Here is a 288,358-nt window from a genome sequence, read left to right as displayed (position 1 = left end):
CTGCCCGATACAGCATCATCTGAGCATTAATCACTGTAGAGGCTCTCAGTGCTGCTGGGTGTACAGATGGCAAGATTTCATTCCTTTTATGGCTGAACAATTTTCCATTGCAAATCTATACCACCTTTTCTTTGTCCTATCATCCGTTGATGGACATATAGGTTGTTTCCATATCTGGGCTATTATAATGTTGCAGTGAAGATGGTACTTTTGAATTAGGGTTTGTTTTTCTTTGTATAAATACCTAGAAATGGAATTGCTGGATGATATGGTAGTTCTATTTTTAATTTTTTAGGACCCTCCATACTGGTGTCCATAGCTGCTGCACCAGTTTCTAACCCCACCAACAGTGCACAAGGGTTCCCTTTTCTTCACATCCTCTCCAACACTTATTACTGCTTCTCTTTATAAAAAAAAATGTTTTATTGATTTTTTTACAGAGAGGAAGGGAGAGGGGTAGAGAGAGAGTCAGAAACATCGATGAGAGAGAAACATCGATCAGCTGCCTCCTGCACACTCCCCACTGGGTATGTGCCCGCAACCAAGGTACATGCCCTTGCCCGGAATCGAACCTGGGACCCTTGAGTCCACAGGCTGAAGCTCCATCCACTGAGCCAAACCGGTTAGGGCACTGCTTGTCTTTCTTATGACAGCCATTTCTATAGGTGTGAGGTGATATCTCATTGTGGTTTTGATTTGCATTTCCCTGATGATTACTGATATCGAGCATTTTTTCAAGTACCTGTTGGCCATCAGTATGTCTTATTTAGAAAAATGTCTTCAGATCCTCTGCCCATTTTTAAATCAGATTGTTTGTTTTCTTGCTATTAAATTGTATGCATTCTTTATTATTTTGGATATTAACCCCCTATCAGATATATAATTTGCAAATATTTTCTCCCATTCAGTAGGTCGCCTTTTTATTTTATTGATAGTTCACTGTGTTTCTTAGTTTGATGTAGTCCCACTTGTGTATTTTAGCTTTTGTTGCCTTTGCTTTTGGTATCAAATTAAAAAAATCATTTCCAACATCTATGTCAAGGAGGTTTTTCCCATGTTTTCTTCTAGGGGTTTTATTGTTTCAGGTTTACATTCAAATCTTTACTTTATCTTGAATTAATTTTTGTATCTAATGTAAGATAGTGGTCCAGTTTTATTCTTTGCATGTGGCTGTCTAGTTTCCCCAACACCATTTATTAAAGACATTGTCTTTTCCTTGTGTATATTCTTGGCTCCTTTGTTGTATATTAATTGGCCATATATATATGGGTTTATTTCTGGGCTCTCTATTTTGTTCCATTAATCTATGTATCTGTTTTTATGCTGATACCATGCTATTTTTTATTATTGTAGCTCTATACAGAGTTTGAAATTAATTTTGTAAGATTTATGAGATGGTGGATATGTGAGAAATAATGTGAAAATGTAGGTATACATTTTTTTCAGAACTCCAGAACAAAAAATAAAATAGCTCTTAGATATATAAAAATACATTCAAGTTCACTCATATAAAAATACATTCAAGTTCACTCATAAAGTGAACTTCCCCATTTTTTTATTGTTCTTTGAACCTTTTCCTTATTGCTTTGTAGATAAATTAATTCTTTGTTCTGATAGAAGTTTCATATATTTTGTTTCTTTTCATTTTGGTGGGTTTTGCCAAACAGAATTTTACTTATTTATTATTGAGGTAAAATATAAATAAAAATTATCATTTTAACCATTTGTAAGTGTACAATTCAGTGATTAAGAACAGTCACTATATAGCCACCATCCCAGAGTTGATATCTACAGCTTTGTTTTTCAAGATTGCTTTGGGTACTTGAGGTCTTTTGTAGTGCCATACAAATTAATTTAATTTAAAAATGTGAAATAATTTTCTTGGTAATATTAGCAAGAAAGGTATTTAGACCAGCTGTTTAACATAGTAAATGTAATTATCACTACTCACATTTTACTGACGTATGAGATGTATATATCAATCCGGGTTCTCTGTAGTAAGCTACAGAAGCCAACTCTGGCTGATTTAAACACAAAGGGGATTTCTTTTTTAAATACCGTGAAGGTCATAGAGTTCTCCAGGGTATGAAAACTGGGCTTAGAGGCCACATTGCAGAACTGACATCCCTGATGAAATTTAGTTGTGATAGCCTTCCATGTGGAACCACCCAGTGGAAACAAAATGTCCTGGGTGATCTAAGCGCAATTTGGTGCCCTTGACATGATCTTGAGGGATAAAGGCATACTCTGCTATAAAAATGGAAAATTATGGCCTTAACGTCTAAATTAAGTGTACATGATAGATGATGGCCACTGTTTTTAATTTAATTCAAGTGCAAACATATTCACCATCTCATAAATCTTACAAAATTGAATTCACAGGACAATGTAAAAAATGCATATATCCTATCTATTGTATTACAGATACAGATCAGCATGCCCAATATTGAATAGCCATCTAATTTATTTGTGCATATTTAAGGCTCAAAAAGTTGCCCCGAAACTTTCACAGTCATTGAAGCTGCTATTAAGAATTTAAGAGAGGTCAGAATGGATTACTGGCCACAGTTCAGGTGCAAGGCAAAGAGCCATCTTGGCATCCTGACTGAGAAGTTAGCAATACAAAACAGCTCATTAATTCTTCCCCTGATCAGAGAAGAAAGCACCTTTGTCCCCTCTGCAGATGGTTGTTATGAATCACTAAGATGCCTTTACTTTGGCTGGTTTCAGAATTCGAGAGAGAAGGTGAGAAATAGATGGTCTTTAGATATCCATGTCTAGGTTCTGGCCATGCACTTCGGGGCTAACTTGCCAGTTTCGCAGGATATCCAGGAGAAATGTGGACATCATGTGTGGTTTGACTGTCATTTGCTGCTTGTGAAAGAGGAAATGCCCACTCATGTTTCCCATTCCACAATCCCACTACTTTTTTTTTTTTTACTTAAAACAGTAAACATTTATTATCTTACAAACTTTTTGTTGTTGTTAATCCTCACCAGAGCATATTTTTTCCTTTGCTTTTCAGAGAGAATGGAAAGAAGGAAGGGAGGGAAGGAGAGAGAGAGGGAGAAAGAGAAAAGGACATGGGGAGTGAACCTAAAATCCAGGTATGTACCCTTGATCAGGAATTGAACCCTTCACCCTTTGTTGTGCGGGTCTACACTCTAACCACTGAGAAACACAGGCCAGGACCATCTTACAAACTTTTTTTTTTTTTTATCTCAGCTAACCTAATAGGTTTGTAAGGTGGAATCTCAATGTGATTTGAATTGTATATCTCTTTATGAATGAACTTGAATGTATTTTTTATTTATCTAAGAACCATTTTATTTTTTGTGTGACTTCTTTGTTCATTTCCCCATTTTTCTATTGTGCTTTGGGCCTTTTCCTTATTGCTTTGTAGATAAATTCTTTGTTCTGATAGACATTTCAAATATTTTGTTTCTTTTCACTTTGGTGGGTTGTCCAAACAGAATTTTACTTATTTATTATGTTAAAATGGTTATCATTTTAACCATTTATAAGTGTACAATTCAGTGATTAAGAACAGTCACTATATTGTGCAACCATTGCCACTATCCATTTCTAGGACAGGAATCCCAAACAGAAACTCTGTACCCAGCTATACTAATAAAAGAGTAATATGCTAATTAGACCGGGAGACCTTCCGAAGACCTTCTGGACAAAGCCACGGTGACGGGGCCGAGGTAGAGGCAGTTAGGGGCAATCAGGCCGGCAGGGGAGAGCAGTTAGGGGGATCAGGCCAACAAGGGAGGGCAGTTGGGGGCGATCAGGCTGGCAGAGGGGTTAGGGGCAATCAGGCAGGCAGGCAGATGAGTGGTTAGGAGCCAGTGTTCTCAGATTGCAACTGGAGAGAATGCAGGCTGGGCTGAGGGAACCTTCCTCCCCACCCCCCCATGCACAAATTTTGTGCACCGGGCCACTAGTCTATCTATATATATAAAAGGCTAATACACTAAGTGTCCCACTGTCTGACTAGTCGCTGTAACGAGCACTGACCACCAGGGGAAGATGCTCAATGCAGGATCTGCCGAGCTGCAGTGACTTGGCAGCGGTGGTTCTCGGGTGATGCACCCTGAAACCAGAGAGGAGGGAGCCCCGATTCCTCGCACAGGGCTGCACGATTCCACCTTTAGCCGTGGGTTATGTTGTTGCTGGGGCACTGTGGTCCCTGAATCTGGTTTACTGTACACTTGTGTTTGTGTTCCACACCCTGTACGACAGCAACTTTGCAGAGTGTCTTCTTTCATTCTGGGAATCCTTGGGGGATGTTGGAGAGCCTGTTTTAGCCCCATCCCCACGGGCCAGGCCGAGGGACCCCACCTGCTGGAGGGACCCCACTCACTCTGCAGACACCTTTCGAGCCATGGTGACACCCCATGTGTGGCTGGCCAGGGAGGGACCGCAGGAGGTTGGCTGCAGGGCATGTCCGGCCCCTCTCGCCCAGTCCCACCCTGCCAGCCACCTTCTAATTAATTTCCTTTCAAAGTGCACGAATTTGTGTACTGGGTCACTACTTAAATAATAATTTTCCATTTCTCCCTCTCCCTATGTCCTGGTACCTTCCATTTCACTCTCTGTCTCCATGAATTTGACTCTCTAGGTATCTCATTCAAATGTAATCAGACAGCAGTTGCCCTTTGTCCCTGGCTTATTTCATTTAACACCGTGTCTTCAGGGTTCATCCATGTTGTAGCATGTGTCAGAATTTCCTTCCTTTTTAAAGCTGAATAATATTCCATTGTGCATATATATATATATATATGTATATATATATATTTACTGTACAAACACAAGTGTACAGTAAACCATATATATGTATATATATGCAACATTTTGTTTATCCATTCATCAGAATTTTATTTTAATGTGAAAAAGTCCATCTTTTTCTAAAAAAAATGGGTTTTGATAGGTCAAACTCAAAAAGAGTCTGGAGGCTTTGCTAGAAGTAAATGGTAGAGAGAGACTTATTCAAGATCTTAGTGTTTATAAACTGGAAACAGCTATGCAAAAACCAGGAAGTGTTCCTAAGAAAAGTTAAAAGTTCTTATAGCAAAAAGTACATTCTTGAGAATTATCAGTCCTGCATTCTTAGGATGGATTGGTCCAGAATGGTTATCAGTCAGATGTCAGGCAGTCAGGATGATGGATGTCAGGTGGATGTATACGTGAGTCCTTCAGGCAAAAATCAGGTGACTGGATATGTGTGTATTTGGGGGCAATTAGAGGGTTATCTGGATGTATATCCAGGCATTGACTCAGGATTGGAAAATTTTAAAAAGTTTAAGTTTCTAGGTGAGTTAGAACAGGAATGGAGTCTCTTCTCATGACTCAACCTTCATAATGTTCATACTTTTAGCAGCTTGGTTAAAGTGACTCCATTTTATATATTCGTATCTTTCCTCTTTCCTCAGATACTTAAACCAATTAAGGGTATAAAAAATTCTCTAGTTTCTTCCACTACATGTATAGTTTAACTTTTAAAAATTTTACATTCAAAGCTTTGATTCAGCTAAAATTTATTCTAGTTGAATGTGTGAGGTTTGCCTCCAACAAAAGAAGAAATACCCTTTGACGATTGGGTTCCCCAAGAGACAGATTCTGAGACAGAAATTTGAGAGCAAGAAGTTTGCTGAGGAATACTCTTAGGAGTCACACCTATACTGGAGTGAAGGAAACAAAATTGAATAGAGGGAGAAGTCGAAGTAAAATGCAGTCGCAACAAAGCTTCAGCCAATTCCATGAGTTCTTAACTGAACTGGTTTTTAGAGTTGTCTTAAATTGAGAGAAGAGGGCCAAGCATTTGTAGTCCTGCATAAATCTGTCCTTGGATACCATTGACCCTTGGAGTATCACTTCCCATTGTCTGAGAACAATTTCTTAGGAGGAATTTAGCCAGGAGTCTTAAGTAAACAGCACTCCCAGCAGCTGGGGGAATGAATCAGTGTCTTGTCCTGATATGATGGCAGATAAGCTAGCATATGATGTTAATTCTAAAAAATGTCTTTAGTTTTCAGTCAGATAGTCCCCTTTTCCGTTCTGTAATCATAGCGAACAGTTGTTTCAGATGCAATGTTGCTTTAGGCTCAGTTCAAAGGTTATTTTGCCTAGTTTTAACATTCCAAAGGTAAGATGCGCATGGGGTTTCCTCTGGGATGGCAGCTCCAACTCCACTGTGAAGTGGGTCTGTTTGTATTGTGTTTTACAACCCCAGCCCTCTGCTCACCCTCTATGAGCAACTTTGCTGTTCATGCCTTGGATGCTTTAGGACTTGTGAATAATAAACTTTCCTTTCCTTCAAAGTTTCCCGATTGTGAGTACTGAAAGGCAACTTGGAATCATAATAAGAATTGCAAGCGTTGTTCCAACATTGGTTTGGAAACAGGGGATACACCCGTGAGAAGCTTACCGGGCCCGGGGATTTCTAGCATTATTATTCACAGGCTGAGCCCTGCACAGAACACTCCTGAACAAGTCATTCCGTTGCTCTATCTGTTAAGTCTGGGAAAAGGCCAGTGGGTCCCATTGTTTTGCACTCACTATCTCATTTGCTATAAAGTGTATTTCTTTTTCCAGTGTGATCTTTTGTAGGATCCCCTGTGAGTGATTAAACTCTCTGTAAGCCCTTGGAAAATGGTGCTCTCCGGGGCCCTGTAAACAGGAAAGGCAAACTCAGAGCTGGACTATTTATTGATTTCAGTCAACATGACAAGGCGAATTATTGCCCCTTCTAGGGTGGAAGGAGTTCAATGAAGTCAACTTGCCACTAATTGGCTGTTGGGCCTCCCTCAAGGGATGGTGCCGTATTAGGGACATAGAGTTAGTCCCTATTGCCTGGCATTTTGGAAATTTGGTAGCAGCAGTAGCTGGAGCAGTCTTGGTGAATGGGAGCCCATTCTTTTGAGCCCTTGCATAGCCTCCATCCCAGCCACCATGGCTTTTCGTTGTGTGGCAACACTGAGGCACAACACAGAGGATGGCTGACGTCAACTGGCTGAGTCATTCTGTCTGCCCAGTGCTTGGTGTCTTCTGTGGCTCAGTCAAGGGTTCTGGCTGTGAAAACTGACGCAGATCTGGAAACTGAGCAAAGGATCGAGTTTTTATTGGGGCAGCTGCCCTTGATCATTTTGATCGAGTAGACTGAACAATGCTCTTATCGGTTGTCCACCTATATTGCCCACAAGGATGCTCTGTTCTTAACCATCTCCATAGCTTCCTGTGGGTCAGGCCCCTCCCCAACCTTGCCTCTCACTACAAATAATTGAACCCACTTTGCTTCTTTAATAGTTAAGCACTGCCACCTGACCTCTAATATTTCAGACTATTATCATCCTCATTATTATATCAAAGAGCCCAGTTCTGTAATGACATCTCTTACCATGAGCTCTGGACTATACAGGACAGCCACCAGTGCATTTATCAGTGAATCTGAGTCCCTCTCACTAGGTCCTTTCTAACTGCTTTGGTAAAGGGAGTGTTTTTTGAGCCCTCTCAGGGAAAATAGTCTTCTGGTGGGGTTTGCAGCCTCATATAATAAACCCATTTATGCACGCCCTCTTCTATGAAACATTTGCTTCTTTTTCCACCATCTGCAAAAGATGTCTGGCACTTACTCTTAACTGAGTGTGGACATCACGTTCTGTGAGTGTCTAATTTCCATCCTAGCGGTGTGTGCTGGGGTCCCAGCCAGAGCTTACGAATGCTGTAGTCCAGGAGAATGCTCCCATATCAATCAACAATTCCTTGGCCAAATTTATGTTTTACTTCCCCCTTGATTCCACACCCTCAGAATCTAAGCCTATACATGCTCTCTTAGCTCTGCTGGTAGAGTATTAGCCAGAAGCTGCGGCTCCTTCAGGGCCCAGTTCCTTTTCCTCCTTTAGCAGACCCAGTGCTTCCCTGACTGGGTTTGTTGCGACTTAATGGGTTGTGTTATTACTTACAGTGGATTATAATGGGTCTACTGCCAGGAAGGGAAATGATAGTAGCAGATCTGAGGGCAGCACATGTCTTGCAAGGCAGGGGCGTAGGCACTGTCCTCAAGTGACTGATGAGCACTGGCCGTTGACAGGGAGGAGTGGGCCCTTTCTGCAGGCCCTAGAGGCTTCTGGGGGATATGCAGATACAAAGTTTTCGTTGCATTAACCCAAACACCCATATCCCATTTATCAATGTCCCACTCTTTCCCCATTAGAGCTTAGATCTAGGTATAGCAGACCTGCCACTGGGGATTTAATCTTTTCTGGAGCTCTGCTACTTGATGCTTAAATCCAAATCTTCAGCTTTATCTACCCTCCAGCTATAAGAGATGAAATCCCATTGTAATCTGCCAAGACGGCCCTCTGGTTTTTATGTTTAGCCTTTAACTGCTGATTAATCACCCTCACCCAGCCTTTCCTTTTCTTTCTCCAGAACACTGCGTTCCCCCAGCAACAGCCATCTGATACCATTGTCCTCCTAATCACTAAGGCCCCCATACTGCTCACATACTGCCTCCATTTCCCAGGCCAGTGCATTCCCTCCCAAAGGTATGGCAGCAGTCTCATTGCTGCTGTGTGCCCGGCTTTGTCCATGCTCTACCAACCTCCCCCAGTGGGGTCCTTACTTCCAGTCAGCTAGTGGTGGCCCAGCTCTAGCATCTGGAGGCAGGTTTGGCAGTGGAGTTTACCAACAGAAGCCTTATTGGAGGATGCTCTTGGATCAACACGTATAGGAGTGTGAAGAAGCAGGATTGAGCAAGAGAAGTTTGGCTGTGATGCCGTCACAGTATCAGCCGCGGCAGGTTCCATGAGGGCCTCTGGAACAGAGAGGGCCCAGATAAATTGTCCTCAAACTGAGGGCGTTGACCAGTCATTGAGTGTAGGTAGTCCCTGGGAAGGGGACATAACTTTGGATAAAGTGGCTCACATCCACAGAGGGTAATCACAGGGGAAGGATTTCGCTGGCATCTAATGGTTAAGCACTGCCACCTGACCTCTAATATTTCAGGCTTATTATCATTCTCCTTATTATCAAATAACTTAATTCTATAGTGACAGCTCTCACCATGAGCTCTGGACTGGGTACTGTCAGCCATCTACCCTCCCAGCAGCTGAAGGAATCCAGACCTGGATCTGGGCAGCACACTACAGCATCCCCTGCAAACATTTTTAAAGCTGTTACAGTTATATTTTAATAGTAAAAGAAATCGAGTGACTGTTCTCAAAATGGCTCAGGAGGAAATGGTGACATCCTTTGTGTTCTTTTGTCCAGAGACTCAGTGGTTCTCCTGAGGCAGTTTCCCCATCTGAAGAAGGGCCGAGACCTCCCACAAAACAAACAGAAACTTGGAGCAGGTTGGTCAGTGGAACTGCTGATAGGGGTCAGTGAGTTCCTCATGACTCACCTCCCCTCAGCCTACCCAACCCAGACCAAAAATAGGTGTGTCAGGTGACGACTCCAGGCTGCGATTTAGCAGAACAAACAGGCAAACCTGTATAACCTGCACAAATAACTCGAGGCCTGTGTGCTTCTGCTTGGAGGCTTATGGACACACGGCACCCACGCTGAAAAGGAACATAAATCTGACACCCACGACCTTAAGAATCACTTATGTCTTCACCAACGCCTGGTGGAAATGTGGCCGGGGACATTTCCTCACACTTCCTAAAAAGTATTACACTTCCTAAATAGCCTGTTTGGACAGCTCTCTACTAGGTTTCTTCCTCCCAAGCTGCTGCTTTCCAAATCTTTCTTTTCCGCTGCTGGCAAAACTCCACCTCTGGATTTAGTCCTTCCTTCCCCAAGTATCTATGCAAATCGGTTTTATGTATGTAAATCAATTTAGTCTTTCTTTGCACCTGTCAGTTTTCCTGTCCTCATTGCTTATTACCCTCAACAGCATGAAAAGGGCAAACACAGACTCCTTGCTGGGAGTGCAGGGGGAATGTAAATTTTGACGCTGTCGTACTTGAATTGGTAAATACATTATACTATTTTAATGCTGTTTTTGATGGTGATATACCTCACCAGATGATAAGAACCCAATAATAAATTAAAATGTATAAATTATCCCTTCTTCGGAGCTGCCATCTTCATATTCTTATGACCACCTCTCCCGTTCTCAGTCTTCATTTTCCATGAGCTTGTTTTCCATGGTGTTTTGTCTGAAATAGACCTGGCCGTGTTCCACGTGTCCTTTCCAAGGATCCCTGTGGACCTGCCTGGGAAGGAAGCACACATGGGCATGAGGTGAACACTTGTGCACATACGTACAAACACATGTCTGCATATGGTTTTAGTTAGTTCATGGACCCCTGAAAAAGTCCCAGTTCATAACCACTCTCAGATCCTGAAATTCTGACCCTAAAATGTTAGCTAAAGTAATAATACACTTACATGTCCACAACAGGATGCAGAGTCCCTTTTTTTTTTATTGGCAAAGGAATAGTCCTTATAAATTACGGAAGGCATACATAGATTGTGAACTAGAGAAGCCAAATTTATTTGTTAGTCACTCATTCATTTAACAAACATTTGTTTGCCAAGTACTTACTGTAATACATTAACATAAAATCAATCTCTGAGTCAAAGCAGTTCATGGGGAGAATTGAGAGGAAATGACAGTAGTGTGCTGCAACAGAGGGAAGGAAGGGGTGAAGAGAGGATAGCAGTGGGGAGGGTGCCCGCTTCAGCCTGGGAGTAGGGTATGGCTGAGAATGGTTTCAGGAGCTTTTTGGAGAAGAAAACACATGAATTGTCTGTGAAGAAATTCTTAGAGTTTTCAGAAGGCAAGAGTGAAGGAAGGTGTTCCCTCCAGCAGGGATGGCATTTGCAAAGACTCAGAGGCAGGAGGAGCCTGGTGCAATGGAGAGCTGGTCCCTTGCTTGCCAGGGCTGGAGGAGTGGAGTGTGAATGCGGAGACTGTCACAGGAGAGAAGCAAGGGCTGGTTCACAGTGGGCCTGGAATGCTGGTCTGAGGAATTTACTCCTTATGCTCAATGGGACTTAGAGCCTCTGAAAGGTATTAAGCAGGGCATGGTATAATCAGATCTGTAGGTAGCCCAGTGAGGTGTACTGACACCCATGCATGGAGCTTGTTTCTGTCTCTCTCAGTTGCATTTAAAATTTGAAAATAATAAAGAATTGAGATTATAAATGACATGCTTTTAATAAACTAAAACAGGTACATTTTTATACCTTCATATAATAGAGCTCTGAGCCACTTGCTTTTAAATGTTATTTTGGAATTATCACCAGAGCTGCAGAAATCGCATGTACAACTTGCATCCCAGCTTATCTTTGTTCCTGCTTTTAGAGATGCTCCCGATATAACCTCTCATACCAGTGGAGATTGAAATACTGTGTTCACTTATAGTTTTGTATTTATTTCCACTTTCTTTATTTTTTTCCAATGATTATATTTTTATTTTTAAAAAGAGAGAAAATATAAATGAATAAAACATGCATAGAGCATCAATATCATTAAATGGATACTTTATTTATACATATATTTATAATATGCTTTTATGAATATAATAGCCCTTCCCCAAACAGTCTATGGTCTATCTGCTCTACTTTCCAGCTCAATTTGCATTAGAAATTAGATAAACTCGAGGGAGTAGGCAATGTATGTGAAAGTCATTGCTTATGATATACTGCAACATGAAAAAAAATTTCAATCCAGGCAATGCTGGGGTAGTGAAAAGAACACACATTTTGCTGACAGATCTGGGTTCAAATCCCAATTCTGTTAGTTACCAGACATATAACATAGGGCAAGATATATCACCTCTCTAAATCAGTTCCCTTTATGTAAAATGGAGCTAATAATTATTCCCTTGCAGGATTGCTGTGATAAGGGAAAGAACGTGTATTTAGTGCTGGTATAGGTGTTTAAAAATGGGTGGTCAATAGTAGAACAGTCACTGTGAAGGTGATGTGGACATGGACTCAGAAGCTGGGTTGCTGACCAAGATGAGATGTAGAAGATGGATAGTTCAGGATACCTAAACTAAGGCATTTGCAAAGAGGAGAAAGAATAACTTTTAGAAATACTTAAAACTTGATTATCACATTAAGATAGGCTCACTACTGGAACTAAAACAAATATCTGTGGTGTAATATATTAAACATATATTTCTGAAGTTGAGTCTTCTGAAAAGCAGATACCAGGATGAGATTAGACATGCAAGAGCTTTATTGGGGGAAATACCTGTGAAAGACAAGTAGGAAGATGCTAAGGGAGGTGAGGAGAGCTTTCAGACCACAGGACAGGTTTGACTCTTATGAAGGAGAGGAACAGGGAAGGAGGATTGGGTAGAAAGAGTCCTGGACTTCACTGTAATTCCCAGAAAAGTTCATCCACACCATTGGAGAACTTCTGAGTCAAAGTCATCTGCTGGAGGAGTGTCCAGTGTCTTACAGGAATGGGTTCTAATTTGTATGCGCTGCATGCTCCGTCATTGGGGGCAGCCCCTGGGAAGTGTAGCCAAGTGATATATCCAACTGGGGCACCCGTACATCGTGTTGCCTCCAGGAGGAGATCTGAAAGGCAACTTTGTGACCCCACATCCTCACTTCACAGTACAATGCAGATCAGTTCTGAGAGCTGCAGAGCTCCATTGAGTCATTCAGGGACCCAGGCTCCTTCCATCTATGGCTCTGCTCTGCTTTAGGTCCCTGAAGTGCTCCATCCAGTTGGCAGATGGGGAAAGAGTGCAGGTAATGTGTGAAAGGTTACTACTTCCATGGGTTTCACCTGAACTTGCTCATGTTACCTATGTTCAGATTACATTGACCAGGAGGTAGTCAGATGCCCCTAGCTAGTTGAAAAAGGACTGAAAATTATAGACCAACTGCACACCACAACGATATATATGAGGCATACGAGAGACAGAGCACTGTCCCCGGTTTCTGACTTGAGTTACTAGCTAGATGGTGGTGCCATTCACTGATACAAAAAATACAGGAGGATGCTGACTTCAGAGGAAGTAGAGCTACCTAGCAGCCAGCTAGACATTCAGGTCTGGAGTTCAAGGTTAGAGGTAATCCACATAGTGACTGAAGCCACGAGGTTGATGAAAGATAGTCTTAGCACCAGGAAAAAAAAGAGCTGAGAACATAACTCTGAAGAGCACCAAAATTTCAAGGGACTTGTGACTCAATATCTATTTTTTTAAAAAATATATTTTATTGATTTTTTACAGAGAGGGAGAGAGATAGAGAGTTAGAAACATCGATGAGAGAGAAACATCCATCAGCTGCCTTCTGCACACCTCCTACTGGGGATGTGCCCGCAACGAAGGTACATGCCCTTGACCGGAATCGAACCTGGGACCTTTCAGTCCGCAGGCCGACACTCTATCCACTGAGCCAAACCGGTTAGGGCTCAATATCTATTTCAGTCACCTTTCAGTAAGACTTCCTGTACTGCAAAGCTAAAAGGACATCTCCCAGACTCCTTATAGCTAGGGTTTCTGAGGATGTGATTTAGGTTCTGCATATTAGACCCACTCACATGAGACTCCAAACCTCAGAGCAGAGAAGGGGGGTGTTGAAGGGGGGGCAGGCTGGGCAGGCGGCAGCCACTGAGCTGGTGTGGAGGGCAGCAATGCTAGATGTCAGGATGGCAGCTGTAGGGCGGTTTCCCAGTGCAGCAAGCACTTCGCAATCATGGCAGAAGCAGCAACTCCCCTGGCAATTCACTCCTGAGAGTGGCTTAGTTGCTGGTAACTCCGCCCAGGGTCTGCTTCTTCAGGAATCCCCTGGATGCTATAACCCAGTCAATACCTGTACTTATGCCTTTCTGCTTACCCTCGCCAGGGTGGATTCTGCCTTTTGCATGACTGATATAGTCAGAGAAGCCTGAGCCTTTGAAAGAGGCTGAGAAGGAAAGGCCAAAGAAATAGCACTAGGACTAGGACAGGCTGCTGCCTTAACGTCAAGGGAGGGAGGGTTTCAATAAGTGGTCAGCAATTACAGTAAATGCTGCTGCAGAGGGGCCAAGATAGGTGCCAATGCAAAGTAAAGTAGCTCAGCCAGGAGGTCACGGTGACCTCAACAGGAGCAATTTCAGTGCAATGGTAGGGGAGGAAGCCAGGCTGCAGGGGGATCAGGACATTCTTCCGTTTCATCTGGACTCAGCTAATGAAGTAAGAGTCAGCTATTAGAGTCGGGTATAGGAATCCCCCGCTTTTCGAAAGCTTGTGTTTCGCCACGTGGCTTTTACAAAAGACTTACTTTAAAAAAAAAAAAAAAAAGACCTGTTTTTGCCAATCAAAAGAAATCTGAAGAGGCTTTTCACTGTTACGAAAAAAAAAAGTGCAAAGCCAAAATATAGCTGTTAGAGAGGCAGCGCGCACCCGAGCAGCGGGAGTGGCCGCTCCAGGCTCCTTCCGGGGAACCACACGCGGCATCCCAGCATCAAGCCACAGCGCTTTGCTCTGTGTCTGTGAGCATCTGTGTGTGTCTCAGTTCACATTGTGCATCTGTTAGCAAGATGTGCCCTGAGGCATCAGAGGAGCCTAAGAGAGCTTGTAAGGGTGTTATGCTTAGCGTAAAACTGGACAAAATTAGCCTGTTTGGTGTGATTTGGTAGGTTATTCTTTGGGTCTGGGAATGCTCAACATTTTTTCCATATAAATTAATAGTAGTTGCTTCTTCACTTTAGGCCATTTCAGCTTACTAAAGGTTTCATAGGACCATCTGCTTTAGGATAGCAAAACCTGTGTTATTAAGCGGTTTGAGAGGTACAAGGGAGATAGTCACATGCTTATTTCTGTGTCTGAAACTGCGGCCTGGTGGTTCAGTCCCTCCAGATGCAGGAATTTGTCTTCTGGCATCATTTATCCCATGGGCCTTTAGCCCTAACTCTGTTAGTTCCATAAAATAGTTCTCTGAACTTCCCATTTTAAAACAGGAAAAGCCCATTAGAGAATAGCCCACAGGTGTAGCCTGCCTTCAGCACAGGCAGAAGGGTGTCGGAGGTGAAGCCCAGGATTTGAACTTGGCCAGACCCAGGGCTTAATCCTGGTTTGCCACTTGGCTGTATGGCCTTTGGGAAGTTATTGAGACCTAGCTTCTCCTCTGTAAGATGGGGATGATACTCCCAAATCTCAGGAGCGGTTATCATGATTAATTGAGGTATGTAAGGCATTGCAATACACAGCGGCTGGCATGGAAAATACTCAGTAAATTATAGTTCATTTTATAAGTGCTCAAAAAATATCTTTTGGGAAATATGACTATCACTGCTTTCCTCACAGGGTTGCTGGCCAAATGAGATGATGTACAGGAAATCAAAATATAAGGCCTTTTATTAGAATAAAAATACACCAGGAGAAGGTCACCCCTACATCCAGAAATTGATGGATTTCCTTGACAACCAGATTGTGCTATGGAGTTGGTGGGGGGGGGGAGGGGGGACAAGAGAAAGAGGAGCTGGAGATTCATTTCAGTTGGTGCATAGTTTTGCCCAGGGCTGGCCCTTGTTCCTGTGATAGACATTCCACTGTAGAGAGGCAGTTGGAAAGCATATACCTGTTGGTAAAGATGGAAACTCTGTGTCTGTAGAGCTAGGTGAGTGGAAGGAGTAAAGAGAGCAGATCTATTTGCTTGAAATTAGGTAAAAGATTCATATATCCAGAGCTTCATTTTGGCTGGCTCCAATGCCCAACTTCCCTCCCCTCCCTTTTGGGTCTCAGCAGAAAGCACACACCAACTCTGTGCAAAGTAAGAATCCAAAATAGCTTACAGGGAGATAAACCACCTGTGTGTACAAACAGGAAGACCAGAAATCCCTGGAGGTAAGCAGTGAGTTCCGCTTCCCTACCTAACCCGGCCTGCCCTTGGCCCTGCCCCACAAAGAGGGGATTCAACTCCTTTCTCTCCAGTGCCCTTCCTTTGTTTCTCCTCAGTGGAACACATCCAAAGCGGGGCCTGCTGATGCCACCACCTCACCCCACCATTTACTTTATCCTTATTCCTATTAGAGATTAAACACAGCCAAGGGCGGGAGTTTTTCATTGTGGATTATTTTATTTCTTCACTTCACCATTGTTCTAATTAGTAGCCATCCATCTTCCCTGTTACCTCATGCTAGGATGTGAATAATTTAAAGCCAGGTTAGAGTTCAAGGTCAGGCTACCTTCTGCAGCTGGTGGCACTCCAAGCAGCCCTAGGATGTACTCTTCTGGCTGTTGTCAGGGACCTGTAGGGAGTGGGCAGAATGGGTATGTGGTCAGGGGTGGTGCAATCAGTTTTGTCACCTACTCAGCTGGGTCAGTGCTGGCTGAGTCAGTCCCACTGAGGGAAGGCCCAGGCCCTGACCCACAAGAACCTTAGTAAATCACTATTGATTGCTCATCTCTGAACATCACAGTCTAACATTTCCCAAGACAGACCTGTGATTACCATCGCTCAACCTAATAATCACCGCCCAAGCCCAGGTGTTCTGAATAAGTGGGGTATCAGCCTGTATTAGAAAAGAAAACGATAAGGAGCTATTTGCTCAGCAAAGATTCTGTAGAGGAGATCACAAGTACCCATTGCTCCACCCTCCTCCATCTTCTCACAGCACCCTACAAGCCCAAATTAGAATTATACTGTAGCTGTCCTTCCTGCAGGCTGTGCTCTGATTTTTATAAAAGACTAGAGGCCTGATGCACGAAATTCGTGCAAGGGTAGGCCTTCGAAGCCCCTGCAGCCTCGGCTGCCTCTTGGCTCTTAGAGCCCCAGCTGTATCTTGGCCCCATCCCCCGCCCACTGGTTGTTCCAGAAGGTCGTTCCACCATCCGGTCTAATTAGCTCATTATTATATAGGATAATTTAATTTTATTCTACTCAACCCATTGAGTTTATACAATTATCTTAGCATCTATTCTATGTCTTGGGACTATGGGGGTGAGGAGGCATGGATGAAATGTTGGGCCTGCCTGAAAAGTACATGCAGCTGAGTTAGAGAAAGAAACACCTTTACTGTTTCACAGTGACAACTGAGGGCTATAGATAAAAGTGCTTTTGATTTTTTTCCCCCCTTCACCGCAGATGCTCCAAAGATCACAACCCATCTTTTCCTCCCTCCCTCTTGCTTTGAGGGAGGAAAAAATTGAAATCTTATCTAAGGCTTATTCCTCCATGGGATTTGAGCCTCACAAGGGACTTCGCTTCATTCATCAACTTTTTCTTTCATTGTCAACCTCTTTGTACGTGCCCTAGAAATATGTTTAAATTAACCTATCTTTATATTTCTCTCTCTGTCTTCCTTTCCTCTTGGGATATAGTTTTTCTTCTTTCATTCATCCAATCCATGATTTACTTACTTGTTGAACAAATGCTTAGTAATAGGCACTATGCACAAGGCCTCTCCTAGGCTGGAGGCATAAAAACAGATAAGGTCCTTGCCTTTGAGGAGACCACTTTGTGCCTGAGGAGACACACTGAAGCAGGTATCTATTGCCACCACCTTTCCCTTTTCATTGTCAAGCTTCCTGGGAGAGTAACCACCTGCTCATTGCTCAGTCCCCGAGGCCCTCACAGCATTTCTGAAACAGCCATCATGACAGTCAGCTGGGACCTCCTGTTTCCAAATGGCCAGTCCTCATTTTAGCACTGACTCATCTCAGCGCTCTTGCCAGGTTAGACATCTTGCTGAACTCTTGTCACAACACAGTTCTTTGAAGCCAGAAAACTCCTGTTCCAGCTGCACTGCTTACTAGCTGTGTGGCCTGGGGGAGTCACGTATCCTCTCTGAGACTCAATTTACCCTGAGATTCTGTCAACTAGGGATTTAAAAAGTCTGTGTTTTGGGGCTATTGTGAGGATTAAATGAGATAATGTATGAAAAGTTCCTGTCACATGGTAGATGCTAAACAAATATTAGTCTTCTTTCCTGGATGACACTATGCATTTTTTTTCTTTTTTTAGTTCTTTGCTTTATGTCACTTAGAATTTTCGCTTGATCTTTGTCCTCCTTATCTCCCTGTTTAGTCACTGCTTAAGGGAAATTTGCTTTTGGGGAGTGCCCTCATCAAAATTCCAGGAAAAGTCCAAGATTTCTGACTGGAGAGTCTAGCCCTTCCCAACCTCCATCTCCATCCTCTGCCCACATTCTGAGTGGCTTTGATGGAACAGATCTGGGCATGGCATGTGACCCAAGCCTAGCCAATCAGAGTCCTGCATGCTCCTGGACATACAGTGACTGGTTCAGGAATGGGCAGGGACTCCTCTTAGAATCACTGAGACTCCAGGAAACTTCTACACAGGTTTCTGGGAGTGAGAATGAATGTATAAGTATGTAAGACCAGGTGCAAATGCAGCCATCCTACTATGATAAGGGAGACCCAGCCCATGAATGAAAGTAAGCTAGAGTAGGCAAAGCCAAAGGAACCTGATGGCATCATTTGGAATCTGCATTAAATCACATTCGAGAGTAGCATAACTTCTGGACTTCTTTGCTCACATGAGCCATTAGATCTCCTTTCTGCTTAAGCATTAATTCCTTTTTCGATTGAGTTTGCTGATAGTTGTAAACAAATAAATTTAAACAAGAGAGAAATAGGTTAACATTCACTCATTCATTCAACAGGTGCTTATTAAGCATCTTCTGTGTGCTGAGGACTATGCTAGGACCTGGACGTCCAACTGTGGGCTAGACCCCATGCCTACCATCAAGAAACTTGTCATCTAGAAGAGACAGGTAACTAGGTAATGACAATACAGTAACTTAGAACTACAGAAAGGGGTTATACAGCATGCTCTGGAAGCACAAAGGGAATACCTAAGTTATCTCATGGAGTCATGGGAGTCTTTCCAAGGGGCATAATCTGCATGGAGATTCAAAGGATACATAGTCATGCAATGATGGAGAGAGAGATGAAGTGTTTCATGCAGTGGAAAATGGTAAGCAAAGGCTCAGAGAAAACAGAGCGCAGGGAGTATAATAGAGTTCTAGGGAGAGGGTCTATAAGAGTGTAGAGAGCTCCTGGTCAGTGTGGCTCATTGGTTAAGCATCATCCCATGAACAGAAAGATTGCCAGTTCGATTCCCGATCAGGGCACATATCCAGATTGCCAGTTCAATCCCTGGTCAGGGTGTGTACCAGAGGCAATCAATCATGTTTCTTTCTCATATCCATGTTTCTCTCCCTCTCTCTCCCTGTTCCTTCCTCTCTTTCTAAAATCAAGAAAAACACATTTAAAAAAACAAAGAATGTAGAGAAGTAAGCAAGTGCTAAACCATGAAGGACCTTGCAAGCTTAAGGAGTATGAGTGGAAATATGAAAGACTTAGCAGGAGAATGTGTAACATGGTTTCCTGCTGCTACATACAAATGTACCCTCCATTCCCACACCAGTAAATGTCATCTACTTCTAGGTTGATGCTATCCAAATCTGTGCCCCAGGCCTCTATCCTTATCTTCAGATCCACAACTCCAGGTGGACATCCTATGGCAGTGATGGCGAACCTATGACACGCGAACTCATTTTTTTGGTTGATTTTTCTTTGTTAAATGGCATTTAAATATATAAAATAAATATCAAAAATATAAGTCTTTGTTTTACTGTGGTTGCAAATATCAAAAAATTTCTATATGTGACACGGCACCAGAGTTAAGTTAGGGTTTTTTAAAATGCTGACATGCCAAGCTCAAAAGGCTCACCATCACTGTCCTATGGGAACTTTAAATGAATCTCTTCAGATTCCTCCTTTCTCACTCATTCTGCTCGAGTTCCCAGATTTAGTGATAGTGTTGTCCTCTTTCCAGTCACTGGCTCTAAGCCCCGAGTCACCTTTCTCTTCCATTTCCTATACCAACTCAATGTTTGCCAAATTTCAGCAATTCTATTTTCATAATGTCTCTTTCACTTTCATGTGAACTGAAGGAGCTTATATTTTTAATTTCCCAGAAAACTTTCCCATCACCCTTCTTCTGGTAAATGAGTTGGGTATATGCAGGCCTGGCTATGTATGGTGTCTGTGGCAGACCGATACTAGGGTGGCCTCTCATGATCCCCATTTCCTGGTTCATGCATCTCTCTTTGAGGATGAGTGGGATCTTTGACCTATGAATTGCTTTTACCCAGTAGACTATGGCAAAGGTAAAGGGTTGTCATTCTGTGTTTATGTAAGACCTGTTTTGCTAGACTGCTCTAGAGATTCTTCTTGCTGGTTTGATGAAGTTAAATGTCCATGTTGGGGAAGCTCACATGGCAGGGAACTGTGGTAGACTCTAGAAATTGAGGGCAGCCAGCAATAAGTCAGGGACCTCAGTTCTAAAACAGCAAGAAAACAAATGCTACCAGGAAGAATGAGCTTAGAGACAGACTATGTCCCAGTTTAGCCTATGGATGAAAACCTAGAGCTGTCTGACCCCTCACTTGCAGCCTTAAAGAAAACCCTATTATGTTGTAACCAAACTCTTGACCTATAGAAACTGTGATATATTTTAAAAAATGCTTTATTTTTAAGCCACTAATTTGGCAGTAAATTTGTGTGCAGTCATAGTAAAAAAAACTCCTAGCCATTCAACAAGAATAGATTCAAAGTGGCCACAGACTCTCCCTACAATACAGTTATATTCTCCTTATGAGTGACAATGTTCATGGTAAGTAGTGCAAGCACTAATATTTCGCCTGCCATTAAATAATGCATCCGTATTTGCATGATGAGAGGGTTGTGGACTGAGGCGAGAATGTTGAAGGGGAAAGACTAGAAGTGAATGCAGTCTCCATATGACACATCTGTGTGATATCAGATCGGTTTCTTTCGCTTTCAGTATCTCCGTTTTCACATCTATCAGATGATGGAGTGATTTCTAAAGTTTCTTCCAACTCCAGTAAAAAAAATTAAGGTCTCTACTAAAATCATTCTGAGTTATAACTCTTGGTTATCAGTAGCATAAATTCGCTTGAGCTAGCCAAAGATAAAAGTAATATGTAAATAATAAATAAAGGTAACATAACAAATAAAATGTATTTATTAACATTCTAGAGTGTAAGGAAAGGCACATTAGTAAATTTCCTTTCACTCAAACAAAACTTGATTCTGATCCTACATCCTCTTGTGGTGGCAGGAGTGTTCAGGGAAGGGTATGTGCAGGTGCGGGCATGGGGCTTTGAGAAGCAGGGATGATATTCACAATATTTAATGACTGCTACAGCATGCCAGCTGAGCACAAGCCTGGGGGAAAGGAGTTGGTAGTTGGTAGAATGTGGGTGAAGAGAAAAGAATAAAGTACAGTAGCTCTTCTCCTTCCAATCCTTATCCCCCAATAAACAAGACTATTGGTGCCTCAGTGAATTAACTCATCTGGTGCTGGTGAGAGGAACTGGTTGGGCAAGAGGAACTTCAGAATATCTCTTCCCCTGAGGATTTTGTGAGTCAGAACATGGCACTGGAGCCCAGAGTAAAGGGACTGCTTTTACTTGGTTTTATGTTCCTTGTGTGTTAATAGTGACTAACAGTAAAACCCTGTGGTTATGAACTGCACCATCTCTCCCTTTCATGTGGAGGGCTGTAAGGAGGGGTTGCACCCGTATGTACCCTTCACACTAGCCATTGTCATTCCCTGCAGTCGTGCTGTTGTCTACCTCTGAGCTTCTGAGCCTGCTGTTTCCTCAACCTGGAACGCTTCACTCCCCTCTTGTCTGCTTTTTAGGCCTCATCCTTCATGACTCAGAATGGAACTTTTGCCAGCCTTCCCAACACTAAAATGCCAAGTGACTAGAGAACTAGCCTTCTGTTTTTCCATAACACCCAGGGTACCTCTTACAGCCTCTGTAGCATCTATTGTATGTGCCATTCCTTGTAATATTATACATGTAACGGTGCATATATAATAAATATTTTCTGGATAGATGAACGAATAAATAATAGAATACTGCATATCTATATATATAAAAAGCTAATATGCTAAGTGTCCATCCGACCAGTAGCTATGACATCCACTGACCACCAGGGGGCAGACGCTTAACGCAGGAGCTTCTGAGCTGCAGTGACTTGGCAGCAGCGGTTCTCGGGTGACGCACCCCAAAACCAGAGAGGAGAGAGCCCGATTCCTCCTGGGGCCATGTGATTCCACCTTCAGCCATGGATTATGTTGTTGCTGGGGCACTGTGGGCCCTGAATCTGGATTAACGCACACTTGCATTTACGTTCCACACTCTGTAGACAGCAACTTTGCAGAGTATCCCTCTCACACTCACAGACCCCTCAGGGAATGTCAGAGAGCCAGTTTCGGCCTGATCCCTGCAGGCCAGGCTGAGGGACCCCACCTGCTGGAGGGACCCCATTCACTCAGCAGACACCCTTTGAGCCATGGCGCAGCTCCAGGTGCAGCCAGCCTGGGAGAGATCGGGGAGGTTAGCTCCAGGACATGCCCAGCCTGTCTTGCCTAGTCTCACCCCGCCAGCCACCTTCTAATTAATTTCCTTTCAATGTGCATGAATCCGTGCACCAGGTCACTAGTTGAATAATAACCACATGTCCATTTGTCCCCAGACTAAATCTTATTTAGTGTCCTCACAGCCTCCGCAGAAGGTGTTTTGCTTCTGACCTAAACAATTTGCTGATCCCTTGTCAGAAATGTAGAGGGATCAGGACTAATTGGGTTTGTCTAAAGAGAAAGACAGAGGAAGAGAGAGATGTAAAGCAGCCAGGCCTCATCTTGTTGCAAAGTTTACTGAAATCAATCTCAATAAAATTGGGTCAGTGTCAGTTCTCTTCCAGCCTGATTTAATAGAAGGGACAAAGGATGGTGAGTGCACCATTAAAGAGGAGCATGGGAGGAAGGGAGGCTGCTCAGCTCCGAAGCAGCCAGTCATGTCCATTAGTGGCTGTTCGGAGAAGGGCACATTGCCTATGACACTCAGTGCCCTCCCCAAGAAGCCCAGGTTCCTGGACTCTGAGCACGCTGAGTCTGAACTCTTTGCCACGTCCTCCCATGATACCACCGATAATGGAGTGACCCTAACCCCGTTATGGTTGCTCTGAACAGGTTACCGCTTTTAACATATATTTAAAAAAGAGAATAAAGATTCTTGTTTGTTGCTATGAGCTCAGAAGCACAGGGTGTTCCCAAAGCACCACACACATCACAATTGCAACAGTTTACTGCATGATATTTTCACCTGTAATAATGTACAGTTAATTATAGTTCATGGGAATTACATACAGAGCAGTGAATAGCAGCCATTCATATTGTGTATTTTATTAAGGATCTTTTTAAAACATTGAAAATTATTTTAAAAAAGAAAATTAAGCTCTTCCGGAATATTAACATCTAGGGCATATATTTGATTTGGATCACACTGCATGTTTCTCTATGCCATGTGGTCTCTGTAATTTTTAAAGGCTGTACAGTATTCCATCTTGTGCATGGACCCTCGCTAATTTGGTCAGGCCTCAGTCATCATATCCTACCCCGGGGACTACTTGCCTCGGAAGCTTAACTTCTGGAATTTCCAGTTGGCACTGCCAGGAGTCTAAGGCTCAGGGCAAAACTCTCAGGCTGTTAGGGAATTCTTGGAGGCCCTTAGGAACACTTGGGGAGAAAGACCCAATGACGTTGGGTCTCCACACCCATGATAGTTTCCAGAATCTTCCCTGGGTGTCCTCAACACTGAAGGATCTCTCTGGTGGGAAGGGTAATCAGAGATTTTCAATTTCATTGGGAGGGGGAGTAAAGGGGAAGAAGAATTTTAGTGGAGTTTGAACCCTTCAGTAGACTGAATTCCTGCAACTCAGTTTGCTTTAGTTCAATTCATTTTGACAATTAAAAAAAATGGAGTGGTCTATTTTTGTAGCACATCCTGCTGGGAACCCAGAATTACCCCTGTCCTTTCTCCTTCTCTCTCCCCTCTCCCAGATGGAAAAAGGTGCTTCTCAGTTGCTTTGTCTTATCCTCATTATTTTCACCCCTAGCATATTCTCTCCTAGTGCATTTCTAGATTATGCTAGCATCGTCTAAGGATACTGAAGTAAATTATCATGCACTCCTGGAGTAACTGAATTCCAAATATGCTAAGCATTCACAGTACTAGGTCCATGCAGTCAACAATATTTTAAAGTGCATACTGTGTACTAGGTCACATGGGGATGGCAGTGAAGAGCAGGTACACCGGCTTCGCTCTCCAGATGCGTACAGTCTACCAAAGAAGTAAATAGGGAATTACAAACGATGAAATGATGTAAGAAGGGTCAGCTCAAGATGCCATGTCTCACAGGAGCAGAGGTCGCCCTTGACAAACTCAAAACTTAAAACCTGGCCCAACATCTGTGTCCCTGCAATCACTCAGAGAGGTAGACATAGGAACTGGTGAAGACTCCAGTTTATCTCCCCCAGTCCTGAGGTCGGGGATGGGGTGTAGCCCAGGTCTCATCTATTCTGAGAGGCCTTCCAGATGGCCACATGGAAAGCCAGTTCTGGCCCCCTAGCTCACCCTAGGCAGCGAAAACAGAGTCAGCAAACATGGACTGAATTAAACTGGTCAATTGTTACATTAAAACCCTGAAACCAAGCCAGAATCAAGCATGAATAATGCAGTTGTTATCATGTTGTCCAAGATTGCCATTTTCATATTTGCATCCTAGTTAAAGGACCTGAGAACCAAGATAAGTCTCCTCCGGACAGACATCAACTAAAAAGCTACAGACAGAACACTTGGCCACTACTGGGGATTCTGACCCAAGCTGTTCAACAAAGGAGGACTGTGCATGTACTCCTTAGCCTAATGTAGATGATAGATGGTAGATTGGAATGAGGAGCTGTAAGGGATTGTGTACTTCCCTTAGCAACACACCAGCAGGGTTGTGGCAAAGTCCCGACATTCAAGCCTTAGTTTTCCACTGAGGGAGAATAGAGTTTGCCACCCTAAAATATGTCCTTTTGGGATAATATTTTAAGCAGGTTATTGGAAAGAAACAAAAGACTCAGCCCTGACCGGTTTGCTCAGTGGTTAGAGCATCGGCCCATGCACCAAAGGGCCTCAGGTTCAATTCCCAGTCAAAGGCACATACCTGGGTTGCAGGTTCAATCCTTGGCCTTGGTCAAGGCATGCGTGGATGACAACCAATTGATGTGTCTCCTTCACATTGATGTCTGTCTCTCTCTCTCTCTCTCTCTCTCTCTCTCTCTCTCTCTCTCTCTCTCTCTCTCTCTCTCTCCCTAAAATCAATAAACATATCCTCAGAGAGCGGGAGAGCAGGTGCAAGGCGGGCCAGCCTCACAGGTGCCAGGTTTGCTGAAGGCCCAGGAACAATTTCTGCATTTCATCTCTCTTGTCTACATGTGTTAAGTGGTTTGTTCCCTGAATTGTCAATTATTATTTTTAAGAAATAAAATGGAAAAAATTAAAAGGGAATGAATCACTCCAGATGGAATTAGCTTTTAATGAATGAACCCTTACCATTTCACCGTTAAATGAGATCACATGGACGTACAGCACAGGAAGACCATTCTTCTGATTTTTATTTTTAACCCGATTCAACCACAGCTCATTAGCTTCCTGTGGATGAAATTAGTGTCATGGTTGCTTTTCAAATTGGCCAGCTGGCAGAGGGTCTAAATAGAAAGCTAAGTATTGATGGCTATCTTGTTATGAAACATTAAGGAATGGAGAGATTTGGCTTAAGAGTTAGAAAAACAAATCTTCAAGATTCTCCGAATTGCCCCCAGGAAGTCTGCAGGGATAATACATCTTTTCTTCCAGTAGAAAACATTGGAGCAAGGCTCCTATAAACTACCACTTACTCGAAGCCAGTACCTTTTCACCCATGTTTATCAAGCCCTCATTATGTGATAGGCGTAGTGCTGAGTGCTTAATGTGTATTATTTTATTTAATCCTAGAAATAACTATATGCAGCAGGTATGATTATTATTTCCATTTTACAGATAAGGAGCCTGAAGCACAGATAGGTAAGTAAGTTACTGAAGCTCTCAGTGGTGGAACTGGGATTCTGACTCAGGATGATCTGAATTCCAAGTTCACAGTGCTAAGTCCTCTCCAAGATGGTGAAGGATGGCCCTCAGTCTTTCCATAAGATGTAGAAAGAAAACAAATAGGCAGGGCTTTTAAACAATAGTTTCTTGCATGAGTTTTCACGAGTAGGTCTTCTTTTAGGATAGACCAGAATAAACCTGTATACCAAGATGTTTCAGAAAAATGTTTTTACTACCTCACACTGCTATTTCTCCATGTTACAGTCTATTACTACAGAATAGTTCCTGTCCTATTCCTTCTTCACATAAAATGTATGAAGTTTAGTGATATGCTATCATCACATGTACTTTGAGCTTCTTGAAAAAAGGATGCTATGTAGACACTCAGCAGAGCCCTGACAGGGTGACTCAGTTAGTTGGAGCATTGTCCCATACACCAAAAAGTTGAGGGTTCAATCCCCAGTCAGGGCCCATACAGGAGGCAACTGAGTGATGTCTCTCTCTCTCTCTCTCTCTCTCTCTCTCTCTCTCTCGTTCTCTTTCCTTAAAATCAATAACCATATCCTCAAATGAGGATAAAAAACCCATGCAGCAGAAGTGATAGAAAACAGTGGCAGTGTGATATGTATACAACATAAAATGGATCAGATTATTTTGTTAGAGTTTGAGACAAAAATAGCTCCTTAATCTTACGTGTCTATTTTTTAATCATGTTGTATATTGCCCCGTGTCTGTGGATTTCAAGGGCATTCTGAAAGAAAAACACATCTACTAAAATGTTGATTGGATTACAGTGGTTCTCAACCTTCCTAATGCCGGCACCCTTTAATACAGTTCCTCATGTTGTGGTGACCCCCAACCATAAAATTATTTTTGTTGCTACTTCATAACTGTAATTTTGCTACTGTTATGAATCGTAATGTAAATATCTGATATGTAGGATATATTTTCATTGTTACAAATTGAACATAATTAAAGCATAGTGATTAATCACAAAAACAATATGTAATTATATACAGTGGGGCCTTGACTTACGAGTGTCCTGACTAACGAGTTTTTTGAGAAACCAGCTGTCTCTCGGCTGATTTTTTGCATTGAGTTGATAGAGTAATTTGAGTTAATGAGCTCCTTAACGTGTTCCTTAATGAGCTCCCTCTGTGAACGAATTAAACTCGTAAGTCAAGGCCCCACTGTATGTGCTTTCTGATGGTCTTAGGCGACCCCTGTGAAAGGGTCGTTCGACCCCCAAAGGGGTCGCAACCCTCAGGTTGGTGACCCACGGTTGAGAACTGCTGGATTAGCAGTTTAGCATTCTCCTCTTAGAGGGAATATTGCAATATCCAAGATCTTGCCTGTTTCCAGCTTTTGAAAGAACCACAGGTCAAAATTGTGTTGCCAGATGAGTGTTTCATGGTGGGAAGTTGACTGTGAATTTCCATATACTAAAGCGGGGGTGGGCAAACTTTTTGACTCGAGGACCACAATGGGTTCTTAAACTGGACCAGAGGGCCGGAACAAAAGCATGGATGAAGTGTTTGTGTGAACTAATATAAATTCAAAGTAAACATTATTACATAAAAGGGTATGGTCTTTTTTTTTTTTTTTTTTAGTTTTATTCATTTCAAACGGGCCGGATCCAGCTGCGGGCCGTAGTTTGCCCACGGCTGTACTAAAGGCACTCCTGACTGTCCTCTATGAAAGATCCAAGAGCTTTTTATTATGATTCAAAAATAGTATGGTCACTTTAGGATTCTTGTTTCCAGAGTCACCAAAATATCATTTGTACTGCCCAAACTGGGCCATCACTTCAGAGTAGAATATGGAAGAAGCTAGTGTGAGATCCAAGTAGTGCTTTTTTTAATCTTCATTGTTGAAAGTATTAACATATGTCCCCTTGTCCCCTCATTGGCCCCCTCCAGCTAACCCCCGCCCCAGCCGCAGGCCTTCACCACCCTATTGTCTGTGTCCATGAGTTATGCATACAAGGTCTTCAGTTGATTATCTCCCTCCCCTTCCCTCCGAAATTCCACACTCTGTTCCATGCTGCCATGTTCCTGGATCCGTTTGTTAGTTTATTTTGTTAATTAGATTCCACATATGAGTGAGATGTGATATTTGTTTTTCTCTGACTGACTTATTTCACTTAGCATGGTACTCTCCAGGTCCCTCCATGCTGTGAGATCCCAGTAGTTTTAAAAGGCATGAGGGATATGAATGTACTTAACACTACTGAACTGTACATTAAAAAATGGTTAAAGAGGTAAGTTTTATATTCTGCCTATTTACCACAATTAAAAATGTTTTTTAAAGTTAAGGTGGTAAAATGTATATTATATGTATTTTACCACACTTTTAAAAAGCAACAACAACAAAAAAGCATGAAGGATGAGAAACTGCCGCTGTTGTCTAGGTGGCTCTGGACAATACCCCTCCCCCACAGGTAAAAATGCCTAACACCCATTACACTTTCATACCTGCCCCCTAGAGCAGTGATGGCGAACCTAAGACATGACACTCGAACTCATTTTTTTGGTTGATTTTTCTTTGTTAAATGTTATTTAAATATATAAAATAAATATCAAAAATATAAGTCTTTGTTTTACTATGGTTGCAAATATCAAAAAATTTCTATATGTGACAGGGCACCAGAGTTAAGTTAGGGTTTTTCAAAATGCTGACACGCCGAGCTCAAAAGGTTCGCCATCACTGCCCTAGAGGAAGATTTGGTGGAAAGGAGCATTTACCATTTTCTTCCTGTGACATTGAAAAAGCATTACAAGACTTGTTAATATTCTTTTAAAACCAGAGATCCCCCTCCACACTTCAGCCAGAGGAACTCTCTGCGAAACACACACACACACACACACACACACACACACACACACACAACCTAAGAGTAATCAACATGTATTTCACAGATGTATCAGCTCACACCCAACAGCTCACTTCAGTTGGACTGAGCCTGTGGTTGGAACCTCATATTTCATGACTTGTAATTTTGTTTCAAGGGTGGCAGAGAAAGGAAGAAAAGGGACTTTTCATTTCCTCTCAATCAGCTCTGTTGTGCAGTTACGATCTCTGGCTGGAAAATAAATACTTGATAATAGTGGAGGCTCGAGAGTTTGTGGATACGGGAGAATTCATTGACATCTTGGGATGGAGAGGGCAAGTCTTCCAAGGCCTACTGGGACATTTCCACCAGCACCTGTGTGCTGGGCTCGTGGTTTTATGAGAAGAACAGTGGCCCTGACGACCAGGCGCTTGGCTCTTTCCTAGTAAAATAACCCCAACTGGGTAGCCTACTACCTTTGCTCCACGATGTTTTGCTGAGGATAAAGGAAATAATGACTTTTCAAATGTTTTGGAACGTGAAGACACTATACACACGTGAGGTGTTGTCAGACCTGTGACTGAAGCAGGGTGGTGTAATGGGAAAGTGCCAGGCATCAACAGACCAGGAAGTAGGCCGGATTGTCTCGGAAGTGTAATGAAATGAATTAAATGATCCTCTTAGGGCAGCACTGCTGTTGGCCATCTTTCCAGGATCTGATCAGTTTCTCTTTTTCCAGATAGTGAAGACCGCTTCCTTAACAAATTTGATTTGTTAATCGATGCTCCTACAGCTTAAGTGTGTTCTTCTCATGGTAAAATGTAGACTGTGGGTCAGGAGCAAGTCTGGGACCCGATGTGGAATTTCCTCTGCCTCCCTGCTGCTCCTGTTGGCCATTGCTATTTAAGGACCGGCCGGAGAGCTGAGGAAGGAGAATGAAGTGGTATGGAAATGGATTCCCAGCGCGGCAGTGTAAGGGCTGTGTTTGTGTGTAAGTCATGGGCGAGTCCTTCACCCACGTATCTCAGGGCACGAAAGCGTGTGTGTTTGCAAGGGCCCTCCCGGGAGTGTTATAACATGACTTCATAGGCAGAATGACCCTGCATGTGCAGACAGACACCAGTGGCGAGAAGATGAGGGCGTCAATCAGTCTTGAGATCAAAGGTGAAGTTTGCTGTTGTTTGTCCCCCCTCCTGAAATACTGGGGAGAGCCCCCCAGGGTGGGGTCTTGGAAAGAACTGGACAGCGATGCACCTATCTTTCTCTCTCAACCCCTCGGGCCTTCAGCAGCTGGAAGGGGGCTGTGTGGACCTGAGCCCCAGGGAGAAGGAAGAGGCGTCAGCGGACTTCCTCCGCCGCCGCAGTACGGGAGGCAGCGCGGGCGGGGGGCGGGGGGCGGGAGGGCTGCCCCGGTCTGCGAATCCCGCCCCCGGCGGGTAGAGGCGGAGCCCCGCGGTGCCCGCCCCGGCCGTCCCCTTTTCCTGGCCGCTCCCCTGTGCAGCGCCGGCCGGGGTCACAGCCGCCTGCGGGAAGCTGGGAGCCGGGAGCCGGGAACCCAGTCGACCCAAAGCTGCCCTGACGGTGAGCCCTGACGCGCACCGACCCAGCGCCGCCCCTGACGGTGCCCCATCACCGGAGGCGCAGAGCGGGTCTGGCCGGGGGTGAGGACTGCGTTCTTGGGGAGCCCGGGGCGCGCGTACGCGGGGCGGAGGTGTCAGGATCGCGACTTAGGGGAGCCCCAGAACCCGAGCCCGGAGGGGCGTTCGGGATCGCGATGTTGAGGAACCCGAGCCCGGGGCGGAGTGTCAGTGCCCCTATGTTGGGGACTCTCTGAACCCCAACCCCGAGGGCGAGAGGGCGGATCGGGATCGCGACGGTGGGGAGTCTCAGAGCCCAAACCTGGAGAGCTGAGGGGTCAGGACCGCGACCTAGAGGACCTCCCGTGCGGGAACTGGGGGTGGAGGGGGGCGGAACCGGGGGTGCTCTGTCGGCATTCTTGGGGCGCCCCCCGCTGTGCGGAGACCCGAACCCGGGAGGGGAATGCAGAGGAGAGGAAACCCGAGGCGGGAGGGTGACCCCGAGGAAGGGGAACCCCAGAAAGAATAGGGTGGGACGAGACTGTGACTTCTCCGGGGAAAGATGGAAGGGGCCTCTCTGAGAGGGGGCGGGGGAGACGGCGTTGTGCGGGGAGCCTGGGTCCGGTGCGGAGAACAGGGGCCTGGAAGGATGGAACCGGGCGGGGGATCCGAGGTGGCCAGTGGGTGGTGGGGCAGAGATTCGGACCCTCTCGGCCAAGGGCACAGCCCACTGACACCTCAAGAGGGCAGTCACTCGAGAAAGCGAGACGGGGCCACCTCAGACGGCGCTAGTGGGGACTCGGCACCCAGCTAGCTACCGGACTTGGCAACTTGGGTGGGGGAGGTGGGGTGGGGAGGTGCACCTCGCAGACCTGGCGCGGCGACTTGAGGGCGGCTGTGGTCCCTCAACCACCCACCGACAAGGGGGAGACCCAGACGGGCTCTTGGTTGCACCCTGTATTGCTGAACTGGGTTAGAAGTGATTTTGGTCAGGGAGTTAAGAGAATACTTATGGAGTAAGATTTCAAATATACAGGTAAGATCTACAAAGGGGTGTGTAATTTTTTGGATCCACATGAGCTATTTGCTCCCTACTCTGCTGTTCTCTGTGAGAGACTATTTCTGAGTAAAAAAATCAGCAATGTGCACACACACACACACACACACACACCGCCCACAAACGCGCTGCATTCTTCAACCAAGTAAACACTGGGAGTATTGTACAGTTTTTGGATCGTTTGTGCTCATTAGGGCTCCCTTACTGAAGTGAATAGGATTCTATCTACTCGGAAGGTGGACTGCCTTTGCCCTCTTAAGATGTCCACAGGCTGTGCCCACCCCTAAGGTGTCCAGGTCACCTGGCAGGAAGCCAGGCTGCTTAGGACCTCAGCGGATGGCTATCCAAGTGTGTCTGAAGATAAACAAACGACCAGTGCAGTGTCTGTTCTCCGTTGTTTGTCTTCGGTGCCAGCTCCCTTTCTGTATGATAATTACTTTATTTGCTGTAACAGCTAATTCAGGCCCTGGGGTTCTATTATGTGGATTTTTCTATTGGAAGGTTTCTAGGCTTTGGGGATCCGGGGGGAAGAGAGATGCCCCCCACTCCTTCTGTCCTGGATATAGATCCATCTTCTGGCACACACTGAGATTTGAGCTTCCTGGGAGGATCCAGCACTATGTTGGCAACTAGCATTTGTTGGGCCCAGTTTTTAGTGGGTTTTTTTTTTTTTTTTTTCATGAAAAGGAAATCTCTTCAATAATTATGCAAGTTGACAGGAAAGTGATTTCTGCTTTTTACAAGTAGCATTTCAGGACAAGTTTTTTTCTTTCATTAACCCCTAGAGTGCCGGGGAGCGTGATCGCGCTCCTTCTGTCTTTCACCAAAAGTGCCAGGAGCGCTATCATAATTTTTTTCCTAAACTGCTGTAAAGTCAGCAAAAATGCCTTGGCAATTTTAGCATAGTTCCTAGGATATTGGTTGGCGCTCAAAGGGTTAAGGGGGTGGTCAGAACCTTACCCAAAATCTGCGTTATCATTATTGCAGCAGAATATTTATTCACTTGGACTTAAAGCTAGCCGATTCTTCCATTTCTTTACCCAAATGTTAAAAGAAATATGCCAGCACTTATACATTCAAGTGAGTATCCCTCCCCTTCAAAAGCCCTGTCTTGGCAAGCTGCGCACTAATCCCGGGGATGCTGTCATGGCTGAGAATAATTTGGGAGCTCGTGCTTTGGCACCGCCTGCAGAGTTGGCAACACATTTAACTGAATTGCCTCCTGATGCCAAACCTTCCTCACTTGGAAAAGAGCCAGACACCATGTGGGGCCAACTGTGGCCTCTGAGGTGGGGAGTCGAGGTTGTCATAGAAAGTGTGGCCATTAAAGTAACGAGAGTCCCCTTGAGGGACTGGTGGTCCCCAAGATGGGCATCCAGTAAAGGCGTGTGTCTGTGTTTAGGATTGAGAGTAATGGAAGTGCAACCCTCCTTTGGGTGTATATGTTCTGGAATGTGTGTGCAAACATTGGTCCTATGACCTTGTTGGTGTGCTTTACGGCCTAGGAAGCTGGAGAAGGTAAGTCTTTCTTTTCCCGTGTGGGGACTCTTCGCCAGGCCCTTTTCATCACTGTGCATTTTTACAGAAAGCAACACAAAAGATATGTTTTTCTCACCAAAAAAAGTACCCAGAAAGTTACTTAACCCCATGTGTGCAATTAATGCCCAGTACTTGAGATTTTCTGTGCAAGGATCTATATAGAAGCAAGGGAAAGAGAATGCTTTCTGAAATGCCAAAATTTCAGTCGTGGGATTCTATGGCACACACTGTGAAAAACTACCATAACATCTCCCTTTTCTTCCATTGTTTTTCTAATTTCCCAGTGGTTGTTTTTTCAGATTCTATAACCTAAAGCTTTATACAGCCATCACTTGACTCTTGATCCGGCTGTGACTGTGGGCAAGTTATTACATGTCTTTTGGCCTCAGTTTTCTTACCTTAAAAAGAAGATGCTAATGAGTATGTACCACATGGGGCTGGAATGAAGATTCAGTAAGATTTATGCATGTAGAACACGAGTTCAGTGCTTGGCACAAAAGTACTCCATAGAGTCCAGCTATTTTTGTTATTAATATTGACTATTGATAGTTATATTACAATTTTTTTGAAGCCATGTATGGATTTATCATTTTCCACGTAATGCTGTCCTCTTCAGCTGGGCTTTGCAAATGGATATGTGAATGAGAACATTTTGTTTTTACTCTCCTGGCCTCTTAGGAGTTCTTAAAGAGTGACCTTAAAAGCAACCGTAGTTAGCTACTTTATTTTTGATTCAGATGGCTTTTTTTTAAAACAAGCATTCCTGTTTTGATTGTTAGGTATAATAGTTTAGTGAAGATCTGAAGAAAAATAAATATGGAAAAGCTTCTCCTGGAATTTCTTTTCCTTGATCCAATAAAATATTACTCGAATGAAACAGCTACAGTTCCCTTGGCCTGTATTGACAGGGATGATTCTGGTGAACATTTGTTCCAGTTAAACTTGAGTTTTGCTCTGTTTTTTCAATGACAACCTGGCACTGAACTCTGAGCTCTTCTGTCAATGTTGCCATTAATTTTTTTCAGAATATGAATTTTATTAAAACATAACATGGAAGATACAAACTGTGGGAATATAATTTTAATTTAATGAAGTGGTTAAGGGTTGCTATGAGGTAGATGTTCCATGAAATGTTCGACATTAAGTGAGAATTCTCTGTGTTCTCTGTGCAGAAGAGAGAGAGATGTACAAGCAACAGAAAGTAACATAATGTGCTCTCAAAGGATTACATGCATTAGCAAAAGTGTTTTTCTTCCAATGGCTTGTGGGCCAAAGATTAAATGGACTTCATTCATGTTCTTTTCTCTCAATTTCTTGGAGAAGGCTAAATATATAGATCTCTTTTTAGTGGTCATAATTTTTAGGGGTATTAATTCTTTCAGGATTAAGCCCTAGCCACATAAGGAGATATTGGCTATAAAAGTACCTGGTGATCTGTAAAATTATATATAACTGTAGGATAGGGTGATATTGTTGTTGTACTTATAAAGTACCAGGAAACAATACAGCATGGTGGGTTAGACTATAACAGTTGTTCTTAAAGTAGAAGAGGAGTGATTTTGACCCCCTCCCCACATCGCCAGAGGACATTTGGCAATGTCTGAGACATTTTTGGTTGTCATAACTGACATCTAATGGGTAGAGGCCAGAAGAGCTGCTAAGCATCTTCTAATGTACAGGACAAACCTTCACAACAAAGAATTATCCAATCCCAATGTAGATAAATGCTGAGCAACCCTAGTCTAGAGCAGTGATGGCGAACCTTTTGAGCTCGGCGTGTCAGTATTTTGAAAAACCCTAACTTAACTCTGGTGCCGTGTCACATATAGAAATGTTTTGATATTTGCAACCATAGTAAAACAAAGATTTATATTTTTGATATTTATTTTATATATTTAAATGCCATTTAACAAAGAAAAATCAACCAAAAAAATGAGTTTGCGTGTCACCTCTGACATGCGTGTCATAGGTTCGCCATCACTGGTCTAGAGCATAGATCTAGAAGTAGGGGTCAACCTGCATTAGCATCCTAGCACCGCCAGTTATTAAATGCACAACCCTAGGTGAGTACCTTAAACCTGTGTATCTATAAAATGCATGTCTGAAGAGATATCATGGAATTAAGTGAGATAGTACATGGAAGGCACCCAGTAAATGGTCACTCTTAGTATTATTATGTTGGGTTAGTAAATCCAGGGACTATATGACTCAAACAGACATGGCTTTGGGGTGTATTTTTTTATTATTATATTTTTATTGATTTCAGAGAAGAAGGGAGAGGGAGAGAGAGACAGAAACATCAATGATGAGAGAGAATCATTGATCACCTGTGTCCTGCACGCCCCACACTGGGGATCAAGCCTGCAAGCCGGGTTTATGCCCTGACCAGGAATTGAACCGTGACCTCCTGGTTCATAGGTAGACACTCAACCATTGAGCCATGCTGGCTGGGCCATGTGTAAACCACACGTCCCACGTGGTTCAGGGTTCAGGATCTGGAAGAGGGGCCGCACACAAATGAAATAGATGAGACAAGTAATAATTTGGAAATATTGGGGGGCCAGGGGGGCAAGTCCAACTCAAGGGGAAGTACTTCCCCTGGTGCTCAGGCCTCACCAACCTTTTATTGGTTTGGGATACACCCATAGCCCTTAGGCAGGCAATTTCCAGTAACAGGCAGACTAGCCCAGCAGCAAGGATTTACATAATAATAAATGGGGAAGTTGCTTCAGCTACCATTGTCTGGACTAACAGTGGGTGCACAGCCCTGACCTTTGCCAGGGCTTCAAGGGTCACCAGCCTTCCAGGTTCCTTGTCCACACGTCACTGCTAGTGAAGACAATAGGTGGCTTCCCACAGGGCCATTTGTGTGTGTGTGTGTGTGTGTGTGTGTGTGTGTGTGTGTGTGTTTAACCAATTGTGTACAGAACCAATACAGGTTTCTTAATCCCATCCGTGTGTCCAAGAAAAGGGCAGGGACACAGACTCATGGCCTCCACCATTCTGGTACCTTCTGCATTCTGGCCCAGGTTCTGCTAGGCAGCTCAGGGTAGGCTGCAGATCACTCCAACCAGGTGAACAGGACAGTCCCCAGACCTCTCTTCTGTATAGAGACGATGAACTGAGGATGGAGAGCTTTCTGTTTCATCTGGGCTACACCTAGAAGGAGACAGCCAGGCCATGAAGACCCTTCGACTGAGCTTATCTCCACGCTCTACTGAAACCCCTGTGTCTGCGAGGTCAGAGCAGGCAAGGAGGCCAGCAGTTTCCCTTTACTTTTCCTTAGCTCCTCCTACTCAAGCAAAAAGTTCTTGTAAGGCAGCGGTTCTCAACCTTCTGGCCCTTTAAATACAGTTCCTCATGTTGTGACCCAACCATAAAATTATTTTCGTTGCTACTTCATCACTGTCATGTTGCTACTGTTATGAATTGTAAGGTAAATATCTGATATGCAGGACGGTCTTAGGCAACCCCTGTGAAAGGGTCATTCCACCCCCAAAGGGGTCGCGACCCACAGGTTGAGAACCGCTGTTGTAAGGGGTCCTTTCACTCTTAGCAATATCCTCCTAATCCGTTCCAGATTTTGCTCTGCATGGAGTCACCCAGCCATCTGGGAGGAGACAGGAGGCCTCCCGAAAAGCCCAGGCTCCGCTTTGATCTTTATTCCTTTCTGGGTTTCCTGGAGCACACTGAAGCCACAGGAGTGAGCGATCCACTCACAGCACCAGCAGGCCTTCAGCTGGGTGGGGGTGGGGTGACATCCGGTGCTGAGTGTGAGCAGACAGGGATGTCAGTAATTCATCCAGTGGTGCTTTAGCTGGGAGCTAGATTGAAGCCATTAGTTCTGTGGGGCTTAGTTCTGGCTGCACAATAATAGAGCCACCTGGGGCTGTCTAAGAATTGCTCAGTCCCCACTCCAAACCATTGATGCTGAATCTTGGTGGGTAGGGCCCGGGGAGTCAGATTTTTAAAATGCTCCTCAGATGACTCTGATGCCCAGTAAGAGTTGAGGGTCGGGACTATGCCTTGTGAAATGAATGACCTACATTAAAAAGAGAAAAAAAAGGAACAGAACCAAATTAAAAATATCAAAGTAACAGTTTTATTTTGTCAAGCTTTCATTTTAGTGATCAATGTATGCCTGTTTGCAATGTAAAATATTTCTTGTAATGGGTTCCAGTAAAAAAAAAAAAAAGCTGGAAAACCATTGTTTTAGAGCAGCGGTTCTCAACCTGTGGGTCGCGACCCCTTTGGGGGTCGAACAACCCTTTCACAGGGGTCACCTTACGACCATCCTGCATATCAGATATTTACATTACGATTCATAACAGTAGCAAAATTACAGTTATAAAGTAGCAACGAAAATAATTTTATGGTTGGGGGTCACCACAACATGAGGAACTGTATTAAGGGGTCGTGGCATAAGGAAGGTTGAGAACCACTGTTTTAGAGCCTTAGAGGTATTTAATGCAGATTGACAAATTTACCTCTTGCAATACTTCCATGCAAGGATCTGCAGTATGACTTTTGCAACTATCCTAGGAGGCATAGAGAGGAGGTATCATTGTACCGGGGGGTTTTTTGTTTTGTTTTGTTTTGTTTTTTACAGATGAAGGGACCTTGGAGTTGGAGAGGGTATATAATTTGTCAAAGTCATAATGAGAAAATGGCAAAAACAAAGACTCAAACCCAGGGCTTCAGATTACTGCCACCAGGCTCTGTCAATGACGTCTTTCTCTCTCTTCTTATTTAGCAGAGCCTGTGTAAAGGCACTGTGATAGAGCATGAGTTGGGCCTCAGCATTGTACAAATAATTACCGATGGACCATTTACTAGTGTCAGGAAATCCTATATAATAAAAGGGTAATATGCAAATTGACCCTAACAGCAGAAAGACCAGTCGCTATGATGCACACCGACCACCAGGGGGCAGATGCTAAATGCAGGAGCTTCCCCCTGGTAGTCAGTGCACTTCCACAGGGGGAGCTCCACTCAGCCACAAGCCAGGCTGATGGCTGCAAGCACAGTGGCAGTGGCAGGAGCCTCTCCTGCCTCCTCAGCAATGCTAAGGATGTCCAACAGGGAGTGGGCCTAAGCCATCAGTTGGACATCCCCTGAGGGCTCCTGGGCTGCCAGAGGGATGTGTGACTGCCAGCTTAGTCCTGATCCCCTGGGGAGTGGGCCTAAGCCAGCAGGTAGACATCCCCCGAAGGGTCCAGGACTGCGAGAGGGCTTAGGCCGGGCTGAGGGTCCCCTCCCCAAGTGAATGAATTTTCATGCACGGGGCCTCTAGTCCTATCTAATAAAGAGGAAATATGCTAATTGGCCCTCACCATCGCAAAGATGGCGGCACCCACAGCCAATAAGGAGGGAATGTGCTAATTACTGCCATGCCCTCAAAGATGGTGACGCCCACAGCCACAAGATGGCGGCGCCCAGTCCCCTAAGCCCCACCGGGGCAGCAGGCACGCAACAAGGCCGGGCCCGTCTCATGTGCCTGCCTCTGGAGTCCCCCAGTCTCCTTGGTCCCCCAGCCGCCCAGGGCTACCAGGGCCAGCTGAGGCTTGCGCTGCCGACAGTGGCAGCAACAATGGGGCGTGATGGGGCGTCGCCTTCCCCTGATCGCCGGGTCACCTCCCGCCCCTGAGGGCTCCCAGACTGTGAGAGGGGGCAGGCCGGGCTGAGGGACCCCACCACTCCAGTGCATGAATTTCATGCACTGGGCCTCTAGTCTATATATAAAAGGCTAATATGCTAAGTGTCCGACTGGTTGCTATGACGTGCACTGACCACCAGGGGCAGACGCTCAACGCAGGAGCTGCTGTGATGTGCACAAAGAAACGTCACCACAGACCTGGTGCCCACAAAGCAACACTCGGCTCACCCCAAGTGGGACACAGGCCCTGCCACCACCCCGGAGTGACACCCCATCAAATCGCAGCTGACGCTGCTGAGAACCCATGGCACAAAACGCAGCCCACAGCCCAACCCAGCTCGGAAATGGTCGCTGTGGGCACTGGGTAATGACATCACGAAGCAACACCCAGCTTCCTCTCCCTAGCGATGACTAGCCTTCTTGCAGTTTCTTCAGCCCAGGAACACGACTTGCTTTATAGCCAAGTGCAAGCATTTCACACTTTAACAAAATGTCTGAAGTGTTTTCCCATGCCTGATCTCATTTAATCCTCACAGAAGTCCTGGAGTAGTTAGATAGGAGACTTGGTGGAATCCTATTTTCTTTTCATTAGCCGAAAAATGGAGATTTAGAAACTTGACCTGACTGAAAAGATGTAAGAAATGGTGAACCTTGGAAATGACTTCAGGTTTTCTCACTGCACAGAATATAGTCAAACACTGCTGCAGTTAAATATTTTTACCCTTTGTTCTCCCTGCGTGATCTGCAATAATAATCTGCTTCGTGTTGACATTTACTGCTGTGTTTCTGACAATTACCTGAGAGAGAAGTTGGGGTGCTTCACTGGGCTGGAAAAAGTTTAGCTAAATCAGAAAGCAGGTCTAATTAAGCAAGTTTATTCTATATAAAACGCTAAGTTGACTCATGCATGGGTGATACATATAAAGCTCTCACTGGTGCCAATCACATGTGTGTGTTTTGATCTGTCATTGTTGATTGTGAATTTGGTTGACACTTCTATTATATAGAAAGGGTGAGTAGCGATATTAAAATATTTCTTCTAATTAATTTCTTTGCAATGCGCTTGAATACGTGCACCGGGCCACTAGTATATTAATATTACCTCATTTAATTCTCAGAACAACTCAACAATAGTAGATTACTCCTATTAGCCCCCTTTGGCAGATGAGGAAACTGAGGGACAGAGGAGTTGTGACTCGCCCAAGGAGCAGAGTTCTTACAGCAAGGTCACATTCTTGATTTGTGTCCTTTGTTCCCTCAGTACTAGTTTGTTGACATTTCTCCAGATTCTAGACTCTTGTCTCTAGGGACAGTTTAAATATCAGGGAAATGTTCCTATGTCTTAGCTCAGGCTGCCATAACAAAATACCACAGACTAGGTGCCTTGAACGACAGAAATTTGTTTCTCACAGTTTTGGAGGTTGGGAAATGCAAGATAAAAGTGCCAGTAAGTTTAAGTACTGTGAGGGCCCTCTTCCTAGTTTGCAGATGGCCACCTTTTTTTTTTTCTTTAAAAGAATTACTGATTTAGAGAGAGAGAGAGAGAGAGAGAAGGGAGGGAAAGAGAGAGAAACCAATTTCTTGTTCTACTTATTTATGCATTTATTGGTTTTTCTTATATGTGCCCTAATCAGGGATCAAACCTTCAACCTTGGTGTATCAGGTTGACTCTAACTACTGAGCTATCTGGGCAGGGTCAATGGCCATCTTCTTGCTGTGTCCTCACGTGGCAGTGAGCGAGACAGAGAGACATACAGCAAGCACTGGGTGAATGCCCTAGAGAGCAAGAGTTAGCTCTCAGTCCCTTTTTCCTACTTACTCCCATCCTGGGACCCCACTCTAATGACCTCATCGAAACCTAATTACTTCCCAAAGGCCCCCGATTCAAATATCATCACATTGGGGATTATGGCTTCAACATAAGCATTAGAGATGGTAGAGGTGCAAACATTCAGTTCATAACACCCTAGAACCTGTAGCTTCCACTCACCTTTCCTTGTGTGTGAGGCTGGAAATCCCCGCCCAAACCACCCAGTGATTAAGGCAGGAAAAGGGCGCCCTCTCTGTTGTATAGAACTACTTTATGGAAACTTGCTCAGGCTATTTGTGATACTTAATGGCATGAATTACTGAAATTCATGGTGTGGCTTGGGTAGTCCTGGCTGAGGCGTAACCTGAACACTAAATCATGTGGAGTGAGATTTTGATCAGTGGTCTGGGAACCAAAGGATATCTTGTTCATTCCATCATTTACTTATTCATTTATTCATTCATCCATCCATTCATCAAATATTAAGGGCCAGGGTCAATGCTGTACACTGGGGATAGAATGATGGGCTAAAATGCTGTCCCTAACCTTATGGAGGTTATAGCTTACAGGTAAGTTTTAGATGTGACCCTCCAATTCAAAGATAGGTAGAGAAAGTATTTATCATGGCTTTTAAATTCTTGTGCACATGGCCAAAGTAAAGCTCTGGCCACATGTCGATAGGGAGGACACTGGTTGGTTCCCTACGCAGAAAGTTAGAGAAAAAGAGTTAGACTTCACATTATCACACATGGTGTTTAGAAACCACAATTCCCCAAAGGTGGGGAACTGCTCTCTGCTGCAATAAGTCACCTGGATTGGATGATTAGGTTGAGTTAAGCCTTAGATAACTAATAACTGTCCCTATTTTCTTATGTGAGGAGGATTCAATAGTATATCAGAGTGTAACTTGTCAAATGTGTGGATTAATAATAATTATGATTATAATAATTATGAATGTTGGTATATAATAGCGGTAATGGGGAACGCCAAGATTTCGAGATGAGCACACCCAGAGAAGAACCAAGGCGAGCTCTCCCCCTTTTCCAGGCTGAGCGGGTTCCTGACTGTAACTAGTCTCCAGTTCCTAGGACTGTAAGCATATGAAGGTCAGAGGTAGGGTTATTGGTTTAAGAGATTTTGTTGGTCTTGAGACACAGATAGCATTAAGGGCAATGACATTTATCCTTCTAGGGCAGCCGTGGGCAAACTACGGCCCGCGGGCCGGATCCGGCCAGTTTGAAATGAATAAAACTATTGAAAAAAAAGACCGTACTCTTTTATGTAATGATGTTTACTTTGAATTTATATTAGTTCACACAAACGCTCCATCCATGCTTTTGTTCCGGCCCTCCGGTCCAGTTTAAGAACCCATTGTGGCCCTCAAGTCAAAAAGTTTGCCCACCCCTGTTCTAGGGCCATGGTGGGCAAACTGCGGCTCGAGAGCCACATGCAGCTCTTTGGCCCCTTGAGTGTGGCTCTGCCTAAGCCTTAGGAATACCCTAATTAAGTTAATAACAATGGACCTACCTATATAGTTTAAGTTTAAAAAATTTGGCTCTCAAAAGAAATTTCAATCATTGTACTGTTGATATTTGGCTCTGTTGACTAATGAGTTTGCCAACCACTGTTCTAGGGTGAGATAGGCCAAGATTAAGAAGAGCCAAAGAACTTATATGCATAGCCCATGGATACAGAAATAGTGTGTCGAAGGCTGGGGTGGGGTGGGAGCCAGGAAGAGGGCAAAGGGGGGGGGAGAATAGGGGACATCTGTAATACTCTCAACAATAAAAATAAATTTAAAAAGGTAAAAAAATAAGAAAGAAGAAAAAATAAAGAATTTGTTGCTTTTCATTAGTAGCTTGAAACTGTACTTGCCCTATGGTAGCACCTGCTCTTTGGAGTCTAAGAGAATTCCCAAGGTCCACAGTCAGGAAACTGGAAGAAGTCTACACTTACCCACACCAGTTCAAGATGGAATAAAAATACACTTGCTCTGTGGAATCTTGCCTGTAGAACATACTTACGTGAGAAATAAAACTTTTTGCTGGTGAAAACTATTATCTCATTTTCATTTTAGGCTTATTCTAAAGAGAATTGGTAAAGTTGTATAAAATATGGAAGGAAAGGGAAGATGATGTAAAATCAGAATTGGAGTGTAATAGCTCTTGAATTAGAAAATTTCTATTCTCCGTGGTATATTTAACTCTGGTCCACAGAATTCATTCCAGGAGTCCCATCTTAGCTTTTCTATTTCTGCACTTAAGCAAGATAAAAGGCGTTGATATTATTCTCTTGGGTTGCCAGGAATCCTGAGCACTTTAGAAAGTGGAATTAGTCAGTTTCATGCCTGGCTAATGCTGAGGTTGGACTTGGCTGCAGTATTCGAATGTCATCCAGACAAGCAGATTCAGGTAAAGCTCCAAAAATGACATTGGTGAAATAAGATTATTTTTTTAAAATCTGTTGAATAATAAAATGTTTTCTATTGATTTGAAAAATATGTGTCTATTTATACAATGCCAACAAAAGTGATTTTGTTATGTAAAAAAATATAATAAAATAAAACACCCCCAAATGACAACCTAAAAAAAAAAAAGACATTGAAACTGGACAGCATTTCAGGCAGTTGGAAACTGATTTATCAAATCTCGGTTTTGTGCAGTGGTTCAGGTTAGTTCATAAAGTGCTATAAATATTTCTTGGATCACATAAATCTCTCTCTCTCTCTCTCTCTCTCTCTCTCTCTCTCTCTCTCTCTCTTCAAAACATCCTGCATGATGACTAAAGTCTTTCTAATGGAGTTCTGGCTTTATTATTTACACCTGTCTTATCCATTGATCCTCTCAACAATATACAGACATGAAGCAAGTGTTTCACAATAGAAATAAGAATGGCTTTCCGGGTGGTGTGGCTCAGTCATTGAGTGATGACCCAAGAACCGAGAGGTCACTGATTCACTTGCTTGTCACGGCACATGCCTGGGTTTCTGGCTCCGTCCCCAGCATACAGGAGGCAGCCCATCGATGATGTTTCTCTCTCATCGATGTTTCTATCTTCCTATCCCTCCCCCTTCCACTTTCTCTAAAAAATCAATAAAAACACATTAAAATAAAAAAAGAAGAAGAATGGCCTGGCTACAATTGAATTCGGCCATATTTTTCTCATGACTTTTTTTAAAATAATTTTTTAAATTATAAAAGATACTATAACACAACATTTATGGAAGAAGAGGGAACCACATAGAAGAGAACATGTAGGTATTGATCACAGCAACATAGTTATCTATTTATCAGCTCTGTGAAGAAGATTGAATACATCTGCATTAAAATTTTTTCGCATAAAAAAAAGAAGAAAATCTTAAACTGTATAATTATGTATCTGTGATATGTCTCATAACCTGGAGAACCAGTGGTGTCTAGATACATAACCAAATTACAAAGGAGGTAATGATAAGACATCCATTTGTACGTGAAGGCATACAGAGATGTAACATTGCTACCATGTATTGAGTAATTACTATGTGCCAGGCATTGTGCAATGCACTCTATTTACGTTCTCTCTAATTCCTAAAACAACCATAGGAGGGAGATATTCCAGTTTACCCAGGAGAAAACAAAGATGAAGTGGCTAGCCCAGTGGTTTTCAGCCTTCCTAATGCCGCAACCCTTTAATACAGTTCCTCATGTTGTGGTGACCCCCAACCATAAAATTATTTTTGTTGATACTTCATAACTGTAATTTTGCTACTGTTATGAATTGTAATGTAAATATCTGATATGCAGGATGTATTTTCATTGTTACAAATTGAACATAATTAAAGCATAGCGATTAATCACAAAAACAATATGTAATTATATATGTGTTTTCCGATGGTCTTAGGTGACCCCTGTGAAAGAGTCGTTCGACCCACAGGTTGAGAACCGCTGGGCTAGCCCAAGGCCATTACAGTTAGTGTCACAGCTGGGATTGGAGATTCCTTGTCTGTGAGAGGGCAGGGGGCAGATGAGTTTGGATGTAATCCTCTTAGAGTGCATATCTAGCCTGAAGTTGGTCTAGCCTGGCATTTCCTGTCCCTCAGCTTGTGTAAGCAATTCCAGAAGCTGGGAGTTTCTGGTACTGACTTTGGATTTATATATGTGGCATATATAAACCTATTGGACCTGAACCTATTGGAGGCATAGACTCTGGTGGCAGGGGGCAGGGTTGGGGGAAGTGTTAAGCTATTTTTCGTTATTTCATATGCCTACAAATATATGTGGGTCAAATAGTTGCACAGGCCATTAAAACTAGGTAGTGCTTTCTTTTGGCTGGGACAATACAAGATCAATTTAGACCTCATCTAAACTCTGACTCAAAATTCTGACTTGTGCTTATGTGTAGCTGACTAAAAGTTACGGGATAATGACTACTTAATGGCTGTGGTTGATTTAAAATTCTTTCAAAGCATAGAGAACTAATAATAATCTAAAACAGGCTTGATGGTGAAAAGATTGGGCAATAATGAATGGCCTAGAGTGACGGTGAAATTCTCAATGCAGCTCCCATCTCCCATTGCTGGCCCCAGAACCACCCAGGTCTCTAGAGAGGCAGGCAGCTATCTTGGTGCTTTTTGACCTAGCAACAATGCCTTCAAGTCCCTCTCTGATTTATAACAGATGACATGTATTGAGCACATGCTGTGTGTGAGCAGTTTTACCTGTATTTTCGCTCTTAAATTTTCTGTTATAGAAAATTTCAAAACAGAGGTAGATGGAATGCCCATCCCTCAACTTGAGCAATTATCAACTTAGGGCCAATGTCTTTGCCCCAATACCTTACCCCCAGGTGATTCTGAAGTAAACTGCAGACATCGTATCATTATTTGTGAGCATTTCAGAATGTATTTTGAAAGATAAGCACTCTTTTTAAAATATATTTTTATTGATTTCAGAGAACAAGGGAGAGGGATAGAGAGATAGAAACATCAATGATGAAAGGGAACCATTGATCAGCTGCCTCCTGTACGCCCCACACTGGGGATCGAGCCTGAAACCTGAGCACGTGCTCTGAGCGGGAATCAAAACCATGACCTCCTGGTTCATAGGTCGACACTCAATCACTGAGTCACACCAGCTGAGCAGATAAAGACTCTTTTATGATAATTCTTTAAACATCACAGCAATCCTGTCAGTCAGATACCATTATATCCGTATTTTATAGATGGAAATAATGAGACACAAGGAGGTTAAGATATGTGCCCAAGGTCCCCAACTTGTCAGTGGCGGAGTCAGGATTCAAATCCAAGTTGCCTACCTCCTCAGCCCATCCTGTTAACTACTAGGTGGTTGCAACCAACCCCTCTGCTGTCACCGATCTTCGAGAGTGGAATCAGACCTTGGAGTTAGAAGTGCACACTACCAGAAACACGACTGTTGATTTCTGTGAATTCAACCACCGGACCATTGCAGCAAATTGGTCTGTTTAGGTACATAGGGGCAGAATGACTGTGAAAGGCTTGGAATTGTCATCTCCAAGAATGAAAGCCTGAAATATTAGTGGATCCTCATTGGACAGCAAAACTGATAAAGTAACATGATTCTGAGAGTGTTTAAAATGTTGGAGAAGCCCACAATGAAAAGGACTCAACAGAAAATATTACAGTCACTGGGCTTGACAGCCAAGGGACCCAGTAAAAGGCTTCTTTTAAAATGAATTTTCCTTTGGTTTTCTCTCTTGGCAGAAGGAATCAAAGTCGTCCCACTGAGTCTTTTCAGTTTGTTTCAAGCGCGGCTAATTGTGTTTGTTTGCCTCCCGAATCACATGTCTGCCTCCTCTCCCTTGCCTTTTCTGAGCTCTCTTGTCTGTGTGTATACTGTGGCTGCCAAAGGCATTCTCCTCACCTGGGACCCAGTTGGCTGACAACACAGAGTAGATGGTGAGAGGCCAACTCTGTCTCTCCCAGAGGTCTGACCTGGCCTCTGGTGTCCTACCCACCTCGGGGGGGAGGGGAGAGAGAGAGAGAGAGAGAGAGAGAGAGAGAGAGAGAGAGATTGATTGATTATATAATCTGGCTGTGAAAAGAAGCATGTCGTTTGCCTTGTATGTGCCCACTTGGTGTTAAGAACAAAGCAGAAAGCAAGTGAATACTATTGGTTGATCCAGAGAGCTTTGCTAGTTCAAGTTCAAGAAACTGAGCCTCCCTTTTCCCTGTTGAAACAAACATGACATTGGCTTGTCTGATTAGCACTTTCCTTTGTCTTGGGGATCACTAACATTGGCTTGCTTCTCAACCCTTGGTCTCTTTTCCTTCCCCCTCCTCCACACAGTCCCACCACAGAAGCCATATAGCTGCTGGAGAGCTACCCAGCTCCTTAGCCTCTAGCCCAGGGGTCCTCAAACTTCTTAAACAGGGCCAGTTCACTGTCCCTCAGACCGTTGGAGGGCTGGACTATAGTTTAAAAAAAAAATATGAACAAATTCCTATGCACACAGCCGCGGCAAAAACAACCGGCGGGCTGGATAAATGTTTTCGGCGGGCCGCATGTGGCCCATGGGCCGTAGTTTGAGGACCCCTGCTAGCCCATGGAACACTGAAAGTTGGTGCTTGTTGAGATGCTGTTGAGGTACTTTTCAGAAAGAGCTTGTCCTTGTCCTTTTTCCTTAGCCCTTGTCCTTTTTCCGGGATTGTTTTTTTAATACATTTATTGTAAATATTTCAAAATAGTTTTTTTTTTATGATTGATTTGACTTCCACTCTTTTAAAAAGTAGGGGGGATGCCAAAACCAGTTTGGCTCGGTGGATAGAGCATCGGCCTGCAGACTAAAAGGTCCCAGGTTCGATTCCGGTCAAGGGCATGTACCTTGGTTGCGGGCACATCCCCAGTGGGAGGTGTGCAGGAGGCAGCTGGTCGATGTTTCTAACTCTCTATCCCTCTCCCTTCCTCTCTGTAAAAAATCAATGAAAATATATTTAAAAAAAAAAAAAAAAGTAGGGGGGAGGGAAGGGAAACAGCGGGTTGCAAGTTGCTTAGCTCTCCACAATAGATTTTGCTCAGGGATGGCACATACCTGGCTCCGTGCCCAGCTCTCTCCTGAGCCTGGTGCCCCTGAGAGCCTGTGGTAGACATGGTGCATCCATCACAGCACCTCTTCCTCTGAGCTCACCCCAGGCCTGGAATGCCTCTCAGTATGGGACTCCAGGAAGCCCTTATCAACCAGGTTGGCAGGAGGGTTGAAATCCATTTGCTGTTTCCTAAGTAAGTGGCCTGGAAAGCTCTTCCGAACTGAAATCCTACCAGCCTTTCTTGTGCTCACAGTAGGTCACTAACAGCTAGGGACCAGCTCTCTCCTCTTTCACCAAAATCAGGTCAGAGGTAGGGAAAATACTGAACCCTCCTGGAGAGCAGATGACAGGGGGGAAATATATTTTTTAAAATATATTTTATTGATATTTTACAGAGAGGAAGGGAGAGGGATAGAGTCAGAAACATTGATGAGAAAGAAACATCAATTCAGCTGCCTCCTGCACACTCCCCACTGGGGATGTGCCTGCAACCAAGGCACATGCCCTTGACCGGAACCGAACCTGGGACCCCCAAGTCTGCAGGCTGACGCTCTATCCACTGAGCCAAACCGGCCAGGGCGAAATATTTTAAATGTTGATGGTTCTTGGAGGATTTGGAGGTCGTGACTCTCCCTTTTCAACCCACAGTAGGTCTGTGGATCGGTTGGTTTAGTCAGTAACCAGCTTCCATGGGAGAAATGGAATGCTTAGTGCTTAAGAGAAATATAAGGGAAATGGAAGCCCAGAGCCTGTCCTAAGGAGCTCCTCAGCTGGCATAGCAGTTGTATTAAGCTGAGTTAAAATTCAGTGTAGTTTAATGAGATGTGAAAGCAAGAAACTTAGTTAACTCTCAGGTGATTTAGCAATTCTCTTTACCTTTGAAGAAACTTGGAGGATATTAAGAAAATGCATATGAAGCAACAGGATTTCCTTGACAGAAGATGTGTTAACTGTTCATGACCACGTTATAGATGGTGCACTGGGCTGTAGGAACGGCCTGGTCCAGCCTGTAGTCACCAGGAATCATTACCTCCTGGTGAATTGTGGGCGAAGAAGCTGTGCGGGCTGCTCCAGGCCTGGCTGCCCCTGGAAGATTGACAGAGGATGCCAGGCTGCTGTCTGGGTGGTTAGGATCAGGGTGTGTGAGCACAAGTGTGGTTTTCTTTTGTTTTAATCAACAGAACATTCTTTTGCCAAAAGAAAAAAAAAAAAGTCAAATCAAGGCTCATTCTGGGATACTCTGACTTACCAGGAAGGACTGGCAGAGGTCCCTTGGAGGGAGAAAGACAAGGGGGAGGGGGGAGGCACCATCCAGGTCAAACAAGCATTAGATTGGCCAGGTATTTTAAAGGTATATGTAAAGAATCAGGTTAGATTTAGAGCCCCTGCCACGCCCCCCCCCCCCCCCCCCTTAAGTGTGTACTGTTATCTAGCATTGCTTATCTAAAAATCACAGAAATCACTTCTGGCTTACTATTATTCTTTAATTTCTCCATCTTTTTGGATATCATACAAAAAGAAATCAACAACAACAAAACACAAAACATCATTTGCTGTTATTTTGGAATAACAAATAGTCCGAAGTAGTCGAATATTCTGAGTGGGATGAATGGCTGGTGAGGCTGAAATAGAGTTGGGGAATAATTGCAACTGTCAGTAGATACTACAATCCTTTGTCCAAGGGAGCTGCTGGGGTGTTGGAAATGAAACTGTAAATACTGACCTTGAATTTTCTGGTAACAATAAGTTCTTGTCTCTTCCCAAGACCATATGATCTGTGGAACTTGCTGGAATAGCCTATGGCTGATACTGTACCTTTTGTTTTCTAAAGACACAGGAACTTTAAAATGCACCCATTGGGGTTAAAATCCTCTTATTGAAAAGCATTTTATTTGAATGTTAATTTCGTGGTGAAGTTACGTAATGTTGGCTTTTCCATACTGAATAAGCTTGCAGCTGGGAAGTGATACTTTCTGGACCTGCAGTCATCTTGTCTTAGGCATGTAATTACATTCTTTTTTTTTTTTCAACTTTAATTCAGAAATCTTAAGTCATTGGCCTTTATTATTCTCAGTTTACAGATGGCGCTATTGGTGCCAGAAGGATTATGGTTTATTTTTAAGTATGTGATTCATTTAATTTGAAGAGAGCAGGATTTGGGCCTTATGCCTTCCTTGCCTCCAAGATCAATACAACCTCAAAGAAGGAAAAGTTGTCCCATTTTTAAATGGACTGTATAATGGATGTGTCTTATCGATATTAATTACAGTGTATCTACTACAGTATAACTTAGATTAATCAAAGTCTTCAATTAAGCTAATTTTTACTGACATCGTCCACTTTGAAAAAAACACAGAAATCACAGGGAAATAAAGTCCTACTAGAACTTTTGTTTTAAGATCAACTTCCCAGTAGGGCTCTAGGCTCACCAGAGACACCATCCAGTCTTCTCAACCATTGGTAGGTCCATTATCCGAGCTGCATAAGGATCACTGAGATAGAGAAGGAGATGAAGGACTCGGATGGTTATGAATTATCCACATTATTTTCACTTACACATTTAGTAAAGTAAACAAACACATTTTAGAATGATTTTCAATAAATAAAGCAGAAACAGCATTTCCTGAGTAGTGTAGAAGTTCGGGAATTACCTCTGGAGCAAGACTTCCCGTGTGCGGATTCTGGCTCCACTACTTCTGGCTGGGTGACTTTGGGCAAGGGACTTAACCTGTTTCCTCATCTGTGCTCTGTGGATTGAAGGGTCCTGGGTTCGGTTCCGGTGAAGGGCACATGCCTGGGGTTGTGGGCTTGATCCCCAGTGGGGGGCGTGCGGGAGGCAGCCGATCAATGACTCTCATCATTGATGTTTCTATCTCTCTCTCCCTCTCTCTTCCTCTCTGAAATCAATAAAGATATATTTTTTTAAAAAAAAATTAAAAGCATGAGAACATAATAAATCACAAGGTAAAAAGTGATACAGAAAACAAAGAAAAAGAGCAGAGTAAGGGGGTTCTAGGTGCTGGAGAGGGTGCAGCTCCGTTACTAGGGCAATGAGGCTATTGAGAAGGTGGGATTTGAGCAAGCACTGGAAGGAGTTGTTTTCCTCCTGGCTGCTGTTGTAATCAGTGTCCGAACCTTCCAGGGCCCGCAGGCGGTGTGTGGCAGTGCTTAGGCCACGAGCAAGTGGTGTATGCCTTTAAAGCTCATGCTGGCGGGCAGCTGATGCAGAAGTCATGGCTGTGGGCATTTCAACTCGATTGGAAAAACAATCCGGGCCCTCAGGTAGCACTTGCACAGATTATAATCACATGTCACCTGAGACTTGAGGTTATGTTACAGTGAAGAGCAGTGGCTGCTTTTATACTTGGCCCTTTCTAAAGCGAAGCTCCATAACCCAGAAATGACAGTCAGGAGTCTGACTTTTTAGTTTGTCCTGAGTGCATATTGTTGCTTAAGCCACTTTTTTTTTTATTTCTTATTACATTTTATTGGGGTGACATTAGTCAACATGAACATATAGGTTTCATGTGTGGATTTCTAAGTTACAAGATCTGTATATAGCACCATGTGCCCACCACCCAAAGTCAAGTCTCCTGTCACCTCATATTAGGACCCCCTTCTTCCCTCCCATCCCCTTGCCTCTGGCAACCACCACACTGCTGTTTGTGTTCATAAGTTTCAGTTTTATATCCCACATATGAGTGAAAGCATATGGTTCTTAGCTTTTTCTGTCTGACTTATTTCACGTCCCATAATGTTCTCAAGGTCCATCCATGTGGTTGCAAATGATGCTCTTTCATCCTTTCTTATGGCGGTACTGGATTCTTGAATTGACTTTTTCGCATCTCACTTTTAACCACTTCCATAGCTAATAAGAAAGAAGTATGATGAGTATGAATCTCTACTTCGGAATCAGGAAGAAGTCTCTAGCCGTGCTCCCACCCCCACCCCACTGACCTTGGAGGAGCGGTGGACACCTGCGGGTAGACAGCCACCTTTGCCACTCCACAAGCCTGTCCCTGGCCAAGGATTCTGGAACTACTCCACAGCCATTCAGCACACGCGTGGCTATTTGTGACTCTGTCCCCAGGCTAATGTTGTGTAATAATTGCTGAGGTCACAGGACGAGGTGGGAGGAGGAGGAACAGATTTCCTCCTTAAATCCTGTCTACGCTGATGACAATAAACACTGGTTGACCAAAATAAGCACAGCACCAATCTTGAAAATACCCCTCCTCTCCCGATTTTTAGTAACATTCTTGTCTGACCAGTATTTGATTTTTAGTTCTGAACAAAATTCTTATACATTTTTTTGGCATAAATGTAATATTTTGGGTGCTTTGACAATAAGTAGAGTAGGGAGAATGTTTTCCTTACCTTTACTCATAAGCAACTGCCTACCGTCATTTAGCTCCAGGCAGTCATCTGGCTGGGAGTGTCCCCCTGGACCTCCAGTGTCTCCCAACATAGAGTGTGGATGATAGAGACAGGCTTCTCGTGACCCCTGTGGTGAAATGATAGTACATAGGAATGTCGCAGTCAATATATATATATATACTGTCGTCATGAGAGGTATGTCCTTAGATGGTGATAGCAGTACTTAGTAGCAAAAGAAGGAAAGCTTAGTGGATTCAACAGATATTCATCGAAGGTCCGCTCTGAGCAAATATATGTGCCAGGCTCTAAGTGGGGAGGAGAGGGAATGTAATGCCATGTTACACAGGACTTGCTCATCAGAAACGTATGGCCTGCTAGGAGTATATGAAAAGTACTCAAATATCTACAGGACAGAATTGTATGTAATGGCATCATTTAAGTGATGCAAACTGAAGTTTGCAGGAGAATGGACTGAGGCTGTAGCTCTGACTGGGTGAGTTAGATGCATGGGGGAATCGAATCGGCATCTGAGAGGTGCCATCAGGGAAGGGTAAGGGGGGAACAGCCTCCTGGGCAGAGACCTGCAGAGGAAGCCCCTTCTAGGCACGTGCCCAAGAAGACATGTACGAACTGCACCACAGCCTTACTTGTCAGGGGAAATAGCTGAAAACAGCCTGCATGTCCATCCACAAGAGGATGGACAGATAAATTGTGGCATTCAGAAAATATTCAGCAGAGAAAATGAATCAATTAGAGAATGATGTCATAATTAATGTGGAAAAAAACACAAAGCATGTATTAAATGAAAGAAAGAAGGCTGCAGAATGTTAGGTACAAAATTTACATAAAGGTTAAAAATATTTTAAACAATATATGTTTATGGATACTGTATTTAATTTCATGATTTTATTATAGCATATATATATATATGCTGTACTCGGCCACGCGTTGCTGTGGCTCAGTCTGGTTAAATGGAAAAGAAAGAAAAGAGAAAGCGCACGTCTCTAATATGTTTAATTTCTTTTTTTTTAATATATTTTTTATTGATTAAGATATTACATATGTGTCCTTATCCCCACGTTACCCTCTACCCCACCCCCTGCTCATGCCCTCACCCCCTCCCCCCCATTGTCCGTGTGTCCATTGGTTAGGCCTATATGCTTGCATATAAGTCCTTTGCTTGATCTTTCCCCCTTACCCCCACCCTCCCCTACCTTCCCTCCAAGGACCGACAGTCCAATCAATGCCTCTCCGTCTCTGGATCAGTCCTTGTTCATCAGTTTATGTTGTTCATTATATTCCACAAATGACTGAGATCATGTGGTATTTATCCGCTCTCCAGTTCCATCCATGCTGTGACAAATGGTAAGAGTTCCTTTTTCTTTTTCCTCTTAAAGAATACCTTTCAGCATTTCATATAATGCTGGTTTGGTGGTGATGAACTCCTTTAGCGTTTTCTTATCTGTGAAGCTCTTTATCTGACCTTCTATTCTGAATGATAGCTTTGCTGGATAAAGTAATCTTGGTTGTAGGTTCTTGGCATTCATCACTTTGAATATTTCTTGCCACTCTCTTCTGGCTTGCATGGTTTCTGTTGAGAAATCAGCTGACAGTCGTGTGGGTACTCCCTTGTAGGTAACTGACTGTCTTTCTCTTGCTGCTTTTAAGATTCTCTCTTTGTCTTTTGCTCTTGGCATTTTAATTATGATGTGTCTTGGTGTGGTCCTCTTTGGGTTCCTTTTGTTTGGGGTTCTCTGCGCTTCCTGGACTTGTAAGTCTATTTCTTTGACCAGGTAGGAGAAGTTTTCTGTCATTATTTCTTCAAATAGGTTTTCAATATCTTGCCCTCTCTCTTCTTCTGGTACCCCTAATTCTGATGTTGGTATGCTTGAAGTTGTCCCAGAGGCTCCTTACACTATCTTCATATTTTTGGAATCTTTTTTCCTTTTTCTTTTTCAGTTGGGTCTTTTTTGTTTCTTCGTATTTCAAATCTTTGACTTGATTCTTGGGATCCTCTTGTCTGCTGTTGGATCTCTGTATATTATTCTTTATTTCAGTCGGTGTATGCTTAATTTCTAGTTGGTCCTTTTTCATATCCTCGAGAGTCTCACTAGATTTATCGAGGGCCTCACTAAATTTATCGGCGGTTTCCATAAAATTCTTAAAAAACCTTATAAAGGTGGCCTTGAACTCTATATCCAGTCGTTTGCTTTCCTCCATTTCTGTCATTTGTGACCTGTTTCTTTGTCTCCGCATTTTTTATGCTTCCCTGCGTTGGTAGAGTGGTTTTGTGTGCTAGGTGTCCTGTAGGGCCCAGTGGCTCAGCCTCCCCAGTTACCTGAGGTGGACACTCTTGGTGTACCCCCTTGTGGGCTTTTTGCACAGTCTTATTGTAGTTATGCCTTGATTGTTGTAGGATCACTGGGAGGAATTGACCTCCAGGCCAATTGGCAGTGAGAATCAGCTGTGTCTGCAGTGGGAGAACTTCTGTGCTGAAGACACCCTTCTGGGGCAAGACTTGCTTCAGTGGGGATTTGGTGTTCACTGAGTCTGCACCCTGAGTGTGTCCCTTTGGATCTGAGGAATTGTAATCTGGATGGTCCCCCTTTGACCACTGGGTACACTGGCTCTTGGATCTAAGGAGGTGCTAATTTAGCCTCTGCCTGAGGTTACACAGCAGGAGCTACAAAGAGAACTGCAGATTCCCCTTCCTTTTTTGGAGTTTGGAGGTACCCTGATGAGGCCCAGCTGTGAAGCAATGCAAGCTGCTGTGGGGCCTTGGGCCTTCTCTTGGAAGTTCTGGGTCTGTCTGGCCCAGCTGCAGTTAGGTAATTTTCAGGTTGCAAAGGGCCGGGGCATTCATATGCAAAAGCCTCTGCTGCAGCCTGGGTGGGGCTGAGTCTCAGGGAATCAAAGGGCGGAGCAAGCAGCTATGGCGGATTCTCAGCCCTGCCCTAAGGGGCCACGCGTCTCAGTGTCCCGGTAATTGCTGCAAGCACCTCTCTGGTTGCCGACCTCAAGTTCCAAGTTCTGCCCGCTGCCAGACAGTCCAGTTTCTCCCCGTATGAGTCCTGGGTCCCCAGAGACTTCCCGGAACCGGAGTTCAGAGCAGTCGGGAGCTTGTGACTCCCTCCCAATTTAAAAAGACAGCCGCGTCCTCAGGTACCAGCCCCTTTCCGCGCGCGCGAGCCTCCGTACCTCTGCACTTTACTTCCGCAGCTCCTCTGGCTCTCAGTGTGCTTTTCTTTCCTTCTAGTTGTAGAATTTCCACTCAGCCAGCTTTCCTGTAGTTCTGGATGCTGTTCATTTTGTCTTTATGTTGGTTTTTTTGAAGTTGTTGTGGGAGGCAGCAATTTCCCGGTGTTTATCTATGCCGCCATCTTAGTTTCTCTAATATGTTTAATTTCACAATGCTTGTGGGTATACAATATTTTTTATTGTTCCATTGTCTGTGCAGATATAGAGATTGTCTGGTTTGCCAACTCTAGAACACGCAACATATAATTGTCCAAGTGAGAAGCAATCCGCATCTAGATCTAAACTGCACAATTCTAAAGATTGGCCCTGAGCTTTGTTGATGGTGATTGCAAATGCCAATCGAATTGGGAATTGCAATCTCTTAAATTGAGATGGCATATCCTTTGGAATCATAGGAATGCGAGGAATGAGGACATCTTCACCTTTGAAAGGTCCTGTCAAGATTGTTGCTTCTACGACGTTGCTCATTAATTTTTTTACTGCAAGCCGAGTGCCATTGCAAAGCTTTCGCTGGTTGATATTTCGCAACATAATTGACACGCCGATTTTCAATTGCAGTACGTGCGGTGGCACCTCTGGCAGATTGAATGAATTCAAAAATTCTGTTCAATAATTAACTGCTTCATCTGCTTCCACAACAGTGTCGACGGACTTGTATGTGACTGCCTCGCTTTGAATGTTAGACTGAATGATGTTCTTAAGTCCGTAGGCGTCTTTGTTCTTGGCCGCAAGAATAGCTCGTTCACTCAGCCAATCGTGATTCTTATCATTGGTTTGAATATTGGGAAATACTTTTTCAACCAATTCTTCTTTTGACGTCGCTAAATTGCAGAAGTTATGAGGCAATGAAATGCGTCCTGAGGTCAGATCAACCGGCACCTTTTCGTTCCCAATTCCCAGCAATTGATGTGAGAATGTCTCAGCTGATCGATCGTTTTGCAGCTGGACACGCATATTTGTGGTTAATTTTATCTACAATTTATAATTGTAAACAGAAACATTGAAATGGAATCGTAAAATATTTAGTATAGCCTGTGTGTTGCTTTTACGTCCAACAGATGGCGCTGTTTTTCAAAAAGAGCATGTTTTTACCTGTCACAGGTGTGACATCTATATAATAGTAGGTATACAGGTATATAAAAACAGGCGCGTATTCGAATGCAACGTTGTGTCAAAATTTCAAAGCAATCAGTGAAGAACTTTCAGAGATTTAAGATTTTGAACAAATGAACATTTTGAACAAACACACACACATATATATATAACCCTAATATGCAAATAGCCCAAATGGCGGAACAACTGAACAACCAGTCCCTATGATGTGTGCTGAACACCAGGGGGTGCGCACGGAACATGGTGGGCGTAGGCTGCAGCAGGATTGTAGAGCAGGTGAGTGGAAGCGCCACACCAAGGCGGGGCACCCACTGCTGGCTCTGGAGCTACCACTCGCACCCGTTGCTAGTGCCCAGCACTGGCCCCAATAGTTCAGCACCATCAGTGGGTGCCAGCAGTGGCTGCTGGCCCCAATCGCCCCTCAGGGCTTCTCCACCTCCCCCTGCTCCTGGGGGGTGATTGGGGCTGGCATCCACTTCTCGCACCCACTGCTGACGCTGGCCCAAATCACTCCATGCCGTCAGCAGGTGTGAGTGGGGCTGGTGTCATCAGCGCGTGGGAGCGGCTGCAGCAGAAGCAGGGCTGCCAGCAGAGTGGGGACCGGGGGGCTGCAGTGGGAGGGGTTGGGCTGGGGCATGGAGTATGGGCCGAGACCCATCCTTGTCCCCACTGTATTATCCTCTATACTTCTCTGTATGCCAGAGGTGTTTCATAATTTTTAAATGAAAGAGGAAGTCATAGGGCATGCTTAGGAATACTAGATGGGGTGGTAGATCAGTGGTTTTCAAACTTTAACATGAACCTTGCTAAGAAATATATTTTATTTCAGGGACCGGGAGATTCGTGACAGTACTTTAATATGCAGGATGCACCCTGACATGCTCTGTTCTATTTCCTCAGTTTTGTTCTGCATGAAAACAAGCTGTGGGTCCATTAGGGCCAGGGCATGGAAGGCTCAGCTGAGAGCCTTGGAAATGTGAGCTTTAGTTGGCAAAGAGGAGAGGGCTCCTGGCGGCTTTGGGACGTAGCATCATCAGGCCTGAACTTCAGCCCAGTCAGGTCAGATGGAACTGGGGCCAGAGACTGGAGGGTGCAAGGTCAGGTAGCAAGGCAGTTATCACCATAGTGTAGCTGGGGCAGGACTCAGGCCTACAGGGGAAGTGAAATAAGGAATAGGTTTGGGATAAGCTGCACTTTTTAAAAAGGGGGATTTGATGTCTGGGATTTGCGAGGAGGAGGAAGAAAAGGAGAAATTATGCTTTGCTTTCAAGGCTTGGTGACTGGGAGGTTGGTCCCACCAATAACTAGAACTAGGTACCGCAGGAGAAAGTTTGTTTTATTCACACAGTGCTTAAAGTGCTGATGGGACATCCAGATGAGTAAGGTGACGTCTCGGTTGAGGATTAAAAGCATGAATTTAACGTGGTCTCAGAATGTTTTGTGACTTTCCATACTAGTACACGGCGCCTTGTGAGGAAGAAAGAGAAGTCACGTGTAAGCAAGGCGGATCAGGCAGGTAGACCCAGCGAAGGGGTGGGGGTGAGGAGTCTGGCCAGGGGAGACGAGAAGTGGCAGGCTCGGGGCCGGATGAGGAAGGTGGACTGAGAGAGAAGAAAGGCCGGAGGACTGGAGGGCGAGGAGCCCAAGTGTGTCTGCAGACGCGCGGGAATGGTACGGGTGGGAGTCAGGAGTGTTGGGATCAGGAAGGGGAAACTTCACATCTGAGATCTTGGAGTGAAAGTAATCCTGAAGGATCAGTAATCACAGGGAGGTAGGGCCTGCAGGCTGGTGGGTGCTTGTCACATAATGGAGGTGGGAGTGGAGCTGTGTGACAGTTCACAGTCATTGATCTGAGCCGAGTAGGTAGACCTTTCAAACAAAGCTCCTCTATGGAATAACAAATGATTCTCTGCCAGATCAGCTACTGATTATGAATGACTACTTCACACTGTAGGAGAGGCCACGCTGGGAAGTGGAGTGAGGTCAGGGGTGCCCTTAGGAGAATGAGCCCTTATGGAAGGCTTTGGGACAGGTGTCCTGGATAATACACCTAGGATGTTAGAGAGCCGGGATTCCTCGTCTGTCGTCAGCTCAGAGGCAGACGGGCACTCACTTTTCAGCTATCTCTTCCTTTTCTGTTCATGTTTGATGGGCTTTCTTTTCCTGAGACACAGGTGGCTGGGCTTTTGGGACACAGAAATCAGAAGCAGAGAGGTCTGCCCGTACCTTAGGGCTGTTTTGGGTTGGGGCTTTGAGTAGGTCGCTTACATTCTCTGTGCTTCAGTTATCCTCACAATCAAGTAACACAAACTAAAAACTTTTTAATGTTTTATTTATTTTTCTTTTTTATTGAATATATTGGGGTGACATTGACTGATAAAGTTATAGGTTTCAGGTGTACAATTCCATAATACATCATCTGTATATTGTATTGTGTGTTCACTCCCCCGAGTCTAAAACAATTTTTTGTAAAGTTTTATAAAGGAAAAAGCAAGTATATCCACTTACAACATAACGCCGGGGAGTGCATTGGATGTGCTTGATGTAACAGGATGTGTTTCATTCTGCTTGAGGCTGTTGCTAAACCTCACAGAGGAGATTACATCTCAGCCCGCATGTGAGAGCAGGCTTTGCCAGGCAGAGAGGGGCACAATTAGCATTGGCAGTGTGATGTGTGCGGCTTGTTCAGGGAACCAGGACAGTCTATTCTGCCCTCTTCTGAGCAGCAAGAATAGAAAACTAGGTCTCCTGACTCCTGCTCCAATGTTATTTTGCTTTTTTTTTTTTCCTGCCTGGCCTCTCTATTTCCTGTATCTCTGCTTAGGCATTATTGAGCACAAAAGTACTACCAGTGGTAGGGAGAGATAGGCCCAATGCGAGCAGATGATTGGAAATCAGTTAACAATTTAAATACGGTTAAGTATACTCACCATGTTGAAGATTCACACACAGATAAACAAGAGCTGACTCAAATGTTGTTTCCTTTTGAAAAATGCCTCCCATGTTCATTATCTCACCTCTCACCAGTTTTGCCTTTAGAAGCAAAGAAGGCCAAAGGAGAGTCTTATTTCACTTTTGTGTTCGAACAATTTTCTATTGACACATTCTGGGGCACCTTTCCTCTGATAGTTGCTGATAGAACTAGAGAATGTGTAAGTCAGTGTTCCTGTCCCTAGGAGCTTGCAACCCAATACGCAGGAGAGACGAGGCTCTCTACACACAGCAGTGGGGCAGCACGCGGGTCCGGATGTTCTGATACCAAACGTGGGGGATAGGTAGGTTAAGTGTTCACGGAGCAAAGATATCAAGATGGCTTAGAGAAGACTTCTTTTTAAAGCTTTTTAAAAAATATGATTTTATTGATTTTTAGAGAGAGAGAGAAGAAGGGAGAGGGATAGAGAGAGAAAAACATCGATGAGAAACATCATCCATCAGCTGCCTACTACACGCCCCCTACTGGGGATTGAGCCCGCAACCCGGGCAGGTGCCCTGACCGGGAATCAAACCAGTGACCTCTTGGTTCCTGGGTCAACGCTCAATCACTGAGACACACTGGCCGGGCTGGAGAAGACTTCTTCATGGCCATTGTGGACTAGAACTAAGGCCTTGGGGATACCTAAAAGAAACGGAAAATGGAGCGACTTACTTGTTTCTTAGTAGCAAATAAAAAGCCTTCTTCTTGGGACCACCCAGGGAGAGCACTGCCTCAGCTGCCAAAGGTTTAACTTCTCACAGCTAGGAGATCTCACAGCTAGGAGACCGCATTCCTCACACCGTGCTCCAGCCCAGGCTTAATTTGCCAGCAGATCCCCCTGCTATGAAAAGTACCATTCCAAGATTGATTTCCTGCCAGTGGGAATCTGCAGCTCGATTGGGGGTTCACCTGGGCTGGCCCAGGTCCCAGCAGGTTTGCAGATGGGACAGAGCTTCCTGCAGCAGAAAGGCTAGAGGCCGTGCTGCTAAAGCCAAGCCACACTAATGAAGCTGCCAGTTACACCCTTGGGGGAAGTCCTGGGAGACTCCTGTCCCCAGGCTTTCATTAGCAGGTTTCAGGGAGCAGAGCTCACCTTGACCCAAACAGGAAGTCTCTGAGGAAAAAATGATCACCTTAGACTGCTTCAGTGTGTTCCAAATTCCCCAGCTCCTCCTAATTCTTCCACCACAATAAACACAGCTGCTGTTTATTGCACGTGGAAGGTGTGTGCTGTGCTGTTTGAAAAATAGTACCTGCTGAAGTGGGAAGATGAGCTGAGACGTGGAAAGTATAGGAAGTAGCAATAAAGAAAATTCAGACTCGGCAGTCATGCCCCTTGGTATTTGCCCAAATGAGTTGAAAACGTATGTTCACAGAAAAAGCTGCACATGGATGTTTAGGGCAGATTTCTTCATAATTTCCAACTGAGCCACACTGGCCAGGGCGGGACACATAGTTTTAATTTGCTTCTTTCTTGTAATAATATCTTTCATTCCTTTATTTATTCAGCAAATCTTTGTTGACCATCTACTATGTCCTAGTCAATCTAAGTGCAGGGGAGACTACAGTGAAAAAAAAATGGAGCACAGGTATTTCATGTGCATCTTTCTGTAACAATAAAGGTAAATATATCTACATAAATATTTGAATATGTGCATAGTATCCTATTTTATAGATTTATCATAATTTATTAAATCAGATCTCCCATTTGGGATATCAAGATGCTATTTATGTTTTCTGGGTTTTCTTTTTTTTAAGTATATTTTTATTGATTTCAGAGAGGAAGGGAAAAGGAGAGAAAGATAGAAACATCAATGATGAGAGAATCATTGATTGACTGCTTCCTGCACGCCCCACACTGAGGATCGAGCCTGCAACCTGGGCATGTGCCCTTGTCCAAAATCGAACCTGGGATCAGTCAGTCTGCAGATCTACGCTCTATCCACTGAGCAAACCGGCTAGGGCAGGTTTTCTTGAGTATAGAGAGGATATGTGTTGACCGTGGGTGAATCAGAATTCATGTTAAAATTATCTCTGCTAATAATAGGATTCTGCCAGTGGTGCCGTTCTTTAAAATGTGACTTTGTAAACAGTGATATATTTGGCAGATGTGGCAACAAAGGTTGGTGTGGGCCCAGCCGCCTCTCACTTGATGGACGACTATGGAGATCCTGGTGGCGTCTGAGGCTATTGGCAACACCATCTCTGTCTCTGGTTGGACCAGAGGCTGCTCCAAGCATGGCTCCAGCTCTTAACAATCGCACACCATGTCGGCACTTTGGCTGCTGTTCCTTCTCAGCCATTTATAGCTATGCAGTGATGTGTGAGCTGGGTTTCTGTGGATTCTGGAAGCGTTCTTCTGCCCTCTTTAATGGAAATGGCTGTTTTGTCCTCTGTCCAATAAGCAGCAGGCCACCTCCCTGCCATCTGTGCGAGCCCCCACACAGTGACGTGAGGTGATGACACAGGAGCTCTTTGTTGGTGGTTTTAGCACACTGTTTGATCCTCCATACAAAGCAAAACACAGCCCAGATGAATTATGGAATTTTACAGTAATGGAGTCTGTAGAGACTGGCTCCTATTTTATAGACTAGAGGACTGAGGCAGGAGAGGTTGAGTGATCTGCCTACAGTCCCATCATTAGTGGTAGAGCTAGATTTAGAAGTGGGAACTGTTTCTTCCTCGTCCAGTGTTTTTCCAGGGAATCTGCTAAACCAAACCTGCGATCCGTTCCAGTGAGGTCCTTGTAACAGACCAAAGAACACCAGTGTTTTGGAGCGTTTATCTTTGGCCTTCAGATAAAATGTCACCAGATGGCACCAAACTATTTGCATTTCCCAAACATGGAGCTTTTTATTTCATTCTCTGCTTTACCCGGGGAAAGGTTTTCGAGAGCATGCTGCGGGAGCAGTGGAATCAGTGACTGTTCTCATGGCTGCCTGCTTTCCTCCAGCAGGCTGATCAGCAACCTCATCTATAGGTTTATCACTGGAATCTCTCACCGCACCAGTCTGCAAGCCAGCCGCAAGGACGCATGTCTCTTTAAGATGAAAGAGGCCCGCGGGGTTTGTGATCACTTTTTATCTGGGTTGCACACCCACTTGGATTGTCTGATAGATGCCTGATAGACTATGTGGCAGTCCCATTTCCTTCTCTTGGAGGGTACTGGACTCTGATTTACAAATAAACTCAGTGGCAAAAAACTGAGAAGTTTGCAATACTGATTGCTTTTGTAAGGCCAACTGCAAATTATTTTTGTGGATGGAGCAAAGCAGTGTTGCAGTAGCATATCTGGAGTTGCATATCGCTGAAAATGTTTGGGTTTAATCGTAGAGTGCATTTTTTGAGGACATAGTGGTTAATAGCTCATTCACTAGGGCTGACTGCTTCAGGTTACTTCCTGGCTCTGCAATTTACTGTGTAGCCTTGGGCAAGTTAATGAATCTCTCTGTGCTTCTGTTTCCTCATCTGTAAAATGAGAATGATGATATAGTCAGGTGGCTCACTTGATTGGATTGTCCTCCCATATACCAAAAGGTTTCAAGTTCGATTACCAGTCAGGGCACATATGTAGGTTGTGGGTTTGATCCCCAATTGGAGCACATATAGGAGGCAACCTATCAATGTTTCTCTCTCATCTCTCTCTCACCGCCCCCCCATCCTCTCTCTTAAAAATCAATAAAAACATATCCTCGGGTGAGAATTTTAAAAAAGAAAAAGAAATACTGCCAATGCCAGATAGTTACTGGGAAGTTTAATGAGTTAATCTTTAATAATAAAAGGATAATGTGTTAATTAGACCAAACATCTTCCAGATGTCCTTCCTGACAAAGCTGGGGCCCAGGTGCCTGCAGTTGGCCCTGGGCAAGCTGGCTGGGGTCCTGGGTGCCTGTGGCTGGCTGGAGGGAAGGAAGCCCGGGTCTCGGGTGCTGGAGGAAAGCCGATGCCAGGACCCTGGGGGAATGAAGGCCTACTCTTGCACGAATTTTCATGCATCAGGCCTCTAGTCCAAATAATAAAAGCCTAAGTGACCATTACAGCAGAATGACCAGTTGCTATGATGTGCACTGACCACCAGAGGGCAGATGCTCAATGCAGGAGCCACCCCCTGATGGTCAGTGCACTACGACAGGGGGTGCTGCTCAGCCAGAAGCTGGGCTCATGGCTGGTGAGCACAGCGGTGGTGGCGGGAGCCTCTCCCACCTCCACAGCAGCACTTAGGAACAGTGAGCCGAGTGGTAAGGAGCAGCGAGCAGGTGGGCAGTAAGGAGTGAGGGGTCCTGGACTGTGAGAGGGATGTCCGACTGCTGGCTTAGGCTTGATCCCCTGCAGGCGGACATCCCCCATGGGATCCCGGACTTCGAGAGGGTGCAGGCAGAGCTGAGTGACACCCCCCTACCCCGCCTCAGAGCACAGATTTTGTGCACTGGGCCTCTAGTATTTGTGAAGAGCCTAGAATACTGCAGGGTATATGATAAACACCATATAAGTGTTTGTCACTATCATTATTCTGACATTTTCATTCCATGCATTCATTTATTCAACAACAATTTATTGGAACATCCCCCATGTGGGAGACACAGTGATAGGTGATAAAAGATTCTCAGCCCTCAAAGGATCTTTACAGTGTAGTGGGTGGAGAGACAAGTAATATAAAGTGGGCATTGGCGCTGTACGGTAGGGAGACTGCTGTAAGGGAGCAGCGACTTTTCAACCCATGTGCCGCAACACACTGGTGTGCTGCAAGAATTTTTAAAACATGCAATACCTGACTATTTAGTCAGGGCCGCTGACCTCTTTTCCCTAGATTGTCAAATTTTAAAAAATGACAACCAACACAACACTAGCCATCTAGTGTGTATAAATCAAAGTTACACCTACTTTTTGTCAGATCGGCAAAAAATACATTGTTTTGGTGTGCTGCAGAACTTTAATAATAAGCTTATGTGTGCCATGAGATGAAAAGGTTGCAAATTGCTGTAATGGAGGACTACAAGTGCAGTGGGCAGGATAGTAGTACCTGAGGGGAAGGCTTCACAGGGGAACCTGAGCTGGGTCATGAAGGATAAATAGGAGTTGGCCAGGAACAGCCCAACCTCCCAACGTCCAAACTATTATTTCTTTTATTCCTCAGTCTTGCCCAAAAGAAGGAAATTGGTGCCATATGTCTGGGCCTAAAGAATTTATCCATTCAGTAAATGATTGTCGGGTATATGATTATTTTATTTTTTTAATTGATTTTAGAAAGAGAGGAAGGGAGAGGGAGGGAGAGATTGAAACATTGATGGGAGAGAAACATCAATTGACTGCCTCCTGCATGTCCCCCACAAGGGATTGAGCCCGCAACCTGGGCATGTGCCCTGACCTGGAATCGAACCTGCGACCTCTTGGTGCATGGGTCGACGCTCAGCCGCTGAGCCACACTGGCTGGACAAGGCGTGTGATTATTTTAGACAGGGGAAGTTGTGCACCATACAGTCCCTGCCCCTGAAGGAGCTTGGGAAGTGAGCAGAGTGAACCCGTGATCGGGAGCCCAGGAGAGAAGTATGCTGGGGCCTCTTCAGGAAGATCTACATCCCAGCTGCCTCAGCAGAGGAGTTAGTGTGCACCCTGTGCAAGGGAGACCATTCTAAGGGAGCATCTTAGTTGACTCATGACCACATGAGTTTGGGGAGGGTGCATGGGGACAGAGGCCAGGAATGAGGGAGGGGGCCTTACTCAGGGCCGGCAATGGGAAGGCTAAGAAGTGTGTTCTGCAACAACATCATGATGCCAATATGTGCTTCCTCCAAAACGGGCTCCCAGACTTTACAGCTGGCCCTTTGAAGCTTAACTGCAGGTAAGGCCTGTCTAGGGAGGTGGTCGGACCCCACTGGACAGCAGCTTCTGAAGTTAGTGATGATAAAGAATTATAACTTATTACCATCGCTGTGGCAGTGGTGGCTGCTCTCACACAAAGGGAGAATTTTATGGCCGTGGAAGAGGTAGTTGCTAAGCAAAGGATTAAAAATTAATCCCCACTCTTCCCAATCATTTTTTATGACCTTGGACTTCCAAAGGGAAATTGAGGTCCTTGTCACCCACAGATAGAGGACCTAGATCTTTTTACCACCTCATTGCTGAGGGAGATAAGAGATGGTGTCCTGAGTTGGAGGCCATGGAGGTCAGGTCCCTGGAACTTTCGGTGAGTGTTGGGTTACACACTCCAGAGGGTGGAGTTAAGGAGCCCCTGAGACTGATGTGGCTGCATTCTAAGGATCATTGAGAGAGACCTCATTTTCAAGGGAAATGAAGATTCTGCCTTTTTATTTTTTCCTGTGCACCCTTTCCTTTGAAGTTAAAGTGAATATCCTTTTGGTCTTATACTTCTCTGTTCCTTATTTCTATAAACCTCTTCCTAGTTCAGTTTCTGTAAGTGAGAGAGAAGTGGCAATGATTTCATGATCAGGATTTGTCAACATAAAGCCAGGAGAGGTTATGTTGGTGAGATGAGGGCTGGAGAAACTCAGGGTCAGACGGGGTTTTCTGGAAATTGCCAATAAAGCATCATCATAATCTGTCTTTTCTTCCTCAGAACAAACAGATGCCAGTTGGCTCCCAGGTCTGAACTGGACTTAGTTCCAACCAATAGACAACCCAGACCCACGGTTTTAATCTTTAGAAATTCAGTCGTGTCATCAGCTTATAAAAACCTGCTATTGTGTCAGGCATCCTATTTTCGAGGATGCAAAGATGAGCAGAAACTGTGCAGTCATGTGTTATTCAACTCTGGATACAGAATGGCCTGCGATTGCTTTGGGTGCCCAGAGATGACGGAAACTCGCTTGATCAACGCAGGTGGGCATGCCGGGCCACATCTGCAGCGAGTCCTACAGCCCATATCCCAGACACAAAATCAAACCGACATTTTCATCTGATTTCCCACTATGTTTGTATCTAAAGAATAGAGCCCTTTAATTCCCCAGAGCTCCAACAAGCCCAGTGCCCCTAGATTGCATGCTTCTCCGTCACCAGCATCAGCACAGTTTGAAATGTCGTCCCATGTCCCAGGCCCAGCCCTACAGTGCATCCACCTGATCTGGGACCTGTGTACCCCACCTGTTCCACCTTCTGGTGTCCCCCTCCCTTACCCCTGCCATGCCCTGTCACCAACTGCCACCCAGGTCAGTTGGAATCTCCATCTATTAACCGCCAGGTTCTCAATCCCTCTGCTCGCTGGCGGCAAAAGCACTGCTTAGCTTTTTCTTGTTTTGCTCGTTTTGAATGAATTAAGGTATTCTGATGACAACTTTCTCTCTCTCTCTCTCCCCCACCCTTACCTGTCTTTCTGGCTGACACTCTGATTCTTAATAAGGTTCTCTAATTGTTATATTGAGCACTAGTTGATGGCTTGGTCCTGGTAGGGAATCACTGGCCTGTACTAGCTAAAGAAATGACTCAGTCCCAGGTTTCAGGGCCACCGTACAAGTAGATACAAGGCACGGAGAGGGCATTAGGTCGTCCACTCGTGAACTGCCCCCGCTTCTCCCACTGGAGATGGTCGTAATCATGGCATTTGTTTTGTGGACTTGGAACCAAGCGCTCTGTTAAACACTTTAAGGGCATGACGTCATAATAGTCCTTACATCAGCTTCTCTTTGTCAGTCGCTCAACTTCTCAGATGGCAGAGCCCCGGCTGGAGCTCATGGCTCGTCCTTGTGGAAGGCAGGGCTCAGGTCTCTGGTGCCGATGTCCTCCCTCAGACCACACACACGCCACCTGCCACCTCCTCGGGCGCTCCAGGCTGCACAGGTCCTTATTTTGGCATAAGTGCTTTGACCTTGTTCTCTGCCTATAGCTCTCTTTCCCCCTCATGTTCTCTTGGGAATTCTGATTTTCCTTCAACACCCAGTTCAGGGGTCACTTGTAGAAGCTTGTGCACCCCTCCCTGGCCTTCTGTCTATTTTGCTTATGTTTGCAGAGACACCGTGAACCAATGCTCGCCTCCTTGGAGCACACATCCATGTTTTGGTCATAACGTCCCTACTCGTCTGCCTCAGTAGAGTCTGACCTTGAAAAGCAGGCAGCATATCTTTTTATCCTTTGTATACCTAGCACAAAGGCCAGCTCATAGTAATACAGATAACGGCAGTACTTAGCTTTTACTGAGCACTCGTCTTGGGCCAGGCAGGGTGCTACGCACTTTATGTGTTAAATTCTCTCTTTTAGCCACCCCCAACCATCCATATGATACGTAAAATTACTACTCCCACATCACAGATGAGGGAACTGAAGCTTAGTGAACTCTGTAACTTGCCCCAGGTTACCCAGGAAATGTCCAAAAACCAGGGCTTGACCCCAGGTCTTCCTGAACTTCTTTCACATTTTATTCATTTCCATGTCCTACATTTTAGACCATTTAGATATTTTTTTTTTCTTTTTTCAATGTTGATTAAGGTGTGTGAGTAGGAAGATGACATTTTCTTCACTACAATTAGTAGTGCCCTGAGAAGCACTTGCTGTATCTCTCCCAGCGAAGGGTTCTGAAGGAAGGTTTTGCACTTTTCCAAGGAAAAGGGTTTGGGAAATACAAATTACAGAAGGTAACTGTAGACATGCTAAAAATCCATTTCTTTCCTCAGTAACTTCCCTTGAAACTTTGCAGCTATTTTAAGGACTATTTTATGAAATAATTGCCGTGCTTAGCTGGCTCATCTGTCAACAAAAATTTCAAATGTAAATTCAGCATTTGAGGGACCTAAAATTCATTGAGCAGAGATTTAAATATCCAGGAGAGACAAGCCCAAAACTACCTCCTTTCCAGAGCATAACTTAAAAAACAAAAAACAATTTTTGCAATTAGAGTTTATGTTAAATTTATTTAGTCAGATATTTCCCAGAATATACATGGGTTTTTACCAACCTAATTGATGATTCATGTGTTTGTCTTTACTTTGAGTTCAAATTACTATTGCTTATCTCAGATTTTCAAGTGACCAGTGAATATTTTAAGATTAGGTGCTCAAGAAATGTAGGCTATCATTAATAATATCAATATTTGTAATTCTTATCCTATATAACAAATAGCTAATATGCTAATTAGACCTAACAGCAGAACGACCATCTGGACGACCTTCCAGATGAAGCCAGGGCTGCGAGGGCCGAGCCCCTTGCACAGATTTTGTGCATCAGGCCTATAGTATTTTAACATAATGTTTCATACTAGTAGAGCCTGTCTGACGATTACATTTTAATAGCATCTAGAAAATTCCAAAGCCTTTAAAGAAACCCTTACTTTCTAAATATCATTAAAACGGGGTGGCTAACATTCCCATTTTATAAGCTATGACTTGGCCTCACACTGTGTGGTGGGTAGTAGAGGTAAAGTCAGAATGTTGGGGGAGTAAGGGAGCTTGGTCCAACTCTGTCAAGAAGAACAAAGACCATAGCCAGTTTGGCTCAGTGGATAGAGCCTCGGCCTGTGGAGGAAGGGTTCTGGGTTGGATTCTGGTCAAGGGCATGTACCTCTGGTTGCAGGCTCCTCCCCGGCCTGGGCTGTGCAGGAGGCAACCAATTCATGTGTTTCTCCCACATCGATATTTCTCTCCCTCTTACACTCTCTCTAAAAATCAATGAAAAAAATATCCTGGGGTGAGGATTTAAAAATAAATAAATTTTAAAAAAGAAGAAGAAAGGCTCAAAGAGCTGCCTGCAGCTTTCTGCCTACATATTGCACTAGAAAGCTGCGTTTCATTAAGAACACCCATAGTTGCTTTGCTCCCTTAGCTCAGTCCCTCTCTCGCTGCATTTTTGCTGATGTTCCTTTCTTGTCTTTAGGCTGCAACCCCCGCCCTGCCGTGCCAGGCAGCCATGACGACGGCCATCCTGGAGCACCTGAGCACCCTGTCAGTCAGCGGGCAGCAGCTGCGCCGCCTGCCCAAGATCCTGGAGAATGGGCTTCCCAAGATGCCTTGCACCGTCCCCGAGACAGATGTGCCCCAGCTGTTCCGGGAGCCTTACATCCACACCGGCTACCGCCCCACGGGCCACAGGTGGCGCTACTACTTCCTCAGCCTCTTCCAGAAACACAACGAGGTGGTCAACGTCTGGACCCACTTGTTGGCGGCCCTGGCCGTCCTCTTGCGATTCTGGGCCTTTGCCGAGGCCGAGGCCTTGCCCTGGGCCTCTGCCAGCACCCTGCCCCTGCTCATCTACGTCCTGTCCTCCATCACTTACCTCCTGTTCAGCGTGCTGGCCCACCTGCTGCAGTCCCAGTCGGAGCTCTCCCACTACACGTTCTACTTCGTGGACTACGTGGGGGTGAGCATCTACCAGTACGGCAGCGCCCTGGTCCACTTCTTCTACACCTCTGACCAGGGCTGGTATGAGCACTTCTGGCTCTTCTTCCTTCCAGCAGCTGCCTTCTGTGGCTGGTTGTCTTGCGCTGGCTGTTGTTACGCCAAGTATCGTTATCAGAAGCCTTACCCAGTCATGAAGAAGATATGTCAGGTGGTGCCCTCAGGGCTGGCCTTCATTCTGGACATTAGCCCCGTGGCCCACCGAGTAGCCCTATGCCACCTGGCTGGCTGCCAGGAGCAGGCCGCCTGGTACCACACCCTCCAGATCCTCTTCTTCCTGGTCAGCGCCTACTTCTTCTCTTGCCCGGTTCCTGAGAAGTACTTCCCCGGGTCCTGTGACATTGTGGGCCACGGGCATCAGCTCTTCCACGTATTTCTGTCCATTTGCACGCTTTCCCAGCTGGAGGCCATCCTCCTGGACTACCAGGGGCGGCAGGAGATCTTCCTGCAGCGCCACAGTCCCCTGTCTGTCTATGTGGCCTGTCTGTCCTTCTTCTTGTTGACCGCCTGCAGCACCACCACTGCAGCCCTCCTGAGGCGCAAAGTCAAGGCCAGACTGATGAAGAAAGAGTCGTGAGGCTGGCAGGGTGGGCAAGCTGTGGAGGCACCCCATTGCGATTTGGGGGAAGTGTGATACAAACACAGGAGCTGACTTTTTGTTTTTAAGAGTTTTCATGTGTATTAATGGCTTTTACATTAATACATATATCCAAGGATATGCTATGGCCATGGCTTTGGGAAGCCAAAGGATTCAAGAGTTATGTTGTTAATAAAAGGAGTGCTCCTTTTCCATCTGGGTCATAGCCTTTCAAGACACAGGAAAGGAAGGGACCTTGGCTAAGATCATGGGGCACTGAATTAAGGACCATATTCATGCCTGAAAATTCAGTAAAATTCTGACTAAGGCCTCCAGGGGCAAGTCCTGGAGCTGGAGGGGTGATAGACTTGGACTGGAAAACAAGGAGGTGGCTGGTCCACACCATATTGGACTGGCCATCCTACTATTGCTGGTCTTTGGTAATTGAATAAACTGACCCCAGGACCCATTTCCTTTGGGTTTCAGATTGTCCAAGGTGGAGAATTCAGACTCTTCAAGATTCAGTGAAACCTTCAGACAATGAATTATCCGGTTCATCTGATTTCTGATCTCTCCTCTCTCACCCACTCTAACTCTGACCCTTTTCTCAGGATGACATCTCTCTGGCTATTTCCTCTAAAGTGCTGTTCACTCCCTTCAGACCTTGGTAACATACAGGACTGTGAAGTAGTTGTGTGGATCCATGTGGCTATCCAGGAAGCTTATTCTCATGTAATACTAATGCAGACGGTACTAGAAAGTACAGTGCCAAGAGCCACCAGGAGGCCCAGCCAATAAGCTTGGATACTGTTTGGTATCCTAGGGCCCACTGTTGTATACCCGTGGACCGGAGGATTCCTTCAGGTCTGTTACAGCTGCCTGACAGGCCAGAAGATTTGGGGCTTGCTCCAGGAAGTCTTCTCCAGATTTTGGCCAGCGTGTTCAAAAAGCCCCTGGTAGAATGAGTTGGTTCTAAGGATCCCTCTAGGGATCTAATTATTTCAAGAGGAACCCAAGGTCCAGCCTTTTAAGTACATGCCACACCACAAAGGACCCACATAACTAGCCCAGTTCAGGGTCCTCAGACAGGCACTTAGCCTCCACTGAGAGCTGAACCCTAAAAACAGTCAAGCCCCAGGACAGGAAGTGTGTGTGCGCTCTGTGGTTGGTCCCCGGAGGCTCCTTGGAGTATGAATGGTGAGTGGGGCACCCTGTAGCTAGAATGTCCCATTTCGGACATCACCGCCCAGCAGCTTCTACGGGGTAAGTGGTACTTGCCATTGGTGTGTTCTGGCCATGCAGCCTCCAGAGGACACACCTCGCTCTGGTCCAGTGAAAGAGGCTGCGTTGACAGAGGAGCCGCGGGAGGCTGCATTTCCTCTCAGTATAAGGTTCCCATTTACCGAAAAGGGAAGTGGTTTGTTTTCACTCCACTTTGACAAACATCTTCTATTACTAGATTATCTTGTTGTCTTCAAATCTTTGTTTTCTTTCTTTCGCTGAGAGATGTGTGGGTTTGTGCCTTATAAATGGAAATGTATGAACACTCCTGAATATATGGCCATGTGAAATTTGCGGTTTGGGGTTACTGGGATTAGAAAGAAAGAATTTGTTGCTTTTCAACCAGTGGATGAAGGATTGTTTAACAATCAAAAGACTCTTTCAATCTGCTTATTTTTGGCAAAGAAAAAAAAAAGAAGAAGAAGAAGGGGAGGACGAAAAAGAAAAATATTCAACTGAAGCTTTCCAATAATCTTTATATCAAGAAAATGTATGTTTTGTCAGCTTTGTAGTTTTCCTAGATGGGTGCCTCTATTAATCCCCAAGTACATGAACTTCTGTGCTACCCAAGTGTCTTACACAAGCTTCTGGTGTCTAGGCCAAATCCACCACAAATAAAGTTAGCAAACTGAATCGGGTTGGACTAAGCAAGGGCATGGGGGAGTTGTGCAAACACATTACAAGTAGAGGGTCAGTTTAAAATGGGGAATAGAAAGTGCTTGAATTGTTCATTAGTATGGATTCAAAGACCATGCTCTTTTAAAAGTTGGAAGGAAGATGTAAGTCAAGCTCTTGAACGGAACTGGTGGTCATGGTGGCCGAGATCTTGAGGCCAAATGCAGGTCGTTTTTAAAAAAGAGAAAACAGTGATTTTGAAATGTAGACCAGTGCCAGCCTGCACACTGTAAATGGTCTGTAACAAGATAAGTACAAGATAGACCAAACTTGTAGATATTGCCATCAAATTCTTAGTTTGATTTACACAAGTGTTGGCCCCTCAAGTGATTGAAATTTTTTTTTACGTTTTCACCACAGATATTTGAGAAGCCTTGAGGTAGGGGGTAGTAACATGTAAACACAGGAAATGCAGATGTTTGTTCATCAATACTCAGACTTTTAAGGGATTAAATACTCTTTTAAAACATCTTCATTAAAATGAGTGTATGGTAAGGAACAGGCCTAGTTTGTTTAAAAGGAATAATTATTTGATAAAGGAGATGATTGTCTTTCTCCACCAGACCCCCTCAAATAATTGGCATCTACTGGAAATTCTGCTCATTACCCCTCTCTCTCTCTCTCTCTCTCTCTTTCTCTCTCTCTCTCTCTCTCTCTCTCTTTCTTAAGCAAGTACTTTCAACCTATTAAAATGTAAATGCCTCTGAAAAAAACTAAACTATCAGTCCATTTACATACTATGAATAAAAACTCTGATGGATTTATATTGGACCCTAGCCAGAGTAGGATGAGGGGATGGTAGGACGTACTAGACTGGGGACACATTTGCCCATTTCTCTGCTGCCTAGTACTTCCTGACCTATATATTTAATGAACAAGCTGATGTTGATACTCTTTCGGTGGTAGGGTTTCATTTCGCACTTCGGCTGAAGGTACCTCATTCCGGAACATTCTCAATCCTCTACTGGAAGCTTGAAAAACAGCAGGAGCTCAGGCCACGCGTTGAAGGTCCGACATTCCTGCTTATGTTGCCCATCTTTTCACAAATTGTACCTTAAGGTTTCACGATTGCTGTGCTGTAGTTTCAAGTAGATCCTCCAGATGGCACTCACTTCTTACTCAGAGAAAGCCCAGCCATTGCCCTCAAGGTCTCTGCCTGCAGATAGTGTTGGACCCGGTGTTTTGCTTGATTGCTTGGCAAGGAAACATTGTTACTATTTTCTGTTTATTTAAATCTACTTACAGAAATGACCATTAAACTGATTTTGTATATGGATTGTTGTACTGTCAACATCTCTTTGCCACAGCCCTTGACCAGGGCTACTTTGACAAGGCTCATCTTAAAGAAAGGTTTTATCTAGACAGTCATTGCCAGGAGAAGGTCATGATACTTGATATGCCCCTAGAAGTAGGGAAATATAAAAAAATTAAAAATCTCCAACCCCTCCCCTCCCAAACCACACATACTGGTATACCCCAAATCCTCACTTGTAAGCAGATCAAATATTCCCCCTCGCCCCCTAAAGCTATGGAGTGGATTTCTCTGAGGATTTCAATCTAATTGAATAAATATTCCTAGTTTCATGGATAACAGTGTTAAATATTTCAAAAATTTGAATTGATGGACTACATTTTTTAGATTTAAAAACTACAAATTATAATTATACTATCACAGGTACTATAGTGTACGTGTTGTGAAATGTGGCACCTATCAACCAAAGGATTTTGTAGCCTGACTATTAGATATAAATAGCTGTAGAAAAAAAAACAAGTGATTCTCTAGCCCAGTGGTCAGCAAACTCATTAGTCAACAGAGCCAAATATCAACAGTACAACGATTGAAATTTCTTTTGAGAGCCAAATTTTTAAACTTAAACTATATAGGTAGGTACCTTGTTATTAACTTAATTAGGGTGCTCCTAAGGCTTAGGAAGAGCCACACTCAAGGGGCCAAAGAGCCACATGTGGCTCGCGAGCCGCAGTTTGACGACCACTGTTCTAGCCTATGGTAGCTTCAGGGACAGTGCAATCCCAGTAACGTAAGAAAATGGTGTTTCTCTGGCTTGAGGCTCCTCTGGTAGAATTATGAATGGCCCTCTTGTTTACACAAACCTATTTTTATCACCAGCAAGGGTGCTGGGCAGCTTGCAAATGCTCCTGTTGTCACTTAATAGTTCAACCACCCCGGTTATTGATTCATCATTTATGAGCACCTATAGGTGTCATGCTGGCTCAGGCATGCTGCCCACAGAGAGTTTGCAGTCTGTTGAATGAGGATCAGCGTCTTCCCACCTTGGGCCATAAGAGGGTTCCCTTCTCCAGGCCTTGGCCCCAATCACGGACTGGGGGCCAGAGGGCCTGCCAAACCCACAGGAGGCTGGATCTGCTTTGGGCCAGAACCTTCCCCCCTCCCAGAGGCTAGAAACATCTTCCCACCAGCAAACCCACCACTATGGCCACTTTGTTAATCCTTCTGCCTCTTCAGCCCTTCTTACCGTCCTCTAGCGTTTTAACTCAGTCTTGGATATCCTCGGTACTCCATACACAGAGCAGCCCTGTATTTCCATAGACCATAGACAGTATAGATTTCCCAGGTACATCTTCAGGGAAGACTATGTAGGGTTCCAGCCTGTGTAGAGGTTCCTGATTTGGTAAACTGGAAACAGCTGCCCTCTGACTGTCGGCCTGCGGACTGAAGGGTCCCAGGTTCGATTCTGGTCAAGGGCGTTTAAAAAACAAAACACCTCCCTTAAGGAATATTGTTTGGAAATAATATGGAAGGGAAACTATTGCAGAAATGAATTCATTTAAATATTAATTGTGGGAGCATATTTATCTCAAATATAGGCTTTTCTTTTTTACCTAACACGATTCTCATAAGAAGAGGTACACACCGAATTTTAGATTCCAGGAGGCCTTGGCCAACTCAAAGCCTACAGAATATAACACCTCTGATCCTACATGCTTTCCAACATGTCCACATCCGTTTGAGCTTTTAAATAATCACATGAGGTAAGACCATTAAATTAGGAAACACACTAAAAAAATGGAATGACTGGTTCAAAGGCACACGACTCATTGTACTATTTAAACTCAAACTCATGTTTCCTATAGATAAATTCAGGCCCTAGCTTATGAGAAACATCAACACCAAATATTCACAGAGTCCTTTACAGTGTGTAAAGCACCTTTATGTATTGTGTATACTCTAACCTAACCTCATTTTAACTTGTGTGTGATCCTAAATACCTCATGAATAGCTGGGGTTGCATTATTTCTTTTCGAATGAAAGTGACTGCACACCATCCCCTTGGATGCCAAACAAAGCATCCTTTGCCCCTCACAGTCTCAGAAGCCCAAAAGTTCTGTTGGCCACAGGCCCTTGTTGGCCTGGATTATAAAGTCAAATCTCACTCTCTGGTCAGGGCTTCTTGAAAATACTTTTGAATCCTTGGATGAGAAGCTCATCTAGTATTAATAATCTTGCCAAGATTTATGCAAGTCCTCCCTCTCATCTTTCACTGGGGTTGTCAGTTCTTGAAGCAAGTGGCTCTCCAGGGATTCTGAGAGCTGATGGGACTTTGAACATGGGATTTGAAAAAATGTTTCTCTGCCTTATAAAGGGGTTAGTAGGAAGCCCCTCCCCCCAAAGTCATTGGTCATTTATCAGTTTCAAGTAACATGCTTATTAAAGAAAATGCAGGAAAATATGGGAAAAGATAATCCATGAACTCATCACTAAAGTAAGTACCTTCAGGAGAAAAATAAGGCTTTATCAAAATATTGTCAATGGTAGGTAAATTAGCAGAGTCACATAAAGCTTTCTGAAAAACCAGAAATTGGGAACTAGAAATTTTAAGCAACCTCAAACTTTCATTCTATAAAGTACAAAATCAACAGCCTTTGGTTCCGTTTACAGGAATACCGAGATGGTTGGAGTACACTTCCCTTCTGACATTCCATGATGTAGGCAATTTGATGATGCTGTGGTCCAGACGCTGGCCATGAAACAAAGCTGCTGAGAATGTTACCTCGTGTTGAAAGAATTCTTTGAAGTGCCTCTCCTGAATAAAGCCCTCTGAGAGTACTCTACAGAAAGACCTCCGCTGGAGGCCAGGCCCAGCCGTTGAACTGGTGTGGGGTTTTATTGACAGTCACTCCACCAACCCTGAGCACAGGCACCTGCTTGAGGCTCCAGGGATACAACAATAGACAAAACACACAAATCGGCCCTTGGTGATCTTACATTGGAGGTTGGTGAGAGAGCGAGACAAAGAACCAAATAATTGGTATAGGACGTTAGAAGGTGATGGTGCCAAGGAGAACTTCAGAGCAAGGAAGAAGGATAGGCCAGAGTGGTGGGGTGAGTATGCAGTTTTAAACAGAGTCGGGGAAGACTACAGACAAAGGTTACAGAGGGAGCCAGCTCAGTTTCTCTCCCAGGCAAGGGGAAGAAGTGCAAAGGCCCTGTGGCCAGCAGAACAGAGAGGGGGAACAGAAGAGGAGCTGAGGGCAGATTGTGAGAGCCTTGTAAGGACTTTAGCTTTTACTGTCACATCAGGATGAGGTATGCTGGGCAAGAATTCTGCCCAAGGAAATTCAGGATAGTTGTTTATCTGTATGGACTAATTATGAACTGCATATTACCTTTCCTTTAGAAAACAGAGCAAATTCTGCTCCCTGCAGTCTACACAAAACTTTATCACCAAGGTATTTGCTATCTGTGGGCCTGGCCCTGTGGACACACTCTTCCCAGACTCTTCTCAGCATGTTTTAAGTGCCCAGAAGCTGACTCCACCTCCCAGACAGGCGGTGAATGTTTCCCTGTTCTGCAGACACTGGTCTGTAGTCTGGGTAATCTTCTGGGAAAAATGCAATGAAACATCCAGGGCAGCGTCTGTGAACTAGGAATAAAAATAACAATAACAGTTTACATTATCTAGTGCTCACTCTTTGCCAAAGTCCTTAGCTGAGCTGTTTTCTTAGATTCTTTTTATTTAACCCTCATACAAGCCTATCAAGCAGGTACTATTATTGCCCCAAATTAACTAATAAATAAATTTTCCCAAGACTACCTGGTTAGTGCATGATGGAATCTCACAGAAACTCGGGCTTTTGGATCCAGAGTCCATATTCTGAAGCAACAAAGTTAAGAGAATGCAGAGGTCTCTGGGTCTGGCTTCTCCATTGCTGATTGTGTGAATTAGGAGTGCAGAAATGAGAGGGAAATGGAACACCATTTTCTTTTTGCCCTGATAAATGAAATAAATCTAAAGATGCAGTTCTTGTTTTATTTTTAGACATCCTGGCCAAGTAAAAGTACTTAGGATCGAATCTGAAACCTGGGTATGTGCTCTGGCCAGGAACAAACCTGCCACTTTCGGTTGTATGGGATCCACACTCCAACCAACTGAACCATGTTGGCCACGGCCCATGGGGAGATTCTTAACTGTATTGTGCTAGAATCCAGAGCGGACCTAGTCACTTACAAATGCTAGTCTCAGAGGCCACCTGTAACCATCTGAAAGACCTTCAAGGAAGTCGAAACCAGTTTTAAGAACCACTGACCGTCCTCAAGTTACTTCCCTACACTTCTCTAGTGCAGTGGTTCCCAACTTTGGTTGCACATTAGAATCACCTGGGAATCTTTTTAAAATCCTGATTTCTGGGCCTCATCCTCCGGAAATTCTGTTTCTTTGTTATGGGGAGGGGCCACAACATTAGTAACAAAGAAACAGAATTTCTGGAGGATGAGGCCCAGAAATCAGGATTTTAAAAAGATTCCCAGGTGATCCTAATGTGCAGCCAAGGTTGGGAACCACTGCTCTAGTGAGTCCTTCCACCTATTAAATACAGCCTATTCCTCATTAAAGTGAACTTGAGCACTATTCCAAGCGCAAACGATGTCTTAAAGACACCCATGCAACATGTGAAACATCCCACTCTGTTTTTCTTTTCCAAACAAGAACAAATTATCTTGGAACCTGACTAATTTTACCGTGGGAGGATATATATATATATCTCAACACAAACCTTGTGTTCAGTAAGTGCACTGGCAATAGTTGTCATTATTTATATCACTTTGTTCCGAGCAGGGTACTGTGCGTTCCATACAAACACATCCACCCTCTCTGTGGGCTCCCAGAAGCCTCTCACCACCGTGGGGGCTCTTTGCCCTTGGAAGGGATTTCTCTCCACTCAGATTGAGACAGGCTCTATTTTGCCAGGCTTCTGCGTGTGTTTTTGTGGGGAATTTCCTGCTGTCCTCCACATTCCTTCTTCTTCAACACTCTGCATGTCACAGACTATCACCGGCATCGGCCGACACCCTTCTCTCCCCACCTATACTTCATTAAAGAGAGAAATGGGATTTGCTGTTCTCAAACATAAACACAGAGGACATGCTGAGGGGTAGCTTATCACATGCGTGAATGCAGTAGAAGTTCTGCGGTAGGATGTTAAATATAGAGAGAAAAACCAGAATGGTCAGTTGAAGCAGGTGCTCCTGGGCCTCGCCTTGGCAACTGCCCACCGGGATTCTTGCCTCTGCTGCTCAGCTCTCACAGCTGATTCAGGTAACGTTTGTTAGGCTTTTTCAATGGGAAGGGTATTCCAAATGAATCAGCTAAAGTCATAGAATGGGATTTGACTTCAGGGAGGAAAACGCAACAGAAACACAAGTTTTCAAACGCTTGGCAGGAGCCCATGGCAAGACTAAAATAGTCTAAACCCACACTGAGTGACTTTGTGTCAAGTGAAGATTTCCTGTGGGCCCTAAATCTGCTCCAGAATCTGCTTGGCAATCACTATGCATCCATACTTTGCAAAGATCGAGGTACTTTACTGGGCACTCTTTCTAGGTAAGAGATTGCAGAGACCGAAGATTGATGGCAATGAAAGGTAGGGTGCATTCTGATTCAGGAGCACTCCCCTGCAAGGTCTCCATAGCCAAACATTAGCCAGACCCTCAACCCTTTCAAACTTAGAGGTGTGTAAATGGGTGTGTTTTTCAGAAACCATGCTGCATCTTTTTTTTAAAAGCGGTTTATATTTTTTTTTCTTAAATATTTTTAAAATTTATTTCAGAGAGAGGAAGAGAGAATGATAAAGGGATAGAAACATCAGTGATGAGAGAGAATCATTGAATGGCTACCTCCTGTATGCTCTCTACCTGGGGTCCAGCCGAAATTCTTTGGTCATGAGCCCTGATGGCCAGATGAGGGCCAACCAACTGAGCCACACCAGCTAGGGCCATGCAGTACCACTTTTATCCAGCAGAGGGAAGTAGAGTGCCAAATCAGTGCAGAAATAACCAGAACTCCAATGTACACACACAACACACACACACTATTCAGCTTGATATTTGCCCTGTGACTTTTAGATACTGAAGAATACTGTCACGGGATTAAAAATAACTTCTGGATGAAGCCAGCTTTGGACAAAATTCTGTAAAAGGAGATGTTTATTTTAGGTAAGTGCTTGTAGCCCCTGCCATGCTTCAGGAGTCCCTGGGAGACATTGTGCAGCATGACGCCCTACTTCAGGTTTGGCCTTCTGGCAGTCTGGTGTTTCCATGTTGTCCATCCCCCAAGCTTTGAAACAACCTGCTAAGGTCATGCAATGTCTCTGTGGTCTTCTGAGTCCAGGCTTTACGCAGTCTTCAAACCATGGCACTTCCTACATCAGCTAACAGGGTTGGTCAGGTTCCTGCCCTCTCCTATTTGTTCCACAAAGTGGGAAAGGGTGAGTTCAGACTGAAGTGCAATCTGTTTTCAGTCGTCATGTTTTGGAGTCATATAAACTCTTAATCATGCCAAACCTTCTCAGGGTCCAAGCAGGTTTCTAAAGCCCTGTCTTTCCCACCCACCGCACGCCCCCTTCCTCAAACCCTGGTCCCTGTGCTTTTTGGCACTGATTCAGCACTCACTGCCTGGCTTCCCCTCCTCAGAGGTGATGGAGAAAAGTTTTCTTCACCATGCTTTTCTAGGTTCCGAAAGTAGTGAAAAGCATTCTGTTAACCTTTTAACTATTGTGCTCTTCTGGGAAAGAAGGGTTTTGAGCAGAGAGTACTCCTCAAATAGAAACAGAAGACATGGAATGGCTTAGGCATGACTCACCCTCTCCAGCCCCCATGGGCTTTTTCACTACCCAGCGTAGGGGATATAGACCCCAGTGCAACCATGCACTTAGTCCAGAAGGGCTCTTCAAATTGTATCCTAATGCCATGGATTTACTTTTATTAAGAGAACAGACAGAGGGATCATATAGCTGGTAAGGGTTTACCAGGGGTGGGCAAACTTTTTGACTCGAGGGCCACAATGGGTTCTTAAACTGGACCGGAGGGCCGGAACAAAAGCATGGATGGAGTGTTTGTGTGAACTAATATAAATTCAAAGTAAACATCATTACATAAAAGGGTACGGTCTTTTTTTTTTTTTTAGTTTTATTCATTTCAAACGGGCCGGATCCGGCCCGCGGGCCGTAGTTTGCCCACGGCTGGTTTAGGCTGTCAGTAAGAGTCAGCAAAGATCCTAGTTACCAGTGATTCTGGGTACTCAGCATCAATGAGGTAGAGAGGCATCTTCTCTCTCTGAAGTTTGAACTTGCCAACTTGAAATATTCTCCCAGTGACTGGCTCCCATCCTAGGTCAGTGGCTAAAATACACTGAGTGGCCAGATTATTATGACCGGCCAGATTATTATGACCACCCCATCAGTACAATGAAGTGAATTAGTTATGCAAATAATAATAATAATAAAACCTTGAGAGTATTTGCTTAGGAAGTTTTCAATATTCAGTATTTTTGGAAGTGTCAATGAAGTACTGATTGGGTGGTCATAATAATCTGGCCACTCAGTGTATAATGCAATGAACAGATACTTGAAGGTTATCAGTAACGTCAACAATACTAATCATTAATGTTTTAAAAAATGTATTAAATGCCTGAGTTACAGTAATGTAGCAATAGAAACGTAAAAAGGTGAAAGTGGGGGACAAGTAGGAAACAGAAGTAGTAAGGGGAAAGGAATAGTTAGTAGAAAAGAAAATCTTTGGGCAGGGTGTGGCAGACAGCCACCAATAACTTTTTCAGATGCCACTTATGGATTCATGTCCTAGGCCCCTGAGATCCACACCCATTCATGAAATCCAACTGGGGGATTTGTTCTGACAAGCAGCAATAAACTAAAGCTGATATCTGTATTGAAGATTACCTATTCATGACATGGGGCGATATGCTCTCTGTGTAAGGCTTGCTCTCTATGATATTCCTAAATTGGCTTACTGTTAACCTAAAAATAAAAGGCCTTTCAAAGTGAGACACAACAAGCATTTATTGAGATAAATAAGAATGGTTATTCAGGAATCATTAATGGAGGCAGAATCCCAAGTAATGTTCTGACTAGGAGACAAAGGCAATGGGTGTTCATGAGAAAGGGAGGGAAAACAATTACATCAATAGAAGGAACCCATTTCTATTGGCGCAAATAACATAACATAGTGATGTTAATCCTAAACAGTGTTTTTAATTTTTTCAGTCCAGCAAGTCAGCAGTGTAGTAGTCATAACAATAGCTTTCTTGTTATCTTTGCAAACAGTTCTTTTGCAAGGCACAGCGTTGCTTAGATCCAGGCCAAAGGACATTTTGCCCTGTTCAACATTCCAAAGATCTGGGACATAAGACCTGCAAAGCAGTTCCCCTGACGTGGCAGTTCCAGTTCCATTTTTTTAAAAATATATTTTATTGATTTTTTACAGAGAGGAAGGGAAAGGGATAGAGAGTTAGAAACATCGATCAGCTGCCTCTTGCACACCCCCCACTGGGGATGTGCCCGCAACCAAGGCACATGCCCTTAGCAGGATTCACACCCAGTACCCTTGAGTCCGCAGACTGATGCTCTATCCACTGAGCCAAAGCGGTTAGGGCTCCAGTTCCATTTTAAAGTGGCTCCATTTATGTTATTGTTTACACCAACAGAAACGGCTGTTATAAAAATCAGGTCCCTGGGCTCCATTTCAGAACTAATGAATCCAGTGTCTGGGTTGGGCTGGGTCTGAGTCCAGGGTTCGGGTTGCTTTTTATTTTTAAGCTCCTTGGTGCTGATAGATCATTTTTGTGGTTTTGTTTTGTTTTGTTTTTTTTAAGTCTTCTTGCAAATGTGTCAGGAGAGAGTTAAATTTTCTCTTAAGGACTAATTTAATCAAGTTTTATAAAAAGCACCACAGGTGAGAATACATATGGTGCAGAGAGTATGTCACCTCACTAACTGTTAGTCTTCTGACTTAGTTTTTTCTTTGAAGGAGATGTGTTTCCCCTCCTGGTTCTGCTGTTTTCATGCTGCCACAGGCAGGCATAACCTAGAGATCAGAATTGAGACGAGCATCTGTAGGTCTTCAGCCAACCAATATCGAGTGTCCTGAAGTCAGTATGCAAGGCCCTGCCTGCAAGAGTTGAGAGTGTGCAGAACTGCAGGGGTTGCCAATAGAATAAAGAGAAGCGAATGGGGAGAAACAGATGATGCTGCGGTGGGAGGACTAGAGGCAACAAGGTTGCATTAGTTCATTGAACATCCTTAAGCAACAGAGAGACAACCATGAATAATGCAGAGCTCCTGCCCCCAGGAAGCACCATGGGGGTAGGTAACATCCTTTTTTGTTGTTGTTAATCCTCACCCAAGGATTTTTCCATTGATTTTTTTTTTTTTTTTTTTTTTTTTTTAGAGAGATAGTGAAAGGGAGGGGGAGAGAGAAAGAGAGAAAAACATCCACCTGAGAGAGACACATTGATAGGTTGCCTCCTATAGGCGCCTCAACGAGGGCCACAACCAGGGCCAGGGATCGAGGTACCTGCCCTGGACTGGAATCGAACCCGAGACCTTTCAGTCCACGGCTGACGCTCTAATCTAACCACTTCTTTTTTAAATTATTTTTTCAATTACAGTTTACATTCAATATTATTCTGTATCCGTTTCAGATGTTACAGCATACATAGACAATCATGCACTTTATAGAGTGGTCCCACCTGGCCACATGCACACTTATTAGATATTAATGACGATGTTCTCTACGCGGTGTAATTTACATCTCTGGGACTATTCTGTCCACTCACACTCCAGCGGGACCAGCGCCCTTTTCCCAGCGCTGGGCGGAAAGAGCGCTTGCGCTCAGAACGCCGGGGCGCGGGGAGGCCTGGGGAGGCGGGAAGGAAGGGCCTTCCCTTCTACTTCAACTCCTGCAACGCCCACTCCGGCCGCCGGACTTCCCCGCGAGAGCTACAGTATCCCCTCAACCGCCTCCTCCCCCTGCCGCCCCTCCCGCCTCCCGCTCCCACCCCGCCCCCGTCGCCATCTCCCGGCCAGGGAGCCCAGGGGGCGGGGCCAGTTCCGCGACGCCTACTAACCACGCCCCTCTCATTGGGGTCGTCTTACCGCGAGACCGCTGAGTCCCGCCTTCAGATCACGCGCAGACCCGTTGCTCCGCGCCCGCGGCCCTGCACTTCACTCGCAGGTGCTCGGGCTGGGTGGCAGCGCCATGGAACGCAGAGAGACCTGCGAACGCGGCACGTCGCCCGGGCAACCGGGGACCACAAAACCTTTCCAAGGCGGCGGCGGCGGCGTGGCGGATGCGATGATGTCCAACCCCGAGCCTAGTCTGCCCCTTCTGCCCGGCACATCCTGTGCGGACCCCACGGTGAGGACTTAGCCGCCCAACCCCCACCTATGGCTACCTGCTCCCCCCCCCCCCCCCCAGGCTTTGCAGGGCTTGCCGTTTAGTGCACCTCCTTCCTCCTCCACCCGACTGTTCTCCGTGCCCTTCAGACCCGGCCTCTGCCCCGACCCTGTTCTGTCTTACCCACCACGATTCTGTCGTCCATCCCCCCCGTCATTCCCCCCCTCCCCACACGCAGCCTCACCCTCCCTCTCACATTCGCAATCCTCCACTTCCATCCCTTTCTAATTGTTCCACTCCACCAGTTGGCCTCCTTCGTTCAGTCCGTTAGCGTAGCCAGGGTCTTCCTTGCTACTCTAGCCTCTGCTTCTTCTCCCTCTAGACCCGCCTCTCCACCTCACCCCAAGCCCTCTGTCTGGGCCCCGCTCATTCTCCCACACTGTACCCCGCTCTGCGCAGCTCCATCCCTGACCGCTTCCACCTCCGCACTAGCCTCGGCCCCTTCACCCACTCAGCATCCTTCGCCGCCATCCTCATCCCACGGCCCCACCCCACTCTCTCTCCCCAGCCCATCCTCCTGCCTCCTCCACTTCCTGGATCCTGGACCCAGTCATCTCCTCACTCGCAGCTCCGCTTTCAGTCTTATGTGTCATTTCCACGCATCCTCTTCTTTCTGCCAGGTTCTTTCCCACAGTCGGCAGGCTTCTCATTTACGCTTCTACGCAGCTCCTTCCCTTTTCTGTCCAGCTCTTCTGCCTTTCCAATAATATGCTCCCACCTTCTCCCCATTCCTGTATTATCTTTTTTTTTCTCAATTGTTTCCCCAAAAGTTAGACTTTCAACACAGGACTATTTTCCTTCCAAACCACCCTTCCCTGCTTTGCAGAACACAATTCCATTCCAGTTCCTTCAGGGCCACTATAATTGATTAATTTTTTTCTACCCCTATCCCTATTATTTCGCTCTAACATTTTAATAAAAGACTTAAATGTATTTAGTTGCATAAATTGAAGAGAGAAGAAAGTGTTTTTTTTTCTCCTCACATAGTTTAGCCCTTGACAAAATTATTTAGAGTTTTAATTCTAGTAGGGTTACTGAAATATATGTTGGCAGATCAATATTTAGATTCAGTAGGCTGATTATCATAGGTGGGATAATAATAATTTATTTTTATATAGTTGATTAATTTAAGCTGTAAGTTCCTCTCCATGGTCAAAAAGGTAAGATAAAATACATAGTCAATTTATTTTGGGGGTGGAGGGGATGAATTGAAAGTTTGATGAGGGAATTTGGATTCTGAATCTCTTCTTCAAATTATTTCTGCATTGACACAACATCACAGATTTTTCTCTGCGTTGTAGGCACATTCCAGCCCATGTGCAGGAGCAGCCTAGGCATTTGGTGTTGGGAGTGTGGGTTCCCCGCAAGGCAGGGCTGAGTTGATATGGGGGGTTGATAACAGAGGTGTGGACTGGAGGTGCCAGGCTCTAAGAACATATTGCTGTACTATATATAAGATGAACTGTGCATTGGACATATTTCATATTTTAAATACCTTAGGCAAATATCAACTCATTTGCCTTATTTGGAATTTGAAAAGCATGGTTACTGTCTTCAGCATTGAAGGACTACATATGTATATCTCTCACAGCATTCAAAACCATAATGACTAAGCAGGATGAGGGGAGGCCTTCGTTTTCCTTGCTTGGGATGCCTGTGAGGATCCACTAATAAAGGTCAGATGTTGAGGGATGTTAGCGATGTGTGTGTAAAATGGGGAAAGCAAAGGAAGCAGCTGATTTGCGTCGGTCCTTAGAGGTGGAAGAGGAGGAGCTGGAAGTTACACAAATTACCTACATAAGATGTCAACTCAGCCCATTTTGTTCTGTGTCATTTGTGTTATGCATCTGGAGCAGCACTTGTCAGCTGACTTGTGACTCTGAATGTCTGACCTTAAAAAAAATTCACAATCCGTAACTCTTTTAGCAAAAGTAGTTTACTTTATTGTACCTTTTATGTTAGTACAGATATTGAAAGATGGTAAGTTGGGCTGCAGACAAATTAGGAGGTAGGTAAGTAAGCCATTTTCTTAAAGATATTTTATGATTTATCCTAAATTTTATGTATATGTGTATATGTATTTGTGTGTGTGTATATATACAAGTATATACACACATATACATACACATATGACTTGGAAAGTAACGTACCATTACAAAGAACAGAAAAAGGAAAAATATTCCATCAAATTAGCCTATAAATTTTCTTCCTATTTTCTTTTCAACTTTACCGAGATATAATTGATATATAGCATTGTGTAAATTTAAAGTGTACAACTGGTTGATTTGCTACACATATTTTGCAAAATGATTACCACCATGTTTTAATTACTATGGCTTTGTAATATTCGAACTATAATTGACCCTTGAACAACTCAGGGGTTAAGGGCACACACGTCCTGCACAGTGGAAAATTTGCATATAACTAGAGTTGGCCCTCTGTATATATGGCTTTCTAACCACAGAACTGACCCTCGAACAACACCGGTTTGAACTGCAAGGGTCTATTGAAAAAAAAATTCATGTGTAAGTGGATCTGCACATTTCAAACTTGTGTTGTTCAATGGTCACTGTAATTTGAAATCAGGAAGGTAATGCCTCCAGCGTTGTTGTTCTTTCTCAGCGTTACTTTGGCTAATGGGGGTCTTTTGTGGTGCCATGCAAATTTTAGGATTTTTTCTGCTATTGGAATTTTGATAGAGATTGCATTGAATATATAGGTTGCTATTGAAGTTTTGATAGAGATTGCATTGAATATATAGGTTGCTATTGGAGTTTTGATAGAGATTGCATTGAATATATAGGTTGCTATTGGAATTTTGATAGAGATTGCATTGAATATATAGGTTGCTATTGAAGTTTTGATAGAGATTGCATTGAATATATAGGTTGCTATTGGAGTTTTGATAGAGATTGCATTGAATATATAGGTTGCTATTGGAATTTTGATAGAGATTGCATTGAGTATATAGGTTGCCCCAACTTTGTCCAGAAGGACATCTGGAATGATGTCCGGTCTTATTAACATATTATGCTTTTATTATTATAGACTAGAGGCCTGATGCACGAATTTTGTGCAAGATTAGGCCTTCCTTCCCTGGGCTGCCACACTGGCTTCCCTCCAGCATCCAGGACCCGGGGTTCTCTCCTCAGGCCACTAGCAGGCACCCGGGACCCAGGCTGACTTCCCTAGGGCCGCTGGCAGGCATCCGGGACCCAGGCTGTCTTTCCTCAGGCCACCCACAGGCACCTGGGACCTGGGCTGCTTCCCTTGAGCCCCAGCTTCCTCAGGAAGGACAACCAGAATGACGCCTGGAAGACGTCTAGTCTAATTAGCATATTACCCTTTTATTATAGATTGTTCTGTTCAGATTTTCTATTTCTTCATGGTTCAGTGTTGGTAGCTTGTATGCTTCTAGGAATTTATCCATTTATTTTCAGTTATCCAGCTTGTTGGTATATAACTGTTAATAGTAGTCTCTCATGGTCCTTGTATTTCTGTGTTATCAGTATGTCTCATTCCATTTCTGTTTATATTTATTTGAATCCTCTCTTTTTCTTAGTTTACCTAAAGGTTGATCAGTTTTGTTTATCTTTTCAGAAAACCAGCTCTTAGTTTTGTTGATCTTTTCTATCATTTTTCTATTTCATTTATTTCTGCTCTGATCTTTGTTATTTCCTTCCTTTACAAACTTTGTGCTTAGTTCTTTTTCTAGTTTCTTGAGGTATAAAGTGAGGTGGTTTATTTGAGATTTTTTTGTTCCTTTTTAAGAAATTATTTTTCAATTACAGTTGGCATGCAATATTATATTAGTTTCAGATGTACAACATAGTGATTAGACATTTCCATACTTTACTAAGTAATTACCCTGATAAGTCTAAGTATCTTTCAGACACCATAAATATAGATTTTTCTTCTCTCTTAATGCATACATTTATTGCTACAAAAATTCCCTCTTAGGACTGTGTTTGCAGCATCTAAATGGCTTTCATAGTTATGCTTCTGTTTTTGTTTGTTTCAAGGTATTTTTTTATTTCCCTTTGATTTCTTTGTGAATTTTCCAGCTTGCTTTCTGGTATTTCATATCATTGTAGTTAGAAAAGATACTTGGTATGATTTCAATCTGCTGAGACTTGTTTTGTGACCTATCATATGACCTATACCAGCCGTGGGCAAACTACGGCCCGTGGGCTGGATCCGGCCAGTTTGAAATGAATAAAACTAAAAAAAAAAAAAAAGACCGTACCCTTTTATGTAATGATGTTTACTTTGAATTTATATTAGTTCACACAAACACTCCATCCATGCTTTTGTTCCGGCCCTCCGGTCCAGTTTAAGAAGCCATTGTGGCCCTCGAGTCAAAAAGTTTGCCCACCCCTGATCTATACTGAAGAATGTTCTATATGTACTTGAGAAGATTGTGTATTCTGCTATTGTTGGATGGATTTTTCTACATATGTCTGTTAAGTTCATTTGATTTAAGTATAGTTCAAGTCCAGTGTTTCCTTGTTGATTTTCTATCTGACTGATTTATTCATTGTTGAAAGTGCAGTATTGAAATTCCCTACTATTACTGCTTTTTGTTGTTTTGGGGTTTTTTTTGGAAGGGTATATTTCTCTCTTCAGATCTCTTAGTATTACTTTAATATATTGAGGTGCTCTGATGTTGGGTACATAAATATTTACAGTTATATCTTCTTGATAAATTGACCTGCTTATTATATAATGACCATCTTTGTCTCTCATTGCCATTTTTGGCTTAAAGCAGCGGTTCTCAACCTGTGGGTCGCGACCCCTTTGGCGGTCGAATGACCCTTTCACAGGGGTCGCCTAAGACCATCCTGCATATCAGATGTTTACATTACGATTCATAACAGTAGCAACATTACAGTTATGAAGTAGCAATGAGAACAATTTTATGGTTGGGTCACAACATGAGGAACTGTATTTAAAGGGCCAGAAGGTTGAGAACCACTGGCTTAAAGTCTATTTTGTTTGATATAAGTATACTACCCCTGCTTTCTTTTCATTTCATCTGCATGGAATATCTTTTCCCATCCCTTCATTTTCAGCCTATGTGTGGCCTTAAAACTGGAGTGAGTCTCTTATAGGCAGCATATAGTTAGGTTTTTTTCCCCCTGATCATCCAGCTTGCCTTTTGATTGAAGATATCAATTCATTTACATTTGGTGTAATTACTGATAGATAAGGAGTTACTCATACCATCTTTTGTTGTTGTTGTTAATCTTCACCTGAGAATATTTTTTTCATTGGGGGGCGGGGGGGAGAGAGAGAGAGACATGGATGTGAGAAAAACGACACGTCTATTGGTTGCCTTCTTGCATGTGCCCGGTGCCAGGGATTGTACCTGCAACCCAGGTACATGTCCTTGACTGGGAATCGAACTCACAACCCGATGGTGTGCTGGCCAACACTCTTAAACACTGAGCAACACTGGGCACTAGTACTGTTTTTTGTTTTTCTGGCTGTTTTTTAGTTCCTTTGTTCATTTCTTCCTCCCTGCTGCTTTTCTTTTTGAATTGATGATTTTCCATAGTGGTATGCTTTGATTCCCTTCTCTTTAACTTTTGTGAATCCCCTGTAGTTTTTTGCTTTGTGGTTACCATGAGGTTTACATAAAGCATATTTATATATATTTTTTTACAGTAATAACAATTTACCTTTTATCACATATAAGAACTCTACCCTTTTGCTTTTCTCCCTTTATGTTTTTGATGTCAACATTTAAATTTTTTATATTCTGTATCCATTAAAAGATTGTTGAAGCTATAGCTGTTTTTAATACTTTTGTCCTTTAACTTTTATACTAAAGTTACGTGTTAACACATCACCGGATTACAGTATTAGGGTATTCTGAATCTGACTATATGCTTACCTTTACCTGTGTGTTATATGTTTTCATTTTACAAATTAATGCCTTTTTATTTCAGCTTGATGAACTTCTTACACTATTTCTCTTCAGTTAGGTTTAGTGGTGATAAAGTTTTATCTCACCTTTATTTCTGAAGCACAACTTTTTTGGGTAAAATATTCTTGGTTGGCAGTTGCTCTCTTTCAGCACTTTGGATATATCATCTCATTCTCTCCTGGCCTGCAAGGATAGTGTGATAGGGTTATGGAGGTTCCCTTGTAGGAGAGATTTTTTTTCTTTTACTGTTTTTAAAAATTATCTCTTTGTCTTTTGATGTAGATAGTTTTATTGTCATGTATCTTGGAGAAGATTATTTTGGTTTGAAATTTTGGGGTGATGGATTAGCTTCATGAACTTGGATATCCCTCCCTCTCTTCAGGTTTGGGGAGTTCTCAGCCATTATTTCTTTAAATAAGCATTCTACCTCTTTCTCCTTATCTACTCCTTCTGGGACTCCCAAGATGCATACATTATTTCTCTTATTTTTTTTTTAAATATATTTTATTGATTTTTTTACAGAGAGGAAGGGAGAGAGATAGAGAGTTAGAAACATCGATGAGAGAGAAACATCGATCAGCTGCCTCCTGCACATCCCCCAATGGGGATGTGCCCGTAACCAAGGTACATGCCCTTGACTGGAATCGAACCTGGGACCCTTCAGTCCGCAGGCCGATGCTCTATCCATTGAGCCAAATCGGTTAGGGCCATTATTTTTCTTATTAATGTCCTGTAAGTTCCATAGGCTTCATTCATTGTCATTCTTTTTTTTATTTTTTTATTGCTCCACGGATTGGAAATTTCAATTGATTTGTCTTCTAACTCACAAATTCTTTCTTCTACTTGTTCAAGTCTTCTGTTAAAGCTACTTTTGCATTCTTCAGTTCAATCATTTTATTCTTCAGTTCCAAAATTTGTTTGGTTCTTTTTAATGTTTTCTATCTCTTTGTTGAATTTCTCATTTTGTTCTTGTATTATTTTCCTGATATTGTTAAGTCATTTATCTGTGTTCTCTTGTAGCTTTCTGAACATCTTTAAGATAAGTATAGTAAACCCTCAATTTAATGAACTACGGATTTAAGGGACAAAATTTCCAGTCCGTATGTCATATGTGAAAATTAGTATTAATTTAAAAAGGCTTTTAACCAAGATTTGCTTATAATTAAATTAACAGGTTATTTTTATGTAATTAATTCACTGTTATTTTTAACAAATTTTAGTGACTAGGCCATATGTTGGAAAAACACTAGTAATTTTGTCAACATAAATATTACATATCTACAACTATAGTCTACATATTTAAATCCAAGAGTCACTGCTTGGAAACAATGTTCAGGGAATGATTAGCACATGGTCACACCACATTGCACTGTGATTGGCTCTGTTGTTTCATGGCATGACTTTCTGTAGCAGTTTTAACTCATGCTGGCCTATGTTCCCAGGGCTCTAAGCCACACCCCCACCGTGTGCATTTGTTTACTCGCAGTGACTGGGTGAATGCACGTATTTACTAGACCTATCCTATCTAATAAAGAGGGAATATGCTAATTGGCCCTCACACTGTTGCAAAGATGGCAGTGCCCACAGCCAATAAGGAGGGAATATGCTAATTGATTTCCCCTCTCTCAAAGATGGTGGTGCCCACAGTCAATAAGGGGGGAATATGCTAATTTACTGTCACACCCTCAAAGATGGCAGCACCCACAGCCAATAAGGAGGGAATATGCTAATTGACTGCCCCGCCCTCAAAGATGGCGGTGTCCATAGCCAATAAGGAGGGAATATGCTAATTGCTGCCACGCCCTCAAAGAGGCAGTGCCCAGTCCCCTCAGCCCCACCAGCGCGCCTGCCTCCGGAGTCCCCCAGTCCCCTCAGCCCCCCAGCCGCCCAGGACCGCCCGAGGCTCAGGTAACCAGGGCTGGCCGAGGCTTGCGCTGCCGGCAGCGGCAGCAGCAGAGGTGTGGGTTCCCACCCCTGAGGGCTCCCGGACTGTGAGGGGGGGCAGGCTGGGCTGAGGGACCCCCCTCCAGTGCATGAATTTTCATGCACTGGGCCTCTAGTATAAATTTAAAATTACCGTTATACATATAGAAAGCTTTTCTGTGAAATTAAACTTTTCATACATAATTTTAATTACGTGTCTACAGATGTGTCTACATAAGTAAAAACGGTAAACTAATTTGTCAGTTTTTTAACATATGCATTTGGAAACCCTACTTTATTATATAGTGGACTTGTGGCTTTAACGGACACCTCCTTGTCCAAAATAGTTTGTTATGTCGAAGTTTTACTGTTTTGAGGTGTTTTTTTTTTTATCAGGTTATTTCTGCTTCTTCATTTTTAGGGGGGCAGTTATTATAGGTTTACTGTATTCCTTTGGTGGAGTCATTTTTCATGATCCCTGCCATCTTGCACAGGTGCCTTCACATTTGAAAAAGCAGTCACCTCTGCCAAACTTTATGGAGTGGCTTTGGGAAGGGAATAGTTTCACTGCTGGTGGAAGTGTGCTGCGATCCTGGGTCCAGTGCTGCAGGGCACCAAGTGTTCTGTGTAGCAGTACTAGGTCTGGCAGGGTTGTGGGTGGGCATGATGTCTCTTCAGCTCAGGCCACTGGTGTGTACCGCACTGACAACTGTGTGGTTCTTGGCAAGCACTGTAAGTGTTCTGCAGTGGCTGCAAAGGCTGTCGGGGTCTTCCATGGCACCTCCAGGTCCAGCTGCTCAGGACCAACGCAGGCAGCATTGGAGACCCAGAACCAGTGGTGTGCACATAGTCAGTTACAGGGGGCCAAATGCAGGTGGCAGTGTAGTGGCAGGGGCTGTTTGCAGACACATGATAGTGGAGGAGGCCAGAGCAGCAGCAGGTCTGGGGCCAACTGTGGCCTCACTGGCTGCTACAGAGGCCCTGGTTGCCGGCATGCTCTCTGTGGCTGCACACACTCTTCAGGTGCACACTCACCCCTGGGCGTGCACACGGCAGGGGAGGCCTGTGATGAGGTAAGGCCAGTTACATGGCAGGTGCACAGCTGAAGGGGCTAGCTCCAAGCTCATGCACAGCAGTGGGGGTCATCGGGGCAAGGGTGGGGGGTGTCTATGCTGGGATCTTATGCTTGAGCAGCTGCAGAGACCTGAGCTTGCTACCGCTGGTCGGGACATGGGAAAGAGAGGGAGAGTGGAGGGACTCGGGTGGCTGGTGTCAGCAGACATGAATACCTGTGGGGTGAAGTCTGCAGGAAGTACACAGTGGCTACAGCTGTACTTGCTATTGGCTTCAGGTAAGTGGCAAAATCGGCTGGGTTTTTCCACTGAGCAGTTCTCTGTGAAGCGCAGTCACTCCCACTCAGTGGCTGCTGCCAGCAGCCCCTGTTTTTCTTCCTTGTTCCTAGCCGGCTTTATACACTTCAGCTTAGCTGCTCTGGGTGAAACTGGTTGTCACCCTCTCTTTTTTTCCTGGAGAGGGGAAATCTTTCTAGATCGGTAGCTCCCTCTTGATGCTGGGGGATGGGATGATACTGGCAAAATGAAGTTATCTTCCTTCTCTTTTTGTGAGATTACTGTCAGATTTTTTTGTTCCACTGTGTTGTTTATAGATAGCTGACTAACCATTGATCTTTGTGAGGGCATGAGGACACTAGGGCCTCCTATGTCACCATTTTGGCCCCTCTATCTTCACATTTATTTCCTTTACACTTCTTTATTTTTTATTTAATATTTTTTTCCAAATCCCCAATAAAAATGAGTTCATTGGGGGGAAAAAAATTGACATCATTCAGAAATGTTTAATACAAACAGAGCATTCACCAAATCTAGTCTCTTTTCAGGTACGTGTTTGCATGCTTGTAATTGTAGTACATATACTTTCATAGGCTGCTTTTGGGGGCTTATTAAATCAAACATTTCTCCTGGATTGCTAGATAGTCTTTAAAACTAGTATTTTAATGACTGCATAATAGTAGTCCACTGAGTTTTCCGTCATTTACTCATATGTATGATTTTCGATTGTTTCCAGCATTTTTATTATTGTAATTAAAGTTATAATGGTCAACTTTAGGCATATTATTATTTCTGATAATTTTAGATTATATCCTTAAAATAAAGGATTGAGGTGGAATTATTGAGTTCAAGATTTTAAATATATAATATCTACTTTCTTTCCAAAGAGTTGTGTGAATGTATCAGTGTCATTGTAACAAGAAAGGTCTTTCTTTTCAGGTAAAAATTGATTTCGCAGAACCAGCTCTTTTACGTTCCATAGTCTGTGACCACTAGATAAGACAAAAAACATGGGAAGTCCAGTGAAAAAATAGTATTTTGAGAAACTGAAATTAATATTTTGGCTTCTCATGAGAAGTGAGCTGGTAATGAATTGGGTGTTCCGGAGCACGGCTTTATGTTTTAAACTCAGGATGCTGCTGCCCTCCTTGTTCCTGGCCAAAAATAATCAGAAACTTGTATAGGCATACTGTTTTTAAAAAAATAAAATATTTTTAATTGATTTCAGAGAAGGAGAGAGATAGAAACATCAGTGAGGAGAGAGAATCATTGATTGGCTGCCTTCTGCACGCCCCACCCTGGGGATCAAGCCAGCAACCTGGGCATGTGCCCTTGACCAGAATTGAACCTGGGACCCTTCAGTCCACAGGCTGATGTTCTATCCACTGAGCCAAACCAGCTAGGGCTATAGGTATACTTTTTGATAGAAGGTTTGTGTTGTTTATAAGCAAAAGTTTAAGTTATGATATGTTTGAAAGTAAGCCCTTTTACCTAACCAGTTTTATTAATGATGCACTTCTTTTCTTCTTCAGAAAACGGACTTCCATAGAAGCCAGACACTGAGCTACACGCATGGCTATGCAATGGCTCGTCGTCCAACGGTTGGAATAGGCGGGGACCGGCTCCAGGTCAACCAGCTGTCCCAGGCTGACCTGGATGAGTTGGCCAATAAGGCACCACTTCTAACTTATGGTGAACCTAAGCCGGCTGCACCTCCGGAATTTATTCCTGCGCATGTGGCTTTTGACAAAAAGGTACCATATGGGATTTTAGGGTACCCCTTGAATTCAAATTTCTGAGAGCCAACTCTTTGCAGAAAAGTCAACAGTAAACCACAGGTTTTTCAGAGTACTCTGAAGAGAAAATTATTCAAATGCCTCAACCCTTAGTCATAGACAGCTGAACTCAGGATTGAAAGGGCCTTTCTTTAGTCAGGAAGCTGATTACAGAAAATAATTCCTCATAGACTTTACTGAAATATTTTCCAAATACAGTTAAGGGAAAGTTGGGTGAATTCTGAATTCTGAGTTCATATTGCTCTATGTTTACGTGCTCTGTGTTTCCTACTTTTTAAAGTTTTATATCTTGTAATGATGACAAATCCTTAACCTCCATGAAATGCAAGATGTCATCATGAGTACAACTCCATCTGTTGTCAGTTTTCTCTGGGCTGTCTTCCTAAGTTTCTGTCTTTTAGGGAACACTTCTGGCTTGGCATGGCATAACTCAAGGGTGGTATAACATTGTGTTTGTGTCTCATTTACTCTTATGCTTTTGTACTGGGAGTTATCTTATTTCCATCTGTTGACATTTCCACATCATCTTTGGTTTTCCTTGTCAGTGAGTCTCCTCTTTTCACTAAGGCCAGGTGGTCCTAACTATGGCCATGCAGTGGAATGACTGATGGGACTTTTTTTTTTTTAATCTCAACCTGAGGATATGCTTTTTATTGTTTTTAGAAACAGGGTGAGGGGGAGTGGGGTGGAGAGAGAAACATCGATGTGAGAGAGAAACCGATTGGTTGCCTCCCATATGCACCCCAACTAGGGATCAGACCCACAACCTAGGTATGTGCCCTGACTGGGAATCAAACCCTCCCTTTTTGGTATGCAGGACGAAGTGCCAACCAATTAAGCCACAGCCAGGGCACTGATGGGACTTTTAAGAAACTTAGATGCTTCCCCAATCCTCAATGATTCAGATTTCCAGTGATTTTTATGTATAACTGGGACTGAGAATTACTGACCAGTTTTTATAAGTTACCTTTCCTAATTTACTCCTAACCTATTTTTTGATCCTTTAATGTTATTTTTGTTCAATGGCTATATTATTTTCATCCAGCTAGACATTTATTGAGTACCTATGGAAGATATAAATAGTCTGGTTGTTGTGGCTGATTGAGCATATCCCATACATCGAAGGGTCACCAGTTCGATTTCTGGTCAGGGTACATATCCAGGTTGGGGTGCATGCAGGAGCAACCGATTGAAGTTTTTCTCTCACATCAGTGTTTCTCTCTCCCTCTCCTTTCCTCTCTCTCTAAAGTAATCAACAAAAACATTTTTTAAAATATCAAAGGAATTCTGGGTAAAATTTAGTCTGGTGGTAGAACTGTGCTATTTACATTAATAATCAATGAATTTACACAATTTTTAATGTATCAGCCAGAATCAATATAACCCCCATTTCCCCATCTCAGTTATCACATTTGATAGGAAAAATTCACATATTCATTCATAATAAACCTAATATCCACTAACTGGTATCAGTTATACATATGGCTATTTCTTTACTTGTTTCTTGTTTCTCTTCTTGATTCACAGCTGTGACAGGCACTGCAAAATCAGTAGATAAGGGAGAGGGGCAAAAATACAAGAGAGGAATGAGATAGGTATTTAATAATTTATCAAGATATGAATCCTGGTAGGTTCAATTTTTATTGAAAAGAATAGCAAATAACTATGATAAACTAGAAAGTGATAAAGTTATATATGTCATGGAAAGTATTATTGAAATACAGAGAGGGGGAAATTGTGCCTTAATAGAAAATAGGCTTCTTTATATTTTTGTTCTTCTATGTTATTTTATGCTTATTGTCATTACTTAATTTATGCTTTTAAAATAGTATTAATAATTCATTTTTAAAAGATAGTAGGCATGAAGAAGTATACTTACATTTTAAATTTCCTATTCATTTTACTTGGATCATCAAAATTTCTAGATAAATAATCCTTACCATAGATAATAAGGTAGAGAGTAGTTAAACCCATGGTTTTGAAACTAAGATTTTTTTTTTAGAAGAGGAATTTATAGTTTTACTGAATTAAATATGTTTAATTTTGTTTTAGAAATACCCATAGTCAAATTAATAGCAAACATATTTGTCCGTATTTTGGACAGACTTTGTACTGTCCCTTATCTTTAGAGTATAACTTCATTCCTTACACAGGTGATAATGACCAGGACATGTGCTGTGAACACCCTCATCTTTTTTCTTTGTTCCCATAACAGTTCTCATTGTCACCCCCTATGTTCAACTTCCCACCCTCATATCCCACTCTGTGTTCCTGATGCTATTATTCTTTCATTTCTCTTATCTTTAACTTTCATACTACTTCCATTTCAAACAGCTAGTAAGTTTTTTTTTACCTAGGGTCAAAGTATGCTGCCTTAAAAAAATTTCTACCTTGTGACCCCTTTAAGAACTTCCTTTCTCACTTGACTGTTAGATCACTTACAATTTGACATCTCTCTGCCCTCAAGCCCAGAACTATTTTTTTTTTTTTGCCAGCATTCCCTTTGACCTGTTTGCAGTATTTGCCATTGTTGGTCCTCTCTTCCTTCTTGAAACTTTGCTTTTCTCTTGCTGCACTGAATCTTCACTCCTCTGGTTTTCCTCTCTCTCCATCTGGCTGCTCCTACTCTGGCCTCCCCTTCTCCTCTCATTTTTAACTGTAAGCATTGTAAAGGGTCTGTTCTCATTATTTTGTACTAGTGGCCCGGTGCACAAATTCATGCACATTGAAAGGAAATTAATTAGAAGAAATATTTTAATATCACTACTCGCCCTTTCTATATAATAGAAGTGTCAACCAATTTCACGACCGACAATGATAGATCAAAACACACACGTGCGATTGGCGCTAGCGAGAGCTTTATATGTATTGTGCATGTGTGAGACAGCTTAGCCTTTTATAGATACAGAATAAACTTGCTTAATTAGACCTGCTCTCTGATTTAGCTAAACTTTTTCCAGCCCAGTGAAGCACCCCAACTTCTCTTTCAGGTAATTGTCAGCAACACAGCAGTAAATATCAACACAAAGATTATTATTGTAGATAATGCAGGGAGAACAAAGGGTAAAATATTTAACTGCAGCAGTGTTTGACTATATTCTGCGCAGTGAGAAAACCTGAAGTCATTTCCAAGGTCCACAATTTCTTACTTCTTTTCAGTCGGGTCAAGTTTCTAAACTTTCTAAATCTCCATTTTCTGGCAAATGAAAAGAAAATAGAATTCCACTGAGTCTCCTATCTACCTACTCCAGGACTTCTGTGAGGATCAAATGAGATGAGGCACGGGAAAACGCTTCACAGACATTTGGTTAAAGTGTGAAATGTTTGCACCTGGCTATAAAGCAAGTCGTGTTCCTGGGCTGAAGAAACTGCAAGGAGGCTAGCCGTCGCTAGAGAGAGGAAGCCAGGCATTGCTACGTGATGTCATTACCCAGATGGACACTTAGCATATTAGCCTTTTATATATATAGATTCCTCAGAGAGATTTTGCCCACTTTTATGGTTTCAACTGTCATCTCAAAGTAGACAACTATTGATACTTCCAATTCTGACCTTTTTGAAAATGCTGTAAGATATCTCCACCTGGATGAGCTGTGGGCACCTCAGGTTCTGTATGTCTTTCACCCAGACCACTACCTTTTCTTATAGATGTGTTCTTTCTGTATGGCTCCATTAGGTAATCAAAGTGTGAAACCCAAGCCATTTCAGGTTTTCTTCCCCTTCAGTGAGTTGCTAATTCAAGTATATCTCACTTCCATTTCCTCTACACTGTCATAGTTCAAACAAGCAATATGTTAACTGTTAACATACTGTTAACCTTTGTAGTAGTCCCACACCTGTTTTTTTTATGCTTGTAGCATGTCCAGTGCTTGGTTTAGTACCCAAAGCACATTATGTCATTTTCTGTGAAAATGCCTTCAGACTCTCTTAACCAGTATAGTAAATATTACCGCTATCCACCTAGCTGCTTTCGTCCCCCAACCTGAAAGTCATCCTTGATTCTTTTCCTTCACAAGCTCTGTCATTTCCATCTCTCAAATGTATAACTACTTTGCTCATTTATTTTCATCTCTCTACTTACAATTTTCCAATTAGCAGGCAGGCTTATCTTTTAAAAGTAGGTATCAGTTTTGCGTTTTCTCTTTCCAGCTGGCGCCGCAAGATCAGGGGCAAGAGAAGGCCCTACCACAAGAACCAAAACAACACTAAGATTGGACCCCTCCGCATACACACAGTCCGAGTGCCCGGAGGCAACAAGAAGTACCTAGCCTTGAGGCTGGATGTGGGCAACTTCTTCTGGGGCTCAGAGTGTTGTATGCGCAAAACAAGGATTATTGATGTTGTCTACAATGCATCCAACAACAAGCTGGTCCCCACCAAGACCCTAGTAAAGAACTGCATTGTGCTCGTTGACAGCACAGCGTACCGGCAGTGGTACGAGTCCCACTACGCACTGCCCCTGGGCTGCAAGAAGGGGGCACGCTGACTCCTGAAGAGGAAGAGATTTTGAAGAAAAAACAATCAAAGAAAATTCAGAAGAAATATGATGAAAGGAAAAAGAATGCAAAAATCAGCCATCTTCTCGACGAGCAGTTCCAGCAGGGCAACCTTCTTTCATGCATTGCTTCAAGACCAGGCCAGTGTGGCTGAGCAGAGGGCTATGTGCTCGAGGGCAAGGAGCTGGAGTTCTATTTGAGGAAAATCAAAGGACTGGAAAAGCAAATAAATCCTCTTCCCTCCAATCTTAGCTCATGTAATAAAGGTGTTTATTCTTAAAAAAAAAACGTAGGTATCAGATTGTCTTGTACTGACCTAAAACATTCTCATGGCTTTCCCAGTGTGTAGGCTAAGATCCAACTCTACAGGTTCCTCACAGTCCTACTGGGTCTGGCCCTCCCTGCTGTTTCTCCACCCTCCTCTTGGGCCTATCTTTTCCTAACCCACTGTGTTTCATTCACAATTGATTTGTTTTCCTTATTCTGTTGAAACTGTAGCATACTCCCCTCCCCCATTACAGGGCCTTTGCACATGCTGTTTCCCCCCTCCTGGACTAGCTTTCCTGTGATTGATACTCAATAAACATTAGTTTTAAAAATGAGATGAATTTTTGTTGTTGTTGTTAATCCTCACCTGAGGATATTTTTCTCATTGATTTTTAGAGAGTGGAAGGAAGGAGGGAGAGAGGGGAGGAGGGAGGGGCAGAGAGAGAGAAAAACATCAATGTGTCCAGGTCCCTCCAGGCTGTCTCAAAGGGTAAGAGATCCTTCTGTTTATAATTGCATAGTATTCCATGGTGTAAATGTACCACATTTAAAAAAATATGTTTTTATTTATTTTACTTATTTTTTTAATATATTTTTATTGATTTCAGAGAGGGAAGAGAGATAGAAACATCAATGATGAGGGAGAATCATTGATTGGCTGCCCCCTGCATGCCCCCGACCAGGGATCGAGCACCTGGGCCTGTGCTCTTGACCAGAATTGAACCTGGGACCCTTTAGTCTGCAGGCCGATGCTCTATCCACTGAGCCAAACCAGCTAGGGCAATAAGTACTTTTTTGATTAACAATAAAATATTTTAGGAGTTAGAGTATTATTTTACTGAGACCTCACATATTAACCTGGCTCTCTGTAACATGAATTACATATTGAAAACATGTAGTTTTAGCTATATGTGTAGGTCATATGCCAGAGAAAATCCAAGTGTTTATTGCACAAACTGATCCATATTAAGTGATCAGAGCTGAATGTAAATACAGAAAAACACTCCTAGGGGTTGTTTTAATAGATAAAATTTTTACCACTTACCATTTATGTCAGAAAACAAACTCCCAGATAACCAGAGAACTTGAAAATTTTGTGCCCTAATTAACTGAATAGTCAATTTCTTCGATTAGTACCAAATATACCATCTATATATATATATAAAAGGCTAATATGCTAAGTATCCGACCATCTGACCAGTCGCTATGACATGCACTGACCACCAGGGGGCAGACACTCAACGCAAGAGCTGCTGAGTTTCAGTGACGTGGCAGCAGTGGTTCTCGGGTGACACACCCCGAAACCAGAGAGGAGGGAGCTTGATTCCTCGCAGGGCCACGGGATTCCACCTTCAACCGTGGGTTATGTTGTTGCTGGGGCACTGTCGGTCCTGAATCTGGTTTACTGTACAGTTGCATTTGCGTTCCACACCCTCTTATGACAGCAACTTTGCAGAGGGCCCTCTCACACTCTGGGACCACTCGGGGGATATCAGAGAGCCGGTTTTGGCCTGGTCCCCACAGGGTCAGGCCAAGGGACCCCACCTGCCGGAGGGACCCTGCTCACTCAGCAGACGCTGGGGAGGGACTGAGGGAGGTTGGCTTCAGGGCATGTCTGGCCAGTCTCACTCAGTACCACCCCACTGGCCACCTTCTAATTAATTTCCTTTCATTGTGAACGAATCCATGCACCAGGTCATTCGTGTATATGTAACCAGTTCTTTTCTCTATACAGTCTGAATGTACTAAAGTGAATATAAAGCAAAAACTGAGCTTTGCCGAAACCGGTTTGGTTCAGTGGATAGAGCGTCGGCCTGCGGACTGAGGGGTCCCAGGTTCGATTCCGGTCAGGGGCATGTGCCTGGGTTGCGGGCACATCCCCGGTGGGAGATGTGCAGGAGGCGGCTGATCGATGTTTCTCTCTCATCGATGTTTCTGACTCTCTATCTCTCTCCCTTCCTCTCTGTAAAAAATCAATAAAATATATATTTAAAAAAAACAAAAAACTGAGCTTTACCTTAGTTAATTTTTGTTTCAGAAGGAATTGTTTAGATTTTACAAAATGATTATGTGGTCATAGTTCACTACTGTAGATGCACATAGAATTAGGATTCAGTTGTAATGATCATGTGACATAGTCTAGAAGATTTGTGTTCTTTTAATTGAGATTTTATCCTTTTATTTTTAATATATTTTTATTGATTTCAGAGAGGAAGGAAGAGGGAGAGAGAGATAGAAACATCAATGATGAGAGAGAATCATTGATCAGCTGCCTCCTAAACACCCTCTACTGGGGATCGAGCCCACAACCACAGCATGTGCCCTTGACTGGAATCAAACCTGGGACCTTTCAGTCCACAGGCCGATGCTCCATCCACTGAGCCAAATCAGCTAGGGCTAGAAGATTTGTTTATAAGTAACGCATATCATTTAAAAATTTTTATTTTAAATAGAAGAAATTCAGTTTATTTTATTCTTTAAAGAGTGTGTTTGTATTTCCTCCCTGCCTCCCATTCTGAGGCCAAGTTCCTGTTGCCAAAGGCATTTTCATCCCTTTCAATCTTAGCAGATGGCAGGAACATGGGTGTGCCATAGGGCTCAGTCTTTGGACTTCTCTGTCTGCTTATTCTATTGGTCTACTCTAGATGCATAGCTTGAAATGTCCTTTATATGATGATATTCTGTGCCTATAATTTGTAATTGCCTATTTGACATCTCTTTAATGTTTAATAGACACCTTAAACTAAACATGTTCAGAACTTAACTCCCGATTTGTCTCCTCATCCCCCAAATCTGCTCCACTGCAATCTTCCCAATATCAATATGACAGCAATTCCGTCCTTTCATTAGCTTGGGTCAAAATGTTTGAATCATCCTGATTTTCCTCTAATATTGACTTCTTTTCCAGACCCAGTCCTGCATTCCAAATTGCCCCTTGCAATATCAACTTAAACTCAGCAAGTCTGAAATTGAGCTCATCATCTGTCCTACCAAAATTATCTTCTTCATATCTCTATTTCTGTGAGAATCATCACTATATTCCTAGCTCTGTGTTTTCTCAATACCTCATCTGGCTTCCATCCTTCTGCTTCCTCATCACCACCCAAATCAACTAATTGTTTTTTCATCGCTGGTCATTTATTGCTATAGACCTGGACTATTGGAGGGGCTCTCAGCCTGATGGCCAGGCCTAGAACCTTCCTCCTCCATCACGGTCTGCATACTGCTGTTGGGTTTCCTTCCTCTGCTGCTGTTGCTAGAATACACCCTTGTCCCCTCCTCTTAAACTTTTTCTGACCATGTTAGCTACACAGTTCCTTTTCTGAACCACTCTAGCACTGTTATCTAAGAGGTAGTGAGGTATATGGAGAGAACTTTGGGCTGTGAGTTTACAGACTGAGCTTCAAGTCCCAGCTATGCCCCTAATCCCTTTTGTGGCCTCAGACAAGCCACGGTACCACCCTGAGTCTCAGTTTCCTTGTAAAATGAGGAAGTTTTAATAGCTGACTATGTCTGGCTCTAACATTTGTGTATTTATTAATCTGCAGCTCAAATAAAGACCATTTCATATATGAATTACTGATCCTATCCCCGCTCAGTGATCATGTCCCCAGTTCTTTGCAGTTGATCTAAAATGTTACTATAAAATGACTTTTATATTTTGCTTTTACCATATTATTTTTTCCTTTTAACATTCTATTACATTAACCCATCTCATCTTTTTATTATGAATTTTAAGGCCTTCATTCCATTATGTTCATGTTTCTCCTGTGAAGTTGCCTGTTCTCTTTTGGTTTTTATCTTGTTCTTCCACAATAGAGACTATACCTTTTTAGCTACAGCACTCATGTATAAAATTGTTCTGTATTTTCTATTCATTGAGCCATATTTGAGTCTTTACTGGAGGATCTCCTTGTTTTGTTGCTCTTACTCTAGTAGAGGTTTGGGTTAACACTTTCTTACCTAAAACATCATTCTAATACTTTGTCTCCCTGAAAAGAAATATTAAAAATAGAAACAGAATAGCCCAGCCAGCGTGGCTCAGTGATTGTCAACTTATAAACCAGGAGATCATGGTTTGATTCTGGGTCAGGGCACATGCCTGGGTTGCAGGCTTGAACCCCAGTGTGGGTGTATAGGAAGCAGCCTATCAATGATTCTCTCATTGATGTTTCTATCTCTCTTTCACTCTGCCTTCCTCTCTGAAATTAATAAAAATATATTGGGGAAAAAAAAGAAACAATAACAGATATTTATAAAATTCATCCTAAAGCCTGCCAACATAGACTTTTTATAATATTTTTATATATTTTTAAATGTACAATAGACATGCCATTTGACTTCACACCAGTACTGGTGTTCTCCAGAGGACCTAGGGTTTGCTCTATCATATATATTTTTGAGTACAATTTACATGCCAACCATGGGGGAAATCTGTGGTGGATTGATGATTTGAGTTATTCATACAAACTTTCTAATGTTTTTAGTATGAATATGTAAGGGGCTCCACTTCTAAAGAAATGGACGTGAGCCTTCATTTTTATTTTGAAATAAAAAGTCATAATCTTGTCCAAATTTCTTATTCTTTCCAAAAATTTTTAGAGAGGTTTTTGCCATGGACGTGCAGCTAGTACAGTTAAGGTCTTTAAGCCATCTTATCAAGGAACACATTAGTAAATAGTCTACACATAGTTTGAGCACTTAGAGCAGAAGTCAGCAAACGCATTATAGGGCCCATAGAAAATATTTTGGGTTTTGCAGTGTCTTGGTTTGCTTGAGCTGCTATAATAAAATAATAGACAGGTGGCTTACATAATAGAACTTTATTTTCTCATTGTTCTGGGGACTAGCAGACCAAGATCAAGCTTCCTGCTGATTTGGTTTCTGATGGGGGCTCTCTTCCTGACTTGCAGGCAGCTGCCTTCTTTCTTTGTCCTCACATGGCCTTTCCTTGGTATGTGCTGAGAGTGGGGGGCAGGGGAGAATGCCATTATTTCCATTGGATTAGTGTCCCCACCCTTAGGACCTCATTTAAGCTTAATTACTTGTAAAGACTCTATCTCCAAATATAGTCACATCAAGGGTTAGGGCTTCAATATAAATTTAGGAGAGAGGACACACAATTAAGACCATAGCAGCAGCCCAAATGGTCTCTCGATCACAACTACTCACAACTCTGCCCTTGTAATGGGAAAGCAGCCATTAGCAAATAAATGTTAAATTATTTGTGTAATTACTTTATATAATTTCTATGTGTTGTGAAATTCTATTGATTTTTAATCACCTAAATATGTAAAAAAAACATTCTTAGTTTGTATACAACAGCAGGTGGCGGGTATATTTAACTCATGGACCATAATTTGGCAATCTTTGATTTAGTAGATAGGAGTGATGAATATTCAAATCCCTCTGAGTGATTTCTCTTTACAGGAGGGTACTTGACATTTTCTGGATGAGAAACTAATACAACACCATTTTTTCTTCCCTTATGTGTTATAGGTACTGAAGTTTGATGCCTATTTTCAAGAAGATGTTTCTATGTCCACTGACGAACACTATAGGATCCGTCAGGTGCACATTTACTACTACCTGGAAGATGACAGCATGTCAGTCATGGAGCCCCTTGTGGAAAACTCTGGGATCCCTCAAGGCAAGCTGATCAAACGTCAGCGCTTACCCAAGAATGACCGAGGAGACCATTACCATTGGAAAGACCTAAACCGAGGAATAAACATTACAGTTTATGGCAGAACTTTCCACGTTGTTGACTGTGATGGATTCACACAGGTATAGTACATATTTTTGGAAGTTGTGGTCTCTGAGGCATTCTAATTTATGGAAGGATACATATCACTTATTAGAGTAAGATAATCTGCCTTGTATGGATTATTATATAGGTTGATTTGGTATTTGTATATGTGCCAAAACTATGCAGTGATATCATTTTTTCACAATGATATTGAAACATAGCCATTCAAATAAAATTAACTTCCATCATAGCTGAAGCCTTTGATAAGAAACCAATTTACATGCCAGTTCAAATAGCGAGTAGAAGAGGTAGCACCCTTGATGGGGTGGAAATAGGAAAGATGCATTGGACAATGTACCTGAAGTTTGAGTTCACAAAAATAGTACTATCTCTATTAGCAGATATGAGCCTAAATTTTTCTGTGTAATTTATATTTTTTTCCCTGTAAATCATACTTGCTATATAATAGGGACACTTGCTCTCTAAAGAATTCCTGAAATAAAACCATTTTTAAAGGACAACACTTTTTTTTATATTGACAAAAATCTTCTGCTTTCTCTATTTCATAAATATGGATTTTCTTACCATAGAGAGAGAGAGAGAGACCCCCTTTTTTAAAAGCACAAAATGTATGCATGTGGCTCAGTGGTTGAACGTCAACCTATGAACCAGGAGGTCACAGTTCGATTTCTGATCCGGGCACATGCTGGGGTTTTGGGCTCAGTCCCCAATTGGGGTTTTGCAGGAGGCAGCTGACCAGTGATTCGCTCTCATCATTGATGTTCCTGTCTTTTTCTCCCTCTCCCTTCCTCTCTGAAATCAATAAAAACATACATTTTTAAAAACTAAAAGCACTAGAAGCAAATATAGTTTCTCAGTTATTTTATACCTTTAATCTCATGTTACCTAATGCCAGATAAGATTAGTTTTTACCATGCACTGAGCTCTTACGAATTCACTCATTTATCTTTTTAATTTAGTAATTTATTTAGCAAATACTTATTGAGTGCCTGCTATGTGCCAGGCACTGTCATAGGTGCCAAGTATAAAGAATTGCCCTTATGGAGGTGATTACATTCTGGTTGGAGGAGGAAACAATAAATTTATAATGTGTCAGATGCTTATAAGAGCTATCGAAGAAACTAAATCAGACTAAATGGGATGGAAGTTGGAGTTGCTCTATATGAAGGCTGGTCAGGGAAGGCCTCACAGATAAGGTGACAGGTGAACAAAGACCTCAAGGAAGTAAGAAAAGGAGCCACGGCACCTGTGTCATCCCAAAGCAACAGAGAAAAACCCTACAGAAGGTTGAGGTGCTAGACCATCTTTGAGATATTGTCCCCTTCAAGCATGTTTTGTTCTGTCATTGTTTAGGTTTTTTAGGTCCTTTAAATCATAGGCAGTTTCAGAATTGTACCAAAAATGAGAAATTATAAAATGTTTCTTTGAGTTACTAAATTTATTTTCACAGTTGTGTCTCTCTGGACAATTTGAACATTTGCAAATTGATCACTGAGCAGTTGATCTAAACCAGTTACAGTCAGTTCTTAATATTCATGGTAGTTTTGTTCTATAAAGTTACCACAAACACTTCATTAGCAAACACTGCACCATTGCTCCAAGGAGAAATACAGGGTTAGGTTCCTACAAGTCTCTGGTCACCACGTTTTCATCAACCCATTGGATACATAAACTTGTTTAATGTGTTTCTGTTTCAGAATGCCACATTTAAAATACACTGTTGATTCATTAACATCAAACTCACACCTAAATGAAAGTTATCTCTCACATGTATTTCCTCCTTCAGGGACATCAGCCTGACTTTTAAAAAATTGTGGTAAAATATACATAACAAAATTTATCATTTTAACAATTTTAGATGTATAGTTTAGTGACATTAAGTACACAGCCTTCTTCGTGTAGAGTATGAGACAGTACGTCAGCACTAAGGTTGGGGTATTTTAAACAGCAAAATCATCAACAAATGCACAAAGTGAGAAAAAGTGGCACTAAAGAGACCACAAAAAGGATACTTTTTCAATACAAAAGCTGAAACACCACAGAAACTCACTTTGTTCAACCTCAGCTATGAATGTGTGCATTAGGCAACTCAGATTTTCATCACTGCATGTCTGAAAGACCAATAAATTTTAGGAAGTAGGTAAATTTGCAAATACAGAATTTGTGAATATTGTAATGACTTATAATAGACTAGAGCTGTGTATTTCGGGCACTGATAATTAGATTGAATTGTGTTTTCAGTAATTGATCTGTTAGGTGAGAAGTTGGCTCCTTAAAAAGTTTAAAATGTATGCACATCTTATTAATTTGATGGTTTTCATTAGGGCTGGACCTATGGATGGATAAGGAAGATAGCTGTCTTTAGGGTGTGATTTGAATAAGAAACCACCTCTCTTTAAACATATCATCATCACCACCATCCCTTCTAACCCCTCCTCATTACTCCAAATAAATGTTTGGTGCTATAGACAGAATGAACTGAACACATTAAAAAATAAAGCTCCAGAAATCAGAGATAATAGAATTTATCTTCACTAAAGTATTTTTTAAAAATATTTTTTTTTTTTTTTTTTTTTTTTTTAAATATGTTTTATTGATTTTTCACAGAGAGGAAGGGAGAGAGATAGAGAGTTAGAAACATCGATGAGAGAGGAACATCGATCAGCTGCCTCCTGCACACCTCCTACTGGGGATGTGCCCGCAACCCAGGTACATGCCCTTGACCGGAATCGAACCTGGGACCTTTCAGTCCGCAAGCCGACGCTCTATCCACTGAGCCAAACCGGTTTCGGCTTTAAAAATATTTTTATTGATTTTAGAGAGGAAGGTGGAGAGAGAGAGAGAGAGTAAAATCAATGATGAGAGAGAGTCATCGATCAACTGCCTCTTGCCTGCCCCACACTGGGGATCAAGCCCACAGCCAGGGCATGTGCCCTGACTGGGAATCGATAATCAGCGACTTCCTGGTTCCTGGGTCGACACTCAACTGCTGAGCCACACCGGCCAGGCTCTTCACTAAAGTATTACTGCTAGTAAAGTAGATATGAACTCTACTCCACAAATGCCGATGTGCAAAAAATATTATATTAAAAAGTGACTTAAAACCTACTTGAGCCCCAGTCCAACTGAGCTTGTATTTCTATTCACCCTCAGCTTTGCCAAAGTTTTCAAGCCCTAAGAACAAGGAAACATTCCCAGACTTAAAGGAGTCCTATAGGCAGGGCTCACATGTCCAGTGACCAGCGACACCACCGTGATGTTTGGTGCTAGGTAAAACACTGGAACTCCGAGCGCCTGAGATTAAATGTACCTGGCTGCTCAGGTGCTCGGAGCGTCCCTACAGATCATGTATAGAGTCTTGCTCTTCTGAGAACCACCAACTGTGTCTGTTTTCCAGTCTGGGGGAATTTCCCCCTTTCTCTCCTCTTGCCCTCAAAGACATTCCCTTCTCTCCCCTCCTTTAAAATAATCTCATCAAAGAGTTTAGGCTTTATCTAAGAGATAGGAAGTACTGTCATCCTTAGGAAGCGTCTCAATTCCTGCCCAAATTCCTAAGGTAAGGTTAACAAAGGGCCTGGTTATCTGTTGAAAGCAACAGAAAGGAGTACAACACATTAAGTATCTCAACCAATAATCCTGCTACACTAATACACCACCTCAAAGGAGAGGAGAATTTTTATTGCCAGTCAGTATCTCCAGCTTAGTCGATTTAGTAGACATTAAAATTCATAATATTTTAATATTGAAAAAATATTAGAGACTGCCTAGTAAACTTTAAATACTAAGATTACAAGCAAGTTAGTGCAGAGCTAATACTAGAACCCAGATATTTTGGTCCTGTGTTCTATATATTTTCTATTGAATTCTCCAAAAGCAAACTACACAATTCCCCAAAGAAACCTAGATTTCAGGTTAATTTCTAGTTCCAGAATGTAAACAGAACCCATGAAGTTGTTCTTTTCTGATTCTCAAAAAAGCATAATCCATTATGGTTCTTTTGAAAAGAAATGTCAAGTTGTATTAAAAGATATGGTGACTCTGAAAATAGTACTATATTTACTCATAATTAGCAAAATAGAATTCAAAATCAAGTCAAGTTCAAAGGCTTAACTTTTTTTCTGGTGAGATGTGAACACTTGATTTGCCTTTCCTGTTTTGCTATAATATTTTCTGGTCTAAACCAGTGGGCATGCTTGCTTTTTTTTTTATTTTGCAGGGGAGACCTAATCATAGACTTGTTTTAAATGAGTTGGAAAGTTGGGAATTTGATTTCAGCTGAACTTTGCCATTGTGCGGTTTGTCCCTATACCTGATGTGAATTATATATTTGAAACTGGTTAGGTTTCAGATTTATGTATGTAAGTAATCCTTACTCTGTGCTCAGGCACCTGACTAAATTCCATTGATCTGAGGTTATATTTGGAGCTTCTCTTATTGCCCGTCATTTTTATAATATAGAACACTTAAGGTAATAATCAGCGATTGTCTGCATTATTGAGTTGGGTCAATTGGAGGCTCGGTACTGCGAATACATGCTCAAGGTGCAAATTAATGGTTAACCCTGGCAGTGGTATAGAAATTATTACACTTATTTTTATTCCATCAGTTAATACTTGAAGAAGCTTCAAGAAAGGTGATCAGTATTAATTTTGAATTATTTAGGAATTTTTGGAAAGTCAAGGAATTGAATTAAATCCACCTGGGAAGATGGCTCTGGATCCTTACACAGAACTTCGGAAACGGCCTCTTCATCAGTATGTCACTCCATCGGACTTTGATCAACTCAAGCAGTTTCTCACCTTTGACAAACAAGTAAGTGACTCAGGCACCTTGGTAAGTTAACTCGTTTCCAAGTGTGGAAATGTTTATTAGCAAACTATTTTGGTGTGTGTGTTTTGAAACATCACACCTATAATATAACCATTTGGATACAGTGCTATTTTTCAGATTTTATTAGAGTTAGAGGGCTAGGAATGCCAAAGTTTTATAGAGATCCAAAGAAGATGGTGGAAGTAAGTCTTATGACTTCCACCAAACTTTAAATCTTAGAGCATTCCTGAGCTACATCTTTCCACTTTATATTTCCAGCTGGCTACTTATTTCCCAAATGTGAGTTAACCTCAACAGAATCCTTTGGGACACCTTAAATGGGTTATTTATTTTGCATATAAGTAGATTTCTAATGCTCAAATAGTAATTTCACAGAAGCATTCCATTACAGATGATTCTTGTTAAGTTTTATGTTAATATGTGAGTACAAAATGTTCTGGGTATTTTCCAACTCTCTTCCAGCCTTCCTGTGCTCCCCCTGGTGGGCATGGTGTGTAGGAGATTTCAGTCTTCCTTTGTGTGCTGAAGGGAAAGATCACCCTCAGTGCTTCTTTGCTGCTTTTTCTCTCTCAGAAATGTAATTCCTTTTAGTTCAGAAAATTTTACCTAGCACTATCACAGTCTTTTTAAGGATGTTCTTTATATCAATTATATATCTGTTATTACTTTGAATTTAAAGATTGTGTTGTTGATATTACTAGAAGATATGTGTTGATAAACTAAAAAAAGACTAATGAGTAAATGAAAATTCTTTCCATATTAATTACATACAAACCATTCACATGCACCTTTATTAGTAACTGTATAAAGGATCCATTGCTCTTTTAATTCAACTTCTCTTTCCCTGACTAATATTTTTGGGTCAAAGTGAATATTTTTTCTCAGCACAGATTTATAAGCCTATTAATATTTTCCAGCTGTTGACATCTGATATATAATTTCAGATGTTTTTGTATGTTTGGTAAAAATTTCTTTTTTTTTTTTGACCATTTGAGATTGCTTCATTGTCTTTCTAGCTAATCTCTTCATTATTGTCTGATATATGAATGCCAAAGTAGCTAAGTTAAACTCTCCACTTATAGAATTCGTATTTAAGTCACTACTTTGGGTTTCTCAAAGGTTCTTCGATTCTATGCGATCTGGGATGATACAGACAGCATGTTCGGTGAATGTCGGAAGTACATCATTCATTACTATCTTATGGATGATACGGTAGAAATTCGAGAGATCCATGAACGGAATGATGGGCATGATCCCTTCCCGGTCCTGATGAACCGCCAGCGTATGCCCAAGATTTTGGTGGATGCAAGTACGTATGGTTTGGTTTATTTTCTGATAATTGGACCTTTTTTTGGATTTTAGAGGAGTTTCTAAATGACCAGTGTGGTCATTTCCCTTTACACTTAGGAGGCTCTTGGTGTGTTCTTAAAGGGACTAAAAACTGCTTTCCCTTAATTTTTGTCCTTTACTTGCCCCCTTGGTTCAGGCTCCACTCAGAAATGGTCTGTGGAGAGGACTGATATCCAAGTCAGAAAACAAAAACAAAACAGCAGTGGGAGATTTATGAAAGTGTGGGAGATCAAGGCTTCTGAACTAACGCAACTTAATATCAGATTTTTGTGCATTTCTGAAAAAAGCTTTTTCATTCACAGATACAGCTTTTCATTTCCTTATGTGCTTTTTTGACTTTGCTTCTTGCCTCAACTCTGTGACAAAAGGAGTTTCTATGTGGGATGACTTAGGATTGGAAAAGGCATGTCTGTGGCTCATAGAGTGTAGCGCCACTGTGTGAACACTTGCTCTTTCTTTGCTGGTGTAAAGGAACCTAGTGGACTGGAGAGTGAGGCCACAACAAAACGCAGGTGGCACCTGCCTCACATCAGTATTTCTCTGCGATATGTAGGCTTGCTTTAGTTACTGACTTTGTAGTTAAGAATGTTCTCTTTGCCTGGCTGGTGTGCATGCTCAGTGGCTGAGCATCAACTTATGAACCAGGAGGTCATGGTTCGATTCCCAGTCGGGGCACATGCCCAGGGGATGTGCAGGAGGCAGCCAATCAATGATTCCCTCTCATCATTGATGTTTCTAAATCTCTCCCCCTCTCCCTTACTCTCTGAAGTCAATAAAAATATATTTTAAAAGAATGTTTTATTATAAAAATGCCATATTGGTGGCATATGACATATCTCATGGTTGGATGGTTGACAGAACTCTGTAAATGTTCATTGATTTTTTGGGGAGTTAGGAGATAAGAAATTCCAGGTATTGAGCAAGAGGTTTGTCTTAAAGGTTATAAACAAAGTGGCCGTCTGAAGGCTAAAGTCTTGGCCTGCACAGTGTTTAAAAAAGAATGCAGTGTTATTTGGGGGTAAGGAGTTGGAGATTTCTATCATTGGGAGAGTGGATAAACAAAATGTGATGAAGGTATACCTTGATAAATATGTAGTGTAAGAAGCAATAAACACAATGTACAAGAAAGCAAATAGGTGCATCTTAAATACATAGTGCTGTGTAGAAAAAAAGTAAAAAGAGATGTATAATGCAATAACGTTTGCATAAAGTAAAATACACACAAAACAATATACATAATACACTATAATAAAAAAAGCTGCACGTTAGAATGGTTGCTTGCGAGGTAGAAGAGAGTGAGATTGGTGAAGAGAATAAAAGGGAGTAAAATTGTTTTAAATTAAGAGAGTTAACATTTAAATCTCTTTTTTTGAAAAACTGAGAATAATTGCTAACACAGATTGTATTCCGTGCTAGCAAGAACTGGATCTGTGCCCTGGTTCAACAGAGTTTGGCTGCTGCCTGTCATATTCTTATATATAGCCTACTATCCAGCCCTCTTAGAGTCCTAAGACATTAGGACTGAGGTACTAATTTTGGCCTTTCAGATTGCTTAAATGAGCCTGAAATTTCTGCCATCTGGAACTGATAAAAGTTAGATTTACAGTAAATTAAAAGAAAGAATGGAAATGTCAGCAGACCTTGAAAAAAAGTGTCACTAAAACCGAGTTCCTTGAACTCTCAGGTTCCACACTTGTCTCTTTTTTATTCATGTGGCCTCCATCTAAAATTTTCAATAAATAATCATCCTGTTCTGTCCCCATGTACAAAAATTAATTCAAAATGGATCAAAGACCTAAATGTAAGACCTAAAACAATAAGTTACATAGAAGAAACTATAGGTGCCAAACTTACGGACCGGCGTTGTAGAGAACATTTTATGAACTTGACCCCAAAGGAGAGGGGAGAAAAGGCAAAAATAAACGAATGGGACTATATCAAACTAAAAAGCTTCTGCACAGCAAAAGAAACGGACAACAAAACAAACAGGCAGCCAACCAGATGGGAGATGGTAGTTGCAAATAGTAGCTCTGACAAAGATTTAATTTCCAAAATATATAAGGAACTCATAAAACTCAACATCAAATAAATAAACAATACAATAAAAAGTGGGCAGAGGACCTGAAAATACATCTTTCCCAAGAAGACATACAACAGCCAATAGATATATGAAAAAATGCTCAACCTCACTGGCAATTAGGGAAATTCAAATCAAAACTACGATGAGATACCACCTCACACCTGTTAGAGTGGCCATTATCAACAAGACAAGCAACAACAAGTATTGGAGAGATTGTGGAAAAAAGGGAACCCTCATTCACTGCTGGTGGGAATGTAGATTGGTACAACCACTATGGACAGCAATCTGGTGATTCCTCAAAAAATTAAGAATAGAGCTACCATATGACCCAGCAATCTCACTCCTGGGTATATACCCAAAAAACTTGAAATCATGTATTCGCAAAGATATATGCACCCCTATGTTCATTGCAGCCTTATTCACAGTGGCCAAGACATGGAAACAACCAAAGTGTCCTGTGTTAGTGGACTGGATGAAGATGTGGTCCATATACACAATGGAATACTATTCAGCCATGAGAAAGGATGAAATAGCGCCATTTGCAACAACAGGATGGACCTTGAGAACATTATGCTAAGTGAAATAAGTCAATCAGAAAAAGCTAAGAACCTAAGAACCATTATGATTTTACTCATATGTGGAATATAAAACTGAAACTTATAAACACAAACAGTAGTGTGGTGGTTGCCAGAGGGATGGGGGTGGAGAGAGAAGTCCTAATATAAGGTGAGAGGAGAAGATTTGACTTTGGGTGGTGGGCACATGGTGCAATATACAGATTTTTTTTTGATTTTTTTTATAAATTTCATTGATTTTTTACAGAGAGGAAGGCAGAGGGATAGAGAGTTAGAAACATCGATGAGAGAGAAACATCGATCAGCTGCCTCCTGCACACCTCCCACCGGGGATGTGCCCGCAACCAAGGTACATGCCCTTGACCGGAATCGAACCCGGCACCCCTCAGTCCACAGGCCGACACTCTATCCACTGAGCCAGACCAACTAGGGCCAATATACAGATTTTTTAACATAGAACCCACACATGAAACCTGTATGTTCATGTTGACCAATGTCACTCCAGTCAATTTAATAAAAATAACACTAATCATCCTGTTCTATAACTTCCCAAATTGTAACAAAGTTTTCATCAGTTACATGGAGAGGCAGCATGTTAACATGTGAAGGGTTCTTTTAAGAGGTAGGAAACATATGTTTTTGTAAAAGTTATTGTTAGTTATGCAGCAGGATAGAAAAAGCTAAGCTTCCATCAGCTAAGTAAATAATTCCTTTAACTAGAAGGAGTGTAGAGTTGATGTTTAATTGACTCTCAAAGCCATTTATCCAGTGGATGATTCTTACTAAATTCAGTTAAACAAGAGTTACGTGACTGCTATGGGAACTAGTTCATGTGCTAAGTGCTGTGGAGGATAAAATGAAAATATAACTTTCAGACCTAGAACCCTTGTCCTTAAGTTCCTTCTAGTGACTGGGGAAACAGGTCACATTAGTACACAAAGCCATTAAACAATAACACAAGTGTCCAAGACTATCTGATTATATAACTAGTTATGCCATGTAGACAGAGCTCAGAAGAAGAGATAGGAGCTGGAGTGACTAAAGAAGGCTCTGTGGCAGAGCTGGGTGCCAAATATTTAAAGAACATATAATTTCAAGCTTCATATAAACTCATAGAAAAGAAAAAGAACTTAATTCATTCATTGTTAAAAAAAAACTAAAGACACCATGAGAAAAAAGAACTACAATCTCACTCATGAACATAAGTGCAGAAATCCTAAACATCATATCAGTAAGATAAATCCAGCATTATATGAAAAAGGTAATTGTTGGGCAAACAAGGATAAATGGCTGGAACACACACACACACACCCAGATCTCTCAGAACCTTGTTTACTGAGGAAAACTCATGGAGTCACGAGCTGTGTCCCCATTGCCCATCACTTACTGGGGTAACTCAAAGGGATCTAGTAGGGTTAGGCACTGCACACAGGGAGGAGGGGCTTTTAAGATGCCTGGTTGGGAAAATACCAGCCCTTCTTTTAGCATGATCAAGGGCTAGAGTTCATCCCTTTCTGTGTGATATAGCAGAATGTTAGCCTCCTTTTCTATTTTCCCATCTTAGCAATTAACAAGAGAATACCAGTCTACCTCTCCTGCCTCCTGAGATCAGAGTTCTGAGGCCAAGCTTTGTGGTTAAAGCTATGCAGCGTGATACTTTACCAGAACCGATTGACTACCTTATGGTTTCCAACACTTAGTTCTCGTAAAACAGTGTGACAAAATTGGATTTATTCCAAAAAAGCAAGGTTGATTTTACATTTTAAAAATGTGTTGATTCCCCAGATGTAGGGATTACTGTAATCATCTTGCTCACTGTCCCTGCCTCCTGTCACAGGACTAGGTCACACTGTCCCAATAGCAGTGATCACAATTGAAATGAAGCCATTTATTTGTGTAATTGTTAATATCTGTCACTTCAAACAGAATGCTTTCTTCATTAAGACAGGAATGTTGTTTATATTGTTAATTGTTGTAATCTCAGTATTTAGTAGTGTACCTAGTACATGGTATATGTGATCACTGATAATTTGTTGGGTTCCTTCTAGATCTAATACTCTACACAAGGACTTTTTTTTTTACACAAGAACTTTTATTGTTTTTTCCAGCGATGATTTCTCCTGAGCATTAATTCTGTTAAGATCAGTGACCTGTAGTGATAGTTGGAACTGAACATGGGAGAGAGACTTTACAAAAGCCATCTGGGGTATTATTTATGTGTCCTGTCAACAGATGGAAGTACACAGCCTGTGTTCCCCTGGGAATGTAGAGGAGGCCCTGACCCTTGACCAGAGCCAACCACTGCACTCTGTCAGGTTCTCCAGAATGCCCTGCTGCTGTGTGTCCCATCCTCATTCCTTCTTTCCTCTCTCCCTGCTCTCTTATGTTAGAGAACTTCCCTAAGTGTGTGCTGGAAATCTCTGATCAGGAGGTGTTGGAATGGTATACTGCCAAAGACTTCATCGTTGGGAAGCCTCTCACTATCCTCGGGAGAACCTTCTTCATTTACGATTGTGACCCGTTTACTCGACACTATTACAAAGAAAAGTTTGGAATCTCTGATTTACCATGTATTGATGTAAGCAAGAAGGAACAACCTCCTGTAAAACAGGTAATGGAACGCTAGTTCTGAGTGTAGTGAGATAATTAATATTTTGATGTAAAGTTTAAGAAAAAGGAAAAAAAAGACAGGTGAATATCCAGTAAAAAAAAAAAAAAAAAAGCAAAAAACAGACAAAAAAGAAACTGGACAAAGCATATAAAATAGAGCAGTTCACAAAAGAAGAAATATAAATGGCTAATGTACATATGAAAAGAGCCTCAACTTAATTGATGAAGAAATAGAATGTAAATAATGAGGTTTTGGATCTATTTGATTTTGAAAGACTCGCGATAGCTTATGTTTGCTCTTGCGTGAAGAAATATTTTCATGTACTGTTAAAGGAGGACCAATAAGAAAAACCTTTCTGCCCTGGCCAGAGTGGCTCAGCTGGTTGAACACTGTCCCATGCACCAAAGGATTGAGCCCCAAACCTGGGCTTGTGTCCTGACTGGGAATCAAATCAATCACTGGTTTGATTCCCAGTCAGGACTCATGCCTAGGTTTGGGGCTCAGTCCCCAGGAGGGGGCATGCAGGAGGCAGCCCATCGATGTTTCTCTCACATGTTTCCCTCTCATCGATGTTTCTCTCGCATGTTTCTCTCTCATCGATGTTTCTGTCTCTCCCTCTCCCTTCCTTTCTCTGTAAAAATCAATAATAACATATTTAAAAATGATAGATAAGTAAATAAGAAAAAAAAAACCTTTCTGAAGTCAGTTTGTCATCATTTTAATTTATTCAAAATAAAATGTTATGTATTTCTTGACCCAGAAAAATCTGTGTGTGGTTTTAATTTCTCCTTTTATATCAAATCTTGCATTACTTTTGTAATATTTTTTTCGTTTAGATTTTTTAAAAAGACATTTTTCACATTCCAGATCCTGAGGGCATTTCATTGTTTCTTGCTTATTTATCAAACCCTTTCACTGAAAAACTGGTTGACAGCAAAACAAAAACTGATTAACTGAAGATGTTGGAAGATGGCTTTCTTTCATTGCAACATAGCTTTCCTTAGAGTCACACTGAACTACAGAATTCAGTTCTGAGCACCACAGAAGTCCACTCTGACATGAGAGTAAGTTCATGGTGCTTTTAATGCACTGGAATAGTAAAATGGTAAACTTCAGTCTTCAGAGTGGCTCAGCCACATATTTTAGAGTTTCAGGTGAGAATTGCACATTTTAAAAATTACACATTATACAAAAATTCAAGAAGTGTCTGAAGTATTAAGGTAGAACAGTATCGTGGACTGAAAGTGTGATTGTTTTTATACCTCTTTGGATTAGGAGCGAGTCATACAACCTCTTTGTCTGTTGCTCATGTGTAAGGAAGGGTGGTCAGACCTGTGACTCATTGCTGTTGCCACTGTGTGTGTAAAATAATGTCGCCGGGCTGTTTCTTTTCAAAAGAGAAACAACAGGATGGAATTGAGTTGCTCCAGCCCAGGCCCTTACCTTCTCCCCATCTGCTGCCTATCTGTGTGCCCTGAGCCTCCATTATACTGAATAATGTGTGGTCCTGCAGGTGCTACATTCTGATTTACTCCCTTGGACTTTTGCAATGCTCTTCACCTGCTTAAACCACTTTTCCATCATTTTTTTCACACGACTCTTTCTTATTCTTCACAGCTCAGTATAGGCTTTCTCTCTTCCAAGAGAGTATCTCTGAAGCTCCAGGCAGGGCTGGCCACCTCCTGTGTGTTCCTGGGGTGCTCTATGCCTCTCCACGAACACTCATCTATTACATTAAAATACCTGTTTATGCATTTTCTCAACTAGGCTATAACTTCCTTGAGGGCAGGGACTATATTCTGTACATCTTTGTGCTCCTAGCGACTAACAGTGCCCAGCAAGTCAAAGGTATGTATACTGTATGTCTCTTGAAGTAGGCTGAAGAAGACTGCCTGATTAGTATGTGTTTGCTATCCCAAAAGATCTCTTACACAAGCCTCTTAGAACCAACATTTCATTAAAACAATGCAAAGAAGAATTTGGAATTTGGTGTATGCTGTGAGTTCTCAGGGGCAATAAAACTTCTGGAAGCAAGTGTAGGTGGTAATAATACAGTCATGCGTCATATTTGGGTCAACAATGGCCACATGTACAACAGTGGTCCCATAAGATTATAATGGAGGTGACAAATTCCTATCACCAAGTGGCGTTATAATGTCACAGCACAGCACATCACTTACGTGTTTGTGGTGACACTGGTGTAATCGTGCACTGCTAGTCATTTAAAATTACAGCTCATACAGTTATGTACGGTACATGATGCTAGGTAATGATAGTAAATGACTGTGTCACTGGCTTATGATTTCAATGTACTAAACTTCTTTTCATTATTTTAGAGTGAACTTGTTCTACCTACTTAAATAAAGTTTGTTGTAAAACAGTGTTATGCCAGCAGCAGCCTGATACATTTTGTGTTTACCGCATCTTGACTGCATCATTTTCTCTCGTGATTAATCTTGTGTAGTTTTGCTCATTGTGGTTCCTATGCATACAAATCCACTGCTAATGTTGCCAGTGACTGATCTGGATGCAAAATGAAAATGATTAAAGACTACAAAGGTAGACAATTAGTGATGGCTACATCTTTCCAGTCAGGCATGTCCCATTCCACCATAGCTACAATCTTGAAGAGCAAGAACAAAGGTAATGAGACTAACAGAAATTTGAGAAGGGCCTGTGTTAGATATGGAGAAACATCTAATGACCCAGATGGAAGAGTAGATATAGCAGTATGTCCTCTCGGCACCACAAGGATCACAGCCACAGAGAGATTTGTTTTTGATGTTGAAAGAAAAGGCTGGTCCCAGCTTTGATGTGAATTTATCACTAGCTCTAGATGGTTTAAATTATTCAAGTATTGTTATTCATTCCATAATGTGAGTGTTGATGTGAAGGCAGCTGAGGAATTTTTGGAAACTCTAGATAAGCTGATTGTGGAGCAAAATTATCTGCCAGAGCAAATATTCAATATGGATGAGACCTCCATATTCTGGAAACAGATGCATGAATGGACTTCCTTCCACAGGAGGCCAAGTCAATGCCAGGTTCCGAGGCTTTTACATACAAAATAACAGTCTTGTTTAGGGGCAATGTTGCCGGCTACAAATCGAAACCCTTGTGATCTGGCACAGTGAGAACCCCTGGGCGTTCAAGCATATCGATAAGCACACATTGCCAGTTTCCTACAGGGACATGGAAGTCATGGGTGACTCAACTCCTCTCCCAAGATGCCCTCCTGCATTGCTCTGCCAGTGAAATGGAGTACTGTTTAGAGAATAACATACCCTTCAAGATTTTGCTTATTGATAATGCTCCTGAACATCCTTCTTTTATTGGTAACAGTCATCCCAGTATCCAAGTGCTATGTCTCCCTCTAAAACCCCCTTTTTGATGCAACCAATGGATCAAGGAGTTACAGCAGGTTTTAAGGCCTAGTACCTGAGGAGGGTCTTGAACCAGGCTATTGCTGCAACTGAGGAAGACACTGATGTAATTCTGGAGGGATTACAACATTTTGACTGCACCAAGAACCTTACTTGAACTTGGGGTGATGTCACCAAGGAGTATATGAATGGCATCTGGAAGAAGACACTCAGGAGGTTCACCCGTGACTTCAAAGGCTTTATCAAGGACGAGGATGTTGCAAAAATGAAGACTGTGGTTGAGATGGCAAATGACTAGCCTGAGTGTGGATGAGATGACATTGAGGAGCTCCTAGAGGTGGATCCCGAGAAATTAACTAATGTAGAGTTGCTGGAACTGGAATGCGTAGGTGAAGAGGCAAGAGAAAAGGAAACTGCAGGAGAAGAAAAAGATGAACCCCCAAGAAAATTCACAGTGAAGGTTTTAGCAGAAGCTTTTGCAGACCTCAACACACTCCTTAGAAAGTTTGAAAAATGGACCCCCAACACCAAAAGGTTTGTATTATTAGAGAGGAATGTTCATGATGCATTATTGGTCTATAAGCAGATTTATGATGTAAAAAACAAACAACCCAAGCTAACCATCATGGGCATGTTTCTGAAAACAGTGACACCTCCTCAAGAAGAGCCTCAGGCGGGTCCTGCAGAAGGTGTTCCAGAAGAAGGCATTTGCTCTCAGAGGAGAGGACAGCTCCATGTGTGTTACTGCCCCTCAAGACCTTCCAGGGGACAAGATGTGGAGCGGAAGACAGTGATATTTAGGTCCAGACCCTGTGTAGGCCTCAGCTAATGTGTGTAGTTGTGTCTTAGTTTTTAACAAAACGTGTTCTGAAAAAATTTAAAAATAGAGAAAACTTATAAAATAAAGATATAAAGAAAAATATTGTTATACAGCTGGACAAAGTTTGTGTTTTAAGCCAAGTTTTTTCATAGAAGAGTTGAAATTTTTTAAAAAATTCAAAAGTTTTTAAAGTAAAAACATTACCGTGAGTTAAGATTAAATTATTGTTGAAGAAAAATATCTTCTTATAAATTTAGTATCGCCTAAGGGTACAGTGTTTGGAAAGTGTACAGTCATGTGCAGGCTTTCACATTCACTCCTCACTCGCTGACTCAGCCAGAGCAACTTCCAGTCCTGCAAGCTCTGTTCTTGGTAAGTGTTGCGTACAGGTGAACCAGTTTTTATATTTATAGCATGTTTTTACTAGGCCTTATCTATGTTTAAATACAGAAATACCGCTGTTACACTTGCCTGTAGTATTCAGTATAGTCACATGCTGTGCAGGCCTGTAGCCAGGAGGACTAGGTTATGCCATATAGCTTAGGTGTGTAGTTGGCTATACCACCTAGATTTGTGTGAGTGTGCCCTATGATGTTCACACGATGCTGAAATCACCTGACAACGCCTTTCTCGGAACATATTTCTGTCATTATGATACATGACTGTACCTCTTGCTATCAGTTGCTGTTTTTTTTTCTGATAGAACTCTGTACCATTGAATGTGCCTCACCCTCAAATTTTTGGCAGCATTTGAAAAAATACCATGGGAACAGATCTAGATTCTTATCAAGCCAACTATTCCACCACTTTAGTTTACAGATAAGTGTAGTGTAAGATAGCGGTCCAGGGGACTTTCCCAAGGTCATATTGCAAAGTGCAAGGGTGAGTTTTACCTAAGCAGGGGGTGGGATGGGAGGGATTGTAACAATGGTGCACCTTTTGGAGCCCTTTGATCCATCTTTTGAGTTGATAAGAGCTTTTGAGTCCTAGGATACTTCTCCATTCCACTCTCATTACCATAATACTTTTTTTTCTCTTAACCTATCTTCCAAAGAAAGTAAAGGATGGGGAGACTTGGATAGAGAGCAGAGAGAAGTGAAGAACTACGTAGATGTTTGTTTTGCCTATCAGTCACTCTGTATACTAAAACTCCATATATATGGCACATTAATTATAGTGTTTGGTCAGTTTATTTTCAGTAAATTCTCTATATTACAAATAAATTCTCTGCCTATTAATAAAAGTCTGTGTTGGAAATGAGTAAGAGAGCTCCTCTTACCAAACTGCAAATACAGTTAGCTCTCCTTAGTCTTGACCCTTCAGTCATTTAAACCCTGAACAACATAGTTGTAAAGCAGGGATGGGGCACAGTAGCAGGGTCTAGAGGGGTAAAGCTGGAGCCAAGCTAATGGTCAGGGGCAGAAGTGGATATGAAAGGGATATATTCAGTTTGAGAATCAACACTCATAGGTCAGGCTGATCTGCTAGATTGGGAGTAAGTAAACATGGGTCCAATGGCCAGATGTGTTCCCTCTCAAGCTGGCTCCATATGGAGACGTGCTGGTGAGGCAGAGGAGGAAACCAAGGACTGTCAGGAGAGCTAATCTGGTATGGAGATGTCCCCTAAAGGCAGTACGTGAGGGGATATGGGACTTTCACGCTCATCGTTATACTTGCTTTGTTTAGAAGGCCTGGGCAGAAACTCTGGTGGGTGGGTCATAAGAGGAGGATTAACTAGGAGTGAGAATGTCCACAGTCAGAGGAGTGGCTCATCTAGATTTAAACAGGACCCAGGCAGTAACTTGGAGTATGAGAAGCCCAGTGCCAGGACTCCAAGTATATGGGCTGATATTTAGGGAAGGTCTTCATTCCAAGCAGAGCAAATGAGGTGCAATTCAGGAAAAGCAGGTAGAATCTTTTTGAACACAAAAGGAATTTGAGAGGAAGGCACTCAGAGGCTTACAGGTATCTCCCTATTTCAAAATCTCTCAACCTCCACCCCCATCCCCCAACCAGGCTGCTGTCATTGTGTGTTATTGCAGATGCAAAGCAAGTTTAGATCCCACCACTGCATTTCTGCCTGGCCTCCAGAGTAATGCAAAACTTACTAGTATTTGGCATCTCACACAGGTCCCTCTGTCCATGAAAGCTTGTACATTCGTTGAGCAGTGGTGTTGCTCTTGGAGCAAATTAGGTCATTGCCCACCCACCGGATCCTCTGTCATATTCCAGCCATGATGATCACATCACTGCAGCCCTGGCAAGTGGAGTGCAGGGTCAGTGTTCTGATCACTGCACCTTGAATGAGCATGGCAGAGTTACTGGGTTTTGAGGGAGTACCCTATTACAGATGGACCAGGGATCTTATAGACTAATTTGTTAAAGTGCCTGGACATAATTTATAAAAAGATTTTGGGAAGGTATCTACTAGTACAAGTGAAAAGCAAGGTACAAGCTGAGTTTGCTAAGAAAGCATAGCAAGGAATCAGAGAAAAAGAACTCTGATGCTTTCTAGCTAGTATTGATGAGAGAGTGGATAACACCCTCAAAACTACTTAAGCTTTGAGACAAGCAAATCCTAGCATCCTAGAGCAGTGATGGCGAACCTATGACACGCGTGTCCAAGGTGACATGCGAACTCATTTTTTTGGCTGACTTTGTTAAATGGCATTTAAATATATAAAATAAATATCAAAAATATAAGTCTTTGTTTTACTATGGTTGCAAATATCAAAAAATTTCTATATGTGACACGGCACCAGAGTTAAGTTAGGGTTTTTCAAAATGCTGACATGCCGAGCTCAAAAGGTTCGCCATCACTATCCTAGAGTGATGCTTTCAGCTCTTTGTGGAACCTGAATAAGAAATATAAGCTCATCCTATATACTTCTACACTACTCGCCAATGAAATTTATTTTGAGTTTGCTCCTTCACTAGGAAAGGAGAGTTCTCAGTAAGTACGGCTGTCATCCCTCTTCTGTGAGGCAAAACTCAAGTAATGAAAATATTAGAAATATGGAAGTAAAGAGGGAAAATGAACCAAGTTGACACCATTATAATTAATGGTTATTAATAGTAGGAAAGGAGCAAAGGGGGAAGCCAGAGATGATAAGCTTGGCCATTTGGGAAGCTTAACCAGGAAGCTGCCATTTCACACTCTCTCGAGAAACACTGGTCCATTCCCCGCAGAACACCAGGAGAAAGGAGAAGGGGTCCAACAAAGGGGAGATGGATGCATGCACAGAGAAGTTGGGATGACTAGGGAAGGTTCCTGTCAGTCACACCTGGGAACAGAATGGGTGTGGCTAATGCAAGCCCATGAAAATGTGGGGCTGCATAATCCCTTAAAGGAGTTTGCCCTCATGTTGCTTTTGTGACTCTTGGCTCATGGGGCACTGTCACTCCTGCTTCCTTGCTTTCGCCCTTGTTTCCTCCATAGCCATGTGGCCTGGGAAACCCCGCATGCAGTGGACTGATGGACTGTGGCCGGAAACACAAATTAAGCTATCCTGATGCTGTATTGGATTGTGCCAACATGGAATGGACACTCTGGACACTGACTCTGATTTTAGCCCTGCTAAAGCCAAAGCTACACTTCTATGGGAGGACTGAGGGAGAGGGGGCCTTGGAAACTCAGGGATGTAATTCCACAAAAATAAAAATCACTCATTCTACCATATGAATCTCAGAAAATTCTCTCTTTTTTTTTTTGAGATATCTCAAGAATTCCACTTCCATGAGCAACAGGTGGGGACAAGGACCAGTCCCACCCCCCCACCCCCCACCCCCACTTCCACCACTAACAAAATCATGCTAGGATGGTCACAAGGGCCAGGATTGGGCCTGGGAGTAGGGCCAGGTAAGGGGTCAGTGAACATCAGCAGTAGTTTCACTGTAGCCCTGAGAGTTACTTTGTAGCATCAGCAGTCACTTCTATAAGGAATGATCAAGGTACAAAATCTATAAATAGCCCTGGTCGGTGTTGCTCAGTGGTTAGAGTATTGGCCTGCACATCAAAGGGTCATGGGTTCGATTCCCAGTCAAGGGCATGTACTGGTTTGTGGGTTTGCTCCCTGCCCTGGGTTAGGGCATGGGCAGGAAGCAACTGGTTATATGTCTCTCTCTCATCAATGTTTCTCTCTCTCTTCCCCTCTTGCCTCCTTCCTCAGTTCCTCCCTCCCTTCCACTCTCTCTGAGAAGCAATGGAAAACATATCCTCAGGTGAGGATTAACAAAAAAAATCTGTAATGATAAAAGCATAATATGCTAATTAGACCAGACAACCTTCCAGCCAAAGCCAGGGCTCTGAGTGAAGCCTGCGCCTGCCAGCAGCTGGAGGGAAGCCCGGGTACCGGGTGCCAGAGGGAAGCCGGTGCCTGCAACCGGGGGAAGGAAGGCCTATTCTTGCACGGATTTCATGCATCGGGCCTCTAGTCTATAATAAGAGGAATGGAATATGCAGTGTGTTTTTTTTTCTGACTACATTTTAAATATTGAAATATCTTTTAAATGTTTTCTAGATTTTTCAAAGAAACTTAGTTACTTTGTAGTTCTTAATACAAATAGCATCTGCTTCTTGCTTCCTGTATTTCTTCAGGAATTACCTCCCTATAATGGTTTTGGACCAGTCGAAGATTCTGCTCAGAATTGTTTTGTTCTCATTCCAAAAGCTCCGAAAAAAGATATTATTAAAATGCTGATGAATGAGAACAAGGTGCTTCGTTTTTTGGCTTCACTGGTGAGGATAATTTTTATATACTAAGATTCTGTTCTGTCTCAGTATCGTGCCTTGATGTATGTTGGACGCTGTTAAGTATGGTGTCCCTGAACCAAGATGTAGCTCAAGGCCAATCTCCCACAAAAATCTTTTCTTAGATCATTAATCTTCCCCTCTGCCCCTCAAATTTTGACAGCCCTTTTTGCATTTTTAATTAAGTAGTTATGAAAGCCTGCTTTATATTCAATTTATTTATGTGTCTGTGTGCCTTTGCAGTGTACTCTGACTTCCTTGAGGGTAGAGACCATGTCTTACTAATTTTTAGCATTACTTGTCATATCTAGCTTGTTATATTTTATAGTCACTAAATATAATAAAGGGACTCATTTATTGGTATCAGTTAACTAGATGTTGCCTTTGAGAGGTCATATGGCTAGTGGTTGAGAACATAGGTCTGGAAAGAGACATAAATTTAAATTCTGAATATTCCACTCAGGCAATTCCCTGAATTCCCTGAGGCAAATTACTGATAGGAATTCAAAGGATAATGTCTTTTAAAAATGGAAAAAATGTAGAAAAAAGAATATAAACATTTTATTTAGAACTATCCACATAAATATTAGAAATTAAAGTAAATTACTTCTGGGAATAGGAATTGGGAGTGGGAAGGGGTAGGCCAGGTGATTTTTCAAATTACAGGCAGATTTGGAGATGCTGTTAACTAGTGAGACAATTTAGTACTATAAAGATATTTGCCCCAAATTGATTTATGGTTTCAAAGCAATTACAGTCAAAATCCCAAAGGGTTTTTAATTTTTGCAGATTGACCAACTGATTCTATTATTTATGTGGAGATGTAAAGCACTTCCAAGCATGGCCAAGACATTCTTGGAGAACAAGATTGGTGGATTTGCTTAACAAAATATAACATATATTAAAAAGTCATGTAAAGTAATTAAGACAATAGAGTATTTGTGCAAAGATAGATCATTAAACCAATGGAATAGATTAGCGGCGGTCACCAACCGGTGGTCCACGGACCACTGGTGGTCTGTGAGGTCCGAAAGGTTGGTGACCGCTGGATTAGAGTTCAGAAACTGACTTACACACATTTAGATACATGACTAAGGGCATTGCTGAGGGATTAGGAAAGGAAGGCCTTTTCAATAAATTATATCAGAACAATTAGATATCTATTTGGAAAAAAAGAAAATATGACTCACCTCAGACCAAATATAGAAATTGATTCTGGGTGAATTTAAGATTTAAATGTGAAAGGCAAAGCAATAAAATTTCTTAATAATAATAAAATTTTAACCTTGTAGTAGGGAAAGATTTCTGTAGTGGTACACAAAAAGCCAAAATTGTTTCAAAAACTGATAAATTTGACTACATTAAATGGACATTAATGTTCCTCAAAAAACACCAATAAGAAAGTAAAAAAATGAAAAGACAGAGTGGGAGAAGATGTCATTGCAGAAATCAACTAAGAACTCATATCCAGAATATCTAAAGAACAATCTAAAATCATTTTTAAAAATAAGCAAGAAACTTGAGCGGGCATTTTACAGTACAGGATATCCAGAAGGCCAATAAATGTATGAAAAGGTGCTCAGCCTTTTTAGTGATCAGGAAGCTACAAATTATAACCACAAAGAATTGCTCTCACCTACCAGGATGGTTAATATGTTGGTGACAATATGGAACAATAGGAAATATACTATCAGTGACACGCTCACTTAGGAAAATAGTTTGGCCTAATCAAACATACCAGGTTGTGCCCAAATAGTACATATATGTGCACTAAGAGATAAGAATGTCCCTAATAGCATAATCCATGATTGCTAAAAATAAACCTGGATGTCCATTTATAGGAAACTGACTGGATAAATAAAATGGCATGTTTATACAATGATTCGAATTCTGTTCAGCAATGAAAATTAATGAACTACATTTACAAATAAAAAGGATAAGTCGCATAAACATAACTTTAAATGTAAGAACTCAGTCACAAAATAATACATATTATATAATTTTCTTTATATTAAGATTTTAAAAAAACATGCAAAACAGAACTGTTTAGGGATGCCTGCTTTGTGGTAAAACTAAAGAAAACCGTAAACTTAAGATAGTGGCTTCTTGGGTGGGGGAAGGATAGGGTATTGATTGGGAGGGTGCTTTCTAGGTTCTGTCAATGTTGTTTTTTGAACTGTACATTTGGGGGGGCGGTTTGGTCATTTTCTCTGTGTGTTAGAGTTCAAAGTAAAAAAAATCATTTAAAAGAATACCGGTAAGACTAATATTAATAAAGAATTAGTGTGTACCTTCCTATGGGTAAAGGAAAAAAGAAGTGATATTCTGGTTGTGGTAATTTTCAAAGGGTTTTCCCTGGCCTGGTAAAAACAGAGGGTATAGCCATTCAGCTCATCACAAACACTCTGAAGCAGCGGTCACCAACCTTTCAGACCTCACGGACCACCAGTGGTCTTTGGAGCCCCGGTTGGCGTCCGCTGCCCTGAAGGATGAGTCCCCAACCCCCTTGCTATGGCCTTGCCTGTGGCCCTGCTCAGAACTTTATATTTTATTCTAAGTGTGATGGGAAGTCTCTGGAAGTTTGAGAATAGAGGAGTGATATGGTTTGATTTTTATTAACTATATTGTGGATGTGGTGTTGTTGTTGTTTTTAATTTTACAGGGGTATCCAATCAAAAACGTTTGGAAACCATTAGATTAGGGAATGCGGAAATTATCTTACTAAGAGGAAACCCAGTGTCTTTCTGCAGCAAATGAGAAATGATTACACAAGTCCCTGGTCTAAATGAGAAGATGGGTGCGAAAGGTGTGATATGGGAAGATTTTAGTCAGGAATAAGCATGTCTGTTTTTAAGCTTGTTCCACCTGGAATTTGTGGCTTAAAGGTTATGTGATCACTCTCAGCGAGTTGATTTGGGAGAAGTCTTGTCTACATGATAGTTTCTCAGAATCACTTTTAACTCTACGATTCCTCCCTTCTTAAATTTTCCTCTAAAATTATGTATGTAAATGGATTTGTTTAAAGAACTAAACTCTGCACAGGCATCATAGTGCCCACGAAGTTGAACCTAATGTCAGCCAGGAGGTTTCACACTGGCAGCCTATGGGCAGAATGTGGCGACCTACGTGCTTTGTTGGTGTGCATGGTGCTTGAGAGAGTTTAGGTCAGTGTTTTCAAGCCAGGGCTTTATACAGTACTCCAGATTGCTATCTTCTCATGCAAAATTGGAGGATCTAGCAGCATTGGGCCTACATTCCCACGAGGCAACTATCAACTGCAGTTGAGTTGGGGCAGCCTTTAGATGAGCCATGTCTTTTCCCAGCCACCAGAGTCCCTCCCATACTGTTCATTTATATTATACTTTATGTAATAGATTTACATAATAAACCTAATCCCTGTAGGTATTTTACTTGGGGGCATCTAGATAATTCATGTACTTTCATAATACCTTTTTTTTTCACTTTTCTAGGAATCCCCCTACCCAGAAGACAAAGACCGCCGATTTGTCTTCTCTTATTTTCTAGCCACTGACATGATCAGTATCTTTGAGCCTCCTGTTCGCAATTCTGGTATCATTGGGGGCAAGTACCTTGGCAGAACAAAAGTTGCCAAACCACACTCTCCGCCAGGAAACCCCATCTACTATAGCCCTAGTGACTTCTTCATTGGCGCTGTGATTGATGGTAGGTCTAAACCCAGGTTAGGCTTTCTGACTAGCCAAGTGAATTAAATTTAAGTAACCCTTGTAAGGGACAAGTGGGCTGCATTCCAGCAGAGACAAAGCTAATATCCTTACACTAGAGGCCCGGTGCACAAAAATTTGTGCGCTCAGGGGGGGAGGGGGGGTCCCTCAGCCCGGCCTGTGCCCTCTCGCAGTCTGGGACCCCTTGGGAGATAACGACCTGCTGGCTTAGGCCTGCTCCCGGGTGGCAGAGGGCAGGCCCAATCCCTAGGTGCAGCCCCTGGTCGGGCTCAGAGCAGGGCCGATTGGGAGGTTGTGATGCCACCCTCAGTCACGCTCAGGGTAGGGCCAATTGAGGGGTTGGGGCACCGTCTCCTGTCACACTCAAGGCAGGGTCGATGGGGAGGTTGCGGCGCCACCCCATCACGCATAGAGCAGGGCCAATCGGGGTTGGGGCGCTGCCCCCGTCACACACAGAGCAGGGCCCATCAGGGGGTTGGGGCACCGCCCTCTATCACCCACAGAACAGGGCCAATCAGGGGGTTGGCGCGCCGCCACTCTCACACTCAGGGCAGGGCCGATGGGGAGGTTATGGCTCTACCCCGTCACACACAGAGCAGGGCCTGTGGGGGGTGGGGGGGGGTTGGGGAGCTCCCCCCTATCAGGCACAGAGCAGGGCTGCTCAGGGGGTTGGGGCCCCGCCCCCTGTCACACACAGAGCCGCAGGGTGATCGGGGGTTTGGGAGCTGCCCCCTGTCACGCTGATCCCGGTGCTGGGAGGCATATTACCCTTTTACTATATAGGGTAGAGGCCTGGTGCATGGGTGGGGCCGGCTGGTTTGCCCTGAAGGGTGTCCTGGATTAGGGTAGGGGTCCCCACTGGGGTGCCTGGCCAGTCTGGGTGAGGGGCTGAGGGCTGTTTTCAGGCTGGGAGTGACTGAAGTTCCCAACTGCTCCTTTTTTCTTTTTTTAATTCTGGGCCAGCTTTACCTTGAGGCTTGGCTCCAGCTCTTAGGCCTGCCTCCACGGCTGAAAGTAGGTTTCTGGCCTTTGCTTACAATGTTGCGAATCTGCTGGCTGAAGTCCTGCGGTATTTGTTACAATGTTTCTTAAACTGCCTACTCAGAGGCCTGCAGCCGCAGGCGGGGAACGTTGGTTTCCTCCAATGATCCTCCGTCACTGAGGCAAGCAAGCCTCATGTTAGTTTCAAACTGCCTGGCTGCCGGCCGCCATCTTGGCTGACAGTTAATTTGAATATCTCCCTGATTAGCCAATGAAAAGGGTAGCGGTCATACGCCAATTACCATGTTTCTCTTTTATTAGTGTAGATATGTGGTCCAATGTCTTAATCTCCTTCCTTCCCAATTAAACTGTGAATTGGTTGCATTTGGGGGAGCAGGGGTATAAATATAGATCCTGAGCTTCCTAACACCGAACAAATGACTGCATATAAGTTTCGAGAGTTTTGAAAGTTCACTGTGCATGCATGTGCATGTCTGTGAATTTGTCATTGGAGGGTCAGTATTTACTCCTGATTGCATGATAAAAGCATAACCAAGGTGAGTGTATCTCTGCCTTCTCCCCAGTGTTTGGCCACCGGTTCATCATCCTGGACACAGACGACTATGTCTTGAGATATATGGAAAGTAACGCTGCCCAGTATTCACCAGAGGCACTCTTGTCGATTCAGAACCATGTTCAAAAGCGAGAAGCTTCTGCACCAAAGTTGGAAAAGTATGTTTGATTGTCTAGGGAGCATTTTGGCTCTGGCACATGTGAGATATTCAGGAAATAGTTCTTGATAAATTGAATGGGTAATCCCATTTTAGATTTTCACCAAGTAGGAGTTATTAGTCATACATAGGTTTGCTGGGTCCAATATAATAAGTAGTAACTTAGAACATTTCCAACTTTATCTATTTAGCAAATAACTATTGAATGCCTCGTATGGGTCGGAAACTATCACTAGGCCCTTGGGCTTTTTTATAGTAGTAAACAGAAAAGAAGTTGTTCCTTCATGGAGTTGGCATCTAAGCAGTGGGAGATAGTCAGTAAACAGCACAAGTAAATTATACAGTATATTAGGTGATGCGTGCTATGGAAAAGTGGGGCAAAATTAGGGTGATAAGGGTTTCTGAAGGGGGGTGGTGGATTGCAATGGATCGGGCAAGGTCACACCTTGGGAAGGTCATTTGAAGGTAAAGGAGTTAGCCATATGGATATCTGGAGGAAGAGTGTGCCGGAAAGAGGGAATGGTGAGTGCTAAGGCCTAGGTAGCAGCATGCCTAGACTATGCAAGAAACACTGGCAAGAAGTAGGCCAGTGAAAGTGGCTGGAGTGAAACAAGTGAGACGAGAGGAGTGGAAGGTAGAGTTAGAAAATTAGTAAGTCCTGGATCATGTAGGACCTACTAGGTCTTTGGAAAGATGCTGGCTTTTCTCTGAGTGAAATGGAGAACCATTGTGGGGTTCTGAATAAAAGAAGTGGCAAGATTTGACATATGTATTAAAGAGCTATTGTGTTCTGAATAGGTTAGGAGAGACATTAGTTAGGAGAATATTACCATAATCCCGGCAAGTGATGATGGTGCATGGATCAGGGTAGATCAGCGAAGGTGGGAGAAATGGTCTGATTTTGGATATATTTTGAAGGTAGATTACATAGGGGATATGAGAGAGAGAGAGAGAGAGAGAGTAGTTAAGATGACTGCAAAGTTTTAGACCTGAACAACTGGAAGGAAGAGTTGCCATCATCTGAGCTGGGGAAGATGTTCATTTGGGGTAGAAGAGGGTTTTTGGGGGAGGGGAGGATTTCAGTTTTGGATATACTAGGTTTACGATAGCTATGAGATATCCAAATAAAGTATCAAATGGGCTGTGGGATGTATAAATCTGGAGTTCAGGCAAGAGTTCTAGACTAGAGATGTAAATGTGGAAGTGTTGGCTTATAGATAATATTTTAAGCCACAGGACTAAGTGAAATCTCTCTAAGGGAGTCAATGTAGATAAAGAAAAGAAGAGCTCCTAGGACTGATCCCGGAGGTCCTCCAACACTCAGAATTGAGAAGAGGAAACTGGGTATGACAACTGGTGAGGCAGGAAGAAAACCAAGTGGGTGTGGTATTCTGGAAACCAAATAAGGAAAGTAGACTCTTTTGTTTGCACAGCAGTGTGGGACTATAAAAACAACCGTGCAAACAATCTTAATAAGCAGTGGGAAATTTACTACTACTGTCCTGTGACCTTTAAAAATTATTGTATAAACTCGAAAAATCTGATGGTTATAAATATAGGGAAATGAAAAAATAGTAAAACTACTTTTTATTTAGTACACTATAAAATATTGGCAACACTGAGAATTAAAGTGTTCCATTTCGTGGAAAAAAACTTATCAAAAGTAGTTTGAGCAGCGCTTGCCTTTTTCTCATCGTATAACTTATGATACAGGCAAACATCTTTTCTATGCTTTGGCAAATTGTCACATTCCTTTTGAAGTTTGGATCAGCTTCCAACATTTCATAATTTTTGCTTTCAGTGTTGTGAAGTATCTCCTAGGGTTTCTTTACTGACAGTGAAATATCTCTGAAAGTTATTTTATTTTTTTTTATTTTTATTTATTTATTTATTTATTTATTTTTTTAAAATACATTTTATTGATTTTTTACAGAGAGGAAGGGAGAGAGATAGAGCGTTAGCAACATCGATGAGAGAGAAACATCGATTAGCTGCCTCCTGCACATCTCCTACTGGGGATGTGCCCGCAACCAAGGTACATGCCCTTGGCCGGAATCGAACCTGGGACCTTTCAGTCTGCAGGCTGATGCTCTATCCACTGAGCCAAACCGGTTTCGGCAGAAAGTTATTTTAATGTGCAGCTTTTTGCTAGTATCTGGGATTTGTCATCCTTTTCATTGCAATTATGTTCCTTGCTTATGTCAGTATTTTGGCCTTCACTGAGTTCCTCGGGCTGCACAGCAAGAGTCTCTTGAATGGAGGCAGTGTGAGCAGCCCCAGTGAGCTGTTTCCTCTATGACTCCATTATACTTCACTAGAGGCCCGATGCACAGATTTGTGCACTGGTGGGGATCAGTGGACCTCCATGCCGCCATAGCCCGGCCTTACCCGCCACCTTGTCAGGTTCCAGCTCGCTGTCTGCATTGATCCCACACAGCACGAAGTAGTGTGTGAAGCAGCAGGAGGCCAGGGAAGGGTCTGAGCCCGGGCTGGGCCCTGCGCCGCTCCCGCTCATCCCGGCCCCACTGCGCCTGCTGCAGCTGCCTCGTGTGCACAGGGGAAGCGTCCACAGGAGAAACTCATGCAGCAGCTGTGTAGCCGTCAGCCCCGCGTCTAGCGCCTGTCAGCTGAGCAGCACTTCTGCTGTGGGAGCTCACTGACCACCAGGGGTCAGCTCCTGCATTGAGCGTCTGCCCCCTGGTGGTCAGTGTGTGTCATAGTGACCAGTCATCCCCAGTCTTTCTGCTGTTAGGGTCAGTTTGCATATTACCCTTTTACTATATAGGATAGAGGCCTGGTGCATGGGTGGGGGTCAGCTGTTTTGCCCGGAAGGGTGTCCTAGATCAGGGTTGGGGTCCCGCTTGAGTGCCTGGCCAGCCTGGATGATGGGCTGAAGGCTGTTTGCAGCTGGTCACACCCCCTTCAGGGTGGGGGTCCCCACTGGGGTGCCTGGCCAGCCTGGATGACGGGCTGAAGGCTGTTTGCAGCTGGTCACACCTCCTTCAGGGTGGGGGTCCCCATTGGGGTGCCTGGCCAGTCTGGGTAAGGGCCTGAGAGCCATTTTCAGGCTGGAGAGCAACTTAAGCTCCCAGCCTCTCCTTTTTTTCTTTTTTCTTTTTTTAATTCTGGGATTTATTTACCTTCTATAGCTATCACTGGAGCTGAGAGCCTTCTCCAGCTCTGAGGGCTGAAAGCAGGTTTCTGGGTCTGTTTGGCTTCTGTAATTGAAACTCTGTTGCCATCACAGCAGCTCTAAGCTCTGAGGCCGAAGCTGGCTGAAAGCAGGTCTCTGGAGCTTGTTTAGCTTCTATAATTGTAACATAGTTTCTTAGAGTGCAGCTCAGAGGCTGGCAGCAGCAGGCCGGGAACATTGGCTTCCTCCATCACTGGAGCAAGCAAGCCTCCTGTTTGCTTCAGCTGCATGGCTGCCGGCCGCCATCTTGGTTGGCAGTTAATTTGCATATCCTGATTAGCCAATGGGAAGGGTGTCGGGGTTATGGTCAATTTGCATGTTTCTCTTTTATTAGATAGGACTAGAGGCCCAGTGCACAAAAATTTGTGCACTCGGTGGGGTGGGGGGAGGTCCCTCAGCCCGGCCTGTGCCCTCCCACAGTCTGGGACCCCTCGGGGGATGACCATCTGCTGGCTGAGGCCTGCTCCCCAGGGGATTGGGCCTAAGCTGGCAATCAAACATCCCTCTGGCAGCCCGGCAGCCCTGGGGGTATGTCCACTTGCCAGTGGGGAGCAGACCTAAGCTGCAGTTGGACATCCTTAGCGCTGCTGAGGAGGCAGGAGAGGCTCCCACCACCACCGCTGTACTGGCAGTTATCAGCCTGGCTTGTGGCTGAGCAGAGCTCCTCCATGTGGGAGCTCACTGACCACCAGAGGGCAGCTCCTTCATTGAGCGTCTGCCCCCTGGTGGTGTGTGTCATAGCGACCAATCAGTCCCAGTCTTTCTGCTGTTAGGGTCAGTTTGCATATTACCCTTTTGCTATATAGGATAGAGGCCTGGTGCACCGGTGGGGGCCGGCTGGTTTGCCCTGAATGGTGTCCCCACTGAGGTGCCTGGCCAGCCTGGATGAGGGGCTGAGGGCTGTTTTCAGGCTGCCTGCACCCCCTTTAGGGTGGGGGTCCCCACTGGGGTGCCTGGCCAGTCTGGATGAAGGGCTGAGGGCCGTTTTCAGGCGGGCCAAGCCTGCAACTGAAGCTCCCAGTCTCTCCTTTTTTTTTTTTAATTCTGGGATTTATTTACCTTCTGTAATTGAAACTTTGTTGCGGCTCCAGCTCCAAGGCCGGCTGGCTGAAAGCAGGTTTCTGGGCTTATTTAGCTTCTATAATTGCAACATTGTTGTTTAGAGTGCAGCGCTCAGAGCTGGGCCACGGCAGGCCGGGAACCTTGGCTTCCTCCATCACTGGAGCAAGCAAGCCTCCTGTTCGCTTCAGCTGCCTGGCTGCCGGCCGCCATCAATGGGAAGTGTAGCGGAGGTATGGTTAATTACCATGTTTATCTATTATTAGATAGGATATTCTAGAGGCCCAATGCACGAAATTTGTGCAAGGGGCTTGGCCCTTGCAGCTGCGGAAGCTTGCCTTGGACCTCGCAGCCCCAGCTTTGTCTGGAAGGTCATCTAGCTGTCTGGTCTAATTAGCATATTATGCTTTTATTATTATAGACTAGAGGCCTGGTGCATGAAATTCGTGACCGGGCGGGGGGGTGTCCCTCAGCCCGGCCTGCACCCTCTCACAATATGGGAACTCTCATGTAGGGTCCCTAGGCCTGGCCAGCAATCAGGGCCTATCGGGGCTTTCCTTGCCCTGGCTGCCAGCAGCTGGCTCCACCCCCGCTGCTGCCACTGCTTGCCATCTGTGTGGTGCTAGCCCCCCTCCCCCGCCACCGGTCACCTTCCTCTGCAGGCGACAGGTGTGGGGTGCGATCGCTTTGCTGGCCTGGGCCTCCCTCTGTGGGGCGACTGATGGTGGGGCTCTGCGATCGATGGCTCCGTGGAGGGAGGCCCTGCCAACCCACTGCAGCGCCACCGGCAGGTAGCCTGAGCCTCCCTCTTTGGGGCAGTTGTGGAGCCCCCCTCCCCCTGATCGATCGCCCCACTGGACAGTGGCCTAGGCCTCCCTCTGCGGGGTGATCGTGGGGTGATGGTGGGGCCCCCCAACCAATCACATTGCACCTGCCTTGGCTGGCCTGGTGCCAGTGTGTGTCATAGCATGGTTATCTGGAAGGTCATCCGACGGTCGTTCTGCTGTTTGGTCGTTCGGTTGATTTGCATATTACAATTTTATTATTACAGATAATAATATAAGTACATAATACTTCTAGTATTATCATGTTTTATTTCTTTGCTGCATTTTCACCTTTGTTGGTCAATTCTCTGTTTTGTAAAACATCATGTGAGCTTATCACTGAGAGACAAGGAGGCAACTTAGCTGCACAATTGCTAAGTGTGAACTGAAAAACAGGTGCCCAACGACCAATCAGAGAGGCTCTGAAAGAAGTGTTGTGATGGCCACTGATCATGATATGCACCTGTTATTTCTGTGGTGATTTAGTAGGCTGACAACCCGACAGTGAGTTTGCACTTGTTGCAGTTACTCACAGCTAATAAACTGTGGTGACTGAAATTTGAACCATGTTGTTGAGAGGCTGGGCTATTTAAACAGTGGCAACTGAAATTTGTGCACATTGGAACTATGCAAAGTGAAACTCACCTGTATATGAAGAAAGACAGAATAATTTTGTCCACTGGGGAATGTAGCAATGTAGGGGACATCCAGGACTTTTATAAAAAGTTTCAGTTGAATGGGAGGGTGAGAAAACCTGATTGGAGTGGATTTAAGAGGGAAGGGGGAAGAGAGGAATTCAAGAATGGAAGGATAGACAAATATTTTGAGGAAGCTTGATGCAAAGGACAACAAAAATGGAGTAGTAGCTGGTGGAAGAAGAGTTAAGAGAAGAGTTCTGTTTTTAAAATAGCATGTTTGTATGTGAATGGGAATGATTCTGTGGAGAGGGAAAAACATAGACAACTGTGTATGAGAGAGGGGGGATTTGTGGAGTATGTGAGAGAGGGTGGAGCTCAGTACACAGGTGGAGGAACTGGTTTTAAAGAGAAGCACTAGCCATCTCTGGCAGTTCTCAAACTTTTTGGTCTCAGGACACCAATATACTCTTAAAAATTATTCAGAACCTGAAAGGGTTTTTGCTTATGTGGTTTATATCTATTAAATATACCATGTTAGGAATTATATCTGACATTTAAAATATTAATGTTTTTTTTTAATTAAATCTTTATTGTTCAGATTATTACATTTGTTCCTCTTTTTTTTTTCCCCCCATAACTCCCCTCCTCCCAGTTCCCGCCCCACCCTCCGCCCTCACTCCCCACCCACTGTCCTCATCCATAGGTGCATGATTTTTGTCCAGTCTCTTCCCGCATCTCCCACACCCCTTTCCCCCCCAGGAATAGTCAGTCCATTCCCTTTCTATGTCCCTGATTCTATTATAATCACCAGTTCATTCTGTTCATCAGATTATTTATTCACTTGATTCTTAGATTCACTTGTTGATAGATGCATATTTGTTGTTCATAATTTGTATCTTTACCTTTTTCTTCCTCTTCCTCTTCTTAAAGGACACCTTTCAGCATTTCATATAATCCTGGTTTGGTGGTGATGAACTCCTTTAGCTTTTCCTTATCTGTGAAGCTCTTTATCTGACCTTCAATTCTGAATGATAGCTTTGCTGGATAAAGTAATCTTGGTTGTAGGTTCTTGGTATTCATCACTTTGAATATTTCTTGCCACTCCCTTCTGGCCTGCAAAGTTTCTGTTGAGAAATCAGCTGACAGTCGTATGGGTATTCCCTTGTAGGTAACTGAGTTTCTTTCTCTTGCTGTTTTTAAGATTCTCTCTTTATCTGTTGCTCTTGGCATTTGAATTATGATGTGTCTTGGTGTGGTCCTCTTTGGATTCCTTTTGTTTGGGGTTCTCCGCGCTTCTTGGACCTGTAAGTCCATTTCTTTCACCAGGTGGGGGAAGTTTTCTGTCATTATTTCTTCAAATAGGTTTTCAATATCTTGCTCTCTCTCATCTTCTGGCACCCCTATAATTCTGATGTTGGTACGCTTGAAGCTGTCCCAGAGGCTCCTTCCACTATCCTCGCATTTTTGGATTCTTTTTTCATTTTGCTTTTCCGGTTGGGTGTTTTTTGCTTCCTCGCATTTCAAATCATTGACTTGATTCTTGCGCTCCTCTGGTCTGCTGTCGGGAGTCTGTATAATATTCTCTATTTCAGTCCGTGTATGCTTAATTTCTAGTTGGTTCCCCAATATAAGATCGAGGGTCTCATTAGTTTTCTTGTAGATCTCATTAAGTTTATCGGCGGCTTCTAAACAGTTCTTGAGAGACCTTAAAAGTGTGGTTCTGAACTCTATATCTTCCATTGACAATTTTGTCCTGTTTCTTTGTCTCCGCATTTTGTTATGCTTCCTTGGTGCACCCCCTAGTGGTCTTTGTTCGAAGTCTTATAGTTAAATCTTGATTGTTGTAGCTAATTCCAGGGAGGGTTTGACCTCCAGGCCAAGTGGCTATGAGAATCAGCTGTGTCAGCAGTGAGAGAACTTCTGTCCTCTAGGGAGGTGCTAATCTAGCCTTTGCCTGAGGCTATCCGGCAAAAGCCTCTGTGCAGGGCTTGGGCGGGGCGGGTCGCACAGGATCAACAGGGTGGGCCGGAGAGAGCAGTTATGGCGGCTCTCAGTCCTGTCCCCAGGGGCTCTGCCTCTCTGAGTCCCAGCACCCGCTGCAAAGCTCAGAGAGAAAGCTGCACTCGCTCTGACCGAAGCCAGACAGTCCCGCTTCTCCCGTTTGAGTCTGGGTCCCCAAAGACTCGCCTGGATCTGGAGCTCAGAGTCTGCGACTCCCTCCCGATTGAAAACGCCAACCGCGCCCTCCGCCGCCAGCCCGCTCGCGCACTCCGCACCTCAGAATTTGACTTCAGCACTGCGCCTCCTCTGAGTGTCCGTATGCGTTTCTCTTTCCTCCTAGTTGTAGGACTTCCACTCAGCCAGCGTTCCTGTGGTTCTGGGTGATGTCCCTTCCGTTTTTTGGTTTCACTTTTGAAGTAGTTGTTCAAGGCAGCAAACTCCGGCGTTAACCTATGCCGCCATCTTGGTTCTCTCTAAAATATTAATGTTTTAAAAATAATAAACTCATTTCATTTTAATGTAAATAACACGATTTTCTGAAAAATGACTATATTCTCCCAAACAAAAAAATTCAGTGAAAAGAGTAGCACTGTTTTATAAATTACTTTGCAAGTGTCTTTAATATCTGACTTTTTTAATAGAAGACAGCTCTATTTTCATCTGCTTCTGTGATGAGCCTACTGCAATGTCGTTGATCACGTAACCTTTGGAAAATTCCACTGTGCATTTTTGAGAAAATGCGTAAAAAAGCAAATAATGTTTTAGTATTATTATGAAAATAGTTTTGACCTCACAGACCCCCCCCCCCCCCCCCGCCCCCCCCGCCCCAGCCAAGGGTCTCAGGAACCTCCAGATGTTCTGGGATTGCTCTTTGAAACCTTGATCTGTGGTAACAGGAAGGCGGAGTGTATGGGTACAGATGCTGGTAGGTGGGTAGATATGGTTGAGGGGTTTTGCTGGTTATCTCAATGTAGTTATAGAGTAAGAAGAATGAGGTTGGGGAGATATTGGAGGTTTCAGGAGAGAGGAAGGTTGTGAAATGCTCTAATCTATTGACTAAATAAATATAAAAAGTAAATATATCACATTTTTAAAATCTATACTAAGAAAGAAAACACAACAGTTATAATTGTAATTCACCAACAGTTAAAAACTACATGCTAAATTCAGAAATGTGGAAAAAAAATGTCTCAGGACTGATGAAATATGGCAGCTCCAGGGAAAGTGGGAGGTGAGTGGACTGGGGAAGCATGGTTTGGTGGTGGCAGCATTAAGGGCAGAGTTGAGGTTCATGGTTGTACATTTAATTCAACTACTTCTCAGAATTCTTTTCTGTAATTTTTTCATGTCTATGCAAGTACCGACGACACTGGTAAGCTTCCTCCTTTGGCGTACTACCAGTAGGATTTTTAAAATTTTTGCTCTGGGTTAGTAATGATAAAAAGATGGTGCTAAGGCACTTGAAATGAGAGACCAATACAGATAAAGAGAAATCAAGTTCTGGGATAGGTCTGTTGCTATCCTTATTCTGATCCTCACTTTCTCTCCTCCCCTGCTCCTGTGATGACTCAGAGAGAGAGAGAAAAATGCTTGGAATCCAGGTGGCAGGCCTTCCGTGCCTTCCAGCCATTCTGTCTTTGGCTTCTAACTCCTCCCATCTGGTAAAGAATCCATCCACTAGCTGGAAGGAAACACAAATCCTTTATTTGACTCATCATTGAAAGGGGCATCCCCAGTACTTGCCAGGCCTAAGTCTTTTTATATCAAGTGCCAATTACAGCATGGTGAAATTGGGAGTTAGCCATTTTCTCTTTCTGAGCCAGAAAATTAAAATAGTGCATAGGTGTCCCACTGGTTTTACTCTGTGCTTAGAGCATGGTCTGTGGACCGAAGAGTGGGGGTTTCAATTCCCTTCAAGGGCACTTACCTATTGCTGGCTCTATCCCTGCCCCAGTTGGGACACCTGCGAGAGGCAACCAATCCATGTGTCTCTCTTACATGGATGTTTCTCTCTCTCTGTCTCTCCCCCTCCCTTCCACTCTCTCTAAAAATCAATGGAAAAAATATCCCCAGGTGAGAATTTAAAAAACAAAAAATAATGCATAGGTAATTATTGACTTCCTCTGAAGTTCTTTTTGGGTTTTGGGCCCTCATTGCAATAGACTGAACGCAGATTTGCAGATAACCCATCTATGGGGAATCTACATGTATGAATAGCATGAAAAGACACATGTTCATATATATTATTCTTGTTCTGTTAGCATGCCCGGTTGTGCTCTTCAGCTTCAAGAGGGCCTTCCCACCCCTGCTCAAGGATCCTTTCAAAACCCTCTTTTTCACTTCCAGCCATCTTTCCCATATAGACATTTCCAAATATTCTCATTTCTTTAAGCCCCAAGATCTTCCACATAGTGTCTGGCACACAGGAGGCAAACAATGCCCATTCCCCTCTTTCTCTCAATCACAGCAGAGTTCCACTGGCCTTAATGTGAGACCTTAGAGATACCATATTCAATTAGCTGCTAATTTCTTTTCATTTTATTCTACAGCTAGAGGCCTGGTGCACGACTTTGTGCATGGGTGGGGTCCAGCCAGCCTGCCCCGATGGGGGCCCATCAGGCCAGGCTGGCAGAGGGTAGGGGCCACAGGTGGTTGGCCAGCCAGCCATGCCTGGGATCAGGGTGTTGGGGGCTGATCAGGAGCCGGGCAGCCCAGGGTGGGCAGCTGATAGGGGCCCAAATCAGGCTGGTTGGCTGCCGCAGTGCATGTCATAGCCACGGTTCATTCCGGTTGTTTTGGTCGTTCTGCCTTTCCGGTCGCTGTGTGTGTGTGTGTGTGTGTGTGTGTGTGTATCTTGCCTCTGACTTCTCCTTTTCATTCTCACCACCATTTCCTAATTTAAAGAACTCAAATCAGTCTGCACATAATAACAATAGCCATAACAACAGAAGCAGCCAGTGGAGTTATATGTTTCTTCTGGAACACAATGTCTGGAGGTGAACAGTCCAAAGCTGGCATGGTGGTTCTACAACCGAGACCTGACTTTTTCTCTCTTCTTTGACATCCTGAGCAAGTAGCTTTTGTCCATATGCTCTTTCATTCTGTGGACACAAAGTGAACATTCCATTTCCAGCACTGCATCTGTATTCCAGTTAGGAGGAAGAGGAAGACAAAGGGGAAAAGATCAAACAGCCAGTCTCATCATGTCTTTCCTGTTTTTAAAGGGCTTATCTAGAAGCCCCACCTAGCAACTTCTGCTTGCAGCTCATTGTCTGGGCTGTGTCACATGACCACTCCTAATTGCTGCTCAAACAAAAGAAGAGCTCTATTAGGAAGAAGGAGAGGATGAATATGGGACAGGTAACCCCCAACGTCTGCCATACTCCCATCATTGCTTACCTATGCTTCCACAATGTCTCCTAACTCACCTTCCCACCTCCATTCTCTACCTTCGTCCATTTCACACACTGTTACCAAACCAGTCATCCTAGAATTTAGCTTCAAACCTATCACAGTAGCCCCTACCCACCAACTTAATTGAGGTATAATTGACAAATAAAATTGTGTATATTTAAAGTACACAAGATTCAACACATACATTGTGAAATGATTATCACAATCAATTAACCCACCTATCATGTCACATAGTTACCACTTATTATGTCACACAAGTGGTAGAATATTTAAGATCAACTCTCTTAGTAAATTTCAAGTATACAGCACAGTATTATTATAAGTACCATACTATACATTAGATTCCCCAGAACTTTTCATTTCATAACTGAGTTTGTACCCTTTGGCCAACATACCCCTTATTCTCCAACCCCTAGCCCCTGGCAACCATATTTCTACTCTCTGTTTCTATAAGTTTGACTTTTAAAAGATTTCACACATAAATGAGATCATACAGTATTTGTCTTTCTCTGTTTGTGCTGTTTCACTAAGTATATGTCCTTTAGGTTCATTCATGTCTCAAACGGTAGGATTTTCTTTTTTATGGCAAATAATATTCCATTACATTTCACATATTCCATTATATATATCTATATCTGTATATACAGATATAGATATAGATCTATATGTACATATATAGATATAGATATTCCATATATTTCATTATGTAGATAGCCAGTTTTTCCACCACCATTCATTGAAGAGACTGTTCTTGATCCATTGTATATTATTCTTGGTTGCCTTGTCAAAGGTTTGTTTACCATATATGCATGGGTTTATTTTGGGGCTCTCTATTCTGCTCCATTGGTTTATGTGTCTGTTTTTATGCCAGTACCATACTGTTTTGAATACTATAACTTATTATATAGTTTGAAATCAGGCACTGTGATATCTCCAGCTTTGTTCTTTTTCAACATCACTTTGTCTAGTTGGAGTCTTTTATGGTTCCATATGAATTTGTTTTTGTTTTTCAATTTCTGTAAAAAATGCCATTGGAATTTTGATAGGGGTTGTATTAAATTCGTAGACTACTTTGGGTATTATGGGTATTTTAACAATATTAATTCTGCCAACCCAGGAACACAGTCTTCTTCCATTTCTTTCATTAATGTCTTATTTTTGGTGCACAGGTCTTTCACCTCCTTTGTTAAATGTAATCCTAAGTATTTTATTGTTTTAGAAGCTATTGTGAATGGGATTATTTTCTTAATTTCTCTTTCAGATAGTTTACTGATTTATGTATGTTGATTTTTTGTATCCAGGAATTTTACTGAATATGTTGACTACTTCTAACAGGTTTTTTAGTGGCATCTTGAGGTTTTCTACATATAAGATCATGTCATCTGCAAACAGATAGTTTTACTTTTCCCTTTCCTATTTGGATATATTTTATTTACTTTTTGCCTGATTGCTCTTGTTCGGTCTGTGTTGAATAGAGGTGGTGAGAGTGGGCATGCTTGTCTTGTTCACTGTGAGGTGTGATGCTAGCTGTGGGCTTGTCAGATATGGCCTTTATAAGGCTGAGCTACATTCCTTCTGTACCTGATTTGTTGAGAGCTTCTTTTTTTTTTATTTTTTTTATTTATTTTTTATTTTTTTTTTTAAATATATTTTATTGATTTTTTACAGAGAGGAAGGGAGAGAGATAGAGAGTCAGAAACATCGATGGGAGAGAAACATCGATCAGCCACCTCCTGCACATCTCCCACTGGGGACGTGCCCGCAACCCAGGTACATGCCCCTGACCGGAATCGAACCTGGGACCTTTCAGTCCGCAGGCCGACGCTCTATCCACTGAGCCAAACCGGTTTCGGCTGTTGAGAGCATTTATCATGAAAAGATGTTAGGTTTTGTCAAGTGCTTTTTATGTATCTATTGAGATAATTATGCTTTTTACCCTATATTCTATTAATGTGATATATTACATTTATTGATTTGTATATGTTGAACCATCCTTGATACAAAGGATAAATCCTACTCATCCTAGTGTATTGTCGAATTAAGGTTGCTATTATTTTATTGAGGATATTTACATCTGTGTTCACCAGGGATACTGGCCTGAATTTTTTTTTTTCTTGTAGTATCTTTGTCCTTAGTATCAACTGGCCTTGTATTATGAATTTAAGAGTGTTCCCTCCACTTCATTTTTTTTTGGAAGAGTTTGAGAATGCTTGCTATTAATTCTTATTAAAATGTTGGTAGAATTCACCAGTGAAACCATCTGGTCCTGGATTTTTCTTTTTTGGGAGACTTTTGGTTACTGATTCAATCTCCTACTTTTTATGGCTTATTCAGATTTCCTATTTCTTGATGATTCAATCTTTTTAAGTTGTATGTTTCTAGGAACTTTTTGTTTGGTTTATTTCTAGAAATTTAGCCATTTCTTTCAGGTTATCCATTTGTTGATGTATGATTGTTCATAATAGTCTCTTATTATCCTTTGTATATCCTTTGTATAACTGCTAGCAGTTATAATGTTTCCTCTTTCATTTTTGAGTCTTTTCTCTTTCCTTAATTTGTATAGCTAAAAGTATGTCATTTTTTGTTATCTTTAAAAAAAAAAAAAGACAAGACCTCTTAGTTTTATTGATCTTACTACCATTTTTCTAGTCTCTATATCATTTATTTCTGCTTTGATTTTATTATTTGCTTCCTTCTGCTAATTTTACAACTGTACCATCATGTTCAAAGGAAATAAAAATCTGGCTCTTGCTTATCCTGGTTGTGATTTGAAAGGATAGACCTTTTTCCTAACGTTCTGGGCTTCTGATCTCTCTTCATTTCAGGAAGTGCTGATCCTGAACTTCTCAATCCATCACATAGAGCAGTCTCTTAGCTTTCATAGATAATCTTGCACAAAACTTAAGAGTGAATTGGAGAGAGAGTGTTCAAGTATAAGAGACCCCTGACTGCATAGCTATAGAGAAATATTTTTAAAACTCAGACATTTATTTTTAGATGATGTCATGTGGATGAAGTAGATCATGCGACTCCCACAAACAAGGCACTTGGGATGGTGGCGGTGTTAGATTTGGCTCTGATGGCGGCCAGGGAGGCTGAGCTCCAGTGCAGACGCTGCCCCTGGTAGGCTGTCCTGAGGCAGAGGTCACCCACCAGCCAGCCACTGCGGGCCAGTGTTCAGCGATTGGTCAGCTCTGTGTCGAAGCTGTTTGCCATTAAAAGTTTCCTGGACTGCACCAAGTGAGAACTTTGGTCACTGAGATAAGAGTAGCCAAGAGTAAATTCCATAGCCCATCATTTCCTTCCTTCCTCCACAGAAAAGCAACGGGAGTGGATCCAAGCATGCAGGAACTGGAGGCATTAATAGACAGAATCCAGAAGCAAGTGAAAGACCATCCCTGCAGAGATAACATTCGAGAGGCATTCCAAGTTTATGACAAGGAGGCGACAGGATTCGTGGACAAAGAGGTGTTCTTTAAAATCTGTAGCACTCTCAGCGTCCCAGTTGATGATTCCTTGACTAAGGAGGTCAGTATGAGTTCTTTTCCCAGGTAATTGCAAGGCTGCGCACCGTTCATTCTCTCTTAAAGACAATTAAATATGTATTTCGTTTTAACTGGGGAAGATCTAGGGTGTTCAAGTCAGGTCTCCTGTTCAGTCCTGATTATGGTTTTCCCTTGATTCATTGACTTTCTGTTCTCATTACGTTTGCAAGGCATCTGTAGGTGGTGTGGGCTAGGCAGCACAGAGAGGCTAATAAGACATGTTGGGGCTGAAGGAGGGCAGCAGAGGTGGTCCTGGAGGGGTGGCCACCCAGGGCAACTCACAGACACTGGTCTGAGCGGGTTGGTGGGCAGCCAGTAACATCCTTCACAGCGATAAGTACGTTAGCCCATCTGGAGGACTAGCATGGAAGAAGGCGTGACTGCTGCCCAGGGACAGCAGTCAGTGGGGGCATCTGTCAGTAGGGGCCCCATGGCGACATGGACATTCTCCTCTTAGAAATGTTCATGAGTTGAGGAGAGCATTTCATGCCTTTTCCCCTTATAGACCCCTTTAGCCAGATCCCTAGAAGTCAGACAAAATTTTTCCCACCTTGCCAGTGACTGTGACTTACTGTCATTGAGACATTCTCATTGATTAAGAAGACTGAGATGCTATAGACCTTAAAGATCTTTTAGCAAAAAGGAATGTTCAGAGGTAAGATTCATTTGGGGAGGGCTTTTGCTTAGGGCTAAAGTGACTAGGTTGGAGACGAGGATATTTTGTAGGCAGGGACATTAGCTAGGAGTGGAGGAGACAGAAAGAAAGGTATTTGTTCCCATGGGCCAAAGCCCATTTAGCTTCCCAAAGCTCAGATTGACAGCATCCCCAGATTTTAAGTCATGTGTATTATGTGTGAGCTGACATGAGAGAGAGGCATTGCAGTCCGTGAGAGCGGGACAGGGAAGGTGGGTGGGGTGGATTTGCACGTGTCTTATGAAAGCAACCACCGCAAGTCAGTCTACTATCACTCACAACTGAGTTTCAGGGGACAGGTTTGGGCAGTGACATAGCTAGATTTTTCTATTAGACTGCCATAACACCAACTCGCTATTTTGAGTCTTACTCTGCACAGACTGGGTGGACAAAGTCTTGTCTTTGAATATAAAAACAATAAAAATTGCTTTTTTTTAATAATTGAAAGTGATAGTGCCCTTAAAAATGCAAATATTGGTTCTGAAATCTTGGCCAGGCCATTTACTCCACCTGAGGTTTGATTTTACTAACTGTGAGAGGAGGTAATAGCCGACCATGCACTGGGTTCACAGGAGCACTTCAGGACCAACTGAGGGTGTACAAACTGCACTGGTTGCAAAGGTGGGATCAGTGTTGATAGAGCCCTGCAGTGACGCAGCAGGCAGCCCTCATGTCTGTCCCGCCTGCTCTCTGTCTCCCCTGCAGTTAATCAGGATGTGCTCTCACGGAGAAGACAAGATCAACTACTACAACTTTGTCCGGGCTTTCTCGAACTGACCAGGCTGAGGAGAGGGCGCACTAGTATTTTGAGGTTGGACCTCACTTTGAAAATATACCTTGTACTCTTTGTAGAGGCTTGAAAGTATATCAAGCCTTTGAAAGTATATTCCTTTCTCTTTTGTTTCTTATATTTCACTACTTCTGAAGTCTAAGTTAGATTGCATCTTGTAAGAAGATTGGTGCCTTATTGAGGGAGGTAGAGATGGGGGTGTTGTGATGGTTAATTTTATGTGTCGAGCTGACTGGGCCTTGGGGAACCTAGATATTTGGTCAAATGTTATTCCTGGGTGTCTGTGAGGGTGTTTCTGGGTGGGATGAACATTTGAGTTGGTGGACTGAGTAAAGCAGGCTGCCCTCCCAGTGTGGGTGGACCTCTTCCAACTCATTAAAGGTCTAAATAGAACAAAAGGCTGACCTTCGCGAGTAAGAGTGAATTCCTCCTGCCTTCTGACTCAAACATTAGAAAGCCTGCTGGCCTTCAGACTGGAACCACACCGTCAGCTCTCACGGTCTTCTTGTTGACTGACTGTAATCACGTGAACCATTCCCTATAATAAAGCTCATTCTTTCTATATAGATCCCATTGTTTCTGTTTCTCTAGAGAACCTTGACTAATACAGGTGTACAATGAGTAAGAGCAGAAGAAAAGATAGAATTGGCTAGGAGAAGCATCATTTGGGGTTTTGAAAATAAGCACACAGCACTGGTATTGCTGCTCGGCCAATGCCTGCTCCCCACCTGCCTGCTTGCCCCAAGATTACAGGGAAATACACCACATGTTTTTGTGAGATGGTGGGTGGCTTACAGATTTAAGGCTAGTAAAATCTGCCTTTGTATGAATATTGGCTTGTGAGTTACCACTGCTCAGGCCCTAGGTCTATACTTTATACCACCAGGGGGCCTTGAAAATACCATCTAATTAAGGGTTCACATGAATGTGTCAAATTCATCTATAGGTTTGGAGGGGATCTGGGACTAGCTGGTAAAAAAGACGTTTCTAAACGTTTCGAGAATTGAGGGTCCCTTGGATGCGTGACTCCTGAATATCCTGCTGGCATGTATGTTCATGAAAAAAGATTAATCTATTGAATACTTTATTTGTACCATGGACTTAGCATTCACGGTCCCTTCATCTTACCACTCCCACTCCCTGCAAAAACAAGCAAGCAAACCAACCAACCCCAAACTGTAGAGCACAGGGGAGCAAACAGCTCAGAATGGTTACCTGCCTTTCCACTCTACTGCCCTGCCTCCCCCTCCTCCCCTTCCGGAAAGCCTTCACCGCTCGACTGCCAGATCTGCGGTCTCAGACCCTGTACCCTTCCTCCACCTGGTTCAGGGACACCAGAAGCTGGAGGTCACCTAGCTTCTCATGGCAGAGCAGGACTGCAACCTGAGTCTGCACCAGAGCTTGCCCTCCACCAGCACCTCTCCTGCGCCTCAGGCAAAGGTTCCCTGTTTAATCCTCATTCCCTGTGGTGTCTGTGGCTAACGGCCACTGTAACTGCACTCCTGTCCTGAGCTCCCTCTGAAGATGGTCTGGAAAACACAGCAGACAGCTGCAGGCAGTAGACCATCTGCCCGACACCAGCAGTTCCACTGCCCACATGATCACGAATACTTGGACGTGTTCACTACCAGCACAAATACTGGGTGGCTTTTACTTAACTCCGTCTTCTCCAGCCAAACGTCATAACGCAGCAGACATCAAGCTCGGTGCACTTTCTCTGTGAAGCTTCCTACCCACAAACCCAGGTCGAGACCACGCCTTTCCACTCCGTACCTTACTGTTATAGACACTAATACAAATGATGCTGTTATTCAATATAATCTTCTTCCTCTTCCAATTCCCCAGTTCATGTGACACAACAAACATATAGCACAAGATATACAAGAAATGGCTAATAAGAGTGAAAACTATTAGAAATTAGACTAAAATGGACACACTCATTTTTTCAAAAGCAAAGGTAAACATCCTGATCAAAAAGGAATATAAGGAATTGTACCAGAGACAATTAGACTGATAATTCTATGCCTTTTTATTCAGTTATTTCAAAAATATTTGCTGATCATTTTTTTCAAAATGTACATTTAAAAAATCCATACAAAACTGTAATTGTTTTCAAACCAGACAGAAACAGTGGAAAAGGGTTTTGAAAAAAGTTCACTGAAAGTAAAAAGCCCCCCCCCCCCAAAAAAAAAAAAAAACACAACAAAAAAACTAGAACCTTTTACATGAGCATAAATACGGCAGGCACAAAATTTCCTTGAGTTCCTTGCTGAAATTTGGTCCATAACATGAACAGGCCAAAGTAGAAAAACAGACACTTTTGTCCACATTTGCATTGTGAGTTGCCCAGGGCACCAGCAGCCTCGGCTTATCCTTCAGATGTTTATTAAACAAGAGGAACTGAAAAATGAGGTTTAGTCTCATCCATAAACACTTGAATCTGTACCCAAGGAAGTGGTGGCACTTCCAAGCACAGGTGGCGCCTGCCAGGTGAACAGGGCTGTCCAGCCGTGGCTGACTCAGAAAATCTCCACGTGAGCAAGAAACTCGAAGCTTCCAGGCAGAGTGATGGCGATACCTCGGTGTCCCAGATCTTATTCTCAGACACTGACTTATTAATGCCCCTTCATGAGGATAGTTTTTTTCCTTTTCAACAGATTATACAAAAATTATATGGACTTCTAAGATGATGCTACAATGTTCTACTAGAGTGCCACAGAAACCCAGCCAGGATAACGAGAATGACAGCAACAAAGGGAAAGTGGCTACCAGTTCTGTAGGGGGCGACGACTGCCCCTCCCGTGGGTCCCATCCCTTCCCAATCTCAGGGCGTTGTAAGGGACAGCAAGGCCTGTGGACTGACCACTGGCTGGGAGGGTTATTGCACAACCCGGGAGAGCAAGGGAAAGGCAGGCAGGCTTGGGGGGTGGTGGGAGAGGGTAGCTGCTAACACCAGGTAACACTGAATTAGGAGCTGGAAGAAGTTCTGCAACAGCCGACCTAGACCCATTGTCCAATGGGGATGTGAGTTAACAACCGTGACTGCAAAGTAAACACCTTTGTCATATACACTTTGGGTTGAATGGGACACAAAAAAGACCAGAAGAGGTTTTAGCAAGGTACCCTTCTTTATAATCTGGGGGGTGGCGGGAGACAGACTGGAATTGCCGGTCTCACCATGTTGGGGCCAAAGACATACATGGGCTTAGTGCCCCTGCCCTCTGGGCTTCCCTTCACAGGTATGAACAGGTGGGAGGCACAGGTGCCTGCAATGGGCCTCCCCTGGCTTCCCAGCCACCCAGGCCCGAAAACCAACTCCAGCGAGAAACAAAAAACAAAACGGAATAGACCCCAGACCCTAACACAATGAGGCGGGGGAGGTTGAGACAAAGGAGGCAAAACTCTCACAATCAGTATCCCTTTTACATGTGAATGCCCCAGGGCCAATTCCTGGGCTGCTCCTGACAAACAGCCCCGGCCCTGGCTCGGGGGAGGGGGGCCAGGACCACGCGGCAAGTAAGGCACTTCTTACAGAAACAGGAATCTGCTGAGGATGGAACTCATGTGCAGCCCAACAGGCTACCTGGAGCCAGTGGGCCAGCGCTTTTCTGAGGCCTCCATAGAAAGGTTGTGGGGCGTGGGGACACAAGGCAGCAAGTAGGCCCTCTTCAGATCTTTGGGGAAGAAACTGGGGTAAAGAGTGAGAAGTTGGTAAAGCCTTCCTCACGGGCCAATACAGGTGGGAGAGGGATTCTATTTAGGCTCCAAGCCATCCCACAATGACCCACGTCTGCAGTTGTGCCAAAGTGCCTCCTGACAGATGGGGCTGTGAGCTGGGAGGGCAGGAGCGGGAAGGACCACACAGCTGTCTGACTCTCAACACCCTCTCCAAGAAACAGCAGAGGTCTGTGCAGAACAGGAGTGGATGTCCGATCACAGCCGAGGTCTTAGGCAGGGAGGGAGTCATACCCTGGCCTCCCTGCCCTCTCACCAGGCCTGGGAAACCACCTGGGCAGGCTGAAGCCTGCGAAAGAAATCCAAACCCCCAGCCAGTCCCCAGCCCCCAGCCCGACACCTCAAATTACAAAGGCCTCTTGGGAGGCGATGCTCTGCCCCTACCTTATTCACCACTTAGCCACAGGTCGAGGGGACTGAGGAGGGTCCCTCAGGAAGGCCCAGCAGCACACGCCCTGGGGCAGCACCCTGGGCTTCAGGGCGCCCAGGTCCGAGGGGCTGCATGTGCAGAGGCTGGAGCACAGATGACTGTTTTGGTTTCTGAAATGTGACTTCAGACAAATGGAAAAGGTTCTTTGGGCAACCACTTCGCTCTGGTGGCCCAGACACTCAGGGTTAGATCAGACTGGAGGGAGCAGCAGCCACCCCCACTCCCGCTCAGCCTGCCTCTGCCCCAGGCCTGCCCCACCTGCAGCAGGGGCACGTGCAGCTTATTAACAGTGCAGCTCCCAGCCTGGGTGGTAAGAACTCTCTCACCACGGAGCTCCAAGGAGGGGGGGCGCAGCCCGATCCTCCATCCCACCAGTGCGGCCTCCCTGCTCTCTCCTGCCTCCAGCTGCCTGGGGGCCGCCTCCACCTCATGGGGCCACTCAGAGAGGTGGAGGGGCCGCGGCTGCTGAGGTAGACTGGCCTGTGCCCTCCTGCTCTGGTGGGTGATGTGGAGCTGGCCTTCCCAACGTGGGGTGTCTGATAGGACCCCCACAGAGGGTGTGGTACGCTGGGAACAGAAGAGAGAGTTTAAGACGGAAAGAAGAGCCAACGGGGCCCGATCAGGACGAGCCAGCCCAGCGAGCTCACAGGATGAGGTGGGACTGAGTTGTTTAGCCCCTGGCAACATGGTTTGGGCCAACTGCCAAAGACCTGGCTCTGCTCTGAAAGAAATGTGCCAGGGACCAGTGGGGTGACAAAGCTCCCCACAATAGCCCTCCTACCCCCTCAAATCGCTAGTGAAGCCCAGCTGGTGAGATGCTAGCCTTCCTTGTCTTGGGTTTTTAGGGCAGAGAAGGTCTGACTCTCATCACTGCACCTTAGGAAACGGAGCCGGAGCTGCCGGGTCACGGGAGTGGTGGACTCACCTCGGAGGCACTGCACACAGCATGGAGCCTGCAGGGCACTTGGGGAACACGCACGCTGAGAACACCTCCACGCAGCGGGAGGCTGCTATGGGCGGGGCGTGCCTGCTCTCAGCACCGCCCCAGCCCAAGCACACGTGCATCTGCTGAAGGCCGACTCCACAGCTCAACGGGGCTCAGCTGCAGGTGCAGACTCGAGCAGGAACGCACGGCCCGGGGCCCTCCTGATGGCGCCCGGCTGCTGGGGCAGGCGCAGGAGGCTGCTGGCTGAACACCAGCCATCAGCAGCCACCAGGCCCTTTTACCAGGTTCTGCTTTGCAGCCCAGAGATGGTCAGAGAAGGACGGGAGAGATGCCTATTTTCAAAAACACTGTCCACTTCCTAACAGTAACCAGAAGCCCCGGGGAGCTGCTCCTTCCCAGCCATCTGACAGAGCTGAGGGCCCACAGGTGTTAGGAAACAGACCCCTCATTCTCTGGGAAATTAAAACTGATCTCTGATGCAAGTGATACACAGAAGGGTTGTGGCCTCGATGAGAAGACCCATCTCTTCCTTTTGGATGATAACCCAAGGTTTGGCTTCTACTGTGATGCCAGAGAGAGAACCAGCTCATCAAATAACACTGACATTCCTGCGCCATCAAGACCCGCTCCCATCCCCGCAGAGCTCAGGAGTTCTTAGGCTGGCCCTCTGGGAGCCTCAGCCTTCTGTGGGAGCCCCACAGGCCCATCAGGACACGGGGGCCTTGCCTGGGGGAGAGGGGACAGACTACACGAGGGACAGGGCAGAAAGCTCGGCACAGCTGAGCAGCCTGTCCTGGTGCACACCATCGAAAGCGCTGCAGGTGTACTCAACAAGCATCAGCAGACGACAATGCCAAGGCCAAAGAACACTTAACCAGAGAGGCCGGGGGAGAATGGCACAGGTGACCTTCCCGGGGCTCAGGGCCAGGGGGGCTTGGTGTGCCTGCGGGTAGAGAGAGGACGTCAGGGCTGCCTGGGTCTGGGGTTTAGGCCAGCACAGGCCTGCTGGTCTCAAGGCTTTCAGATTTGGTTTTGAATGCTGGTGAACAGTTGAAAAAGCAGTGCAGCCGGGGCTGCTGAAGAAAGGCCGGGGTCAACCCCGCCGTCACTTTCCGGAACAGCCTGCTGCTCAGCCCACGTGCTCTGGCTCTGGAGTGGGAAGCCTTGTCCTGCAGCAGTGCTTCCCCGGCCGAGCGAGGCAGGCGGGTTTCCATCGCAGGACCCGCCACGGGCAAGCTGTCCCGGTCAGGGGACCCGACACAGTTCACACCATCCTCCTGGACCCAGCGGTCAGGCCCCTAAGCCAAACGCCTCGGCATTTACCAGGAGCAGAGGCACGGGGGGGTCTGGAGACGGTGCCCAGAGCTGCAGTCACACCTCGTCAGTCAATCAGCACCCAGGAGACTGCGATCCGAGAGGCCGTCTCCCTCTTCCTGACCGTCCACAGGGGCCCCCTGGGGCTGCCGCGGCCCGGGCGGAGGCTCCTCGCACGAGGCGTCTGCACGTTGGCAGGCCCCGGACCGACGCTGGGGTTGGACGGCCAGGACTAGGACCTGCGTTCCCTCTCGTGGTAAAAACCAAGACACAGAAAAATTGCACAAGACGGTCAAAGAAGGAAAAAGAGAGAGCAGCAGCAGTGTAGGAGGAAGGCGGCCAGCAGAAAGCTAGCGAGAACCTGGGCGTCAGAACACCCAACAGAGCGCAGAGCTGTGGGCAGGGCGTGGCCCGGGGAGAGGGAGAGGGAGATTTTTGGTTTTATTGAGAATGGTTTATGGAAGAGTAAGAGAAAGCCAAGAAGAAAGGAGGAACAGCCCCGTTTAAAGACAGGTTCCTGCTGTTCGATGGAGCGTCAGGAGCAGGAAGGGGAGGCAGTGATGGAGGCTGGGCCCCCAAAGAGCATTCCTGTGCTCAGCACTTTGGCCTTAAGGAGACTTGAGTTTCTTAGTCCGTGGGGAGGTCCCATTCTCAGCCTTCACCACTCCATTTTCGTGGTAACCTAGGAAGTAAAGAGACAGACGGACATGGCGTTTCTGCTGGGACTGGCGGAGAGGAGGGCGGGCCCAGGCAGCCCAGCCCAGCTGCTGCCCCATGAGCTGTGAGGACCCAGCAGGTGCCCCAGGCTTCTGCTCTCCCCAGGGTCTTGCGACTGGAGGCTCTGTTTGAGGTGGTGGGTCTCTGACACAGTCACCCAGGACCAGGGAGCCTGTGCCTGGCCAGAGGCTGGGCCAGGTCCTTGCTGGATGGAATCACTGCAAGACCCCAGGGTCCTGTTTCTTTTTGGCCCCTGCAGGGCAGCTGCCCCCGTCAGCAACTCCGGGGAAGGTGACGACAGAGGGGAGGAGGCAGAGGGGCTGTAGGGACAAGGCCTTACTCAGGTGCCTGACACTCCTCTGGCAGAAAAATTAGGGCAGAAGAGGAAGATCTTTTTATTGTCAAAAGCATGTCCGTGTGCTTGCTCCAAGTCCAAGAGGCACATCTGGCTGCTGCCTCAAGCCCATCCCACCCAGCCAGGCCTGGCTCCCGGCACGCCCAGCACACACGTGTCCGTTCTAACACACGAGCCCTTGCCAAGCAGACCACACCTGGAGAAGGCGAGTGAGTCAGAACACATCCTGGTGCAGACGGGCCTCAGGCTGTTGGAAAGTGCAGAGCTGGCCGTGCCCCAGGCCCAGAGGGGGCGGGCGGGTACTCAAGGGGCAGGGCCCACGGAGAAGTGGGTGTCCCTCCCCTGCCCACCTTGTACTGTGCCATCTCGAGGCATTCCCAAAGGCAGAGAGGAGCCAGCAGCCTGGGCGGCCACGACCAGAGCAGAGGGCAGGTGAGGACAGAGGAGCCCGCCGCACAGAGCAGGCGCAGAGATTGGCTGGCACCCAGAAGCCACCCTGAGGACATGCTTCCTGCCAGAGTTCCCCACCCAGCACGCCCTGCCCCACCACTGCCAGAGGGCTCAGGCCTAGTCAGGGCCAGCCCCACCCACAGCCTGTCCCTGGCCCACACCCAGCCACGTGCCAGCCAGGCTGCAGCCGCAGCTGGAGCCCAGGAGCCCCAGGCCCAGGGAGGGAGTCCAGACGGAGGGCGGGCCGCAGGACTGGTCTGGGTAGAGCCCAGGGCCCTGACTCCTTCCTCCCCGCCCCAGACAGCCTCCGCCTCGCCTGCCCAAGGCCCTGGCACGTACCAGATTCCCTCTTGATGAGCCTTGCTGGTAGCCGGGGGGCGGCGGAGGCTCTCCGCTTGGCGCTCTGCTCGTTCCAGTACTCCCGCCAGTGCCGCAGCTGGGAGTGGATGAAGCGCCACATGAGCCAGGCCTGGGCAGCACACACCAGCAGCAGCACGCAGAGCCTGCAGAGGGCAGAGCGGGGCTCAGGGGGCTGGGCCCACAGCCCAGGGCTGGGACTCCCGAGGTCTGGAACCCTGCCGATCCCGTGGCCTCAGCCTGGCAGGCCCTCTCCACCCAGAGGGCACAGGGCTCCTGCTTATCTCCGCTCTAGCACACTCAGGGGTGGCGATGGATGCACAGGGCTAGGGAGGCAGGGAAGGAGGCAGCGACAGACACACAGTCACACTGTCCCCACACCTGGTGGGACCCATGGCCTGTCCCTTCTGTACCCACAGCACAGAACACAGCTCATTCAGCTCCATGTAAACTGGAAGGATTCAAATGAATTAGGATACAGCAGAAATAATTCGAGAGTGGCTTCTTATCTAGCATGAAACTTAAAAGCTGTGCAGTCCTAGATCAAGCACACACCCTCCGGGGCTCAGGGTCTCCCGGAAACAGTGGCCTCCTGGCTGCCATGGGAGGCCATTGCCAACCTGCTGAGAACTCGGCTGTACAGAGTCCGAGTAGCTGTCGTGATCCCCGCGTGGCTGGGTGAGAAACCTCCTGAGCTCCATGAAGGGGAGGGGACTCCCCTGCGGACTGAGGCCCTGACAGTCTTTGTGGGCCAGGAAGTGAGGATGGCCTAATGTCCAGAGATTTCCTAAACGTCAACATGCAGGGGACTCAGTGGTTTGCTGCCTCCTGACCCTCCGAGAAGTCGTGCCAAGTTCAGGAGGCTCCTGGCCGCTCTCACGGAGCCCTGATTTATCGTCGTGCCCTATGCCCAACTCACCTGCAAAGTAAGGTATTGAAGTTCCCTTTCTCAGGGTCAAAAGCTTGGTTTTCCATGCGAGCAAGTCCAAAGCCGATGGCCAGCACGGCGAGAGTAAGGATGAAGAGGCGGGTGACCCCGAATACAGCAGCCCAGGCGTTAAACCTGCGCGCAGAGGTGGGGAAGGGACAGCAGCCTTTAGGGCCATGAGGGCCCCTTCACCCCCTTCTCCAGAAGGGACCCAAGCGGAAGAAGGTGCAAGGTGGCGGAGGGGTGAGGTATCTAGAATAAGATGCTCTGGGACGATAAAGAAGCTCAGAGTGCTGCCTGCAGCTCAGGGAGCAGTTGACACCCAGGGCAGGACCCTCCCGTGCCCCCTGACCCTCTGAGCAGGCTGGCCTCCCAGCCTCACCACTTACAGCTTCTCGTTGTTCTCATCGGCAAAGTAGAAGAGCCGGGCCATGTGGAAGAGGACCTCGGTGGAGTACTGCAGCAGCAGCAAGATCAGGCCCAGGCGGCTCAGGCTGGGGAGGGAGAGATGAGCCTTACAGTCCCCCCAAGGTCCAGGGAGAGTGGAGGTGCGGCCGGCCCCGGCTCTGCTCCCCACTCCACCTTCCCTGGCTGGCCCGCCTCATCCTGCAGGACTCAGCTCCGCTGTCACACCTGGAGAATTTTCCTAACACTGAACGCCCGGCCTTCGCCTGTGCTGGGTGGGGCAGGCACCCCTACCCGCTCCCACAGTGACCCGGCTGAGGTTCTTCACAGGACTCGTCACCTTGGGCTCATCACCGGGCCAGGGACTACACACACAAAAGGTGCTCAGAACAAGATGCTGAGCTTTGCAAGGAGAACCAGGGGTTCCTACCGTCTAATTTCTCATTATCCGCATCTCCACAGATAACAGGTTCACAAAGAAGCAAAACTCAACCTAATGCAGAAACCTATGCAAGTGAACTGAACTCTTGAAAAACAGCACCACTGCCCAGCTGGTGTGGCTCAGTGGGTGAGCGCCGACCTGTGAACCAGGTCACAGTTCCATTCCCAGTCAGGGCGCATGCCCAGGTTGCGGCCTCGATCCCCAGTGTGGGGCGTGCAGGAGGCAGCTGATCATGATTCTCTTTCACCATTGATGTTTCTCTCTCTCTCCCTCTCCCTTCCTCTCTCTCTAAAAATCAATAAAAACATTTTTTAAAAAAACCACAAAAAACCCAACAGCACCACTGAGACACCCCTCTGCTCGATTCCAGGCATGACGTTGCCACCGACTTCCTCGGGCAGTTTGCTGCAGATGGTCAGCTGTCGTTCAAATGCAAGTGAAAGCTCAGCTCCTGCTGAGCAGCAGGAAGCCATGAGATAACGTGGGAGCCCTCCCACAGGCGGCCATAAATAAGGATCCAGCCGATTCCACCCAACGAGACCAAAGTACAAAATCATCACGAAGGTCACTGGATCCTGTGGCTGGAAAGTCCAACATGATCCTGCCCGTGACCTCGGCTCAAACCTCACTTTCTGCACTGCAGCCACACTGGGCTTCACGCTCCCTCCCCCTCAGGGCTGTGCACCTGCTGTCCCCTCCGCCTGCACAGCTCTCCCCAGATCTCCACGTACCTGGCTCCGTCACGCCTGCCTCAACCTGAGCCCCCTGCTTGGAGGCTCTCCCTCCCCACACCCACGGTGCCCGGAGCACACGGGGCCGTTACATGGCGCTGCTTTATTTCCTCTAGTGCACGCACCACCATGGGAAACCCTGTGGTTATTTCCTTGTTGATGGTCTGCCTCCCGCTAGAACGGACGCCCCAGGGGAGCAGGGGCTGTCTCCTTCATCCATGCCTCAGCTCCTGAGGCAGCGCCGCCCACAGGAGGTCCGTGCTGAGTGAGTGAAGGCCTGCAAAAGCAAGCTCTTTACCAAAGAGACCCCACACCATCCAGCATCTCAAAGGTCTGTCTCCCTTGGGGAACCCTGCAGCCGAGGGCCACTCCTTTCCCTGGATTCACTTCGGAAAACTAGAACAAGGGCAGAGGGGGAAGGAGCTCCCGCTCCCGAAATGAGCAGAGAGGTGGCTGCACCTTGAACTGGTGCCGGCTTCCTTGGGAACGGGGTGGGGGCGATTTTGAGGGATCTGCTGCTCCCTGTCCTCTCCATCCGATTCTCATTCCAAAACAAGCATTCACAGGGCTCAGTGCAAACAGGGTCAGGCACCTGCCCTTGTTCCCCGGGACACGTCAGATGCGGGGGGAAAAACGGACCTTGGTGCACCTCCCATCTCTGGGAGGAAGAAGGGACCCGCTAGCAGCAGGAAGCGCTCCTAGGGGGTCCTGCCTGTCCCTGCTCACCCCGCCCTCCTCACACACTGCTGGGGTGACGGCACAGACTGGCTTCCTCAGACCCACTCTGCCCGTGACCCAGGAGCATCCAACACAAGAGCAGAGCGGGGCCTGCCACACGGCCTCGCCCCTCCAGACCCACCCAGGAATCCTCACTGCCCGAGGCCCCCAAGATAGGACAGAGCTGGGAGCCGCCTTCCTCTGACTGCTCCCGAGTCCACCCTTTTCAGAGGATGCACGGAGGGCCCAGCAGACGCCGGGCCCCAGGACCCCCGGGTCGCTTAGCAGGAAGTTCGCAGAATGCCGGCCTAGCGAAGCCCAGGCTGCTCCCTGGCCTGCGTGGACTACGCTCAAGAAAAACCCAAGTTAGCAATGGCATGTCCAGTCCCTCAGTACGAATCTTCTCATGAGAGACTCCAGACCAAACACTGCAGCAACTCTCTCGGCCTCTGAACAACCAGCAGCGGCCACTCTACATTCTGACAAATCAAAGGGAAGGGGTTTCTGCGCTGTGAGCTCTGGCAGCTTCTGCCACTGGACACAAGAGGCAGGGCCCCGCCTCAGCTGCCTCCCACCTGCAGAGCCACTGATCAGGTGCCTATGTCCCTGGGAAGCCCTGCCTGGCTGTCCTGGGTTGGGGCGGGGCGGCCACCCTCTGGGTTCCGGTGGCAGACGACACATGTCACAGTGCCTCTCCTCTGAGACCGAGGATGCCCCACTGAAGACAAAGGAGCCTCCTGCTATCTATCTTTGTATTCCCAGGCCTTAGCCCAGGGCTCAGCACACAGCAGGCGTCTAATAAATGCCTGCTCATTGAATCAGTGTGTGGAGAGGCGTGCGGACATGAGGGGCGAGGAGATGTGGCGGCCGGGTCTCACTCACTTGAGGAGGTACGCGCCGGCTATGTGGAGCAGGTACAGGCAGATATACTGGAGCTGGCGGGGAATTTCCTCCTGCAAACAAGACAGGCGGACAGTGAGTGTGCTGGCCCTCCAACCACAGAGGCAGGAATACAGAGGGGAGGGGAGAGGGCGGGCCCCGGGGCTGGGCTGCTTTAACACCAGCAGCTGCAAAGTCTGAGGGCCAGGCAGAGCTTCAGGCTCACAGTCAGAGGGCAGGGCTGGGTTGAGAGAGAAGGGACAGGGACTAAGGAACAGGGTTTTGGGAAATGATTCAGAGGGATGCTATGTAAAAAGAAAGAAAAAATAAGACTGTGGGAAAGGCATAAACCTCTCCAGCCGCCATCCAGAGACGATAGATCCCCCCCCCCCCCCCCCCCGCCGCCGCCAGCCACACATGTAAGCGTGGGAGGCAGGCATGAGCCGTGCTGGGGGCCTCCTCTCAGGGAGGTCTGTCTTCCTGGGAACTTCAACAAGTGTTGACTCCGCATTTTACTCAACCCACCAACACTCCCATCACCACCCAGCTCCGGCTTCTACAGGAAGGGACTGGGATGGCTGGGTACAGCAGCGGGGAGGGGAGGCCACGTGGCTTCAAGGGGGGAGTGAGGACTCACCTTCCGTACCTTCTGGAAGTACAGCTCAGGAAGTGCGTGCAGCCAGTAGGCCAGCTGGCACAGGTAGAAAAACTTCACCTGGAAGCTGGAGACAAGGGAGCGGGTCACAGGGAGGGAGGGAGGAAAACGTCCCTGTGGCGCCCAACAAGCACAGGAGGGAAGGGCAAGGGCCAGGGGCGAGGGAGGGAAGGGGGTCAGCGAGCACCGGGCGCCTGGGCCTGGGGACCCGGCTCCACAGACAGGACCACTTAGAGGACCCAGAAAGTCCACAGAAAGAAGCAAAAACAGGGCTTGGCCGCCCAGCTTGTTTGGCTCAGTGGATAGAGCGTTGGCCTACAGACTGAAAGGTCCCAGGTTCGATTCCCGTCAAGGGCACATGCCAGGGTTGTGGGCTCGATCCCTATAGGGGGCGTGCAGGAGGCAGTTGATCAATGATTCTCTTTTATCATTGATGTTTCTCTCTCTCTCTCTCTCCCTCTCCCTTCGTCTCTGAAATCAATAAAAACATATTTTTTTAAAAACAAAACAAGCCCTGGCTGCTGGCTCTGCTGGTTGGAGCGTCGTCCAGCACACCAAAAGGCTGTGGGTTCGATTCCCAGGCAGGACACATATTGGAGGCAACTGATCAATGTCTCTCTCTCTCTCCCTTCCTCTCTAAAATCAATAAACATATCTTCAAGTGAGAATCTTTTTAAAAATTAAGAAACAAAAATGATGAAAAGGTTGCAGAGGCGGGTCTTAGCTTGGAGAAGGGGAGGAGGAAGAGAGAGCGGACGCTAGAGAACTCGGAGCAGAGGGCAGGGACATACTTAAGGATGAAAGCACCTCAGTAGCTAAGGGCCTGACTTGGTATTATTTTTACGGGCCTAGGACAGCAAGGCGTGGCCTCCCAGGGACTGCGCCCACTGTTGCCCTCCTGCATCTCATCGGAGCAGGGAGGAGGGCACAGCTGTGGCTAGTTGGAAGGAAAGTGTGCTCGAGTGTGAGGGGTCAAAGCCAGAGCCTGATGGAGCTGCCCTGCGTCTGTGCCTCACGCGGTTTAGGAGCCTGCTGTTGATGGAACTCTGTGTCCCCTCAGAATTCATGTGGACACCCTAGTCCCCAGTGTGATGGTATTAGGAGGCGGGGCCTTCAGAAGAGGTGACGGGGGCAGAGCCCTCTGAGTGGCATTAATGTCCCTGTGAAGGAGGCCCCAGAGGCACCCTCTCCACCCAGCCTTGTGGGGACCAGGAGAGAAATGCTGTCTACGAACAGGAAGTGGCCCTCACCAGACCCTGGGCCTGCGGGCACCCGGACCTTGGACTTCCAGCAAGACCATTGAGAAGGACATTTCTGTGGTCCATCCCCCCCCCCCCCCCCCCGGAACCACCAGCCCACGGTGTTCTGTCCAGCAGCCGAGCTGAGACTCCTCTGTGACGGGGCCAGTACAGGCGACACTTCACTGTGGGAGTCCCCAGGCCAGCAGACTGGGAGGAAGACGCACCCAGATCGGCGGCCCTCCACCAGACTGCGCCCTAACAGGCTGGGGATGACAGGTCCTCCTTCCAGCTGGCTCTGAGCTGTTCTGGACACATTCTGGGAGGAGGGAGCCAGAGGACCGGCTGGTTCCTCCCCGGAGACCAAGTCATGAGAGTACTCACGGGAGGTACACGTGTGGGTAGTCTTCCCAGAGGCTCCTCGGGTTTGTTAAATATCCTTCCTGCGGTAGGCGAGAAGAGACGGAATTTAGAGGTGAAGGTAAGACCGCTGGGGCCCTGGGCAGACCCAGGGTTCAGGGACGCATCGAACACCCAGCTGCCAGAGGGAGGAAAGAACAGGAACCGTGAAATGAAGGGCCTTCCCGTGGGGTCCCGCTGGCACAGAGCAGGAGGAGCTCTGTGGGGCAGAGGCCTGCCCTGCAGGTGGCCTGACTCTCACTAGCTGCATTGGCCTCTGGGCAGGTCGGACCCTGAGCTTTAGCTGCCTCACCTGTAAAATGAGGATAAAAATGCTGACCCTCCCAGAGTTACTGTTAGAAATCAATGGCCGGCGTATGTTCATGTGGCAGTGCCTACTGCTGTGCCTGGCACGTGGCGCTCAGGAAATGCTCTCGGATGAACAAGCGGCCAGGTGAGGCTGGGGGCCAAGGTGTTCGTGTCCAGGTGGGAACAGAAGATGGCGCCTGGGAGGAGCCTGAGACCCGACACTAGGGTGTAAACTAGGACCGGAAAGGCCTGTAGCCTCAGAGAGAGAGGAGACCAGAGACTGACACCAACACAGAGGAGGAGACCACGTCTGCTCACCTTGGGGGGAGGCTGAAAACAGAAATATTATCCCTTGACAATGCATAACCTGAGGTTTGCTTCCATAGGGGTTTGGCGTTCAAGTCTATACCACCTGTGTGGTCCGGAAATGCCCCGGCTAAGGAAGCAGCGACAATATTGTGGGCCAGAGATACCGTCGGGACATCCTCTCATCCACGGACGTGCAGGACTTTCACACATAAATCCTGGCTAACGACGCGCTTATAATCCCAGGTACAAAGCACAGGAGGAATCAATCCACCACGAGCAGGTTGGCTGGCCCGGCACGCGGAGGGCAGAGGGGCTGTTAGCGTGACTTCCTCTCAGAAGCAGGGAAACGGAGGGCCAGGCAGGAAGGATCTCCTGAAACAAGATGCTTGCTCAGCAGCACAAGGAAAACCTGAGCTGGGCACCAACCTCCTGGTCGGAAAGCCTCAGGCCCAGCTGCTTCAGTAAGTCGGAGCATAAATGGAGCTGGGGGCTCTGAGGAGGGGGCTGAGAGCCTCAGTGCTCCCCCTGGGCAGAGGGCAGGGGTCAGCAGTGCTCCGGAGGAGGCGGAGGCAGCTGCTGCAGCGAGAAGCACTCGAGGTTACTGTCTGAGGCAGGAGTGGGGAACGTCCGGCCTGCGGGCCATATAAGGACCAAGAAATCATGTGGTCGGGCCCTGCCAAGGCAACCGCAGGCCTTGTGTGTGCCGCACACACAACTCGAAATTGAATACATCTGGGAGCTTTATTCATAGCAACATGAATTTATATTAAGTGAATTACATTAAGTGAATGATGTTATAAATATCCAAATGGCCCTTGACAGAAAAAAGGTTCCCCACCCCTGGTCTACTGGATACTTAGTTTATGCCCAAGTGAGGGCCGATCCACCCACCTCCGTGGCGCTAAATGCCCGGGAGTATTCCTCAGCCCCAGCCCCACAACCTGGGGCCTCAATAGCACAGGGACCTAACTGGCAAGTCCAATCAGGTGCACGCACCAGTGTAGCCATGGCAACGCAGATGTGAAGGGTCTCACCCCAAACCCTCATGGTTTCATTCCTAGCCTCTTCTCATGACCACGTCCTTTCCTCCTCAGTCACACAGACTGGGGCACAGAGGTGGGAGGTCCTGGGCATTTGGGGGTGGCAGGAATGCCTTCCGACACCCACACGGCTGCTACCCCCCGCCGCTCACTCGCCTGCCTTCACCAGAACGTCGGACCCACTCTCTCTACCTCATTCCACAGAAATCACGGAGGCGAGAAGGTTCCTCTCTAGAGGAAGCAGCCAAGGATTTAAGGAGGGAAATGAGGTGGGAGAGGAGTGTCTGTCCCAAAAAGACTGGCCAAGAGAGACAGCACTGGGAGAAATGAAAGCCCCGCTGGTCATGTGATTTCAGACAGGAACCCTCCTCGGCTTGGCCCCTCCACTTAGGAGACAAGGAGGTCAGCACTCTGAAGCCAACAAGCAAAGAAAAATGCTGCCTTGCTTGCAAAGGGCCAGTCCCTGGGGCCTGTAGGAGGGGCCAGGGCAGGAGAGCAGGAGGAGCCTGGGACCAATGACTCACCACCTTGGGAACAGCCTTTTCCAGACCTCCAGCCAGGCAGCTGCCTGCGGGGAGGGGGGGGTGGGGCGAGGGAGGAGGGCCCTGGGCTGAGGCACCCTCAGAGCTCAGGCATCCAAGTACCGAGAGCCCTGGGGCCCAGTGTGGCAGAGGGAGCACCTGCCACCTACCCGAGCCCCGCCCTCCACAGGCGAGGCAGAGAGACTGGGGAGCTTCTGCAATCCTTCGTCCTCTTTCATTCGGCCTGTGAGCTGAGGGAGCCTGAGCAAGCGGGGACAATCGCTCCCTCTCCTGCAGCCTCCTTTTCGGCGTGTGAACAAAAAGGTCCACAGAAACAGCGGGATCCAGTGTAACACAGCCAGCTCCCTAGACGCAGACATGCCTTGTAACATCTGTCCTCGGGACAACCGCACACGAAAGCGCCACTCTCAGCGAATGCCAGCTCTGGCCCAAGCCCAGCACTGAAGGTCTTCCCCTCCCAGGTTCGCACTGAGCGCTGGACTTGAGGTTTACCAGGTGAAGTGAGGTATCCTGGAAGGCAGGCAGGGAGGCCAAATGCCCACCCACCCCCCGCCCCCCACTTTCCTCAGGAGAGTGTGTGTGTTGCTCTGACCAATGAAGAGGGGTTCAAAGGTAAGTTAAAAGTAGGAGGTGAGATTCTTATAAAGTAGTTGGTTCGTCCAGCCACGCTCCCATCACCCTGCCTGTATAAATGCAGAAAGAAAGGTCTAAGTCAAACACCAAAATAAAACTGGTTCTTTCTGGAGGGAGGGATTTGGGGGTAAATTTTTGCTTTCATTTTTCATACTTTTATGTATTGTATACTTTTAAAAAAAAGAATCGTCTATGATATTTATAAAAATAATCCACTTGCCCTAACCGGTTTGGCTCAGTGGATAGAGCATCGGCCTGCGGACTCAAGGGTCCCGGGTTCGATTTCGGTCAAGGGCATATACCTTGGTTGCTGGCCACATCCCGGGTAGGGTGGGTGCAGGAGGCAGCTGATTAATGCTTCTCTCTCATCGATGTTTCTAACTCTCTATCCCTCTCCCTTCCTCTCTGTAAAAAATCAGTAAAATATATTTTTTAAAAAATCCACTTAAAAACTGTTGGGAAAAAATAAAAACCACTGAAGTTTGGAGCAAAAAGATGCATTTTGTACTTCATTCATTCTCATAACCAAGAGTTAGGGAGCAGCTCGAGGTCTAGGGGGAGAGACAGACAGCAGAGAATACACACATGAACAAGAAAAACACCCCAGCAACGGGCACGGTGCAGAAAACACAAATGGGGGTCTCTGAGGAGGTGCCATTAGGTGGAGACTTGAGAGCAGAAAGGAGCCAGCAGGGGGTGGCAGGGGATGGAGGAGCCAGGGAAGAGCACTGGGGCATCTCACCAGTGAGATGAGAGGGGAAGGCCGGCAGGGCCCAGAGCACAGGAGCTGGGAAGAAAACGATATCACTGCAAGTAGGACGGGAATTTTAAGCAGAAAAATGCATGATGTGATCTGCATTCTGAAAAGATCTGTCTGGCCGAGCAGAAAGGGGTGGGAGAGTACAGGCGTGGAAACAGCCTCCTTCTAGAACAGGGGTGGGCAAACTTTTTGACTCGAGGGCCACAAGGGTTCTTAAACTGGACCAGAGGGCCGGAACAAAAGCATGGATGGAATGTTTGTGTGAACTAATATAAATTCAAAGTAAACATCATTACATAAAAGGGTACGGTCTTTTTTTTTTTTAGTTTTATTCATTTCAAACCGGCCGGATCCGGCCCGCGGGCTGTAGTTTGCCCACGGCTGTTCTAGAAGGACGTGCAGTGATCCAGGCAAGAGATGATGGTGGCTTGGACTACAGGTGGGTTCCCCAACCTTGGCACTGACATCTGGGACTGGGTCATTCTTCGTTGTGGGGCGTGTGCTGTGCACGGTAGGGTGTTCAGCAGCATCCCTGGCCTGTACCCACGAGATGCCACTAGCATGTTGCCAACCGCGCCCTGGGGCAGAGTCTCCCCTGAAGAGAACGCTGGACAGGGAGGGTGTATGTGCGCGCGCGTGCGCGCAGGTGGAGGGCAGCTGACAGAACCTCAGTGTGTTCTGGGGGTGGGGTGGGGACTTGCTGATGAACTCACTGTGGAGGGTGAAAGAAAGAGAAGAATCCAGAAAGAGTGTGTCGGTCGTAACATAAAAATGTGATTTTTAAATGAAACTAGCTGTTTTCACTCCTTTTACAAAACTGCCCTCTCTTCTTCCTCAGCCACTCTCATTCCAGCGGGACCTGTCCTGTGAGAAAGGCAGGGCAGGTAGGGCCAGGAGTTACGCGGTGTTAGGAGGTGGAGTCACTGGAGTCCAGGGTCCCCCAGGTCTCCATTTCCTGTCGAACATGTTGAGTGGGGAACCGGCTGTCACTGTAATAAAAGTCTGTTGTGAGCTTTCCCCCTCAAAAGTGCTGTATTCTCCCAGACTAATTAGCATCATCATTTTCAAGCCCTTGAAGGCAGAGAGAAGCAGAGACAGAGCAGTCGCATTTCACACCCTGGAAGGGTGCTAAGTGACTTGGCTGTGGGCCTCCAATCTGGCCTCAATGTGTCACAGCTGTGCTGTGTGGAGTCGGGGGAGGCAGAAAGGGTAAGAGTGATTCACTCGGAGATGAGGCAATGCTGCTGCTGAAAGACCAGTTACACGTGGTCCCCGAGCTGTTCTGCCTCCAAGCAGCTCAGGGTCTCCCGAGGCAGGCATGAGCCAAACGCCAGGGGCGGGGAGGTCTGCAATCAGAAGCACCTAGACTTCCGGGGCCAGGATGTGTGCCGCACAACAGCAGGGGGCGCTGCTCACATGGCTGCCTGGAAGTCCGTCCCTGGACAGAGCACAGGACAGCCCTGCTCAGGAGGACAGGAGTCTCAGGTCCGCATTTCACATTTCCCGTGTTCTGTTCGGGAGAACCATTCTGTGATGGAATGATAATGGAAATGAAAGCAATGCAAAGAAGACATGTCTACTTCATAGAGAAGATGACGTGAGCGTTCCTCTCTGGAGCAGAGAGCTCCTCGGGGTGTGACTGCTCATCACTGTCAGTGCAGGAAGAAGAGGAAGCAGGACGCAGCAAAGGAAATGTCTAAATGCCATGGGGCTGCTGGGTTTCTCACGGGACAATTTCAGCCCCTGAGAAATGGGCCAGGTTGCAGGCAGGTGGTGCTCCAGGCTGGGAAGTGGGGGGGGGGGGGGGGGGGGAATCCTAATTAAACACCTCCTAGCAGGACAGCCCGGGTCTCATTACAGGGAACCCGAAAGGACTGTCCACATTCTTCTGTTGGAAGGAATGTGCTGTATCAAAGGTTGCTTGAAATTAGAATCCTCTGGTTAGAGGGGGAGGTGGGTAACTGGTCTGCCAGGCATCTGTGGGAATGACACTGACCCTCACAGGACGTGATGTGTGGACAGGGGGCTGCTGCACTTGCTTGCAGGAGGCCAATGCAGGAAAACGGAAAGCATGCTTGACTTAGAACCAGACCCAGAGTCGCAGCCCCATCCTGGATACTCCGGAAGCGCGTGACCGTGGGCACACTTTGGAACCTGAGCTTGGGTTTCTGCAATCCTTACCACGGGCGGGCACCCGAATGAACGTAAATTTGTCTTGTGGGACAGTTTTTGCAGGGCGCCCTGTAACATGACTCAGGGCCATCCAGATACACAGCACCATCACTGTGCCCTCACAGCAACTACAGTGTTCGCTGTGGACAGGAGGGCTCTCCAGCTGTAAAACGGCATTGTAGCACTCTGCCCCTCTCACAGGACCGTGAGGATGGAAAAATGGCTTCAGTTCTAGGAACGGCCCCACGTTCTCCATGCAGCTCCTTACTCTTTTCCTTCCCCGAGGAGAAAAGCCGCGAGGACCACTCACCGTCACCACCACGTACGAGCACCAGATCACCGAGCTGAGATGAAAGACCACCAGCTGTCCAGATTCGTTGAACTTGCTGTGTTTGACCTTGGAGAGATGAAGCCTTTTGCTGATTTTCTAAAGAACAGAGAGAATCCCACATATTAATATACAAGCGTATTGGTAGTGGGCAGGTTTCAAACTCTTGCTCCTTCCCACGAAAAAAGGTTAAAGTTGGAAGCCAGCCATAATCCAAGTCGTTCAGTGTAGGACTACTGTGTGCAGAGTGCTATGTGAAGCGAGCATTTAGAGGAAGCAGCGAGATTAGTGTCCGCAGCCCAGATGTAAAGAAAACAACCCAACCAGACTGTGTAGGACGGGCCACAGGACGCTGTCCTGTCTTATCTCAGGCAGTCTCTCCGCTCGTGACAGTAAACATTGCTGTTTCGTGTGCTGGCTAAAGAAGCCTGTGAGAGGGACTGAGTGTGTGAGAGACGGCCAGTCCACAGGACCAACCGGGGCATGAAATTGGGGGTGAAGAGGTTCAGAGCTCCTCCCGGGTGACTCCTGCGACCCACGCATCTCCCCAGTTTCTGGTTTCGGAATCTAGACGCATCACTTACGTCTAAGATGTACTCCTGAACCACAGCGTGCAAGATGATGGTGATGAAGATGTAGAACAAGATGGTGACCAGGTCCTTGGGCCCGTAGTGGTAGTGCACGGTCTCGCTGTCTGCGGAGGTAAGAAGAGCCCCGTCAGCATCCCTGGGTGAGGAAGCAAGCGCTCTGGGACCCAAAACTGGAAGGAGATCTGGATGTGCCATCAGTGCTTTCCTTCTGAAGAAAGAGCTTCTTCCCCAGAATCCTGCCTCTGGACTTGACCCCTGGAAAGTGCCCAAGGGGAGGGCTCAGGGGAACAAACACACGTCAACGTGTGATGGCTCCACCTCCTGAGCCTGGGCAGGAGAGCACAGTGCTCACAAGCCAGGGGTCGGAGACAGCCTGTCTCGATCACTCCCTGGCTGTGTGTCTGTGGGGAAGTGGCCACCCTCTCTGAGCTGCAGTGTCTTCCCCTGTGAACAGGACTGTAGTTATACTTCATCAAGGAGGCACAGCACAGGGGTTCAGAGTGTGGACTCAGAAGCCCGAGTTGGTATCACAGCTGCCATTTACTTCCTACGTGACTCTGGGACACCTCTAACGTGTGGCCTTTCTGTGCCTCAGTTTCCTCATCTGTGAAATGAAGGTAACAGCAGTTTCTGTATCATAAGGTTATTGTGAGAATTAGATGACATAGTCAATGCAAAATGCTTAGAATAGTATCTGCTACATATGTATTTGCTACTATTTGTGTTGTCGATGTTGGGAGAAGCACACTATTATGAGAATAAAATGAGATGATTTGTAGGCAAGATGGTTATTACAATGCCTATGACCATGTGAGCATGCAATAAATGGTTTACGAAAATATTATTTAATAGTAATCAATTGGAATCCCAAATATATTAAGTCTTCTGAAGCTCAGCTAGTACAGTCTCTTTCTCCGTGGACAGGGGACTTACACCCACGTCTGAGGAGCGGGCGCAGGGCTGCCAGAGTTTGTGAACTTGGGCCTGGATGGCTGCTGCTCGGTAACTGCCCTCCCACCAGCAGACACACTGGCCGCCCTTCCAGCTGTGCTGCATTCTCGCTGAGTCACACGCATGAGTCATCGCTCTGCTGGGATGCAGTCACCAGCAGGAAGGTGAGTTTCGGGGTAGTCTCAGACAAAGCGGAGCCCGTTAGGTCACGGAGAGTCGACCCAGCCTCCGACACCCTGGGCTGGGGGACTGTGACAGCGGGCAGGGGTGGGGGATGGCAAAGACAGGGAGCACATGAACTCTGAAACCAGACACACTTTTCTTTTTCCTCTCCCTGCTCCTTTCCACAGAGACCTACTCTGTGAGAGGCACTGGGCTAGCTGTTAAAATAGGGATAGAAGACTCTGTCTGGACCGTGAGGTGTACAGACCTGCAAGGAGACTGAAATAAATGTCCCGCTCCTTACAGACGGGCACGCGGTACCAAGAGGTAAACACAGAAACACAGGGAGCCAAGGCAGGCAAGGCCTGACTCCGGCTGTGCTGAAGCAGTGAGGTAGCAGGTCAGGGAGAACAGATCCCAGGAATAAGCAGGGGTCACCCCAGGCAGAGGAGGTAGCATCAGCAAAAGATGCATGGAATGAGGCTGGAATGTGAAGGAATGGGGAGGCGGTCATGGCAGGTGATGGGGCCGCTGTGAATGCCCTGGGTGCCACGTGAAAGGGTGTGGGCTTTATCCTGAAGGCTACATGGAGACATTGAAGAATTCAAATTCAACAGGAAAATGATAACATGTGGGTTTTGGAAAGTTACTCTGGCAGCAGTGAACAGCATGGAGCCGGGAGGTAAAGACACCACAGGGAGCTGTCACAGGAGTGGTCCAGGTGGGGAGTGGTCCAAGTGAGTAGCTCCGAGAGCAGGAGAGAGAGGGTGGGGGGGGGGGGGTGCCAGGGACAGGGTGGTGACCCTCCAAAAGAGGCTCAGATCTGGGGGACGGGGTGGTGGGTCAGGCACTGAGCACTGAGGACGGAGGAAAAGACCAGCAGAGGGAGGAGAGATGGGTGTGGAGCTAGCCTCCTTCCTGTCATCCGTCTGTAAAGCTCGATGACATTTTCCCTACCTTCTTCAGAAGGAAGGATCAAAGGAGACTAATTAGATGGCAGCATATTTTGAAACTGTAAAAGCACTAGCCACATGCAAAGTTTCATCATCAAGACCAGCAAATTAGGCAAAATGGGAGTCATACATAACACCAAAAACAGCACGGCCCAAAAGCAGTGAAATCACACATGTCAAGACTTTGGATTATCCATTTCAAAGTCTATTCGGGGTCCTGCCATTTTCCACCCCAAGTGCCCAAAGAGATGTGAATATAGCCCTAAATTCTTCTTGAAACAAGAATGAATGTATGATTGATACATTACTTTGTTCCTTCGCTGTCGAGAGCTACATGCATGCTTGCTCATCAACCAATCAACCATGTCCAAGGCTCTGTGCTGGGCACTGAGGAGATGGCAATGAGCAAGGCGGGCACCCTGCCCTTCTGGAGCTTAGCAGGTCGCATCCAACTCTCCTAGACTGAAAAACCAGAGGCCAAAGAGTTCTACAGCAACAAAAACAAGCAGTTACTTTAAAAATATCTATTAAGTGGGCTTTAATAGGTATTTCTCTAAATAAGACATACCAATGGGCAACGGATACATGAAAAGGCACTCAACATCACTATCATTAGGAAAATGCAAACTGAAATGACAGTGAGACACCCTCACACGCATTAGAATGGCCATAATGCAGGGGTTGGGGTGGGGGTAAAAACAAACAGAAAATAACAAGTGCTGGCGAGGATGTGTATAAATTAGAATCTTTGTGCATTGTTTGTGGGAATACAAAATGGTACAGTCACTGTGGAAAACAGTATGGTGGTTCCTCAAAATTAAAAACAGAACAATCACATGATACAGCAATTCCACTTCTGGATATATTCTCAAAAGAACTGGGATCAGGGTCCTGAAGAGACATTTGCACACCCATGTTCATAACAGCATTATTCAACAGCCAAGGGTGAACAACCAAGTGTCTATCAACAGATGAATGGAGAAACAAAATGTGGTATATACTTACAACAGAATATGATTCAGCCTTAAAAACAAAGGAAATCCTGTCACATACTACAACATAGATGAAGCTAATGGACACTATGCTAAATACGCCAGTCATGAAGAGATAAATACTGTATGATTCCATCATATCAAGTTCCTAATGTAGTCAAATTCATAGACACAGAAAGTAGAATGGCCCTAGCCGGTTTGGCTCAGTAGAATGGCCCTAGCTGGTTTGGCTCAGTGGATAGCGTGTCAGCCCACAGACTGAAAGGTCCCAGGTTCAATTCCGGTCAAAGGCATGTACATGAGTTGCAGGCTTAATCCCGGCCCTGGTTGGAGTGTGTGTGGGAGGCAGCCAATTGATAGGTCTCTCTCACATGAATGTTTCTCTCTCTTTCTGTCTCTCCTGCTCCCTTCCACTCTCTCTAAAAATCAATGGGAAAATATCCTCAGGGGAGGATTAAGTTAAAAAAAAAAAAGAAGAAAAGAAAGTAGAATGATGGTTGCTAGGGGATAGGAAAAGGGGAATGGAGAATTGCTGTTTAATGGGTACAAAGTTTCAGTACTGCAAGATTCTTTGCCTGACAATATGAATGTACTTAACACTACTGAAATGGACACTTAGAAATGGCAAGGACTGTAAATTTTATATTATACTAGAGGCCCAGTGCACGAATTTGTGCACGGGTGGGGTCCAGCCAGCCTGCTCCTATCGGGGCTGATCGAGCTGGGCCGGCTGGGGGGAGGGGTCGCAGGTAGTTGGCCGGCCCTGCCCCCTGGTGGAACTCCCAGTCGAGGGGACAATTTGCATATTAGCCTTTTATTATATATTCACCACAATTTAAAACAGACACCAACTGCCTGGTGTGATAAATGCTTTGACACAGAGTGAAGGCTGAGGGGGAAATAACAAGGAGCAGAAAACTCACAGAGAGTGAAGGGGACAGGGAGCCGAGGAGTACAGGGGGGAGAGCTTGGGAGGGTGGGTGGGCTGAGGAATGAGGTGAAGCTAGAGAGCAGGGGTGGGGCAGGCTGCAAAGGTTCAGGCCCTGGGACCAAGGGCCCCCCTACGTGGAAAGCTACTGGCGGATATTAGTTACACACATGTTTGTAATGATCCCTCTCTTGCTGAATGGGTTAGAGAGGCAGGGAGAGAGGTTAGAAGGCGCCTGCAGGGACCCTGGGCCAGGGTGGCGGTGGGGGCCTGCACTAGGAAGGCGGCAGAGCGGTGGAGAGAGACAAGTTCAGAGAGATGTGGGTGATGGAATCAAAAGCAGCAGCTGATGGACTGGCTGTGGAGAAGGATCCCAAAGCACCTTCTGCCATTTCATCTGTACCCCGGAGCCCTCTGTGCTTTCACAATTCTTCAACGTGTGCTGTCTTGCTTGATCCTCAGAACCATCTCATAAGATAAGCAAGGAAAGTGAATGAAGAAACAGGATCCAGAGAGTTAAGGGACATGGGCCATTTCTCAGGTCTCCCACTGTCCAAAAGCCATCTTGGGGTCAACCCGACCCTCTCATGCCCTCCCCAGTTCCCGAATACTTACTGGTAAGAAGCCGCCCCTTTGATCTCTGTCTCCTACAATCCTAACAAGCAGCATCCCATGCAAACACCCCAACGCTGTGCTCTGATTCATACGCGTTCTCTCTCTGCTTCCCCTTATGTGTGGTCTTCCTTCTGATCGGAGCAGGAAAGTAAATTGGTTTGACCCCGTCTGCTTTTTTTCCACAGAGCTATGGAGGCTGGAACTCTGTGTTCTTCTTGGAGGCTACACACAAACTGATGGCTTTGATTCTTTTCTTTTTCCATTTTTGGTTGCTCACGAATTCTTATAAAAATCCCCTCCCTACCCCAGTTCGAGCTCCCACTCCCCCGTCCCATGAGCTCTCGAAAAGAATGGCAGTGGTTTGGCAGGAACCCGAATAATTCCTTAGAAGAGCAAGTGTTGGCATGTCTCTGAGCTCTCAGACCAGAGAGGTGATTCTGATCACAAGTCACAGCAAAAGGCCTCCAGGGACCAGGTGGGCAAAGTGGTCCAGGTGTCTGAAGATAAATCCTTTCCATGCAGAGGTACACAGAGGTACCTTCTACAGGACACTTTCCACTGCTTTTCCTTCAACGTACCGCCCTCTTGGCCTATCTTTCACATTTCCATCAGGACAGAGGAACAAGTTTAGGAAATACCCACTTTCGCTCTAGCTGGTTTGTCTCAGTGGACAGAGCGTCAGCCCTCGAACTGAAGGGTCCCAGGTTCGATTCCAGTCAAGGGCACATACCTCGCTGGCAGGCTCGTCCCTGGCCCTGGTTTGGGCGCATGCAGGAGGCAACCAATCAGTTTGTCTCTCTCGCATTGATATTTCTCTCTCTTTCTGTCTCTCCCCCTCCCTTTTCTCTAAAAATCAGTAGAAAACAAAATCCTTGGGTGAGGATTAACAAACAAACAAAAAATGGAATATCCACTCTCCTTTAATCCTACTAAAACAAAAACCACAGTTAAATCGGGGATAGATGGTGACAGTCTCAATGTTAGGGGTGCACTAGAGAGGATACATTGGTTTGACTGTGGTGACTGGAAACTGCAGAGCATGTGTCCCAAGGGGCTGGGAAGGTGCTTCGGCCACTGTGGCCATGGGAGGGGTACCAGCCCAGTGTGGCCAGATTCCCGATATTTCAAAAGCAAAGAGGGTGATATTGGTGACTAATCCAAAAATTTTAAAAACACATTATGGACCAACACCAAACTGGCCAAAGAAAACACATCTGAAGCCAATTCTGACCACAGGCCACCAATTTGCACTCTCCAGCCTAGATGACCGCTGGCAGCTTTCCAACACCAATATCCTATGAGTCTTCTTCCTACACGCCCCCCCCTAGAGTATACCAATATGCCCTGCTGTGGAAATTAATCTAGGTTTGAAAGAGATCACCTTCAATTTCAATAATGATCTTCCCACTATAGAGGAGTTATCCCATTTGCCATCAAAAGTGACACTGCTTACTTTGCTTATCTCTGATCATAATTTTAAAAGACAACTAAAAAAAATCAATGAGAGCCTTGGTCCTTTTGACAACCTCTGTTACCAGCTGTCCCTTTTCCAGAGTAACATTCTTTTTTATTTTTTTATTGATTTCAGAGATGAAGACAGAGGGAGAGAAAGACAGAAACATCAATGAAAGAGAACCATTGATCGACTGCCTCCTGCACGCCCCACACTGGGGATTGAGCCCACAACCAGGGCATGTGCCCTGAACGGGAATCAAACCACTGACCTACGCTGGCGGGGTGGGACTGACATTCTTATTGACCTCCTATGCTTCCTATGGCTATGAGATGTTTTTCTGTTCCCTTTGGTGTCACCTGTAAGCGCTTCTCCTGCCTGCCTTGACAGGTTCTGATCTTTTTTTTTTAATATATATATATATATATATATATATATATATATATATATATATTTTATTGATTTTTTACAGAGAGAAAGGGAGAGAGATAGAGAATTAGAAACATCGATCAGTTGCCTCCTGCACATCTCCCACTGGGGATGTGCCCACAACCAAGGCACATGCCCTTGACCGGAATCGAACCTGGGACCTTTCAGTCCACAGGCCGACGCTCTATCTACTGAGCCAAACCGGTTTCGGCAACAGGTTCTGATCTTATCTCGATACCACTGTGCACGTTCTGACTGAACTGGTTGGCGGCCACTTGTTGTGTTTTTCATATCCCTTAGAGTCCAAGCCCATGAGGCTGGCTCTGCCTTTGTCTGAAAAACTGGCTGTTTAAACAGCATCAATGCACAAATTAGAGGCTTCTTTCCTGCCCAGTGTCCCCTCTCACCACTGCAAACCTGCGATTGTAAAATTTATTTTTGAGTGGTTTCTGTGCTACAGCCAACTCCTGTTTTCACATTATTTAGAATCTTTTACTATATATATATATATATATATATACACACACACACATTCCAAATTTAAGTAGGAAAAAAGCCACCTTAAGCAAAATCAAGGGGCAAATGATCACTTAGGGCAGTGGTCGGCAAACTGCGGCCCCTTGAGTGTGGCTCTTCCACAAAATACCACGTGTGGGTGAACACGTACAGCGCGATTGAAACTTCGTGGCCACACTCAAGGGGCCAAAGAGCCGCCTGTGACTCACGAGCCGCAGTTTGCCGACCACTGACCTAGGGGAAAATATTTACAATTCAGATCATACACAAAAGGCTAATCTTGCTAATATGTACACAGCTCCTAGGACTTGAGGATAAAAAGACAGAGAATGGGCAAAGGATATAAACCGATAATTCACAACAGAAAAAAAGCACAGATGGCCCTTATACATTTAAAAAGATGCACAGCCTTATACAGAAGAGAGAAATGCAAATGAAGACTACAAGGAGATACCATTTTATACCTATCAGATTGGCAAAAATCTGGAGCTTGACAATGCACTCTTGCTGAGGCTGTAGAGAAACAGGCTTTCTGCTAGCGGGAATGCAAAATGCACCACCTCGTAGGATGGGCAACGTGGCAGTTTCCATCGAGATTACAAATGCATGGGTCCTTTTATGTAGATATTCCACTCCTGGGAATTGATCTTATTGTCAGTACCTGCTATGTTCAAATAACATGTGTACAAAGTTATGCACGGCAGCACTGTGTTAACCAATAAACGAATGGAAACAACCCAAACTGTTTTCATCTGTAGGGGAATGGTTAAATGAGCCACAGTCATCATACATCGCAAAGTGCGGCTGTGGACCAACAGCGTCAGCATCACCTGTGAACGTAGAGACCTACATTCCTACATACCTACCCAGGCCTACTAAACCAGAAACTCAAAGGAGAGCCCAGGAATCTGTGTTTTAACAACACCTCCAGGTGCTTCTCAGGCACACTAAAATTTAAGCAATGAAGCAAGCTGCTTTAAAAATCAGAGAGAAATGAAGATCAAGATCAGGTGAAATGAATTAGGAGCCAGAAGCAAAATGGTAGTTGCTTTGAGGGGGTTACTGACTAGATTACAGTGATGGCGAACCTATGACACCGCGTGTCAGAGGTGACACGCGAATTCATTTTTTTGGTTGATTTTTCTTTGTTAAATGGCATTTAAATATATAAAATAAATATCAAAAATATGTCTTTGTTTTACTATGGTTGCAAATACCAAAAAATTTCTATATGTGACACGGCACCAGAGTTAAGTTAGGGTTTTTCAAAATGCTGACACGCCGAGCTCAAAAGGTTCGCCATCACTGAGCTAGAAGGAACATGAGGAAACTGGGAGGCTGTACCTCTATCTAGATCAGTGCTTCTCAACCTTGGCTGCACATTTGAATCACCTGAGAATCTTTTTAAAATCCTGATTTCTTGGCCTCATCCTCTGGAAATTGTTTCTTTGTTACTAATGTTGTGGCCCCACGCCATAACAAAGAAACAGAATTTCCAGAGGATGAGGCCCAGAAATCAGGATTTTAAAAAGATTCCCAGGTGATTCTAATGTGCAGCCAAGGTTGAGAACCACTGATCTAGATGATGGTTAGTTACATGGGCGCGCACATACGTAAAAATTCATCATGCTGTATGTACTCTTAAGAAATATGTGTGCTTTACTGCACATGTTATATGCACTTCAGTAAAACTTTGGGAGAAAATGATGATGCTCCCTGGACAGTGATATGAAATGATACCCAGAATACATTATTTAGTGGAAGAAAAAAGCAAGGTACAGAACATATGATCTTCTACTTGTTATGTGAAAAAAGGGGAGAAAAGAAAACGATGGACTTGTTTTTGCATAAAGAAACACTGGAAGGTGCAATGGAAATTCTGAAGGACACACAGGGAATGATGCAACTGCCCACAGGATGGGGTGTCAAAGGGAAAACACGCTAACTTCTTGTACAGATTTTATTTGAAACGTGAGTGTATTTTCTAGTCAAAAATCTAAAAAAAAAAAAAAAAAATCTTCAAATCGTTCCTGCTTTGTACAAATAGAAATTTAAAAGTTGTGTTTTCCCTACTTCGTTGCTGTTTTTTTGTTAGGTTTGGTTTTTCCATAGTGGCCCAGGCCTGACATGAGGAGACCTGAAGCTCATGCCTGGAGCCGCCAGTTGCCCATCATGTGATTCAGGGTCGCTCTGCCTCAGTGACCCTTTCTGAACAGTGGGGATAATACTGTCTACCTTTCTCACAAAGCTCTAAGGCTAACACAGCAGACTTAGGAACTGTAAAGTAAGTGCTGCATAAATAGATGGGATCAACAGAGAGAATCAGAAGCTAAAGGAATAGAACAGGCACTATCCAGCACACACAAAAACACTCCCATCAGGGCTCGTGTAGGACAATACAGACAACTAGAAGCCATTTATTGAGCACCTGCCCTGTGCCAGGCACTGCAGTGGCCACGTCCTGTAAGTGACATCATTTACTTCTCACAGTGATCCCGAGTTAGCCCCGTTCACAGACAATGGCAGCAGTAACTGTGCCCGGGAATCTAACCTCGCCACTGATGGCAGGGACCAAGGCCCTCCGTCTCCCAGCCAGGCCTCTCTGCTTCCTGACTCCCCTCCAAACCACACAGAGTGCATTCATCAAACCCACCCCACCGGCCTGCCCGCTCCCAGGGGTGTCAGGGAAAAAAGAGGGACCGAGGACGGGCACTGGGCACACAGTAGCATTCTGCCCTCCCCCGTGGCCCCGTCTCCCCGGGCTGCCAGGCCACATCCGCTCTGACCTCCCAACCTGGACGACGTGGCCAGTGGCCTCTGAATGACAAGCACCACTGTGGTTCTCACACACACACTGTTAGGGGCTGAACTGTGGTTCCCTCCGCCCGACAAAGAAAGACAAAAGGAAGTCCGGTACCTCAGATATGGCCTTACTTGGAGATAGGTCACCAAGTTAAAATAAGGTCTTTAGAGGGGGCCCTAACCCAACACAACTGGTGTCTTCATAAAAGGGGGAAATTTGGACACAGAGACAGACACACTTAGAGGGAGGATGGCCATTCCCAAGCCAAGGAGAAAGGCCTGGAACAACTCCTTCCCTCACAGCTCTCAAAGGAACCAACCCTGCTGACACCTTGATTTTGGACTTCCAGCCTCCATAAACATGGGACAGATTTCTGTAGCTGAAGCCCCTCAGTCTGTCGTGGCAGCCCCAGCAAACTCATACACACATAACAATCCCCTGTTCCGCCCCCTTCAGGCTGTTCAGAGAATTAAAGATATAGAGCCGAGGAATCTTCAAAGTTACCATTTTAACCCCATATTGCATGAACAAAATGTATTTCCTCCAGTTTTACAGGAAGACAAGTATATTTTTATGATGCAAAAAGATAGCAAAAGTAAGAGAAGCATTAAAAAGAATTTAGAAATAAAAGTGCCTGGCTTCTGAATTGTTTTCTTGAAGTAGCATTCCTTTGTAAAATGTTTTAAACCTCCTTTTGGCATTCAGGAAAAAAAAAAAGTATTACAACTCCTAGGAGCCAGGCACACACTCAGCCTCCACTGCAGTTTATACACCTGAGGCTTCTACACACAGTCGGCCTGGGCAGACCATGCCTACAGCTGGGGAAGGTGTGAGCTTTGTTTTTTAATTCAAGAAAGCCATGGGGAGAAACCAAGATGGCGGCATAGGTAAACACCGGAGTTTGCTGCCTCGAACAACCACTTCAAAAATACAACTAAAAGACGGAACAGACATCACCCAGAACCACAGGAAGGCTGGCTGAGGGGAAATTCTTCAACTAGAAGGAAAGAGAAGAGCATACTGAGACTCAGAGGAGGCTCAGTGCGGAAAATACAAAGGTGCGGAGGTGCACGCGGAGCGGTCTGGTGGCTGAGGGCGCGGTTGTCGTTTTCAATCGGGAGGGAGGCTCAGGCTCTGAGCTCCAGTTCCAGGCGAGTCTCTGGGGACCCAGACTCAAATGGGAGAAGCGGGACTGTCTGGCATCGATCGGAGCGAGAGGGCAGTTTTCTCTCCAAGGTTTGCAGCGGTTGCTGGGACTCTGAGAGGCAGAGCCTCTGGGGACGGGACTGAGAGCAGCCATAACTGCTCCCTCCGCCCACCCTGTTGATCCCGTGCGACCCGCCCCGCCCAAGCCCTACGCAGAGCCATTTGCGGGATAGCCTCAGGCAAAGGCTAGATTAGCACCTCCCTAGAGGACAGAAGTTCTCCCACTGCAGACACAGCTGATTCTCACAGCCAGTTGGCCCGGAGGTCAAATCCCCCTAGTATTAACTACAACAATCAAGGCTTAACTACAACAAGACTGCGCACAAAGACCACTAGGGGGTGCACCAAGAAAGCATAAAAAATGCGGAGACAAAGAAACAGGGCAAAATTGTCAATGGAGGATATTGAGTTCAGAACCACACTTTTAAGGTCTCTCAAGAACTGTCTAGAAGCAGCCGATAAACTTATTGAGATCTACAAGAAATCTAATGAGACCCTCGATGTTGTGATAAAGAACCAACTAGAAATTAAGCATACACGGACTGAAATAGAGAATATTATACAGACTCCCAACAGCAGACCAGAGGAGCGCAAGAATCAAGTCAAAGATTTGAAATGCGAAGAAGCAAAAAACACCCAACCGGAAAAGCAAAATGAAAAAAGAATCCGAAAATACGAAGATAGTGTAAGGAGCCTCTGGGACAGCTTCAAGCGTACCAACATCAGAATTATAGGGGTGCCAGAAGATGAAGAGAGAGCAAGATATTGAAAAGCTATTTGAAGAAATAATGACAGAAAACTTCCCCTACCTGGTGAGAGAAATAGACTTACAAGTCCAGGAAGCGCAGAGAACCCCAAACAAAAGGAATCCAAAGAGGACCACACCAAGACACATCATAATTAAAATGCCAAGAGCAAAAGACAAAGAGAGACTCTTAAGAGCAGCAAGAGAAAGAAACTCAGTTACCTACAAGGGAGTACCCATACGACTGTCAGCTGATTTCTCAACAGAAACTTTGCAGGCCAGAAGAGAGTGGCAAGAAATATTCAAAGTGATGAATGCCAAGAACCTACAACCAAGATTACTTTATCCAGCAAAGCTATCATTCAGAATTGAAGGTCAGATAAAGAGCTTCACAGATAAGGAAAAGCTAAAGGAGTTCATCACCACCAAACCAGGATTATATGAAATGCTGAAAGGTATCCTTTAAGAAGAGGAAGAAGAAGAAAAAGGTAAAGATACAAATTATGAACAACAAATATGCATCTATCAACAAGTGAATCTAAGAGTCAAGTGAATAAATAATCTGATGAACAGAATGAACTGTTGATTCTAATAGAATCAGGGACATAGAAAGGGAATGGACTGACTATTCTTGGGGGGGAAAGGGGTGTGGGAGATGCAGGAAGAGACTGGACAAAAATCGTGCACCTATGGATGAGGACAGTGGGTGGGGAGTGAGGGCGGAGGGTGGGGTGGGAACTGGAAGGAGGGGAGTTATGGCGGGGGAAAAAGAGGAACAAATGTAATAATCTGAACAATAAAGATTTAATTAAAAAAAGAAAAATAAATATATATCCGATTCTAATACAATAAAAGTTGCTATAGCAAAAATGCAAAAAAATAAAGAAAGTCATAAAGAAAAAATAATTCCTGAAGATCACATACCAAACAAGTCTAAAATTATGTATGTTTTTTTAAACTTGGATAAAAGTAATATAAACAGCCCATGGCTAAATTAAGGACAAAAATTATTTCAGAAAGAACAACTGAATAAGAAAAATTGTCCTACCCAATAGATAGAATAAAAGGGATGACCAGGGGCGATGGGAATGGGAAGAAGTAAGAATGTGGGTGGGGTCCAGGTCAGAGGCTGTGTGAGGGAAGGGAAGGAGCAGAGGCAACCGAGGCCGCAGGTCAAAGATGTCACCACCGGGCTTCTGGTCCTGTCCCTGCACTTGGGTCTGGTTAACAATGAGCCACAGTAACTCAGTGGTTCTCCCTCCTCAAACCTCTGGAAGTTCCACGCTGAACGGGATAAACTCTCTGGGCTGTAACAGGGAGTTGGACAGAATCAAGTCTAGGCTGCAAGGCGTGACTCCTGAGGTGCTGGTTACACGAACAGAGATGTGTTCACTTTGTGAAAATTCATGGAGTGACCTCTCACGGCTTGTCTCCTTTTCTGCACAACTGCTAGACTTAAGCAGTAAGTGCTGTGTCCTAAATGGTTGTACTCCACCCACCAAATTCACACGTTGGAATCCTAGCGCCCAATGTAATGGTGTTAGTGGTAGGTCCTTCGGAAGGCGCTTAGGCCATGGGGTGGAGCCCTAGTGAATGGGATTAGTGGCCTTATAAGAGGCCCCATGGAGCTCCTGGCCCCTTCCACCATGTGAGGATAGAACAAGAAGCCTGTGATCTGAAAGAGAGCCCCACCTAACCACGCTGGCACCCTCTCAGACTTCCAGCCCCCAGAACTGAAAGAAATAATTTCATTGTTCATCAGCCATCCAGTCTGTGGCTTTGCATCATAGCAGGCTGAATGCACTAAGACAATAAGTTTACTGAACACAAAGCATCAAGTCCAGAGCTGCTGTGAGTCCTGGGTCAGAGCTCCCACTCTTTCTCAGAGGGCCTCCAATATGCAGGTCTGTGCTTTCTCCTATTTGTACAGACAGGACTTGGGGCCAAAGGGCATCTTGGTGGCTGTTTGGCCTGAGAGACCAGGGCAGAGCCAGATCTCTGCCTCCCTGATTGGGTTTCCCCTCTGCCCATCAGCCTATCTGGCAAACCCAACCTTCCCACAGCTTCCCTGGGGACTGGTGCTGCAGGAGGTGTGAGCAGCCCAGTCTTTGCCCTGCCTCACTGGTGCATCCTTGGGACTGTCAATCAACTCTCCGCACCTCCGTTCCCTTTGCTGTAAAAGGATCAGGCCAGCCTACGTGAGTCTCGAGTCTCCTCCAGCTGGAGAGGGTTGGGTAGTGTCGTCTGTCATCAAGTAAGGCTTCCACCCCCGGGGCCACTGTTGCCCACCTGTCTGTTCCTTTTTTTGTCTCTCACAAGCTCATCTTACAAAGAGGGGCTCAGTTGGATATGTGATGTCAATCTTTCAAGTACATGATACAAGCACAAGACAAGACTAATTCCTGCCAGCCAGCACAGCGAACAAAGCCACACTCTGGGCCTTGGACAAAGGCCTTCGGCTGAATGAGGCTTTGAAACCATCTGTCTGAGGTTGTTTTATGGGGCAGGGTGTCTCACCCTAGAAGGAGCTGTGAGAACAATGGCCAAGCTAGGTGCGGGGGGTTCCCGGGCTTTCATCTCTAGCCACACAATGCCACACAGCAGCTGGTGGCCATAAAGCCCACTGGGACCAACAGAGCCAGGGATGGGTCCTTGTTACCTTTCATTCCTGCAAAATAAACCCTCCCCTGGAAGAGGTCCCCGCCTCATCCTTCTGTTCTAGGTGTGCAGCGCAGGCAGGTCAGGAATGCCAGCCACCACGACTCCTACCCACACTGCCTTGCAGGCGTCTGTGACTTCTGATGAGGGGCAGCCCCAGCCTGAAACCACATCCACCCAGTGGTTCCCCTCCGTCCCTCACCCCTCGACCAAACACAGAAACACCAAGATTCAAAGAGAACAGAGAGATGCAAACGAGCCACAGGATTTGGTGGGTTGCCCTGTCATACCTTCGGGGTCAGAAGATGGGGTCATTTGGAAGCCGACTGGAGCTCTCTGCTCAGGACGCTGAGAGCACTGCCTCTCAGACTTGATCCAGAATTGCGGAGGCCTCGTTAAAGGAAAGTTCTGACACAGACGCCTGAGGTGGAGCTGAGAGGCTGAGCTCCTAACAAGTGCCCAGGGGATGCCTGTAGAGCGGCCTGTGAACAATGTGAGTGGCAAGTGTTTGGGAGGCCTCCTAGGGCTCTGTCTTCAGGAAACACGGGTTGAGGCAGGGACTGTCACCTTTAATTTTGCAGATGAGAGATGGAGACCCAGATGTTAAGTGGTCTGCCCAAGACCAATCTGCGTATTAGTGGCACAACGCCAAGCGACCTTGTAAACACTTAGCCTGCTTAAAGTCACCTGGTCTATGTCAGAAGGGAGGCCAGGCAGGCCTTGAGTCTGTCTGCACGAAGAATGGAACCTCTGGTCTTTGCTGACCTTTCACAGGCTATACGTTGCTTGCCATAATACCAGATGCTGTGTGATATTTTAATCAGAAAGAAGACTCAATGTCTAATGGCAAGACCAGAAACCTGGCATTTTATTCCCTGCCAGAGCTGAGCAGGGTGTATGGCAGGCAGACAAAATACAGGACAGCCAGGGAAACTTCAGTTTCACATAAAGATTCATTTTCTAGTGTAATTATGTCCCATGCATAATTTGAGATATACTTACAATAAGAGAAAGTATTTCTTGTTTATCTGAAATTCAAATTTAACTGGTGATCTTGGATTTTTATTTCCTAAGTCTGGCAACCCTAACAGGGCTGCAAGTGGGAATAGGAGAGTAGGAATTTGGTAACAGGGAACATTTCCTGCTTCATCACTGTTGACCTTAAAGAAAACCGCGAGGATACTGGCGTGGCAGGCGCCCCACCAGGATGCGCAGCTTATTACTGCGACGACTGTGCCAGCTCTTCCTTCAGTCGTCTCTCTGAATGGAGCGTCTCTGCATGTATAGCTGCTGTTATGAGTTGAATTGTGTCCCCAAAAGATTCATATGTTGAAGTCCTACCCCCCAGCATCCCAGAACGTGACCTAATATGGAAACAGGGTCGTTGCTAATGTCATCAGTTGAGATGAGGTCACAGGGGAGCAGGATGGGCTCCGGATCCACTGTGACTGATGTCCTTGCATAGGGGAACTTTGGACACAGAGGCCAACGTGCAGGCAGAGGGAAGGCCACGTGAAGATTGGCCTCGTGGGCCTCGTGCTGCCACAAGCCAAGCAACTACCAGAAGCCAGGACCGCGGCCTGGACAGACCCTTCCCTAAATAGCCTGCTAGCACGCGTGGCCCTGCTGACTTTGATCTTGGATTTCCAGCCTCCAGAACTGTGAGACAATATATATTTCTGCTGTTTGAGACACTTGGTTTGTGGTATTTTGGTGACAGCAACCCTATAAACAAATGCTGGGAGCTGGGAAGAAGACGGGAGAGAAGGAGCAGGAACAGACCCAAACAAGCAGGAGAGGTCATCAACACCACCACCACCGGCTGTTCTCCATAGAGCGTGAGAACCTCAGCCGAGCGCGGAAAGCCACGGTGTATGAAAACTCACCGCCCTGCTAAAACTCAAGCTTCAAACATCGAGTTGAACAAGTTACATGCTATATACAGGAGAAACATCAGGGATCACAATCTACCCTGTTACACAAAGTACGTCGGCCTTAGAGATATACAGGGGGGTTTAAAATTCGCAACCTCAATAGACCAGTTACTGTGAACAGGTTTTTTCCCACAAGTCTGCCTTCCTCCCATACATACAAACCAAACATTACTGGGTTGGTGTCTAAAGAGCTCAAGAAACAATGAAGCAGGCTGTTCTGATTTCATTGTCTCTCTTGATTATTTGCTCGTCATATTTCAAATGGCCCCAAATGGCAAGATTTCAACAAAAGATAGACTATTTAACAATACTTCATCCTCCCTTTCTACAGTAACTGAAAACTCCTCAATTCAGTGTAAGTTTTAATGTATCTTCCTTTCCCCAGGCCTCGTAGCCTGGAGGAGGATTCAGCAGCCCCACCCCTAGAAAATGCCAAACCCAGCCGGCTCCAGCCACACGGCCCTCATTTACTAAGTGCGCCAAGGTATTTGTTTCACTCCTGAGGCCTCTGCACATACTGAGCCCTCAGCCTGGACTGTACGTTCTTCTACACAGACCCGCCTCCCTATACCCTCAGCACAACTTCCTACACACGCAGCTCAGACATCAACTTCTCAGAAACATCTTCCATCATCACCCTTTTATTTTTCCTGACCATGTAACCTTGTGTATTTCCTTCTCCACCCTTATTGCAACTATAATTATTTGTTGTTTGCTTGTTTATTATCAATCCCTCCCTAACCAAATGGTAAGCTCCGTGTGTCAGAGAGCAGATGTGTTTTATACATTACTCCAGGGCCCAGTACACAGGAGGCACACAAATATTTGTCTGGCTTGATCAGTTAATTATTTAAAACAAACAAACGAAGGCATGAGAGGACCAATGCTGGCACACGCCCCAAACATGGTGGGATGCCCTCCATGCTCAGAGACTCTGAGTTCAACCCTGGAGCATAAAGTCTACACTTCTCATCCTGGCTGTGAAAGGGATGCTTGTAGGGTATCACTTGTCCGCTGGTTTCTCTGAGAAAGTTTTCAAACTTAAAAACCAACCCTCTGATTGTCATCTGGTTTTACAAACAGATAAAAGCTTGCCTGGTCACACACATATCAGATGCTGTGGTCCCTACTTTCTCACGGTAAATTCAAAAAGCTGTGTGGGGTCATGATCTGGGGTCCTACGTAAATTGGCTTTAAGGAGAAATGTAATGAAAACATTTGATAACTGAATATCTCTTTATAAATTAGTAAACTGATATTCTCACATAAAAAAAAGAAAAGCCTTATCTTTACAAAAAACTTAGGATTTATGGGTCCTAAGAATTAGATGGCAGAGGATATTTTGGCCATACATATATAAAACCTTTAAAATGTACACACTACTTGACCCAGAAATTCCAGTAATAGGAATTGATCCTTGTAAAATAATCATGAAAAATGAAGAAAAAAAAGAGAAAAGAATTATGAATACATGCAAAAATTTAGCCACAAGAATTTTACTACAGCACTGTTTACAAAAACTAGAAACTTAAATATCCAATAGTATGAGATGGAATAGATAAGTTGTGGTAATCCTTATTAAAAAATACTTTATAGCTTTTCAGGAGAACCAAGATGGCGGCATAGGTTAACGCCGGAGTTTGCTGCTTTGAACAACTACTTCAAAAGTGAAACCAAAAAACGGAAGGGACATCACCCAGAACCACAGGAACGCCGGCTGAGTGGAAGTCCTACAACTAGGAGGAAAGAGAAACGCATACGGACACTCAGAGGAGGCGCAGTGCTGAACGGACACTCAGAGGAGGCGCAGTGCTGAAGTCAAATTCTGAGGTGCGGAGTGCGCGAGCGGGCTGGCGGCGGAGGGCGCGGTTGGCGTTTTCAATCGGGAGGGAGTCGCAGACTCTGAGCTCCAGGTACGGGCGAGTCTCTAGGGACCCAGACTCAAACGGGAGAAGCGGGACTGTCTGGCTTCGGTCAGAGCGAGTGCAGCTTTCTCTCTGAGCTTTGCAGCGGGTGCTGGGACTCAGAGAGGCAGAGCCCCTGGGGACAGGACTGAGAGCCGCCATAACTGCTCTCTCCGGCCCACCCTGTTGATCCTGTGCGACCCGCCCCGCCCAAGCCCTGCACAGAGGCATTTGCCGGATAGCCTCAGGCAAAGGCTAGATTAGCACCTCCCTAGAGGACAGAAGTTCTCTCACTGCTGACACAGCTGATTCTCATAGCCACCTGGCCTGGAGGTCAAACCCTCCCTGGTATTAGCTACAACAAGGTTTAACTATAAGACTGCGAACAAAGACTACGAGGGGGTGCACCAAGGAAGCATAACAAAATGCGGAGACAAAGAAACAGGACAAAATTGTCAATGGAAGATATAGAGTTCAGAACCACACTTTTAAGGTCTCTCAAGAACTGTTTAGAAGCCGCCGATAAACTTAATGAGATCTACAAGAAAACTAATGAGACCCTCGATCTTATATTGGGGAACCAACTAGAAATTAAGCATACACGGACTGAAATAGAGAATATTATACAGATTCCCGACAGCAGACCAGAGGAGCGCAAGAATCAAGTCAATGATTTGAAATGCGAGGAAGCAAAAAACACCCAACCGGAAAAGCAAAATGAAAAAAGAATCCAAAAATGCGAGGATAGTGGAAGGAGCCTCTGGGACAGCTTCAAGCGTACCAACATCAGAATTATAGGGGTGCCAGAAGATGAGAGAGAGCAAGATATTGAAAACCTATTTGAAGAAATAATGACAGAAAACTTCCCCCACCTGGTGAAAGAAATGGACTTACAGGTCCAAGAAGCGCGGAGAACCCCAAACAAAAGGAATCCAAAGAGGACCACACCAAGACACATCATCATTAAAATGCCAAGAGCAAAAGATAAAGAGAGAATCTTAAAAACAGCAAGAGAAAGAAACTCAGTTACCTACAAGGGAATACCCATACGACTGTCAGCTGATTTCTCAACAGAAACTTTGCAGGCCAGAAGGGAGTGGCAAGAAATATTCAAAGTGATGAATGCCAAGAACCTACAACCAAGATTACTTTATCCAGCAAAGCTATCATTCAGAATTGAAGGTCAGATAAAGAGCTTCACAGATAAGGAAAAGCTAAAGGAGTTCATCACCACCAAACCAGGATTATATGAAATGCTGAAAGGTATCCTTTAAGAAGAGGAAGAGGAAGAAAAAGGTAAAGATACAAATTATGAACAACAAATATGCATCTATCAACAAGTGAATCTAAGAATCAAGTGAATAAATAATCTGATGAACAGAATGAACTGTTGATTCTAATAGAATCAGGGACATAGAAAGGGAATGGACTGACTATTCCTGGGGGGGAAAGGGGTGTGGGAGATGTGGGAAGAGACTGGACAAAAATCGTGCACCTATGGATGAGGACAGTGGGTGGGGAGTGAGGGCGGAGGGTGGGGCGGGAACTGGGATGAGGGGAGTTATGGGGGGAAAAAAAAAGAGGAACAAATGTAATAATCTGAACAATAAAGATTTAAAAAAAAAAGAAAAAAGAAAAAAAATACTTTATAGCTTTTCAAAATGTCTTCCTGAATGGAATAACAATTAATGGCATGTAAAAAAGGGTCACCGCACGCTAACAGTAAAAGAAGTAGGTCATGAATCCACACTCTAAAATGTAAACTGTAGTTTTGGCTGGGTGGTGGGGTCATCTGTGATTTTTTTCCTTCTTGTGTTTATCTATATTTTATAAATTTCCCCCGAAAGACATGCAGCAATTATGTAAATGTATTTTGGAAAGACGTTTATTTAAAATTAAATTTTAAGCAGTCACAAAAGGACAAATACTAGATGGTCTGACTTATATTAGGTACCTCAAATAGTCAAATTCACAGAGACAGAAAGGAGAGTGGTGGTTGCCGGGGTTGGGGGGGGGGGGGGGGGGGACGGGACTGTGAGTTATTATTTAACAAGTGCGAAGTTTCGGTTTTGCAAGATGAAGAGTTCTAAAGATGGATGGTGGTGATGACTATAAAACACCATGAATGTACTTAATTCATGAACTGTACACTTAAAAAATGGTTAAGACAATTAAATTTTACCTTATCTGTATTTCACCACAATTTTTAGAAACTTAAAAATCAGTAAATAATAAGTTGAACTAGGTCTAGAGGTGCCCTAGTTACTAAGATTTTCTATTTATTTATTTATTTATTTATTTATTTATTTATTTATTTTCTTTATTGATTAAGGTATTACATATGTGTTCTTAGCCCCCCATTGCCCCCCCAACTCATGTCTTCATGCCCCCCCCCCCCCCCCCCCCGCAGTGTCTGTGTCCATTGGTTAGGCTTATATGCATGTATACAAGTCCTTTGGTTGATCTCTTACCCCAACCCTCCCCTACCTTCCCTCTGAGGTTTGACGGTCTATGCTTCTCTGTCTCTGGATCTGTTTTTGTTCATCAGTTTATATTGTTCATTATATTCCACAAATGAGTGCGATCATGTGATATTTAGGATTTTCAAGAGCCAGGAGGAAGAAACCTGACTTTGACCTTGGACTGCATGACACTGAGCAAGACAGTCCACTGTGCCCACTAGGGCTGGTGTGCGCCTTGGGATGGGCAGGCATCTGCCTGGTTCCCTGTCTATTGGGGCTGGCCATGGCGTATCCTGTCTCTCATGAGCAGAGAGTCTTTGTCCTCACTTGCCAGCATCCCTTAGTTGATTCTCATAAGAAAGAACTGATTTGACTGCCCCAGAAGCATGGCTTCCCCCAGGGCCTGGCTGCAGAGACTGCAGGGGGCAAACAAGTCCAGTAAAGATTTAAACCCATGGCTCCGTAGGCCATGGGTTAAGGGATTTGCCCCCAAAGCCCTTCATCTAGGCGTCAGTGGAGCCAGGCAAAGAAAGGAATCTCACCTTAAAGTCCAGACAACTCAACTCTACTACAGAGTGAAGAGGAGAACATTAGACTCAGCTAACAAAAACTCTGTATTCATCAAGAGGGCACCCAGCGCTTTGCAATGGCAAGAGGAGCGTGCCTGGTTTCTGGTGCTGACCTGAGAGCCCCACCTGCAGAGCCGTGGTGAGGGCTGACTGGCCTGCAGCTGTATCGTGGACAGAGCTAGGATGCTGGGTGCTGAGGTTGACAATCTGAAAGGACCATACATGTACACAGGAAAGGGAAGTTACACAAGTCCTTCAGAGTTAGCAGGGCCAGAGAAAGACAAAAACTAGTGCTTTGCTTACCTGCTGTAGGCACGCTAACATTATACTGAGGTAAAATAAATAGGAAGGCAGTCTTGGCAGTGACCTGTGAAATAAAGAAAAAGAATTCCAATTTAGTCTCTTGGTCACATCAAAAGAATCATGTGGAGCCTGCCACCAGCCCCCGGGGCCCAGCCCTTTTCCATCTCAGACCACAGGCCTCTCCAATGCAGGGTTTTACCTAAAGCACAGTTGGCACTGGCTTTTTTTCTCTGCCATTTAACGACATCCCTCCCAATACCTGCACTGAAAACAAACAAGCAAAGCAATCCTGGGCCCTGTGCGGAATCTAGGCTTGAACGCACTGCAGATGGAATGAAAGAAGCTGTGCTTGGCCAGCTGACAGCTCACAAGCTAAGGGTACAGATCTGTCTGCCATTCTTTCATCCATTCAAGAATCCACTCATTCATTCCATTCGTTTTGGGTACCCCGCACTGTGAAGACGGAAACGAATAGAAGATGAGGTCCCGGCTTCCCCAAGCATGTTAACTGCACAGCGGACAGCAGCCCGGGAGTCCACACCTGAACGTCAGAAGCATCTGCCCTCCTGTGGGGCATGGGGCACAGCCTAACACCCCACACTCTGGTTTGTTTGTTTGTTTCAAAAGCTGCCTTTAAAATCTCAGTGGTGCTGTGAGAAAAACTGTGGTTGCCACCTGGCACATCAGTGCTCTGGCAGTTTAGCCTGCAGGGGAGGGATGATCAAATGTGAGGATTTGAAGCTTGGACTCGAGAACCGGCTGCCTGGGCTCCAATATGCCCCTGCCATTTGCTGGCTGTGTGACCACAGCAAGTCATCGGATACCACGAGCCTCCCTTTCCCTGCCTGTAGGATGAAGGCTGTCTGCAGTAGCCCTGCTGCTCTGTCTACTGCTCCCCAGATGTTTCTGAGGTGCTGCTGGGGCGGAGAAGCACCACCCACTCTGTCCTGGAGCACGTGGGAGGCCAGGGAAGAAGGCGAGACCCAGGCCTGTCCCAGGAGGCCTCCGGAGACACCTCATCAATAAAGAGTTACTGCTTCTCCTCTGAACAAAAATGTCCGAAGGATGCACCGTGGGTGTGGGGAAAACAGTGGGTGTAGCAAAAGCAGTGCGGGAAACAGAAATGATGAATCACAGCCTGTCGGTGCATCACTGGGACTCCCGACTGCCCGGACGCAGGCTCTGTCCTCGGCCTTCTCTGTCTATTGAAGAGCAAGACTCTCCCACCCACCAGCCCCGATTCTCTGGAGGGTGTCATCTGTCTTTGTGTGCAATGAGGCAGGAGCCTCCTCGTGGGTGCTATTGTCGTGGACATGTTCGGTCAAGCTCGCAGGGAAACGTCCAATCAGACGAGGGGTGGATGGCACTCTGGGGAACACAAAGCACTATCCGTATACACAGGCATTTCCTACCCCCCGCCCCCGACCCCAAATCTCATTACTGCTGTCCCGAGACCTCCGCAGGGTGCCCCTGCCTCCTTCCAGTCCAAGCACCTCCTCTTCTTTAGAACAGATGTATATTACGTTTATTTCAGCAAAAATACTACCCACTCTTTTCTTTGGAGGTTTTAGTCCCCCTCACTTTGTACCCCACCCCCCAGAAAACCCTACAAATCAAAATCTCACTCATCCTTTTTTTTTCAGAGAGGAAGGGAGAGGGAGAGAGAGATAGAAACATCAGTGATGAGAGAGAGTCATCGATCGGCTGCCTCCTGCACACCCCACTGGAGATCAAGCCCGGCCATAAGCCCTGACCGGGAATCGAACCGGTAACCTCTTGGTTCCTGGGTCAACACTCAACCGCTGAGTCACACCCAGCTGGGCTCATTCATCCTTCGTAACCCAGTTCAACCGTAACCCCTGGAAGCCCTCCCGCCTGCCGACAGGGTGTGAGTGTCCTTCTTTAGGAAGTGCTCTGTGGCATGCCCCACTGGGCACCGCCTCCTACACTCCTTTATCGTTCTCAGTGGCACTCCGCAGGGCAGGGGCTGTGCCATCTCACCCGTCCCACACCCTTCTCAAGTAACCAACCACATGCACACAGTAGGTGCTCAGTCACTGCTCACTGAATAGGATAAAAAAATCAGAAGGTGAGCCGGTGCCAGCCTGCTTCACTCGACTCTATTTGTTTCCCCCATGCTGTCACTCAAGCTGTCCTTGGTCACCTGTCACCCACAGCCTTGGCATCAGGGTTTCCTGAGGAAACCCCTTTCCTCTGCTGTGAGAGTGAGGTGTGGGGGGCCACTCTGGTCACCACATTCCTCCTGGAAGAATGAAGGGGCCGGACCCTCTCCCCAGGGCAGGAGACCAGCCAATCAGACTCCTCTCCTGGGCTCTGAACCTGGAGAGTGTCTAGCTGATAAACACCTGCACCTCACTGCGGCCGCCACCCCAGCCGTGTGGTCCCTCCCCGGCTGCACTCTGCTCGCACCAGTCATCCCTGGCCTGTCGCCCTGTCCATCTGTCTGCCAGGACTCCTTGGAGGGTAAACCTGGTCTTCTCAGGCTGAAAGCCCTGTGAGGGGAGATCAGAGGAAGCTGGACAAAATGAGGGAAAGGAAGAAGAGGGGAGAAGGGCAATAGGCGGGCAAGAATAAAATACCTAACACTCTCCATGCCCCAGGCGCAGATCTCTCACTCAGTTTCATGCAGGAAAGACACACCTCTTTGAGGTGCTGGAGCAGAGTGGAGTGGACCTCGTGGGGTCCAGCATCCATCCCCCTTCCTGATGGCATCAGGGTTTCCTGAGGAAACCCCTTTCCTCTGCTGTGAGAGTGAGGTGTGGGGGGCCACTCTGGTTACCACATTCCTCCTGGAAGAATGAAGGGGCCAGACCCTCTCCCCAGGGCAGGAGACCAGCCAATCAGACTCCTCTCCTGGGCTCTGAACCTCCAGCAATAATGAAGAAAGCGCTGGTCAGTGTCGTGTGCCTACCCAGATCGCTCCACTGTGGCTCCCACAGCCATGTGCTGGAGCGCCCCAGGCCCCCATCAACCATGTGAACCCCCCAGAGAACTTGCTTAGTTTGACCAGAGTCCATTTCTAAGACACATTATTCCATGTGTAGAGAGCGGGCATTCAACCCTGATTGCACATTTGAGTCCCTGGGGGAGCTTTTAAGATCTCTATGCCTGGGACACCCCTAACCAATTAAGCCTGACCCTTCGGGGCATCAGCACGATGGCAGGCTCCCCAGGGCACTCTAATGTGCAGCCAAGTCTGAGCGGCCCGCACACAGGGCCTGCCCCTCCTCACCCCCTCAAAGCAGCTGCTCTGCCCACTCTCTGTCTCAGAACGTTTTCTGTGTCTCCCATAGAATTCATTGAATCTGTTTTAAGTAAATGTTTATTTCATCTTAAAAAAAAAATACACATCCTCTTAAAAAGTGAAACAATTCATCCCTGGGCAGGTGGCTCAGTTGGTTGGAGCATCATCCCACACACCAAATCGGTTCAATCACCAATCAGGCGTGCATGTGGGCAACCAACAGATGCTTCTCTCTCACATCAATGTTTCTCTCTCCCTTCCTCTCTCTCTAAAATCAATGAAAACAGCCCTGGCCGAGGTGCTCAGTGGTTAGAGCATCGGCCCACACACCAAAGGGTATCAGGGTTCAATTCCCAGGCAAGGGCATGTACCTCAGTTGCAGGTTCAATCCCCGGCCCCGCTAAGGTGCGTGTGGGAGGCAACCAATCTATGTGTCTCTCTCACAAGATGTCTCTCTCTCTCTCTCTCTCCCCTCCCACCCCCTTCCACTCTCTAAAAAAAAAAAAATCCTCAGGTGAGGATTAAAAAACAAAAAGTGAAACAATTCATAAATATGTAGAGAAAAACCTAATATTCACTCTACATTCTTCCATGTCCTTCCTTTCCCCAGCCCATATTCATGTCTCCTTCCACAAGTTTGGGGCAATCTCTGAGAGCTTTTCCTATGCATTTATTTATCCATTTGGGATTTATTTCATTTTATTTTGACATCACAGCTTGACCTGTGACTACACACATGACCCAAGGAATTAAAGACTAAAAAAATTTTACAAAGCTCCAACTTATTAAATATTTAAATCCCCCTTTTAGTTCATGAGCCACATGGTTTTTGCAGTGTCAGAGACCCAGGTACAGATCTGCCACGTACATGACAGCATTCCAAGTACAGTCACATGGACAATGTGTGGGCCCACCTGTTGTTTACTAACGCCAACATACAAATGAGTGGTTATATAATAAAATCTTTGTCATACATACTAGTGCTTTTCCATACTACTCCCACACCGTTACCCCTAATGCTTTATATTGAAAAGCTCAGCCAACTAACACGCCCTCTGTGAGAGTGTATATAAATGGATGGAGTCCGCCACTCCAACTACCAAAAGAAGAATCCGCCTTTTCTTCAAAGGAAGACAGACGTTTGTTATATGGGCTGTATATACATTCTTGCCCCAGTCCTGCACACACAGCCAACTTTGGCATTCACAGTAGTTCTGTTCCAGAAGTCACTGTGAACACTGAATTGGCAAATACTGCCTCACTGCTCCTCGGGGAAACCAGGGTTAGGCTCCTGCCAGTCTCTGGTCACACTTCCCTCAGCGGATCAATGCATAGCCGTGCTTTAGGGTGTGTCCTGTTTTAAGGTGCTGCACTGAATACACATTGTCGAAGTGTGAACACTCAACTCATGGCCAACAGCGCTGTAACTCACGCCTGAAGGATGCTTACTCACACGTGTTCTCTGTAAGGCACATCACAGCCGTGTGTGCTTAGGAACACAAAACAGCACTTCAGTGCCATGTGTGAGGGCCGTTTTAAACAGCAAAATCACCAACAAAAAGCACAGAAATGCACAGACACACACACACACACACACACACACACACACACACTAAAAGTGACCGCAAAAAGGACACTTGCTAACAGGAGAGCTGAGACAAGAAGGCAGAGCGTCATCTTGCTGGATCTTGGCCGTGAACATGTGCATCGAGTGACTACTTTCCACTGCTCTGTGTGTGTCCATGAGAGAACCCAAAACCACTGGGAGTGTTGGTTTGGGAGTTACAAAATTTAGGGAAGAGGAGCCCTGGGAGACACCTGATCTGCAAAAAATGAGGATCAAATGCACTGGGGCCAAGCTTTCTTCCTTTCTAACACCTTCCCCAAGGTCTAATTTACACACCATAAAGTTCACCCCTTGTGAGTGAGTACACAGCTTCAGGGGATGTATCTTTACTTGTTTTCAAACTCTCTCTTCCTTAGAGTATAAGTTTTAAGAAAGTAAGAATCTCTTACTTTGCCTTGATTATCTTCAATCACAGCCTGAAGCAGGGCCTAGTAGTCCATGGCCAGCACTCAGCAAGCACTTGTTAGATGAATAGAGCGATTAAGTAACAAAGCCAGGAGCGTGTTCACTCTCTTGACCCTCAGCCCACATTTATACTCCTGTGCATGCCCTCTCTCCCTCTCTCTGGGCTCCATACCTGTGTTGAGCATGTTGTGGGTATCTCAACAATATGTTTGTTATTAATCCTCACTGAAGGATATGTTTTTATTTATTTTCTAGAGAGGAGGAGAGAGAGAAACATCAAAGTGAGAGAGAGAAACATTAATCGGTTGCCTCTGTACTCGCCCCAACCAGGGATTGAACCTGCAACCTAGGTATGGTCACGGGACGACTCTCCAACCAACTGGGCCACCCGGTCAGGGATCGATAATACATATTTGATGAACTAATACTACAAGCAACTATAGCACTCAGTAAACACAGGTGAATGGTTAACACATGTTTTCTTGACATGATCCTGAGAGAAGAGGATTAAGGCAAAAGTACTAGATTCCAGTATTTTTTCCAGCCCTACCCCCTGGTTGTAGCAGCAGAAACCATTCCAAACTGTGCATCTTTCGTTGTAGGAGCTGTGCCTGCTCCACTTTATCATGTCTCAGAGCAAGATGCTGTCAGCTCTCCTGTTTTATGATGAAGAAGCTAAACCTGGGGCAGAGGGAGGTAAACTGGCCTACCACGACCTCACAATTTTACAAGATTCAATTTGATATTTTTTAAATTTGTTCCAAAAACAAATGTAGGATACATACAGCACAGCACATACAATTGAATGGCAAAAATAAAAGAGAGGCAGGAGAGAGCCAAAAAATATATATGAAGGCAAAGAGAAGAAGCAAGGAATGAGATTGATCCACAAAAATGCATTCCAGAGAGTCCGGCTTATTGGCTAAGGTGGCCAGAAAGCTGCCTCTAAGCTGTCTGGAAGCCACCTGAAGGAGGAGGGAGTGACCAGCTCCCAGATTCACTATGTCCATTAGTTAAAAAAACAAAAAGACTATCGGAAAAAGCAACACTACTTTTCCAGCATAAAAACCACTCTCTGTGCTTTAAAAGGCCCTTTGCACCCCAGAAATTCACTCCATAACCCTCTCCCAACCTCAGGCCAGGGACAAAGCACTGAATAAGCTCCTCTCTGCACTCACTGAGGGCTGAGAAACAGAAGCCCATTAAAAATGTCATTCCAATTATTTCCCACCCCTCTAAGGCTGTTTATAGGAAACATTATTGAGTTTAATAGCATTTTAAATGCCAGACTCAGTGGGTGAAAGGTTAAAAGTGACAGTGTGCTAATACACTAATGCAAAGGGAGAGCACAAATCATGCAGGAGGGGCCACCTCCCCCCCCCCCCCTCTCTCACACACACACACACACACACACACACACACACATGCACTCACACAGCTCCACTGAACTTTTAACTAAAACAGGGCATCCAGCACAAAGGCAGTGACACTGAGCGTGCTTGCGTAGCCTTAACACCGTGTTCTATTAGGAGCACATGCATCTGAGCTCTTGCTACAGGAGAGCAAGGATGCCCTGAAACAGCTGCTTTCAGCAAAGTGTGGTGAACTTGGACTCCAGGCCCAGTTCAGCTGCAGGGCAGCTGGGTGACCTAAGGCAAGTATTGTACTTCTCTGGACCTGTTTTTTCATCCATTTACAACAACTACAGCCATGGCAGTTCATGTGATCAAGTGCTCACACGGTGCCAGGCATGGCTCTGAGTGCTTTATATAAATTGTCCCATGTAGCTCTCACAGTGACCCTACACGGTAGGTACTAACAACAGCCCCACTACAGATCCATGGCAAGGCCAAGGCCAGCCGGAGTGGGCAGAATGGATGTCCTTAAAGGGCCTCTCCAGCCTCAGCTGCAAAAGGCTCTCATTCCATTTATTCGTCAACACCTAAAACACAGCCTTCCTCAGAGGTCTTCCCAAGAGTTTAAACTGTTACTACTTCTCCCCCTTGTGAAGACGAGGTCTGGTATCACCGACGTCCTGACAGACGGAGAAAGTAAGTCACCCCCCTGTGTTAACCACCAGCCTGCCAGCCACGGACACGGACACGGCACACACCTAGGGTTCCGAAGGCCCCATCTGTTCTCTTTCCACTGCAAGGTGATACCTGGGCACCAAAGAGAAAAGATAAGAACTGCGATGAAGGCAGTCTCATCGCTTTCCTTTGAGATCATATTCAATTCTTTGGTTTGGTTTATTCTGTTTGTTTCCTGGCAGATGCAGCCACGAGCTGGCACTTGGGAAGGGCTGTTGGCAGACAAGCCACCCAGAGCAGGGCAGCATACAAACGGGGTGTTGCTTTCACAGAAGCAGCTCGGCTCCAAGCCGCGCCTGTCCCATGAACAGGACCTAAGGGCTGAAACACAGTGAGTAGCATGTGGCTGAACCAGACCCCTCTGACTGACAGCGAGGACGCCCGTTTCCTTCCTCCTTAGAAGCCCATTGAAAGCTCCTCTCCCCGCTCAGCCTGGTCTCAGGAAGCCAAGCAGTCTCGACTCCAGCTTCCCCCAAATTGATTTTGCATCTTTCTGCTGAGGTGGTGGATAGGAAAATTTCGGTCAGACAGGAAAACATTTGAAAGTTACGCCCAATTGGTGGGGAAGAGGCTGTGTGTATGTGTGTGTGTGTTTTAATAGAAGAGTCTTTGAGCCCTTCTTTCCTGACGTGTTTGCTCCCTGAGTTCTTGTTTCATGGGAAGCCCAGGAAAGAGTCCACTCATCACCTGCACCAGCGCGTCCATGGCAGGGACTTGATGTACGTGGTTTGCAGCCTGTCCGTCTCCAAACAAAAGGCAGATACAGCTGAAACAAAAATGCTTTTCACTCTTACTTTCTGACATTCTCTGTCTGGGATGACCAGAAGCTGCTGGGAGGGCTGTGCGCCTGAAACCAGGGGGCTGAGTGCTGACAGTACCTTCCTGTGTGGCTTTTAGCAACACCTAGAGATTCTGGTTTCCTCACTTGAAAACCTGCCTTGCTATAAGAATTAAGCAAAGCTAAACACACACACAACAGATTCTCTACAAGATGCTCACAATGCTGAATAGTCTCATTATTAATGCCACAATCACCGTTTTACATTAGATTAAAAAGGGACATGTATTTATGAGAAAAACCCATAATCAGAATAGCCACAATAAAATATTACTTGCTTTATTATATTTATCGATCCCAAAGTCTAAACTTTATATTGAGATAAAGAGAAATTTAGAAAGGGACACTTGTAGAGTTTTGAACATCTTTGAACTTAGGCTTTAAAGATACATATGAAGATTGAACTTGCGTGCTATTCATCCCAATTTGGGACATAAATGAGGTAGTGAAAACCAGGAGGTGGCCTAGGGACAGCCCTTCCCCACTTCCTACATATCCACAACTTAATTATAACTTAAGAAGACTGCATATTTATGCAATCTATACTTGCAAAGATTGAACTTGACCTACTATGTGCCTTATAGACAACCTTATATAAAATATATACATTCTCTTGACTGGCTGGTGTGACTAAGTGGATTGAGCATTGTCCCATGCACCAAGAGGTTGCCGGTTAGATTCTCAGTCAGGGCACATGCCCAGGTTGTGGGTTCAATCCCCAGTGGGGGGTATGCAGGAGGCAGCCAATCAATATTTCTCGTTCATTGATGTTTTTATCTCTCTCTCCCTCTCCCTTTTCCTCTCTCTAAAAAATCAATAAAAACCTACTTAAATAAATACACACACACACACAAACACACATATATTCTCATGAAATACATTTATTCTCTGAAGGAGATACACACACACACACACACACACACACACACACACATCCTCATCTTCTCCTTCTCCTTACTTGACTATATACTTCCTTCTTCTTCACCTCCCCCCAATAGCTTTCCCCTTATTTATAGCACAGCACACTCATAAACAAGTCCTCATGGAAGCTAAAAATGAAGAAGTGATCACAGAAAATAACTGTTAAGACTATCGGTGTATTTTAAATGTATTTCTCCTGTACCACATGGCAAAGTTCAGAGTACTGGATGCTTTGTGGATATTCATAAACATACACAATGATCAGGACAAATTATTTTTACTTTTGGCCAAAAGCCACCTGTTCAGATGCATTATCTTAAAAATGAAAGTCGGCCCTAGCCAGCTTTCTCAGTGGTTAGAGCGTCGGCCCTGGGACTGAAGGGCTGTGGATTCGATTCCAGTCAAGGATACATACCTCCATTGCAGGCTCGATCTCTGCCCCAGTTGGGCCGTGTGAGAGGCAACCAGTCAACGTGTCTCTCTTGCATTGAAGTTTTCTGTCTCTCCCCCTCCCTTGCTCTCTCTCTCTAAAAATCAATGGAGCCCTAGCCGTTTTGGCTCATTGGATAGAGTGTCGGCCTGCGGACCAAAGGGTCCTGGGTTCGATTCCGGTCAAGGGCACGTACTCGGTTGTGGGCTCCTCCCCAGCCCAGGCCCTGGTCAGGGCGTGTGCAGGAGACAACCAATCCATGTGTTTCTCTCACACTGATATTTCTCTCTGTCTTTCTCTTTCTCTTCCACTTTCTCTAAAAACCAATGGAAAAATATCCTCAGGTGAAGATTAATAAAAAAAAAAAAAAAAAAAAAAAAAAAGAAAGAAAGAAAATCAATGGAAAAAATATCATGTGAGGATTAACAAAATAAATAAATAAATAAATAAAATAATAATAAGAAAATAAACAGAATAAAAAGGGTTTCAAAGTGCAGAGTTTTAGTTTGCAAGTGGTTTTTGGAGAGGTAAGATTAGATAACATTTTAGACTTGATTTCAGAAAAGGAACCACTGCACCAATACATCACAGTCATCTTGGCTGCTGTTTTTAAAGATGCCTTAGCTCCATAAGGCAGGAAACAAAAAGGGGGGGGGGGTGGATTTAATTATCATGGATGTGTCTATGACGGCCAGTCACTAATAATTGGCCGTCGGCAAGAGTGGGTGCCAGGGCCCAAGGAACTTGGCATGTCCTGGTATTAGGGGAAATGAAAGGATTATTCAGGGGCTCGGAAGACCTAGGGAAGCTGGACCAGGCAGGGTGCGTTTGCCTAAATTTGCCTGTTTACGCCCAGGGAAAGAAACAGTAGGCAGACAGTGATCTACTGCAACCACTTGTAATTATTCCCTACCATCTGGGATGTTTCCTACTCAAAACATCAGCAAGTCGATGCCCACGTCTGGACTGAAGAACCAGGCCTGTGGACTAGAGCTTGCTAGAAAAATGAACTTTGAGTTCACAGAGTCGGAGCAAAGCAAAGCTGCCTCTGGAGGCCATACACCAGGTCTGTTTGCACAGGGAGCCTTCAGAGCCTCTGGTGTTTGTGTCAGGTCCTAATCCAGTGTCCACTTCCACCCATATTTAAGCTGTGCAAACAGGGCTGAAGGGCAAATAAACGAGTTTTGAAAATAAGCCATTCTGAGGGAAGTTTAGATGTGTAATCTCTGCTGGCCCCCTTTCTATACACCCTTACTCCACTAAAGGGTGTTAATGAAAGACATGAGGTGATGGGTCCCAGAAAACTGCCACCGTGGTGCCATCCTAATCCCACTAAGAGCCCTCCTCTTCCACACACAGCAGGAAGGTGAGGTCAGGCTCAGGGACACTGCCATGTGCATCTTGATTCTGACTCACCTTTATTTCCTACCACCTTGCGTTACACAATGCATCCTGCTCCTAGGGGCCAGGCATTGAACCCCCTTCTGGGCTGGCATCCGGCCCAGGCTGGGTGAGTCCACAAAGACCTGCCAAGGACCACCTGCATGAGGGCACCTGATAAGCAGAACCTAATGACGACGATCTGGTTCAGTTGACTTAAACCAAGGCCAGGAAGGTTAATGAAAAGCATCCAGCACTCAAATACCCGTTTGTCAGCAAATACTATTCACAAGGGAATATTGCAAATCGTCTTCAAAGTGGAGAAGGAAAACAACAACATAAAAGGCAAGAGTTGCCAGAAAAAATTGTGCTACAGATAAACAGAAAATACAACTCTAGCCCCAAAGGCACAGCCTGAGATGAACACAATCCACACTCTGCCACAAACCAGTCCCCCCATACCCCTAAACCCAATAAACAGTCCAGTCAAATCAGTCAAATGTCACGATTTGTCAAATGTGGTATGCCAAGATCTCTTTCTCTCTCTCTCTCTCTCGCCCACCCCCCCCCTCTCTCTCTCACACACACACACACACACACACACACACACACAGCAATACACATTACTACAAAATTTCACTCTACTAATTGAAAGTGGTATTTCAAACACCATGTAAAAATGCATGGTGCTTTTGTCAGCCTCTCAGCACCCCAGGAGGCTGGATGTGGCCTCACACAGGGGAAAAGCAGCCCGGGAAGAAAACCAACATGAGAGGAGAGGCTAGACCTCAGTCTGAACTCTCGGCTGGTTCTCCGAGGATCCCCAGAGTGTGCAGGCACCCTCACCCAAGGCTCAATGTGCAACAACCCCCTTCCTGATGAATCCAGGCCTCAGAGCAAGAGCCTGGAGGCCAGGTGTCCTCCACCCCGGGCCTGCTGAACAAGAGGAACTGCCTGGGACACCAGTGATATTAGGCTTCGGCTATGAAGCACAGGTCATCTTTATGCAGAAGAATGGGAGGACACACGTAAACACAAAAGAGAAGGAGGGAGAAGAAAGGCGCTCCCTGCCAAAGCCTTGTAGAGGAGGGGAAGGAGCATGGACCTGTTCCTTTCCCTCTGCAGCCACTGCTCTGTCCCCTGCTGGACATGCACTGGAGGCAGGAGCTAAGGCCAGGGCCTGCAGAGGGAGATTAAAGCACTATGCTCAAGTCGTTTCTGCCATCTTCCCTGACTGCCCTGGGAGAGACTAAGAACCACCTTCCCAAAACACCAGAGACCCTGTTCCACAGTCCCTAGTGCCTGGGAGAGAAGCAGGACCCAGCCTGGCACCCCGGGACTCCACAGGTACCCAGCCACGCTTTTCCAAGCTCTGCCCCCTCAACTCCCAGGCACAGAAATGCCCCTACCCTTCCACACCATCCCAGGCAAGAAAGGCACCACAAAACTTCAGAGCCCGTCAGTCAAGCCAGTAAACAAACTGTCATTACTAGAGTGTACATGCAGGCAGTTCAGAGGACCAGAGGGATCTCCTTGACCGGGACAAGGACGAAGTCCCCCCCTCCCCCCGAAGGAGGTTCTGCCCGACCTGTGTCCCAAAGGGACAGACAGGGCAAAAGAGGGCAGGAAGGGAGCTGCATGCACCAAGGGAAGAAGGAGGAGAAATATGACTCCCAGGGAAAAGGAATGGTCTGTGTGTGTGAAAGGTGATGAGGCCCGAAGGCTGCCAGGAACCAGGTCTATGAAGGGCCCTCTATGGCAGGTATGAAAATTGGACGTTATCCTACATGTGGGAGTGGCCACTCATGATTTTAGGCAGGAATAGCGCGAGGTTTCCACTGAAGAGCTCATTCTGAACAGGTGCAGAGGGCGGGCTGGGGCAGGAGAGGTGAGTCAGGCAGCGTGGACACCCATCAATGAAGGTGAGGGGTGGTCAAGAGCAGTGCTCTGGCCTTGTTCAGGAAGCAGATGCACAAGCATGCAAGGGAAATAAAATGTGCTAGGTGCTGTGATGGCTACCCAGGGAGTGGTGTGGGTGGTGGGGTCAGCAATCCGAGAGAGAAAAGAGCAACAGCCCAGGGCCTGGGAAGGCCGGGAGAGAAGACTGAAAAGGAGCAGTCAGAGTCCCCCATTTCCCCCTCCCCCCAGGCAGCCAGGGGAGGAGCACTCCAGGGAGGATCAGCCAACCTGAGACCAGCACGTGGGCTGCACAGGGGCAGTGGTCTTAAGATTATTTTTTCTGATGGGTCCCAGGTGGCTGGAAGGGTGCTTAGCACACAGTGGGGCCTCAATAAGTATTTGTGGAACAAATGACGGCATGAAGAGTCCACCAGATTCAGGAACCAACGGTCCCTGGGGACCTTGCTAATGAACACTGGAGGAAAGGAGAAAGCAGAAGCTGGTGGACATGGTGAACTGGCAGAGTGGACACCGAGGACTGGACTGCTGGCCTGGGTGGCCGAGATCTTGAGGGGGTGGGAGGTGAGGGAGAAAAATGGTTGGGTATAAAGGAAAGTAAGGGGGGAACCAGAGAGAAATACAAGTCAGGGGGTATTTCTTCAGGAAGTGAGATCCAGGACCACAGGAGAGGGGTGCCTGGGGGAGGGGAGGCACTGGCCCTGGCAGCTCCCCTGTAGGGCCCCTGCCTCCCACTCCACAAGCTCTCTGCTCCCTCCAACGTTCTGACACTTGTCCAGATACAGAGAAGATGCTCCATTCATCCCTCTGGAATTGATGTGATCCCGAGGAGGAAAACAGGAAGTTGAAGAGGAAAAGGAAGGACGGGGAGAGAGGCAAAAACAAAATTAACATCCTCCCTGCCCCACTTATATTCGCAACAGGGCTAGGACATGTTTCTGCTACCTATTGGGTGAATTCTTCTGAACCAGTGCCACACTGCCACCCTCAGCATGACTTTACCCCCATTCACGTCCCAAGAGGGCTTGACAAGAGGATGGCTATTCTGCAGGTTCCAAGGCGGGACGCTGTCAGAGTGCCAGCCAGAAGGTCACCAGGAGACCTCCAGCTTCCTGTCAGTCTGTCAGCCTTTCCTGTCTCTGGTTGAACTGATGGGGTTCGGAATCAGAGCCCGCAGACACACAGATAAGCACCTGGCCATGGACCAGCGTGCACGGGCAAGGCCTGCAGTGACTGCCTCTGCCTGGATCTTACAATGGTCACACCGGGTTTCAGACAGATGTGTCAGGGAAAGCATTAGATGTGTGTGTGCGCGTGTGTATGTGTGCGTGCACGTGTGGATGCGAATGTACAAAGCTGGCTGGTAAGACACTTTCACACCCCAGAAACATGTCTCTGAAAAAACAATTTAAAAATATATAAAATAAATTCTTCAATCACAAAATAGTTACTGAGCACATGCTCTGGGCAAGGCACAATGCTACAGGACATGCCCAAAATTATAAGATCCACTTCCTTCCCTGAAAGGCTCGGACACCAAATTCAGGAGCTAAGCCATCCATGCAGTCCAGCTTCCTGATTTCAGAAATGATAAAACTAACACCCTTTATTGAACACTGACTGCGAGCCAGGCAAGGTTGCAGCACTTCATGTGATTAACTCATGGTACCCCAATGATCCTGTAAGGAACAACTAATGTGAGCGATCTTATTAACTGCCAGGCACTGTGCTAAACACCAAATAAGATGCCATCGTTTAACCTCCAACTCTAGAAGCAACTACTACTGCTATTTACTGACTCCTACCATGTGGCAGAAATTGCTCTAAATACTTACGGAAACTACCTCATTTAATCCTTTCAGAGGCCCACCGTACAGAACAAGTGAGGTTCAGAAAGCTTAAGACACTTGCCCAGAGGCACACAAGCCACAGGGCCCCAGAAGTGAGATGACCTCACAACCCATTGGCCCATGAAATCATGTGGTCTGGCCTTGCCAAGCCAATGGCAGGCAGAACTTGAAATTCAATAAATTTAGGAGCTTCTTCCATAGCAATGTAAATTTATATTAAGTGAATTATATTAAGTGAATGTTATAAATATCCAAATAGCCCTTGGCCGAAAAAAGGTTCCCCACCCCTGATAAGGGACAAGAGGTTAGTGCTCCTCACTAAATAATCAGGTATTGCATGTTTTAAAAGTTCTCTCGGCACACAGGTTGAAAATCCCTGGTCTAGCTTAATGAAGTCATGGCAACTTTGGGGGGCTATCCATTGTGTGGGCCAACTTTAGATCTCAGCTGTCTCCATTTGTTTCAAACAAGCTAGTCTAAAATGGGAAGAGGAAACCAAATCCAGCCTTCAGACCCCTTAAAGCTTTTATTCATTCATCCATTCATTCTATTGTTCTAAAAGCTACTGGGCCCCAAAGTCAACTGTCTTTGTCTCCTGTGTTCATGGAGATGTCCTCAATTCCAGCAGAGTGTACATTTCAAACCTGCTCCCAAAACGATTGGAGCCCAGATACAGAAACAATTGCTTCATGCAAATATAAGAGGCAATTCTGTTACTGCTACACTATAAAAATGCAAAGTTTTTGTATCTAGCCACAAAACTCTAAAAGCTGCCCTACAGTTCATAACTTACCAATTAAATTTGATCAGTTACCTAATGAACAAGTCAGTCTAAGCTCCTTCAAGAGAAACTGTCAAGAAAGTAATTTCCTGTTGGATACAGACATTCAAAGACTAGTGGTAATTGGACACGGTGATTAGAATCCCATTTATGCTACACTAGGAACCCGACTTGGTCCCCGAGGGCTGAGTGTGCAAAGCACTAGGGTAGGAGAAGGAAATGGGTTTAAGTGGCCCTTGAGTATGATGTGAACTAGCCCCAAAAGATGGAAGTGGAGGCATTTAATGTGCTGTCACTTTTAAGAAGCAAGGGTGATCCTTATCTCACCAGAGATCAAGGCAATAAGTAGCTTAAAGCAGCTGTATTACACTATTTGGCTTATTGCAATCAGGAAACATCTGTCTAAAAAGCCAGAGTTTGTAGTATTTCAGAAGCACCGGTCTCACTGTGCCACCCTTTCCGATGGCCTGTGGGTGTGAATGAGGCAGGATTCAAAGAGGAGATAGAACAGAAGCTGTAAGGCTACTGAGCTGGACAATTCTCCACTTGCCCCTCCAAGTACATTCTCTGCCCTGCTCTGTGTCCCAGAGCACAGAGTGGATGGCCTTTACGGATGTTCTTTATGGGAAACATCAATGGGCTTCCAGACCCTGGCTCCACCTGAATCTGATGGTGATAAGACAGCACAGGAGGGTGTTCTCACCGGCGCCACCCTGCTGGACAGATGTGGCAGGGACTGGATCCTACCAAGGGTCCTCTCCTCTCCTTTGGCTGCAGCTGGCTTGCATTATCTCAACCTTATCCCCTCTCCCTCACCCTCTCTCTCCATGACCTCTTAAGAAGTTCTTTATCTACTCCATCCCCATCCCTTCAGGCTTCGGGCTATCGCCCCACTTTTGCAAGAGGTGGGGTGTTTTACCACCCCGGGTCTGTTTCCCCTGCTCCTGTCTCTACCCCTGTTCATACTGCCTTCAGCAACCTTTCCTGAATGACCCCATCTGTTTCTTGTGGGACCCTGACTCACGCAGCTGTGCTCCTCAAATAAAAGGCTTAATATTACCACCACCTGATAATAACTAACCTGGTCTCTACAACCACTGGCAACAGGCCACACTCCAAGTTGGCAAAGGTCCTCCCCTGCGTACTGAGGAACCAGTGGGAGGCGGACAGACAGCCACTTCCTAAGGGCCCGCTGAGTTCCTAATGACCCACGGTGCTGACAACTAGGATCAGAGCAGGCTTGCTTTGTGCAGGATACCCTGGGACTGGCTTCTCACAAACTCTGACCTAGACAAACCCCCGCTACGGGCTAGTGACCACCTGTCCAAGTGTGTCAGGAGCCTCTGCTGAGGACAGAGTTGGGGGACACAGACCCTTGAGGACACCAGGGACCTGAGGCTGCGATAATGAATCCCAGGCGTGGCCTCGTGAACATCCAGCCACACAGCTTTTAGTTCTGATCTTGAAAGAGCAATACCCACTACGAGTGGGGTCTAACTTTATACTGATAAATAATGTTTTTAAACAATATCCCATCTGCTCTAGTGAAGCGAAAGGCCCTTGTCCTGTGCTCGGAGCGCTGCAGAAAGGGTTACTTGGGTGGAAGGGATGAGCCAGGGAGTCCCTCGCCCAGTACTCCTGGGACACAAAGAGATTCTTTTACCTTTTATTTTCTCAGGATGGAGCAGGAATTGGAGTGAGGGTGGGCATGAGGGGGAGAGTGAATGAGGGAGGGGGGAGAGTCCAAAAACAAACGGGCCACTTATCTCTGGGATGTCTTTCTACCTTTTCCTACAGCTGAGTAGCCTGGGGGCGGGTTGTCTGCCAAGCTTCCCCGCCCGTGTAAACACTCCGGCACCAGCTGGGGTTTGGAATCTGCTGAGTCTCTGCCAGCTGGGGACCTGGAGATGGGTCAGATTAAAGGCATGCGTAATGAGGGAGGGGGTGGGAGACAGAGACTGTATTTACACAGAGGGGGGTCTGCAGGGGTCAGTAAGGCGCTGGCCTCTGGAAGTGGAAAAATATGAAGGGAAGAGGAAAGAGTTTCAATGTGCCCAAGCACCACGCCCCACCCAAATGGCCCAAGGCTGTTAAACTCATTTATTTTTTTCCTTTAAAAAACTGACTTCTTTGTCCCCATCTCAGTCCCCCTGCACTCCCACCCCCACGTCCCCCAAAGCAATTACACACAGCCCTTTGAAAGTTTCGCAGCTGGCTGCTCGAGAAGGCTCAGCGTGATCAGACGGCACGGACACTCAATCCTCTGCAATCCCAATTTGGGAACGTTAACACGGAAACCCAAGCCACGTGCTGACAAGCAGGCCCTGGGCCACGTTCAGCCCCAGACTGAGGCCAAGGGCGGGGAGAGCACAGATAGCCAGCAGTCCCAGGCAGCCATCCTGGCCTCCAGCCCTACAGACAGACTTCAGGCTCTCCAGGCAAAGCCCAGAGGGCAAGGATTCAGAGGAGACAGCCCACTGGACAAGACCACCAGCCATTAGGCCCCTCTGCAGCCCTGTAGAGGGCACAGGGACAGGATTGGGGTGGGAGGGGATTGGGGGACAAGAAAAAAATGAAGTCAAAAGTCCTGAGGGCATTGGTGGCCACACTTGCTAGGGAAGCCACCTGCAGCCCTAGTGAAGCACCTGTCATAACTGAACCCCAGATGCTATGTATACTACTGAGAAGAGGAAGCAGGCAGCGGTGAAGAGCAAATGGAGAAAAGCACTGGTGGGGGCAGGAGACCTGTCCTTGGGCAGCTCAGCCACAAACCAGATGTGGAGCCTCACCTCCTGCCGTCTCCGTCACTAGGCCTCACCTTTTCAGAGGGTCTTTTCAAGTCCCTTTGCCTCCATGAGTCTTCCACAGACTTCCAGGACAGGGATTCACCTACAGGTGCAGGGTTCAGGTCTGGCCCTTCTCGCCTCTTAGAAATCCCTGCCACAATGGGTGTCTATTTCAGTGACACTCAGATCTATTCCTCTTACTCACATCTTTGTCCTGGGGGCCAGTCCTGCATCTTCATCTAGATAGCACATCAATTCCCATTCCACATGCCAAATATCACTTTGCAATGAAAAAATTACATTCTGGGGGTAACATTAGCTAATCCTATCCTATCCTTATATAATAAAAGGCGAATATGCAAATCAACCAAATGATGGAACGACCAGTTGCTATGACGTGCACTGACCACTAGGGGACAGACGCTCAACACAGGAGCTGCCCCCTGGTGGTCAGTGCGCTCCCACAGGGGGAGCACCGCTCAGCCAGAAGCTGGGCTCATGGCTGGTGAGCGCAGCGGCAGTGTCAGGAGCCTCTCCCGCCTCTGTGGCAGTGCTAAGGATGTCCGACTGATGGCTTAGGCCTGTTCCCCTTGGGCCTAAGCCATCAGTCGGAAATCCCCCAAGGACTCCCAGACTGTGAGAGGGTGCAAGCTGGGTTGAGGAACCCGCCCCCCCCCCCCAGTGCACAAATTTTGTGCACCAGGACTCTAGTATCATTATATAAGCAAACCTTGTGTCTTTATTACAAACGCTGGGGCCAGGAGACAGACCTATTTTTGCCCATGTCCCAGGCTGAAGTCAAGGACTCCCCACCTTCCTGTATAGCCACCTGTTGGCTTTTTCCTTTATTATGTTACTAAATCCATTATTTCCCCTCTCAGAGCTATTACAGAGCTTCACACCATCATCTCTCAGCAGCCCATGAAGAGGCTTCTAGCTAGATTATCTGCCTCGGAAGTCAACTCTCCTTCCTCCCCTCCAACCATCCTAGACAGGATAGCCAGGTTATTGGTAAAATAAGCAGACAACCCCTTAATGGATCCACACTGCTTATAGGATACTCTCTCTTTAATCTGACATTACCGAACCTCCACCCTCTCCACCCATGATTATCACAACTCCCAAAGAAACTCCGTACCACAGCCCTGGATGTTCTAAAGGATATTCTAGAATATTATCCCATGAAATGCTCTCCAAGGTCAACAAATGTGTTTGGTGCAGATATACAATATACATTACTACCATATTAAAGGCTCTGACAAGTCCTGCAGTAAAGAAACCTATTTCCCAAGCCTATCTGGCCCAAGAACTTTTGTAGCATTTCATCTATTAACTACTTTCTTAGAACTTCTGAACACCTTTTCTTGCCTGGAACAACAGCCCTCTGGTCTGCCTTCATTTGTGTCTCTAATTTGACTTTCCTTCAAGGGCCAGCTCTGACCTTACTCCTCTGGAAGCCTTCTCCCCCATCCCATCATCTGCACTCATGCTGCTTCCTTCCCTCACACCTGAAGCAGCAACTACCTGTACCTCCTTGCTGAGAGGCAGGAGAGTACAATGGCTATGAGCCTAGATTTTGAATTCAGAAAAACCTGTGTTAAAATCCCAATTCTGCCCTCACTGAATCTGAGATGGAGTTGTTCAGCTTGCTCGGTATAGAGACAGATAACAGCCTATTAAAGAAGGCTGTTGAGGGGATTAGAAGGTCAAGTCTAGAACAAGGCCTGGCACATCCCGGTACTCAACAAGTAACAATTAGTCATTTTTCTTCTTATTTTTAATCTTGGCTTTGTCATGTATCATTTCCTGTGTATCTTCCAGGTGGGAAGCCACGGGAGGCCCCACTGTCCCACCCCTCCCCTCTCCACCTCCATAAATCCAGGAGCAACAGCTTCACCTTCCACCAGACAGCAGGCAAGTGCACAGCCCAGGCAGGAGAGCAGGGCCACCTGCCCAACGCATCAGCACTGAGCAACAGGCTGTCGGCCCCAAGGCGATGCACGGCGGTCAAGTCCTCTAACTTCACAGAAGGTTCCAGATGTTACCATCCTGCCCTATCCCCATCCCTGCTTACTGCAGCCCTGGAAGGGTAGGGAGGCCCTGTGGAGCCCAAGTGAATAGGTCTCACCCAAAAGCAGACTGGGTGGCCCACTTCCACAGCCCCACAATGGGGCAACAGTGGGCTGCTGTGTCAGTTCTGACACTTGACATTTCCAGCTGCTGTTTCTAAAGCTTACATTTTTACTGTCTCATTCATGTGACTTCCTCAGTTACTATCTGGAACTGAGAAGTTTCATTTCCACTTCTAGTCAATCCCGACTTGCGTTTTTCTTAATGCTGTTTGTATAGCCTTCTCTGGTTTAAAATAGACCCATTTCACCCTGTGAGCTATTCTTCAAAAGGCTTCTGAAAAGCTTTTATGTGTCGTAGGTGGCAGTGACATCTCTAGCACCAAGGGCAAGGACTTACCTCACCAGCATCTCCCGGCCGCTCTGCCGCTCCCCCTCCTCCTGCTCCTGTGTCCTCTCTCCCGCATCCCAACTCCACTCCATGCTCCAGCTTCTCCCCCTCACTCCATCCACCTCTCCTGCTCTCCACACATCCTGTCACTACCCCAAGCCCTCCCTCTTTCCATTTCCAAAATGAAAACAGCTTTAAAGTGCCTTTTCTGATCATCAAAATGCTGTACATTTCGTTAAATACACACCACACCACACACACACACACACAATAAGTGCATGGAGAAAAAAAAATTATTTGAAATTCTACCACACAGAGAAAAACACTGATCTATATGTTGATGATTATCCTCAGAGATACCTTTTTATAAAAACAAAGCAAATCCAAACTTTTACAGAAAAAGGCCCACCACAATATATAATTCTGTAATCTACTTTTTTTTTAAAAAAAAGCTACAACCATATGATTTGGACGTCATCTATGACAGTGCATACGGAATTATGTTACCACTTTAAACTGACCTAACAAATCCTCTAACAGTAGGCATTTAGGAATAACAACCTCATCTTTTTAAAATAGCATCTCAAAATATTTGGATGTAATATTGAGTGGGGAGAAAAAGCAGAATTTGGTCTGTGCATTTTTATTACAATCATGAAAAACCATAATGACCAGGCAAAAGAACAGAGTAGACATTAAGCCAGTGCTAAGCGGAAGAGCCTGAAAGAAGTCTATTTATAAAAGTGGTGTTCAAACAGCAAAGAAAGTCCTTCAACAAAAACTAACCTGTAAGATGCAAAAATCCCCATTATTTAAAAAAATGCAATGACAGTGAGGTCAGGGTAAAACATTTCAAGCGGTTGATCTTCACTTACTTTAACATCACAGTTTTCTTCCAAGTGGGGAAGGGAGACAGCAGTACATTTGGTCTTTGAGACAGGGAACCGGTGAGAGGCACCTGAGGGTGGGCATTCATGGGGAGAACCGTGGGCAGGGCTCAGGCTCCAAGCTCACCCAGGAGAAGTCTTCAGCAAACGAACTCAACCTGCACTTCGCTTAATGGTCTTGGTGGCCCAGACACAATGTTTGAGTGTAAAAGGTGTACCTGGTGCGAGATGGATATACAGACTCCATAGAACTATAGCATGAAAATGAGAGGCACAGAAAAAATGGCAGCCTAATGATGGCTGCGATAGTCATGCAATTAATTCATTAACATTCATGAGTATCTAACATCGATGAAGTCCTTACGGGATGTCAAGCTCTGTGGAAAGTGAAGTACATGCATTATCACTGGATCCTTCCAAAAACTCAATGAAAAAGGCACAATTGTTTTTATTCCCATTTTGCTGAGCAAATAACTTGGGGCACGGTTACCTAGTGAGGATCTATAAGATACATATCTGCAATCAGGCAAACCGAATTCCAAGCCTGCTCCCAGCCCGTACCCGCTTCCCGGGATTTATGAGCCCGGCACACTCTGGCACCGGGAGATGGAGAATCAGGGTACACATCCAGATGACTAAGGCCTCAAGTCTGCAGTCTGTTTTTCAGGGGAAAGAGAGCCTGCGAGTTAATCATCATAATAAGCCGTCTTCTCTATAAGGAGCTCTATGTACTGCACAAGAATGCCACGGCTGTCTTCCACTTTCAAGAGGTCTCCATGGAAATGCAGAAAACCAAGTGTGACAGGGAGCCGGTCCTCTCCAGTCTGCTCAGTTTTACATATGCCCCTAGCCGGGACTTCAGCCACGTCACCATGGTCATTTTCTTAGAAGTAAAATGGACCAAAGGCACTTAGGAAGCATCACAGAAGGAAGGCATTCCTGGAGGAAGCCGAGCTCGCAGGCTCAAGGACAGTATATTTAGCTTAAACATGACGAGTGGAAGGTCTAGGATACTATATTTGGGCAAACGGTTGATTTGGGGTTTGGTGAAGTCCTGGGTTTGGCAGCAGCGCCCATTTCCCACCCTGCCCCCGCCCCAGGCCACGTGGGCGCGGCTACAGAGCTTGGCTCTCACATGGGCAAAATCCACCGACTTCTCCCTGGGCCGGAGAGCAGAGGTGGCACAACTGCTCCGGGAAGTGACAGGGTGAGGAACAAGCAGCGAGAAGCCAACAAGAAGCAAAAGAGAAGGAGCCCTAGCATGGGTGGTGATGGTGTCCCATCCGGAGGGCAGAAGTCCCCCTGGGAGCCAGGCCCGTAGGGGGCACCTCACCACAACTCAGGCCACGCTGACGTAACCACTGATTTTCTTATCCATCCTGCCTGTCAGCCTGAGCAGGGAGCATACATTAATCATCTCCAGGACCCATGGAGGGCATTCAATACATGCTTATGGAATGAATTTAAAAGAGTTCTGGAGATTGATTGCAGGAATAATGTGAATGTACTTGATAGTACTGAACTGTACACTTAAAAATGGTTACGATACTAAATTTTATGTTATGTATATTTCACTACACTCAAAAAAATAGCACATATTACAGGGGGGAAAAGGTGGTAACACTTGGAAACTTCTAATGTTCACTATGTGAAATTTGGTGAAGTATGGGTTGAGTAATTTGCATGTAAGAACTGTGGGGCCCCGGCTGGTGTGGCTCAGTGGTTGAGCATATCGACCCATAAACCACGAGGTCATTGGTTTGATTCCTGTTCAGGGCACATGCCGGAGTTCCGGGCTTGATCCTCAGTAGGGGGCGTGCAGGAGGCAGCCTATCCATGCTGTTTCTCTCTCATTGATATTTATCCCTCTCTCTAAAGATCAATAAAAACATTTTTTTTAAAAAAGAAGTATGGGGAAGGGCTGAATTATGAAACTGTTATCAATAGTGAACCATGACTCACTGAGATAAGTCACAGAGATGGCGAATATGATAGGAGGTTTTTCCAGGTAGAACTTAGCAAAGTAACTTCTAGAAAGTCTTCTCTTCCAGGAAGAGCCAGAAAAATGTGTAGATGGTTAGACATGAGGCCCCAAATCCACTCAGGAAACTCTACCCAATAGTTCCAACAAGTACAACCTTCCTCACAGTCTTTCAACCTGAGCCTTAGGGCCCACACTCTTACACTCTTACCTACTAAAGGGGAGACAGGAAGCTGTTCGGGACCCCACCTTCACTCGCGCCTCCTTATATAAGCACGGAGGTTGCATTTCACAAAGTGAGATCTGTGGGATGTTACTAATACCCTTGAAAGAGATGGTCAGATAAATCTGAGAAACAGTGGACACTACCATGGTAAATTTACATGATCTTCAAGAAAGGGGGCGTGGTAGGAAGTTTCACATACCGCTCTGACCCAGAGCTTCCCAGCCTCCCATTACCACCCCGGGATGTCCACTGCCTGGAACTTAGCTCAGGAAACAATGTAACGGACATGACGAATTACTTGGAATATCCTGAGTTCAGATTCTGGCTCCCCAATTTATTAGTGGTGTGATCTTGGGCAAGATATTTGAATTCTTCAGGCCTTAGTCTTCCTCCCATTAAAATGGAGTACAGGACTCGGACTCTGAAGTCAGACAGGCTTTGAGTCCTGCCTCTGGCATTTATAAGAGCAAGGGGAGCCTGGTCAGATTAGTCTTTCGACATCTCAGCTCTCTCCGCTGTAAAATGGGAGTAATCTTCGTATCTATCCCACTGTGAGGACTGCAAGAGAGAATATAGGTCAAGTGTTCATTACAGTGCTCTGCATCAGGTAAGAACGCAATACACGTGTTCTCTTTCACTCTATAAACTCTGAAGTGCAGTATGAATGTTACAATCCTTTAAGGTCCAAGCCAAGACCCACTCTTCTTTCATGAGCTTCCCCAAAAGCTCTCTCACCTCTGGGCTTACACAGCTTGGAAGATTTCTATATTGTCCATAAAGTTATTTGGCCTTTAGTCATGTGCTGATATGTAGTATTATATCCCGTGTTGGTATCTAGTGATTCAGATACAATTCTTATCTCACATTCCTTATTTTCCGAAACAGAATTGGGGGACGTAAGTGAATTTAAATGCTATGCAGACCTAGTGTAAAAATGTTTAAGGGGAACATAAGATGTTGAAAGCTAAAGCCTACCTCCTAGAAACAATGCTGACGGGCTGCTGTGATCTTCCCAGGTTTTGCCTGAGCGTATACAAATAAATGTTTTTATTAAAATGAGCTCGTCCCATACATACTAATCTATAACCTCTTTTTCTCTCAGACATCAGTTTCTGTCAATACATATTGACTTGATCCTCTTTTCAACTGCTCTAAAGTACTGTACTGTGTGGTTATACCATACTTAGTTGGTTTAATACAGGTTGATATTTAGGCTGTTTCAAAGGAATAACAACTTCAGGGCAAAAGCTGTGTCCTGGGTATTTTGGCATCTCCACAGAGCTAGATTGTCCCCGTGGTAAAAATTCAGTAAATTCTGTTGCGTAAACTCTGACAATGTTGACCTCTAAATCACAGGTGATTATCAGGCCACCGTCTCCAGAGCCAGCACTGTTGTGCGAAGCCTGGATAATGAAGAGCAATATTGGCATTGCTGACCCTGAGATATAAGTCTCAGATCAAAAAGACAAACTGTTCGATATTGTTTCAATGCTGGCTCCTTTCCCATATTAAAAATGCTGGGTGGCCCAGCAATTCTATTCACAGGTAGAACTGAAAATATTATGTCCACACGAAAGTGTGCATGTGAATGTTCACAGCTGTGTCACTCATGTAGTGAGGTGGAAGCAACCCGAATGTCCGTCAGCTGGTGAATGGGTAAACAAACTGGGGCACTGCATGCAGTGGGATATTACTCTGTCATAAAGAGGAATGAAGCACGTATATGCTACGACACGGATGACCCTTAGAAACATTGTGCCAAGTGAAAGGAGGCCGTCACAAAAATCCACATATTTTATGATTCTATTTACCTGAAATGTCCATAATAGGCAGATCCAAAGAGACAGAAAGGAGATTAGTGGTTGGGGAGTGGGGGAGCAATGGGAAGTGACTACTGACTGGTTTCTTGGGGGGAAGGGAGATGATGGAAATGTTCTGGAATTATATTAAAAACCACTGAAATGTATACTCTAAGTGGTGAGTTTTATCATGGATGAATTATTTGTCAGTTAAATGTGGAAAAATTGTCAGTTAGCAATTCTACTTTACTGCTAATTTACTGAAAGAGTATGACATGAGAACCACCAGAAGGCCAAGGGCTGTGCCGGAGACACATGGTGAGCAAGATCTTCCCTGCCCTAGGTCAAGCCATGAAGAGTGACACGGCCACACTCCATTGAGGTGGGGGCACTAAGAATCGTGTCAGGGAAGCGCAGGGAATCCGGGGTGCTGAGGCAGAGTCAGTACTGTCTAGCGGCAAAGAAGGCTTTCCAGAAAAAGTGGTCTGTGACCCGAGGAACGAGGAGCAGCGACCACGGGAAAAACGGGCGAGTGTCCCGAAGGAAGGATTTGTATGAGAGAAACATCATGGAGGGGCTGAACGATAACCAATCCACGGGGAAGAGCCCAGGTATCCAAACGTGCCAACGATGTCATTTTAAACGTCCAGCAAGTATTGGACTCCTACTGCATGGGGCACCGTGCTAGATGCTGAGAACCCAACCGCTCAATGCAGACGATGTACAGCTTTCAGTATACAAGTGTGTATCTTCATGGATGCATGACCAATAGTCCACGGCTAACTGACTGCTTGGTTTCAACATGGCCTTTTAAAAGGACAAAGACAATTTGTCAATATCTATCAAAAATACAAAGGCACTTACGCTTGGGCCCAATCATCCTGACCTTTGGGAAAATACGCTACAAGGTATGCCTGCATAGGTACAAGTGGTGCACACACCAAGCTATTCGTCATAGCACTGTTTGTAAGAGCAAAACACTGAAACAGCCCAAGAGTTCATCGAAGGGGACTGCTTAAGTGAATCACAGTGAACCTGCACAATGGGAGACTATGCAACCTTGACACAAACGAGGACCTTCTGTGTACTGATATGGGAAGATCTCTGGGATGCTTTGTTAACCGAAAAAGGCAAGGTGCTGAACAGTGTAGATAATACTTCACTTGGCTAAGAAAGGGGGCAGGAATACACACACACACACACACACACACACACACACACACACACACACGTGTGTATGTAAAATCCATCATATATTTATAGCTGCTTGTATTTTCATAAATAAACCCAAGAAGGATGGAAAAAAAAGTTAATAGAAGTGGTTATGGGGGGCAGGAGAGGGGAGCTGGATGAGAAGAGCTGGGGAGGGAACAATTCTCAGTGTGTTCTTTTTATATGTTTTTGATTTTTGAACAATGTGACTATACTGGCAAAGATTACCTATTCAAAAAACTTATTTTTTAAGCTTTACAAGGCTGAGATAATGGGTTCTCTATCTGCATGCACATGCTAAAAAGGCCAGCATTCCTAATGTGCTCACAAGCATCTCTTACTGGTTACCTGAGAGCCCAGAAGAGATGTGTATAGAGAGCCTGCAAATGGCCAGCAGCAGCAGCAGCAGCAGCAGAAAGGTGACTCAAGACACACACTCTCCTGTGTGTCCACTGGACTATCCTCGATCATTTCATACCAGCTATGTGTCGGGCACCAAGAGGACGAAAATGGGAAGCACCCCTTCCTTTGGGAGGGCTCACAGCAAGTGCAAGGAGCCAGCCTCGGCCCTAGCGCCTGTGGCCTTCCTAGTACAAATCTAATCGAGTCAGTCCTGTGCTCAGAAATTTTCAAGGGCTCCTGACTGCCGGAGCTTAGGAATAAATCCAAATTTTTGAAATTGGGCTTCCGTGGCCCCAACGCTTCCTGACATTCAGGATTCAATTTCCATCGCTTTCTTCCTTAAACCTACCACCCCTTCACCCTCTACTTTGACAACACGGCGCCACATACTGCACACACCACACACACACATCTCTGTCCTTTACACATGTTCTCTCACTGCACACCGGCCTGGCCAGTTGCCATCAGGGCCAGTCCCAGCCCAAAGGTCTCCTTTCTAAAATGAACTGCCCCTAAGGCCCCCGGGGGGGGGGGGGGGGGTTACGCTCCCTTCCCTGACCCTCACACTGCACCTCCTACACATAAGAGCAGCAATGACACTGTCACCTCCCCAAGGACTCTGGGCTCCGTGATGGCAGGATCTTCCCCTTTTCATCCTTTATCCTAGCCCCAAGAACAGTGCTTGGCAAAGAGCAAATGCTCAGTCTAAGTCTGGCTGAATGAATAAACAAGAGACACACAGAGGCAGACAGAAAGCAGGGATGAACTCTGTTTGGAAAGAAGAGCCAGGGAAAGCATTCTGAGCAGGTGGTGCCTATATGGAAGGGATGCTTCTATGAAACGAGAAGGTAGATGGAAAAGGGAAAGCCTTGGGGGTGGGGCATGGGCAACAGCGGGGGGCAAGAAAGAGGAGTGAAGGGTCAGGAACCACAGGTAGATGGTTTGTGATGAGGGGTCAGGACAAAGGGCAGGGCCTGAGTCAGGTGCAGATGACCCATGCCTGGTTGGGCTGAGGGGAGCCTTGAATGTCATGCTGGGCGGCCCAGACTGTAGGTGGGCAGCTTGGAAGGATCTGAAGTCAGGGAGACCCATGCTCAGTTCTGTGTCTGCGGGCAGTCAGTGGTAGCTATGGGGGAGAGGGACTAGAGAGAGGCAAGAGGCTGAGGACCAGGCTACGATCCACCATAACTGTTCACAGCAACCAGATGTGAGGGACGAGGCAAGGGATACTGTGGGTTTCTATTCTGATGGTGCACTTGTTTTATTCCTTCTTCTGGAGACGATGCAAACTACAGTCACTCACAGGGGCAGAGGGTGTCTAATGAAATCGTGGCTTATCACCAGCAGGACTTGGTATGAAGACCCCCTCGCCTCAGCTGGTTTTGCTCAGGGGATAGAGTGTAAGCCTGAAGACTCAAGGGTCCCGGATTTGATTCCAGTCAAGGGCACATGCCAGGTTGCGGGCTCGAATCCCAGTAGGAGGCGTACAGGAGGCAGCCAATCAATGATTCTCTTTCGTCATTTATGTTTCTATCTCTCTCTCCATCTCCCTCCCTCTCTGAAATCAATAAAAATATATATATTTTTAAAAAGACCCCCTGGGCATCCAGCAAGGGTGCTAGAAATCAGCCAAGGGGAAACCTCACTGCATCTGTTTCCAGGGATTTGCCAGAAGTTTAGAGACGAAAGCACATGAGAAATCAGCTAGTCCACATTTTGTCAAGCACACCTCAAAAAATTCTTTACGGACACCCCTGTCGGGCACTCCCTGACAAAATATGGGTAGTCCCTAGCACATAGTGAGGGCTTGCTAATTTTGTAATAATTGCTACACAGGCCATAGCAGGGAGGCAAGAAAGAGGAGGGAAGGTTCAGGAACCACCTACATGACTCTGTCCACCAGCCAATCCCTGGGGTCCCTCCTCATCCCTGCCTACCCCTAGAAAGGCCTCCAGGAAAGAAGGGCCCCCTCCCCCACCTCCTCTGAACACTGAAACCAAACCAGCTTCCTCAGGTAAGACCACGGTACTTGGATACAAGCCTCTACATTGGCATATATACATATATATATTTTTTGAGTGGCCAGATTATTATGACCACCCCATCAGCACTTCGTTGGGCCACCTTTTGCCTTCAATACTGCGGCGATTCTTCTTGGCATTGACTCCACGAGATGTTGAAAGGTGATGCGAGGAATCTGACACCGTGCCTGATGAATAGCACTGTCCAGTTCTGTGAGATTTGATGGTTGTGGAACCAGCTGCCTGATGGCTCTTTTAACTTCGTCCCACAAATGCTCAATTAGATTGAGATCTGGTGATTGTGGGGGCCACCTAAGCAAGGTAAAGTCTCCCTCATGTTCTTGAAACAACTCCTGCACAATACGAGCACCGTGGCATGGCGCATAGTCTTGTTGGAAGAAGCCATCTCCACTGGGATACGCCATCAACATGATAGGATGAACTTGATCAGCAATGATACTTAGGTATGTTGTGCTATTCAGACGTTTATAATGATCTGGCCCTCTAGCAACTTCTGCGCGAAATTATAGTTAAGTTGCCTACAAATGTCAGGTGGTCATAATAATCTGGCCACTGTGTGTGTGTGTGTGTGTGTGTGTGTGTGTGTGTGTGTGTATGGCGACGCCCTGGCTAGTGTGGCTCAGTTGGCTGGAGCAGCATCCCATACACCAAAATGGTTACAGGTTCAATTACAAGTAAGGGAACATACCTAGGTTTCAGGTTCCATCCCTGTTTGTGGTGCATATGGGAGGCAACCGATTGATGTTTCTTTGTCTCTCTCTTTCTCTCCCCCTACACCTGGTCTCTCTAAAATCAATGAAAACATATCCTTGGATGATTATTTTTTAAAAGGTGGAGAAAAAAATATTCCATCTAGCTGAGGCCCTACTTTATTAAAAAATTTAAAATCACATTAGATGCAATAAATACATTTTAAATATGTTCAAAGGCTGAAGTTACACAAAGGCAACACAATATGGTAAAACAAAATGATATACATGTTCAAGGGCAACACTGCCTTACTACACACCCTCAGAGTGACAATAAGGTCTAAGGAAAAGCTCTTTCTCTCTCCAGCGTTAACTTGCCTTGCTGCTCAACTGTGTCACCTGCATTGTAGGTGTGGGGAGAGCTGGGGAGGAGGCCTTGCAGTGTCAGCAGTCTCTGAATCAACACTGGAGAATTCCTGGATGGGGGTCTCTGGGCATACTTTCTGTTTGGGGGTAGAAACTAAAATTGGGGGGGGGGGAGTTATATGGATCCTCGCCACAGTTTGCCAACCACACTGCTGTCCCATCTCACGGTCTCCAGAGCAAACTTGTCATGTCACCTTCTGTCCAAAATTCCCTCCCCATTACCTCCAGGATAAAGCCTCAACTCCTTGACGTGACCTGCAAGGCCCTCCGCGACCTGGCCCTTCCTCCTCTTTCCCTCTCCTCCCGCTTCGCCACACCTCCAGAACATCCTATCACCCAGCCCGCTGAGTCCCCTAGGGCTGCACACCAGCCCCAGCCCCCTTCACCTCTATGTTTTCACAAGGACCAGCTGACACTCTGTCTTGGGCCCTCCTGCATCCTCTTCTCACCCTGGCCTTAGCCAGCATCCATCACACCCCTACTCTGAGCTAGGAGCCCCTCCTCCACGTTCCCAAAGCTCCCGCTCCAACGGACAGCTATTCAGTGAGCACCACTGTGTGCGGACCCAGAAAAGCAGCATGGCAGCCCAACTGGAATTCTCATCGTCAAGTGACCCTGCCTGTGTCCTGTTCTATGTCTCCCTTGCTAGTTGGTAAGGTTGTTCCCTGTAATCGGGGACCGTTTCCTTTTCCTATGTTCCCAGAAGCTAGAACAATGCCTTGCACAAAAGCACTGTTTAATCAATATTTATAGAATGAGGAGGCAAAAGATTAGAATCAATTCAGACTCCTATCCCTTGAGCCACAGCTGTAGGTTAAAGGTGTGGTCTGCGGCCAGTGACGATCTGAAGTAAATGACCCAAAGACACTCAAGAAACACTGGTTGAGAAATGCCTCGTTATCTTTGTTTTGAAACTCCAATACAATACAACTCCTGTTGACAAACATGTTAGCTGGCTTCCATTTAAGACTGTAGAGTCGGGAATACACTTGCACGGAGCACCTATATTTACTGAATGATTTTAAAAGAAGAAAATTGAATGGCCAAGTGGCTGAAGAGTGTTGAATAAGTATCTTTCCCAGACTGGATAAGAAAGTAAAAAAAATGTTTCTTTCACATTTCTTGGGTAATAAAGTACACTGCATAGCAGACCAACGTTGCCTTCTTTTGGGGGGGGCTCTGTAATAATGGCTTGCCAGAAATTTCTGGGATTGGATATTTAAAAGTATTAAAACTTTAACATTAATCACTATGGATGGAAATCTTTCTAAAAATATTTCTGAGTACACTGCATACCTTTACTTTTTCATGAAACATTTAAATCAAATACTGTACTGTACTAGTCTATCATAATAACCTCAAAATCTCCTGACGCTGTTTGCTCATATTCTGACACCTGGTATTCCTACTTTTTCATTTCTAACGACTTTTAAGTATTTAATAATGACTAGCCCTCCCAGCTGTCAGCTACCCCCTGTCTACCTACCCAGCACTACTTCTGTATTAACTTATTCTTTCTTCAGTAACCTTGGGAACCAGATAACCAAGCCTCATATCACGCCACGTAAGGAAATGTAGGTGGGCTTTGAGCAAAGGTGTGGGAGACTAACCTGCACCTGGCCTCACAGCATCAGGGCACAGGTTTAGTTAGGCCATTGTCTGGCTGCTCTGGAACCTTTGCATCCTACTTCTCAGTTATGTTCTAAATAGATGGGCAGCCACAAAGGGTGGCTCCATGTAGTCGAGGAGTCACTCCAACCCTTTCAAATGTAGTAGGAATAGGTCCTGGGCTCTTACCCTGTACCAGGCCTTCTTGGAAATGCTGTATTTGTACGAACACTTCTAACACGTTTTGCATGAACCTTCCTAATCCTCTCAACTACTCTATGAAATATTATGATCCCCATTTTAGTGATGAGGAAACTGTGGCACAGAGAGGTTACATAATTGGCCAAGATGGCACCCCTAGGACATGGATATAAACTCAGGCAGTCTGGTTCCAGGGCCACTGTGACCCATGGCCTCTAATGGTTCCCCGACAGAACCATTCCGCAACCATCCCTAACTCGCAAAGCATGGTCCAATGGAACTTTCTGTGATGATGGAAGTATTCTATTATCTACGCTGCTGAGCACTTGAAATGTGGCTAGTATGACTGAGGAACTGAATTTCTAATTCCATTTCATGTTAATGCATTTACATTTAAATAGTCAAATGTGGCTCGCAGCTACCTATCCGATGGCACAGGTGGAGACTGCTTTGGGTGAGTCGAAAACTGTGGCGTGTTAAACATAATGGATAGCTCCTACTTGAGACTAGGCTTCGGAAAACTGTAATTAAGTACTGATGCATCTCCTCTCAGCATGTACTGATTTAAATTCATTCTCATAATGTTGAGGAAGAAAGCACGCCATTTGGTCAGTGTAGTTACAGAGGCCTTCAGGATGAAGTGGGAGCTGGTAGAAGCAACAGTATTAGTTGGCCAGGCAAAGCCTTAAGAGCACTGTTGGAGTGCGGGGCTTGGGGATGGCAGGTCACAGGTCAGGTTTCAGACACTAGGTTCACCCTATTGATCTGAAAAAAGAAAATCATAAGCCATAGATAAATGTATGTGTGTGATGAGAATATAGATCATTGAATATGGAAATATGTTCAAACCTAGGGCCCCAGACCACATTCAGAGAACTGGTATGATAAAACCTGACTGGGCAGAGCAGGAAGCATGGGCCATGGTGCCCAGGGCAGTGACCTCTCCTTGCTCATCCTGGGTCCCCTGGTCAGCACTGCAGAGGCCGTAGGGCCTCTGACATGGAAGCCACAAACCGTGCTGACCCCCTCCCCCACCCTCGACGGTTCCTTTCTAATTATATGATTTTTTTCCCTTCCCCACCACTGGTTCCGCTAAGCTGCGTTGCATGTCAAACCCAAATTTAGGCTAGAAACTGACTTCAACTCAAATAAGAAATGAAACCAAGAGTTGAAGTTGAGACACTAATCCAATAGAGGCGCAGCTTTATTCTGACTCAGCCTAAATCTCTGCGGCTGGGGGAAGGTGCCTCCTTCCCTTTGCTCCCAACTTCAGAGTAGCAGCTTAAGTGTTATTTCCATTGTCCAGCCCTGGTCTGCACACCCATGCTAAGAAGGCACAACTGAGCCACAGGACAGTTGACACCCTTAGGAAGCAAATGGGGGACAAGAGGTACACAGTTATCTACTGGCAGAGCCTGGGGAAGAACAGTCTCCCAAATCCCAGCGCTCGCCCTGCCACCACACACCTCCCTGCCCAGGCCGCAGCTCATGCCTTGGAGAACCTAGTGAGGAGCACATGTTCACACTTCATGCCAAACCAGAGTTCAAATTGCAATTAAAAAAAAAATAGCTATCAATCATTCCTTTCCACCTCAACATCCCCCTTCTAAACAAGAGTCAGAAAATCCATACAAACAAGTTAGTCCTTGCCCATTGAGGTCAAAAGTTGATCCACTACAGCCCAGCCAACATGGCTCAGTCATAGAGTGTCAACCTATGAACCAGGAGGTCACAGTTCGATTCCCGGTCAGGGCCTAGGCCTGGGTTGCAAGATCCATCCCCAGTTTGGGGCATGCAAGAGGCAGCCGATCAATGATTCTCTCTCATCGATGTTTCTATCTTTCTCTCCCTCTCCCTCTCTGAAAAAAAAAAAAAAGTTATTCCATAACAAAGTCAGAATACAAACTAAACACACTCAAAACTCTAGAAGTGTTAGGGCTAAAAAAGTTCAATTCAGCTCCCAATTCAGCAGGAATTCTCAGCAGGAAACCAGGCATTGTGAGGCAGGCCTGTGTGATTTCCTGCAGGACTCCAGGAATTGCTGGAGGGAAGGCCTGTTTATCCAAGGAATGCTCCTCCAGGTCAGGGGCGCCCAGACTGTGCTTAACCTTCCGGAAAAGAAGCTGATAAGACACCCCTGGCATCTCTAAACCCGGAGCCACATTCTACATTCTCACTGACTCTCAAGGCTGTCTTTATGGGCACAGAAACCAGACTGCAAACACTTGTTAACTAACTAATATGGTCCTAGGCCAGTGATGGCGAACCTTTTGAGCTCAGCGTGTCAGCATTTTGAAAAACCCTAACTTAACTCTGGTGCCGTGTCATGTATAGAAATTTTTTGATATTTGCAACCATAGTAAAACAAAGACTTATATTTTTGATATTTATTTTATATATTTAAATGCCATTTAACAAAGAAAAATCAACCAAAAAAATGAGTTCGCGTGTCACCTCTGACACACGTGTCATAGGTTCGCCATCACTGTCCTAGGCCTTGCTCAAAGCAAGCAGGGAGGTCAACAGAGGAAGGAGGGAAGTTTGTAAAAATGGTATCTCTACCCTTTATTCTGAGGTAGGCACACCCTTCTCCCTCCCCAAAAGCCACATAAGTCTTCCAAAGGGTGGTGAGTCACTAAAAAGTCTCTTTTTAAAAGTCTCTATAAAAAGAGAGGATCTACACATTTATAATAAACATGAAGGAACAAACTGATTAAACTAATAATACTCTGCCCTTGCAAAATTCAGGAGCTTTATTAAGAAACTCTCTCCCTACTTCAAAGGCAGGACAATTAGGCTCAGAGGATTCTGTCCTTCTCACCCCAGGTGCGATCGTCACCTCCACCAACCCGAAAGAAACATTACAGATCATGTTGGAGTTTGATGGCAAAAATCTTAAGAAAACACATGGAAAAGTTCTCTGAACTTCAACCAAGTTTGAAGCAATGAAGGCCTCCTAAATACTAGAAATTGCACCTGTGTGCAGGAACACACACACACACACACACACACACACACTGACTTTGGTCAGTTCACTTACTCACAAAGCTATAAAGTACAAGAGTAGCAGCTGTGCTTCACAAAACTTCTAGGAGTGACCACCACTCTTGTCCTCTGACTACTGACAACCCCACACTCAGGTGTTGGGTCTCAAGTCTATAAACCACCCCCTTTCCACCAATAGCAATAGCTTGAGGTGAAGGCCCAATGGTCTGTAAGTCTGTAAGCTGCACCTGCCACTTACATCAAGACCTGACTCCCATCCACAAATACTTTATTAGCTTTAAGCTACCACACTGGGACCTCTTCGAGCACAAGGACCCCACCTTATTCATCTGCATTCCCAGAGATCAACACAGGCACACAGCAGGCAATCAATAAACAGCAGCCAAATAAATGAACGCAGCACTCTGAAGGAAGATAATTCATTTTCGAGGCTTCTACACTTCCACTTGCATTTAAAGACAGAGGCAAGAATTCCAGTGGGCAGGTGTGTAGAAAATGCACTGAAGATGTGGGTTCAAGCCCCAAGTTTGCAAAAAATTCACTCTACTGTCCTGGGCAAATCTCTCAACCTGGGGAGGGGGGAGGAGGTCTTATTTTTCTCTTCTAGGTTTCCCTTAAACATGTAAAACTGGGAGGACAATATTGTGCTCTTGAGCTATCCACAATAGTACCTTGATGATAAGGGCAGTGAAAATAAAACAGCCAGAGGCAGTCATTCCCACACAGATGTTGACTAATAACAGGGTAACTTTAACAGTTGGTAAAGCCTCTGCCCATTTGCCTATGTTCACATGTGATACACACATTTGGGTCATTCTCTGTAGTCTCTTCCAGGGAGATGCAGATTTCAATGACTGTTCCAGGCAGAAAAGCCTCCAAGTGGAACAATGACCCGCAGACATTACTTCCAGGTAATAAACAGTATCCACTCAGACAAAGAAAAATAAAGCAGCCTGTGGCTACATTCCGTAGACGCCCCATTCGGGGAAGCACCAGGGCTGAGCTGTAAATGTGAGCCAGACGTAGCTGAATTCTTATTTTGGCTCTGACTCTAACTCAGAGCGGATGGTCCTTAGCCAAGTCTCTCCTCTAGAAGCCAGGCTCTGGATGGGTATGACAACCCCCATAAACCATCCAGATTACAGGGTGAAGCTAGTAAAGCATTTCGCAGATGTGAAGTGTTGCCAACCCCGTAAGACGAACGAGGGAAGCTGTCAAGAGGCAACGTGGCTTGGGTGGGGAGCCACGGAACGGCGCCTCACCTCACCCTGGGCTCCCACAGACGCTCCGGGGGGCTGGAGGGGGCTCTAGAGGACTCAGAGCCCCCCACTCACAATCTGCTACATTTCCTCTGCTCAAAAGCAAAGGAAGCTGTGAACCTCCATTACCCAGAAAAGCCTCTTGCAAAGCTCTTTAAGCCACACAGTTAACTCACATTAACCAGCTGTGACTAAGGGAGGTTTGGTTCTCTTCTGAAGGGGAACGTTTGAGACAGCAGAGGTAAATCAAGGCAAAGCACTGGGCTGCATAAAAGATAAGGGTCTGCTGGTGAAATAAGAGGCTGTGTCCGGAGCCACGCTAGTAGTTTTAGCGTTTTCTTTTCCTTTCTTTAACCATTAGGTACCAATGGATACCAGATACACAGCGCTGGATAAAAAGGCTGGGAGATAACATCAGGAAAGTTTCCCACCAAAGCCTGCTAATAGTGCGCGCACTGATTAGAAAGCACTTCTGTAGTTTGGAAACTCTAACCCGGTCTTATCAACCCTCTGGCTTCGCCGTTTATCAGGGTGGGAATGGGAGGTACATCGGCTCTGCCACGGAGTGATTTCTGGGGCCCCTGCCCACGACGGAGCAGATCAGAAAGGAGCGCATGCCTGCCAGAGCGAAGTTTTCACCATAGCAACACACGCTCCTCTGCAAACAGTCAGGACTGAGGCGCTCTGTTGCGACCCGTCTGGACAGTGCCCCCGAGAAACGAGCATGGAGGGTTCAGACAACAGAGGGAGCGAGAGAAAAGTGGCCCTTGTTCAGCTTGCGAGGCAGCCTCCTCATGGTTTTCCTTCCTCCACACAGCTGACAGTGGCCACACCAAGGCCCTCCAGCATCCACAGCCGGGGCTCAAATAAGACGGATGGCAGAGGAAACAGATGTGGAGCAACCACGCCACAGGCTCCCTGGGAAAGAGGGACCCAGCGTATAACTGCACCCTTCGGAGGCAGACGGCTAGCACTGGGCAACTGAGGGGAAAGGCCTCATGGCAAAGCAGGTCACATATAAAGTGAAATACGGCCGGGATTCCCCACCAGCGGGTCTGGTGGCGGGCGGTGTACTCACAGACCCAACAACGAAGCCAGCAACCATCACCATGGTTGTTGAGACCTCCGATTGAGTGTCTGTGTGCCGGCAGCCCCCGGCCGCAGCCCCCTCCCCACTGACAGGTGTCAGTCTTCACCCTGCAGTCTGGGTCAAAAAACCACTAACTGATTAACACCACCTTCCTGCAGAGCACACTGTACCAAGGGGAGAACTAGGGGTAACCCGATGTGCCCTACATCCCACAGGACGGGGCGACTGACGCTTGAGGGCTGACCGGGAGAGAATCTAGTCCCAGAGTTCTGCTCTGCTGCTCAGATCACTGAGTGACGCATGCAGAAGTCTAACACAGAACTAGGGCACCCAAGAGAATCGGCGACCCTTCCCGTTTCCCCTGACTAATTTCTCCAGAACATGACTAATGGCCTAAGTCAGAGGTTGGCGGGGAAGATGCATAAAGCCAGGAACTGCCAACGCTGGCAAAGGAGCATCTTCAAAAGTGCATTAGAAGTTAGTCAAAGAAAGACAACACATGTCCACAGATGCCCGTATTAACACAACATACGCGGGACTATTTTAACACACACATTAAGAGAACGGACCAGCAGCCTCACTCCGGGTTATGAAGCCCAGAGGCATGTCTGGGAGGTTGTGTACAGAACCCACGTGCTAACAAAGACACTCAATGGGCGTGACGCAATGGGCTCCCACTGTACACGCTGCAAACACACCATCCTACAAGGCGGTCTGGTGCGGGGAAGAAGGTAGTTCCTGGAGGAAGGTAGCTCCACCACACCTGGCTCCGAAACAAAAACCGAACGCCAGCCACTACCCAAAAATTCCTCTCAGTCCCAAACCCTGAAGTCATCACAGACCAAACAAATGAGGGGCCCAGAATTTTAGAAACATTTCCTTGCTGCAGGGCCAGCAGAGCCTGCAAATGAGCTTTAAAATAAACAAACAACGTGTGGGTCTCGCAAGGATGTTTTAGAGATAATGTGTTAGTGGCTTTCTCTCTGCTCCATGCACCCCCTCATTCTCCATTCTCTGATGAGAGTTTTCTCTCTTTCCCTGCCTGCTTCAGTTTGAAACGTGGCACTCAAAGGGACACTGGAAAGCGAAGGGGAAGGGGGTGGCGGGAAGAGACTGCTTTTAAATCTGATACACACCCCACTGGCCGCCCACACCACGAAGGACTGTCAGGCCTGACTGCCCCTAGGACAGGACTGCAGGGCTGAACTGTGGAGTGGAAAACTCTCCTTGCACCACCTCTCGGGAAAGCAGAGTTAAGAAAAAGAAAGCTGGAAGAGAAGGAAAGGGAAAATAAAGCTCCACATTCCTGACATTTTTTAGCCAAGTGCTGTGGCTGCACAGAACAGCTCTATTCCAAACAGCCTGCAGGACAGAAAGAAAACCTGAATTCTGGGGAAAGAACCTACGCTTGGCCTTGGAAATGGGAGGAATCTTAGGACGGCTCAAAACTACACGAACGGAGGAGGGAAAGTCACCCTTTTCATATGTGTTCCCAAAAGGAAGTGATGCCAAGGGAAGGAATTTGGAGTCATCATCTCTCACGGGACAGAAATGAAGTCCTGGGGTCCCTAGGGAAAAACGAAAGCCCCTCTGAATGATGGCTCGCTAACTAGTGAGCTGGGGACGGAAGGGGCAAGGCAGGAATGACATGGAGGCCAGTTAGGACACATGGGCTGGGCTGCCCGGGGTGGGAGAAGGGCCCAGCTCACTGGCAGAGACTGGACAGGGGACTGACTCTTTGTGGGAAGAATTATAAATGAGTTTTCTTGACTCGGCTTCTGAATGAAGGAATCCTAGCCGTGCTCAAGTTAGAAACCCAAGAGCCCACTGTCCTCTCCTCTCTCCTCGTCTCCCCTTCCCTTTCCACCTCCTTCTGTCCTCACTTCTAGGAAGAAGTGTAATGTGCTGGAGTTACCTCCCCCATATGAATCCCTACATACAGACACACACACACACTACACCTCCAGGGGAGAACCCAGAAGACCCCAACTGTCCTCTAGTAAGTCCTGTGCTGGGTTATGAGGTGCCACCCTGGTTGTCCTCCACATGTGAAGATGCCCACAGGTGTTCCTCTGAGGTCCCTAATAGTAACTGAGCTGTTTCTGCTCTTACCTGGTCGGGAGAGCAGAGTTCCGAAAATCTGCGGTCCCTCAAAATACCTGTCCCAGTGGAGTCAGTGAGGGGGAGGAGGGAAGTGTTCTTGTAGGTTTTTTCTCTCTCTCTCTCTCTCTTCTGTCAGGTACTGGGAGTGAGGGCTCTTAGCACTTTTCAACTCCCAGAGCGCCAGGCTAATCTGTAGGACTTTCCGAGACTAGAGGCAGGGACGGCAGGAGGTGCCAAGCTCAAACACTAGGCAGCTCTTTCTGAGCAGTGATAAAGCAGGTAGAGCCATGGACCTTAACCAGTGCCAGAAGCACAGCCAAGAGGCTATGCAGGAGACTTCGCTGGCTGCAGAGCGTGCTGCTATGAGGTCTACAGCTGTCACGTGTGTCTTTCCAGCCACACCCTCCCAGACTGGTGACATGGCACTGGGAGGCCTCTTAGAACGGAGGACAGCAAATGGATACAAACAGGACAGAGGGTATTGGCCGGACAGAACAAATTCTCTTATTTCGTTAAGCTATTATTATGAAAAATAATAACAGGGCTTCAGGGAGCAAGCAACTTGGTTTTCATATTTGTAGAATCTGTTATGGCTTTTGTTGCTTACATGATCTCAGTTAGACTTTACAATAACCCCATGAGGAAGAGGCTTGACTAACCTCTTTAATGATGGGGAAACTGAGGCTGCACTTAGTTTAGTCAGACTAGTGACAAAGCAGGGACTGGGACCCAGGGACGACCCTAGTACAGTGGTCGGCAAACTCATTAGTCAACAGAGCCAAATATCAATAGTACAACGATTGAAACTTCTTTTGCGAGCCAAATTTTTTAAACTTAAACTATATAGGTAGGTACATTGTTATTAACTTAATTAGGGTACTCCTAAGCTGGCCTTTGCTAAAAACGTCCTCAATCTGATGGAGGTACGTTCGCTGAGGTCGACCCCTTCCAATTCTCCCATCCACACTCGTCTTGTATACTTGTTTCGTATACAGCCCTTTCCAATACACCATGAGACCTGGGGGGGGGGGGGGGGCGGGGGAGATGGGTTGAAGTCAAGGAGTACTACCAAAAGCTGGTGTGCAGACCCGTCCTAGCCTCCGGTTTATTTCCTACAGACCCTCCAAGGGCACATTCACACATCTAACCTGACTCAGCCACCACAAAAATGTCCCCAGCTTGAGGGCAGCCTCACCAGCCAATTAGGACCCTTGTCATCTCAGAGTGGAGAGGATGGGCAGGAGACAGAGAGACAGAGGCGGGTGGGGGGAGGGAATGAGCCGGTTAGGAATCCTCCATCTCCAAGGCAGTTTACAAATGGTTACAGCTTCCTAACCCATTCTTGAGAATGCAGATAAGCAACTCTACCCAGAAAGGAGGACAAGGCCCTGCCTCCTTGGAGACCACAGTGAGAGTGCGGGGAGTGTCGCTAGATAGTGACAAGATACATCACAGCACGCCCTATTATGCTCACTTTCCTCCAGCTATTCTCACTTTTGAACACCACATTTTTCTCATTCTCTCTTCGGTCTTTCCCATCAGACCCCCTGGGTCTGACCCCTCCCAGCTTAGTACAAGCCCCTGCTCTTCCAGGTTTGCACCCAGCACATTGCTGGGGGTGGGGGTGCGAGTAGGGGGTGGGGGTGGGGGTGGGAGTAGGGGGTGGGGGTGAGAGTTGTAGGGCCCCATCCTCCCCCCGCCACCCCCCCCCCCTGCCACCCCCATAGCATTGAGAGAATCATCTTGCCCCTAAAAGCACAGGGTATCCCATCCCTCTCCCTGGCCCTGTAAAGGGAGAAGCTCTCGGTCCACCACAGATGGAGCTGCAGGAATAACCCAGAGTGATCGTGGGTCTATGAAAACTGGCCTTTTAGGAAAGGGCAAAAAAAAGGGGGGGGGGGTAGGGGGCGGGCTGGAGGACAGCAGATGGGCACTGCTGGGATGGGCCACGGCCACACGTGAAGAGGCAAAAGACCCAGAAAACCAGGTGGGAGGTGGAAAGGGTCGGGGTCCCTCCCACTGGAAAAGCCCAGAAGAGCTGGCAGCCACGGCTTGGGAGAAGGAGTTAGTTGTGCAATGACTCCGGTCTGGGAGTCTCCGGGCTTGGCTCCCGGACACCAGAAAGGAAACCCCACTGTTTGGGCCAGGGTGGCAGCACTGCGTTTGGTTCGAGGCCAGGCTTGGGATTCAGGGCTGCAGAGCGAGCTGCAGGATATGGTGGGTGCCCGAGGGGGTCGGCAAAGTAAGGCACGGCTGGCAAGGCGCAGAGCTGGGGCGGGTGGGGGGGAGGTCTGGGCTGACTCAGAGACCAAGGGGGGTACAGTGTACAAAGCCGGGGGTGCAGATACCGTGCTGGAAGCCCCGCGCCCTGGCTCTGACGAGGACCCCGGGGACCTGCAGGGCTCCGCCGGCGGCGCACGAGAAAGGGCACCCCCTCCCCAGTCTCGCTCACCTCGAACATAAGCCCTATGAGGACGCAGAGCACCAGGCAGAAGCCGATGTCCGCATGGTTGTGGATGACGAACTCCTGGCTGAAGAGCGGGTAACTTTTCGTCCTCCTGCGGAAAGCCATGGCAGCGGGCGCGCAGCGGCCGGCGGGCCCCGCACCCTGCGCTCACGAGCCGCCGCGCAAACTTGCCCAGCCCCGGCCCGCTCCGCCCGCCGGCCCGCAGCCCGCTCGCCCTCCCGCCAGCCGGCCTAGCGCCCGACAACTTCTGGGGCCCGCCCCCTTCCTCCGCCCGCCCCCGCCCCGCCGCCCGGAACCGCCCCCGGCCGCAGCCCCCTCCCCACTCGCGGCCGCGCTCGGCGCGCCGGGCTCCAGGCGGCCCCGCCCCCGCGCGCTTAACCCTCGCGCCGCCGCGGACGCTCCGGGGGCGGAGCCGGCGAGCGAGGCCTGGGTTCCCCTCGCCCCGGGCCCGCCTCGCCGCAGGCGCCCGCGCCCCGCGCCCCGCGCCCCGCCGCATTCCTGGTGCTGCGGCCCCGCCGGCCCCGCGCGCACGCAGCAGGCCGCGGGGGACGCGGACGCCCGGCCTGTCCTGACCCGACAGGAAGTGGGCCTGGGTTTCCCGGGCCCCGGCGCCCGCTCCTTCCTCCGCGGGAAGGGAAGGCCCGGGAGGCCGCGGGCCGCAGCCCTGGGCGCTGAGAGCGGCGCCCGTTCGGTGGAGGGAGGGAAGCTGCAATGCCGGCCTTCTCGCTGGCCATGGCGCTCTGCATGGAAAATAGATGAATGGACAGTTGACCGAGTGTTCATGGAGAGCTGGCAGGGGCCGGGCACGGTTCATCGTGCTGGGGTTAGGCAGCAAACAAAAAAAGACCCTGCCCTGGGGGAGCCTTGGTTCCAAATGGGGCAAGTGAATGGGTGGGTGCAGTGTTATTTTTTGGTTTGTTTTTTGGTGGGTGCAGTTTTGCTCTCACTTTTGAGACCCTTGCACTCGTGTACGTTAGTTTTACACGTCTTAACCAAAGTCTTCCTTCAGTATTAACTGATCTGCAGAAGTGGAAGAATAAACAGTGAAGGACTTTCTCATTGCAAGTCTCTATTTAGTAGTGTGTTTTTAAAGCCCTCTGGGAAAGCACAAAAAGTATTTTAATAAATGAATTTATATTGGCAAATATTGGATTTATTCCCACCAGTAATGGAGTAAACTAATCACTTTTTAGATGTACAAAAACACAATATGAAAACAAGAACTATCAAATCCTTATTCTTTTATTAAAGTCTATAGTTATTTCACTTCTAAGTAAATATGATTTCTTAAAAACGGTACAGTATGAAATGTGATTTAGACGGGTTCCTAGGTAAATCTTACCTCTTAAGTTTCTTGACTCCTCAGTAATTAGCACACTGCCTTTGGTCTCTAACTTAAAGGGAATGGGAGAGGGAAGCTTGTGTTGGACTAAACTTCATTTAACTTCAAGATCGACCTTTCTTACAGTTGGACCTTGGTGTTATCAAGAATAGAAAGATCAAGAACTCCGGAGCATCTCTCAATTTTCCATCTGAGCTTAAATCAATCAGGAGACTTGGGCTCAAAATAAATGATAAAGATTTATTCAAGGGCCTTGGCGTTTGCAAACTACACACACAATTGAGCAATACCCAGAGTGTTCCTGAAGAGGAAAGAAAAACTGAGGGTTTTTAAAGTAAAAAAATACATTTTTAAAAACATTTTTATTGATTTCAGAGAAGAAGGAAGAGGGAGAGAGAGACAGAAACATCAGTGATGAGCGAGAACCATCACTCATGTGCCCTGACCGGGAATCAAACCATGACCTCTTGATTCATAGGTCAACACTTAACCACTGAGCCACACTGGCTGGGCTAAAAAATACATTTTTGAGAAGAATCAACCCTGCATTCTTAGCCTCTGGAATAGTCATCCCCGAGATCAGCGATTTCCAACCTTTTTCATCTCTAGCACACGTAAACTAATTACTAAAATTCTGCGGCACACCAAAAATTATCTTTTTTGCTAATCTGACAAAAAGAAAAGTATAATTTTGGTTCATTTACACCGGATGGCTATTGTTGTGTTGTCTGTTGTCATTTTTTTAAAGTTAATTTTTAGAGAGAGAAGAAGGGAGACAGAGAGTGAGAAAAATCAAAGTGAGAGCAAAACATCAACTGGTTGCCTCCTACGTGCGCCCCCCCCCCTCACCCCCCACTGGGAATCAAGTCTGAAACCTAGGTATGTGCCCTGGCATGGGAATGGAACCCGTAACCCTTATTGTTGTTTTTAATTTGATAATCTAAGGGGAAAAAAGGTCAACACCCCTGACTAAATAGTCGGGTATTGCATGTTTAAAAATTCTTGCGGCACACCATTTGAAAATCACTACTCTAGATGATGGGGGCTGGACGATGGATGTGGAGTGGTCTGGACGTGTGAATATTCTTTCCTTAGTCCTCCGGGGGTGATCAGAGGGTTATCAGCAGGTTTCATGTATATCCAGGCACTGATGCAGGACTGGAACGATCAACAGGTGGCTCGTTAAAACAAAAATAGAATCCTTTTCTCATACCTCAAACTACTTCATTTTAGTAATTCAGCAGATGGACTATAGTGACTCCATTTTATTTCTCCACTCTATTCCTGAGTATTCAAATTTTCAAACGGCAGCCACATCTATTAGACTGAACCCTATGAAATTGGTTTCATTACAGATCAATACTGGCATACCAGCATTTTAGATGATTCAACCTAATAGCTACCTAGCGTTACCAATAACTATTTGTAAAGGATGCTGTAGTGGGAATTTCTTGCAAAAGATAGGGATGTTGTCAACCTCCTAAGATTAAGAGTTTAGGCTGAAAGTCCTGGGAGACAGGTATTACACTTCCACGTTCATAAATGAGAAACGTGAAGTAAAGGGAATGGCTTATTCTGTGCTCATACTGCTGACTGTCAGCCCTAGGCCCTTTCAAATATTATTGAACAGTTGGACATAGGTTTCTCAGATGCATGGTTTGATACTGCACTACCTGAATCCCCATGGAGGAAGTATTAAATGCCTACTTCAGCCATCACAGCCATCTTGACATTCTAGTTTCAAAACCATCTCCAATCCCAAATGGAAATTAACAGTCCAGAAAAAAATTGAACACTTCACAGAGAACAGTTTGATAAGGATCAAAGGGAGATGAATTATTTCAGAGGCATTTCAAGGGTTAATTTATTGGATTTGGTGACTGCTTTACTATAAGAAACTAGAGGCCCAGTGCATGAAATTCATACATGGGTAGGGTCCCTAGGCCTGGCCAGCGATCAGGGCCAATCTGTGGGGCAACCAGCGGGGTGATCAGGGGGGAGGGAGGGGGCCTGCTGGCACCTGCCTTGGCCAGACTGGTGCTGCCTGCTCATCAGCCGGCCCTGACCCCTGCCACTGCTGCCGGTCACCTCCCTCTGTGGGGCGACCAGTGGGGCAATGGGCGGGGGGGCACTGGTACCCACCTTGGCTGGCCTGGGACCTGTGGGCAGCTCCTGTGTTGAGTGTCTGCCCCCTGGTGGTCAGTGTGTGTCATAGCAACTGGTCGTTTCCACCATTCAGTCAATTTGCATATAGGCTTTTATTATATAGAACATGGGAGTTGGAGGAGACAAATTTTTAGGCCAGCATGACATAAAATATGGTGTGACCATGAAAAAAAATTGGAATGACCAAGAAAGAGTAGGCATAAGAGAAAAGAAGATGACCTGCTTGAGTAAGCTGGGCTTGAGGAGTCACAGGACATCCAAATCAACTCTTTCACAGGTCAGCTGGAAGCTGTGGGATTAGAATTAGGGAGGAAAAACCAGAATGAAAGGTATTTGTGGTCCATCTACAATGGGACTGTTGAAGCCATGAGCTTAAGTGTTCCCCAGTGAATGAGCAAAAAAACCCTTGGTCAACATAATCCTAGGGAACCCCAACACTGAGAAGGGAAAGAGGAGGAAAAGGAAAGGGTGGGGTGGAGGAAACCATGACACATGCATTTCGCAAAGCAGGTTAAGTCAGGCAGGATGAGACTAAGACGAAGCCTCCAGAGGCAGGCATCATGGCCCCTGAGAGCCCACTCTTTATATATATATGTAATAGAAAGTTTCTTTAGAAAGTTAAGGAGGTAGAAGAAGTGAGTAGCAGAAGAAATGGGCTCAGTAAAGAAGTTACAGAGGCAAGGAAGGGCCCTTGGAGTTTAGAAGAGAGGAAGGTAAAGGTAAAGTGCCTGGGGGAAGACAAAGGGGAGGGGAAGGCTGCAAGCTTGTTCCTGGAGGGAGAATGCTGAGAGTCCACTCTTAATTGGACATCAGAATGGGCTTAACACTGGGTAGGTGAGGAAAGGAGGAAAGTAGTCTATTCTTTTAAAAGTTTGGTGAGAATAAGGGAAGTGGATGATGTTTGGAGGTTATAGAAGATCTAAGGAAGGATCTTTATATTTATTTTTTGAGATTGGATCATGTTTGGAGACAGAGAAGAAACGAGAGAGGTAGAGAGAGAGAGAGAGAGAGAGATAGAGAGAGAGAGAGACCGACCAGCTGGCATCTCAGTGGTTGAGCCAGGAGGTCATGGTTAGATTCCCGGTCAGGGCACAAGCATGGATTGTGGGCTCCATCCCCAGCATGTTACTCTCTTATCAGTGATGTTTCTCTCTCTCTCTCTCTCTCTCTCCCTCTCCCTTCCTCTCTGAAATAAATAAAGATATATTTAAAACATTTTTTAAAAAAACTTTTTTTTAATATATTTTATTGATTTTTCACAGAGAGGAAGGGAGAGAGACAGAGAGTTAGAAACATCGATGAGAGAGAAACATCGATCAGCTGCCTCCTGCACATCTCCCACTGGGGATGTGCCCGCAACCCAGGCACATGCCCTCGACCGGAATCGAACCCGGGACCTTTCAGTCCGCAGGCCGACGCTCTATGCACTGAGCCAAACTGGCCTCGGCAAACATTTTTTAAAAAAACTTTTAAAAAAGAGAGAGAGGATTTGAAATACTGAAAGCACGAGAAATAGAGGAGGTCACTGGTGAGACTAAGGAGGAGACTAGAGGGTGACTCCAACAACAGGCAGAAGGAAAACTCTCAGAGACTGGCCAGGGACCTAGGAATGGGTGAGCACACTGTCATGTCTAGAGATGGAGGAGATAATAACCTCCCATGTTTATTTTGCACTTTCTGGTAGCCGTGTGAGGGAGGCAAGACCGTCATTACCAACCCCTTCTTGTAGCTGTTCTGAGACACAGGAATAACCAAGGGCCACATAATGAGTGGGTAACTGAACCAGGACCCAGACCAGCAGGTCAGCACAGGGTTCCCTTTGCCAGAACATACTGCAGCCTTTCAGGCTTCTTAAAGCATGGCCCTGATCAGGTGGGCGCCATCTGCCCCTCTCTGTGTCTGCATTCCCCTGTTCCATATCCCTTTGCTTGAAAGGTAACCATCCTTCAAGAGACAGAGCAGGTACCTCTTGTTTCCCAAAGCTGTCTTCAAGGCACTAGGCTGGAGGCGTGCACACAGCACCTTGTGCCACCTCTCAGGTAGCAGCAGGTTCTCCTGCAATCAGTGTTTGTCTGTGAATTTTACCCCCTTTGGATGGCGTGGCCGTTCGGGGCAGGAATCCACCCACTTGCCCTCATAGTCCAACAGCACTGAGTTTCCCACATGGTGTGTTCTCATCAAGTGTTGGTTGAATGAATGATTAAATAAGATCTAAGAACAACTTGAAATCTATAACCCATAAATGCAAAGGTGCCTTGATTGGCATAAATGTGACCTCTATCCCCAAAAGTGGAGAATGCATTTTCTCACATAACAAGATGTCCTGCATTACTTCATTTCCAGAGATAAGTGATTCGTCAAAGACTAGCGTCTTCATATCCTCCCACTTTGCCCATTGTGTTTGCTTTTGTCTCAGGCTCTTCCCTCATGGTTACAAAGTATCTGCAGCAGCTCCAGGCATTCTATACTTCATTCAATAACCAAAATTCAGACAAGAAGAAGAGGAGCATTTTGAAGTGTGAAGAAATCTCTCCCAGAAACCCTGGAATCTCCTCATGCCTCATTGGCTAGGATTGCATCACATGACCATTCCTAAACCAGTCATTGGCAAGGTGAGTGAAACTGGTGCGATTGGATTAATTTCACCAGGAAGGCATCCTCCGGGGCACTGAAGAGAGTTCCAACCTTTTTTGAAGACCCTGGATACTCCTTGCCAGAACAAAATAAAATCCCAATGGTGCAATTGCTATAAGAATTCTCATGACTGAATGTATGTAATTAATATCTGCAACAAGTGCCAAAGGTGGCTTCTGGAAGCACACTGGAGGCTTAAATGTGAATTTGTCCCAGTGCATCAATAGCTCCCACACTCATGTTCAACACACCCTATGGTGAAACCTTGTTCATCTCTATCCTGCTAGAACTCAAGCTCCAAACACAGGGATCTTTGTTTCGTTTCAATCAACAGTCCCTAGAACAGCACCTGGAATACAGTAAAGTTCAATAAGTATTTATCAACTTAAAGAAATTCCGCTGGCATGAAAAAAGAGGAGCATTGGTGTGGAGAAGCATCCAGAAGCATCGGCACTGTGCTTTTGTCAAGGCTTTTTACTCTATATTTTTGCTTCTTTGTCTCACAGGAGACAAAAAAAAACAAAACAAAAACAGAAAGAAACACAACATTTTTGTCCCAAACAAGCCTTGCTTTCTGCTTTCTATACACTAGGCACATGAGCTTTGCAAAGGTCACAAACCCAACAGTCACTGTGGGAGTGTCTGGCTGAAGGATGGCCAACGTGACAAAGTGGAGTGTTCGTGCGCTGGCAGGCCAGCATATATGTCAGGCTCAAGAGCATCTTTCGCCAAAGGATGAAACTTCACAGCCATCAGATCTTCTTGCCCCCAGTACCACAGCCTTGGGTGGCATCAGTGGTGCACCAAGGGCAGGGTGGTGGGTGTGGCAGCCGTGGGAGCAGGCACCAAGGACTTGCATGATCTGTAAGAAAATGTAAAGCAATAATAAACCACTAAAGGCAGTTCAGTATCCTAGATTAAACCCTGGAACAGAAAAAAGGACAATAGTGGAAATACTGCTAAAACCCAAATAAAGTCTGTAGTTTGGCTCATATCATTGAATCTATGTTAATTTCTGTGTTTTAATAAATGTACTATAGTTATATAAGCTGTGTGAAAGGTACTGGGGGACAGTCTCTGCTATTTTTGCGACTCTTCTGTAAATCTAAAATTATTGTGCAATTGAAAAGGTTTTTAAATGATAAAACTGACTAAATAATGGTCTGCTTTTTTATCATCACCATGACAATTCTAAACAATGTTAATGATAAAAACAAAACAAAACACTTTCCCCTCCCCCAAATCATTTGGTCTAAGTTTTAAGCTATTGTAGTTACTGTTGAATCCTAATACCTATGTAAGGTTTAACTTAGCACATTTTTTATCATTTATTTTTTAAATAGATATTGCAGCATTTTACAGCAAGTTAATCTTAAGAACTCTTATATATACAGTTGACCCTGATATGTGTGGTTTCAGATGCACACATTTGTTTTGAGTAACTTCATATCTAATTGGAATTGTCCACGCTTATTTCCAGCACAGTCATGTCTCCAACCCTAAGAATCTGCCTCTAGCTAAAAGACAGCTGGAAAGAGGAAGAGGGGCAGTGGTTAGAGCCCTCCACTGTCTGGTTCCTGTGCCTTACTCTGCCACTGAGTCACCAGCTGACATGGGACAGGGGACTTGGTTTACTGAATTACTGCCTGTCTGCTAAAGGACAGCAGGCATGGGATCTAGAGCTGGTGCTGGGAGCACTGGGCGTGGAGGAAGAGGCCTTTGTTCTCACCTCCACTCACCAAACCCTTATTAACTGAATCTTGCATTTGAACCAAAAATTTGAAATAATGATAGCACAGTGATTTTTAAAGATGAAGAACCAAAACTTGTTACTTTAATCCTGTCATTCTAGTGACCACTTGTAGCTTGTATTGTATTTACATTTTAAAACAGTGAAACCGAGTGCAAAATGCCGTAATATCATGTGTCATGATGATGTTTTTCATCTAGAGGAGCAGGCTGTTAAAAATGATCAGCTCCACGCCCTGGCTGGGTAGTTCAGTTGGTGAGAGTGTTGTCCTGATACACCACAGTTGTGAGTTTGATCCCTGGTCAGAGCACATACAAGAATCAACCAATGAATGCATAATAAGTGAAACAACAAACTGATCTCTCTCTCTCTCTCTCTCTCTCTCTCTCTCTCTCTCTCTCTTTCTCTCTCTCTCTCTCTCTCCCCCCCCCCATTAAAAAAAATGTTTTAAATGATCAGCTCCATGTATTAAATTAAGTACTAGAGTGAGTGGAATTAAGATTCCAGGTATTATAATCTACCTTAAAGATCATATATCCTCTCCCCTCATTTTAGCAACAGAGAAAGGGAAGTTCAAAAACTTGCTGCAGTTAATAAGGGTTTGGTGAGTGGGGGTGAGAACAAAGGCCTCTTCCTCCACGCCCAGTGCTCCCAGCACCAGCTCTAGATCCCATGCCTGCTGTCCTTTAGCAGACAGGCAGTAATTCAGTAAACCAAGTCCCCTGTCCCATGTCAGCTGGTGACTCAGTGGCAGAGTAAGGCACAGGAACCAGACAGTGGAGGGCTCTAACCACTGCCCCTCTTCCTCTTTCCAGCTGTCTTTTAGCTAGAGGCAGATACCTTCCAGAAGACTAATGCCTGTGCCACCTGACATTCAGATGGGAAGAGGGGAGCGTTTTAAAACAGAGACACAGCTCGAAATAACATTAGAATTGAGTAAACTTCAGTCAGAGTTCCCACAACCAGAAAAAATACTGAAATACAACATTTGGGGGAACAAGGGAACAATTTCAGGCACCCATTTCCACTGAGTCCTCCAATTTGGGGGTTATCTGTTAATGGATGGTATATTGGGAACGTCAGCTGCCCACAGAAATGTTTATCCTTGGTTTTTCTATGTTCAAGAAGAAAGCAATGGTTTTCAGAATAGCATCTGTGCAATTCAATGGGCCATCACATTGAGGAAAATCTCTATAGCAAGAACGTGGTGGAAAGAAGGTTTTTTGGGTAGTGGAGTGGAGGGTGTAGGGGGGATAAATGGAAATGGGAAAAAAATAAATTAAATAAAATAAAGAGGGAAAAAAAAGAGAAAGGTTTTCACGAAGTACTGTTTCTTGACTGCGGTCCCTGGGCAGCTCTCTTAGACAGGGGAGAAAGGTAGACCCATCTTGATTAAATTTAAGCACCTCCCTGTGAGCCTTTGCTACCAGCCCTTGAAATTCATCCTGTCTGTTCCTCAGATAAACAGCCCCATGTTCAGGAGCCATTCACATGTGAATTGTCAGACGTGGACACTATAGGCAACTACTGGGTTCTGTCTTTGCACGGCTTCTTATCATAATAATGTTCCCCCACTAAGCTATAATTGACCTCCTACCACATGCTTGGAAGGATGATGGATAGGTGGATAAATAAATGAATGGACGGTAGGTAGGTGAATGGATGGGAGGGTAGATGGGTAAATAGTGGAATGAGTAGGCAGATAGATATGGGATGGATGGGTGGTTCAATAGATAGGCAGATGAATAGATGGGTGAATGGAGGTTGGAAAGGGGATGGTTGGATGTGTGGAAGAATGGATGGGTGGATGGACTAATGCAGTGGTCGGCAAACTGCGGCTCGGCAAACCGTGGCTCGCGAGCCACATGCAGCTCTTTGGCCTCTTGAGTGTGGCTCTTCCACAAAATACCGGCTCTTCCACAAAATACCGACTTTGGCACAGGGGTCATGAAGTTTCAATCGCACTGTACATGCGCGCCCGCATGTGGTATTTTGTGAAGAGCCACACTCAAGGGGCCAAAGAGCCACATGTGGCTCTTGAGCCGCGGTTTGCCGACCACGGGACTAATGGATCGATATGTGGGAATCTCACCCTGGTCGGGTGGCTCAGTTAGTTGGAGCATTGCCCTGTACACCAAAAAGTTGCAGATTTTATTCCCAGTCTGGGCAAATACCTAGGTTGCAGGTTGGATCCCTGGTCAACCAATCAATGTTTCTTTCTCACATCAATGTTTCTCTCTCTCTTTCTCTCTCCCTCAAATCAAATATATAAAAATATATTATAGGGTGAGAATTAAAAATATGCAGAAATCTTTACCATCTCATCTTTATATTGGTGCCTAAGGTAATTCCACAGTGAAGGATTCTGCTTCACACAGGAGGTAAGTTCATGACCAAAGCTATATTTAAGTTGGACAGAACTCTGTCTTGGGGTAGATTTTAAGGCCCCAAAGACTAGAATCATAGCTTCCCATCTATATGCCTTAGTAATAATTTCATTGTGTGCTATACAGTAGGTGCTGAGTGAATATTTATTGATGAATGAATGAATGAACGAATGAATGAATTTTAAAACACAAGGAAGGCTCTCCCTGACCCTGGAATTGATCCCCTCATTCTGATATTTGGTGCTTATATTCCAACATTAAAATTTCATTCCTTCATAAATCAGTTATGTACCCAGAGAGTGTCCAGTTATGATGCAAATTATTCCTGGATGTTAAATGCATTAAACCTTTTCCATCTGTTGTTTCTTTAGTGGGAATTAGCTGGCTGCATTGCTCTCTCTTGATTCTTTGCTGATGAGGTTGGCCATGGGGCAAGTCCAGATGTTTCTGCGACTGGGCTGGAGTTCGAAAGGGCCTTTACAGTAGGACACTGTTGTGAGGAGGGACCCAGACTCTCCTCTCTCCTGACCTTGGCAGCTGGCCCCTGGCCACACCACCTTCTCAGCAGCCTCTCCTGACACGATGGGACTTCCTCGCTTTGTCCCACAGGTTTCTGTCAGCTGGGCAGGGCACTGAGGAGGGGAAAGAAATGAAGTGAGAAGAGGAAAAGTGACAGCAAGAAAGCATGAGAAGAAGGGAGACACAGGACAGTGAAGAGCGAAGAGAGAAAAAAGAGGAAATGAGGCTGAATATGGGCAGGAGGTCGATTGTGTTTGCAGCCAAATGCCTCTAGTAATAGTATCATCATCATCTCGCCTGAACAGGTGTGCAAAGACTCCATCTAATCATTAAACAACATGAAAATGGCAGGCGTTTCTACCGGCCTCCCCGGAAATCTTGGCAGAAGCCGTCAAAAGGCCCACGCTGCTTCTGAGATGTGATTTTTAATAGTGTAGACTGTACTTTTTGATTGGGGTTGGGAGAAAGAGGAAAAGGGCATTGATTGTGCTTTAAAAAAACACAACATTTTGAAATTCTTCTCTCCAAGTGGGTTTTGCCTTAGACCACACTGAGCTCCTTTGAGTAGCGAAGTCAGCATGAGCCATGGTCTGGGGCTGCCAGGAGTCCTCGGGCCACACTAAGGCCCTGTGCCAAGGGTCCATGTCTTTGAAATAGGCCCCTCTGTTCCATAGCATTATTCATAGCTTCTATTCCCCTCCTGCCGTGACCTCAGTGTCCCTGTGTTGCACTAAGACGTCTGAAGTGTGTGATTCAAGCAAAGGGCATTTTGTTCCCGGCTGAACAAGGCTCCGGGAGACCGGCAGTGCCAGAGACAGGAGTGGGCACCGTCAGTCCCGGAGCTAAAGCCGGGCAGTGTGCAAGATCCTCACGACAAACAGCACCTTTCCCCGGGAAGGCAGCCAAGGCCTGGAGCCCTGCGTAGGAAATCCCCCGCGAGAGGCCCTTCCTGAGCACCACAGAAAATGGTTCTTTTCATAGCCTCTGAGTCCCCTTCCTTTCCAGCCGTCAAGGCCCCATCACAGACCCTGTCCTGGCCCTCCGCATGCTGTTCACATGCCAAGCGCCCCCACCCAGGCTCCTCACGGCTCCTGCACCTTCTCCTTGCCCTCCACACGCGGCTGGCTTCCCCAGCCCTCAGAAGGCCTCCTCCTGTCCCCAGTGGGGCTGCGGACACTCCCTCCATCAGCACCCGGTGCCTCTCACATGAAGCTGGTCTATGTCGTGACCTAACATCTCCACAGGCACCTCTGGGTTGGAAAGAAATGATTTGTTGACTTTGCCAGATTAGCAAGGGGAGCAAATTCCACAGATGCCTCTGTCCCTAAGTCTCAAAGTTCAGCCCTCCAGTTTGATAGCAGGAGCGAGGTGAGGGAGGCAGCCTAAGGTTGTGTGGAGTAACTACAGAAACAAAGACAGCTACAGAAAGGATCACTCTTTATGGAGCAATTACTGGCTGGCAGGCAATTGTCTAAGCCAGCGATTTTCAACCTTTTTCATCTCGTGGCACACATAAAACTAATTACTAAAATTCTGCGGCACACCAAAAAATGTATTATATTTTTTGCTGATTTGACAAAAAAAAGTGTAATTTTAATTCATTCACATTGGATGGCTATTGTTTTTTTGTTTTTTGTTTTTAATTTGACAAAAGAGGTCAGTGCCCCTAAGTAAATAGTCAGGTATTTCATGTTTTAAAAATTCTGCCCTGACAGTGTGGCTCAGTTGGTTGAGTGTCGTTCCATGCACCTGGAGGTCACCAGTTCAATTCCCGGTCAGGGTGCATGCAACAGGCCTGGGTTACGGGCCCAATCCCCAGTGGGGGGCATGCAGAAGGCAGCCAATAGATGTTTCTCTCTCATCGATGTTTCTCTCTCTCTCCCCCTCTTCCTTCCTCTTTCTGAAATAAATAAAAACATATTTTTAAAAAATTTCTTGCAGAACATTCCTAGGTACTTTCAAATATACAGCCTATTGATTGGAAAGGCTGGTCTAAGCCTTTCTTCTGGATTTATGCATTGAATCCTGTCAGCAGCCCTCTGCAGTGGACACTGTTACTAGCCCCATTTTGCAGAGAAGGAAATGGAAGCCCAGAGATGGTAAGTAACTTGCCAAGGCCCCAGGCTCAGAAGAGGCAGGCCCAAGGCGTGGCTGGGGATACCTTGCGTGGCATGCCCCGGGGTAGCAGGAGATTTGGGTTTCTCTGCCACTCCTTGGGCGGGTAACTTTCTGCCAGCCATGCTCATTTTTCAAGTCTCCATTTCCTAATCAGAACGATTATGCAATGAGGCGATTTCTTGGGGCGCTTCCATAAGGTGATGCTGTGATTTTTTTTTTCTTACTAATTACAGTGTAAAGGTACTCAGAAAGATCGCTACATTTTCTGGACTTGGGCTAATCCCAGGTCCAGGGATGAAATGGGCAGCACTATGGATCTTCAGTGACACTTAAGGCTCCATCTGTGCAAGTATCCCTCTGGGGCCCCAGGCAGAGTTCTGGGTGTGTGCAAAGAGGGTTTGTCCATCAGTCAATGACTTAGAGGACACAAGTCAGGCCCTGCACATTAGGGTGGGTAAATCTAAGCCCCTAAATTTTATATATATATATATATATATATATATATATATATATATATATATATAATCAATAGTACTTTTAAAAAATTGAGGTATAATTGACATAACATTATATTACTTTCAGGTGTACAACATAATGATATGTGTACATGTTGCAAAATGACCACCACAATAAGTCCATGTAACATACATTACCATACATAGTTGCAGAATTATTTTCTCATGATGAGAACTTTCAAGATCCACTCCCCTAGGTACTTTCAAATATACAATCATTATTAACTACTAAAGGCCTGGTGCACAAAAATTTGTGCACTCGGGGGGGAGAAGAGGTCCCTCAGCCCGGCCTGTGCCCTCTCGCAGTCTGGGACCCCTCGGGAGATAACGACCTGCTGGCTTAGGCCTGCTCCCGGGTGGCAGAGGGCAGGCCCAATCCCTAGGTGCAGCCCCTGGTCGGGCTCAGAGCAGGGCCGATTGGGGAGTTGGGGCTCCATCCCCTGTCATGCACAGAGCAGGGCAGATTAGGAGGTTGCGATGCCACCCTCAGTCATGCTCAGTGTAGGGCCGATTGGAGGGTTAGGGCACCGCCCCATCACACTCAAGGCAGGGTCGATGGGGAGGTTGAGGCGCCACCCCCTGTCACGCACAGAGCAGGGCCAATAAGGGGGTTGAGGCGCTGCACCCTGTCACACACAGAGCAGGGCCGATCAGGGGGTTGAGGCGCCGCATCCTGTCACGCACAGAGCAGGGCCAATAAGGGGGTTGAGGCGCTGCACCCTGTCACACACAGAGCAGGGCCGATCAGGGGGTTGAGGCGCCGCACCCTGTCACACACAGAGGCGCAGGGCGATCAGGCGGTTGGGGAGCTCCCCCGTATCAGGCACAGAGCAGTGCTGATCAGGAGGTTGGGGCACCTTCCCTTGTCAGGAACAGAGCAGGGCAGATAGGGAGGATGTGGCCTTGCCCCCTGTCACACACAGAGCCGAAGGGTGATTAGGGGGTTTGGGCACTGCCCCCTGTCACGCTGATCCTGGTGCCGGGAGGCCTCGCGGCTCCGCTGATCCTGGTGCTTGGAGGCCTCACAGCTCCGCTGATCCCCGTGCTGGCAGGCATATTACCCTTTTACTATATAGGATAGAGGCCTGGTGCTTGGGTGGGGCTGGCTGGTTTGCCCTGAAGGGTGTCCTGGATCAGGGTGGGGGTCCCGACTGGGGTGCCTGGTCAGCCTGGATGAGGGGATGATGGCTGTTTGCAGCTGGTCACACACCCTTCAGGGTGGGGGTCCCCACTGGGGTGCCTGGCCAGTCTGGGTGAGGGGCTGAGGGCTGTTTTCAGGCTGGCGGGTGACTGAAGCTCCCAACTGCTCCTTTTTTCCTTTTTTATTCTGGGCCAGGTTTAGCTCTGGCTCCAGCTCTTTGGCCTCTGCTGCTGAAAGCAGGTATCTGGTTTGTTTAGGTTCTATAATCCAAACAATGTATAACTCCAGCTCTGAGATCCTGGCTGGATGAAAGCAGGTTTCTGGGGTTTTGTTTAGCTTCTAAATTTGTTACAATGTTTCTTAAACTGCAAGCTCAGAGGCTGGCAAGGCAGGCGGGGAACGTTGGAGTCCTCTGTCACTGAAGCAAGCAAGCCTCATGTTTGCTTCCAGCTGCCTGGCTGCCGGCCGCCATCTTGGCTGGCAGTAAATTTGCATATTGCCCTTATTAGCCAATGGGAAGGGTAGTGGTCATACGCTAATTGCCATGTTTCTCTTTTATTAGATAGGATAGTTATTACATCCCCATGACTTATTCAATGTATAACTGGAAATTTGTAGTTTTTGACCCCTTTCACTAATTTCCTCCATCTCCCACCATGTTCTCTATATCCATCAGCTTGGTTTTTTTGTTTTTGTTTGTTTCTTGTTTTATATTTCACTTATAAGTTAGATCTTGTGGTATTTATCCTTTTCTGTCTGACTTATTTAATCTAGCATAATGCCTTTAAGGTCCATCCATACTATTGCAAATAGCAAGATTTCATTCCTTTTTTATGGCTGAATACCATATAGCATATTTTCTTTACCCATTCACCCAATGATGGACATTTAGGTTGTCTCCACTTCCTGGCTATTGTAAATAATGCTGCAATGAAAAGGTGGTGCAGACATCTCTTTGCGTTAGTGTTTTGATTTTCTTGGGAGAAACACCCAGAAGTGCAGTTCCTGGATTGTAGCTGAGCTCCTTCTTAAAAGAGAGCCGCCCTTCAAGTGCACCCTCATTGGTAAGAGGGGTGAAGGCACTGGCCAGTGCTAGTCAACGTTGAGCTCGGCAGTTGCTCCAGCCCACCTCTCTTGAGCAAGAGGGGAGTTCATGCTCTGATATGAGGTGGGTGATTGCAAAAGGGGCTCTGTAATACACCCGACAAGTTCAGTGGCAGAGAGTAACTTCACAGTATGATCAGATCATCAGTTCCTAACTGGGCAGGTTATGGTAGATAGTCACACCCCAAACCTACAACTACTTTAATAAAGGGTTTATCTTTGACGCAAGCAAGCCCTGTCCATTGTTCTTGTGCATCTCTAGGCTAACACACCTTTGAATATCACTTGTCATCCTCCTTTTCAGACCCTCCCGAAGCATAATCACCTTCAAGAGAGCACATAATCTGATTAGCTATCCGGTACCTTGCTTTCTCCCACCTTCATGCCATCTTTCTTACTTCCCTCCTTCATTTCAAATGTAAAAAAGAAACCGCAGGGCTATCGTTTTCTGGGGCATTTGAGATCTTGCTTCCCAGTGGGTCATCAGTTTGGCTCAAATAAACTCTTGTAAAAATTCTCTACAGGTTTGGACTTTCTTACATCCACAGATGGATTCATTAAATACTATTTCAGATGTTTTGATTTTCTTGGGAGAAACACCCAGAAGTGCAGTTCCTGGATTGTAGCTGAGCTCCTTCTTAAAAGAGAGCCGCCCTTCAAGTGCACCCTCATTGGTAAGAGGGGTGAAGGCACTGGCCAGTGCTAGTCAACGTTGAGCTCGGCAGTTGCTCCAGCCCACCTCTCTTGAGCAAGAGGGGAGTTCATGGGGCTATACGATCGGATCGGAGAGGTCATACTCCTCTGCCAGGAGCTGTAGTGACTGCCCATTGCCTGCAGGAGGGAGGCCACACCCTGTAGCTGGGCTTCAGGAGCCCCGCAAGCTCACTCTCTCTTTCCCACCTTGGCTCTGCCTTCCTTGGAAACTCATGAGAAACTCCTCTGCCATCTGGACTGATCTTGCAGCATCTTAAGAGGTAACCTTGACCGTGGGTGAAGATTTATAGTGTATCATATTTGGTTGACTCTAAGGTCCACACTTTTTCTCATTTTAACATCTTACTCATTTAACATTGATCCCACAATCGATGGCATGCCATGGTTTACTTAGCAGCACCTTTCTTTCGTGAAATAATGGTGTATCTTACAAGGAAAGGCACCTCAGGTTAGAGGAAGTATGGCAAGTAGCATTTTCCAGATTTGAGCTCCAGCAGCTCAGCCAGAGGCTGGGAACCTGTGTGCCGTTCTGAGTCTCTCCCTCCCTCCCAGACCTGGGTCCTGGTGTAATAGGGGTGATCTATGGGAGTCTGTGTAGCGCCCTAGTTGTAACCATGGCTGATATTTAAAATGTTTAATGACCAGACCAATCAAAACAGAAGGCAGCTGAAAACAACAGGCATGTCTGTCCCGGAGCTGACCGATCCACACCCTGGCTGGAGGGACGTGGCCAGTAAGTGGCAAAACTGGGATGCTAATGTAGGTCTCTCTGACCTCAAAGCCCATGCCCTGTAACTTCCCCATTTGACATCTTAGAGGAGGACCTGCCCAGCTCAGGTCTTGAAGGACCTGTCTCCCACACTGCATTATACTCACCCGAGGCAGGGAGCTGTGAGTCATTCTCTATTGACCTCCCCCATCTCTGAGTCTATATGTGCTGGTTAATGTTCACCACTGGCTCGGGGAGCATGGAGGGGGAAAGCCCTGATTTGTAGTGTTGTCCATGTAAATACTGCCATTGTTATTGGACAGGGGACTTGGCCCTGAACGTGTCTGCCTCGGGCCAGCTGGTAGTATGTGGGGGTGTTTTTTTTTTTTTAACCCTCACTCAAGGATATTTTTCCATTGATTTTAGAGAGAGTGGAAAAGAGAGGGAAAGACAGAGAGAAACATCGATGGAAGAGAAACACATCGGTTGGTTGTCTCCTGCACGCACTCTGACCAGGGCACTGGCCGGGAAGGAGCCTGCAACGGAGGTATGAGCCCTTGAACGGAATCGAACCCTGGACCTGTCAGTCTGCAGGCCAACGCTCCATCCACTAAGCCAGCTGTTCTCAACCTGTGGGTCACAACCCCTTTGGCGGTCGAACAACCCTTTCACAGGGGTCGCCTAAGACCATCCTGCATATCAGATATTTACATTACAATTCATAACAGTAGCAACATGACAGTTATGAAGTAGCAACGAAAATAATTTTATGGTTGGGTCACAGCATGAGGAACTGTATTTAAAGGGCCAGAAGGTTGAGAACCACTGCACTAAGCCAAACCAGCTAGGACAGTATGTGCGTTCTTGACTTCGTGCAGGAAAAATTTCATAAAACGAGTGAGGGGATGTTTATTAAAGCTGGACACAGTAAAACAGGAAAGGGCTTAGCATAGAAGCAACAGGAGAGCCTAGGCTGGGCTGCCTTGGCTCACTGGGAAGTCAGAGAAAAGAGGGCCTTGAGACAGGTTCAGGGGATTAGCCTGGGATGAGCTGCCACTGCCCATTGTTCCCCTGGTTGCAAGCCTCGCGGGGTCCTTTAGAGTTCAGGAGATGCATGCTTGTGGGGGAAGAAGAGAGTGAAGATGAAGACAAAGGGAATGGAGGGAGCGGTTCTGTTTTGTTTTGTTTTTGAGCACTGGGTCCTTTGTCTCCACTGACTGGCCAGTGTTGGGGCAGGGGGTCATTAGTCACTGCAGCTGGTCCTGGCCTTGCCCACCTGGTTTTGCTGCTTTTCTGGGCCTGGGGCTGAAATACAACTGAGGCCTAGATGTTATCTGTAGGGAGGTGACCTTCTGGATCTGCTGTAAGTTGCTCTGCTAGTTTGTTCAGTGATCTATCTCAGTTTCCCTATTCCACTTGTCCTGGCTTACTGCCTGTCTCACCATCAGGCCTGATCTCGAGCTCCCAGTGTGAGATTACTGAAGAAGGAGTTGGGAAGAGCTGTGCAGAAGCACACTGCTGTATGATATTTCCACCTTACGGATACAACAGAAGTGAATAACCTCGAGAGCACAGATTAACAGTAAAATGTAGTGAACTAATTAGGAAGTGAATGAGCTTCGATTATTACCTTTGTTTTAAATCAAATTTATTCCGTTTAAATCTTATGTAACTTAATCTTTAATAATTATTGTGTTTAACAATGGGCTTGCAAATTTCCTGTAAACTGAACAATTAGTACATGACTGGTTTGAGCTGGCTCCAGTATTTGAGTCTGGTCTAAGGCTTTGCTTGCCATAGGCACTGGAGTGGTGGTGAGGATGCTACTAAAAGGAATATGATTATTCACTACTGAACTGTGAATAGAACTGGTAACCCAGGTTTCGATATTCTTTTTTAAGTCCGAAAATGTCTTAGTTTCATTACTCATACTTAAAAGAAGGCCAAACAAATAAACACTGTTTAAGGGTGGAGGCCAAAGAATAGCCTAGGCTCCAACCCAGGGCGTGTGTGGGGGTGGAGCCCTATGACTGCTTCCTGTTCAAAACAGTCCTCTGCGATAGGGCTTGAGCAAGCCTGAGCTATAACTGACTTCTCTCCCTGCCTCCCCCAAATAGGAGAAATACTGAAGAAAAAGCGCCAGTTGTATTATTATCCTGTTACATTCCAGAAAGGACAGCCTCCCAGGAATTGGGGAGTTGAGAACTAAGGAAAAATTGCAGTAAATTGCAGCCTCCCAAAGGCTCAAAGAAGTCCTGCACTTTGGCTATCTTAACCTTTTGTTAGGGTGCAGTGCTGACGTCACTGGAAACTGGAGTGGGCAGGCACAGCTTAGGAAGGGAAGCGAACAGCTGGTGAATCAGCTGTGTTGCACTCAGCACTATCCCTGTCCTGGTTCAGGGACTGCACCATATATGGACTCAGGCTCAGACCCACAGCCCTGCTGATTTGCATGGGGCTCCCATCAATTGCACTTTGGGATTAGGTCTTTGTTACCAGCAAAAGGGAGACCCCAGAAAGGTTGGTCAGCATGAAGAAATCACGGCCAATTGTGGTCTGGCAAGGGAAAGATGAGAGGCGATGGTGCAGCCCCTTTCCAGCCAAGCCGCTGTTGGGAATGCAGGCCAGGGCCTGAGAAGGCTGTGGGAGGGAGTGACTCCCAGCAGTGGTTGCGAGGGAAGGGACTCTGCAGGAGGGCCAGCCTCCTTCTGCAGAGGCTGTTCTGCCTCTGGCTGGCCTGAGGCTTCAGGGGCTTTATCCCGAGGGTGATTGAGACAAGGGGAATAACTCCAACTTTTCAGATACGAGATGCTGCTGAAGGCACAGAAACCCTCCTGGCCAAGTGAGGGGCAGTCCAGGCTCCGAGTGATTCTGAGGTTGAGATGGGTTCACCCAGGCAGAACACAGCTAGTTAACCTCCAACCCCGTCCTATCAGTCCAGACTTGGTCAGCCAGTGTGACCCAGCTGGGGCTGTGGGAATCCAGGCCACAGAGAAGGAAGGCGGTTGGGGAGTGAGTGATCTGAAAAAGTGGCTTTTAATAGATGGCTAATAAAGTAGATCCAATTTGTAAAGATTAACCGGCTTCTTTTTGGTTGTGTCTCAGCTATCTGGTTGCTTTCACTTTTTTTTTTTTTTTTTTTTTAAGGAACAGCTTGAATGATTTCAGGACAACTTCTCTCTCTGCAGACCTCTTGATCTGGTTCAAAAGACCAGAACCATGGAATACTCTACCGCAGTGAGAACCAACTACTCCATATGCAAAACACACACACAAATCTCACCAACATACTGTGGAGCGAGAGAAGGCAGACACAAAAGAGTACTGTGAAATCCCATTTATATCAAAACCAAGAAAAATCAATCTGTGATGTTAGAAGTCAGGATAGTGGCTCCTTTGTTGGCCCTGGTGACGGGGAGGGGCAGGAGGGCTTCAGGGTGCGGGTGATGTACTCATGCTTCGTCCGGGTGCTGCTTCCACAGATGTAGACACATTGAGCCTGTGCGCTTATGTGCACATTTCTGCATATCATATTTCAATCAAAAGTTTCCTTAAGAAAAAGCAGAACCAGGATGTCATCTTGTGAAATGAGCTGTGACAGGAAGAGTGAATTCCTGTGTGCCAACCCAAAGCAAGCCTCTGAGGGTGGGTGCCGCAGGATGGCCGCACTGCAGGCTGCGAGTCACAGAGCCCAATTTCCAATCCCACTTCTCCTCCTCACCGGCCTGTGGGTCTGGGAACTTAGCTCCCCTGCTTCTCACTTTCCTGCGGCAGAACAAAGGGGTTGGGTTCAATGACATGATCCCAGAGAAGGTTCCTCTTTCCCACCTGTTTCAGGGGGGATGGAAGATGATTTAGTGTTCATTTTGCCTCTCACGGGACCTTCTTAGAGAGGAGAGATCTCTCTGTCAAAATGTGCTCCCTCCATTTGCATACACATACACACATATGCACACCGAGAAGTATTTGGCCTTCTCAGCATCCTCTTATTATCCACCATCAGCCTTGACTCTCCATGCACCTCCTTCTTCACCTTCTTCTCCCCCTTCCTTGACCTCAGTGTATATATTTCCCAGGGCTGTACAAACTGATGGCTTAGTACAGCACAAACGTTTTGTGTCACAATTCCGGAGGAGTGCACTCCAAGGTCAAGGTTCTGACGGGGCCACGCTTCCTCTGAAGGCACTGAGGATCCTGCCCCGGCCCCTCTCCTGGCTTCTGGCAGCCTCGGTGCTCCTTGGTTTGGAGAGGATCACTTCAATCCTCCATCCTTTTGTGGTGTCCTCCTGTGACTTCACATGGTCTTCCTCTGTGTGTGTCTGTGTCCAAGTTCTCCCTTTTTATAAGGACACCCGTCATTGGATTAGGGCTCATCCCAATGACCCCATTTTAACTTGATGACCTGTTGTTTCCAGGTAAGGTCACATTCTGAGGCACTAGGGTCAAGGACTTCAACATATATTTTTGGGGAGATGCAGTTCAACTCATAACAGCCAGTGATTAAAAGGTTTCAGGAGAGAAACCAAGATGGCGGCATAGGTTAATACCGGAGATTGCTGCCTCGAACAACCACTTCAAAAAACAACTAAAAGACGGAACGGACATCATCCAGAACCACAGGAAGGCTGGCTGAGTGGAAATTCTACAACTAGGGGGAAAGAGAATATCATACCCAGACTCAGAGGAGGCGCAGTGCTGAAGTGAAATACTAAGGTGTGGAGTGCACGCAGAGCGGGCTGGAGGCGGAGGGCGCGGTTGTTGTTTTCAATTGGGAGGGAGTTTCAGACTCTGAGCTCCAGATCCGAGCGAGTCTCTAGGGACCCAGACTCAAACGGGAGAAGCGGGACTGTCTGGCTTCGGTCGGAACTCGAAGGCAGCTTTCTCTCCGAGGTTTGCAGTGGTTGCTGGGACTCTGTGAGGCAGAGCTCCTAGGGACAGAACTGAGAGCAGCCATAACTGCTTGCTCCGGCCCGCCCTGTAGATCCCCGGGGACCCACCCCGCCCAAGCCCTGTGCAGAGCCATTTGCCGGATAGCCTCAGGCAAACGCTAGGTATTGTCGACAACAATCAAGGCTTAACTACAACAAGACTGCGCACAAAGACCACTAGGGGGTGCACCAAGAAAGCATAAAAAATGCGGAGACAAAGAAACAGGACAAAACTGTCAATGGAGGATACTGAGTTCAGAACCACACTTTTAAGGTCTCTTAAGAACTGTCTAGAAGCCGCCGATAAATGTAGTGAGATCCTCAACAAATCTAATGAGACCCTCGATGTTATGATAAAGAACCAACTAGAAATTAAGCATACACGGACTGAAATAACGAATACTATACAGACTCCCAACAGCAGACCAGAGGACCGCAAGAATCAAGGCAAAGATTTGAAATGCGAAGAAGCAAAAAACACCCAACCAGAAAAGCAAAATGAAAAAAGAATACGAAAATACGAAGATAGTGTAAGGAGCCTCTGGGACAGCTTCAAGCGTACCAACATCAGAATTATAGGGGTGCCAGAAGAAGAGAGAGAGAGCAAGATATTGAAAACCTATTTGAAGAAATAATGACAGAAAACTTCCCCCACCTGGTGAGAGAAATAGACTTACAAGTCCAGGAAGCGCAGAGAACCCCAAACAAAAGGAATCCAAAGAGGACCACACCAAGACACATCATAATTAAAATGCCAAGAGCAAAAGACAAAGAGAGAATCTTAAAAGCAGCAAGAGAAAGAAACTCAGTTACCTACAAGGGAATACCCATACGACTGTCAGCTGATTTCTCAACAGAAACTTTGCAGGCCAGAAGGGAGTGGCAAGAAATATTCAAAGTGATGAATACCAAGAACCTACAACCAAGATTACTTTATCCAGCAAAGCTATCATTCAGAATTGAAGGTCAGATAAAGAGCTTCACAGATAAGGAAAAGCTAAAGGAGTTCATCACCACCAAACCAGGATTATATGAAATGCTGAAAGGTATCCTTTAAGAAGAGGAAGAAGAAGAAAAAGGTAAAGATACAAATTATGAACAACAAATATGCATCTATCAACAAGTGAATCTAAGAATCAAGTGAATAAATAATCTGATGAACAGAATGAACTGTTGATTATAATAGAATCAGGGACATAGAAAGGGAATGGACTGACCATTCTTGGGGGGGAAAGGGGTGTGGGAGATGCAGGAAGAGACTGGACAAAAATCGTGCACCTATGGATGAGGACAGTGGGTGGGGAGTGAGGGCGGAGGGTGGGGCGGGAACTGGGAGGAGGGGAGTTATGGGGGGGAAAAAAGAGGAACAAATGTAATAATCTGAACAATAAAGATTTAATTTAAAAAAAAAAAGGTTTCAGGAAAGCCTAAAGTAGCCCCCAAATCTATGCCTTGACAGGAAAGGTGAAGGATTCCAGTTGAAGACCAAACACCAAAAGGCTTGGATACATAGCAATAATCTCTTAAATTTGTAGAGTACTTCCCGCTCCCAAAGCACTTTCATAACCATTATCCATTTGATTCTTCACAGTAAGAAAGGCAGACATGCAGGCTCGGGAGCCAGACTGCCTGGGTAGGAATCCCAGCTTCATCTGTCCCAACTGCTCAACCCTGGGCACATTGCCGCTGCGCCGCATCTGTCAAACAGGATGTGGTGAGGAGCAGATGAATGAACACAGGAAGCCCTTACAACAGCGCCCAGCACACAGTTAGCATCTGATAAACATTAGCTGCAAGGACAAAATACCACAGTGTCACCTACATTTTACGGATGAAGAAACTGAGGCACATAGATTAGCACCGGCTAATTCAGGGCACATGGAGAACTAAAACCTAGGCCTTCTGGGTTAGGACACCGACTTGTCAGGTTATGTGGCGTGACTTGCTGTCCAGTTTTAGCTAATCATAATAATGACAGCTACCTTTCACGGAGCTCTCACCAAATGCCAGGCCCTGTGCTAAGTGCTTTACAAACACCATCTCATCTATGTAGGAGGCAGGTATTGTTATCTCTATTTTAGTGAAGTGCAAATTGAGGCCTAAAAACTCAGAAGGCAAAGCTGGATCACCCAGCTATTGACAGGTAGCCAGGCTTCCAATGCAGGTCTTGCCAATACCAGGGCCTGCGTTTTTAACCACTTATACTCCACGATCTCTGGCAGGGGTGGGGTGGGGGGGTGGGGGTGGGGGTGGAGAAGACCACTGTAGTTGCTTGCCTTGTAAACAACTAAGGCTTGCCAGGATGAATTGATTGACATTTGTAAGTTCCCCAAGGGCCAGGAAGGAGCCACTCGGAACCATCCTTCAGCTTTTATCCTGTTGCTTCAGGCACTGGAGCCCCATAGGTGCCCGTATGCTCCATGGAAGGCTGTGCAGATCTGAAGAAGCCAGACCAGGAGTGGAGAGGCAAAAGGCGCCAGATGAGTGCTCGATAGCCAAGGCCAAGCCTGGGCCAGGGGGAATGTCTGATGCTATCTGAGAGAGAGAGAGAGAGAGAGAGAGAGAGAGAGAGAGAGAGAGAGAGAGAGAGAGAGAGACACCAGAGGGAGACACAGTGCTCCAGGCACAAAGGCTCTGTGATACTGATCAAGTTTGTGAAGAGGAGAGAGACAGGAATGATACTTCACATGGGGCCACTGGAAAGGGGAATGCTGCTTTTCACAGGTAGCTTCAGATGGCTGCCTGGGAACCCTTTCCTGGTTGCGATTTCAAGCGAAGGCCTAATGTTAGCAGCCCTTTGGGGGGCTTTGCCCAGGCTGGAGTGACATACATCCTGACGCATACACACGACTGTGGCTGGCAGCTAGGATTTGGGCCGAAGTGCACCCAAAGTCTTTGATCCCAGCCCCTCTGTTAGGGTCCTCACCAATCCCCGTGCTTGCCGGTGCCTACTGGGGCCCCCTGGTGGACAGGGAAGGTTAAAGGAATCATTTGAGGCAGGGAATAAAAGCAGGTGTGGTGGAGAAGCGGGGTAAGATGATTGTTGATTTTTCCCAACAGAATTGAAGGATCTCAGTTGTGGATCTCTCTGGTCCCCCACCGGGTGAAGGATTTACTATGACTTAAGGGGCTGCAAACACAGCAGCTCTGACCCCGCAATGGACTTGGAGCGGGGCAATGTTAAGGGTTGACCTCCTGCCTTGACTTCCATTTGGAGCTCCCTGCAACTCTCAGGGCATTTAGAAGGTGACACATTAAGAGTTTTCCCAAAAGAACAGGAGCTGTGGCTTGAGCAAAAGGTGTTTACTCCCTTGGACGTGGGATTTTTACTGCTGGTTTCAACATCAAGGAGGTGTGAACGTTATGTACAAATCCTGACAATCAATACCACCTGAGGAAGGCCAGGAAGGGGCTCCACAGGCCGTGCTTCTCGCACTTACAGTTTGGAAGCACCTGGGGTCTTGCGAAAATGCAGATCCTCAACTAGTAGGTCTGGGGTGGGGCCCAGAGTCTGTGTTTCCGACCTGCCCCTGCTGACTGTGGTGAGATCGCTCTGGACTGAGTGACACTCCTGGGCCTTTCTTGTCAGCCTCCTCCACACATCTCTCTTCCCACCAAAAAGTCAAATACAACAAACAGGGAACTGCATTTCCTGGAAGTGGCCTGCATAATCCCAAATAATTGGGAAGGGACTGTGATACTCTATTTAGAATCTGTCCCCCACCCCCCACCAAGAATGGTCTCCTGCTTGACTGGGTTAGAGTAGGGCAAAGGATGAAGAAGAGTCCATGCAGTCTTGGGCAATCTTACAGAACAACAGCATTAAAACTCCATGTTTATTTTGCTCCAAAATAGATTCTTAAAGGTGGCTTTTACTGGTATATATATATATGCACATTACAATTACTCGATGGTTAAAGCCAGTTTTTATTTGTTCTTTGACTTTTCTGTATTTCTCAAATTTTCTACAAAAGAACCCATGTTGCTTTTATTTTTTAAAGGTTAAATTTGAAACGTACTGTACTGTGAACATCCACAGGCCCTTTGCCTGGTGCTCAAACCCGAATGAATCTTTCACATCTAAGGGCTGCCACTGTATATACAGGTACACTCTGCAGGTAACTGAGCCCTTGGGGATGGACAATCTGGGGTTAAGCAGACCAAGCCCACAGGGCAGGTCAGTGCTGAGTCGCTTTTTGGCATGGAAGGAAGGCGAGAGCAGGTTGGTGAGCATCACCCAGTCCCTGCCTCTTGAGGTCACGCTGACCGCTGGCTGCTCCAAACATGGCCTGCTTTATTTTAGTTTCTATGTCTGTGAGCAAGGCCACTTTGCAGCAATGATGTCCTGACTTCTCGATCTGTGTTTACCAATCACTGAGCAGGTGACCTAAATCAATGAAGTGTGATCTTGTGCATCATACAGATGAGAAAAGGCAAGTGGGGGCGGGGGGGTTTGGAGAGGAGGGAGTAATGATGTAAATGGCACTTGCATAAGTCGGTTTTGCATCTATGGCAGTTCCTTTGCATCAGGGAGTCCCGATCTTCAGAAGTGCTGGTGCAGCTCAGCTTCCGGTCAGCACAGCCCTCTTTCCTCAGCACTGGGTCTGCACACAGCAACCTGCTCTGCCCCGACCCCGTACACCGCTGTTTCTTTCATCATGGCCTCAGCATAGAGCATAGAGAAATTTTAGGAAATTGCCATCTCTCCCACTGGTAGCAGTAAGTTCTGCATATGGGGTCAACCAACAACGATTTGTTAAATAGAATAAAGGGATATCGAAATAATGAGCTTTAGAAGGATTGAAACAACAAAACAGATGACTAAGAAACAGAGAAGGGACAACTCTAAAGATAGCAATTTTTTGTTGTTGCTGTTAATCCTCACCCCAGGATATTTTTCCCATTGCTTTTTTAGTTTATTTTTATGTTTTTTCTTTTATGTTTTTTTTTCTGTTTCTTTCTTTTCTTCTTCTTCTTTTATTTTTTTCCATTGATTTTTTTAGAAAGAATGGAAGTGAGGGGGAGAGACAGAGACAGAGAAACATTGATGTGAGAGAGACACATTGAGTAGTGGCCTCCCTCACGTGGCCCCTGGAGCCGGGGATTGAGCCTGCAACTGAGATGCATGCCCTTGACCGGTATTGAACCCTCGACCCTTCAGTTTGCATGCCGACACTTTAACCACTGAGCAAAACCAGCCAGGTCTTGCTTTTTCTTTAAGAAAAGCAAGCAAGAATTTATTGACTGTAGCAAAAATATGCTTAGGAGAGCGAAACAAGAAAGGGCATAGGTAGAAGGAGCAACAGGAGAGCCTAGGCTAGGCTGCCTGCAACTTTTTCTATGTAAAGATATAAGTTGGCTTTACAGGTTTCAAACGTGTGATTTCTAATGTTTGAGGAAATACAATTACAGGAGGCCCCCCTTCTTAGGTCCCTCCCCCCTGTTTGGGAATCAGTTCTGCCTTCTGTTCCTATCTTGGCTGATCTCTGCTGCTGTTCAGCCAGTCCCACTCAGTTCTGAATAATCTTTATCTTCATGCTCTGACTGCAAAGGTAAAAATAAATAACACTTGCACTTTTTGTCTCGTTCTTCCTCTATGTTCTTTATTCATTTGACCGTTTCCCTTCCCATCAGGTGTCCAGTATTTTCATGGCTTGAAAAGGAACAACTTCTTTATACGGAGCTACGAACAACTGGTAACAGTTTGGAGTAGCACAGATAGGTCTACTCCCGGCCAAACGGTGAGCAGACAGAATGTGTCTCCTAAGGATCCACTCGACTATTTTTGATCCTCTGTCTTCAGTGCCAAGATGCCCCCACTTCAAGAGCTCATCTCTGAGGCTCTCTATCAGCTCACGAAGACTCCCTATCTACAGCCTTGTCCTGACTCCCTTTCCTCTCCCCTTCTCACCATCCCATCAAAGCTTATCCAAACTTGTCCCACTCATGAGCATCTTTATCATAAATGGACCAGCTGTACCAATGGTCCCCTTGACAGTCAGAATTAGGAGCAAATGCATATTTGAGATGAAAGACCTTCAAATCACCCAGTCAAAGCAACCCTGCCCTCTGGTCCAGGGGCCCAATAAAGGATGATGACTGATGAGTTCAGCCGTGGCCTAGGAAGTCTTCCCTCAATTCCAAAGCACCTTCTCCAAGGCCCAATGGACATCAGTGACTCATCAGCAATAATGGAGGACCTCATTGCTCCCTAAGTAAAGCACATTAGACGAAAACACCGGCGGGATTTGCTGGGGTGGATCACGGCTCTTCCGATGTGTTTGCATTGTCTACTTCTGAGCCAAGGTCCTGGCTGAGCAAATTGAGACATGACCAGTTACATTTCCCCAGCAGTGGATTCAGCACCCGCCCAAAGCCTCTGTGGTAGTGATATGCATGCTCTGACCTCCTTGCCAATGAAGTGGGCTCTGTGGCTACATACCATGTCGAGAGAGCCAGAAGACCAGGTGTGGGGCCCAGCACTCCTTTCCCTCAGCAACAACCAGAGTCCCGGAAAGTTTGATATATTACCACTGTCGTACACCAAGCTCCATAACTGACCACAGAGAAAGCAGCTGGGCAGGCTCTCGGCATCCTGACTTCTGAGGTGTGCTAGCATCAGCAGCGAATGGACACAATGCTTCACACATTTGCTGTTGGAGGCAGCATGCGAAGGAATTCTCAGATCCGAGGCAAGTGAATACAGACTTGAGAAGGCAATTCTCTGTAAACAGGAGAGAAGTCTGCTATCTCAGTATGCCAGGCTGTGGGGGTATCTGGGTTGGATATGTAAGACCCCCAGTTTAGATTATATGGTAAGGGCCAGGAGTTTGAGCCACACAACTCCCTAGAACTTTCCAGGGGACCCCTCTAGACACCAGTCACCCAGATCGGACTCATTCTTACCTCACTGATGATTATTGACAGAAATGGGTCTCTCAGTCTAACTGAGGATGTTCAATTGGGGCAACTGGAGAACTATGTTCCTGGGATGTGAAAATGGGGGCATGGTGTACTGCTTACTTTCTGATCTGGGAGTAAATGTGATTAAAGCCAAAAGAGACTCTAGGAAGGGCAAGTTACAGGCAAACATAAATGTTACCAATTTACCTCTGCAATTCTTACCATGAGAGGATATATATATACCTTAACATAGTGATAAATCCCATAGACTTTGGCATCAAACAGATCTGGGTTCAAATTCCAGCAGTATTCATTGTGTGGTCTTGGGCAAGTTACTTGACTTTTCTAGGTCTCAGTTCCCTTATTTTTTTAATTTATATTTTATTAATCCTCGCTTGAGGATATTTTTTTTCCTTTTTTTTTTTTTTTTTGAGAGAGAGAGAGAGAGAGAGAGAGAGAGAGAGAGAGAGAGAGAGAGAGAAAGGAAGGGGAAGAGACACACACACACACACAGAAAACATTGATGTGAGAGAGACACATTGATTGAATCCCGCACACACCTGGGGCCGGGGATTGAGCCTGCAACCAAGGTACGTGCCCTTGACCAGATTGAACCTGGCACCCTTAAAGCTGAGGGTCCACATTCTATCTCCTAAGCAAAACTGGCTAGGGCTCAGTTCCCTTATTAACAAGATGGAGATAATGATAATAAGAGTACCTTCCAAATAGAGTTATTGTGAGAACAGAATGAGCTAATGCAATTAAAGTGGTAGAACCCTGAATTATTTAGTGAGTGCTCAACAAGTGTCAGTTATAATTTTGGGAATGTAAAAGCTTATCACTTTTTTTAAAAAAAAGTCAGGTTTGCCGAAACCGGTTTGGCTCAGTGGATAGAGCGTCGGCTTGCAGACTGAAAGGTCCCAGGTTCGATTCCGGTCAAGGGCATGTACCTGGGTTGCGGGCACATCCCCAGTAGGAGATGTGCAGGAGGCAGCTGGTCGATGTCTCTCTCATCGATGTTTCTAGCTCTCTATCTCTCTCCCTTCCTCTCTGTAAAAAATCAGTAAAATATATTAAAAAAAAAAGTCAGGTTTATTTAGGTCTAATTTATATATAATAAATCCATCCCTTTTGGTGTATATTTCTGCAAGTCTTAACAAACACATACAATCATATCTCCACCACCACAATTAAATGCAGAACAGTTCCATCACCCGCAAAGAGTTCCTCAGGCCCCTTTACTGTCAACCCCCTCTCCCCACCTTAGCCCCAGGCAACCACTAGTCTGTTTTCTGTCCCTATAGTTTTGCCTTTTCCTGAATGTCATATGAATGGAACCATATAGTACGGAGCAGAAAGTTAATTGTTTTCAAAGGCTGACATATATTTGGCATCCAATAAATTTCTAACTGTATTTAAAGAATCAAGTTACAATTTTCATTCCAAATCAGATAATATAGTTCCTGTTGACTTAAAGATAATGTATACTAATTTTGAAATGCCTCCTGAATTAGTTCCTTTTTGGGTAAGTGGCTATTCCTCATATGCTAGGTGTCATTTCATGAAGCCTCAACCTTGAGGCTGGGGTTGGCAGGGAGGAGGATATAGCATAGAGGAACTTGAGTATTCAGAAAGGGGAAGGAACGGAAAGCTCCCCTTCTTTCCTGAATGGATAGTGGGAAGAGAAGACAGAGTCCTGTGAGGCTGGAAGTGATTAAAAGGTTCTCCATTTTGCATTCTTAGGGGAGTCAGGGGAGTTGTGGAGAGAAATGCCAAGGGTGTGGACCCTTGGAGAAATTGAAAATCGTGAAGACTAAGCATTTCCCTCACTCCTGTTTGCATTATTGCAGCAGACTCAGGTGACTCAGTGGGTGAGGGTTTGTGAAATAGTCAAAGCTGTTTTCTCAGCCCACTTGACCATGATGGGTGCAAATCTCCAACCCCAGTACACTCCCTTTACAACTTCACCACTGTGTCATCGTAATTTCTGATTAATAAATGATTACCACTTGACAGTGGATCCTAATGCTGCAGCTTTAAGAATCTTGGTCTTGCAACTTCTGCAGAAGCTGGACATTTTAAGGAACAGTGCAATTCATCACTCTGCAAATGATTTTTAAAAGTTTGTAACTCATCACAGGGTGTAAAGTTCAGCATAGGGAATACAGTCAGTAATCTAATCTAATAAAAGAGAAACATGATAATTGGTGTACGACCGCTACCCTTCCCATTGGCTAATCAGGGAGATATGCAAATTAACTGTCAGCCAAGATGGCGGCTGGCAGCCAGGCAGCTTGAAACTAGCATGAGGCTTGCTTGCTTCAGTGACGGAGGTTCCCCGCCTGCCTTGCAGGCCTCTGAGCCTGCAGTTTGAAACATTTTAACAAATATAGAAGCTAAAAAACCCCCCCAGAAACCAGATTTCAGCGAGCTGGGATCTCAGAGCTGGAGTCAGAGCTGGAGTTATACATTGTTTCGATTACCTACTTTCAGCAGCGGAGGCCTAAGAGCTGGAGCCTCAGAGCTAAAGCTGGCCCAGAATTAAAAAAAGAAAAAAGAAAAAAAGGAGCGGTTGAGAGCTTCAGTCACCCACCAGCCTGAAAACAGCCCTCAGCCCCTCACCCAGACTGGCCAGGCACCCCAGTGGGGACCCCCACCCTGAAGGGTGTGTGACCAGCTGCAAACAGCCCTCAGCCCCTCACCCAGGCTGGCCAGGCACCCCAGTGGGGACCCCAACCCTGAAGGGTGTGTGACCAGCTGCAAACAGCCATCATCCCCTCACCCAGGCTGGCCAAGCACCCCAGTGGGGACCCCCAACCCTGATCCAGGACACCCTTCAGGGCAAACCAGCCAGCCCCACCCATGCACCAGGCCTCTACCCTATATAGTAAAAGGGCAATATGCCTCCCAGCACCGGGATCAGCGGAGCCGCGAGGCCTCCCGGCACCGGGATCAGCGTGACAGGGGGCAGCGCCCAAACCCCCTGATCGCCCTGCAGCTCTGTGTGTGACAGGGGGCGGGGCCACAACCTCCCTATCCGCCCTGCTCTGTTCGTGACAGGGTAAGGCGCCCCAACCTCCTGATCAGCCCTGCTCTGTGCCTGATACGGGGAGCTCCCCAACCTCTGATCGCCCTGTGGCTCTGTGTGTGACAGGGTGCGGCGCCCCCCCCCCCCCCCCACGGGCCCTGCCCTGAGTGTGAGAGTGGTGGCGTCCCAACCCTCTGATCGGCCCTGCACTGTGGGTGATAGAGGGCGGCGCCCCAATCCCGGGATCTGCCCTGCTCTGTGTGTGACAGGGGGCGGTGCCCCAACTCCCCTATCAGCCCTACCCTGTGAGTGACAGTGGGGAGCTCCTCAACCGCCTGATGGGCCCTGCTCTGTGCGTGACAGGGGGCAGCGCTCCAACCCCCGGATTGGCCCTTCTCTGTGCGTGACAGGGGGTGGCGCTGCAACCTCCCCATCGACCCTGCCTTGAGTGTGACAGGGGGCAGTGCCCCAACCCCCCAATCGGCCCTACTCTGAGTGTGACTGGGGGTGGCATCGCAACCTCCTGATCCACCCTGCTCTGTGCATGACAGAGGGCGGCGCCCCAACTCCCCAATCGGCCCTGCTCTGAGCCCGACCAGGGGCTGCACCTAGGGATTGGGCCTGACCTCTGCCACCCTGGAGCAGGCCTAAGCCAGCAGGTCGTTATCTCCCGAGGGGTCCCAGACTGCGAGAAGGCACAGGCCAGGCTGAGGGACCCCCCCTTCCCCCTGAGTGCACAAATTTTTGTGCACCGGGCCTCTAGTAATGTAATAACTATGTATGGTGCCAGGTAAGTACTAGACTTATTTGGGGTGAACACTTTCTATGTTCTATAAATATATAACCTCTTTTTAAAAAGTTTGTAACTCAGATAGGTTCTCCATAACTCATCTTTACGTTTAGGACGTCACCATTCGGAGTTCTTCAAGTAGGCCTCTCTCTTTCTTTTTTGGATATACAGAAAGGTACATCATGCCATTAATGTATTTCCACAGAGCAAACATGAGCTTTATATAATGAGCAATTGGAATGGGATTTGGCTGCTAGGAGAAGATTAAGAAAATGATTATAAATGACAGGAAGAACAAATGCCCTTTATTTGAGAGCAAGTAAAGTTTAAATGTTAGAACAGGTTACAATGCTCCACTGCTAAAGCAACTAGTAGTTTTTATTGAAGCTTAACCCAGAGGAAACTCCATAACCAATTATATTTTGCATGTGTAACTGGGCAGAAAAATACATGAGATTTAAGAAGGTAGGAGAGGGACTTCTTTTTAGACCTTCATTACAATTGGATGCTGGGACACAAATGCTCTCTGATGCACATTATTATTTTTTGCACCCTTTTATCACTCTAGAGCAAGGAAATCAATCTAGGGAAAAGGTGAGACTTGGCATTTTAAAATGAATTAGGAAATTATAAGTTATGAGAGCTATTCATAAAGCTGATATTTACAGATCTATTAAGATTTTGTTATTTACATCTGGACTATAGACACAGTCAAAGCCCACGAACCCATTCCAATTTATTAAGATTTGTTTCCATTTTCAAAGTCACATGAGTCTCTGTTGCAGCCAAATAGACATGAGACAGAGACGCTCTGAAAGAGTCACTTGGACCAAGATTTAAAATGCAGCCATTTAAAATAAAGGCCTCCCAAGCAACACTATACATTTCGACAAAAATGAACCCAAATTGGCATCACTGAGGATGTATTTTTGTATTTATTTACAAACACACAAATTCTCATGGGTGATGTCAGATAGTGCCTGGGCATATAAAATGTCTGCTGATCTGAGGAATTTGATTCCGAAAACTCTGGAAGGGTTTTTCCCCAGTTCCCACCTCAGATTCTGCAGCTGGGAGAAACATAACCAAACAGGAAGCCTTAATTGAGTCCAATTCAGTCCACTTTCCCAAGTCTTAAGTTCTCATTCATTCATTCATTCATTCACCTTACTCATTATCCACAGCTGGGTAACAAATTACCCCAAGACTTAGTGGCTTAAAACGGCACACATTTGCCCTGGCTGGTATGCCTAGTGGTTAGAGTGTTGGCCTGTGCACCAAAGGGTCTCAGGTTCAATTCCCAATCAAGGGAATGGACTGGGTTGCAGGTTTGATTCCCAGCCCTGATTGGGGCAGAAGCAGGAGGCAACCAATCGATGTATCTCTCTCTCTTTCCCTTTCTCTCCCTCCCTCTCTCCCTCCCTTCCTTCCACTCTCTCTAAAAATCAATAGAAAAGATATCCAGGGGTGAAGCTTAAAAAAAGAAAACAAACTATACGCATTTATCATCTCTTTGTTTCTGAGGGTCAAGAGTCTGGCCTTGACTTAGCTGAGTCCCAAGGCTGTAACCAAAGTGTTGGCCAAGGCTGAGGTTTCATCTCAAGATGACTAAAAAGTATCTACTCACAAGCTCATGTGGTTGTTGGTAGGATTCATTTCCTTGCAGGATGTTGAACTAAGGGCCTCAGCTCTTTTTGAGGCCTCTCTCAGTTGCTTGCTACATGTGCTTTTCTGACATGGCAGCTTGCTTTGTCAAAGCATGTAAGTTGAAAAGGTAACTAGTAAGATGAAAGTTATACTCCTTTGTAACTTAACATACCCTCAACACTGTCCTATTCTAAGGTATGAAAGAAAATGACCAATGGCTATGAATACTAGGAGGTGGGGATAATTGGGGATAATTAGAGGTTGCCAATCACATTTGTCAAGAATTTACAGAGCACCTCCTGCTAGACACTGTACTAGGTGCTGGGAATATAGCAATAGACATTCCACTCTCATCAGAAATCACAACCTATCTGGGGGGGTGGGGGGTGGGGACGGGGCAGACATTAGACAGATGATTGCATTTGTGATAAGCACACTAAATTAGAAATACAGGGAATAAAGGAGCCATCCTGGTCTAGGCTGAGGGAGGTAAGATGTCAGGCAGGACATTTCAATGGAGACTTGAAGAAGGACTGAGCCAGAAAAGAAGAGGAGGAAAGAAGTTTTCCAGGCAGAGAGAAGAGCTATGCAAACACCCTGAGGTAAGAAAGATCAGGTTGCATTTGAGGGAAGAGTAGCTAGAGGGAGAGAGTGGGAAGAGCAAGAGGAGGACTGGGGCCTTGTCTGCTACATTAAGGAGTTTAACCAGTGTCAATGACCAAAGGGACACCCTTGAGAAGTGACTTGGAAGATCCCTTTGGCCACCTTTCTTCTTCTCCTTCAGGTCTCCGCTCAGCTGGCCTGCAATCAGTCTTGAAGCTACGGCCATCCTTGGATATGCCTGAGTGGCCTGACTCCTCTTTATCCTGTAACACTATCCTGCTAATATCGTACCATATATTCATTCCTAAAGGCTCTTTCTCCTTCCACCTACAGATTTTTCTAGCAGTTTTCAGACAGTACAAGATGTAGATCCTTAATATATAAAATAGACAAAAGCAGAACTATTTGGATCAAAGACAGTTATAGAAGAAGGCACAATTGGGAGCACCCTTCTCCACGTTCCCAAGGGGGTCCCAAGACACCTCTCTGGAGCCAAGGACTCTGAAAATCCCAGTTTGAGAAACATGTCCCCAGGCCACAACTTTGCCAACTGTTATTCCCAAGGGCTCCTTCTTTCAATAAACTTTTATTGAATCCTTCTGATGAGTCAGGCATAAAGTGGGCATTGAGAATACGAAAGCGATTTAGACATGAACTCCCCATGTAAGGAGAAACTCATATGGGTGAATGACTCACTGCACTGCCATCTCATGGGCAATTACAGAGGGTTGAGCAGGGAAGCGTGGTGGCTCAAAGGGAACACAGGCAGGGAGGACTTCAAGAGAAGCAGAAGCTGGAATGAAAAGGAGTTTGCTGATGAACAAGACGCCCAGTGGTACCTGTCTCAGAGGACTTGCCCTTGCATCTGCAATCACTCCCTTCACTCTGCCCATCTGAGCCACACTGTCTAGATGAGATGCCCTTGCTCAGTATTCTGACACAACATCCTAGGCCTAAATAGGAATGCCCTGATGATTCTCCCAGGTTCTCTAACAACCACGGTGCTAGAAAGCTTGTATTGGCTTTTAATTTCTCACAATTTCTGGACTGGAATAGAAGATGAGCAACTTTACCCAGTTCTCTACCCCAATTGGCCTTTCCCTGGCTTAGAGGACTGAGCAAAGAACGTCCTTTGTATCCCACCTCACAGTGTTTCCTCCTTACCAAGGCTCTGCACAGAAGAGGCAGCAGCAGCCTTTGACCTGTCTGGGTCACCCATCAAGTAAGGCATGTTCTGTTGGTCTCTGTCATTTCCCCCGACGTGCCTTGACAATCCAGAATTCTAGAGTGAGATGGCTTCCATTTGCTGGTTAAGATTCCAGGCATTTGACTAATCATTCATAGTGACAACTAAAAGCCCATACCAGTCCTGCAACAGTAAATTCAGTGACTTTAAAGTCCCAGCACAGTAAAGGGTGCAGCAGTAGGCTGACGCTATGCAATATCAGAACAACTGGTCATTCAGAGGAAAAGGTTTTCAGACCGGATGTTGAGTTGTGCAAGCCAGGCAGTCTGTTGTTTCACTGTTTTATCTCTCAGTGACTCATTCAACATCTTTTAGCCTCAGCCTCAGGCCAGGTTTCATAATAACAGCAAACAGTCCAGCTTAGCTTTCCTTCTCCTCCCCAAATCTTCCCTCCAACCAAAAGTGATCCCTGTCTTTGTCCTACAAACTCCCATCACCTCTCAATTTTCTACACATGGCAAAATACTAGCACAGTATCTTGGGACACCTCCACCTCTTATAATGTTTTCTTAAAATTGTATCCTGTCTTTCTTCCTTCTCTAAGTCAGAGAAAGGTGTCTACCAGAGTAGATTGTAAGCTCCTTTCAGGCTCCGGGAATGCTTTGCCCCAACTGGTATTCATGGTCACTCTCCCACCTCCAGTCAACTTAGCACAGTGTCGTGCAAGAAGGCGTTCTATAAATATTTGTGTGTGAATGGAAACCCATGGCCTGCCCAATGTAATGTGCAGCCAGTTTCACTGACATGAGGGTGACCCAGCCAGAGGCAGCCTGGGTGGGCTGCATATGGTTCACAGCTGGCTGGCAACATCCACAGAGCCCAGGCCAAGTACATGTGAAAGTAAACATCTTTATGCCTTAAAAAAAGGGTCCCCCATGATGCCTGCATGAAGGGTGATTACCATGTACTTAACCCCAGCTTGGGCTACATATCACCATTTTTCATTTGCACCCTTCCCTTTAGTTGTAAGGTAACCATATTTACCATGTTTTACCTCTTTACCCAAGAAAACATTCCCAGAAAAGAACCCACCAGAGGATTCTACTAACAGCAGCACGGTTTTTTATTTCCTTTCAGCTACTGCCATTTACCCAGACTGCAGGCAATTAGGGTTTCATCTCCTTCCACCTAGATGACAAGCTGAAGAGTGGATATACAGAGTACCATCATGCTCTATTCAAAGACAGGATTTGCTTTTAAGTACATGCAGAAAGCGAGTGTTTTCAGCCCTGGATAACCATGTCAGGAGGGGGTTAGGATTCTGTTCTTAGGACATTCCCGCCTGGCTTTATGACTACGGTGACTCATTCAGCCATCTGGCAATTTTCTTCCTGCCATTAAAGGTAAGAAGGAGAGTGGGGATATTAAGAACTGCTTCTCAGGACTAAGAATATTATGAGAATGAATTGCCTTTTGTCTGTACCTTCTAAGAAAATGGAACACAGAGACTGTGGATTTCCGGACTCACCGTTTCCATTGGTTGCAATGGATAGAAATAAGGCTAAGAAATGTACAGAAATGAGAAACAAGATGGTTCTCACCATTAAGAGATGTATAGAAATAAGAAACAAGACAGTCCTCACCATTAAGAAGGCTCCTTGAGGGTCACAATTATCATCTATTTGTCAGCTCTTTTCCTCATATGTGAGAAATTGAAGTTCCAAGTCTAATTTCCCATTTGCAATCTCTTATTCATTTTCTCCATCAAGCTCTCCAATGCCACATTAATATTCCTAAATAAGCATTTCAACATGTCATCTTCTGGTGTGAAAACTTTCAATAGCCTCACTGCTCATAGTATAAAGATCAATGAGTCTTAAGTTTGAGAGCTTCTAAAATCTTGAATGGACTTATTTCTTGATCTTACTTCCCACTACTCCTCATTATAAATGTTCTCTTTGGAAAGATGGTCAGGTTACCATACTGAGAGTTTACATCCTTTCCCCACTCCAATCTACGTGTTCATCTATTCAAGAACGGTTGGGTGTCTCCCATATGGCAGTGCTGTGAGAAGAGATGGTGAGCAAAGTTTCTGCACTCACGGAGCTTGTTGTATAGTCATGGATACAGACACGTGAAATGACCATGGCAATGACAATGACAGAGGAGCACTGGTTGTGATGGGAGCACACAGAACCACACCTAATCCAGCCACGCAGAGGCAAAGAATGTTGCTCAGAGAAAAAGACATCTAAAGTGAATAGAAGTTAGGCAATCTGTTGAAGAAAGTGTGTACCAGACAGAAAAAGCAGTGTACTCAATGGCCTGGTGATGCAGACAATGTTGAGTTTGAGTAACTGAGAGAATCTGAATGGATACAAATAAATGTGTGTGTGTGTGTGTGTGTGTGTGTGTGTGTGTGTGTGTGTGTGTGTAACAAGCCCAGATCTTCTGAGATCTCACAACCAGGATAACAGTTTTAGACTGGACAGGCTTAAGCATAGAGTGTCATGACTAGATTTGGCTATCATAGAGAATGCCATACCCCAGTCCCATAAATCAGGAAGGGAGTGTTTGCGAGTATTAGTAAGTAATGTCTCTTCTTTCCAGGAGTACTATTAATGATCTTGTTAAGATGTTTGATCAATTTTCCTGCATTTGTCCTGAAAGTATGAGAAATCCAAATGAACCATTCTGTGAGAATTTAGGCTCCTGCAGGGCCTTAGAAGAATGATACGGGAGATTTGTCTAAATCAACATAGAGACAAGTATATCACCTGGTGGTATTTCATATCAAAAATTTGTCTTAAAGACAATAGCTACCACTGGTTGAGTGCTCAGTGCATGTTCATATACTCATTTGACTTTGTGTGAGATACCTGTTATTATACCCATGTTGGCAATGAGAAAATGGAGACTCACATGGTTTACATAACTGGCTCGAGGTCTCAGGTTTAATTGCAAATATTTGCTTATTATAAACAACTAAAGCTGGAGTTTGAACCTAGAATTACCTGACTCCCAAGCACAGGTAGTTTTAAAGTTTCATTAAATTGAAATTTACTCTGCATTACTTAGAGATATTTTAGAATATTTCTATCTTCCTTTCTGATAAGTCCAGATGTATAGGCTACTGCATGTTTTGCCTAGAGTGGTAGGCACCTAACAAATACAGAAAGCATTGGATAGAAATGAGGAGTAAAGGAGGGATACACCAGGGCAGAGGGAGAAGGATGTTTTAGAGTGATTTGTACCGATGAAATATGGGAGAGCAAAATGAGTAGGATTAATGTTTCTCTCACTGACTTCAACTCAGGTCCTTGCCTGAGTAATAACTCGTGGGCTGGAGTAAAACGGCTTCTCCCCTATGGGCCATGTGAGAGATGTAATGAATGGTTCCTTACACAAGGCTCCCTTGTACAGAGGAACACAAGGACACAGAACTGAGTCCTCCAAAAACAGGCCCATGCCCAGGATTTAAAAACCACCAACCAACCTGTACCCAGAAACAGCCATTCATTTAGACTGCAGGAACTGAACAGCTTCAGAAATGTTCCAAACCAAACGGCACAGGGTAACAAACAAACAGCAGCAGCTCCCTCGCACAAGGTTTCCAGGAATCATCCTGCCCAGTAAAGAAAACAACGACCCAAATCTGCTTGTTAACCAATGCAAGTCTGAGAGGATAACTGAGTCTTAATGCTCTTTTATTATTTAATAGTGGAAAAGAAGAACGAAAATGATCCAAGATATTGCCAACAGGTTAAGAACTCAAGGGGAAATCAGAATATTTGGCTGATATTCTACTACTTACCACCCACCCTAGGAAATAAACACATATGCTTACCGCAACATTGTTTGTGATTGTAAAAGCCCAGAATCAACCTAAATATCCATTAATGGAGATGGTCAATAAAATAGTGTAGTCCTACTGTGGAATAAGAAAGAGGGAAGTATTAATAAGTACTAATAAGTACTCAGAGGGCTAGCTCTTGTCATCCAGTTGAGTGAAAAAAGTAAATTGCAGAATAATGTGTACAGTTTGACAATACTTAAGTATTAAGAAGTAGAAAATAAAACTAACTTTGAGCAACTCTATATCTTTTCTGAGAGTAAATGTATTGGGAAAAGCCCTGAAAAGATACATAGCAAATTGACAAAAGTGGTCACTTCTGGAGATGAGGACTGGATAGGGGATGAGGGCAAAGTGAGGCCTTCAGTTTTATTTATAATATTTAACTTTTAAAAGCAGATATACTCATGCTCAGTTGTGTAATTATAAATTAGTAACAATGATCAAATAAATCATAATAAGTTAACTTGAAAAAGAACAGGATGGAGGTGGGGGTCAGAAGTTCACTTGGAAACCATGGCTGCCCTGCTGCAATCATAGGAGGGAGGAAAGGGCAATTTCTCACCAGGGGTGCTAGGCGGATAAGCCCATACTAAAACATAAAGTTAACTCTTGCAGATCAGCTAGTAAAAAATGTAAGCCCTAGCTGGTTTAGCTCAGTGGCTAGAGCATCGACCTGCAGACTGAGGAGTCCCAGGTTCCATTCTGGTCGAGAGCACATGCCTGGGTTGCAGGCTCAATCCCCAGTGGGGGGCATGCAGGAGGCAGCCAATCAAAGATTCTCTCTCATCATTGATGTTTCTATCTATCTCTCCCTCTCCTGTCCTCTCTGAATAAATAAAAAAAATATTTTTTTAAAATGTAAAAGATATGAACAGGTAATTTTCAAAAACGGGAATGTAATTGTCTAATCTACTTTAAAAAGGATTTGACTTTATTTATAGTCGAAAACGTCTATAAAATGATGGCAGATTTCTGGGGAAAATATTTGCCACAATGTGATAGTAGTTTTAATGTCCTTAATATATAAAAAATTCATAAACATTGAAAATGAAAGATATTAACACTGCCTATAGAAGACAAAGGATATGAAAAAACTTCTAAAAGAGAGAAAGCTTGGGAAGACATCCATGTTCATGGATTGGAAGAAATAATGTTGTTAATATGTCAGTACTATCCATAAGTAATATATAGATTTAATACAATTCTTATTAAAATCTCAATGGTGCATTTTGCAGAAATTGAAAAGTCCACCCTAAGATTCATATGGAATTTCAAGAAAGCACATGTACCTAAAACAATCTTGAAAAAAAGAACAAAGTTGAAGATCTCATGTTTCATGATTTGAAAACTTATTACAAAACTACAATAATCAAAACAGTATGTTACTGGCCTAAAAATGTAGACCAGTGGAATTTCAGAATAGAGAGCCCAGAAATAAACCCTCACATATAAGATCAAAGAATTTTCAACAAGGGTGCCAAAAACATTCAAAGAGAAAAGGACTGTTCTTTCAACAAATAATGCTGGCAAAGTTCAATATCACATGCAAAATAATTAAGTTGGACCCTTACTTTACACCATATACAAAAGTCAACTCAAAGTGGATTAAAGACCTAAATGTGAGACCTAAAACTATGAAACTCCCAGAAGAAAATCCTTTGTAACATTGTATTTTGCAATGATTTCTTGGATATGGCACCAAAAGCACAGGCAATAAAAGCACAAAATGGACAAATGGGACTACATCGAACTTTAAAACTTTGGTCCATCAAAGTAAGCAATTCACATAATGAATAAGCAATGTACAGAATGGGAGAAATATTTGCAAACCATATATCTGATAAGGACTCAACATCCAGAATACATAAAAAATGTCTACAACTCAATAATAAAAAACAAATAACAATTAAAAAATAGACAAAGGACTTGAATAGACATTTTTTTCAAAGAAGCTATACAAATGGCCAACAAGCATATGAAAAGATGCTCAACATCACTAATCATTAGAAAAATGCAAATCAAAAACCATACCTTATACCCATTAGAATGGCCACAAAAAAAAAAAAAAAAACACACACACACAAAAAAACATCCAGAAAAATAAGATGTGTTAGTGTGGGTATGGAGAAATTGGAACCTTTGTATACTATAGGTGGGAACGTGAAATGGTATAGCTGCTATGGAAAATAATATGGAGGTTTCTCAAAAAATTAAAAACAGAATTACCACATGATCCAGTAACCCCATTTCTGAGTATACATCCAAAAGAATTAAAAGTGGTGGCCCTGGTTGGGTAGCTCAGTTGGTTTGAGCATGCACATAGGAGAAGCAACCAATGAATGCATAAATAAGTGAAACAGCAAAATCTCTCTTTCTATCAAAATTAATTTAAAAACAAAGGAGGAAAAAAAGACAGATTGTCTTAGAAAAAAAAATTTTTAAGCAGAATCTCCAAGAGATCTTTACACACCTATGTTCATTACAGCATTATTCACAATAACCAAGGGGTGGAAGCAACCCAAGTGTTCATCAACAGATAAATGGATAAACAAAATGTGGTGTATATATATATATATATAATTTCATATTATTCTGCTTTTAAAAAGGAAATCCTGGCACATGAAACAATATGATGATTCTTGAGGACATTGAGCTAAGTGAAATAAGCCACTCACAAAAAGACAAATGCTATATTATATTATTCCACTTATATGAGGCATCTAAAATAGTCAAGCTCACAGAATTGGAAACCAGAATGGTGGTTGCCAGGAGCTGGGAGGAGGGGGAGATGGGAAGTTGTCCAATGAGCATAGAGTTTCAGTTTTGCAAGATTAAGAATACTCTAGAGCAGGGGTGGGCAAACTTTTTGACTCGAGGGCCACAATGGGTTCTTAAACTGGACCGGAGGGCCGGAACAAAAGCATGGATGGAGTGTTTGTGTGAACTAATATAAATTCAAAGTAAACATCATTACATAAAAGGGTACGGTCTTTTTTTTTTTTTTAGTTTTATTCATTTCAAACAGGCCGGATCCGGCCCGCGGACTGTAGTTTGCCCACGGCTGCTCTAGAGAGTGCAACAATGAGACCATACTTAACACTACGAACTGCACACTTAAAATGGTTAAAATGGTAAATTTTATGATGTGTCTTTTACAAAAAAAGAGAGGAATCCCAGGTGGATTTGTACATGCATTCAAGTTTGAGATGCACTATTCTACCAAAACTTGACATTGCAGCTAGAGTTTCAAAGCTTTGAATATTAAAATATTTTATAGATGTTATCTGGAGACTATAACGAAACATTTGAGTAAAGCGATGAATAAGATGAAAAGAGAAAATGATAACAACTTTCAAAAGTAGCATTCCCCAAAGGAGATTAATGTTGATTTACAGGCACAATGCCAATAAGGCTTTCACTCATCAACCAGAGTGGAAAATTCCAATTGTTAACCCCCCCCCGAAAACGTATTGATGGTTAATCAAAGAAATTTGGTGATCCCTCTTTCAGGCATAATGACCAGCCTGGTAAGATGAAAAACAAACAAACAAACAAACAAACAGATATAATATTCCCATCTATCAAGTTGTTAAATATAAAACATAAATACAACATAAAAACATATTAAGAAATAATATACATGCAGTAAAGGACTGAAATCTTACATGTAACATTCAATGAATTTTGACGACATGCACAGGTAGGCATGTGTACACACGTGCACGCGCGCGCGCACGCACGCACACACACACACACACACACACACACACACACACAATGAAACCACACAAATCAAGTTACAGAACACTTCCAAAACTACAGAAGACTCTCTCATGACCCTCCCCAGTCAATTCCTTGAGAGAATGTTAAGAGCTAATACTTGTAATCATGTTGTGTGAAATGAACTTCTATATATCATTAATCAGTGAATGCTTTCTAAAAAGCAATTTTATGATATTATCAAAACTAGTGATAATGCTCAGTTTCTTTACTGAGGAAGGAATTTGGATTCTTGGGATCTATCCTAAGCAATAAATGAGATGTAATAAAACATACGTAAAAGGATGCTGATTACTGCTACACTGGCCTCAAAAAATTAGAAATTGCCCTAACCAGTTTGGCTAAGTGGTTGGAAAGTCCGCCCTCGGACTGAAGGGCTGAATTCTATTCTGGTCAAGGGCACATACTTCAGTTGCAGGCTCGATCCCCAGCCTCAGTTAGGGCACGTGCAGAAGGCAACCAATCGATGTGTCTCTCTCACATAGATGTTTCTTTCTCTCTGTCTCTCTCCCCCTCCCTTCCACTTTCCCTAAAAATCAATGGAAAAAATATCCTTGGATGAGGATTAACAAACAAACAACTAAATAAATAAATTAGAAATTGGGGGAGATGTGGGACAAAGGATACAATTTTCAGTTAAAGAAGAATAAGTTCTGAGGATCTAATGCGCAGCATGGTGACTGCAGTTAACACAATACTGTATGCTTGAAGGTTGCTGGGAGTACATCTTAAGTATTCTCACCACACACTCCAAAAGTTAACTATGTGTGGTGATGGATGTTTAATTATTTTGATCTTGGTAATCATTCCAAAATGCATATGTATATAATATCATATTGTGCACTTTAAGTATCTATAATTATGTGTTAATTAATTCTCAATAAAGTTGGAGAAAAAATAAAGTACACACAAAAAATTAGAAATAGCCTAAGTATATATCATAAGAGAATTGTTGGATTATAATATAACTTGAAATAGTTGCAGTCACTAAAACTGTGGTTTTTAAAAAAATCTAAATGAAAAAATACTCATAATGCTTAGGTATTAGGAAGGATAAAATAAAATGAGAAATGCAATATGATTTTAACTTTAAAAAGCATTACTTTTACGGAAAGAAAAGACTAGCTTGGTATTATCTTTCTCTAGTTAATAGGAACATAGGAAATTGTAATTTTGTTCTTTTGCTTCTTGTATTTTCCAAAATTTTTTATAATCACCCATATGTCTTTTATAATGAGAAGAAAACCTTATTTTTTAAAAGCAAGCAAGGAAAGTAAACAAATTGTCATTGGTTCTGTTCTTTTGAGAATAAAATAAAAGCCTTCCTGTGGTTGACTGCAAGTTCCCTTCACTTTAAACTGGAAACTTAAATAATAAAAACAACAAAGCACAGAACGGATCAAAAGTCAAACGGATACTTCCATGAAGACTCTCATGACACACCTTGTGTTACAGACAACTGATAAAGGCCCATCATTTCAGTGCTTTGTCAAAAGGAAAACATCTCGAGAGCTGCATAAAATTCTGTACTGTCCCTTCAACGCCAAGAAAGGAGGAAATAAGAGAAACAGCCCAAGCCTCTACATGACTCATTTTCATCTTCTTCCCAGAGTTCACTGGAGAGGTCAACATCGATCCAATCTGAACCTTCTGCAGGGAACCAACAGTCTTAACACCCACATAGCATAGATTACACACATAAGCAAACATCTGCCCCTCTCCTTAGTAGTTTTAAGGTTCTTTACCACAGAGCAAAATTTGAGGCCAGAAACTGTATTCCCTGATGGACCCTTAAATAACTCCCTGTTTTATTTTTGTTGGAAGTTGGAGGGGAAAATAAACTTGCCAATAAATACAATCCATATGGACAGAGCAAGAAAATATCAGAGCTTAAGTTTATATTTATTTTCATGTCACCTTTAAAAAATTTCTCATCTGTGTACAGAATATATCAGCACAGTAGTAGGTGTGTATACTATAAATATAACTATGTAAACATATATTGGGATGTTCATGCTCACATTTTTTAATGGTAAGGGACATTTTTTAATGGTAAGGGAGCATGCAAACAATAATAATTGGAGACCATCAATCTAGACCAGAGGATCTCAGCTTCAATTGACTGTGAAACATGTTTTATTGATAATAGTGAAATACTATTATCAGTTTGGGATTTTTAAAAATCAGAGGAAATTCAATATTATCACTCTCAGTTCCTACACAGGTATTGTGATTAAAATTTATTTTTTAATTTTAAAGGCTATTTTTTAAAGCAGGGTTAGGGCAAAGTCAAAAGCCAAAAGGGGAAAAAAATGAACTAAGCCAAATTAAACAAACAACATAAAAGCAAACAACAAAGGCTTCCTAGTCTCTGTACTAGAAGTGGTGAGCAGATGTTACTGAGATCCACTGAGAAATGACCTTAAGTTGTAATAATCAGAATTTAGACATAACATAATTTTGGTACATATGGGATAGAAAGCCCAAGGCATTAAATATCTGGTTATAAATAGGAAGGCAGAGGTGGGGATGAGAATATTTTCAGAGAAGAAAGTGAGTTAACATGGGAATGGGTTACTGATGGAGGTTGTTCAAAGGACATTGAGTTTCAGCAGATATTAAAATAGGCTAGAATATCACTCCTCTGGGCCAGCACAAATTAATTCTCAGGCCTCTCAAGATTTTTCAATGCTAGGACTCTCTGTAAGGTATAATTAAATTTTATGACCAGATTTGTCCTATGAAATGAACATCTCTCAGAAGTGGTTCATGCTGGTCAAGGTAAACCCCACTTCCCTGTCCCTATGAGGGCCACACATGAACAGATAAGTTAAGATTTGTGAGTTGGGGGACAACTGTCAGGACATGAAGCAATGATCCTCAACATTGGCTGCATATTATAATTATCTGAAGAACTTTAAAAAATATTGATGCCCTAAGACTTGTACAAGAAAATTATAAAACATCATTGAAAGAAATAAAAGACCTAAATAAACGGGAACACCTAATATTAATGAGTTGGAAGACTTATTGTTAAAGTATTGTTAACAACATTTTAAACTTATATACTGAGTCAACCACAGTCCTGGCTGATTATTTTGTAGAAATTGACAAGCGAACCTAAAATTATATGAAAATGCAGGTGATAACATTGTGTATCTCTTCCACCTGGCTGTTTATGAGTTATATAAGCAAATGTTTTCCTAAGTTATATGATTCATTCCAGCAAATTAACAGAACCCCAGGACAGAGGCCATGGGAACCTCTGACATATAGCTGGAGTCCAGGTGATAACCTTGATTTGCTATTGCGGTCTGAAGTGAGTGGAGGGGTGGATATGGGACTGTAGGACTGTGGAATTTGATGCTATATTTATCAGGTGGACAGTGTAACAACTGAACTGAATTGAGGGACTCCAGGTTGGTGTCAGAGAATTGGTTGTTGGTGTGAGGAAAGAACTACACATTGGAATTATAGTTAGTGATCAAAAGTGAAATCAGAAACAGAATTATAGGATGACTGGATATCCACATGTGAAATAATAAAGTTGGGCTCTTATATAATACCATATATAAAAATTAATCCAAAATATATCAAAGATATAAATGTAGAGGTAAAACTATAAAACTAGAATAAAATGTAGGTTTAAATCTTTGTGACTTCTGACAGGGCAATAGTTTCTTAGATTTTATAACAAAAACACGAGCAATAAGGAAAAAAAAGAAAAATTAGACTTTATGAAAGTTTTAAACTTTTGTGCACCAGAGAGCACTATAAGAAAGTGAAAAGATGCCCTGGCCAGGTACTCAGGTGGTTAGAGTGTCATCTTGATACACCAGGTTGTGGGTTCAATTCTCGGACAGGGCACATACAACAATCAACCAATGAATGCATAAATAAGTGAAACAACAAATTGATGTTTCTCTCTTTCTCAAATCACTAAATTAAAAAAAAAGAAAGTAAAAAGACAACCCATAGAATAGAAGAAAATATTTGTAAATCATATCCACAGGTCATATATCAGATATCATATATTAATAAATCAGTATTACAGTATTCAGAATATATAAAGACTTACAACTCAACAATAAAAAGACATATAACTGCCCTAGCTGGTTTGGCTCACTGGATAGAGTGTCGGCCTGTGGACTCAAGGGTCCCAGGTTTGATTCCGGTCAAGGGCATGTACCTTGGTTGCAGGTACATCCCCAGTAGGAGGTGTGCAGGAGGCAGCTGATCGATGCTTCTCTCTCATCGATGTTTCTAACCCTCTATCCCTCTCCCTTCTTCTCTGTAAAAAATCAATAAAATATGTTTGTTTGTTTTTTAAAAAAGACATATAACCCAATTTAAAAATGGGCAAAGAATTTGAACAGACATTTCCCCAAAGAAGATATACAAAAGCACAATAAACACAAGAAAAGATGCTCAACATTATTAGTCATTAGGAAAATATAATGAGATACCACTTCATACCCACTAGGATAATCAAAAAGACTGATAATAACAAGTGTTAGTGGGGAGAAAGTGAGGAAACTGAAACCTTCATACATTGCTGGTGGGAATGTAAAAAGGTGCAGACACTTGGGAAAAAACAGTTTAACAGTTTTTCAAAAAGTTAACATATGACTCAGTAATTTGACTCATAGATATATATACAAGAGAACTGAAGACATACATCCATAGCAGCAGTATTTATAATAGTCAGAATGAAAACAATCCAAATGTCCACCAACTGATGAACGGATAAACAAAATGTGCTATAGCTACACAATGGAATATTATTCAGTCATAAAAAGGAAGAATGTACTGATTCATGCTACAGTAAGAATGGCCTTGAAAACATTATGCTAAGTGAAAGAATTTAGTCACCAAAAGCCACTAATGAATGATCCCATTATTGTAAAATGCCCAGAATAGGCAAATCCATAGAGACAGAAAGTAGATCAGTGGTTGCCAGGGGCTGGAAGGAGGAAGGAATGGGGAATGATTGTTAAAAGGTACAGGTTTCTTTCTGGGGAGATGAAAATGTTCTGGAATTAGGGAGTGGTGATAGCTGTACAACTTTGTGAATACAATAAAAACTCCTGAATTTTATATTTTAAGAGAGTGAATTTTATGGTATGCAAATTGTATCTCAATTTTTAAATGTTATAGAAAAATGTCTGGGGATGAAGCCTGGGCATTTGAATTTCTGAAGGCTCCCTGGTGATTTTGAAGCATCATGGGTTAGTTATCCACCGCATTAAATAAATCATCAATTTCTTCTATTGTAAATTTGTAGGCAGAGATTAACAAGATTCTTTGACCCTCTACTGTTCTAATGTTAGGAAAAGGTCTAGAGTAATCATAGCTAAAATTCACCAGTGTTGTCATAATGAAACATATTAACTTATTTATCTATACTAACAAAAGAGTAAAATGCTAATTAGACTGGATAGACCAGACGTCCTTCCTGACAAAGCCAGGGGCGTGGTTAGCCTGCAAACCACCCGAGGCCCCTCGCCCAGGCTGGCCCCACCCCCCAGCGAGCACCCCTACCCCAATCTGGGGCCCCTTTCAGGGCAGGCCAGCCAGCCCCCACCTGTGCATCAGGACTCTATCCTATATAATAAAAGGGTAATATGCAAATTGACCCTAATGGCAGAACAACCTGAGGCACACTGACCACCTCTTGGCTCCAATCGCCTGATGGCCACCTGCGGCAGGGGTGGGGCTGGTGAGCAGGCAGGAACAGCCGACTTCTTGGTCCCTTCCCTGGTCGTCAGGCACTGATCACCTGATGGTGAACAGGGAACCAAGGGGTGGGTGGTGGCAGGGGGCGGGGCCGGCTGCAGGCAGCTGGGGAAGATGGCCCTGATCGCAGGCCAGGCCTAGGGACTGTACCCACAGATGAATTTTGTGCGCCAGGCCTCTAGTTATATTATAATGTTGTTGTGTTTTTTTTTTTGTTGTTGTTATTAATCCTCACCCAAGGATATTTTTCCATTGATTTTCAGGAAGAGTAGAAAAGAGAGGGAAGACAGAGAGAAACATCCGTGTGAGAGAAACACATTGATTGGTTGCCTCCTGCATGAACCCTGACCCAGGCCAGGGCCAGGCCCAGGGAGGAGCCTGCAACCGAGGTACATGCTCTTGACTGGAATCAAACCTGGGTCCGCAGGTCGACACTCTCTCCACTGAGCCAAACCTGCTAGGGCTATGATGTTTAAAACAAACCACAGTTTTTCCCAGTGCTAATTAGCTGGCATGCTTTTACATGTCCTCTACATTGTAATATCATTTAAGATTTTTTGAAGGATGTAACTTACCCTTAATTACAGTGTCAATATAACAATCTGTAATGCCAGGAGGAGTTTTTTGTTTGTTTTTTAAAAATCTATTCCTGCTTCGAAGTTGACACTGGGATAGCCATGGTAATCCCTAGCTCTGAGGAGGTCCCTCTTTGAACCCAGGAGTGGGATGCAGCCTTCCGATCTTGGGTGGTCCAAAGGGTGGGGTGGGGTGCTTCAAGGAAGCATAGGCCAAACTATTTCACCTACCCAAGAAGCACATGCCCCATGGTTTTCAATTCTACTTCATGATTTGTTTAATATTCCCACTTAATTCCAAAAAGGAAGTTGAAGTAATTTGGTTGTTTGTCGAAGAAAGTAGTTTAGGCCCAGAGCAGTCCTGATAAGCAAAGTGTTAGTTTCCAGGATGGGTTCTTGTGCAGAGAGAGATGAGCCTAATAATTCCCCCACTTAACCTGGATATTCTGTGTCACTTTGGAGAATGACTGTTTTCTACATGGTCTAATCCCACGACAAGAAGCAACATGATGAAGCTGTACGGAAGGTACAGATGCAATGGCAAAGCTCTTGTATCCCCTACTGGAAAATACCTCATTTCTGCCAAGATATCAGGATCATATGCACATTTTTTATTAGAAAAGTTTGGCACATTTATGCAATAACCCTTCTGAAAAATGTAAGGCTTTCAAACCTCTAATCTCTTATAATAAGCATAATGGATGAAATGGAACATACCCTCTTGGAGCATGTCAGAGTTATGCAGAATAACTCTATCTGTAACTTTACTACTTTGTATTTCATACAAGAGAGCATATCAGAATTGAAGTAAGTACAAGTAATGCTATTAATTATTTGATCTAGACTGCTGCTCATTGTACTAGTCTTTGCTAATATTGAATTATAGTGATTACATTAATATTTAATTGGGGTGTAGGTTCAATAGAAATGCAATTAGTACAACCTACTAAAGTAGTTTCAATATTGAGGGAATATAAATCTATTGAATTTAGAATCTTAATAATAAATTCTATTTAAACAAACTTCTTACTAGATATTTCTGTCTTGGCCATAATGGAATAACTGGTGCCACACAGCCTTACCACTAGATACAACTATAAAACTAGGTAAAACACATAAAGCAACTGTTTTAGGCCCCGGACAACCATCAGGGAGGACTGTAATTCCTGCAAGAAGGGAAAATTCCTGCATACACACAAAAAAGACATCACTGATTAATTATCTCAATCATTTAAAGAAGAAATAATAATCCTACACACCACTTTTTAGAAAACAGAGGAGGGGAACACTTACAAATGCGTTTTATGAGACCACAGTTACTCTACCAAACCCATAAAAATACAAAAATGAGAACTACTGACCAATATTATCATGAGCATAGATGCAATTTTAGCAAATTGAACCCAGCAGTTTGAATGATCCTCATGATCAAATGGGTTTTATTTGAATATTGCAATGTTAGTTTAACACTTGAAAACAAATTAATTCAAATAACAGAATAAGAAGAAAAATCATGTGATCAGCTCCATACATGCATCTGACAAAATTCAGCACTCACTCATGATAAAACCTGTCAGCATACACAATAAAAGGAAACTTCTTCAACTTTATAAAAGACGTCTATAGCCAACAACATACTTAATGGTGAAAGATTGAAATATTTCCCTATAGGATCAAGATCAGAATAAATATGCATACTCACCTCTCCTAGTAAAGGTTTTAGATACTTTTACCAGTCTTGTCTTCAATCATGTAATAAGACAAGAAAAAGAAAAAAAGGCATAAAATTGTAAAGGAAGGAATAAAACTGTCCTTTCTGGCAGATGACATGATCATGTACATAGAAAATCTTAAACAACTTAACAAAAGCTACTGGAGCTAGTAAATAAGTTTAGGACGGTTTCAGGATATAAGGTGAATATACAAAACTCAATTGTATCTCTACATACTAGGAAATAAACATTTGAAAAACTAAACTCAGTATCATTTAGAATAATATAAAAAATTCAAAATACTTAAGTATGCACTTAATAAAATACATATGAAATATATACCCTGAAAACTACAAAATATTGCTGAGAATAAAAAATGAACAAATGAAAAGACTATTTCTTATGATGTCAATTCTCCAAGAACTGATCTAAAGATCTGACACAATCCAAATCAGAATACCAGAAGATTTTTTGTAGAAATTAACAATAAAATTAACTATAAAAATTTTAAAGGGCTTAAAATAGGTGAAGTAATTCTGAAAAAAAAAATCGAATTTGGCGGATGTACACTACTTTAAGATTGCTATCACACTATGGTAATCAAGACAGTATGGTATTGGCATAAATACAAACACATTACTGGATTAGAATATAGTACAAAAGTAGACCCACACATATTGATTTTTGACTAAGGTACAAAGGAAACTCAATGGAGAAAGAAAGTATTTCCATCAAACAGTGCTGAAACAACTGGTTAACTATGCAGAAAAATATCAATTGCAATTCATCTCACACCAAACACAAAAATTAATTTTAGCCCATGGACATGGGCAATAGGGTAGTGAAGATCTGGGGGTGTGTTGGTAGGGCTGGGAGGAGGAGGATAAGGGGGGGGATATCTGTAATACTATCAACAATAAAAATATATTAAAACAAGAAAAAATAATTAATTTGAGATGGATCATAGTTTTAATGTAAAAGCAGAAACCATAAAGCCTCTAAAAAGGGGTGGGTATTTTGCAACTTAGATGTAGGCAAATATTTCTTTGTCAGGACCCACAGAGGACTAATCATGAAAGCAACAAATTGATAAAATGGACTTACGAAAAATTAAAACTTCTGTTCATCAAAAGACTGTTAGGACATTGGATAAGCAAGCTATCTATGGGAGAGAACAGTCACAACATACATGTCTGACACAGGACTTGTATCCAGAATAAACAACTCCTATGACTTAATGATAAAAAGACAAACAAATCGATTATAAAAAGTAGTTAAGAAGACTTCTGTTTCCACAAGGATGAAGTAGATACACTTTCCCCTTATTTCTGCTATGTACAGCTAAAACTCTGGACTTTATATATAGAGATCAGAAGACTGAAAGTTGGAGAGAAGACAGACCAGCTACTGAGGAACAGATGATGAGTTCCTGGGTTCTCTTCTTGCCTCCATATCCCAGGCTGGATGCTGGTGAAGCCAGCAACCTGGAAATGCCAATGGGTGTGCCCATGCCCCCAGAAAGGCCTGCTGGCTCTAGCTAAAGGGCCAAAAAGGGGCAACCTAAAAAGACAGAAAACTGTTAGACAATAACTATTCTATTCCAGCCAACATTACAGAAAAAACCGTAACCCTATCTCTAAAAGGTAAGTAGGAAGCCCAGACCTCCACCCCCGTGAGGTTATAAGGAGGTACCCTACCCAGCAGGGGAGATCACAGAACTGGAGATGAAGTCCTGGCTCTACTTGAGACTCTCATTCCAGTGGTTCAGCTTTTTTTATATGCTATGAGGCAATGATTCACCCTTTTGGTCTACACTACTTAGTGGGGTTTAACTAAGAGCCCTGATTTAACTTAAAATTTTTTTTTTCCTGCCCAGCCAGTGTGGTCCAGTGGTTGAGCATTGACCTGTGAACCAGGAGGTCATGGTTCGATTCCTGGTTCAGGCACATGCCCAGGTTGCGGGCTTGATCCCCAGTGTGGGGCATATGGGGGTGGCTGATCAATGATTTACTCTCATCATTGATTTTCTATCTTTCTTTCCTTCACCCTTTTTCTCTGAAATCAATAAAAATATATTTAAAAATGTTTCTTTTCTGAGTTCTAAACTATACTCTTATCTCAACTTCCTATCCTTCCAGGCTTCTTACCATAATTCTTTTCTTTCCTTCAATTGTGTCGGCCATGCTTCCCCACTTCCCTCAGGGCCCAGGCAGCTTCCTATATTGCATCTCTTCAACAATACTTTTTGTGGCAATCAATTTTATCGAGTTAAAAGTTGACTGCAGCAGGCATCCGTTTAAAATATACAATCTGAGGCCAGCTAGTGGTGCTCAGTGGTTGAGCGTTGACCTATGAGCCAGGAGGTCACAGTTCAATTCCCGGTCAGGGCACATGCCCAGGTTGTGGGCTCAATTTCCAGTAGGAGATGTGCAGGAGGCAGCTGATCAATGATGCTCTCTCTCATTGATGTTTCTCCTCTCTCTCTCTCTCTCTCTCTCTCTCTCTCTCTCTCTCTCTCTCTCTCTCTCTCTCTCTCTCTCTTCCTCTCTGAAATCAATAAAAAATAAAACTAAAACTTACAATTTGATGATTTCTGACACATGCATATACCAGGAAAACTAACTACAGTCAGTTTATATAACACTTTCATCATCCTAAAACGTTCCATGCCTCTGGGTAGGACATCCCTCAGCCCCACGTGCTTTTTTGTCACTATATTTTCATTTCCACTATAATTTGTATTTAGTGGAATAATTTGTAGCCAGACATTTGGGTCTGGCTTTCTTCACTCAGCATAATGGTTTTGTATGTATGTCGTGTTTATCTGTAGTTTGTTTCTTTTTTGCTCAGTAGTGTTCCATTGTACTGATACACACTACATCTTGTTTATTCACTCACCAGGTGAAATTCGACATTTGGTCAGCAACCTATTTGGGCCATTATGAATAAAGCTGCAATGACCATTCACGTAAAAGAAAAAAGATGGCATAGAAGTATATTTATTGATAGGGAAAGATTTTCATGACCAACTGTTTAAAAAAAAGATTACAGAACAGTTTATACAATGTCAACCCATTTTTGTAAAGAATGTATTTGGGTAAACAAGTATATTTGTAGAAAAAAGCCTAAAGTGTTAATGATGGTTATCTCTGGCTACTGAGGTTACATGACTATTAAGTTAAAGAAACAAATAAATTGAGTAAAAGATTGGAACAGGCACTTCACAAAGGAGACTATGCCAATAAGCACATGAAAAATGTGTTCAGCACCCTCGTCATCCAGGAGATGCAAACAAAAGCCACAGTGAGATGCCACCACTGATAGCACTGCACGTTGGCAAGGATGTAGAAACAAGAACGCTCATCTATGAGTGGCAGGAATGGGAGACTGTGCAACCACTCTGAAAATTGGTGTGGCAGTTTCTCATAAAGTTAAATACGCACCTACCCTATGACCCAGCAAATGCCCTTTTAGGTATTTACCTGGAGAAATGAAAACATTGGACATAGGAAAGACTTGTGTATGGATGTTCATAGCAGCTTTATTCATAACACTGAATACTCCAGAAAGAAAATCAGATTTCAAAAAATTTTAACTTGTTCTTTTCTCTTTTCCCAGTCTTGGCCTCAACAACTAGAATAGCAATAAACTAGAAACAACTCCATCAGGAGGAGAATGAATAAGCAATATTACTCAGCAAAAAACAGCTTCTGATATACACAACACATGCATGGGCCTCAGTATCATTATACTGAGTGAAAGAAGCCAGATACAGAAGGGTACATCCTATATGGTGCCATTCATGTGAAGTTCTGAAATCGCCAAAACCAATCAAGGGTAAAAGAAATCAGGACAGTGGTTGCCTGTGGAGGTGGGGGCAGGTGGAGATTGACGGGGATGGGACGCAGGGGATATTTTGGGGGTTATGGCAGTATACTGTATCATGATGAGGTATGGGTTACACAAATGTATGCAACTGTTGAAACTCATTGAACCGTATACTTAATGTCTGTCATGTCACTGTATATAAGTTATGCTTTAATAAAAATGGGAAAAATGAAAAAGAAACAAATATTTTTTATTCATGTAAATATTCAAACACAAAAAATGTAGAAAATATAGTAGAATGA

The 288,358-nt window shown here is 45.1% G+C and overlaps 3 protein-coding genes and 1 long non-coding RNA gene across 12 annotated transcripts; 3 read left to right on the top strand and 1 right to left on the bottom strand.

Moving 5' to 3' along the window:
- Positions 1–3,074: 3,074 nt before the first annotated feature.
- On the top strand, positions 3,075–18,699 carry LOC118659869. Of its 2 annotated transcripts, none has more exons than XR_004968731.1 (3): positions 3,075–3,107; positions 9,274–9,356; positions 18,587–18,699. It is a non-coding gene; the product is annotated as an uncharacterized LOC118659869 (long non-coding RNA). The 2 variants fall into 2 exon arrangements; XR_004968732.1 differs by having other exon boundaries at positions 9,274–9,382.
- An 11,559-nt stretch (positions 18,700–30,258) lies between these two features.
- On the top strand, positions 30,259–73,318 carry PAQR8 (progestin and adipoQ receptor family member 8). Of its 6 annotated transcripts, XM_036317209.1 has the most exons (4): positions 30,298–30,350; positions 60,682–60,794; positions 65,747–66,009; positions 68,989–73,318. In XM_036317209.1, exon 4 carries the CDS (start codon positions 69,022–69,024, stop codon positions 70,084–70,086), a length of 1,065 nt encoding a protein of 354 aa, XP_036173102.1. In that variant the 5' UTR covers positions 30,298–30,350; positions 60,682–60,794; positions 65,747–66,009; positions 68,989–69,021; the 3' UTR covers positions 70,087–73,318. The 6 variants fall into 6 exon arrangements, with proteins under 6 accessions (XP_036173101.1, XP_036173103.1, XP_036173107.1 ...); XM_036317210.1 differs by lacking the exon at positions 60,682–60,794 and having other exon boundaries at positions 30,286–30,350; XM_036317214.1 differs by lacking the exon at positions 65,747–66,009 and having other exon boundaries at positions 30,297–30,350.
- Positions 73,319–83,409: 10,091 nt separating this feature from the next.
- EFHC1 (EF-hand domain containing 1) lies at positions 83,410–147,839 on the top strand. Of its 2 annotated transcripts, XM_036316873.1 has the most exons (11): positions 83,410–83,731; positions 94,504–94,725; positions 105,030–105,317; positions 109,963–110,112; positions 111,250–111,439; positions 116,526–116,746; positions 125,547–125,687; positions 129,170–129,383; positions 130,969–131,116; positions 145,562–145,772; positions 147,189–147,839. In XM_036316873.1, exons 1-11 carry the CDS (start codon positions 83,573–83,575, stop codon positions 147,258–147,260), a joined length of 2,016 nt encoding a protein of 671 aa, XP_036172766.1. In that variant the 5' UTR covers positions 83,410–83,572; the 3' UTR covers positions 147,261–147,839. The 2 variants fall into 2 exon arrangements, with proteins under 2 accessions (XP_036172766.1, XP_036172767.1); XM_036316874.1 differs by lacking the exons at positions 130,969–131,116; positions 147,189–147,839 and having other exon boundaries at positions 83,441–83,731; positions 145,562–145,743.
- A 1,439-nt stretch (positions 147,840–149,278) lies between these two features.
- TRAM2 (translocation associated membrane protein 2) lies at positions 149,279–232,624 on the bottom strand. 2 transcript variants are annotated; one of them, XM_036317364.1, is made up of 11 exons: positions 232,371–232,624; positions 190,238–190,301; positions 168,649–168,758; positions 168,047–168,163; positions 161,957–162,015; positions 160,317–160,401; positions 159,683–159,753; positions 156,895–156,999; positions 156,497–156,640; positions 155,560–155,723; positions 149,279–154,380 (listed from the first exon to the last, which is right to left on the bottom strand). In XM_036317364.1, exons 1-11 carry the CDS (start codon positions 232,488–232,490, stop codon positions 154,307–154,309), a joined length of 1,113 nt encoding a protein of 370 aa, XP_036173257.1. In that variant the 5' UTR covers positions 232,491–232,624; the 3' UTR covers positions 149,279–154,306. The 2 variants fall into 2 exon arrangements, with proteins under 2 accessions (XP_036173257.1, XP_036173258.1); XM_036317365.1 differs by having other exon boundaries at positions 160,326–160,401.
- Positions 232,625–288,358: the final 55,734 nt, after the last annotated feature.

This window comes from Myotis myotis, unplaced genomic scaffold (genome assembly GCF_014108235.1).
Source record: "Myotis myotis isolate mMyoMyo1 unplaced genomic scaffold, mMyoMyo1.p scaffold_m19_p_7, whole genome shotgun sequence".
Taxonomy (NCBI): Eukaryota; Metazoa; Chordata; class Mammalia; order Chiroptera; family Vespertilionidae; genus Myotis; species Myotis myotis.
Note: the sequence above shows the minus strand (reverse complement) of the source record. Positions and strands in the feature narration are given on the sequence as shown.

Excerpts from the sequence above, each read along its gene's own strand:
- PAQR8 (XM_036317208.1), top strand. The coding sequence starts at position 69,022 with ATGACGACGGCCATCCTGGAGCACCTGAGCACCCTGTCAGTCAGCGGG.
- TRAM2 (XM_036317364.1), bottom strand. The coding sequence starts at position 232,490 with ATGGCTTTCCGCAGGAGGACGAAAAGTTACCCGCTCTTCAGCCAGGAG. Across the intron at positions 160,402-161,956 it reads TACCCACACGTGTACCTCCC|CTTCCAGGTGAAGTTTTTCT; the intron begins GTGAGTACTCTC and ends CCTTGTCTCCAG. Across the intron at positions 155,724-156,496 it reads TTCAATACCTTACTTTGCAG|GCTCTGCGTGCTGCTGCTGG; the intron begins GTGAGTTGGGCA and ends TGCCCTCTGCAG.
- EFHC1 (XM_036316873.1), top strand. The coding sequence starts at position 83,573 with ATGGAACGCAGAGAGACCTGCGAACGCGGCACGTCGCCCGGGCAACCG. Across the intron at positions 105,318-109,962 it reads ACTGTGATGGATTCACACAG|GAATTTTTGGAAAGTCAAGG; the intron begins GTATAGTACATA and ends TGAATTATTTAG. Across the intron at positions 110,113-111,249 it reads TTCTCACCTTTGACAAACAA|GTTCTTCGATTCTATGCGAT; the intron begins GTAAGTGACTCA and ends GGTTTCTCAAAG.